This window comes from Talpa europaea, assembly GCF_964194135.1.
Source record: "Talpa europaea genome assembly, chromosome: 8".
Classification (NCBI taxonomy): domain Eukaryota; kingdom Metazoa; phylum Chordata; class Mammalia; order Eulipotyphla; family Talpidae; genus Talpa; species Talpa europaea.
In genome coordinates, this window is record NC_140075.1 from 288,777 (window position 1) to 577,134 (window position 288,358).

The 288,358-nt window shown below is 45.9% G+C and overlaps 1 pseudogene across 1 annotated transcript; it reads left to right on the top strand.

Moving 5' to 3' along the window:
* The first annotated feature begins 60,708 nt into the window (after positions 1–60,708).
* Positions 60,709–61,581, top strand: LOC311176115 (olfactory receptor 14A16-like; annotated as a pseudogene). The gene has a single exon. The product of its transcript is annotated as an olfactory receptor 14A16-like (transcript).
* The last annotated feature ends 226,777 nt before the right edge of the window (positions 61,582–288,358 follow it).

A 288,358-nucleotide genomic window follows, 5' to 3' on the forward strand; every position in this document is an offset into this window, starting at 1 on the left:
ATTATCTCCTTGATTATTTTCTTTATTCCTACATCCCTCTCCTCTCCTTCTGGGATTCCTATAACTCTTATATTTCCTTTCCTCATGGAGTCAGATAGTTCCCAAAGTCTTTCTTTGGTCTTTTTCCTTTGTACTTCTCTTTCCTTTTCTGTTTTGGTTCTTTATATTTCTGTGTCTTCAAGAGTACTTATTTGTTCTTCCATTACATCTATTCTGCTTTCATTGCTTTTCGCAGAGTTCTTTAGTGCCTCCATTCATTCTTTGATCTCCTGCATTTCTTTTACTTCCCTAGTTAGGGACTCAATTTCATTCTTATGTTTGTTGATTATTTTTGCCTTATCATTGTTTTCCATTACGACTTCTGTCATTTTTTTAATCATGGCAATTTTAAATTTTCTTTCTGGAAGGCTCAGAAGATCTTCCAAATTACTGTCGTTGCAATCTGGGGGGTAATTTTCATTTTGTGGTGTGCTTTTTTTCTGAGGAGTTGCTGGGTTGTGTGTGGTTTTTCTTTTCCCTACTGCCTGTTTTCTAATTTGCCGTATGCATTGGGACACTGTGTTGCTGGGATTGGCCGGCATCTTGGGCGAACTTCCCAGCTCACCTCTGGCTCTTCCAGGAACCATCTGCCAGTTTCAATCAGGCTTTACTGAAGAAAGGTCCCTGTTCTAAAAAGGCAATGAGGTTTCACACTCCTCTGCATGCCTGGTCTGCCCCTGCGGTGGGTTCCCGCTCCCCCTCATGGCTGGGACTGCAGGCCAGAAGGGGCCTGGCATGGGTGAACTTTCCAGCTCACCTCTGTTTCCTCCGGGAGTCTTCTGCCAATTTCAAGCAGTTTTTACTGAAGAAATGTCCCTGTTATAAAGTGGTGATGCGGGCACACACTCCCTGTGCAACCAGTCTAACCCAGCATTGGGTTCCCGCTCCTCCTCTAGGCTTGGACTGCAGGCCAGAAGGGGCCTGGTGTGGGCGAACTTTGAGCATTTTTTTTTATATATCTTTGGAAAATGCCATTGAAGTTTTTATTGGGATTACACTGTATCTGTAAATTGCATTGGGTCAGATGCACATTTGGTATGTTGATTCTCCCAAACCAAGGGCAGGGAATATCTTTCCATTTCTCTGTTTTTTTTTTTTTTCCATTTCTATTAACAATATCTTACTCTTTTCTTGGCATCTTTACCTCCTTTGTTATATTTACTCCATGGTACTTCATCTCATGATTATATGTGGGATTGTTTTCTTAAGTTCTTTTCTAGTTAATTTTGTGCATATAGAAGGCAATTGATTCTTGTGTGTTGTTTTTTTTTTTAAAGGTTGGTTTATTTATTAAGTTAACACAAGTTGACAACATTGTGTTTGTTTGTTTATTCATTCATTCATTTATTTATTTATTTATTTATTTATTTATTTATTTATGCAAGCACTGGGTACAGTGAGATGCGCACAAGGGTGAGAGAACTCACCAGAGCCAGCGCGGGGAACAGAACAGGCAGACTAATGAAATAAACTGCTGAGGCGAGCAGCGACTGGCAGGAGAGGTCTGTGCACCATGAGGGTCCCTCGTCGGTGGCCGGGGATTGAACTGGCACTGTGGAGGCTGCAGGCAGATTTGCAGCCCAATGGTCAACTGCTGCACCACTGGGGAGGCCCTGTGTGTTGATTTTTTACACTTTCAACTACATTGAAGTGGCTTTTTATTTTAATTTGTTTTTCGGTGGAATCTTTTGTTTTCTTAGTGTATATTACATTGTCAACAACAGCTTTAATTGTGCTGAAATGTTCAAATCCATACAACTGAGAGACAGTTAAATGTTTTATTATTTTAAATATTTTAATTATGTTACACAAAACTGACAAATTGTAGGCAATGAATAGTCTCAGTATATGTTTATAATAGTCCGATTCAGCTTCTTCATTCAATACGTGTATTGAATTCTCATTATATCCCATAACCTTCTCTTGATATCCCATGACTTTTATTGACCTGTAAACTATGACAGTAGCTTGAATACATAATAAGTATGTTATCTATCATCAGAAAAAATAAAAATGCCAATGATTTAAAAGAACAGCTGCAAGTGGTCAACCCAGACGTTCAAAGATGATGTTACCATTTTTTAACCATTCCTGGCTGCCTCCAAACTGACATTGTGCCCACATGGGCCTCACCTGGGCTGAAGGCAAGGTCAGCCTGATTAGCACCCTCAGAGCGTGAATGTCTGAGAATGAGTTAAATGTCTGATATCCAGTTGGAACTGCATATTATCATGAAATATTTTGTTGTGAAATTTTCATATTTATGATATGTAAATCCGATGAGGTTTCTCGTTTGAACTACTCCACATGGAAATGCAAACACTCTGAGAACCCCATCATAATGTGGCCAAAAGGACATTGTCCTCAAATTCCCAGAAATTCTAGGAAATTAAATATATGGGGATAAACACACAAGAAAAGTGTGGTGTGATGTTGTGAGTGCCCTTCCTCAACTATCTCTGGAAATATTAGAATATTGCGTAGTCCACTAGCTAGTATTTTTTTTTTTTTACCATTATAGCTTCCAAAGTTCCTTTATTGTTTCTTGAAAAACCCTACTCACTAATTTAATAAACTTTTAGTTATTATACTGCACATGAAATTAACAGCTTTCACAGGCACTGTCTTATATCTGGTGTCCACTGTGCGCTGAGTGTGTTTATGGTAAATGCCGGTGGCACCCACACCAGAGCCTCCAGGAGGGACTCTACTCTGTCATGTGTGGGTCTTTGTTCACAGAAGGTCATGACTACTCAGTTTCCAACTTGGGCCCTCAGGTCTTCCTTATGCGAGGACGGCCTCACTCACAAAGAACAGGGGCATCTGTCCCACCAATAGCCCCTATTCCCACATGTGACTGCAAGAGTCAGTAACATGAAAGGGGAAGTGACTTAGATACTGGAGATGCTGCCCCAATGAGAGAAATTCTGCTGGTGACTGAGATGAAAACCAACCATCACTCCTTAGCCAAGAGCACAGAAGTGGAGAACAGCCGACAAATGCTGAAGTTAGGTGACCTTCCTTGTACAGAGAATAACAAATTGCAGCTAAGTGTTAAAAAGAGCAACAATCAATGCTAATCGAGTGAATGAGCAGAAGAATATATGAAGTCATCGAAAATATATCTTAAAAATGAGCATCTATTTTTAAATTATACAATAAAATTATATAAAGAATAGGAAGGGGACAATAATGTGAAAATTTAAAATAAATATGTCATAATAGAGTCATGAACTAATCTTCTCCATTACATTTTGGTGAGTCTCCCCTTCATCAGTCTCCCTACAGCCGACTTCATGGCTTGGTTCCTCAGACTGTATATGACGGGATTAAGGGTGGGGGGCACCACAGTGTAGAACATAGAAATGACCGGAGTCTCTGAGGTCGGCTTCAGATAAGCAAAGGATCCAGTGGAGACAAACAGCACCACAACCAGCATGTGGGAAAGGCAGGTGGAGTAGACTTTGGACTTCCCTTCTGTGGATGGGATCTTCCTGACAGCAGAGAAGATATGGACATAGGAAATAACGATAAAAACAAAACAAAAGGAATCCGTCACTACACTAGTGAGAATAGGGACAAGTTCGTTGATTAAATTTCCTGAGCAGGAAGTAGCCAATAACTGGGGGATGTCACAGAAGAACTGGTGGACCACGTTGGACCCACAGTTGGACAAGGAGAAGGTTCCAACTGTGTGCATCACAGCATGGATACCCCCACCCAGCCAGGACACAGCTGTCAGCTGCACACACCTGTCCCTGCACACGATGACCTCATAGTGCAGGGGGTGGCAGATGGCAGCATAGCGGTCATTGGTCATCACCACAAGGATGTGAAACTCTGCAGCCCCTGAAAGAATCAGCACAAAGACCTGGAGGACACAGCCCGAGTAGGAGATGGAGCCGCTGTGCCTCATAGAGTTGGCAAGGGACTTGGGGACCGTGGCTGAGAGGAAGCAGAGGTCCGAGAAGGACACACTCCTCAGTAAGAAGTACATAGGGGTATGGAGGTGCCGGTCCAGGGTGGTGATGAGGATGATGAGCCCGTTCCCCAGCAGGGCGCACAGGTAGACCAGGGATCAGAGCAGCAGGTGCAAGAAGCCCATTGTCCCCTGGGTGGGAAAGCCCAGGAGGATGAATTCTGTCACGGCCGTGAGATTGGTCAGCCCTGGAGCCATCATCTATGTAAAAACATCTAGCTGAGTAAAACATGATACCTACAAGGACAGTCACAGGTATGTCCCAGTGGTCACTCTGAGGCTGTGGAGTGCAACAGGTCCATGTCTCTCACTCTGTTGAGCCTTTTGTGTTCAGCTCCAGAAACATGCTTTTATCACACTGGATCTGGGATCAGGAAAGAGGGACATTTTGGTGATCATAGGATTCTGCTCTGGTTGATCTCATAGCCAGACCAACAGCCCCTCCCCACCTCCCCAGTACTGTTGCTCCCGCCTCCTGCCCAGGCCCCAGTGTCTCCGTCCAGCACACTTCCGAGAGGTTATGCAAGGTACAGCCCAAGTGGACACGTGACCAAACCCAGCGCCTCCCCACCCTGGAGAGCCTGTCCCTGCTCCTTCAGCACAGCCCTGGTCTGGGGAGGCCCCACAGGGACGGGTGTGCAGGGAGATAGGGTGTGAGGGTCCCTGATTTCCTGCTCCCCAGGACCAGACACTGTCCTGGAACTGAATGATCTGGGTTGTGTGTCCCCATGTGGTGTGTCCTGACGCCTCCTCTGTCAGATTCCTGCCCCTGTGGCCTCACTGCTTCCTCCTGGTCCATCTCCTCATCTCCCTGCCCCTGACTCCCCACATTTGAGGACCCAGAGACCACGTTTCCCGCAGAGTCTCCTCCTGGGTCACACCCACACATCCCTCCTGCAGGATGGGCTCGTCCACCCCGGGTCCCTCCCGGCCCCTCTGTCCCCCTCAGACTCATGCACGTCTGTGCAGGGAGGAGGCCACAAGCCAGCACACATTTGCTGAAGAGAGTGCTAGGTTACTTTCAGAGATCAAGTGGGTCAGGAGCAGAATAAAAGGAAGAAAACCCCACTTATGTGCATTTCTCTAACCCATGTGGGCAGAACTGACATGGAGGCCCAGTCTGTCTTTACCTTTGCAAATGCTATGAACAATTGGTTGCTGTCTCTTCTCCTTTCATTGGGCCATTATTGTTTTGCTCTAGGTTGTACCCGATATGATGAAGAGATGAAAAGATGCCCGGTGCACCCAATAGTTCTGGGTGGCCTTGTGGAGCTGATTTCTGTTTCTTGGACTTGTTTAGCCCTACACAAGCCATTCCTCTTTTAATTTTTGCATCTATAAAACGCGTTAATCATCTCACAGATGCCAAGAAATTCAAAGACTTTGGTTGTGGGGATCCTGTGTACTCACTTCCACTCTTCTGGTTGAAACGTCTCAGCCAATGAAGGGAATGGTCAGTCCTTCCTGCTCACCACGACTGAGCAAAGCTTCTCAGCCCAGGAGCACATTCCCCACATTTAACCTCTTCGGACACAGACTCAAGTCTGTCCACTGTGTGGATCCCTGTGTCTAGCACCTGCTGAGGGAAGGGGACACGACGGAAAGTGTGGGCTGAGTGTGAGGAGCTGAAGCGTGGTCACTGGCAGCTCTCAGAGGTCCCAGGAAGCAGCAGGACAGAGTCCGCCCAGCTTATTAGACTTTAACACTGAATAATGACACGATCTCGCCCTGGACTTTGCTGGCCCCACAGGATGAGCCCATCCCGGGACGGAAACAAACACATCCGCGTGCGGGTCAGGACACACCAGCGAGCTCGGAGCAGGGTCTGGAGGCTGAATACACCTGCCCGCGACTCTGCAGGCACTGGGCGTCCTCCTTAGAGACTGTCCATGTAGGCCTTGGCATATGTCTAGACTGGGGTGCTGCTCCCTGTTGTGGTGGGGACACGTGTGTGGATGGATGAAATGCCCTTGTCAGGAATGTGGGGTGCACATGGCTTCTCCCCATGCAGGGCCTGTGCTCACAGTGGTTTCTGAGGCCCAGGAGTGCTCTAGTGTTGTGGGGCCACTTGTTTATTTCGCTTGGGGTTCCCTGTCCTTGGACTTGTGGAAGTAGGAGGGTGTTCACGTGAGTGTTCCATGGAGTGTGAGGGGGGCACCTCACACAGAGGGGCAGAAATGGAACCCCAAAACAAGACAACAAAGACGTGATTAATGGCAATTATTAACATGACCCCACATCACCCCACTCGGGAGGTAAATTCCTCTTCTCAAAAGATTCTGGAGGTTTTGCTCAAAGCCAAGACAGAAAGTATGTAAAGGCCGTGGTCCAAGAGTGATGGAGGCCCAGGGGGGAGACACCTGCCTTCAGGGTCTTTCATGTAAATAGGAGCAGCTTGGGAGACTTCCCCCCACATATTTTATTCTGAAATCTCAATGGATTCGGTCTGGCCATTACCATACATGTTATAAGAGAATTATTGTCTGACTGAGTCTGTTATGATCCGTCAGGCATGTTTGGAGACACCTGTCCAACTGCAGAGAGGACGCATGAGGTAGGAGCCTCCCCCAGTTCATGTTCTCAGGGTGGGTGAGCAGCCGTGAGGCCCCAGTGTTGACAGCACAGAAACTGCCGAGAATAAAAATTACAGATAGTGCCGTGCTTCACTTTATATGATGTAGAAAGAGACATAATCCCAGATGTACCAGAAAGTGGAGGAGAAGACCTGGTGCAGGACATCAACAAACAACCTTGTGTACCCCTAAAATGTGAACTCCTAAAAATAAACACAAGAGCATCAAGTGTCTTAAAAATTATAAAACTTAACAAATGAAACATAGTTCTTCAAAAATAGTTCACATTAAAAAAAAAAAACATGCTTTTGAAGAACTGTAATCAAATCAGAACGCCGCAAAAATGACCATGAAACAGAGGCTTAAATCATAGACTCCGATTCTTTTTTATTTTTAATATTTTTACACCATTCTTCATTTTTTGCACAATGTATGCTTTCTCATCTCAGGTGTAGTCCCTGTGAGATCCCAGCACCCACTCATCTGCGAGAATCACTGCTGTCCTCTGTGCCATTCCCACCTGTTCTGTTCCTGCTCCCTTATCCCCATTGTAGTGTGCCAGGTTTATAGTCGCCTGTTGGTGTTGATTTTTGCTTTATTATAAATACTTTTTTTTTCCTGTTCTCTTATTTGGATCCTCTACGTTCCTGCTATGAGTGAGACCATCTGGTATTTTTCTTTTTCTGTCTGGCTTATTTCACTGAGCATGATCCCTTTCAGCTCCATCCGTGTTGCTGTGAATGGCACAAGTTTATATTTTTGGTTGCGGAGTAATATTCCATTGTGTGTATAGACCACATCTTCTTGATCCAGTTATCGATGAGGGGGCATCCGATGTGGATAAAAATGAACTCCCCTGCACTGCTGGTGTTAGTATGAACTGGTCCAACCACTATGGAGAGCTGTGTGGAGATCCCTCACACTGATAAAAATGGAGCTTCCATATGATGCAGCAATCCCACTCCTAGGGATCTATCCAAGTGACAAAAACATGTTAATTCGAGAGGACGCCTGTACCGCTAGTTTATTGCAGCACTGTTTACAATAGGTAGGCTACGGAAACAACCCAGATTCACATTGTTTAAGAAACTTTCACCCATCTGTGGGAGATTCATTTCAAGTGCAATTCCTACTTGACTTTTGAACCGAAGAATGAATTTCTTTTGGAGGATGTTGCCCCATTACGAATCCTGAGGGCTGGGAGGCCCCACTTTCTGTCTCCCCTCCCATACCCTCCACAAGGCGGGGTCCTCAATGGAGACACACACAGGAGCTGTGGGTACCGAGTGCCCAGAACTGGGGTCCTGTGACCAGGTACTCCCAAGGACAAACCCCCTTTACAACTGCTTGATTTCACATAAATTTTGGAGATAACTGAGCTCTATCTAGAACATTCTTTCACATACCAGCCATAATATTTTAAAAAAAAAACTAGGATTCATATACTGAATGTCACACAGATATGAGTTTTGAAAAATAACTGCATTATTTTAGGAAAAATATTTTTTTAAAGATTTATTTATTTATTTATACAAGCAATGGGTACAGGCAGAAGCGCGTGAGGGTGAGATAATTCACCAGAGCCAGGGCAGGGAGCAGAGCAGGCCGACTGATGAAATACTCTGCCAGGGGAGCAGCTGGCACAGCAGGAGATATCTGTGTGCCATGGGGGACCCTCGCCAGCAACTGGGGATCAAACCAGCACTGAAGAGACTATGTGCAGCTTTGCAACCCAGTGCTCAACCGTTGCACCACCTGGGAGGCCCAGGAAATATATTTTTGAAGAATAGAAAAATGTTAAAATTTGTCAAAGGTAATCTGAAATGAAAAGTCTTATTTTACTTTAAAATGGTGATGGTAATAGTTAGAGGGAAAATCTAAATAACTGCTGGGTTCATGAATGTAGATGGTGTAATTAATTTAGGAAAACAATGATATCTCACATGCTGGTGTACTGGCTCTTCATCAGTCTCCCCACAGCCGACTTAATGGCTTGGTTCCTCAGACTGTATATGATGGGATTAAAGGTGGGGGGCACCATCATGTAGAACACAGAAATGACCACGTCAGACGTGGACGGGGTCCCTGAGGTCGGCTTCAGATAAGCAAAACTTCCAGTGGAGAGAAACAGCACCACAACTAGCAGGTGGAGAAGGCAGGTGGAGTAGACTTTGGCCTTCCCTTCTGTGGATGGGATCTTCCTCACAGCAGAGAAGATGTGGACATAGAAAATGATGATGAAAATGAAACAGCTGATACTCCAGGCCACACTAGTGAGAATGGGGACAAGTTTGTTCATTAAATTTCCTGAGTAGGAAATAGGCAATAACTGGGGGACGTCACAGAAGAACTGGTGGACCACGCTGGACCCACAGTAGGACAAGTTGAAGGTGCCAGCTGTGTGCATTACAGCATAGAGACCCCCCCACACAGCCAGGACACAGCTGTCAGCTGCACACACCTGTCCCTCATCATGATGACCTCATAGTGCAGGGGTGGCAGATGGCAGCATAGCAGTCAAGGCTCATCACCATGAGCAGGTGAAGCTCCACAGTTGTTGAAATAACCAGCACAAAGACCAGGAGGACACAGCCCTGTAAGGAGATGGAGCTGCTGTGCCTCAGAGAGTTGGCAATGGACTTGGGGACCATGGCTGAGAAGAGGCAGAAGTCCGAGGACAGTCTCCTTAGGAAGACGTACATGGGGGTGTGGAGGTGCCGGTCCAGGGTGGTGATGAGGATGATGAGCCAGTTCCCCAGCAGGGCGCACAGGTAGACCAGGGAGAAGAGCAGCGGGTGCAAGAAGCCCATGGTCCCCTGGGTGGGGAACCCCAGGAGGACAAAATCTGTCACGGCCGTGAGATTGGTCACCCCTCAGCAGCATTCATCTGTATGAAAAAATAAAGAGGAAGAAACTTTGTCATATCTTCCAATATTGAGCATAAGTGCATTATCAGCATAGAATAATGATTCAATGTATTTAGCCGGTAATCACTCCTTCTATGTGCCACGGAGTCTAGTACCCTCATCTGCGTGTGCTGCTGTGTTCAAACTTTCATTTCCATCTCCTGTGAGGGGACATGATCACACTGTCCAATCATGTCCTGAAAATTGGGGAAGGCTTGAAGATTTTAATTGACCCTAAATTCTTTGAACTTTAAGAATTACAATCTCAAACCTCTCAACAAACCCGACTAACTGTCCCTCCCAACTGCCCCAGTCTTGCTGCTCCCCCTCCTGCCCAGGCCCCAGAGTCTCCGCTCAGCACACCTCCCAGAGGTTGTCCAGGACACAGTGCCAGAGGACACGTGACCATGCTCAGCCCCTCCCCAACCTAGAGAGCCTTTCCCTCCTCCAGCACAGCCCTGGTCTGGGGAGACCCCACAGTGACAGGTGTGCAGGGAGATGGGGTGTGCTGGTCCCTGTTTTCCTGCTCCCCAGGACCCAACACTGTCCTCGAACTGAATGATCTGTGCTCGGCGTCCCCGTGCGGCGTGTCCTGACACTTCTTCTGTCACATTCCTGTCCTTGTGGCCTCACTGCTGCCTCCTGGTCCATCTTCTCATCCACTCATCTCCCTGCCACAGACTCTCCACATCTGAGGACCCAGAGACCACGTTTCCCGCAGAGTCTCTTCCTGGGTCACACCCACACATCCCTCCTGCAGGATGGGCTCGTCCATCCCTGGGTCCCTCCTGGCCCCTCTGTATCCCCCTCAGACTCATGCACATCTGTGCAGGGAGGAGGCCGCTCCCGGGCTGAGCCAGATGGGTCTGTGTGTGTGGCTGTCCCTGCCGGTCCCAGGGCCCCGGGTCCCCCGGGTGCGGGTTTGTTCCTCCCCCCAGGCCTGTGCATGAGTAGGGACATCTGGACCCAGGGCAGCCCTGCCCAATCCCCTCCCTCTCGCTAATCTCACCCTGTCCCCCCTCTGTAGAGTGGCGGAGGGGCAGGCCCTGGGGAGGCAGGATTTTTAGGAGAATATGGTAATATAAATAATTGCAACCCATTGGTGGGAATAATTTCCGAAATTAAAAAAAAAAAGGAAATAAATTAGGGTACTTATTTGTTAATTATGTTGACATCTGTTAAGTGATTTATATACAAATTTAAAATGATAAAATAACATTTGACATTTATCTCCTCTAGGCCCTGTTTAAATATTGTGACTTTATTTTACAATATTACGAACAATCCCTCAGTGATGGAGTTGGGGGAAAATCCCAAGTTCACGTCCATAAATAGTCACACGATCCTGCCAGCCTCATGCTAGAATCAGAGCCCTGAAGCCATCAACATGTTGCTGTAAATGTTATTGAGTATCTACTTGACTTATATCTGTCATGATGTTTAGGACAGAAATGCTTAACATTCTGAATTTAACAATAAATATTATTTTTTTTAGTTTCCTTTAGCATTATTCATTACAGTCTAATTCCATTAATTGTTGTGTTTTTGTTTAGTATCCAAAACACACTGATTGTGCTGATGCTGAAATCCTAGGTATTAACATTAACTGTCACATATCCCATAAATAAAAATCTTTTAATATGATCAATGTATTAAGTCAATATCGTTGACCATCCTAAATTAAAAAAAAGAATGTTTTCTCTCATTGAGTCTCACCTAGGCTGACACGGCAGTGGGACATTGAGCAACATGGGCGCCTTCAGCATTAGTTGTCATGATTTAGAAAACAAATAGTTTACCTAGGGCACATTCTCAAGTCTAGAATTAAGCTTGAATTTGAAAACTTCCAAGTGTGAGTGGAGTCACCCCTGCAAAGTGCAGATACTTGCAGTCTGGGGGGAAAGATCCTGCTGCCATGTCGAGTCTCTATCCTGAGTTTGTCCACATGGTGCGGACAGAGTGTGTCCCGGCCTCTCACTCCATGGTCGGGGCTCGTGGGGAGCCTCTGAGCACACACAGCATGTTCCACCCTGGCCTGTGCCACCTCATGGACAGAGCAAGGCCTCAGGGCTGGGCTATTTGAGCTCTGGAGCTGGTGTTTGCGTGTTGGACGTGGTCCAGATTCCAGACCTCAGGGACCGTCCTCCAGAGGGAAAGTGTGTGTTTACTTGACTGTGTTAATTGGAGCATCCTGCAGTGTGTCTCAGAGAGTAATTATCACACTCGGTGTGTAGATGTGATTTTGTGTCTGGCTCACACCTCTGTGGATATGAATAGACAAATCCTCATGTCCAGGTTCCATTTCCCACCTGTTGTGTCCGCCGTGGTGGGCACCATCAGTCATAACAGCGCCCTGAGTCTCTGTCTAGACAGCTGGATAGTCGCCCGTCGCCCCCCGTGTGACCTTCATGGAGAGGCCTTGGGGATGGGTGTGAGGGGATGCGGAAAGGCCTGAGGCAGGAGGGAAGGGACACGGAGAGAGGCAGGAGGGAGACAAGGGAGGGAGAGTGGGGCAGAAAGACAATGGATGTCCAGCAGAAGTGAGTGACCACGGGGGTCACCAGCCCTGTGGGAAGAGAAACTTAACTCGTCTCTGAAATTGTGTATCCTGCGGTTCTTTTCCACCCCAACTCCTGACACAGCACTTACATTAGAACTGTTATAAGGTTTGAATAATTTTACTTTTAACCTTAACAAAATGGAGTAGAATATTAGGGTTTCTTCTCATGATGTCATATACTTAGGATTGCTGCATGACGATGGTGACGTCACACATGGAAACAGGCATTTATCTCCTTGAGTTTACTCTTTGTAGGGTGTGGGACAGGACTTGCTTCACTCTGCTGCGTGTGTCTGTCTGCTTCTTCCAGGGCCATTTCCCATCTTTCCTGCTCCAGTGCCTGCTCTGGCTCCTCTGCCGTAGGGTCACTGTCCATCCTGATGAGGGTGGGTTCCTGGGCCCTCGTTATATTCCATTGTTTTGCATGTCTGTTTTTGTCCCAGTGCCATGCTGCTTTAACTATTAGAGCTTTATTGTATAGACTTAAGTCTGGGATGTGCTGCCTCCATTCTTCTTCATTTTTGTCAGGATTATTTTGGGTTCTGTGTCTTTTGTGGTTCTATATATATTCAAATATTATTTGCTTCATATCTTTGAAGAATACCATTGAAATATTCATTGGGTAACTGTTAAATGTGTAAATTGCTGTGGTTCTTATGGATATTTTGTAATGCTGATTCTTCAATTCATAAGGAGGGTTTATCTTTCCATTTTTGGGCATTTCCTATTTATTTTAAGAATGTCTTACAATTTTCCATCTTTTGGGTTTACTCCTAGGTACTCAATTTTGTGATTATATAAAGGACTCCCTTCTCACCTTCTCTTCTTCATATTTTGCATATAAGAATGCAATCGGTTTTCATGTGTTCATTTTGTAAACTTCCACGTAAACAGAAGTGGTTTATTTAATTTAATTTAATTTGGGTTTTTTTTGGAGTCTCTAAAGTTCTCAATGTATAATAACATGTTGTCCAGCAATTTTAAATGTCTAAATTCCAACAAACTTGAGGTGTTTAATGTTTTGTTCACTTACATATTTTAATTATGCTATACAATGACTTGAATAGTCTCAGTGAATGTTTATAATGCTTGATTCAGGTTCTTAATTCAATACATATATTGGATTCTTATTGTATCACAAAACTTTATACCTGTAAAGTATAACAATACCAAGAATTAATATGAAGAAAGTCATTTATTGGCAGAAAAATTAAAATTGCCTATCACTTAAAAGAAGAGTATGAAGTTGTCATCCCAGACTTTCAAAGATGGAGATGTTGCCATTTTCTAACTGTTCCTGGCTGCCTCCTTATTTACTTTGTGCCCACATGGGTCTCACCTGGGCTGGAGGCAAGGTAGTCCTGACTAGTGTCCTCGCAAGGTGAACTCTGTGAGAATGACTTAAATGTCTGACATCCAATTGGAACTACATTTTCATCATCAAATATTTTGGTGTGAAATTTTCAAATGTGGGACATCACAGCCGGGAAAGCAAAGGTGGATGTAGTCAGTGGAGAGGAGCTGAGGCCAGACAGCAAGTGACAATCATGGGGGTATTTTGCTTCCCAAATTGAAATCTCCTTCAAATTATTTACTGTCTTTACATGTACACTGAATGATAATATTATTTTATTGTATGTCAATCTGATGAGTTTTTTTCATTTCAACATGTTCATAAAAAATGCAGACATTCTATGTACGATTCCTCTTGATGATCTGTCCGGCCAGGGCATTTTCCTGCCATTCCCACCCACTCTAGTGATGAAATAAATGGGGATAACACTCCTGTAAAGTGTGGGGTGAGGTCATGGATGGCATCCCTAACACATTTCTGGAAATACTAGATATGAGGTTGGCTACTAGCTATTAATTTCTTTAGAGCATCATAACTTGCTAAGTTCTCTTATTGCTTCTCAAAAATTCCCACCCAATCCATTTTTGTAATTGTTTTTAGTAATTACAGTGCACATGAACTTAACTTTCTTATTTCTGGTGTCCACCATGCACTGAATGTGTTTATCATAAATGCCGGCAGCACCCACCCACACCAGAGCTTCCAGGAGTATCTTCACCATGTCACATGTGTAGGTCTTTGTCCACAGAAGGTCGTGACTACTCAGATCCACTTAGACCAAAGGCCTTATTTATGCTGTGAAGGCCTCACTCACCAAGTAAAGGGGCCTCTATCCTCCCCGAGGTCCCTGATCACGTGACTGAGAATGTCAGTGACATGAAAGGGGAAGCTGCCTTAGAGACTGGAGATGCTGCCCAGTGAGAGAACTTCTGCTGACCCCTGAGATGAAACCCAAACATCACCTCTCTCGGCCGGGAGCACAGAAATGGAGACCAGCAAAGAGTGTCTGGAAGTTCCCTCCAGTACACACGGAATCTCACCATGCACCTAAGTGTTAAAAAGAGAATCAATGCTAATAGATTATATGAGCAGCAGACTATATGAAGTCATCATAAATATAAACATGAGCATATATTTTAAATTTTACAATGAAATTAGAAAAACATAAAGGCCAGTATTATGTTAAATTTTAAAATATGTGTCTCATAATCGAGTCATGAAGTCATCTTCCCGATTACTTTTAGGTGTGTCTCCCATTCATCAGTCTCCCCACAGCCGACTTCATGGCTTGGTTCCTCAGACTGTATATGATGAGATTAAAGGTGGGGGGCACCACCGTGTAGAACATCAAAATGACCAGGTCAGACATGGACGGAGTCTCTGAGGTCAGATTCAGATAAGCAAAAAATCCAGTGGAGACAAACAGCAAAACAACCAGCAGGTGGGGAAGGCAGGTCGAGTAGACCTTGGCCTTCCATTCTGTGGATGGGATCTTCCTGAAAGCAGAGAAGTTGTGGACGTAGGAAATTATGATGAAAATGAAAGAGCAGATACTCAACACCACACTAATGAGAATGGGGACAAGTTCATTCATCAAATTTCCTGCCTTTTGCACCCCACTCCCATGTCTGGGTGCCTGGTTTCTGATTACTTAGTGAGAGATATTCACTTCAATGACAGCTCCATTGCATCTCCCCACAAACCTAGGTTGTGGGCACGGGGACCTGGGCAGTTGTGATACACGTATTTGTTTTTAAGATTTATTTATTTATTTATTTATACAAGAACCGGGGTACAGGCCAGATGCATAGGAGGGTGAGAGGATTCACCAGAGACAGAGCGGGGAGCAGAACAGGCAGACTGACGAAATACACTGCTGAGGGGAGCTTTGGGCACAACAGCAGAGGTCTGCGTGCCATGTGGGACACTCGCCTACCGGCCAGGATCGAACCAACACTGCAGAGGCTGCGTTCAGCTCCACAGTGCTGCACTCAACTGCCTGCATCACCAGGGGAGGCCCGATACACACGTGTGCTTTTCCAGTGTGCGTCCTTTTTCTGCACAAGCTTACCAGCTGGCCTTGGGCTATTTGCAGGTCTCTCGAGGAGTCCGAGGAGTCCTTGTCTTCCTCCAATTGCGCCTGCAGCTGTTCGCTCACTTCCTGGCGATTCCTGCATGGTTCTCCACAGTTCCCATTCACGGGGTGCGGTGCCTGAAATAGTTCTTACCTACGCAGTGTCCCACCGATCTGTAGTTTTTCCGATTTCTTGTCTTTCTTTCTTTTTTCCTACTTTCTGTTGGTCAGAGAGCGCCGACTTTGTGGGTGGGGAGGGTAGCATGGTTCTCTGTCTATCATGATGATATTGCTAGTTCCTTCACACAAAAGTAGAGACACCTGTGGAAATCTATTATGGATGTGATCTTGTTTTTATTTTTTTTCTTTTTTTTAATTCCACACAACAACAGAGCTATGTAAATTCTAATTTTGTCAATATAAATATGTATTCTCGAATGCTGAAAAAGCTTTTAACCTACGCTACAACATTTTTTTGAGTTGATTTTTTTTTCTTGTTTTCATTAAATTATCTGGAATTGTTTCTCTTATAGCTTACAGAAATTATACACTATTCCATTATCCTAAAAATCTTACAGTCACCAGGATCTACCCCTCCGGCACCCCCACAGAGGGAGGAGAGGATGAGATTGGGGGGGAGGAGTGGAGTGGGTGGGGCTGCCCTGTGTCCAGCTGTCCCCACTCACACATGGTCCTGAACAAACCTGCACACGGAGGTGGTGCAGCGGGGCTGGGGCCACAGGCAGGGGCTGTCGGTTTACTATGAAATTCAACCAGAGCAGAATCCTAAGATCAGCTGAAATGTCCCTCATTTCCCGATCCCAGATCCTGTGTGATAAAGGCACGTTTCTGGAGCTGAACACAAAAGGCTCAACCGAGAGCGAGAGACATGGACCTGCTGCACTCCACACCCTGAGAGTGACCTCAGGGGCACACCTGTGACTGTTCTTGCACGTGTCATATTTTATTCTGCTCAATATTTTTATACAGATGACGGCTTCAGGGGTGACTAATCTCACAGCCATGACAGAATTTGTCCTCCTGGTATTCCCCACCCAGGGGACCATGGGCATCCTGCACACGCTGCTCTTCTCCCTGGTCTACCTGTGCGCCCTGCTGGGGAACAGGCTCATCGTCCTCATCACCACCCTGGACCGGCACCTCCACACCCCATGTACTTCTTCCTGAGGAGTCTGTCCTTCTCGGAACTCTGTATCATCACAACCACGGCCCCCAAGTCCATTGTCAACTCTCTGAGGAACAGCAGCTCCATCTCAATCCCAGGCTGTGTCCTCCAGGTCTTTGTGCTGATTCTTTCAGGAGCTGCAGAGTTTCACATCCTTGTGGTGATGAGGTATGGCCGCTATGCTGCCATCTGCCACCCCCTGCACAATGACATTATCATGAGCAGGGACAAGTGTGTGCAGCTGACAGCTGTGTCCTGGCTGGGTGGGGGTGTCACCTCTGTGATGCCCACAGCTTGAACATTTTCATTGTCCTAATGTGGGTCCACTTTGGTCCCCCAGTTCTTTTGTGACATCCTCCAGTTATTGGCTATTTCCTGCTCAAAAAATCTAATGAGTGAACTTTTTCCCGTTCTCATTAGTGTGACATTGAATGTGGATTATTTTACTTTCATCATCATTTCTTATGTCCACATCTTCTCTGCTGTCAGGAAGATCCCATTCACCGAAGGGAAGGCCAAGGCCTACTCCACCTGCCTTCCCCACCTGCTGGTTGTGGTGCTGTTTCTCTCCACTGGATGCTTTGCTTATCTGAAGCCAACCTCAGGGACCTTGTCCATGTCTGACCTGGTCATTTCTATGTTCTACATGGTGGTGGCCCCCACCTTTAATCCTGTCATATACAGTCTGAGGAACCAAACCATGAAGTCGGCTGTGGAGAGACTGCTGAAGGGCCAATACTATAAGATGTGAGATAGCACAATCTAAAATTACAGCCCCTCATTTATTCAGTTTTTCCCTTTAACTCTGCATGTTATCGTTTATAAAGTACAGATTTCTTGCATTAGGATTTTTCCTTTTCGAGAAATTTATATTCTCATATTCTTCCATAAGCTGTAAAGGTTTCCTGATTACTGCTATCATTTTTCAAACCTCCAATTATGTGATGTTCATAAACTGAATTCCCACTAACATTTGAAAACATAGAAAGAAGAGCATTGAAAGAATGCTCTAGATCTCACACATCACCAACATTTATGTGAAACCAAGCAGTGGAAAACGGGGTTTATCCTCGGGAGCACACTGTCACTGGACCCCAGTCCTGGGGCACTCGGTTCCCTCGGCCTGTGTGTGTCTCTCCTGAGGGCCCCATCCTGTGGAGGGGAGGGGAGACAGCTGAGTGGGGCCCCCCAACCCTTCCAATTATAATGGGGTGTCTTCCTATATAAGACATTCATGTTTCTGTTCAAAAGACAAATGGAAACCACAGCTGACTCTGCCAGAAATGGAAGGATGGAAACTTCCTTGGGGATCTGCAGTCTATGCTAAACCCTACAACTCATGTGAATATTAATTTCTATGATGCCTGATTTGATTGTAACAGGGCTACACTGTTTAAGTACTACAATAAAAGTAAAAAGTGTATGATATTTATTGAGGAACTACATTTTTACTTTTCAAATATATGTTTTTTTTATACACATCATTTTTTATACACATCAAATAAAGGTCTTATTTTTGGGTTCCCTTAGTTTTTGAAATTGTATTTTGAGTCTTACGCCAGGACTTCTTGTTGACTCTGGAAGATGACAATCACTTCCCTTTTCTTCTACTTTGGAAATAGCTATTTATTATACTATGTAAAGAACATTATGTAAAGGTCAGCATGACACAATTTGTAAATATTTATTCTTGTACATCATTTGTACCCTAAATACTCACCTTCTCATTATTGTCTTCCTTCTACTGAGACCAAGAGCTGGGTTGATGTTCTTCCCTCAAGAGTATTTTACTGGAGTAGGTCGCTGTGTCTCCACAGTCTCCTGACTGATCATTACATACTCAGTCCAGAAACCATTTCTTTTAAAATATATATATGAGAACCACCAAACCAAGTCCATTCAGATTTCAGAATTGAACATGTGCTAGAAAATCACACAAATAAGCATTCATTTCAATGAATGTATTTGAGTAAAGACCTATCCCCTTGGGATCCTTATTTCAGTCTCCTCTGTTTTTCAAAATATTTTCAGTTCTTCACTTGGACAAAACTTCTGTCTTTTTGAGATGGGGATTTGATTTCATGGGTGACATAATATGAAGTCATGTGAAGTTATAACTTGCCACCATCAAATAAACGCTTTATTCATGGGTTTTGGTGGCTTTCATTTGGGGGTTAGTTTCCCACTCTGTATTCACAGGGCCAATGCACTCCACAAAACACCCATTACTACCTCATCCACTTCCATGCCCACCCTCTATCCCCTGTTACCTCTGGTAACTACATGTTTTCCCTAGTCCAAGATTTGCTTTTGCCACATTTTGTACTACAGGATTTCTGTATTTTCTATTCCCAGATGAGTGAGACCATCCACTATCTGTCTCTTGCTGTCTATTATTTCACGTTATAAAATCACCACAAGGTCCATCCATGTTGACCCATATACATGATTGCATGTTTTTCATAGCTGTATAGTATTCCATTGAGTGTGGACCCACATTATTTATTCCTTCCTCTGTGCACAGCCCTTGGGTTGGGGCCATGAACAGCAACGGTGGATGGCGTGCCTGTGAACATGGGTGTACGTGGTCTGCCTTGTAGTGTCTGGGCATCTGGGACAAACACCTAGCAGAGGTTGCTCCATCCTGTGGTTGTTCTGATTTTGTTGTCTGAAGAAATCTCCAAGCCATTTTCCCAAAAGAGGTGAGAGGCCCATTCTCTCCCTCCCTCACCTCCTGGTGTGTCCAGTCTCTTGATTGGTCCCTGCTTGCAGGGGAGAGTGACAAGTTACTGCAGTTTAACTTGTGTTCTCTCACCATTAGTGCTGTTGTACAATATTGTGTGGATTGAAATTACGATAGGACCCAAAACCAGAAAATAGCAGATAGAAAACATGGGGTGATGTCCTAGTGGACACAGACTCCAGAATGTTTACAGGGACACAAGTCTAAGGAGAAGGGAACAAGAGCATGTAGGAACAAGTGGCCCCCCAACACTTGAGCGCTCCTGGGACTAGAAACGGCTGTGAGCACAGGCCCTGCGCGTGGAGAAGCCACGTGCACCCCACACTCCTGGCAAGGGCAAGTGTCCATTACACAAGTGTGTCCCCACCACAACAGGGAGCAGCACACCAGTTAAGACACTGGCCAAGGCCAACACAGACAGTCTCTAAGGAGGACACGCTGGTGCCAGCAGAGTCGCTGGCAGGTTGGATTCAGGCTCCAGACCATGCTCCGAGCTTCGCAGGCACCTCCTGACCCCCTCACAGATGTGTTTGTTCCCATCCCATGATGGGCTCACCCTGCAGGGCCAGTGGAGTCCAGGGCGTGATCATGTCATTATTCAGCATTAACATCTAATAAGCTGGGCGGACTCTGTCCTGCTGCCTCCAGGGACCTCTGAGAGCTGCCGGTGACAATGCTTCCGCTTATCACACTCAGCCCACACTTTCCATCATGTCACTTTCCCCTCACAGAGTGTGCTGGACACACACATCCACGTGGTCCAAGTCTGTTTTCTGAGAGACTTAAATGTGGGGAATGTGTTCCTGGATGTCGAGAAGCTTTTCACAGCCGAGGTTAGCAGGAAGGACTAACTATACTTTTTCTCAAGTCATGAACAGAACATTCAGATGACACAGATTACCCCATGATACCTGGGGGCAACAGCCCCAGTTGCTCCTCCATCAGGTACCTCACAACCTTCTCCCTGAACCCCTATATAGACACCAGCCCAGCGTTATCTCCTGGCCCTGTTCCCACAGTCATATCCTCTGCTGAGTAGGAGCAAAGGGGGTGTCCTCTCCCCAGAGGGCACCCGACAGAGTGTGCAGGGGACCCCCTCCCTGCAGGCAGGAGCCTCCCAGGGCAACCGGGAGAGCCAGGCCCAGCCCCAGGTAGGGAACTGGGGGACAACCTTTGGTGGACAGGGGGAATTGCAGGCCTGGAAGGAGGGCCTCTCCTCAGCGACCACATGCCAGGAGCTGAGGTCAAAGCTCTCTGCCCTCGAGTCTGGGGAGGTCATCATGGGTCATGGACACTATGGACACTGAGCTGGGCCCACCCACCACGTGGACCTACACTGTCTTTAATAATGGGACCAGCACCTAGTCCCCACGGCAGGTCAGTTGAGGCTGATGGAGTCTGAGGAGGAGGAACCAGAGTTCAGTCTCCACAGGAGTCAAGACTAACAGAACTGCCTCTGGCACCCTCAGTGCATTAATTATCACTGGGATGTGCTGCAGGACAATGCCAATTAAGACAGTCAACAACAATAAAAAATGCACTTGTCCCACTGGAGGAAGTTCCCCGAGGGCTGGAATCTGGACAATGTCCAACACACGGACACCAGCTCCAGAGCTCAAATAGCCAAGCCCTGAGGCCCTTCTCGGTCCAGCAGAAAGGTCAAAGCTCCTCAGGCCTCTGCTCTGGAGTCAGACGTGCCTGCCCCGAGTTTTCTGAGGCCTCAGAGCTAGCGTCACGGCCGCACAGCTGAGAATCGGGCATCTCCTCTGTGGATGCCACTTGCTGGCTTCGCAGGAAGCAAAATTTAAAAGACAACTTGCCTCGCAGTTTGTGGGGGCTGTACTGGCGTGTGTCTGGGAGAGTCACTTGGTTTAAGGGGATGGTGCTAAGTCACGGAAGCCAGAGTTGGAAGAGACCCAGAGGCCTTCCTGGGCGGCCCGGACCAGAACGCAGAGCTGACCCAGTCACCGACATGCCTGGCAGGTCCACAGGCCCAGGGCACGGGGCAGCAGCCAAAGTGGGTAAAGCCTGTGGTGCTGGGGTGGTGGGTGTGTAGACACTGCGGCTGGGGGGGTTACCCCCTAGGTCGTGTGCACCCCGTCATGCAATGTTACCTCAGCGATGAAAAGACCACAATTTAAGAAAAAATCCATAGATTAAAAAAAAATATATAGATTTGAGAACAATGTAGAAATTGTTATTTCACGATAAAAGTAGTGATAGCTAAAGGGGTATTTTATTGCTTGGTGCAGTAATTGTGCAGTTTTCACAGCCAAATGTCGGGAGCAGTTTCAGTGGAGAAAATGTTTTTTTTTTCTCTTTAATTGAAGGCGTAGCTCTGATTTTGGTTTTAATAGATTTGCCCCTTTCCTGCTACATGTGACAACTATCTGGTTCCAGGCCACTATGTGCTCAGCCCATGAGCACACTAAGGGACTTTGTGTTCAATTCTAAGTGAAATCATAAGAATGAATGACAAGACATTAAACACAGTGAAACTGATCAAACAAGGCTAAAGCTAAAACGCTAACACTGTCTTTCCCAGACCCAGTTGATCAATGGCATATCTGATTCGGATGGAAATTCAGGAACATGGAGGCAATGCCTGATGAGTTGAGACCTTTCATGTTGTGAATATTGACTCTGTGAATGAGTCGAGCACAGCCAGGTCAGTGTCTCCTTAATCTCCTAGCAAAAGCCCAGAGGGTAGAGCCCCCTGCATGGGGGTTTTGTAGACAGCAGGCGGAGACCTTTCGCGTGGGGTGGGTAGAGCAGGTTGTGGCACAGGGTGCTGCTCACCAGGCCGTGCTGACATTGGATTCCCGGACGGTGGGCACACGGCCTGGCTTGGCAGGGCCCGGGAGGAAGGGACAGACACAGGCGGGCCTGGTCCACTGGTCGTTCTTTCCACTGACTGGAAAATATGCGAGGGTTTTCCAGGTCTTATTATTGTAAGTTGAAATTTCAAATCTTTCTGTCTTTCATATGAAAAACTTTCATATGAAAATGTATCAGGGCACATTCAAGGTGAAAATGCAATTCTTTGACAGGATGAAGCTACTTGGAGAATGACTAGGGATGAGACCAGGGAGGACCAGGAGTGTGGGTGGTGAGAAGCTGCTGTGATTGTTGTCTGAGGTACCCAGTTACACTCAGTCTGGGGAGACTGGACAGCACTGATTTCTTCCTCCCCACATTTTTATACAGTGATGTCTCCAGAGGTGACCAATCTGATCATCATGACAGAATTTGTCCTCCTGGTGTCCCCCACCCAGGGGACCATGGGCTTCTTACACCTGCTGCCTTTCTCCCTGGTCTAAATGTGCACCCTGCTGGGGAACAGGCTTATCGTTCTCATCACCACCCTGGACCGGCACCTCCACAGCCCCATGTAATTCTTCCTGAGGGGTCTGTCCTACACGGACCTCTGCCTCATCTCAGCCATGGTCCCCAAGTCCATTGCCAACTCTCTGAGGCAGAGCAGTACCATCTCCTTCCCAGGCTGTGTACTCCAGGTCTTCATAATGATTATTTCAGCAGCTACAGAGATGAGCCTCCTCATGGTGATGAGCCTTGACCGCTATGCTGCCATCTGCCACCCCCAACACTATGAGGTCCTCATAAGCAGGGACAGGTGTGTGCAGCTGACAGCTGTGTCCTGGCTGGGTGGGGGTCTCCATGCTGTGATGCACACACCTGGAACCTTCTCCTTGCCCTACTGTGGGTCCAACATGGTCCACCAGTTCTTCTGTGATGTCCCCCAGTTATTGCCTATTTCCTGCTCAGGAAATTTGATGAGCAAATTTGTTCCCATTCTCATTAGTGTGGCCTGGAGTATCTGCTGTCTTATTTTCATTGCCATTTCCTATGTCCACATCTTCTCTGCTGTCAGGAAGATCCCATCCACAGATGGGAAGGCCAAGGTCTACTCCATCTGCATTCCCCACCTTCTGGTTGTGGTGTTTTTTATCTCCACTGGATGCTTTGCTTATCTGAAACCGACCTCAGGGACCCCGTCCACGTCTGACCTGGTCATTTCTATGTTCTACACGATGGTGCTCCCCACCTTTAATCCCATCATATACAGTCTGAGGAACCAAGCCTTGAAAATGGCTGTGGGGAGACTGATCAATGGCCAGTACTCCAAGATGTGAGATATTGAAATCTAAAATTATAACCTCTCATTAATTCAGCTTGTCCCCCCTCACTCTTAACATGTTATTCATAAAGAATAAATTTATTGAATTAGGATTATTCCTTTGTCCCAAATTCATATTCTCACATTCTTCAATAAACCCTGCTTCCTAAAATTTCCTGAAATACTTTGCCAACCGTCTCCCTGTGTTTATTTCATAAACTGAATCCAGCTCATGGTTAAAGCCATAAATTTTCTGTGGAAAGAATGTTCTGGAACTCACATATCACCAACCTTTACATGAAATGAAGCAGTGTAAATAGGGGTCTGTTCTTGGGAGCACAAGGTCATGGGACCCCAGTCCTGGGCACTCAGTCCCCACAGCCTGTTTGTGTCTCCATTGGGGGGATCCTGTCCCTGTGGAGGGTAGGGGAGCACAGTTTAGTGTTGGACCCCATCCCTCACAATTCCTAATGGGACATGTTCCTCTAGGAGAAGGTCATGTTTCTGCTCACAGGATAAAGGGAAACCACACTTGACTCTGCCAGAGGTGGGAGGATGGAACCTTCCTTGGTTCGTAGAAATCTGTGACTGAAACCTGGAATGGATGGAATATCAATGTCTATGATGCCAGTTTTGATGCCAGTGTGACTGCACCCCCTCGATGTGGTGTTTGCAAAAGTAAAGTTTTATGAATTATTTTTGAAGAACTACAGTTTTACTTAAAAATTTGTAATTTTTAATTTGTTATTGTGTTTAGGTTCCTTTAGTTTTCCATATTGTATCTTGATCCTATACTAGGTCTTCTTCTCAATTTTCTTATATATTACACTTAAGTTCACTTTTTTTATACTTGGGAACTGTTTTTTTGTTATGTAAAACATCATGCAAACTAAAGCCTGACAATATTTGCTGTTTTTTTTTTTTTATAGTCCTACACATCTGCACTGCACGTACGGAGGTTCTCACATTGTTCCCTAACACTGAGAACGTGAGCTGGGGTGACGTCCCTCCTCTCCGGAGCAGGTCACTGTGTCTCCAAACTCTCTTGGCCGATGAGCACATATTGTCCATGAAACTATTTATGATAATAAAATGTAGTTAATCACAAGACATGCCTCGTCCTTTCAAATTTCAGAATGAAATCTGAGTTAGAAAATCACTCACAGTAATATTCATTTTAGTGATAGCATGAGAGCACAGTCCCCACCCCCTTGGATATGACCTCATTCCCTGTTCAGATTCCTGTTAATTTTCTATTGTTCTTTGAACAAATGCAGTGAGTGTCTGTTGAGAAGGGATCTTTACCATGAGTGTTTCATCACACCATCATGTTAATTTGTTATTTGTTCTTATAAAAGGAGGACACATATTTACACTTTTTACTGTTTTTACTGTTTACTGTGGGTAACTTTTCACTCCCCCACCTGCACAAGTGTCCACTCATAATCTACTAAGTGCCTTGCAGTGCCCTCCCTGTCCATCCACACTCATATCTCCTCCCTATTCCCTCTCCCTGTTCCCTCTAATAATGAGCAAAACTTTGCACTTGGTCCAACATTTCCTTTTGCTGTTCGCCACTATATTTTCTCAGTTATTGGCCTTTTTATATTATAATACACAGATGGGTGAGAACCAGCCAATATCTTTCACTTTTTGACTTATGTCACTAGCATAAGCACCTCAAAGTCCACCTTTGGTCCCTAAGGGCACTAGTTCACCTTTTTAATAGCTGTGTAGTATTCCATTTTGTGTGGACCAACATTATTTATTTATTCACTCCACTGTGCATAGCAATTGGGTTGGGGCCATGACCCGCAACAGTGGTCAGTGCTGCTGTGAACACTGGTGTGCATGGTGCATCAGAGCTTCTGCACATCTGGGACAAATACCTGCAGAGGTTGGTCCAACCTGTCGTTGTTCTGTTTTCATTGTCTGAAGACATCTCCAAGCTGTTTTCCCAGCAGAGGTGAGAGGCCCTTTCTCTCTGTCCCTCACCTCCTTGCTGTGTCCAGTCTCCAGCTGGGTTCCTTCTCACGGGTGACAATATATTACAGTTTGGATTTCTGTTTTCCTTATTATTAGTGCAGTTGAACAATTTGGAATGGATTAAAATCTACATTGATGAGGGCTTAAAATACCAGAAAGAACACCTGGGTGCTGCCCACTGCACATCCACCCCACAGATGAACTTGGGGACACATCACCAAGGACCAGGGAACAAGGACACATAGGGACAAGTGGCCCGCCCCCCACTGGAGAGCTTCTGTGCCTCAGAAAAGCCATCTCAAAATGGGTCCCTGCATTGGGAGAAAATTGTGCACATCACACACCTGACAAGGTGATTGTCCAAAGTACACAAAACCTACAAATCCAGCACAGAGACACCCCAATCCAACCCGGCCTCAGACCCCCAGAGACATTTTCTAGGAGAAACGCTCAGTGGCCCCGAAGAGTCATTTGCAGATTTTATTCAGGGTGTAAACCTTCCCTGCTCCGTAGCTTGTCTTCATGTCTGAAGTGACGTGAACGTGCTTCCACGAAGGCTCAGGTGTTGGTGTGCGCTACTTTCAATCTCTCACCTCCTCTGTGCTTCTTTATAATTTTATCATGTGAGTATAATCTATCCCAAATTAGTCCTGCTGGGTCATTTCCTGCGGCTCTGACGGTGGCAAAATGGTCCTTTCCATCCCGCCCGCCCGCTGCCCCCTGTCCCCCCAGGGCCTCCGGGGAGACGCGTCCCTGAGTCTGTTCTCTGAGACGCACCCACGGGCGCCTGGGTGGACGCTGAGCTCCAGGACCAAGGGGGAAGGACATGCCCTCGTTGGCCGAGCCGCGACCCAGTCTCTGCAGCCATGCGGGTTCCCCGAGACCCCACGAGCAGAGCCCAAATCCTGCCCTTCAGGCCGGGTCCCCTGGCAGAGCAGGGTCACGCTCCAGGCCGAGGGCAGACAGGGTCGCGGCGTCCGACCCTCAAACATGCCCGCGGGGATCCCCGGAGTTGGGGGAAGTGCCAGGCGCCCTCCTGGCCAAGGCCTCGGCCAGTCCCCTGGGCAGCGCCTGTCCCCCTGCGGCCCCGGCCAGCCCTGGGCTCCACGCGGACACCCCTGACCCCCGCCTGCCCTCGGGCTGCGTCCGCCTTGCGGAGCCCTTGGGGTGCAAATACCCATGTTTCAGCCAAAGGCGCACACGATGGGGGGTTCCCGACTGTCCTGCATGACCTCCCGGCCCGCGGGCCCAGCCGGCCGCACATGAAGGGGTCGCCCCATCAGGGAGGACATGGACTTCGGTCACACCGTGTACCCCCGCCTCACGGTCGGCGCCGCCACCCCGGGCAGCCAGCGCCGCGCTGACCCCTGCCCGGCTGCGGGGGATGCCGCAGGGGACCTGCTCGGCGGCCTGTCTGGGAGGACGCCCCTGCCCGGGGTTGGAGAGACCCCGGGAACCTCGTCCTCCAGCGGCCGCACCCTCCCCCGGGCTGCAGACCCGGGCTCGGGCGGCCGAGGCTGGACCTGGTCGACCCGGCGGACCCCGACCCCCGGCTCCCCGGGCTGCACCCTCGGGCCGCGCCAGGGGACCCGGGCCTGGCCGTGTCCACCCCGAGCGGGACTGTCCATGTGAAGGCGACGTCCACGGAGTCAGCAGCAAGTGAGACTCGCAGGCGCCGGAGGGGCCGGCGGGATGTCGGGACAAGGAGAGGTGTTGGGACCCCGCAACTCGCGCTTCGGGGATCTGGCTTCTGCCGTTCTGGCCCCAGTCCAGGCCAACACACTGACAAGTGAGAGATCACAGTCTCAGTTACAACCCCTGCTTTACTCAGGTTTCCCTCTCACTCTCACACGTCCTCACTTCCAGATAGACTTTTCTCTTAACATTAATGCTTTGCCCGAAACTTATATTCTCATGTTTTTCCTTGAAGTTTGTTCTGTAAGTTAATACAGTCTTTTACAAAACCCATCCTCAAGTGAAGCTCATAGCTGGAAATCTATGCCATGTTAAAAAACTGTGATGAAGGGCCTCCCCTAGTGGCGCAGTGGTTGAGCACTGGGCTGGGAAGCTGCCCGCTGCCTCTGCAGTGCCAGTTCGATCCCCAGCTGCTCCCTGGCCATGGCAGGAGGGTCCTGCGTGGAGCACAGACCTCTCCTGCCACCCGCTGCTCCCCTCAGCAGTGTACTTTGTCAGTCTGCCTGCTCTGCTCCCCGCTCTGGCTCTGGTGAATCCTCTCAACCTCCCGTGCTTCTGACTGTACCCAGTGCATGTATAAATAAATAAATAAATAAACCTTTAATAAAAAAATGTGATAAAGTTTGCAAGAAGTCACACATTTCTGACTCAGAAAGAAGTCAGAACTCAGAGGTCACCAACAGTTGCTACTAACAGTGACAAGATGCAAGATATTTTCTCCCAGGAGCACTGGTCTCGGGACCTGGGCACTCGGTTCCCACTCAGCATGTGTCTCCCCTGAGGCCCATTCTTCTGGTGAGCAGGGGGCACAGCTGAATGCGTGCTCCCACCCTCACGATTCCTAATGGGGCATCTTCCTCTAAGAGACATTCATGTTTCTTCTCAAAGTTTGCGTAGCAACTACACTTGCCATGAATCTGCCTGAGGTGGGAGTTGGACGGAGACCAGGGAATTGGCGTCTGGGGCTGAAATCTGTCATGGACGTGACTGTTACTTTCTATGACATCTGACTTGATCCTATCACCACTCTACTCCTGTGATGCAGTGTTCTTTTTTTAAAGTAGCTGAATTATTTTTGAGTCAGTGCATTTCTACTTCAACGTTTAATGTTAAGACCTTTGATGTTGGGCCTCCTCAGTGGCACAGCGGTTGAGCGCTGGGTTGCAAAGCTGCACGCAACCTCTGCAGTGATGGTTCGATCCCTGGCTGCCCCCCGGCCACCTGAGGAAGGTCCCACATGGTGCACGGACCTCTCCTGCCATCTGCTGCTCCCCTCAGCAGTGTGCTTCGGTCCTTCTGCTTGCTCTGCTCCCTGCTCTGGCTCTGGTGAATTTCTAACCCTCCCGTGCTTCTGACTGTACCCAGTGCTTGCATACATGAATAAATAATTAAATAAATAAATATTTACCAAAAAATAAAAAAAAAGTGCTTTGATGTTGTTGTGTTCATTTTCAGGTTCTCTGAGTTTTCCAAATCGTATCTTGATTCCTCTACCAGGTTTTCTTCTTGACATTCTTTTAGATAACACTTAAGTTCACTATTTTTCTACTTCAGGAATCATGTTATCTTTTTATATGATGTAAAACTTTATATAAAGTAAAACACTGCAATATTTATGAATTTTTATTCTCCTGAAGCTTCTGTGCTATAAACCCTGAGGCCTCATGACTGTTTACCCACTCTGAGAACATGAGCTGGGGGGATGCTCCTCGCTCAAGCATTTTCTCTGGAGCAGGCCACTGGGTCTTCAAGTGCTCCTAAGCGATCATAACATACTCCCTCCAGAAAATACTTCTTTTAAAAAATGTATGCTAATGACCAGACTGACTCCATTCAGATTTCAGAATAAAATCTGTGTCGGAAAATCTCTCAAGTTAATAATCTTTCCAATGAACGACCTTGATCTTTTGTTTCTCCTCCCAGGACTTCATCACTCTCTGCTCACATCCTTTACATACTTTCTGTCTTTCCTTTGAAGAAAACTCTAAACTCTGTTGAGAAGAGGATCTGACTTCAGGAGTGGGGTAACATGGGGTCATGTTAAATAACAATTGCCACTTAAAGGAAACGCTCATTGTCACATCTCTGTTCTCTTATTGTGGGCTGCATCTCTGCCCCTCTGTGTGTGTGCGTCTCCCCTCACACTCCGGGGAAGACCCACATGAATACCCACTTGTTTCCACTCGTTATCCCTCTCCTACCCCCAGTCTCAACTGGTAACAGTGAATTTATTCACTAGTGCAAATAGGTTTTGCTGTATTTTGTAATGTCAGTTTTCTGTATTTTCTTTTTTAAAAAAAAGATTGCTTTATGCATGCAAGAACTGGGGCACAGGCTAGAGTTGTGAGGGGTGAGATGATTCATCAGAGACAGAGTGGAGAACAGAACAGGTGCACTGAGTGAAATACACTGATGAGGGGAGAAGCAGATGAGCCAGGAGAGGTCTGCTGTGCCCTGTGGGTAGCTCCCTGGCTAGGGAAAAACCTCATGCTGCAGTGGCTGTGGCTAGCTTTATAGGTTGCATCTTAACCCTTGGGCTAACAGGGAAGCCTGGTTTTATGTATTTTCTATCCCACAGATGAGTGAGACCATCTGCTACTGTCTATCACTATCTGTTTTTTTTTTTTTTCAATTAACAAGATAACTTTAAGGTCTACCTAACTTGTCCCAAACATATATGTACAATTCCACTGATTATGGTCCCATGTATTTTCTTCATGATTATTCCTTCTAGTTCTATGGACACTAATATCATCTATCTCTGCTGTTTCATTCAAACCATTGACGACCATATCATGTGAATATGTCATTATTACACTCTCCACGTAAGTCCTGAAAATTGGTGAAAACTGAAAATTTCAACTGTCCCCTACAATGCTTGAACAATTAGAATATCATATCTGTCATAAAAGTCAATAGACAAAGCTCCCCCACAACTCCCCCCGAGCCCCGCGGCTCCCCCTCCAGCCCAGGCCCCAGTGTCTCCACCTAGCACACCTCCCAGACATTGCCCAGCCACAGCCCCAGAGGACATGTGACCATGCCCAGCCCCCCCCCCCCCCGGAGAGCCTGTCCCTGCTCCTCCAGCACAGCTCTGGTCTGGGGAAGACCCACAAGGACAGGTGTGCATGGAGATGGGGTGTGCGCGTCCCAGTTTTCCTGCCCCCAGGACCCGACACTGTCCTGGAACTGAATGATCTGGGCTCAGCGTCCCCGTGCCTCACTGCTGCCTCCTGGTCCGTCCCCTTGTCTCCTCATCTCCCTGCCCCTGACTCCCCGCATCTGAGGACCCAGAGACCACATTTCCTGCAGAGTCTCCTCCTGGGTCACAAGCACAGGTCCCTCCTGCAGGATGTGCTCGTCCAACACCGGGTCCCTCCTGGCCCCTCTGTCCCCTCAGACTCATGCACATCTGTGCAGGGAGGAGGCCGCTCCAGTGCTGAGCCAGACGGTCTGTGCATGTGGCTGTCCCTGCTGGTCCCAGGGCCCCGGATCCCCCGGGTGCAGGTTTGTTCCTCTCCCCAGGCCCGTGTGTGAGTGGGGGCGCCTGGACACGGGGCAGCCCTGCCCACTCTTCTCCCCACCAATCTCATCCCCCCCACCATGGGATGATGGATGGAAGGTCCTGGGGAGGCAGGATCTTTAGGAGAATTTGCTGCTATAGAATTATTGTGTGAGACTAGAGGAACAATTTTTGCTATTGTAATGGAAACAAGAAAACAAATTCAGAACCTGCTGTTTTGTGCCCTCTGCCAAAACCTTTTCAGAGACTTAAAATAATATTTATATTGATAATATTATATTTTATATAGCTGTGTTACTGTGTGGAGTCAGGTAAAATGTTTACATCCATGATAGACTGATTTCTACACATGACTATCACTTCAGTGTGAAGGAAAAAAAAATGATCAATGTTTATTGCCTTAAAATTTATGAATATCTCACTCCCGATTGTGTCATATTCTTGGGATGAACATGTGATGTTTTCCCTTTTATACTACTAGTGTGAATTTTAACTTCCTCTTAAGATTCTTCCTCACTGTTCCTAAATAGCTCTCGTACGTGTGGTATTTAACATGTGATGCACTTTCATCCCGGTGTTCTCAATGCCGAAATACATGGCTATGAACAATAATTGTCAGACCATAATTAAAATATTATATGACCACAAATATATTAAAAACCTAAGCTGCAGAAGTCCTTTAGTTGAAGAAAAGTAAAACAAAAATATTTTCCCTCTTTGAAATTCATTCCAGTAAATATGGCACTGTGAAATTGAATTGTGAGTTTTAAATATTAGCTTTCAGTTATAAGATGAATATTTTAACTACTGCTCCTCTGAAATGCAAAATGCATTGTGAAATGATACTTGGTTGTAAAACACATTACCTGAAAAAAGCAAAAATAAAATTCTCTTTTGTAAGACAACAAAATGAGGTCAGTTGTTCATATTGAAACCTGACACTTTGAAATGCAGATCAATCATATATATATTTATAATAAATAGAAAACATTTAGATACAAGGGGAACTTCTCTACCTTATTTGACCCACATGTCCAGTCTGTCCTGTGTCCAAAATGGGGTTGTGAGGTCACCAGAGGCTGAGACCAGGGGACGGGACAGAATGGTGGGAGACTCAGAGGTGGCCCAGCAGGAGGGCACGGCTGGTGACAGGTGACCCGTCCCACCTCCTGGATGGCGTCAGCTTTGGATTTGAAGACGAGAAGCGGGTGCCTCCAGCTTCATCCTTTCTCAGATTTGCCTTGAGCGGCCCAGGGTTGTGCTTCTGTGACATTTTCAAATTATTTATTCTGGATCTGTGAAAGGGCTGTCAGAATTATCACAGGGTGTGCCATGAATTGGTAGCTGGCTCCTGGCCTTTTGACGCTTTCTCCTTCTGATTCATAAACTAGGGGTCTCTTTCCACGTAGTGTATCTTCTTCAATTTTAATTGTTGGTGTCTATAGTTTTTAGCATGTAGATTTTCTACCCCTTTGGTTCAACATCTCCCTCAATATGTACTCTTTTTGAGGTTTGTCTAAATGGAATAGATTCTTTCTTTTTGGATCATTACTACAGAAACATAACTAGTTTTTGTCAGTTGGTTTTGTGTCCTGTAACCTTCCTGAGTTTGTCAGTTCTGATTGTCTTTGGAGGGGGTTTCTTGGGCTGCCTATAGAAGATTATACGCAATTTTAATTCTTCTTTTCTGATGTTGGATTCCTTTTATTTTACTTTTTTTTTGTTTTTGCCTTATTGGCCTTCCAGTGAGATACACATGGGGAAATAACAGTCTCTTCAATCAGTGGAAAAACTGTGACCTCACCTTTTCACATTATTGAATGGCTTTTCCTTCCCTCCCAGCCAAAAAATCACTTATCTACTTTTTTTTTCAAAGATGTTCATTAGTATGAAAAGGCCGTTTTCGTTGTCAGTCCTTATCCAGCTGTGATCCCTGCTCTATTAACACAGGCCTCTGCGACCAGGACACAGAAGAGCTCCTCGCTCAGTCACAGCAATTTCAGATTGTTGTCCAGGATTATGGTGGATCATTCCTCTCTTCTACCCCACCCGATAAATGCGTTCAATCCCCACAGCTTCTCCCTCATCGCTCCTCCAATGTTGTGGTCAGTTCTCCCATCCCTAGGCTCTCTCGACCCTCGTGGACAGCGCCTCCGCCCAAGGCTGCTGAGTCATTGTCTGGCACCCAGGCTACTGCCCCGGGGCCGACTGGACTGCCTGCATCGCACCTTCCCCTTCGGCCCCACATGCTGAACTAGCAGCTGCTATTTAGGCTCTTTCTTCATTTCCTTCACAGTCAGTTAACATCATTTCTGACTCTTCATCTGTTACCTCACAGTATAAGACATCCCCTCTGCTCTTCTTAATACTAATAATGATGAAGCCCTATACAAAGGTCAGAACTGTCCAGTCACAGTCATATGAGCCAAACCTTACAAGGTGCCTTTCCTATCAATCAAGAGCAGAAAGCTTGATCACTCTGGGAAGGGTGTGCATCAAGAGGTATGACCAGGAACGCCCAAGGGGCAGAGGACGGATGCATGAACTTACCCCCAACTCATGCATCATGAGGTATGACTGGGAATACCCAGGGGGGCAAGGACTGATGTATGACAAGGGGCCCCAGATGCTGATCAGTTGATAAGATTAGGACTGTGCCCGGGGGTCCGGGGTCTAGTTTCGATGACAACACTTGGTCATCAAGGTGATAACATGGTCAGCAGACTCATGTCCCCCAAGCCCTGGATAACATTTCTGAGTTTCACCCATCCTTCTATCCTTGTCCTCCTAATGCACACGGCCGATGCTCTATGATTATTCTATCCAAAAAAAAACAGTCAGGTTCTTGCTCTCAGCAGCATCCTGCCTTGTGCAGTCTGCTCCACGACTCCTGTGTCTTCATCAGTGTGGTATTGCACAATGCAACATCCACAATCAATAGAAAAATTTGGACTCTAATCTCAAATCGTACATAAAAGTCAGCTCAAATGAATTAAACACTAAACATAAGAGGTGGAATTGTAACAATCCTGGTGAAACACGGGAAAACATTCTTTACATTGGTGTTGGGAATGAACTTTGGAAAGTGCTATCAAAAGCACAATCCACAAGAAAGAAAATAAACATGCCAGGCTACATGAAAGTACAAAGTTTGTGCATGACAAAGGGAGTAGCATCAGCAGAATGTGAAGGCTTCCAGGGAGTGGGAGAAAAGGGTGCAAACCATATATTTTATAAATGATTAATATATAATGTATAAGGATCTCGTGCAACTCAACAGGGAAAAGCTAAATTCCCCACTTCAAAGTGACAAAGAATGTGAATACACTTTTCTAAGCCTTTTTCTACTGTTCACTGCAACACATTATTTCCACTGGGTTTCTTCTATCAGTTAATATCAAGTTACTTTTCCCTTTACTTTCAAATCAGAAGCTTCACACACTCCCTGTGCAAGCCCAGTCTCTCATTTCATCATTGGAGGTGGGACATTGGCAGGGGAGTCTGTGTCATGGGCAGAGCCGGTGTGCAGCTGAGCTTCCTTGGGAAGGGGATGCAGAGGATTTGAAAGGTCTTGAATACTCGTTTTTAAAGGAGTCAGTTTTCCATAAAGGACCTCCACCCATTATTATACCAATTTAATATAAAGCTGCTCATTTGAATTTTGTAAAATATCTTGAGATGCAACCAAGGGCTTCAAGATAGAGTTTCTTTTCAATGAAGACCTCTATTGTGGATAATTGGCCCCCTGCTGCCACTTTGCAAAGACCGGTGTCTCCAAGGCTGCTTTCTGCTGCCACCTCCATCATTTCGAGAACTATATTGCTTAATTGCACTTGGTTTTAATTCCTCTTGGGGAACTTTCTAACTAATGCTTCAATTACATGATTTCTTAATTGGCTTGTCTGATCCATTTTTCCATTATTCAATGTTGGATCAAAATATGCTTCAGGGACTCAGGCATTCCTGCCAGGTTCCATGATAGGTAATTGTTCACAATCAGCCATTATTCTCTTTTTTGTGTGGTAACAGTTGCAATACCTGTTTTATTTTTTATTTTATTCAGCTCCTGTCTTTTTCCCCCTGGTCTCACTAAGGGCTGGCCTATCTTATCTTTCAAAGAAAAGCTTTCATTTATTTATTTATTTATTTATTTGGTGTGGATTTTTCTAATATTTATTTAATTTGTTTGTTGAACTGACATGGGGGTTTGTGTCTCTTTATTGCCAATATTTGTATATCTGTAGAGTGGAATTACTGGATAGTATAATGTTTATGTTCTTAATTTTTCAAAGAAACCTCCACAGCTTTCCACATGAGGGCAATCATCTGTACCCTCACCAGCAGTGCCCTGGCGCTCCCTTCTCCCTACATCCCCTGACTCCCAGATGACATGCCGTTCTTGCCTTGTGATTTGACTGTGTTCCCTGGGGATGAGTGATGTCAAGCACTTTCTCAAGGGCCTGTGGCCATGTCTGTTCAGATTGTCTGCCTGTTTTTTAGTTTGATTGTTGAGGCTTTGCTACCGGGTGTATGAGTTGTTAATATTTTTGGAAATTATGTCTTATCAAATATATAATTGGCTAATACCTTCCTCCATTTGATCAGTTAGTTTAATTTTGTTGATGGATCATACTTCTTTTATTTAATGACAATATTTCATGATTTTAGCTATTTTCTTAAAATCAGCAAAGAAACCCATATTTACGTTCAATATATTACCCTTTCTTGAGACATGATTATCTAAGTTCCTGAGAGTCCAGAAATGTTATTACATCAAGAGATTTATCATGCTAAACAGCCATATTGCCTAAAAATACTTAATGAAAATGATATTTTGGTCACTTAGACACGGGTTTATATTTCTATACATTGAGCCACGTCCGGGCCGCACCACAGCATGAATAAAAGGGGCGCTCAGCACAGCCCCAAAGAAACAGACTCAACGGAGCGTGGGGGCGCCTCCCAGCCCAGGTCCCTGACGGCCAGGGTGATGCTGCTCAGGGAGAGGCAACACAGGTCCAGGGGCAGCTTGAGGCAGGGTTCCGGGGGTAACTCCCGTGTGCCCGGACGCCCTCGGGACGCCACGCCGGGCTGTCTGTGCTGTGTTAGCCCGCGGGGCCTCCTGTTGGGGTGCAGGGCGGGACCCCTGTGCGTGTGAACGCTTCTAAATGAACTCCGTGCTGCGAAGCACAAGCCACAATATCCACCAGGTGCAGGGCCCTGTCACCTTACTGGGCTTCCCAGAGCAGCCCAGCAATATAATGTGAAAACTTACAATATGTGTCTCATAATGGAGTCATGACGTCATCTTCTCTTTTACATTTTGCTGAGTCTCCCCTTCATCAGTCTCCTCACCGTCGGCTTCATGGCTTGATTCCTCAGACTGACCTCTATGTTCCAGAGGTCTTTGTGTCTATTTTTTATCCCAGTGCCATGATGCTTTAAGTATTAGGGCTTTAGTGTATGGCCTGGAGTCTGCAATGTGCTGCCTCCACCATGCTGCCTCATTTTTGTCAGGATTTTTGGTTGTTGCATATGCATTTCAGTAATGTTTATTTTATATCCTTGGAGAATGCCAGTGAAGTCCTTATTGGGATTGCATTGAATCTGTAAACTGCTTTGGGTCAGATGGACATTTGGTAATGTTATTCTTCCAAGCCCACAGCAGGGAATATCTTTCCATTTCTTTGTATTTTCTATTTCTTTTAACAATGCCTTACGCTTTTCTTGTATATTCACCTCTTAGTTGTGTCTACTCCATGGTACTTAGTCTCGTGGTTGTAAGTGGGATTATTTTCTTCACTTCTCTTCTAGTTCAATTTTTGGGAATAAGAAGGCAATTGATTTTTGTGTGTTGATTTTGTAATCTAGCTACACTGAAGTGTGTTATTGATTTAATTTGTTTTTACAGTGGAATCTTTAGTATTCTTAGTGTGTATTATACGTCCACAACAAATTTAATTGTGCTTAAATGTTTAAAGCCATACAACCTGGAGAGAGTTAATGTTTTATTAATGTAAAAATTTCAATTCTGTTATACAAATGTGACAAAATGAATAGTCTTACTATAGTCTTAGTATAAATTTATAAGTCTTAGTATGAATAGTCTTAGTATAAATTTATAATAGTCTGATACAGCTTCTTCATTCAACACATGTTTTGAATTCTCATTGTATCCCATAACCTATTCTTATTACAGTCCATAACTTTTATTGACCAATAAGCTATGACATTATCAAGAATTAATATTAAGAAAGTTATTTATCAGTTGATAAATAAAAATGCCAATGATTTAAAAGAACAGTAGCAAGTTGTCAACCTAGACGTTTATATATCGAGTTTTTGCCATCTTTAACTATCCCTGGCTACCTCCAATCTGACATTGTGCACACATGGGACACGCCTGGGCTGAAGGCAAGATCAGCCTGATTAGCACCCTCAGAGCGTGAATGTCTGAGAATGAGTTAAATGTCTGATATCCAGTTGGAACTGTATATTATCATGAAATATTTTGGTGTGAACTTTTCAAACATTGGATGTCACAGATGGGCAAGCAGGGGTCGATGCAGTCAGCAGAGAAGAACTGAGGCTAGACAGCAGCCACACACTTGGGGATTTCACTTCCCAATTTTAAATCTTCTACAAATTCTTTATGTCTTTACATCTACACTAAATGATAACATTATTTATGATATGTAGATCTGATGAGTTTTCTCATTTCAACAACTCCGTATGGAAACACAAACACTCTGAGACGCCATGACAATGTACCCAAAAAGATATTGCCCTCAAATTCCCAGGCGTTCTTGGTAATTAAATAAATGTGGATAAGCACATGTTTAAAGTATGGTGTGATGGTGTGAGTGTCATTCCTCAACTATTGCTGGAAACATTAGAGTATTGTGCAGTCCACTAGCTATTATTTTGTTTTCACCATTATAGCTTCCTAAGTTCCTTTATTGTTTCTTAAAAAAACCTACCCATTACATATTCATAACATTTTAGTGATTATACTGCATGCAAAATTAACTGCTTTCACTCACTGTCTTATTTCTTGTGTCCACTGTATGCTGAGTGTGTTTATGGTAAACACCATCAGCACCCACACCAGAGCTTCCGGAAGGGTCTCTGCCACATCAGGTGTGGTCCTTATAGACAGAAGGTCATGACTATTCAGATTCTACTACAGATCCCAAGGGTTTATTTATTCTGTGATGGCCTGACTCACTAAGTAAAGGGGCCTCTGTCCTATCCATGATCCTTGATCAGCTACATGAAAGTGGAAGCACCATAGAGACTGAAGATGCTGCCCTGTGAGAGAACTTCTGCTGACAACTGAGATGAAACCCAACCATTGCCTTTTGCGGCCGGGAGCACAGAATGGAGAACAGCAGAAAGATGCTGAAGTCCAATTACACCATGTTTGTTCATTAAGTTTCCTGAGCAGGAAATAGCCAATAACTGGGGGATGTCACAGAAGAACTGGTTTACCAAGTTGGACCCATAGTAGGACAAGGAGAAGGTTCCAGCTGTGTGCATCACAGCCTGAAGATCCCCATCCAGCCAGGACACAGCTGTCAGCTGCACACACCTGCTTATGATGACCTCATAGTGCAGGGGGTGGCAGATGGCAGCATAGCGGTCAAGACTCATCACCGTGAGTAGGGTCAGCTCTGCACCTGCTGAAAAATATCATCACAAAGACCTGGAGGACACACCCTGGAAAGGTGATGGAGCTGCTGTGCCTCAGAGAGTTGGCAATGGACTTGGGGACCATGGCTGAGAAGAGGCAGAGGACCTTGAGGGACAGATTCTGCATGAAGAAGTACATTGGGGTGTGGAGGTGCTGATCCAGGGTAGTGATGAGGACGATGAGCCCATTCCCCATCAGGGCGCACAGGTAGTCCAAAGAGCAGCCGGTGCAGGAAGCCCATGGTCCCCTGGGTGGGGAACCCCAGGAGGATGAATTCTGTCACGGCCTTGAGATTCATACCCCCTGGAGCCATCACTGCATGAACGTCTGGAGGAATAAAGTGCCAGGACCATCTACCAGTGCTCGACCTGCGGTGTCCACCTTCAGGTGACCAGCACTGTCCTTCCCCACTGACCTCTCTCCATGCTCTGTCCAGCGTCTCCCCCACAGGGATCTCAGCTCCTGCTCTGCTCAGCCTCCCCAGCTTCAGTGACCCGCAGGTGCCACCACTGTCCATGCCACCTGTGGGAGATGCTGTAGGGCAGAGAGTTCAACTGACCTCAGCCCCCTGAGCAGTCTCCTCCCGTCTCACCCCGTCGCGTGCATGGGTACCCCTGAAACCCTGACCCCGGACCCTCCTCTGCCAACCCTGGGCCCCAGGTCAGTGCAACTCCCAGGAGCAGACCCTCCAAGAAAACTCAGGAACATGAACGTTCAAGCTTGCCCCAAACTGGCCTGTGGATCTCAGCTGCCAAGTTCCAGAAAATCAAAGGCCAGTTGCAGCTCCAGGTGCATATTTTGGGAGCAAGTGGACACTGATGGTCCCAAGTCTGTTCCTGGTCTGTGCCCATGTTCATCATCACAGCAGTAGGTGGGGAGTATCACACGGTCATGTTGCCATATGAACACTGACTGCCCCCCACCCCTGCATTGTATGTGCTGAGAGGGTGACCCCGCACCTGCCTGTCCTGGTCATTGTCCTGCTCCGTTGTTTATTGGAGGAGCTAAGGTGGTTTCTCCTGCAGCTACTTCTTCCCATGGTCTCACCCACACGTCCCTCCTGCAGGATGGGCTCGTCCACCCCTGGGTCCTGCCGGGCCCTGTGTTCCCCTCAGACTCATGCAGGAATTAGGATGCTCCGGGGCTGAGCCAGATGGTCTGTGGCTGTGGCTGTCCTTGCCAGTCCCAAGGCCCCGGGTCCACCGGGTCCAGGTTTGTTCCTCGCCCCAGGCCCGTGCATGAGTTGGAACATCTGGACAGGGGTCAGCCCTGCCCGCTCTCTACCTCCCCAATCTTACCCTCTCCTCCCTCTGGGGGTTGACGGAGGGGCAGGTCTGGTGACAGAAGGATTTTGGAATGTGGTGATATAAAATATTTGTAATGCATTGGTGGGAATAATGCCAACTTATCTAATAAAGGCAAGGAAATAATTTAGGGTACTTGGTTGTTAATAATGTTAACATCTGTTGAGTGATTTATATAAAAATTTAAAATCATAAAATAACATTTGTCATATATCTCCTCCAGGCTCTGTCTAAATACTGTAATTTATTTTACAAAATCACTAACAATCCCTGACTGATGGAGTGAGGGAAGAATCCCAAGGTCACGTCCATAAATAGTAACACATCCCTGCCAGCCTCATGCTAGTGTCAGAGCCATGAAGCCGTCAACATGTTGCCATAAGAGTTTTTAAATAAGGGACCAGGAAAATGAATAACTATAAGAAAGTGAAAATCAAAATTAACAAAAAACTATGAACCAGAGACACTTTTTTGGGGGTGGGGGGTGGGAGGGGAGGGATTGGGATCAGAATGGGGGGGTTGCAATTATATGGGGAAAATAAAAATAAAATTTATTATTAAAAAAAAAGTTTTTAATTTTCTACTTGACTCATATCTGTCATAATATGTAGGACAAATGGGCATACCATTTTGAGTTTAACTAAATATTTTTTATTTTGCTCTGCAATTTATTTGATACAATATAATTCCATTAATTTTGTTACTTTGTTTAGAATCCAAAACACACTGAGTGTGCTGATGCTAAAATTCTAGGTATGAATCAAAAATTGTCACATATCCCAAAAATCAAATTCTTCTAATATGATGAATGTATTAAGTCAATATCTTTGAGCATCTTAAATTACAAGAGAATATGTTTTCTCTCCCTGAGTCTCACCCAGGCTGACAGGGCAGTGGGACATGACTACTTGGCCCCATCCGCATTAGTTGTCATGATTTACAAAGTGAATAGTTTAACTGTGGCATTTTCTCAAGTCTAAAATGAGGCTTGACATCTGAAAACTACCAAGTGTGAGTGGATTCTCCCCTGCAAACGGCTGGGGGCAGTTACCTCCAGTCTGTGGGGGGGGGGAAGTTCCCGCTGCTGTGTCGAGTCTATCTCCTGAGGTTTTCCTCATGGCAGGAGAGAAGGCGTCCTGGCCTCTCACTCCATGGTCGGGGCTCATGGGGAGCCTCTGAGCACACACAGGATTTTGCACCCTGTCCTGCACCGCCTCATGGACAGAGCAGGGCCTCAGGGCTGGGCTATTTGAGCTCTGGAGTTGGTGTCCGTGTGTTGGACACTGTCCAGATTCCAGCCCTCAGGGACCTTCCTCCCGAATGAAAGTGTGTGTTTACTTGGACAACCTCTGGGAGGTGTGCTGGGTGGAGACGCTGGGGCCTGGGCACGAGGCAGGAGCAATGGGACTAGGGGGCTGTGTGGGAGTTTTGTCTATTGATTGTTTTGACAGATATGAGTTTCTAATTGTTCAAGTTTTGAAGGGGAGAGTTGAATTATTCAGATTTCACCCATTTTAAGGACTTTTGTGGAGAGTGTAAAAATGACATATTCACATGATGTGGTAATAAATTGGTTGATAAAAGACAAGACATAGATGATATTAGTGTCCATAGAACAGGAAGGAATCATTATGTAGAAAATGAACTGAGTTATTATCTTGTATTGATAACCCATTTTATTTTCAATATCAGAAAAATTAAGATTTTGTTTCTCTTTCCTCTTTTACACTGATTAAGGCTCCAGGGGTGAACAATCTCACGGCCATGACAGAATTTGTCCTCCTGGGGTTCCCCACAAGGGGACCTTGGGCTTCTTGCACCTGCTGCTCTTTGCCCTGGCCTACCTGTGCACCCTGCTGGGGAACGGGCTTATCGTCCTCATCACCACCCTGGACCAGCACCTCCACAACCCCATGTACTTCTTCCTGAGGAGTCTGTCACTGACAGACCTCTGCCTCATCTCAGCCACGGTCCCCAAGTCCTTTGCCAACAGTTTGAGGCACAGCAGCTCTATCTCCTTCCCAGGCTGTGTCCTCCAGTTCTTCATGATGATTATATCACCAGGTGCAGAGCTGACCCTACTCACGGTGATGAACCTTGAACGCTATGCTGCCATCTGCCACCCCCTGCACTATGAGGTCATCATAAGCAGGTGAGTGCAGCTGACAGTTGTGTCCTGGCTGGGTGGGGGTCTCCAGGCTGTGATGCACACAGCTGGAACCTTCTCCTTGTCCTACTGTGGGTCCAACGTGGTCCACCAGTTCTTCTGTGATGTCCCCCAACTACTGGCTATTTCTTGTCCAGGAAATTTAATGAGTGAACTTATCCCCATTCTGATTAGTGTGGTTTTTGAGTATCTGCTATTTTATTTTCATTGTCATTTCCTATGTCCACCTCTTCTCTGCTGTCAGGAAGATCCCATCCACAGAATGTCAGTCCAAAGTCTAATCCATCTGCCTTCCCACGTGATGGTTCTGGTGCTGTTTCTCTCCACTGGATTCTTTGCTTATCTGAAGCCAACCTCAGGGACCCCGTTCATGTCTGACCTGGTCATTTCTATGTTCTACATGGTGGTGCCCCCCACCTTTAATCCCGTCATATGCAGTCTTAGGAATAAAGCCTTGAAGTGGGCTGTGGGGAGACTGATAAAAGGCCTATTCACCAACAAATAAGGCATCATCAATTATTCACCCGCATTTATTCAGTTTCCCACTAACACTGCATACATCATTCACAAAGTAAAGATGCTTCTCATTAGTATTTTTCTTTTGTCGCACATTCATATTCCTATATTGTCAATGTGCTCCTGTTTCCTAACATAATGCAATCCTTTGCCAAACCTCTCCCTGTGTGATGTTCATAAACTGAATCCAGCTCATGGTTAAAAACACGTATTTGGTGTAGAAAGAATGTTCTAGAACTCACACATCACCAACGTTTACCCAAACCAAGAGGTGGTGAAGGGGTTCTGTCCTCGGGAGCACACGGTCACGGGACCCGGATCTGGACACTCAGTTCCCACAGCCTCAATGGAGACTGAGTGCCGTGTCCCTGTGGAGGGGAGGGGAGACAGGTGAGTGCCCCCCCCCACCATTCCTACAGGAGCATCTTCCTCTAAGACACATTCATGTTTCTGTTCAAAAGACAAGGAATCTCCTCCTGAATCTGCCAGAGATGGGTGGAAGGTGATACTGAAGGAGTCAGAATGGACGACTGAAGCCTGTGGCTGCCAGGTGTGTTCACTTCCATTCCAGGTCCTGGTCACACTGCCCGGGAGTCGCTACCTAGCGTGTAGATTCTCCCCAGCGTGGCCTGAGCAGCCACTCAGGGCTGTTCCTGAGTGTCACCACAGCACAAGGGTGACGGGACCACAGTCCCCACCACCTGGTCATCACGCCCTTCCCGGGTCAGATCCCGAACGTGTGTTTTTTATTTGCCCTTTGTTTTTGGTTTTTTTTTTTTAATTATTTTTTTATCAATGGCTGCTTATTTTTTATTGTGGTAAAATACACATACAATTAACCATTTTAATCATCTTAAATGTACAACTCAGTAACACATGTTTGTTTAATCATTACCACTAATGTCCTTCCACAAAATTTTTTTAAGGGCCTCCCCGGTGGCGCAGCGGTTGAGCGCTGAGTTGCGTAGCTGCCTGCAGCCTCTGCAGCGCCAGTTCGATCCCCAGCTGCTCCCCGGCCACTGGAGGAGGGTCCCATATAGCGCGCAGACCTCTCCTGCCGCCCGCTGCTCCCCTCAGCAGTGTGCTTCGGTTCTTCTGTCTGCTCTGCTCCCCACTCTGGCTCTGGTGAATTCTCTCACCCTCCCGCGCTTCTGACTGTACCCAGTGCTAGCATAAATATATAAATAAACAAACAAACAAACAAAAAAACAAGAGTTCTCCTTTAAAAATTTTTTTAAATAAATTCTATTTTTATATTCCCCATACAATTGCAACCCCCTTAATTTGACCCCAATCCCTCCACTCCCCACCCCCCCACCCCCCATAGAGTGTCTCTGGTTCATAGCTTTTTGTTGACTTTGATTTTCACTTTCTTATAGTTATTGATTTTCCTGGTCCCTTATTTAAGTTTTCTAGTATCCTGCTATGAGTGAGACCATCCGGTATTTTTCTTTTCCTTTCTGGCTTATTTTGCAGACCATGATCCCTTTCAGCTCCATCCATGTTGCTGCAAATTGCTTGTGTTTATCTTTTTTGAATGCTGAGTAATATTCCATGGTGTATACGTACCACATCTCCTTGATCCAGTCATCTATTTTTGGGCATTTGGGCTGTTTCCAAAGCTTAGCTATTGTAAACAGTGCTGCTATAAACATAGGGGTGCAGGTGCTCTTTGGAATTGATGTTTCTGTGTCCTTTGGGTAAATACCTAGTAGTGGAATTGCTGGATCAAATGGAAGCTCTATATTTAGTAGGCTGAGGAATCTCCACACAGCTTTCCATAGTGTTTTGATCAGTTTGCACTCCCACCAACAGTGCAGGATAATTTCTTTTTCTCCACATCCTCGTCAACATTTGTTGTTGCTAGTTTTTTTTTAATATATGCCATTCTCACTGGTGTGACATGGTATCTCATGGTAGTTATGATTTGCATTTCCCTGATTACAAGTGATGTTGAACACATTTTCATATGCCTGTTGGCCATTTTCATTTCCTCTTCAGAGAAATTTCTTTGTAGCTCTTCTGCCCATTTTTTGACTGGATTATTTTCTTTGTTGTTGTTGAGTCTCATCAGCTCTTTGCAGATTTTTGTGATCAGTCCTTTATCATTATTGTTGTGTGCAAAAATGTTCTCCCAGTCTGTGGTGTTTCTCTTTGTTTTGGTTATTGTCTCTCTTGCTGTGCAGAAGCTCTTTTATTTGATGTAGTCCCAGTTGTTTATCTTTGCCTTCACTATCACTGCTTTGGGTGATGTTTCTGTTTAACCTATATTTCCTTCTATGTATTTTATGGTTTCAGGTCTTATGTCTAGTTCTTTAATCCATTTTGAGTTGGTTTTTGTGCATGGTGTGAGGTAGTAGTCAAGCTTCATCTTTTGCATGTAGCGACCCAGTTTTCCCAGCACCATTTATTGAACAACCTTTCTTTGCCTCAATGCATAGTCTTTGCTCCTTTGTCAAAGATTAGTTGACTATAAATCTGTGGGTTTATTTCTGGATTTTCTATTTTATTCCATTGGTCTGTGTGTCTGTTCTTGTTCCAATACCAGGCAGTTTTGATGATTATGGCTTTGCAGCATAGTTTGAAGTCTGGGAGTGTGATGCCTCCATTCCCTTCTTTTTTTTTTTTCAGGAGAGCTTTGGCTATTTGGGGTTTTGATGATTCCATATGAATTTCATCAATAATTGTTTAATTTTTTTGAAAAATGACATTGAAATTTTGATTGGAATAGCATTGAATCTGTATATTGCTCTTGGTAGGATGGCCATTTTAGTAATGTTTATTCTTCCAATCCAGGAGCAGGGGATGTCTTTCCATTTCTTTGTGTCTTCTTCTATTTCTATTAACAGTGTTTTATACTTATCTTTGCATAGGTCCTTTACCTCTTTTGTTAGATTTATTCCCAAGTATTTTTGGGTTTTTTGACAATAAAAGGGATTATTTTTATTTCTTCTTCAGATTTATCGTTTGTGTATAGGAAGGCTACTGGCTTTTGCATGTTGATTTTGTATCCTGCCACATTACTGAACTGATTGATGAGTTGAATAAGTTTTTCTGTGGAATTTTTGGGGTTCTCTATGTATATTATCATATCATCTACAAATAGTGATAGTTTGACTTTGTCTTTTCCTCTTTGGATTCCTTGTATGTCTTTCTCATGTCCTATTGCTCTGGCTAGGACTTCCAGTATTATATCGAAAAACAGTGGTGAGAGTGGACATCCCTGTCTTGTTTCAGATCTTAATGGAAATACTTTCAGATTTTCACCATTGAGAAAGATATTGGCTGTTGGCTTTTCATATATGGCCTTTAGGATGTTGAGGTATGTTCCTTGTATCCCGAGAATTCCAAGGGCTTTTTTCATGAATGGGTGTTGCACTTTGTCGAAAGCTTTCTCAGCATCTATTGATATTATCATATGGTTTTTATATTTCATTTTGTTGATGTGTTGGATAACATTGATTGATTTTCGGATGTTGAACCATCCTTGTGTCCATGGCATGAATCCTACTTGGTCGTGGTGAGTTATCTTATGGATACGTTGTTGGATTCTGATAGCTAAAATTTTATTGAGGATTTTTGCATCAGTGTTCATTAGGGAGATTGGCCTGTAGTTTTCCTTTGTTGTGTTGTCCTTGGTCAGGAGTGTGCTGGGAGGAGACTTTCCCACGGGCTTCATTGCGCCACACTGTTCTTTTCTGTTATGGTTTGTGGCTGTGCAAGATGTCTGGAGAGTAATTCTGCCCTTCCTCCCCCTGTTAGTCAGGACAGCTTCAGCTATTTGAGAGTTTCTCATGATTCCCTAAGAATTTCAGCAATATCTGTTCTATTCTCTCAAGAATGCCATGGAGGTTCCCACTGGAAAGGCGCTGGCTCTGGAACTTGTGTTTGGTAGGAGGCTTTTGGATAATACTGACCCTACTGACCTGTCTGCTGGGGATGTCCTTCCACTTCTTTTTATCTTCCAATATGCCTCTTCCTGTTTGGACGTTTTCCTGTTTGAGTCCTTCACCTCTTTGCTAGATTCATTTATCCCCAAAGTCAATTTATTTACTGACTTTGAGGGGAAGGTTCTCGATTTCCTCCTCTTTAGACTGGCGGCGTGCCTTGAGGAAGGCCACTCACTTGTCCATGGAGAATGCAGACGCTATGGATGAAGTCTGGCAACTACATTTTCCCCATGAAAAAATCTTCACATGATGCTTTTCACGGTTGCTGTGTGTTCTCTTTTGCATTCTTCTATCCAAAAGTAAAGGTACTCTCAATTAGTTCTCATTAAAATCCCATGCATGTTACTATTCACACTCAACCTACGATGGAGAGAGTGCTGGAGCCAGGAGGCAGCGGTCGGCATGCGCAGGCGCAGGAGATTTCTGAGTACAGGTTTTCTTTTTTTCACATCGTGATACTTTTTTCCATGTCAGCTAAAATGTTATATAGAATAATAAAGTTTAACTCTAAAAAAAGATGCCCTGACTCTGTGCTTGAAGGTATATAAATTCACCTTTCCTTATTGATGGGTAAAGTAAAGGTTAAGACTTTTATGGGAAATGCTGTTTAAAAGTTTATATGCGAAAAAGCAAGTAAGAGGAGGCTGTTCCAGCCACAGCCAAACTTACCACGCAGGACGTTCCCTCTTTCCCAGCTGCTCCTGGATCCTCAATTCCAGAGTCAGAGATGTTTTATTTCCAGCGGTGAGGGGAGAGCAGGGGGCGCGGTATGTGGACAGTGGGGGGGGTGTGGCCTTGGGAGTCTGTGGTGATTGCATGAGAGATGTTATTCTGCATCCCTAAATCACACACTGTCTATGAGACCAAGGTTGCAGAATCAAAAATAAAAATACAAACAAATGCAGACAAATGGGTTCAGAAGGGAAAACTAGTCACATTTCTCAGAGACATAAACAAATTCACATCCCAGGAGACCCAGACCTCGGACCTTCGCACTGGCTTCTGCGGAATTTGTCCCTCCTCACCGCTCCTCTCTCTTTCTTCATTTCCTCCCTCCCTCCTGCTCCGGCTCCACACAGCCCTCACCCCCATCCACCACCTGCCAGGCCCTGGGAGGGCTCACAGTGGTAGGTGGTAACTTGCCAGCTCCCTGTGGATGGGGCTTGTCCTGGCTCTGACAACAGGGCCACCCCCGGGCCCCACGGCGGTCAGGGGAGGGGATGGGGCTGGGAGAAGAGGATGAACTACATTCCTCCCCACATGGAAAACCACCAAGAAAATCGCCCCTGACACACTCAGACACCAATCATCAATGAATGTGCCACAGGATGACACCAATTAAGACAATGACCTGAACAAGGGCGCTTGTCCCTCTGGAGTAAAGTCACTTGATGGATGGATCTTGGACAGTGTCCAACCCATGGAAAACAGCTCCAGAGCTCAAATAGCCCAGCCCTGAGGCCCTGCTCTGTCCATGAAGCTGCAGCAGGACGAGGTGCAACATCCTGCGAGTGTTCAGAGGCTCCCCACGAGCCCAGACCATGTAGTGAGAGGCCAGGATGCCCTCTGCCCTGCCATGTGGACAACCTCAGGACACAAAGTAGACACGGCATCGGGAACATCCCCCCAAACTGCAGATATTTGCAGTGGAGCATCCACTCACACTTGAAAACTTATAGATTTCAAGCTTCATTTTTAGACTTGAGAACGTGTTAAACTATTCATTTTGTAAATCACGACAACTAATGCTGACTGGGCCCAAGTAGTCATGCCCCACTGCCCTGTCAGCCTGGGTGAGACTCAGGGAGGGAAAAATATATTCTCTTGTAATTTAAGATGTTCAAAGATATTGACTTTTAACACATTGATCATAGGCTTTGGTTATGGGAGATGGGACGATCATTGCTTCAGACCTAGGATATAGCTTCAGCACAATCAGTGGGTTCTGGGCACTGAATAACATCACAACAATCAATGGGATTAGATTGTAATGAAGAAATTCCAGGCAAAATTAAAAAAAAAAAACTACTTATTTAAATTCATAACATTATGCAATTTTGTCCCAAACATTATGACAAAAATGAGTCAAGTAGTAAATCAGTAACTCTTACAGTAGCATGTTGACTCCTTCAAGGCTCTGATACGAACATGAGGCTGGCAGGGACATCTGAAAATTTACAGACGTGAACTTGGGATTTTTCCCCAACACCCTCACTCAAGGACTGTTAGCAATGTTATAAAATAAAGACACAGTATAAACAGGGGCTGGAGGAGATAGAGTCAAGTTATTTTATCCATTTTAAATAGATATTTAAAGTCACACAACATATGTCAACATCATTAATAACCAGGTACAACATTTCTTTACCTCCATGAATCCTGATTTATTTTCTTGTTTTTATTATATTTTGGGACTTATCCCCACCAATGTGCTGCAATTATTTTATATTACTATACTCTTATAAAAAATATGCCTTCCAAAGGCCCGCCCCACTGTCACCCCAACAAGTGGAGAGAGGATGAGACTGGGGGGAGGTGGATAGCGGGCAGGGCAGACCTAGTCCAGACATCCCCACTCAAATACGGGCCTGGGGGGAGGAACAAACCTACACCATGGGGACCCGGGCACTTGACCGGCAGGGACAACCACACCCACAGACCATCCGGCTCAGCACCGGAGCGACCTCATCCCTGCATAGATGTGCATGAGTCTGAGGGTGACAGAGGGCCTGGGAATGACCCGGGGGGTGGACGAGCCCATCCTGCAGGAGGGACATGTGGGTGTGACCTAGGAGGAGACTCTGCAGGAAACGTGGTCTCTGGGTCCTCAGATGTGGGGAGTCAAGGGCAGAGAGATGAGGAGACAAGGGGACAGACCAGGAGGCAGCAATGAGGCCACAGGGGTAGGAATCTGACAGAGGAGGGGTCAGGACATGCCACATGGGGACGCCGAGTCCAGATCATTCAGTTCCAGGACAGTGTCAGGTCCTGGGAGCAGGAAAACGGGGACCCACACAACCCATCTCCCTGCACACCCGTCCCTGTGGGGCCTCCCCAGACCAGGGCTGTGCTGGAGGAGCAGGGACAGGCTCACCAGGGTGGGGAGAGGCTGGGCATATTCTCGTGTCCTCTGGGGATGTGCCCTCGACAACCTCTGGGAGGTGTGCTGGGCAGAGACCCTGGGGCCTGGACAGGAAGGGGAGCCGCGGGCTTGGGAATGACTGGGCACGGTGGTCTGTCAATTCAGCTCACTGAGAGACCTATATTCAGGTTTTATCAAGGTCGTTTAAAATTTCATTTCTTCACAAATAAATGGACACATATTTTGACAAAACATCAATAGCACATTCACATGAGTAAAATATAAATTTGCTCAGATAACAATAAAGCATAGATTCCACGATTGTTTTATGCTGATAACCCATTTTGTGGTCAACATTGCAAGATATGAAATGTTTTCTACCTCTTTATTTTTTATTTTTTAATTTTTTTAATTTTTATTTATTTATTTATTTGTAAAACTTTTTTTTAAATTTTATATATTTTTACATCATTTTTCATTTTTGCACAATGTATCCATTTTCATCTTGGTTATAGTCCCCATAAAATTCATACCACCCTTCTTTTGACCCTACACTCTTCTCCCCCCTGAAGAGTGTCTCTGATTTATATTCCCTGTTGATTTTGATTTTCACTTTATTATAGTCTTTTTCTTGATCCCTTATTTGGGTCTTCTAAATTCCTGCTGTAAGTGAGACCATCCGGTATTTTTCTTTCTGGCCCATTTCACTGAGAATGTTGACTCCATGTTTCATTTATTTTACAGATCAGGTTTATATTTTATTGACTGATGATTCTAAGAGGTCACCAAAATAGTCTCCTGATAAGGCAAATCCAAGTCTGTACTTACTACATTAAGGAAGGTCATTGTCATGACTTTTTTTTTTTAGTGCATCTTTTTTCATTCCACCGTCATTTATTATAATATAATTTTATTTCATTAAGATTTTTTCCATTGTAAAAGGCATTTGAAAAGCTCATTTTTTATTAATCTTTTTTTTCTCACAATGTTTGATTTCTTCATAGAATTTCCCCCCCAAGGTCAATTATTTCTTTATTTTTTTTTCAGTTCTTTTTTTTTAAATAATAAATTTTATTTTTATATTCCCCATACAATTGCAACCCCCCCCCCCCGTTCTGACCCCAATCCCTCCCCTCCCGCCCCTCACCCCCCAAAAAGTGTCTCTGGTTCATAGTTATTTGTTGATTTTGATTTTCGCTTTCTTATAGTTATTCATTTTTCTGGTCCCTTATTTAAGTTTTCTAGATTCCCGCTATGAGTAAGACCATCCGGTATTTTTCTTTTTCTTTTTGGCTTATTTCGCTGAGCATGATCCCTTCCAGCGCCATCCATGTTGCTGCAAATTGCATGTGTTTATCTTTTTTGAATGCTGAGTAATATTCCATGGTATATATGTACCACATCTTCTTAATCCAGTCCTCTATTTTTGGGCATTTGGGCTGTTTCCAAAGCTTAGCTATTGTAAATAGTGCTGCTATAAACATAGGGGTGCAGGTGTTCTTTCGAGTTGATGTTACTGTGTCCTTTGGGTAAATACCTAGGAGTGGAATTGTTGGATCATATGGAAGCTCTATGTTTAGTAGGTTCAGAAATCTCCACACAGCTCTCCATAGGGGTTGGACCAGTTTGCACTCCCACCAACAGTGCAGAAGAGTTCCTTTTTCTCCACACCCTCGCCAACACTTGTTGTTTCTAGTTTTTTTTTTTTAAATATGTGCCATTCTCACTGGTGTAAGATGGTATCTCATGGTAGTTTTGATTTTCATTTCCCTGATGACAAGTGATGTTGAACATTTTTTCATATGCCTGTTGGCCATTTGCATTTCCTCTTCAGAGAAGTTTCTTTTTAGCTCTTCTGCCCATTTTTGATGGGATTATTTTCTTTGTTGTTGTTGAGTCTCATCAGGTCTTTGCAGATTTTTGTGATCAGCCCTTTATCATTAGTGTTGTGTGCAAAAATATTCTCCCAGTTGGTGGGGTTTATGTTTGTTTTTGTTCTTGTCTCTTTTGCTGTACAGAAGCTCTTTAATTTGATGTAGTCCCAGCTGTTTATCTTTGCCTTCACTATCACTGCTTTGGGTGATGTGTCTGTAAAGATGTCTTTGATGTGAATATCACGTAGTGATTCTCCTATATTTCCTTCTATGTATTTTTATGGTTTCAGGTCTTATGTCTAGTTCTTTAATCCATTTTGAGTTGATTTTTGTGTATGGTGTGAGGTAGTGGTCAAGCTTCATTCTTTTGCATGTAGCGACCCAGTTTTCCCAGCACCATTTATTGAACAAACTTTCTTTGCTCCAATGCATAGTCTTTGCTCCTTTGTCAAAGATTAGTTGACCATAAATCTGTGAGTTTATTTTTGGATTTTCTATTCGATTCCATTGGTCTGTATGTCTGTTCTTGTTCGAATACCATGCAGTTTAAAAATATGTAATGCTTCAGGAATTTGCGTGTCATCCTTGTGCAGGGGCCATGCTAATCTTCTCTGTATCGTTCCAATTTTAGTATATGTGCTGCCGAAGCGAGCACCCTCTTTATTTTTTAAACAGATGATGGCTCCAGGGGTGACCAACCTCACGGCCATGACAGAATTCATCCTCCTGGGGTTCCCCACACAGGGGACCATGGGCTTCTTGCACCCGCTGCTCTTCTCCCTGATCTACCTGTGTGCCCTGCTGGGAACGGGCTCATCGTCCTCATCACCACCCTGGACCGGCACCTCCACACCCCCATGTACTTCTTCTTGAGGAGTCTGTCCTTCACGGACCTCTGACTCATCTCAGCCACAGTCCCCAAGTCCATTGCCAACTCTCTGAGACACAGCAGCTCCATCTCCTTCCCAGGCTGTGTACTCCAGGTCTTCATAATGGTTATTTCAGCAGCTACAAAGATGAGCCTCCTCATGGTGATGAGCCTTGACCGCTATGCTGCCATCTGCCACCCCCAACACTATGAGGTCCTCATCAGCAGGGACAGGTGTGTGTAGCTGACAGCTGTGTCCTGGGTGGGGTCTCCATGCTGTGATGCTCACAGCTGGAACCTTCTCCTTGTCCTACTGCGGGTCCAACAAGTTCCACCAGTTCCTCTGTGACGTCCCCCAGTTACTGGCTATTTCCTGCTCAGGAAATTTAATGAACAAACTTGTCCCCATTCTCATTAGTGTGGTCTGGGTTATCTGCTGTTTTATTTTCTTCATCATTTCCTATGTGCACATCTTCTCTGCTGTCAGGAAGATCCCATCCACAGAAGGGAAGGCCAAAGTCTACTCCACCTGCCTTCCCCACCTGATGGTTGTGGTTCTGTTTGTCTCCACTGCATTCTTTGCTTATCTGAAGCCGACCCCGTCCATGTTTGACCTGGCCATTTCTATGTTCTACACGGTGGTGCCACCCACCTTTAATCCCGTCATCTACAGTCTGAGGAATCAAGCCTTGAAGACAGCTGTGGGGAGACTGATGAAAGGCCTGTACCTTAAGATGTGAGATACCACAATCTAAATTCATAGCCCCTCATTAATTCAGCTTTTCCCGCCTAACTCTTACATGTCATAATTTATAAGCATCGATTTCTTGCATTAGGATTATTCCCTTGTCACAAATTCATATTCTCATAATCCTCACTAGACTCCTATTTCCTAAATTGCTGCATCCTTCCCCGAAGCCCTCCCTGCGTGATGTTCAAAACTGAATACACCTCGTGGATAAAAACTTGTATTTGGTGTAGAAAGAATGTTCTAGAACTCACATTCACCAACATTTACATAACGTGAGCATTGGTAAAGGGGTCTGTCCTCAGGACCACATGGCCACGGGACCCCAGTCCTGGGGCTCGGTTCTCACAGCCTGCGTGTGTCTCCACCGAGGGCCTTGTCCTCGTTGATGGCAGGGGAGACAGAGAGTGAGGCCCCCATCCCTCACGGTTCCTCATGGGGCGTCTTCCTCTAGGAGAAGTTCCTGTTCCTGCTCAAAGGACAAAGGGAAACCACACCTGACTCTGCCAGAGGTGGAAGGATGGACATTTACTTGGTTAGTAGGAATCTATGAGTGAAATCTAGAATGGATGGAATTTTAATTTCTGTGATGCCTGTTTGGATGCCAGCGTGACTACACCCCTCAATGTGGTGTTTCCAAAAGTAAAGTTAGATGAATTATCTTTGAAGAACTATGTTTCTACTTAAATATTTATCATTTTTAATTTGCTGTGTTCATTTTCAGGTTCCTTAGTTTTCCAGATTCTATCTTGATTCTGTACAAGGTATTCACCTCTACCTTCTTGTAGATTAAACTAAAGTTCACTTTTATTCTACTTGGGAATGGTGTTATTATTTTATTATGTAAACTAAAGCATGGCATACTTGCAATATTTTTTAATAATTCTACACATCTGCACTGCATTTCGGAAGATATCACTCTTGTTATCCTAACACTGAGACCGTCAGCTAGGGTGACGTTCCTACTCTCCGGAGCAGGTCACTGGGTCTCCAAACTCTTCTGGTCGATGACCACATTTTGTCCATGAAACTACTTATGGTAATAAAATGTAGTTAATCACAAGACATGACTCGTCCATTCAAATTTCAGAATGAAACCTGAGCTAAAAAAAATCACTCAAAGTAATACTCATTTCAGTGATAGCATGAGAGCACAGTACCCATCCCTTGGGATATGACGTTATTCGCTAGTCAGATTCCTATGGATGTATTTTCTGTTTTTCCTTGAACAAATCCAGTGAGTGTCTGTTGAGAATTGATGTTTACCATGAGTGTTTCACCCCAACATCACATTAATTTTGTTATTTGTTCTTATGAAAGGAGAAGTCTCATTTAGACTTTTTACTGTTTTCACTGTGGGTCACATTTCACTCCCCCACATGCACCAGTGTCCACTCAGAATCTACTGAATGCCCTGCAGTGCCTGCCCCTCTGTCCACACTCCTATCTCCTCCTTGGTTCTGTCTGGTAATGAGCAAATTTTTGCACTCAGTCCAATATTTCCTTTTGCTGTTTGCCCAGACCCCAGGTCCCCACCCTACACCAAGCTCCGCAGCACCCACCGTGCATCAGGGAAGAGAGGGTCCCCACCTGCAGCCCTGCAGTGCGGGATGCGCAGACCCGGTTGGGCCTCTTCCCGGCCCCTGTCTACTCAGAGCAGCGGGCGGACCATTCCTCTGTCACACAAACAACACATGAGACAAAATGGAAGAAGTTTTCTTTATCGTGGATGAATGGAGACTGTGAGGTGTATTTGCAAGAAACTCCAGAATCACGATCAGTTTCTGGGGCTGCAGCTTCTGGGACTGCTCGTCAGGGTGGGTCCTTCACCCTGACTCCGGCCTCCGCCTTCCCTCCTGCGCCTGCAGGGGAGGGTCACAGCGTGCCCGCCCACGAGCTCGTTTGTTGTTTATGACCCTGACCTGGGGGACCTGTGAGGACTCGGGGAGTCCACACCCGGGAGAGGACCCCCCACTCTGCGGTGTCAGAGCCCGAGACACACCCACCGCGAGGACACGCCAGATGGCACCACCGTGGGCCTGACCCCCATTGTAAAGTCACCACCAGCCTCTGTCAGACATGACCGTTCACATGTTGTTCCTTTTCCAGGCGCTGAGGTAAATGGCCTTTTTGAATAAAACAATTCTGAGAGACGCGAACCAACCCGTGTCAGAAGAACCAGGTGCTTCCCCGTCCCGCTCCTGGGGGATTTCTCGGTTGCCCTCCCCAACCCCTCCATACCCGTCCACCTGCCAGGCCCAGGGGTTGCCCGGGGGTGGCAGCTACTTCCCCACTCCCTGTGGACGGGGCTCGTCCTGGTGTGACACTGGGGCCATCCCCATCCCCGTGGGGTCAGTGGGGTGATGGGGCTGAGGGGGAGCAGGTCCTGCCCGTGGAGCATCCTGGGCCCCTGATGCACTATTTAAAGGTCAGCATGACACTATATGTCAATTTTTCTGTTTTTTTTTCTGTTTTTAAAGATTTATTTATTTATTTTACACAATAACCGGGGTACAGGCCAGATGTGTAGGAAGGTGAGAGGATTCACCAGAGAGAGCAGGGAACAGAACAGGCAGACTGATGAAATACACTGCTGAGGGGAGCAGCGGGCCAGACAGGAGAGGTCAGCGGTGTAATGTGGGACCCTCGTTGGCTGGTTGGGGTCAAACTGGTGCTCAGAGAATGTGGGCAGCTTCACAAACTGCGCTCAACTGCCTGCGCCACCAGGGGAGGCCCTGGTCAGATCTCTTTAAAATTTTCTATTTTCCTTTGGACCAAACTTCTACATCAATGTTGAGCCGTGGAGTTGATGTCATCAGTGACCTCACGTGAGGTTATGCGAGTTTACAACTTGCCACCATCCAAGAAATGCTTTATTCACGGGGTTTGTTGCTTTAACTTGGGGGTTAATTTCCCACTCTGTGGGCACAGTGCCCCCCGCAGTCCACACAACACCCCGTTAGTACCTACTCATCTTCCATGCTCGTCCCCTTGCTTTTCTCTGTTCCCTAAGGGAACAGCACACTTTTTCACTAAGCCCGACATCTGCTTTTGCTGAATTTGGTGATGGAGCTTCTCTGTATTTCTGTTCCACAGACGAGTGAGACCATCCGCATCTGTCTCTCACTCTCCGGCTCATTTCACTTCTCAAAACCACCTGAGGATCCAGCTACGCTGTCAAAAATGACACGATTTCATCCTTTCACAGCTGGGTGTTACCCACTGAGCGTGACCCACATTCTGTATTCACTGCCCTGTGGCCGGCACTTGGGGGGGGGCAGGGCCTGCCACTGTGGACGGTGCAGCTGTGACCACAGGAGCTCATGGTCTGCCACGACTCCTCCCCAGAGTGTTGTGAGGACACACTCCAAGGAGAAGGGCGTCAAGGGCACATGGACAAGTGGCCCCACACCCCAGGGAGTGTTTGAGCCTCAAACACGCCATCCCCGAAACCAGCCCCCACTCTGGGTCTTGCCCATGTGTCTGTGATGTGGACACAGGGGCCAGAACATAGACACACACATGTTAATGGGGACTGTGTGCCAAGGGACACAGGGGATGAGGGCAGCGTCGTCTGAGACTCAGAGGGCGGGAGAGGCAAGAGAAAAGCTGTGGGAGAGCCGTTCAGCCCCCAGGTCAGCGTCACAGGCCTGAAAACTTGACCAAGCCCACAAAAGCATCTTCATGTGTGAGAACCGACCATGACCCACGCGGCCTGCAATGGCCGCACAACGGGGCTCAAACCAGGCTCCCGGAGCCCGTGTTGGAAGATAAATTAGCCTTTCAGGACGATGGTAACGCGGGCGTTTTTCACCTCACCAGAGAAGCCGTTTTCATGTCATGCCCGACTACAGGAAAGAGCCTCGGTCGCCTCCGTCCCTGCCACGTCACCAAGAGAGTGATGTAAACGGCCTGGAAATGGAGGAGGACGTCGCGCAGGAAGCGTCTCTGCCCAGCCTCTCCCCTGTGGTCACACGCCCCCAGTGGGACTGTCGCGGGGAGCTGGTGACGGCAGCTCCGGGAGCGGCAGGACGCGGAGACCGTCCCACGCACGCGCCACACGCAGCCACGCTGGTCAGCACGAGGCGTGATCTGCTCGCTGAGGGGCGGCCCGTTCCAGGCCCCTCACAGTCCAGGACACACACACAAGGCCTCTTCCCGTGAGGCAGAGGACACCGCTGGCGTGACGCCCACCCAGGAGCCGCACGCTGCGCACAGCTGCCCACGACCGTGGCCCCGCTACGGCCCCTCCCCGCGTGAAGACCACGGAGAACCCCCCCGCGAGCAGCAGCCGTCACACCCCACAGACGGGCAGGCCTGAGGCAGACTCGCCATGTGCACGTGACCAAACACACATGCAGCAAAGCGTGAGGACACGAACCTTCCCCTCAGAGGGTCCAGTTCGCTTCCCTCTGTCGTTCATTCTGCTGAATTTCCCCTGACCTCCCTTCCCCTCCCCCCGCCTCTCCTGGCCTGCCTTTTCCCTTCAAACCTTCCTTTCCCTTCCTCACCCTCATGCCCCACCCACCTCCCAGGTCCCCCCATGAAGGGCACACGTGGGTGACGGTGACTTTCCAGCGCCCCTTGGATGTGGCTCATTATGGTTTTGATGACAGGTTTTGATGTCCGGGTCCCCACAGGCCGGACAGTGATGATGAAAGATACCTTTGAGCAACATTAATTACAAGCCTTTCCTACAGTTTCACAACACACACAAAATAGCCTCTGACACACTCAAGACACTAATGATCACTGGGATGTGAGACAGGACAACACCAATTAAGACAGTGACCTGAAAATGCACTTGTCCCTCTGGAGGAAGGTCCCTGAGGGCTGGAATCTGGACAGTGTCCAACACACTGACGCCAGCTCCAGAGCTCAAATAGCCCAGCCCTGAGGCCCTGCTCTGTCCATGAGGTGGCACAGGATGAGGTGCAACATCCTGTGAGTGCTCAGAGGCATCCCCATGAGCCCCGACCATGGAGTGAGAGGCCGGGACGCCCTCAGTCCTGCCATGGGGACAACCTCAGTAGAGCAGGCCATGGCAGCAGGAACTGTCCCCCAGACTGCAGGTATCTGCCCCCAGCCGCTTGCAGGGGAGAATCTACACAGACCTGAATGACTTTAGAGCCCATGCCTTGTTTCAGACTTGAGGAAGTGTCATAAACTATTCATTTTATAAATAGCGAAAACTGATGCTAACTTTATGCAATGTGTTCAACTTCTCAATGCCGTATTGTGCTGAGATAACTTGCAATGTGAGAAAATATGTTTTCCTCTTAGAAGATTTTTCCTTGAATATATTTGTGATATTAGAGACATTTCACTCACAGTGTCCCCTCACATGGGTGGAAGCCTTGGGGGCATCCCCAGGCAGAGTAAAAATGACTCCAAGTGCAAGCAGAGAGACTCCTAGAGGGCCACCCCATCCTGCTGCCACCTCATGGGCAGCACAGGGTCTCAGGGCTGGTCTATTTGAGCTCTGGAGCTGGTGTCCGGATGTGTCTGCACGTGACCACTCCCCGCAGAAGGTCTCACTTGTATTTGTGAGTCACACCCAGGCAAGGCAGGTGAGTCCGTGAGGAAGGCGTGGGGTGCATGGTGGGTGGGGATGGGGATGCTAAATGCCTGGCACGTGTTGGGGGAGGGAACAGTAGCTGTCACTCCCTCAGGACAGCCGGTGTCTAGCCCTGTCACTGGTTCCTTCCTGTCACGATGGTTGCTGGCGAAGCTGCTCTGGCGCCAGGTCTGCCTGTGTTCCCAGCAGGTGAGCTCAAACCAAGACTTTGTCCTGACCGGAGGCTCCTGCCTTACCCACATTAGCTGAATAATCAGCAGAACCTTCTGGGTGCCAGGCAATAGCCAAAGAACCAGGGGGTAGGCCTGACACCGTGTCTGTGACCATCACCGCTCACACCTGTGATGTGGGCATGGAGCACAGGGAGGAGCCAGAAAGGAAAGAACCACAACAGACAGGGATGTGCAGCCTTGGGGGGAATCACGTGGAGAGTCCAGGGACACTGCAGGCGGGAATGGGGCTGCAAAGAGCCTGGCCTGACTTGGGGCCACAGCAGGTCCCGCGCTCAGAGGAGCCGGTTGCCTCAAGTCCCAAATGTCCTCTCCTGCCCAGGGGGATCGGAGGGTTGGGGGGGATTAGGGGGCAGGGAGTGGAGACCCGGAGTAGACCTGGGGCCCCCTCTCACGGGGAGCCGCCCCCTCGCTGGGGCGGGGCTGCTCTGAGGACAGGGGTGCCGGGCCTGTCTGTGGCCAGCAGGCTGCGGCATCAGGGGAGCGACAGTCAAGGGGTTTGAGGCAGCGTCTGGGGAGACGGATCATTCTCACAACACGTGGTGCGACCACGACTGTGTCCTTTACTGGACATGCACTTCGGGGGAATCTGACCCATCACCCTCCACGCACAGGACACCTTCTCACATTGTGACTGGAAGGGGTCCCCGCAGCTGATCAGGGCCCGGGCAGAGACGCGGCTTGTGTATCTGTCATGAGACATTTGAGTTTTACGTCACTCAGAAGAAAGCCAGGCCCTTGACCACAGCCTGTGCTCAGTTATTCCCTTTTCAATTAAAACATCTGGGTCATTTCCACGAACCTTTCACAGTTATTTCATATCAGCACATTCTCCTAAAAGTCCTGCCTCCCCAGGGCCTGCCCTTCCACCATCCCACAGAGCAGGGAGAGGGTGAGACTGGGGAGGCTAAGGAGATTGAGCAGGGCTGCTCCGTGTCCAGATGTCCCCACTCACACACGGGCCTGGGGGGAGGAACAAACCAGCACCTGGGGGACCAGGGGCCCTGGGACTGGCAGGGACAGCCACACCCACAGACCGTCCGGCTCAGCTCCGGAGCGGCCTCCTCCCTGCACAGATGTGCACGAGTCTGAGGGGGACAGAGGGGCTGGGAGGGACCCGGGGTGGATGAGCCCATCCTGCAGGAGGGACATGTGGGTGTGACCCAGGAGGAGACTCTGCAGGAGACAATAGAGATGGAGGAATGTCCTTTAATGGGACATCACGATGTGACTAGCAGGTGGCCGGCGCCCAGCCTGGGCGCACGGAGGTGGAACATGGGGAGAGTGAGCGGAAAAGCAGTGCAGGATGGGGGCCTGAACGGCTCTGGCAGGAGCGTGTGGTGGCTGCGCTGGAAACGCGTCAGCTGAGAGTCCACTGAGCCTCGACACGTGTGACATTAGTGGTTTCCACAGTGAGTGACTCAAAGGCAGGGCATGGGTTTCAGGTTTCTAGGTGGAGGGAGAGGATCAGTGAGCTTCCTTCTCAGAAGTTGCCGTGGCTCTGATGGGCCTGACCCAGGACCCCGAGGGGCTGGGGTGTGGGGCCAGTGGGATGGCTCAGTTCACTGTGCTGGGTAGATCAGTAACAGACAAGGGAGGACAGTTGGGGGAGTTCTGAGAGGAGGGGAAGTGGCCATCCTCAGTGTCCCTCACATGATTGTTTGGACAACGTGACGGTTTGCTTCAGAAGAGCAGAAAATGCAGGGCTGTGACCGGACGGCGCTGCTCAGAGAGTGACTGGGGATGAGACTTGGGAGGACAAGGTGTGTGGGTGCTGAGGAGCTGCTGTGATTGACTTCAGGTTCCAAGTAATGTTCATCTGGGGAGATAGGATGGTGGTGATTTCTCCCTCCCCACATTTACACAGATGACGGCTCCAGGGGTGACCAATCGCACCATCGTGACAGAATTCATCCTCCTGGGGTTCCCCAACCGGGGGACCATGGGCTTCTTGCACCCACTGCTCTTCTCTCTGGTCTACCTGTGCGCCCTGCTGGGGAACGGGCTTATCGTCCTCATCACCACCCTGGACCGGCACCTCCACACCCCCATGTACTTCTTCCTGCGGAGTCTGTCCTTCTCAGACCTCTGCCTCATCTCAGCCACGGTCCCCAACTCCATTGTCAACTCTCTGAGGCACAGCAGCTCCATCTCCTTCCTGGGCTGTGTTGTCCAGGTCTTCGTGATGATTTTTTCAGCAGGTTCAGAGCTGACCCTGCTCACAGTGATGCTCCTTGACCGCTATGCTGCCATCTGCCACCCCTTGCACTATGAGGTCATCATGAGCAGGGACAGGTGTGTGCAGCTGACAGCTGTGTCCTGGCTGTGTGGGGGTCTCTATGATGTGATGCACACAGCTGGAACCTTCTCCATGTCCTACTGAGGGTCCAGCGTGGTCCATCAGTTCTTCTGTGACATCCCCCAGTTATTGGTTATTTCCTGTTCAGAAAATTTAATAAGCGAACTTGTCCCCATACTTATTAGTGTGGTCTGGGGTATGTGCTGTTTCATTTTCATCATCATTTCCTACGTCCACATCTTCTCTGCTGTCAGAAAGATCCCATCCACAGAAGGGAAGGCCAAAGTCTACTCCACCTGCCTTCCCCACCTGCTGGTTGTGGTGCTGTTTCTCTCCACTGGATTCTTTGATTATCTGAAGCCGACCTCAGAGACACCATCCATGTCTGACCTGGTCATTTCTATGTTCTACATGGTGGTGCCCCCCACATTTAATCCTGTCATATACAGTCTGAGGAACCAAGCCATGAAGTCGACCGTGGGGAGACTGATGAAGGGGAGACTCACCAAAATGTAGTAGAGAAGATGAATCATGACTCCATTAAGAAACACTTATTTTAAATTTTCACATCATTGTCCCCTTTTTATTTGTATAGTTACATGTAATTCTATTGTATAAAGATATATTCTTATTTTTAAATTATATTTAAGATGAATCCTTATACCCCTATAGCTTTAATTGTTTCTCTTGTTAACACTTAGATGTTCTTTGATATTCTATGTGTACTGGTGTTTGATTTTCTAGCCACTCTTTACTGTTCTCCATTTCTGTGCTCCTGACCGAAGTTTTCTCACTGGGGCAGCATCTCCAGTCTCTAATGTAGCTTCCCCTCTAATGTCACTGACCCTCAGAGTCACGTGTGGGATCAGGGGACACAGGTAGGACAGAGGGCCCCTTTAGTTGGTGAGTGAGGCCTTCGCAGCATAAATAAGGCCCGAAGATCCATACTGAATCGAGTAGTCATGACCTTCTGTTGATAAGGACCACACATGACATGGTGGAGACCCTCCCTGTAGCTCTGGTGTGGGTGCCTCTGGCATTTACCAGAAACACGCCAAGCACATTTTACACCAGAAATAAGACAGGAACTTGAAATTTGTTATTTTCAGGTGCAGTATAATCACTAAAAACTGACAATATGTAGTGGGTAGGATTTTTTAAGTAACAGTAAAGGGGGAGTCCCTGGTGGTACAATGGGTACAGCACAGTGCTGTGAAGCTGTCCGCAGCCTCTGCAGCATGGGTTAATTTCCCGGCCAGCCAGGGAGCTACCCACATGGCACGGCAGACCTCTCCTGCCTCACCCGCTGTTCCCATCAGCAGTGTATTTTGGTCAATCTGGCACTCACGCCCCACACCTCTCACCCCAGCTCTCACCCTCCCATGCCTCTGTCCTCTACCCCAGCTCTTGTATAAATAAATAAATCTTAAAAAAAGAAACAATAAAGGAACTTAGGAAACTATAATGGTAAAATCAAAATAATAGCTTGTGGACTGCACGATATTCTAATATTTCCAGGAAGAGTTGAGGAACGACACTCACAACATCACACTGCCCTTTACACATGTGATTATCCACATTTATTTAATTACCTAGAATGCCTGGGAATTTGAGGACAGTGTCCTTCTCGGCACCTTATTACAGGGATCTCACCCAGAGAATTTGCATTTCCATGTGGAGTTCTTCAAACAAGAAAACTCGTCAGATTTACATATCATGAATGATATTATCATTTAGTGTAGACATAAAGAAATAAAGAATTTGAGGTTTAAATTGGGGAAGGGAAAAGCCCCTGAGTGTACTTGCTGTCTGGCCTCAGCTCCTCTCTGCTGACTTCATCCACCTTTGGTTTCCTGTCGTGACGTCCAACGTTTGAAAATTTCACACCAAAATATTTCAATATAAAATGTATTCCAACGTGGACATCAGGCCCTTTAACTGTTTCTCAAACAGGTCACCCTCTGAGGGAATCAGGCTGACCTTTCCTGCAGCCTAGGTGAGTCCTGCAGGGCACATGGCAAATTTGGAGACAGCCAGCAATGGTTAAAAGAGGACATCATCTTGATAAATAAACATCTGGGTAGACAACTTGCTACTATTATTTTAAATCATTGGCATTTTTATTTATCTGATGATAAATGACTTTGTTAAAATTAGTTCTTGATACTGTCATTGTTTACTGGTCAATAAAATTTACGGGGTATAATGACAATAAAGTTATGAGATATAAGGAGAATTCAATACGTGTATGGAATTAAGAACCTGAATCAGGGTATTATAAGCATATGCTGAGACTATTCACAGCCTACATTTTGCCACTTGTGTATAAAATAAATAAAAATTTAAATTAATAAAATATTAACAGTCTCAAGATTGTATGAATTTAAACATTTACGCATATTTTAAACAGTTGTACAACATAATATGCACGAAGAACACTAAAGACTCCACTGAAAACAACAAATTAAGTCAATGAGCCACATCAGTGTAGTTGGAAGCTGACACAATGAACGCACGGAAATCAATTGCTTTCTATATGCACAAAATGAACTGGAAGAGAAGTGAAGAAAACAATCCCACTTATAATCACAAGACTAATTACCATGGAGTAAATTAACAAAGAAGGTGAAGATAAAAGAAAAGACATTGTTAAAAGAAATAAAAAAGACAAAGAAATGGAAAGAAATTCCGTGCCCTTGGCTTGGAAGAATCAACATTACCAAATGCCCACCTGACCCAAAGCAATTTACAGATTCAACGTAATCCCAATAAGGACTTCAGTGGCTTTCTCCAAGGATATAAAAAAAAATCACTGAAATATAAAAGACCCCAAACACCCGAAACAACACTGACAAAAAGAGGAAGAATGGAGGCAGCTCACTCCAGATACCAGTCCATATGATAAAGCTCTAATAGTTAAAGCAGCATGGCACTGGGACAAAAACAGACAGGTCAGCCACTGGAATATAATAAGGGCCAGGAACCCACCCTCATAGGATGGACAGTGACTCTACGGCAGAGGAGCCAGAGCAGGCACTGTAGCAGGAAAGTGGGGAGATGGTGCTGGGAGCAGCAGACAGACACACGCAGCAGAGTGAAGCAGGTGCTGCCCCACCCCCTACAGAAGAGTAAACTCAAACAGATAAATGCCTGTTTCCATGTGTGACGTCACCATTGTCATGCAGCAAACCTAAGGATATGACACCATGAGCAGAAACCCTAAAACACTACTTCCTAAAGATTAAAAGCAAATTATCTCAGCAAAAGGACAATTCTAATGTAAGTGCTGTGACAGGGGCTGGGGTGGAAAAGAACCGCAGGATACACAATTTCAGAGACGAGTAAAGTTTCTCTTCCCAAAGGACTGGTGACTCCCGTGGTCACTCACTTCTGCTGGATGCCTTATTTTTCCGCCCCACTCCTCCTCCCTGGGCTCCCTCCTGCCTCTCTCCGTGTCCCTTCCCTCCCGCCTCAGGCCTTCCTACATGCCCTGCACGCCCATTCCCAGGGCCTCTCTGTGAAGGGCACATGGGTTTGGGGGGGCCGGGTGACTGTCTAGCTGTCTAGACAGGGACTCAGGACACTGTTATGACTGATGGTGCCCACCATGGTGGATACGACAGGTGGGGAATGGAACCTGGACATGAGGATTTGTCTATTCACTTCCATAGAGGCGTGAGCCAGACACAACATCACATCTGCACACCAAGTGTGATAATTACTCGCAGAGACACACTGCAGGACACTCCAATTAACACAGTCAAGTAAACACACACTTTCCCTCTGGAGGAAGGTCCCTGAGGGCTGGAATCTGGACCATGTCCAACATGCGGACACCATCTCCAGAGCTCAAATAGCCCAGCCCTGAGGCCCTGCTCTGTCCATGAGGTGGCACAGGATGGGTGCAACATCCTATCAGTGCTCAGAGGCTCTCCACAAGCCCCCACCATGGAGTGAAAGACCGGGACACCCTCTGTCCTACCATGGGGACGACCTCAGGAGAGAGACTAGACATGGCAGCAGGAACTCCCGCCCCCAGACTGCAGGTATTCAGTTCTTAGGCAGTTTTCAGAATTGGTAATCATTCAGAATGGACTGTTTTTAGATTTCAAGCTTCATTTTACATTTGAGAATTCACAGTAATTAAAATATTCATTTTATAAATAACGAAAACTGATAAATTCTGAAGGTGCACAAGTGTCTCAGTGCCCCACTGCCTTATCATGCTGCATAAGTCTCAGCAAGAGGAAATATACTATCCTGGAATTTAAAGTGTTCAAAGGATTGAACAGAGCATTGTGGTGCATCGTGTATGTGACAATTAATGCTTCATAACTAGCATTTGAGCATTCAGAACTCTGAGTTGCTCTGGGCACTGTACAAAAGCACAACAATTAACGGAAATACATTGTGATGAGGAAAGTCTCTTTACAGACATGAACTTGTTTTTTTTTTTTTTTTTCTGAACTCCACCACTCAGGGGTCGTTAGCGATATTGCACAGGAAGAGAATATGCCAGAGCTTCTGTCATCATTACCAATATCTGTCTAAAGATGTCTATATCTTGGACCATCTCATTACATGATTATTTTCCTGTTTTTATTAAATTATTAGGAAGATTCCACCAATGTGTTGTAATTATGTTACTATGTGACCTTAAAAATCCTGCCTCCCCAGGGCTTGCCCCTCCGCCACCCCACAGATTGGGGAGAGGATGAGATTGGGGAGGGTAGGAGAGAGGGCAGGGCTGTCCCGTGTCCACACGTCCCCAATCACGCACGGGCCTGGGGGGAGGAATAAACCTGCACCCCTGGGACCCGGGGCCCTGGGACCAGCAGGGACAGCCACACGCACAGACCGTCAGGCTCAGCGCCGGAGAGGCCTCCTCCCTGCACAGATGTGCATGAGTCTGAGGGGGACAGAGGGGCCGGGAGGGACCCAGGCTGGATGAGCCCATCCTGCAGGAGGGGCATGTGGGTGTGACCCAGGAGGAGACTCTGCGGGAAACGTGGTCTCTGGGTCCTCAGATATGGGGGGTCAGCGGCAGAGAATGAGGAGCCGAGGGGACGGACAAGGAGGCAGCAGTGAGGACACAGGGGCAGGAATCTCACAGAGGAGGCGTCAGGACATGCCGCACAGGGAGGCCGAGCCCAGATCATTCATTTCCAGGACAGTGTCAGGTCCTGGGGAGCAGGAAAACAGGGACCCACACACCCAATCTCCCTGCACACCCGTCGCTGTGGGGCCTCCCCCGACCAGGGCTGTGCTGGAGGAGTAGGGACAGGCTCTCCAGGGTGTGGAGGGGCTGGGCGTCATCACGTGTCCCCTGGGGCTGTGCCCTGGACAACCTCTGGGAGGTGTGCTGGACAGAGGCACTGGGGCCTGGGCAAGAGGGGGAGCAGCAAGACTGGGGCTGTCGGGAGGGACAGTCTGTCGGGTTTGTTGAGAGGTTTGAGATTTTATTTCTTAAAGTTCTGCAGGGTCAGTGGAAATCTTCAAACCTTCACCAATTTTCAGGACATGTTTGGACAGTGTGATCATGTCCCCTCACATGAGTTGGAAATTAAAGGTTGAACATAGCAGCACATGCAGATGAGGATACTAGATGCCGTGAGATCTAGAAGGAGTAATTACCTGGTAGATAGACTGAATTATTATCCTATGCTGACAATCTACTTATGTTCAATATTAGAATATTTTACAATGCTTTCTTCCTCTTTATTTTTTATACAAATGATGGCTCCAGGGGTGACCTATTGCACCATCGTGACAGAATTCATCCTCCTGGGGTTCCCCACCAAGGTTCCATGGACTTTCTGCACCCTCTTCTCTTCTCCCTGGTCTACCTGTGTGCCCTGCTAGGGAACGGGCTCATCGTCCTCATCACCACCCTGGACTGGCACCTCCACACTCCCATGTACTTGTTCCTGAGGAGTCTGTACCTCACGGACCTCTGCCTCATCTCAGCCATGGTCCCCAAGTCCATTGCCAACTCTCTGAGGCACAGCAGCTCATTTCCTTCCCGGGCTGTGTCATCCATGTCTTTATGCTGGATTTGTCAGCAGGTGCAGAGCTGACCCTGCTCACGGTGATGAGCCTTGTCCACTATGCTGCCATCTGCCACCCCCTGCACTATGAGGTCATCATGAGCAGGGACAGGTGTGTGCAGCTGACAGCTGTGTCCTGGCTGGGTGGGGGTCTCTATGCTGTGATGAACACAGCTGGAACCTTCTCCTTGTCCTACTGTGGGTCCAACGTGGTCCACCAGTTCTTCTGTGACATCCCCCAGTTATTGGCTATTTCCTGCTCTGGAAATTTAATGAATGAACTTGTCCCCATCTCATTGCTTCAGTGTTATGAATCTTCCGTTTTATTTTCGTCATAATTTCCTATGTCCACCTATTCTCTGCTGTCAGGAAGATCCCATCCACAGAATGTAAAGCCAAGGCCTACTCCACCTGCCTTCCCCACCTGCAAGTTATGGTGCTGTTTCTCTCCACTGCATTCTTTGCATATTTGAAGCTGACTTTAGAGACTCTGTCCATGTCTGACCTGGTCATTTCTATGTTCTACACAGTGGTGCCCCCCACCTTTAATCCCGTCATATACAGTCTGAGGAACCAAGCCATGAAGTTGGCTGTGGGGAGACTCTTGAAGGGGAGATTCACCAAATTATAATAGGGAAGATGAGTTCATTACTCTTTACAAGACAATTATTTTAAATTTCACATTATACTATTCTATATTCTTATAATTATAAAATGCATATTAATAATATTTTAAATAATAAAATATATATTAAATAAAATAAATGATAAAATACATGGTAATATAACTTCATATACCCTTTGTTTTAGTTGTTGCTCTTTTTCCTCTTAGGTGCTGTGTGATATTCCGTGTATACTGGGGTAACTGAACTTCCATCCACTGTCTGCTGTTCTCCATTTCTGTAGCCCCCAGCCAAGAGAGGAGATGGTTGGGTTTCTTCTCAGTTGTCAGCAGTTGTCAGCAGCAGTTTCATCTGTTTTCATCTCAGTTGTCCCTTGGGCAGTATCTTCAGTCTCAAAGGTGGCTTTCCCTCTAATGTCACTGACCCTCGCGGTCACGTGTGGGATCAGGGGTCACGGTAGGACAGAGGCCCCTATACTTAGTGAGTGAGGCCTTCACAGCATGAACAAGGCCGTAGGGTCCAAGTTAGAATCTGAGCAGTCGCGATCCACTGTAGAGAAGGACCCACACACCTGATGTGGCAGAAACCCTTCTGGAAGCTCTGGTGTGGGAGCTGCCACATTTACAATAAACACAATCAGCACTTAGTGGACAGCAGAAATAAGAAAGTAAAGTCTCTGTGCAGTATAATTACTAAAAAAAAAATACAGAAATTATTGGGTGGGAATTTTTGAGAAACAATCTGTTCAAAACAAAATGATAGCTAGAAGCCTGCCTTGCATCTAATATTTCCAGAAATGTGTTAGTGATGCCATCCATGACCTCACACCACACTTCACAGGAGTGTTGTCCCCATTTATTTCATGCCCTAGAGTGGGCGGATGGGAATGGCAGGTAATGCCCTGGCCGGGCAGGTCATCAACAGGAATCTCACACAGAGTGTCTGCATTTTTATGAACAGGTTGAATTGAAAAAGTCGTCGGATTTATGTGCAAAAAGGTAACACTGTCATTTGGTGTGTTTATAGACGTGCAAAGGATTTGAAGAAGATCTCATTTGGGAAGTGAAGCGCCCCATGGGTGAGGCTGCTGTCTGGCCTCAGCTCCTCTCCGCTGACTGCATCGTCCTTTGTTTTCCCGTCTGTGACATTCCATATTTGAAAATTTCACACGAAATGTTTCATGATGAAACGCAGTTCCAATCATATATCTGACATTCGGTCCCTCTCAAACACTCACCTGGGAGGGGCTGAGTCAGGCTGACCTTGCATCCAGCCCGAGGGAGTTCCAGGTTGAACCAGTCAAATCCAGAGACCAGCCAGGGTGGGTAGAAGAGGTGGCAGAATCCTGACCTGTGAACTTCTGGGCTGACAACGGCCTACTGCTCTGTTAAGTGATTGGCCTTTTTATTTTTAGTGCCGATAAGTGACTCTGTTAATATTAATTCATGATGCTGTTCCACTGGCCAATAAACATTATGGAATATGATGAGACTTCAGTGTGTGCCTTGAACAAGAAACTGGATCAGACCATTCTAAACACAGACTCTTCACTGCCAACATTTTTGCCAATCTTGTACAACATAATTAGAATATATAAATTAATAAAACATTAACTGCTCTAAGTTGTGTGAATTCAAACATTTAATCACAATTAAAACCGTTGATTTCTGATTTTTTTTCTTACTTGGGTAGCTAAATGATTTATATCACTGTTTATTTTTGTCATGGTAACCTGCTGCTGGCACAGTTGTGGGTATTCAATAGCAACAGTTTTATAAATTCTTAATGTGCCAGAAGTCGTGCATTCCAGCTATTGATCCGGAAGGTCAGGAAATATATTACGAACTTAAATTTACCAGAAAGTATCAAAGGCCAAAATGGAAGGAAGATAATTATTGATCAAGAGAAGCTGGAATGCGGGAAGCAGAACTCACCTCTGGTTTCCTAGCGCGCAGGGGCGCAGGTCACTGCGGAGACTGAGGCTGGAATCCCCTGGAACGCCAGGCCATCCCCACTCCATCATCCCATGTGGGACCTTTGCTGGCCGGCTGGGATCCAAACGGCGCTGCAGAGGCTGCTGACATCTTCACAGAGCTGTGCTCAACTGACTGCACCACCAGGGGAGCCCTTAAAGTCCCTTCTTTTAAAGGGGGGATTTTCTCTTTATCTGAAACAGTTCACTCTTAATGAATTGATGTCAGCCACCCATGAAAGAGCATCATGAAGATGTTGCAGATGCCTCTTGCAGTGTCTATCCATGTACTTTATTGCTTTTAACCTGGCGACTTTCAAGGTTGCTATGAAGACAAAGAATGTTCTAGTATAAGCTCAACCCATCTGAACAATTTTGAAATGACACTGCATACAGACCCACAAAATGGACATCCTCACCAACATTTCCACTTAAGACCTTAAGGACACTCAAGACTTCACCACTGACCTCAGTATTTTGACACTATCATAATCTTTGGAGGATACATGGGCTTTTTACCTCTATTTTCACCTTGAATTTCTACACGGTGGTGATGCAGCAGGAATGTGGGGCAGGTGTCACCACTCTGAGTGAGTCTCGTCCTCTCCTGTCAGGGCTACCCCAAGACTTGGAGTGAAGTCCTGGCCTGGGCCTGCAGGCCTGGAAGGGAGGGGATGAACCTGGTCCAGCAGGACCCAGCAGGCAGCACCCTCTGCTTGGATCTGGGAGGAAGGTAAGCTGAGAAAGAAGGGAACGTGAGGAGCCATCTCCTGAGGGTGGCTGATGGCAGAGTGGTGAGTACCAGTCAGGGAGGAACCAGGGGAGGGTGGGATAGATGTTGAACACTGGTCAGCATTGGCAGGATGCTATTTGGGCAAGGAGGACACAGAGGTCCCTGTTCATCCATTCATGAGCAGCCTGCTGGGTCGGATCCTGCATGAATTGGGGATCCCCAGGAGACCAGCCGGCACATTGGAAACTGTCCAACACTGTGAAAGCAATGGAGATGACACCCATGGGCGGCAAGAACCTCTGTGCTCATGGCTACCAAGATGGGGGTGTGGGAGCCCAGACCCCTCAGGAGGAGGAAATGCCCAGCCACCTGGAGCGAGTGAGAACACCTCATGGCTAGAGATTTGTCTCACCACCTGCCCAGCATGATTTGCCACAGAGCTGCGGGGTCAGTATGGGGGTGGTGCAGGGATCAGCCATGTCAGTCATATAGGGAGTAGTAGGTGTGATGGAGAGTGGGTCAGAAAGGTGAAGGTGACAGAGGGGGGTGCGTCTGAATAGAGGGACATGGGAAGCCCCTCTGAGGAGGTGGATCTTGGAGAAGGAAGTGAGGGAACAGGCATTTCAGGCACAGAGAACCTCAGGGTGAAAGCTCTGAGGTTCACAGGGTGTGTCTCCAGCCAAACTCTCGGACAGGCCAGCAGAAAACTCACAACCCTTCCATGGAAACAGGAAAGCTGAAATACTGGCTTATTTTCCTCATGGTTGTCATACAATCCAAGTAAAAACCATAATGAAATGACTTTTTTTTCCTCCACTGAAAGCTACTTGGGAAGTCCGATCCAATGTGGGACTCTACTCCTTAGCTTGTCTTCAAGCCCATGACCATGGAGGTAGCCAGAAAAGAAGGCCTGGGAATGCCAACCTCCTGCCTGAAAGAGGCCACCCAGAAAAGGCCACCCAGACAGGAGTCGTCTGTGTTCTCTCAACCCATCAAGGCTATGACAGTGAGGAAGAGACTTGGGAGAATTGACCCAAAAGAACCCGAATGGAATGAGACCTGGGCACACAGGCAGGGCAGATGCTGGTGGCTGAGATGGGTCTCTGGATTGGGTGAGCATGGGTTAACCGTGACAACTGACTCATGTTCTGGCCTCAGGAATCCCAAGTGTCCAGTGCAACTCATGTTGATTGAACAAACCGCCCCACCAACTCCCACCCCCATTGATCACCAGACAATGAATCACTCTCTTAGCTTGGTCCAGGCTCACACTCACCACCAAGGTCCTGTGTCATCGGGTTTATTCCACTCCCTTGCTTCTCAGGCCTAGCTTTGCTGACACAGGAAAGGACATCATGGTCTGGACATGGGCCAGTCTTCCAGCCAGTGTTGACCAATCTTCCCATCATGATGCTGTCCTGTTCCCTGTCTCAGCATTTCATGCCTTAGGGGGTTCCAACATCTCCCCCTTTTATTTATTTATTTTTTTTTTAATAAAGTCTTCATAGTGAATAAAGTGGTGCCATTATTTCCACTCCCAGGGCATTTTCATATGCTTGTGGTGAGTACTCTCCAGAGTAGCAGATGTGCATATACAAGAGTTAGTATAAAGAACAGCAAGATGATTCCCAAAGGTTTTACAAAATTTAATGGGTGTAAATTAGTTCCTGTACAGGAAAAATAAACAAAAATAATACATTAAACAACATCCAAATTTTAACATTGAGGATTTGTTGGATTTAGCCATTACCCAGTGTCATTCAAATTTGCCATTGTGGCATCTGTGTTTTTGTTGCAATTGTGCTAATGGTTGCAATAACTTATCTCTAAATTCCATGACAAGACCAAGGTTATTATGGAATGTACCATTTACCATGAAGTTGTCTTTGAACATCTGTTCAGGAGAGGGACATGCAACATCTGTTGCATTCAAAGGGATAGGGGTTACAGAGAATGATATCCCAACAAACCACAATTGAGTCTGTGATGTCCAGAGGACCTGTTGATGTTCACCACATAAGCATACAGCAGCCTCAAGGTCATTGAATCTTGATCTGATGTTCCGGAGGACTGCACTGTCCATGGGAAGGGATCCTCTTTTTCATTTTGATTCATATGGGTGGCATCCCAGGTGGTGGCTGTATCAATAATGGCTGGAGCTCTGGAATAAGACTGGTTCTTTATTGCTCTAACTGAACATGGCTTTATAAGTGATAAAACAGAAACAAACCCTCTCCCTGATGTTAAATGTTTTAAAGTCCCTGCCAAATTGGTCCTTGCAGCAGATGGTGATCTACAACCAATGGCCTAAGACTTGGTTCTGCTGGGATAAAATGTTGTTGTATTGCCATGAGACCAGAGGAATCAGGAATGAGCTGTTGCTCACCAGTTGTTAGGCCAAAGCATTGTCATTCAATAATTTAAATGTAAATCAAGCTCTGCATATAAGGACCTATGGGGACAAGTGATCCTCTAGACTCCTTCTTTTGTTTTTTTTTTTTTTTTTTTAAGTGCAGACCCCAGGGTGTAGCCTTAGGAGACAGAATTTTGTAGGGTTTTAGGGAATGTAAAGGAAGCAATAATCAGTTACCGGTATTGCACAGGAATGTCCAGTATGCCTGACCTTCATGCCTGGAAATTAGTCCATGCTAAAAAGGAAAATCATGAAGAGGCATTAGGCAACACAAAACAGCAAAGATATCAAAATTACCAGTAGAAAAAAAATAATACCTGATGTAACTTATCTACAAACAAGTGCCATCTACACTGATCCCCATTCACTCTAACCACACAGCAAAATATTTGGAAACTAAATCCACTTTCAGATCATTTCACCTATTTTTGCATAATATCACAGGTTAGGATAACCAAACAGCATTTTATGCTGGCTTTGTTGGAATATGACATATACATTCAAATTGAAGTTGTGACATTAAGTCCCTGCAGGTTTCAGAAACAAAGTTGGTTTTATCAGCTGCCACCTGGGGTTTCTTCTTTTCGAGGTTACCACAATGTTTTTCTTGTTCCAGGATGTCCAGTCCTGCCCATGGAGGCCACCTTCCTTACCCTCTTTGGAGGTCTCTGGAAACTTTCATATAAAGTGGCAGATTCTCCTCTTCTTGGTTTAGCTCAAATTTAACTTTCCGGAAAACATTTAATCAAAGTCACAAAATGAAACATGTTTCCAATTTTTAGGTGAAGCAGACAAAATTTCCTACTGAAGTCATGCAAAAATAGACTCTGTCATGAGTAGTAAACATTACGACCACTTGTTCATTCTGTGTTGGTATCAAGGGGAGAGAGCATGTAAACACAAGTTCACTCCACTTTAGAAAAACAAAAAAGCGCCACATGACTGCAGACATCAAACCCACAAAGTACATGACACTGCAGGACAACAGTCAAAATTTACAATTTGCATACCTATCAGGCACTGAAATGTTTTATGAGTTTCAGAAAACCAATGCTCACGTTTCTGTCCATGCCTAAGTTTTACATTTTATTTCCCCAAGTGACCATGATTCCCTTTCAGTTTTACTTCACCAGGAAAACCAAATAGGACAAATTTTTGGAATGCCTTAACCATGAGGAAAAGGAGAAATTCCCTGAGGTGTCTCAGGAGCTACTGAGGCTCCACAAAATCTCCTCCAATCCACAAATGACAGACTACCAAATTTTTCTTTCTTTCTTTCTTTCTTTCTTTCTTCCTTTCTTTCTTTCTTTCTTTCTTTCTTTCTTTCTTTCTTTCTTTCTTTCTTTCTTTCTTTCTTTCTTTCTTTCTTTCTTTCTTTCTTTCTTTCTTTCTTTCTTTCTTTCTTTCTTTCTTTCTTTCTTTCTTTCCTTCTTTCCTTCTTTCCTTCTTTCCTTCTTTCCTTCCTTCCTTCCTTCCTTCCTTCCTTCCTTCCTTCCTTCCTTCCTTCCTTCCTTCCTTCCTTCCTTCCTTCCTTCCTTCCTTCCTTCCTTCCTTCCTTCTTTCTTTCCTTCTTTCTTTCCTTCTTTCCTTCCTTCTTTCCTTCCTTCTTTCCTTCCTTCTTTCCTTCCTTCTTTCCTTCCTCTTTCTTCTTTCCTTCCTTTCTTTCTTTCTTTCTTTCTTTCTTTCTTTCTTCTTTCTTTCTTCTTTCTTTCTTTCTTTCTTTCTTTCTTTTTTCTTTCTTTCTTTCTTTCTTTCTTTCTTTCTTTCTTTCTTTCTTTCTTTCTTTCCTTTTTCCTTTCTTCCTTTCTTCCTTCCTTCCTTCCTTCCTTCCTTCCTCCCTTCCTTCCTTCCTTCTTCCTTCCTTCCTCCCTCCCTCCCCTCCCTCCCCCTCCCTCTCCCTCCCTCTCTCTCTCTCTCTCTCTCTCTCTCTCTTTCTTCCCTTTCTTCCTTTCTTCCTTCCTTCCCTCGCCAGTGGACAGGGAAAGAACCAGTGCTGCAGAGGCTGCAGGCAGCCTCGCAGCCCAGCACTCAACCGCTGGGCCACCACAGGGATTAATGTTCATATTTATATACATTGACCTTGTATTCTCCAATCATGAATGAATCGGATAACCCTGAGTTTTGTGGTGGAGCTTCAGACAGGCCTCCTTCCTGGTGAGCCTGCAAGGAATTAGACAGCACCACCAATCTTCTGGTCTGTGACGGTATACCCAGTAGATTTTGTTTAATGTGGGGACTCAAAACTGCTTGGTTCAAAAGGCTGCAGCGTGGGATCCCTCCACTTGGTGATCAGACACTCTGGCTCAGGAAGCCCAGTCTGACAATGCTTGGATGCCTTGATTCCCTCCCTACAAATGTCTTCACAAACGCAGCAAAACATGCTTTTGAACTCAGGCTGGTGAGGGTTTGTGGAAATAGAGTGGTTGTGGCCAAGTATGTGGAGATATTATTATTATTATTATTTATTATTATTATTATTATATTATTACTCATTTTAAAGTGCCAGCCCGGTAATGTCAGCCCATTCAACAAATTTTAAGGTTTCTGTTGACAGTACACTGGGGGTTAAAATAAAATGATTAAAACTGCACACCTGTAACAGGAGCACTAGCCAACAACTCAAACAAAATTTCATGATCCCTGCGGGAGGTGAGTCAGGGGCTGCGAGGCCAGAGGAGCAGTATCTACATATGCCTGGGCGTCTCATACATGGCCCAGGGGAAAGGAGACCTGAAATGTTCCCCAAAGTCACAACAGCAAAGCAGAAGAGAAAGAGAGGAATGTTTCAGGCTCAACTCAAAGCAGGAGCACTGGATTTGTTACAGGGCAAACCCCGATGTAAAATGGGGTTCCGTGGTTGACTTCATATTTGTGTTAAAAATTAAAGAAGCAGATATATAGTTGTGCATTTTACAAAATGCTTAGAGGGAAAGGAAATATTCCATATGTAATAAAAATCTCAAAAACAAACAAACAAAAAAAATAAAATGGGGTTGCCAGACTGTAGGTACTCACCTGCATTCTTAAAGGGAACTTACTAATGCTAAACTGCAGACAGACATAAAGGTTGATAAAAGGTTTATTTTCAAGGGAAGGGGAAATTGGGAAATGAATAATTCAGGGAGAAAAAGAGGGAGATAAGTTGATAAATGTGTCCTCCTGGTTCCGCTGACCTGGAAACCCAATGACCCACTGAACTGGCCTCGTGGTCAAGCCAGCGACCCCCACCCAGGCCACATGGTCAGTTAAAAACCCAAACTGAGAGCCTACTTGCTTAACTCCCCCCTGAGGTCCTCGCAACCTTCCCTTTGGTGATCATGGGATTTGTAGTTCCCAGTGCCGTGGGGGTAGATTCCACAAAGCCTGTATGGAGTTTGCTCAGGACATCCTTTTCCCCTAACAGATTCACCGGGTCTGGTTGTGGGGAAGTGACATTATTGACATCTTTGAGCAGAGTTTCTCAGATATTGGCTGAATCTGGATCACTTGGGAGTCCTGGGCTGGGCTCCATACCTCTCTCCCACCCCCAGAGTTTCTTATTCAGAGATCAGGATGCATGCAAACGTTTGAATTTCTGACAGTTTCCAGGTGGTGCTGATCCTACTCTAGATATTTAAAAGAGGCATGAGAAACTCAAGGTCTCTTCCCAGCCAAGACGAATAATGACTCCATAAGGTTGGAAATTCCTGTGCTCAGGAAGACAGGGCATCATGCTGATGACTGCAGAGGCTGGGGGGAGTTGAGGTCTGACCCTATTGTCCCATCTCTGTGCTGGGTTCTTGTTATTGAAGTTTCTTTCTTTGCCAACTTCTGTGATGAGAAGGCAATTTTGCCTTTGCTTCTGCAATGTGTCTGAACAGAGATCTTCAAGGCTCTACCATCTATCATGTTTTGTAAGGAGAAACATTTTTCCGAGTTAACTGAAAGCAAGAGGAAAAATCCAACATGTTCCCAACACCCCCCAGACCCCATTCCTGTTGCTTCAGTCCCAGGCTTCTTTGAGAAATACTTTTTGTTCAGTGACATCTTCTCCTTTGTAATTCATGGAAAAATGGAATTGTCTCCCCATCAGGAACACCATCCTGTAACTTCCCACATAGAAAAGTCAATTGTGGGTTCTTAATCACTTGTTACATCTGCTCTATATTATGATCGTGACAGATTTTTTCAAATCAGTGGAAGACTAGAGACACTGAAACTTGGAACAAAACAGAAATTCTGGAATAAAGTTCAAAATGACTGTTTTTATAAGATATACAGTTTTGGCTCCTTTGAAATATTAACTCTCTGAAATTAGCATTTTTGTCGGACAAATATAGTCAAATATTTCCTGCATCCTATAATTGCCTACAGATAACAAAATCATACATACATATTCTAATTATGTATACACAAAATATATGTATAAATATTCATTATCTCTATATTTAAGTAAAATATAGCAGACAATAAATATATATTCTATTTCCATACACATTCTATTTTAATAACACAATCATATGTATCATTATGCTATTATCATTATTATATCATTACACTATTATCATTATACTATGCTATCAACTGATTATACTAAGTTTAATTTTATATTAAACAGCACAAAAAGTACATTAAATTCTATTTTGCTTAGTTATTTATCCTAATCAATATATACTTAATGTTGGAATCTATCCATAAATTTTATACACACAACATATAATACATATGTATTTAGGAAATATAGGAATGCAAATTTAGGATATTTAAATATAATATATACATAGGTATCTTAATAGTAAGCTAATTTTTAAATATATTACATACTAATGACCTACATAATAATTGTACATACTCCAAGTCTACTTATGTATATAATATGAAAAGTTTACCATTTTAATTTCATATATATCTTAATTCCATATGGCACTTAATTTATACACATCCTTATTATATATGCAGTTAGGTGGCCCCGATACAAAACGGGGTGCCTGACTGAGGGTCCTCACCCGCACGCTTAAAAGGACTTATCAATGCTCTACTGCAGGCACACGTGGAACGTTAATAAAAGGTTTGTTTACTAGGGAACGGCGAATGAGGAAATGGACAACTCAGGGAGAAAAGAGGGAGACAAAGTTTTAAATGTGTCCTGCCTGATAAGCCGATCTGGAATCCCAAAGGGCACTCTGAGAGCTGGCCGCAAGCCAGGAGCCATGAAGCCGGGAGGCGAGCGAGAGAGCGAGCCCCCGAAGGCCCTCGTGTTTGGTTTTTATACCACACCTGGCTGCTTAACTCCACCCTCAGGACCCAGCCACCTTCCCTTTGGTGGTGACGGGATTTGTCTTTCCCAATGTCCTGATGGCTTCAGTCTGGAGTGGGGGTGGAGTCCACAAAGCCTGCGTGGAATTAGCTCAGGACATCCTTTCCCCCTGAGAAAAAGGATTGGGGCAGTAAAGAAAAGGAGAGCCAGGCTACGTTTCTCACAGGCAAGAAATTTATTGCGCTCACTGGGTGAGGTTTGCTGTTGGGGGATAAGGGCAAGTTTTTATAGGGCGGGGTCTGGCCTTGGTGGGAGGTGGAGAATGCAAGCGGAAGTTGCTTTTCGAAGAAGTTTTTTTTCTCCCAGAACTGGTTGTTCTTCCAGTGCTGCTTATCAGGGTCGGTGCAAACCAGGCAGAGCTGGCTCCCTGGATGCAGGTCGCAGCAGTTTCACGTTCCCCTCTCGGCACCCCATCTCTGCCCAGGCCTCGACCTTACAAGGGCCTTTTGGACACAGGAACTGTGTTCTCTTGGTCCTTCATGGTTGATGTCAAATCAAGAACAAGAAAACAAACACAAACCCAAGCCCAAACAATAGAGGATGCTGAGCCAGGCCTCACAGCTCAGCAGGAGGCTGCACTGCCCCCTGGTGTTGCCTGTGCCATGTTGCTCGTTTGGACCTGAGCATAGAACCACTCTCCAGAGGGCAATTGTGGGCACTAATTTATTGTTTCGACAACACTGATTTATTCAGTAAAACACCTGCCAATGCCTGAAGGGGACAATGACTCAGGACTCCTCCCACAAGTCAATTCCTCTTATTCATGTTGATATTTCTGGTAAATTCCCCCAAGACAGAAGCCCTCAGGAAAGATTCAAGGAGCCTCTGTTCTCATTGGCCCCTGCTGGGGGAGAGTCAAGGGATGGCCCACAGGCCCAGCAAGGGCTTCTCAAAAATTCTTGGCATGGACTGGCCAGGGTCAATGACAAGTGTCTCCAGAAGAACCCAGGCTCCAGATCCTCCTTGCAACAGCCCCACAATAAGTTTGTGTGCTTGTGCACACACACGCACACACACACAAAACACACTCCCACAAGTACAGGCTCCCACAAAGTCCAGGGCCCTGCTGGGGCCTCTGTCTCCTCACTGGGTCACCAGAACTAGTGTCCCCAGACTCACAGCCTGCCCCTCTGAGCTGCCCAGTATCATCCCAATTGTGGATTCTTGGTGTGTCCTGGCAGGACAGGAGCCACTCTTGATGAGACGGGCCTGCACACTGTGGTCGGCTTCCCCTGGGGGGCACCTGGGCACTCTGATCCTTTGGAAACATGGACTTTCTGGAGTTTGTGGGCACAGGAACATGAACACTTGCTATGCCCATGTGTGGGGAGGAGTGCTTTCCCATGAGAGGTCTGTCCTCCAGCTGTCCACAGAGTTCCTGTTTTTGCTGTGGCCACAGGACAAGCAGCTGTGTCTTCTCTCACCTGCCCTGAAGCCCCTTGAGCTGTGCATCCACACAACAGTGTGCATCCACACAACAGTGCACATCTCACTCCACGGGCTTCCCCTCAACATCTCTTGGTGGAAACAATCAGATTTCCCTCTCTAAGAACAAATCCCCTATTGCATAGAAAGGGAACCCACAATCAATGTCTTTGTCTGAAAATAGCTAGGCAGATCTTAAAGTCACCCCTTACACAGTTCCATCCTAGGAAACCCCAGGCAGGAGTATGAATAGAGGCAGCAGGCAGTTGAGGGCAGCAGGGGCTGTGGGGGGCTGGGCAGAAAGTGGTTTGGCCACAGGGTCCCACTGGGGACATCATCTTCTGCAAGTAGGTAGTGAGAAGGTAGTGTGAAGGCACTGGATGCCAAGGAGTGGACAACTCAGCTAAAATGAACACAAACTTTATTAACATTAACACAATAAACAAAACTTATAGGAAATAAAATCAAAACTGTACTTGAAATAAATTAGAATCAAAAATTAAGAACTATAAGAAAAGGGCTGGGCTGCTGCAGGATGCCTTGATGCCCCAGCCAGATAAGACACTGGCAAGCAGCGAAGGTAAAGGGCCTCACACCGTGGGGCTGAAGATTCCTTGTGCCTCACACCGTGGGGCTGAAGATCTAACATCCCTTCATTTTTTGTTCTTGGTCATAAAGAGAGACAAAATTTCCCAAAAAGTATGTTAGGCTATCAATTATATGTATCAGCAGACTGTAAGCAATTGGCATGGAAAATTACCTGTTTAGAAATTAGTTACTACACAATTCGGTCCAATTAACAAAGGGAGACAATTTATTGTATACATCTGACAAGCAATCCAGCATAACAATTATAGTAAATCCTTCTTTTGTTTATCCAGAAGTTTCCTTTTTATTTAGAAGTTTCTTAGGAAAGTTTTTAAATGGAGTTAACTGTGTTAAGTTTGTAGGTAGAAAAAATTCAGATAGCTGAGTAGCAGCTGGTCTCTGACTGAAGGCCATGTGAATAAAATAGTCTTTTGATGCTTAGGCTTTAGCTGATAGGGATGCACTGGCGGCTATCCACTGTCTTAGATAATTGTCTAGCTGAAATAATAAATTTTAGTGTTAGGTCTGGATTTTTATCTATTAACCTTGAAGGCTACCGTCTACCTGGGACCCGTAGGCGCCAGTAGTCCATGGGAATAAAATACACTAATTGTTTCTGCTTTACACATGACAATGTATTTTTTTCTGCTTACTAAAAATGAATGAATAAAGACCTGCTGAGACTCTCGGCAGAAGATACTAGCACCTCACCAAGTGTCAGTGTCTCCTCATTCTTCCTCATCCCCTTCCCCTCAGCCCCTGAGTTTCAGTCGCTTAACAAGTCGCTGAGGCCATCTCATCCTTTCAGGAACCCCTGGCATGACATTTTGCCGGAGGCTGGTCCCCGGCACTTGGTCTTTGTTGGTAGAGGCGAGTTTGAAGATCAACGATGGCGTGTGGCTGGGAGGTGGTTGAGGAAGGGTTTGGTAAGCAGTGGCATTGAGTTGTCAGCTTCTCCCAGAGGGGGCACAGGCAGGATGTGGGGCAAAGGGTTGGGTCCTTTGAGGGGTAGTATCAGGGGAGCCCCCTCTGGTTTTCCTGCAGGATCCCTGCAGTGGCTGCTTCCCTAGGCAGGGCTGTTGTGAGGTTACACCTTCTTGTCTAACCTGAGGGATGTTGCCCAGGGCCAGGTTGCTCCCTCAGGGCTGGTCTGAGCTTAGCATGTCCTGTGCTCTGGGGCCAGGGCCTGCCCCCCCTACTGGGGTACTATCTTCTCTGCAGCCTCAGGACATCCAGCAGGAGGTGGGTCTGGGTCTACCTCCCCCAGCAGGGGTGGGGTGAGCTCATCCCCAGCAGGCTCTCCTGAGTCTTCCAGGCCCTGGCCTGGCTCTGCCTGCTGTGGTGGTGTCATTGTGGCAGCGTCAGGACATCCAATGGGAGGTGGGTCTGTGTCTGCCTCCCCCAGCAGGGGTGGGGTGAGCTCACCCCCAGCAGGCTGTCCTGAGTCTTCATTACCCTGGCCTGCTTCCCCCAGTAGAGGTGCTATGAATACAGCTGCCTGGGGTCCTCCTTCAGGACCGTGGTCAGTGTCAAGCTGACCCTTCAGCGGTAGAGTGAGCTCCAGGTCCTCAGGAGGACCTACAGCATCCTGAAAGGTTTTTGACAGCCCCAGCTCGCCTGCTGGGGGTGCATGTCCCTGAGGAACAGCATATAAAAAAGCTGATTCTCCAGTCTCTTCTGCACCTTTGCTGTCGGTTTCTGTTGAATCACTGGTTTGGCTTGGCTCCGGACTGTCGGAAGTCATTCAGAGGAGTCCAACTGCTCTGTTTGACACGGAGCTGGAGAAGCAACAGAAGAAACCATCAGCTACACGCCAGACTGCTACATACCTTTGCAAACAGACCACATCCACAGCCCTGAGGCCAGTCCAGCCCAGCCCAGTGGCCCCCAGGCATTTGCCCCCTAAATCTGGCAGCCAGAGGTCCTAGAACTGACAGCTGCTGGGGCTTATCCAGCCTGTGCGGTCTCCTCCCAGGGGGATATGTACCTCCCCCACCAGTTGGTCCTGGGCACCCCCTTCGGGGCTACTCACTCTCTGGCAGCTCCTCCACAGTCTCCAGGTCGTGCTGCCAAGACCTGTGGACCTGGGCCAGAGTCTGAAAGCTGTGGCTCCCTTTTGTGTGGTCCTTGGGTCTCAAAAAGAGACTTTCCCGGTATTTGGGAGGTGAGTAGTTATGTTTTATCAGCATATCTTGAATTTGCACATCAGGTACCACATCCTAGAAATAAACACACACATACCTGTAAGGTGGGAGCCAGACAGGGCAAGATGGAGCAGCTATGGCTCTTGGGGCATCCCACCAGGCAGGCAGTTCCTGGGTGTGACCTTGATCCACATCCTGGGTGGGCCAGCCCCTTCCCACATGAACACGCATACACTCACTCACACAGACACCCCCACCCCACAACACAAGCACAAACAAGGTCTAGGCTGGGTCGGGGGAATCAGAGTGGTGGCCTGGCCTGGCCTGTTCAGGGCTCGCCTGGTTACCTCGGGGGCAACTCTGACTAAAGACTTGCGACATCCACACAGCTTCCTAAATAATTTTAGGAAAGCACGCCACAAGTTTCTTTGGCCATTTTTTGAGCCACTGTCAGTGAATCTGGGCCAACAACAACAACAACAACAGCAAGACATCTTGTCTCGTCCTAGACCTCAAGCCAAATGAGCTGGGTTGGGTTTGTCGTCAGAACCTGGTGACCAGGTTCCAAGTTCTGTGGGGTGTCATGGCAGGGCAGTGATGTCACTATCAAGGGCTCCTTTCCCTGGACTTCCTGCTCAGATAAGAGCCCCCACCACCACCCCCCATCCATGGCTGCTTCCTTTTGCCCCTCCATGTCAAGCCCAGTCCACACCACTGACACCAGCACAGCCTCCTGAAGCCCTTGGATGGTCAGGTGCAGCCAGGGCCCAGCTGGAACACAGGTCACTAGCTGCTGACTTGGCTACTCCTAAGCAAGGAGGAGACCATTGGGCATCCTTTGCTCTAGGTCCCTGTTTCCCATGGCTCCAGTTGGGCAGTGTAGAGCCACAAGCTAGGGAGGACCTAGGGTTGGTCCAATCGCCCTGCTGCCCTTGGAGGGGAGGCTGGTGTCTGCTGGGACTCAGGTTCAAGCTGACATGGAGGGATGAAAAGTCCCAAGGGATGGCTTTTCCACTCCTAGAGTGAGTGATGATTGGAAGGTGGCCTATGTCAATCATCCTTTTCTGAGTCTCATTCTCTAAATCTCCCATTCTGTCCTTTTAACTTTACTATAACTCTTACAGGGCAGGGAGAGGGGCACCCCAGAATCCCCAAGTCTGCCTGCTCTAAATAGGATCTGCCATCTGCCGCATCAAGACAAATCATGTAAGACCTTTAATATTAAAATAAATTAATACAATGAGTGTGCAATACAGAATAGACAATGAATATAGTCTTTAAATCAAGGACCTGAAGTTTGTAAATGTCCTGCCAAACAGGGTGGCCCAAAGCAGGGCCACTGAAGCCCAAAAGCCTGCCACAAATCCAAAGCACCTTTTAGAAGGGACCCACAGAAAAAGGTCGGAAACAGCCAGACAAGTCTGGGGGGAAAAAACAAAATCAAAATCAAAACCAAGATAAAGGCTGCCATTGTTAACATATCCAGAGCCTGTTTTTCATAGATTAGGAAGATCAGAAATTCATTAGATGCTAGTTGAAAAAAAGTATGGGAAAACTCATTGTTGACCTGTGTCTTAGCACCATAAAGTTGATTTCAGGCTTAGTCAGTTTTCAAAAAAGGCAGTTTCCTATAATATTTAAAAGCTTACTTGATATAAAGTGTGGGGAAATATTGACTAGAAACCCTGAGACTATTAGTTTGTGTTGAAAGGAAGTACAGTTTTAGAATATGTATTTTAGAGAGTAGAGTTTTTCATTTAAAGTTGTAAACTATGCTTGTCACCAATAATGGAATGGCCCAACCAATAGGGCCATCCTTGGGATCCTTGACTCCTGGCTGGGACCTCTTGATCTTACTGTGATTAATCAGTTTATGAAAATTGAGCATTCATGAAAAAGAAGGGGATTATTCCTCTTCACACAATTCTATCCAAGTAAATGTTAAAAACTTGTATTTAGCAGATAAAGACACAAAGCAAATCCTTTGTCCCACAACAGGTTTGCCTGTTTCCCTGCACTGGATGAAGTTGGGTAACTGAATTATGACATTCTTGGTAAAGTTTGAATAGGATCACATCCTATGGATGACCCAATGCTGTCCACACTTTGACAGTACAAAGCCTAACTATGTTTTTTTTTTCTTTTTGTTTGTTTTCTCCCTTGTCTTTTTTTTTTAATTTTTGAGTTCTGTTTAACTTTTTATTATGAAAAATCTCACATTTTTTTAAATAAACTGAAAGATTAGCACAGTGAGCATACTGCCCCACCACCACTTGCCAACCATTTAATCAATCCAAACTTTGTGAAGTACAGTATTTTTTATTGCCCAAAATTTTATTTAATTTTTTGGGTTACATTTTTGCTCTTCCATATGTGCTCATGTTCCACTTGCCCTTCCACCAAAATACCTGTACCCACACCCCATCTGCCTCCTTCCCCTACCGTTCTCTTTTCTGTCCTTTGTTGTGGGTGCAGAATTCTTGTTTCTCCAGAGAACACAGCTTTTGCGATGACTCTTGAATTTTAAAAGGTCAATTCAGTGCCCCTGCCAGCTAGAATCTGTTGATTGTTGGGTTGTTCTCCACCTCTGGGAATGCAGTGTCAGTGGGTGAGATGGAGGGGTAGTTTTTAAGATCCTTGATGCCTTCCTTGCTGGCCCCAAATGAGGAAGACCTTTATGTCTCTGGGTTTGTAGGGGGGCGGTAGGGAACAACACTGTGGTCCTACAGATATACGTAGGAATTTGAGAGGAAGATGAATTTAATGTTACAAATGGAGGCTAATCTGTCCATTAATAAGCACCTTCTTCTAGAGAGGTCTAATAAGGATTCATGGAGTTGACAATTAGGCTTTTTTTTAATTTATCATTGCTTCTGGCATCTTATCTCCCAAAGACCCCACAAGATATTTTAAATTACATATTGAATTTAGTCCATCATTTCCTTGTTTGTCATTTATCGCCCACAAAAGGTTGGTGCAACTGATGGCTTACAGCAGATACTCTGGTAACCAGAAAACCTGGTTTTCATACTGCTCTAATTGAATACACTCAGTTACAAATTTGTGACTAGCATAGCCTGATTCATTCTGTTAGGTGTAAAGAAATGTCTTCAGAATTTAGAGTGCTAGATCTCTAACCATGTTTCAGGAATTCCTGAGTTTGGCACCAAATGTTTTCTTACTGGCTCGAATACACCTCTTCCCTAGCTCATCAACAATCCCTTCCCTTTTCAAATTACTGTGAATGCCATCTTATGTGTAAAGTTCCAGGCTTTTATTGAGTCACAATAGTATTACATCAGTGGTTAAAAACCATCATTTCAGTTTCTTTCCTCGCTTGCTTTCCTGGGAATCTTCCTCTGACCCTCTATCATCTGTTCGCCCATCGGTGAAGGTGAAAGCGGAAACACTCTTATTTGAGTAGGTTTTCCACTGAAAAAAACAAGAGAACATAAAAAGTAGTCGATGTCATCAGTTACTCAAGAAAATGGATGTTAAAAAATAAGACTGTTGGGCCTCCCCGGTGGCGCAGCGGTTGAGCGCTGGGTTGTGAAGCTGCCCGCGGCCTCTGCGACACAGGTTCGATCCCCGGCTGCTCCCCGGCCACCAGAGGAGGGTCCCACATGGCACGCAGACCTCTCCTGCTGCCCTCTGCTCCCCTCAGCAGTGTCCTTCGGTCCTTCTGCCTGCTCTGCTCCCCGCTCTGCCCCTGGTGAATTCTCTCACCCTCCCGCACTTCTGACTGTACCCAGTGCATGTATAAACAAACAAACAAACAAATAAATAAATAAATAAAACATGCCTCTATTAAAAAAAGAAAATAATAAGACTGTTAATTGCTTATGTGTCCCTTGGGCAAATCACATCACTATTTGGACCTCATTTTCTCTGAAAAATAATGAGGTTTGACTAAATGATGCTTAAGAGCCTTTCCAAGGCTAAATTATGTGAATGTACAAACATTTGCTGCAGCTGTGTGTGCTGTTTGGCTCTAGAAATTCCTGGTAGCAAAAGAAAGTAGGAGAAGATGTTGAATTATATGTGTTCATTATCTGACAGAAAGAAAGGAAGGCTTGCCTCTGGACAGATGGAATAAAGTTCAAGTACAAAAGTACCGTAGAGAACCCAGGGACAAGTTTTAAATTGTATTTGTGCAAAGGTCTCAATGATGATTCTGAGTTATAAGTGATCAAAATTCAAACTGAGCTAGCTAAAGTAAGGTTAAAAAAAGTGGTTAAGAGAACACACTTGAATGTCTTCTGGGATTTCTCCTTTTTATTATTGAGGGATTCGGCACTAAGTTGCAGGTGTCCGACTGACACCTCGACATCTGTATATAACCACCACACCAGCCATCAAAATGCCCTCCCCCAGATTTCATCTTTGCTTTTCTCTGTTTTGGGGGGTCAGGATGGCCAAAATATCCCCACAAAGTGGAAACCATGGCATCCAGAAACTTCTGCAAGATATCGTTAAAGCTTCATTACCAGAGATGTTAGAAAAGAAAACTGCAGGAAGGATTTTGATTGGCTGTGCTTGGGTCAAATGCTGACTTTTGGACCAAAAGTGTGGGGACCATTTCCATGGTCCAGGATCCACTGGAGCTAAGAGTGGAGTGATAGTTTTCCATAAGGATGAATTCCAGGCAGGCAAAAAGTAAATGGCTGTTTCACCTTATCATGCTTGCACCCTTTACCCATCCTATTCCAGGTTCTGATCTACCATGTAAATTTGCCATTATCAAAATTCCAGGATGCCCCCAAACCTCTAGGTCATTTATAAAATTGTAGCTTAGCTCCAGCCTGCAGTTTACGGCCAGTCTTCTTGTCTCTAAGTGCTTTCCCTGACAATGACTAGCAACCCTGATAAATTAATCTGGCTACAAATTGACCAGAGGTGATAATGTCCATCTGATAGAAACTACCAGGGAGATAATTGCTGTCCTGCAAAGTGAGGTTAACTTGCTGAGTTAGGGACCACACACTATAGATAGGATGGGGTTCTTCACCAAAGGAAGACACAGACTTGTTATAGTGTTTTGGGGGAGGGATGGTGTTTAGGTCAAATTTCAACTTTGCTCAAAGCAAAGCAGGCCCATTTATAATTGAATGAACATCAGGATTGGACTGAGAGGGGAACTCAGGATCCTGTTTCCTTAGAAACTACAAAGTTAAGATAAATGTGGAAAGCTGTGTGCAAGCCCCTTCTGTGAAACTCTGCCTGAGCTGGAAGTTGAAGTTGTTTTTCTCCATTAAAATGACTTAGATCCTGCAAGCAAGAAAGAGGGGTTTCATTCTCACTAAATGTGATTTTAAATACCAAGTTTCTGATGATCTGATTGTAGAGAACCAGTTTTCTCCTGCCCTTGGTGAATTAAAAAGGTGTGTTTTGTTTTCAGTTGCAAAGAAAAGATTTTTCCTTTCCTACTCCTCAGCTGTCTACTTAGGTCTTTCTTGAAATAATAACCTGGCTTCTGTATTCAAATAAGAAGGAGGAGAGAGTTCAAATGAATATGCAGTACCCTCCACAGAAGTAGGCCTACTTTGGAGTGATTATTTGCCATTTACAACCACTCAGCAAATATTTGTTTAGATCCTATTACGTGTTTATTATTGCAAAAAAGATAGAATTTCCATCCTTGAACTGCTCTCAGTTTAAGGAGGGAAACATCATGGAAGGAAATGAACCCAGCAAGCCATGATAACAATGAAGGATTTTGGCATAAACTGGGGAGAACAAAAAGGAAAGACTTGTAACTCCTGATCTAATGGTGTAGCCCCACTCGAGGTGAGATACCAGCAGGAGGGAGACTGAAGTTTTTTTTTTTTTTTTTAAGATTTATTATTTATTTATTTATACAAGCACTGAGTACAGTCAGAAGCACGGGAGGGTGAGAGAATTCACCAGAGCCATGGTGGGGAGAAGAACAGGCAGACTGACGAAGTACACTGCTGAGGGGAGCAGCAAGCGTGGCAGGAGAGGTCTGTGTGCCTTGTAGGACCCTTGCCAGTGGCCTGGGATCGAACTGGTGCTACAGAGGCTGCAGGCAGCTTCACAGCGCAGCACTCAAATGCTGTGCCACCGGGGAGGCCGTAGATTGAAGTTTTAAGGTGAGGAGACTTCTTGAAGATAGATGACTGGATTAAGAAGATGTGGTACATATATACAACGGAATATTATGCAGCAATGAAAAAAGATAAACACATGCAATTTGCAGTAACATGGATGAAGCTGGAAGGGATCATGCTCATCAAAATAAGCCAGAAAGACAAAAGAAAAATACTGGATGGTCTGACTCATAGCAGAAATTTATTTATTTTTATTTTTTTCTAAGACTTATTTATTTATTTATACAAGCACTAGGTAGAGTCAGAAGCATGGGAGGGTGAGATAATTCACCAGAGCCAGAGCAGGGAGAAGAACAGGCAGACTGACGAAAAACACTGCTGAGGGGAGTAACGGGTGGCAGGAGAGGTCTGTGCGCCATGTGGGACCCTCACAAGTGGCCAGGGATCAAACCAGCGCTGCAGAGGCTGCAGGCAGCTTCACAAACAAGCACTCAACTGTTGCACTGTAGGTGAGGTCCCATAACAGGGATTTAGAAGACCTAAATAAGGGACCAAGAAAAAGACTAATTGCAATAAAGTAAAAATCCAAATCAACAAGCAACTATAGACCAGAGACACAATACAGTGGGGGGTGGAGGAGGAGAAGGAGGATTAGGGTCAGAAAAAGGGGGTGAGGATTGTATGGGGAATATAACCAAAATGAAAATGCATACATTATGCAAAAAATAAAAATGATGTATTATATAAAATAAAATAATTTATTAAAAATGAAATTACAAGGGCCTCCCGGTGGCGCAGCGGTTGAGTGTTGGGTTGCAAAGCTGCCTGTGGCCTCTGCGGTGCCGGTTCGATCCCCATCTGCTCCCTGGCCACCGGAGGAGGGTCCAACATGGCACGCAGACCTCTCCTGCCACCCACTGCTCCCCTCAGCAATGTACTTCGGTCCTTCTGCCTGCTCTGCTCCCCGCTCTGGCTCTGGTGAATTCTCTCACCCTCCCGAGCTTCTGACTGTACCCAGTGCTTGTATAAACAAAACAAAACAAACAAACAAACAAATAAAATATGCCTCTATTAAAAAAAAGAAAAAAAAATGAAATTACACATCCTATTCCTATCCATTGATAAGTTTGCTTAGATGCTTGAATTTATAAAATTGACATATCAAAATTAAAAAAAAAATGGTAATTGTAGCTCCACAGCTGATGTGCCCACTGCCTCTCACAGGCAATGCGGAGGGCAGGGGAGAGAGGCTGGGGTCTGAGGAAAGGCAGTCTCTGAGCATGCAAACAGGGTTCCCCCGGAGTTCTTCAGTTTCTCTGCTTAGACTTTTCTCTCTCATTGAGAGAGTTTACCCAGCTTGCTCACTGGCAGCATAGAAGACCTGAGGACTTAGCGCTGCCCGCCCCCCTTCTTCCCTAGGGGCAATCCTCAACCACTGAGAGTTGGCTTTGGGTGACTCAATCCCAGCCTCCTCTCCCTGGCTTGGTTTTCTTGGTCATATTGAGAGTCTTGGGTGCGACTGAACCTCAGTTTCCTACAGAGGTAACACTCTCATTAATGCATACTTTTTAGCATTTATTCCATTTGTGCTAATTTCCCATATTCCCTCTCTTGCTTCCTTGGACAACTTTTCAGATAAATTGCCTACACCACAGTCCTTGTTTTCGTATCTGCTTTTGGGGGGAACCCAAACTCTGTAGTAAACCTCTGCCCCATGAAAGAATAGTATACAAGAAGTAGGAAAAGGACTCAGAGGTCAAGGAAGATACAGAGGAAAGTGGTGAATTCCCGAATTAACAGAAGAAATAAGAACCTTCCTGCTTAAGCAACTTCGGTGAGTCTAAAATGATCTTGGGGTCCAAGCTACGGCCAATGGGACTTGTGTAGACAAGTTAGAGCAGAGAATTTGGCTACCTGAGAGGGAAGGTAGAGAAAACTGAATGCACTGATTAGCATGAAATAACTGAACTTCTCTGTTTTGCTGAAGACTATTGCATATGAGAACTTATTTCTGCGAGAAAGTGTAACTAGCAATAAAATATAATTGCTAGCCCTGTGCACAGGTGTTTGAGGGATGCTCAATTCCGTGGGATTCAATGACCACACCGTATTAAAGGAAAAAGGATTTATTGTGAGCAACAGAGGCGATGTGCGAGCATAATTATAAACAGTGCCCCAAACCCAACCAAACTGATGAACATGCATACATACTGTACAGTTTCCTCAGAAATTAGCATCACGGAGGCAAGGAGTCAGCACTCCAGAAAACAACATCATGGAGGCAAAAAGGCAGCACTCTGGAGAACAGCCTCACAGAGGCAAAAATGTCAGCACTCTGGATAACAGCATGGGAGACATATCCACATCCAGCAGCTGCAAGCAGCAGCAGCTAGGCAACCAATGTGTTTTTATCTCCCAAGGTCGGATATGGCCAGTATCCAAGCCCAGGGATTCATGGTGGGCTGGCCACATTCCTGTGCACGATGCCCCGGACTTACATAACCAACCTATTTATTGGTGGCCCCAGACATCGCGAACATTTACATAACCAGCCCTATCTTTTGGCTCCTGGTCTGGGCGCTGGCCAGGCTCCCAGACCAGGGGGCCAAAAGGTGGTCGCACATCTTCCAATGTCCCCGGCAAAACAACATTAACACTTTATTTTCCTACATTTCGGCCCTACGGTTTGGGGGGACATAGGGCCGATTTTGATACCAAAAACTATGGGCAAGTGCCGAAGACCAGCTTTTGGCAAAATGTCAGGTCAGAAGTCCTGGAAAGGAAAAGACGGCCTAGGTGAAGCGAAAGGGGCTAAGGGGAAGGGGATGAGGTAGAATGAGGAGACACTGACACTTGGTGAGGTGATAGTATCTTCTACTGAGAGATTCAGCGGGGTCTTTATTTATACTTCTTAGCAAGCCAAGAGATGTTGTCATTATATACATAGAAACAAAGCTGAAATAATTAGCGTATCCCCTTTTTATAGACTTTTGGCCACTATGTGCTGTTAACAAGAAGGCAACTTTCAAGGTTAATGAAAAAACTAAGCCTTACACTAAAACTCATTGTTTCAGCTAAACAATAACTTAAGACAGTGGATAGTCGCCAGTACAGCCCTATCAGCTAAAGCCCAAGCAAGAAAAGACTTTTCTTATTTGCATGGCCTTCAGCCAGGGACCAGTTGTTACTCAGTTATTAGAACTTTTTCTACCTAGAAACTTTTTAACTTAAATAGCTTTATTTAAAAACTTTCCCAAGAAACTTTAAGAGAAGGCAAAAGAAGGACCTACCAGAATTATTGTGCTGGATTGCTTGTCAGGCATGTACAATAAATTGTCTCCCATTGTCAAATGGGCCAAATTGTTCAATAACTAATTTTTAAACAGATATTTTTTCACGCCATCCACCCCCAGTCTGCTGACACGTACTATTCACTACCCAATATATTTTTTAATAATATATTTTTTCTCTTTATGACCAAGAACAAAAAGTAAAGGGATGCCAGCTCTTCAGCCCCACGGTGTGAGGCCCTTTACTGGGTTCCAGTGTGAAAGAAAACCAGTCCCTTCAGGTATTGTCCGTTGTGGAAAGCAAAAGTCCTCCATTGCTGGAAAAACAGTTCATCAGTCCAAGCCAAAAAAATCTGGAGGCATTAGCCAAAACAAGACAGCAAATATGTCAAAATCTCAAAAAAAAAAATTCTTAAAATAGTTTAATTTATGTAGAACACAAATTCTCCCAACCTTGATCCCAAGCTTTAAGAGCTTAGCAAAAGTTTGTAAACTAAATCTACTTTTAAACCATATTATCTATTTTTGCATAAAATCACACGACAAAATAACTAAATAGCAATTTTAGCTGGCTTTGTTGGAATACTCCATATACGATCAGAGCAAACCATTGGCATCTGGTCCATGTAGGCTTTAGGAACAAAAGTTGGTTTCATCAGACTCCACTTGGGCTTTCTTCTTTTTAAGGATACCAGGGACTTTTCGTTGGCTGGGTTATTCAGTTCTGCCAATGGAGGCAAGCTTCCTCACCTTCTTTGGAAGTTTCTGAAACCCTATGAACAAAGCAAACAGGTTCTCCTCTTCTTGGTTCAGCTCTGTTGTAACTTTGGAAGAACTTCACACAAAGCCACACAATTAAACTTATGTTCCAATTGTTTTTTTGTTTAAGCAGACAAAATCCCTATGGACGTTACGCAAAAACAGACTCTGAGCTAAGTATTAAAATATTACTATCACTATTTTCATGCTGTATTGGTATCAAGGGGAGAGAAAATGCAAACACAATGCTGGAAAAAAGAATTGTAACCTTGCTGCAGATCATGGTCACCAAAACAAGAAAACTTTGTGGATTCAGAACAAAATCCAAAAAAAAAAAAAATTTACCAGTAGTATGTCAAAAAAAAAATTGAAAATATCAGGTGTATTTAGTCCTGTGCAGGAAATTTGTACTCTCAACAGTTCCATCAATAGGAATCCATTGAGGTCATTTTTTTTTCCTATTTTTCCAGAAATAATTTTTGGAATAACAATCAATAAACAGTAAACAATCAACAAACAATTGAAGTATACAATATTACAAGGTGACAATCACCACTGACAATTTACATACATATCAGGTACTGAGAGGTTTTATACACATTTTAGAAAACCAGTGTTAACTTTTTTGTACATGCTATAGTTTTACCATTTTCCCAAGTGACAATGCTTCCTTTCCAGTTTTACTTTACTGGGTAAGCCAAATAGAATAAATTTATCTAATGCCTTTCCACGGAGGAAAGGGAGAAACTTTGTGGAGTGTCTCAGGAGCTCTACTGAAGTTTCACAAAATTTTCTTGCATCAGCCAAATGACAGGCTACCAAATTTGTACTTGAATATAGATTTCTGGGAATCTTTGCCATAAATATCAGCAAAACAACAGAAACAACAATATCAAATCTCTATAAAGGCATCAGCTTAGTTCAGTATTACAATGTTGACAATTTTACTGAAATGGCCTGTGCGGTAACATGAAAGGGAGCTTTAGTATTAATTAATTTCTTTTTTATGTGAATAAATTGATTAAATAATGCAATACAGTTAAATTTCCAACACATATTATTGTTTTTCTTTAAACCTATTATTTGTAGTTTTTATAAACCAAGGCAGATAAAGTTTAATTTCCCTCAAACCTTTTATGACTTACTACATACCCTTAATTTTAGTTTTTTTTTATTTTTTCACACTCTGTCACAACCACACATTTTAATTTTAAGACAAAACTAATCTCCCTTTCCTTTTTTTTTCATTTACCATCAGTCATTAATTGCTCTTTCTCTTTTCTTCAGACACAACTAAAACTTTTAACAAATCATGATGGTGGTTTCCTTTCATTAGTCCAGAACACAAGGAGGTGCTTTATGTGTTCGCCACCCCAAAATGTTACTTTAAACATTGTAGGTTATTAAAATTGACTTAAAAACAGTATAGCTTAGTTGCACTTAGTAAAGTTAATATGACCAAAAAATTTACATATATATTTACGTTTTTAGTCAAGGAAAGAAAAATAATTTAAAGATAAATTTAAACAGTAGATTATTAATATTTAACATTATAACTGTAAGGCATATATGCTTTGAATATCATAAAATTTAAACTAGTTTTTATGTATTAAAACATTCTAGATTATGATCTCAAAATCTGTTTTTATGAGAACTTATATAGGCGCCATTTATAATTAGTCCTCCAGAGGTAAAAAAACAAAACAAAACACAAAGACAGACACAAACAGACACAGAGATTTCTCGATATACATTTAAACTTTTGGCCATATGCATTTATTTTAAAACATAGTTATTTTACCAATATGTGTGAAGATATTGAGGTTTTTAATAAGTTAAAAGCTAAAATCTATGCAGAAAATAAATGTCTAATCTTAATTATTGCCAAAGACCTTGGTTTCAAGACCACAGCAGTCACGGCAGTTTTTACTAACATTTTAGATAAGAAAAAAAAAATTTTTTTGAGTTTATATTTTTAAGAAATGATCCTTTGGCTTTAGGTTGTCAGTGCTTTATTTCATTGAGAATGAGCGTATTTTAAAACAAAAAGAATACTGTTATCTTAAGAACAGGAGAAGAGGTAAATTTTTACAGTCTGCTGTTTTTAGGCTTTTATCAAAATCTGAGGCTTAGTATTTAGCTCAAAAATATCTGTATTACCACTTTATATTTTACCTGGTTAATTAGTTTTAACAAGAAACTTAACCTTTACAGGTCCAATAAGTAAATTTAAAAGCTTTTATTTAACCAATAAACATTTGGCATGGCTTGTTAGCAAGTCCAACGTAACTCAGCAGTTTTTACCTTAGACAAATTAGATTTTAAAATGAGAAAAACACAGGGAAATAGAACTTTTTTCCTAGAATGAACCAAAATAGTTTTTTTAAGGTGGACAATTTGAATCCCTGGTGGGGCTTGATATTGATCTAAATGTTTGGCCACTATCCGGTGGCAGATAGTGGGGCTATGTTTATATCCTTATGGCAACCGGGTGAACATGTATTATCAGCCTTTCCATACAAAAGCAAACTGCTCCCACTTGTCTTGTGAGATTAGGATGGTGAAAAAGGCATTGGCTAAGTCTAGCACTGTGTACCACTGTCCAGGGTGTCCTTGAATATTTTCAATAAGGGTAACAGTATCAGGGACTGCAGCAGTCAATGGTGGAGTTACCTGATTTAATTGTCTATAGACCACCGCCACGATCCGTCGCTTCTTGGACTGGCCAAATCAGATTATTCCAAGCAGTGGTGGTGTTTATCAGCACTCCAGTATTAACATAATCTTTAATAGTTTGTTCAATTTTGTCCTTCCCACCCAGAATCTGATATTGTTCAGCAGTTATCAACTGGGAGGGGGCTGGAAGATCAACGAGAGGCTGTTTCAACTTTCCCACCACTACATTATGTATTATTAACATTTTGATGGCAAAATGATAATCCCTGTCTTTTTTAAGTGTAATGACATTCCCTTTAGGATATCAATCCCTATGATATATTCTGGAATTGGAATGATTACTACTGAATAGGATTTTGGGGGTAACCCACTAATACTTATACTTACAGTGGTCTGGGTGGCTAGAATATCTTTTCCTCCCAGACCTCGCATGATGATAGCCATTTCTTTAAATTTTTTAGGGTTTCCATAAATTAGGGTGGCCTCCACTCCCATGTCCACTAAGGCCTGTGCTTGAGTCACATTTCTCATCAATCAAATCATCCAATCTGTGCCATAAGCGGTCATAAGCAGATAACAACAACCAGCCCCGCCGGGATATTCCTCCCGGTTCTTTCCCCTTTTCAACCGGGACTTTCTGAAGGGTGTGGATTAATTGTGGCGGGGCAGCACATCTTGGAGCAGACCATCCCAAGACTCACTAAGGCCATTCCCCACTGCCCATTCCTTAGCCAAAGCAGCAAAGCTTGGACCTTCCCACCCAGGAATATCCTGGGCAGCAGCAGCGACCTGAGACGAGTGTTTAGGAAAGAAAGGCATGGTCCTTATTGTCACATGGAATCCTGCCGACTATGCCTATTATGTAACTAGCAATAAAATATAATTGCTAGCCCTATGCACAGGTGTTTGAGAGAGGCTCAATACAGTGGGATTCAATGATCACACCATATTAAAAGGAAAAAGGATTTATTGTGAGCAACACAGGTGATGCACAAGTAAAATTATAAACAGTGACCCAAACCCGACCAAACTGATAATCATGCATACATACTGTACAGTTTCCTGAGAAATCAGCATCACGGAGACAAAGAGTCAGCACTCCGGAAAACAGCATCATGGAGGCAAAAAAGAAGCACTCCGGAGAACAGCATGGGAGACATATCCACGTCCAGCAGCTGCAAGCAGCAGCAGCTAGGCAACCACTGTGTTTTTATCTCCCAAGATCAGATATGGCCAGTATTCAAACCCAGGGATTCATGGTGGGCTGGTCACATTTCTGTGCACGACGCCCCGGAGTTACATAACCAGCCATACTTCTTGGTGGTCCTGGACATTGTGAACAGTTACAGAACCAGCCCTATCTTTTGGCTCCCTGTCCGGGTGCTGGCCAGGCTCCCGGATCAGGGGGCCAAAAGGTGGTCGCACATCTTCCAATGTCCCTGGCAAAACGACATTAACACTTTATTTTCCTACAGGAGGCAGCTCACTCCAGACGCCAGTCCATATGATAAAGCTCTATTAGTTAAAGCAGCATGGCACTGGGACAAAAACAGACAGGCCGGCCACTGGAATATAACGAGGGCCCAGGAACACACCCTCATCAGGATGGACAGTGACTCTGCGACAGAGGAACCAGAGCAGGCACTGGAGCAGGGAAAGTGGGGAGATGGTGCTGAGAGAAGCAGACAGACACACGCAGCAGAGTGAAGCAGGTCCTGCCCCACCCCCTACAGAAGAGTAAACTCAAGCAGATAAACGCCTGTTTCCATGTGTGACGTCACCACCTTCATGCAGCAAACCTAAGTATATGACATCATGAGCAGAAACCTAAAATTTCCTACAAGATTAGAAGCAAATTATCCCAACAAAAGGACAATTCTAATGTAAGTGCAGGGGCAGGGGCTGTGGTGGAAAAGAACCGCAGGATACACAATTTCAGAGATGAGTAAAGTTTCTCTTCCCGAAGGGCTGGTGACCCCCGTGTTCACTCACTTCTGCTGGACGTCCATTGTCTTTCTGCATCACTCCCCCTCCCTGGGCTCCCTCCTGCCTCTCTCCGTGTCCCTTCCCTCCCGCTTCAGGCCTTCCCACATCCCCCTCACACCCATACTCAGGGCCTCTCAGTAAAAGGCACATGGTGGGTGACGGGCAACTGTCCAGCTGTCTAGACAGGGACTCAGGGCACTGTTATGACTGATGGTGCCCACCACAGTGGACACGACAGGTGGGGAATGGAACCTAGGCATGAGAATTTGTCTATTCACGTCCATAGAGGCGTGAGCCAGACACAAAATCACATCTACATAATGAGTGTGATAATTACTCTCTGTGACGCACTGCAGGACGCTCCAAATAAAACAGTCAAGTAAACACACACTTTTCCTCTGGAGGAATGTCCCTGAGGGCTGGAATGTGGACTGTGTCCAACACGCGGACACCAGTTCCAGAACTCAAATAGCCCAGCCCTGAGGCCCTGCTCTGTCCATGAGGCGGCACAGGACGGGGTGCAACGTCCTGTGAGTGCTCAGAGGCTCCCCATGAGCCCCGACCATGGAGTGAGAGGCCGGTATGCCCTCCGTACTGTCATGGGGACAACCTCAGGAGAGAGGCTTGACACAGCAGCGGGAACTCCCCCCCCCAAGATTGCAGGTATCTGCCTCCAGCCCTTTGCAGGGGAGAATCCACTTACACTTCAAAGTTTTCTAATTCAAGCTTATTTCTAGACTTGAGAATGTGCCCTCAGCAAACTATTCATTTTCTAAATCATGACAACTAATGCTGAAGGTGCCCACTTTGCTCAATGTCCCACTGCCGTGTCAGCCTGGGGAGACACGATGAGAGAAAACATTCTTTTTTAATTTAGGGTGGTCAACAATATTGATTTAATACATTGATCATATTAAAAGACTTTGATATACGGGAGATGTGACGGTTAATGTTAATACCTAGGATTTTAGCATCAGCACAATTGGTGTGTTTTGGATACTAAACAAAAACACAATTAATGGAATTAGACTGTATTGAAGAAATGCTAAAAGAAATTAAAAAAAATAACAATAATACTTATTGTTAAATTCAGAATGTTAAGCATTTCTGTCCTAAACATCATGACAGATATCAGTCAAGAAGGTACTCAATAACATTTACAGCAATATGTTGACCATTTAATGGGTCTGACACAAACGTGAGGCTGACAGGGCCTTGTGACTATTTATGGTCGTGAACTTCGGATTTTCCCCCAACTCCATCACTCAGGGATTGTTCGTAATATAGTAAAACAAAGTCACAATATTTAAACAGGAACTGGAGGAGATACATGTCAAATGTTATTTTATCATTTTAAATTTGTATATAAATCACTCAACAGATGTCAATATTATTAAAAACTAAGTACCCTAATTTATTTCCTTGTTTTTATTAAATTTCAGGAATTATTCCCAACAACGTGTTGCAATTATTTATATTACCATATTCTCCAAAAAATCCTGACTCCCAGGGCCTACCCCTCCGCCATCCCACAGAGGGGGGAGAGGACGAGATGGGGGGAGGAGAGCAGGCAGGGCTTCCCCGTGTCCAGAAATCCCCACTCACGCATGGCCCTGGGGGAGGAACAGAACCGCACCAGGGAGACCCGGGGGCCCTGGGACCGGCAGGGACAGCCACACACACAGATCGTCAGGCTCAGCCCTGTAGCAGCTTCCTGCCTGCACAGACATGCATGAGTCTGAGGGGGCCAGAGGGGCCAGGAGGGACCCGGGGTTGACGAGCCCATCCTCCAGGAGGAAACTCTGTGGGAAATGAGGTCTCTGGATCCTCAGATGTGGGGGGTCAGGGGCAGGGAGATGAGGAGACGAGGGGACGGACCAGGAGGCAGCAGTGAGACCACAGGGGCAGGAATCTGACAGAAGAGGCATCAGGGCATGCTGCACAGGGACGCGGAGCCCAGATCATTCAGTTCCAGGACAGTGTCGGGTCCTGGGGAGCAGGAATATGGGGACCCGCACACCCCATCTCCCTGCACACCTGTCACTGTGGGGCCTCCCCAGAACAGGGCTGTGCTGGAGGAGCAGGGACAGGCTCTCCAGGGTGGGGAGGGGCATGACATGGTCACATGTCCACTGGGGCTATGCCCTAGACAACCTCTAGAAGGTGTGCTGGGCGGAGAAGCTGGGACCTGGACAGGAGGGGGAGCAGCAAGATTGGGGCAGTCAGGAGGGACAGTCAGTCGGGTTTTTTGAGAGGTTTGAGATTGTAATTCTAAATGTTCTATGAATTTAGGGTCAATTAATATCTTTAAGCTTTACACAATTTTCGGGACATGTTTTGACAGTGTGATCATGTCCCCTCACAGGAGATGGAAATGAAAGTTTGAACACAGCAGCACACGCAAATGAGGGTATGAGACTCCATGCCACATAGAAGGAGCAAATACCGGCTAAATAAATTGAATCATTATCCTATGCTGATAATGCACTTATGTTCAATATCGGAAGATATTTTTTTTAATATTTTAGGTAGAGGCATGTTTTATTTATTTATTTGTTTGTTTGTTTGTTTTTGTTTATACATGCACTGGGTACAGTCAGAAGTGCGGGAGGGTGAGAGAATTCACCAGAGCCAGAGCGGGGAGCAGAGCAGGCAGAAGGACCGAAGTACACTGCTGAGGGGAGCAGCGGGTGGCAGGAGAGGTCTGCGCGCCATGTGGGACCCTCCTCCAGTGGCCGGGGAGCAGCCGGGTATCGAACTGGTTAAGCAGAGGCCGCGGGTATCTTTGCAACCCAGCGCTCAACCGCTGTGTCCCCGGGGAGGCCCTTGAAATTGTATTTTGAGTCTTACGCCAGGACTTCTTGTTGACTCTGTTAGATGACATTCACTTCCCTTATCTTCTGCTTTGGAAATAGCTATTTATTATACTATGTAAAGAACATTATGTAAAGGTCAGCATGACACTATTTGTAAATATTTATTCTTGTACATCATTTGTACCCTAAATACTCAGCTTCTCATTATTGTCTTCCTTCTACTGAGACCATGAGGTGGGTTGATGTTCTTCCCTCAAGAGTATTTTAAGGGAGCAAGTCACTGTGTCTCCACACTCTCCTGACTGATCATTACATACTCAGTTCAGAAAACATTTCTTTTAAAAATATATATGGGAACCACCAGACCAAGTCCATTCAGATTTCGGAATTGAACATGTGCTAGAAAATCACTCAAATAAGCATTCATTTCAATGAATGCATTTGATTAAAGATCTATCCCCTTGGGAACCTTATTTCAGTCTCCTCTGTTTTTGAAAATATTTTCAGGTCTTCACTTGGACAAAACTTCTGTCTTTTGAGATGGGGATTTGAGACCATGAGTGACATAATATGAAGTCATGTGAAGTTATAACTTGCCACCATCAAATAAACACTTTATTCATGGGTTTTGGGTGGCTTTCATTTGGGGGTTAGTTTCCCACTCTGTATTCACAGGGCCCCTGCACTCCACAAAACACCCATTACTACCTCATCCACTTCCATGCCCACCCTCCACCCCCTGTTAACTCTGGTAACTACATGTTTTCCCTAGTCCAAGATTTGCTTTTGCTGCATTTTGTACTATAGGGTTTCTGTATTTTCTATTCCCAGATGAGTGAGACCATCCAATATCTGTCTCTTGCTGTCTGTTATTTCACTTTATAAAATCACCACAAGGTCCATCCGTGTTGACCCATATACATGAGTTCATGTTTTTAATAGCTGTATAGTATTCCATTGAGTGTGGACCCACATTATTTATTCCTTCCTCTGTGCACAGCATTTGGGTTGGGGCCATGAACAGCAACAGTGGACGGTGTGGCTGTGAACATAGGTGTACGTGGTCTGCCTTGTAGTGTCTGGGCATCTGGGACAAACACCTAGCAGAAGGTTGCTCCATCCTATGATTGTTCTGTTTTTGTTCTCTGAAGAAATCTCCAAGCCATTTTCCCAAAAGAGGTGAGAGGCCCTTTCTCTCCCTCACCTCCTGTTGTGTCCAGTCTCGTGACTGGTCCCTGCTTGCAGGGGAGAGTGACAAGTCACTGCAGTTTAACTTGTGTTCTCTCACCCATTGTGCTGTTGAACAATATTGTGTGGATTAAAATCACAATAGGACACAAAACCATAAAATAGCAGAAAGAAAACAGGGGGTGATGCCCTAGTGGACACAGACCCCAGAATGTTTACAGGGACACAAGTCCAAGGAGAAGGGAACAAGAGCACATCGGTACAAGTGGCCCCCCCAAAACTAGAGCACTCCTGGGCCTCAGAAACCGCTGTGAGCACAGGCCCTGCACAGGGAGAGGCCATGTGCACCCCACACTACTGGCAAGGGTGAGTGTCCATCCACACACGTGTGTCCCCACCACAACAGGGAGCAGCACCCTAGTCGAGACCCGGGCCAAGGCCTAGGCGCACAGTCTCTAAGGAGGTCGCCAGGTGCCTGCAGAGTCGCGGGCAGGTGGGATCAGGTCCAGACCCTGCTCCAAGCTCGCTGGCCCATCCTGACCCCTGCACGGATGTGTTTGTTCTTGTCCCGGGATGGGCTCATCCTGCGGGGCCATCGGAGTCCAGGGCATGATGGTGTCATTATTCAGAGGTAACATCTAATAAGCTGGGTGGACTCTGTCCTGCTGCTTCCTCTGAGAGCTGCCAGTGACGACACTTCAGCTCCTCACACTCAGCCCACACTTTCCACCATGTCACTTTCCCTCAGTAGGTGCTGGACACCCAAATCCACGTGGTCCGAGTCTGTTTTCCAAGAGACTGAAATGCGGGGAATGTGCTCCTGGATGCCGAGAAGGTTTTCTCAGCCGAGATTAGCAGGAAGGACTAACTGTACTTTTACTCAAGTCATGAACAGAACATTTAGATGACACAGATTACCCCATGATACCTGGGGGCAGCAGCCCCAGTTGCCCCTCCCCTAGATACCCCACAACCTTCTTCCTGAACCCCTATACAGACATCAGCCCAGCGTTACCTCCTGGCCCTTTTCCCGTAGTCATATCCTCCGCTGAGTAGGAGCAAAGTGGGTGTCCTCTCCCTGGAGGGTACCCACCCGATGGAGTGTGCAGGGGAACCCCTCCCTGCAGGCAGGAGCCTCCCAGGGCAACCGGGAGAGCCAGGCCCAGCCCCAGGTAGGGGGCTAGGGGACAACCTCTGGTGGACAGGGGGGAATTGCAGGTCTGGAAGGAGGGCCTCTACTCAGCGACCACGTGCCAGAAGCTGAGGTCAAAGCCCTGTCCCCTCAAGTCTGGGGAGGTCAGCATGGGTCATGGACCCCATGAACCCTGAGCTGGGCCCACCCACCATGTGGACCCACACTGTCTTTAATAATGGGACCAGCACCTGGTCCCCATGGCAGGCCAGTGGAGGCTGATGGAGTCTGAGAAGGAGGAATCACAGTTTAGTCCTCACAGGAGCAAGACTAACAGAACTGCCTCTGGCAACCTCAATGCACTAATTATCACTGGGATGTGCTGCAGGACGACACCAATTAAGACAGTCAAAAACAACAAAAAATGCACTTGTCCCTCGGGAGGAAGGTCCCTGAGGGCTGGAATATGGACAGGGTCCAAGACGCGGACACCAGCTACGGAGCTCAAATAGCCCAGCACCCAGGCCCTGCTCTGTCTATGAGGCAGCGCAGGACAGGGTGCAAATCCTGTGAGTGCTCAGAGTTGCCCCACGAGCCCCGACAATGGAGTGAGAGGCCGGGACACCCTCTGTCCATGCCACAAGGACAACCGCAGGAGAGAGACTCGACACGGCAGTGGAATCTTTCCCCCTAGACTGCAGGTATTTAGCTCTTAGACAGTTTTCAAAGAGAATCCATTCCGATTGAAATATTTCAGATTTCAAGCTTCATTTCACATTTCAGAAAGCACCATAGTTAAAATATTCATTCAGAAAAGAACTACACATTCTCAAGGTTAGCAAATAGTTCTGTTTCAGACCACAATATATTTTATGGGATAATTTTCAATGAGAGAAATTAAATTTTTGATTAACTCTTCCAAATTCTGTGACATTTAATACATTTATCATAGAGAATGTTTTGAATTGTGGCCGATGACAATATTGTTTAATAACTGATTTTAGCATTCAGCACAGTGAGAGAAAATCAAGTATTAAATAAAATCACAACAACTAATGGAATTATAATGATAAGAAATATAAGATGAAAAAATAGAAATATAAGAGTAAATTTAAAATACTTATTGTTAAAATTCAGAGCATTATGCTTTTTTCCCAAAATTTACAACACACAGGTGTCAAACAGAAATTCAAAAACATTTTAAGCAACAATTGTTGATGGTTTCATGGCTCTGACACTAATGTGAGCCTGGCAGGGATGTCTATTTATGGACATGAACTTGGATTTTTCCCAAAACTCCATCACTCACAGATTGTTAGCAATATTGTAAAATGAAGAAGTGACATTTTTTAACAGAATTATATCTCAAAATTTATCTTATTATTATAAATATTTAAATCAATGAAAATAATTGACATCTAGACTACTTTGTTCCCTTATTGATAATATTATTTTTATTAAAGTACTTTTAAATGTTCAAACTAATGTATATCTACAAGTTTATTTCCCACATTCTCCTTAAAAATACTGCCTCCACAGGGCCTGCCCCTGCATCACTCCCACAGAGTGGGGAGCGGGTGAGATAGGGGAGGGGGAGGAGAGAGGGCAGGGCTGCCCAATGTTCAGCCGTCCCCACTCACCCACGGGCCTGGGGGGAGAAACAAACCTGCACCAGGGGGACGCGGGGCTCTGGGACCTTCAGGGACAGACACACGCACAGACAATCCAGCTCAGCGCTGGTGTGGCCTCCTCCCTGCACAGACATGCATGAGTCTGAGGGGTCAGAGGGGCCGGGAGGGACCCGGGGTGGACAAGCCCATCCTGCAGGGGGGATGTGTGGGGGTGACCTAGGAGGAGACTCTGAGGGAAACGTGGACTCTGGGTCCTCAGATGTGGGGAGTCAGGGGCAGGGAGATGAGGAGACGAGGGGATGGACCAGGAGGCAGCAGTGAGGCCACAGGGGCAGGAATCTGACAGAGGAGGCATCAGGACACGCCGCACAGGGACGCAGAGCCCAGATCATTCAGTTCCAGGACAGTGTCGGGTCCCGGGGAGCAGGAAACAGGGACCCGCACACCCCATCTCCCAGCACACCCGACCCTGTGGGGCCTCCCCAGACCAGGGCTGTGCTGGACGAGCAGGGACAGGCTCTCCAGGGTGTGGAGGGGCTGTGCATGGTCACGTGTCCTCTGGGGTTGTGCCCCGGACAACCTCTGGGAGGTGTGCTGGGCGGAGACACTGGGGTCTGGGCAGGAGGGGGATCTCGGGCCTGGGGCAGTGGAGAGGGGCATTCACTTGGGTTTATTGACAGATGTGAGATTCTATTTTGTTCAAGTTTTTATGGGAGAGTTGAAATTTTCTGCTCTTTACCAAATTTCAGAAACAATTTGGACAACATAATAATGACACATGAGATGGAAATAAAAGGTTGAATTAGCAGGACACGCAGAGGAGGATATGAGGCTCCATGGCACCTAGAAGGAGTAATTACCTGGTAAATAGATTGAATCATTATCCTATACTTATAAATCATCTTATGCTCAATACTTGAAGATTTGACATTTTTTGCTCTTCTCTTTCATACAGAGGATGTCTCCAGGGGTGACCAATCTCATGGCCGTGACAGAATTTGTCCTCCTGGGGTTTCCCACCCAGGGGACCATGGGCTTCTTGCACCCGCTGTTCTTCTCCATGGTCTACCTGTGTAAACCTGCTGGGGAATGGGCTCATTGTCCTCATCACCACCCTGGACCGGCACCTCCCCACCCCCATGTACTTCTTCCTGAGTGGTCTGTCCTTCTTGGACCTCTGCCTCATCTCAGCCACGGTCCCCAAGTCCATTGCCAACTCTCTGAGGCACAGCAAATCCATCACCTTCCCGGACTGTGTCCTCCAGATCTTCATGATAATTTTTACAACTACCACAGAGCTGCACATACTCACAGCAATGAGCCTTGACCGCTATGCTGCCATCTGCCACCCACTGCACTATGGGGTCATCATGAGCAGGGACAGGTGTGTGCAGCTGACAGCTGTGTCCTGGCTGGGTGGAGGCCTCGATGCTGTGATGCACACAGCTGGAACCTTCTCCTTGTCCTACTGTGGGTCCAATGTGGTCCACCAGTTCTTCTGTGACATCCCCCAGTTAATGGCTATTTCCTGCTCAGGAAATTTGATGAACGAACTTGTCCCCATTCTTATCAGTGTGGTCTGGGATATGTGCTGTTTTATTTTCATCATTATTTCCTATGTCCACATCTTCTCTGCTGTCAGGAAGATCCCATCCACAGAAGGGAAGGCCAAAGTCTACTCCACCTGCCTTCCCCACCTTCTGGTTGTGGTGCTGTTTCTCTCCGCTGGGCTCTTTGCTTATCTGAAGCCGACCTCAGGGACCCCGTCCATGTCTGACCTGGTAATTTCTATGTTCTACACGTTGGTGCCCCCCACCTTTAATCCCATCATATACAGTCTGATGAACCAAGCCTTGAAGACGGCTGTGGGGAGACTGGTAAATGGCAAATACTCTAAGATGTGAGATTTCATAATGTAAAATTATAACTCCTCATTAATTCAGCTTTTCCCCTCTAACTCTTACATGTCATCATTTGTAAAGCATAGGCTTCTTGCATTAGAATTTTTCCTTTTCCAGAAATTTATATTCTCATATTCTTCCATAAACTTCTGTTTCCTAAAATACTACAATCCTTTCGCCAACCCCTCCCTACATGGTATGCATAGACTGAAACCAGTTCATGGTTAAAAACATGTATTTGGTGTAGAGAGAATGTTCTAGAACTCAGGCATCACCAACTTTACAAAAATGAAGCAGTGGTAAAAGGGGTAGTCCTTGAGAGCACATGGTCACGAGATTCCAGTCCTGGGCACTCGGTTCCCACAGCCGATATGTGTCTCCACTGAGAGGCCCATCTTTGTAGAGTGGAGGGGAGACAGAGAGCAGGTCCCCCATCCCTCACTATTTCTTTTTTTTTTTAAATGCTGATGAATTTAGCCTCTCAAGTTTGTTTGTTTGTTTTATTAAGATTTATTTATTTATTGGTATTTATTTATTTATTTATTTATTTATTTATTTATTTATTTATTTTACAAGCATTGAGTACAGTCAGAAGCACAGGAGGGTGAGAGGATTCACCAGAGCCAGAGCAGGGAATTGAACAGGCAGACCGACAAATTACACTGCTGAGGGGAGCAGCAGGCAGCAGGAGAAATCTGCACACCATGTGGGCCCCTCGCCAGTGGCCGGGGATCGAACTGGCGCTGCAGTGGCTGCAGGTAGCTTTGGGGCCCACTGCTCAACCGCTGTGCCACCAGGGGAGGCCCCCTCACAATTTCTAACAGAGCATTTTCCTCTAGGAGAAGTTCATGTTTCTGCTCCAAGTTCATGTTTCTGTTCTCTCTGACTCTGCCAGAGATGGAAGGATGGAGGTTCCTTGGTTAGTCGGAATCTGTGATTGAATCCTGGAATTGATGGGAACATTAATTTGAATGATGCCCTGTTTTAATGCTAATGTAACTAACTCTCCCTTGATGTGGAATTTTCAAAAGTAAAGTTATTGGAATTATTTTTGAAGAACTGCATTTCTACTTAAAAATTTATAATTTTAATTGTATGTATTTTTAGGTTCCTTATTTTTCCAGATCGTATCTTGATCCTATACCAGGTCTTCTTCTTGGCCTTCTTGTAGATTACACTTAAGCCCAGTTTTCTTCTACATGGAAACTATGTTATTTTTTTTATTATGTAAAACATCATGCAAAATGAAGCAGGGGAATATTTGTTAATTCTACACATCTGCACTCAGTGTTATTGTTTCCCTAACCCTGAGAATGTGAGCTGGGCTTGTTGTTCTTGCTCTCAAATACTTTCTCTGAAACAGGTCACTGTGTCTCCAAACTCTCCTGATTGATTATCACATATTTGTACATAAAATATTTCTTATAATAATATGTGTAGTTAAACACAAATCTTGACTAGTCCATTCAAATTTCAGAATTAAATATGAGTTAGAAAATCACTCAAATTAGGGGCCTTCCTGGTGGTGCAAAGTGTTAAGATGCAACTTATGAAGCTATCTGCATCCACTGAAGCACCAGTTTAATCCCGGGCCAGGGAGCTACCCACATGGTGCAGCAGACCTCTCCTGGCTCTCCTGCTGCTCCCCTCAGCAGTGTATTTCAGTACATCTGCTTGTTCTGCTCCCCACTCTGTCTCTGGTGAATCTTTTCACCTTGCACACTTCTGGCCTGTACCCCAGTTATTGTATGCATAATATATCTTAAAAAAAGGAATCTGAGTGGAAAAAAAGAAAATCACTCAAAGTAATATTCATTTCAGTGATAGTATGTGATCACAGTTGCCTTCCCTTGAGATATGATGTTGTTCCCTGTTCAGATTCCTGTTAATGTATTTTCTATTTTTCCTTTGAACAAATCCAGTGTCTGTTGAGAAGGGATCTCTACCATGAGTGTTTCATCAAAATGTCACGTTAATTTGTTATTTGTTCTTATCAAGGATGACATTTACACTCTATACTGTTTTCACCGTGGTCATTTTTCACTCCCCCACACGTACCAGTGTCCACTCATAATCTACTAAATGTCCTGCAGTGCCCGGCCCCTCCGTCCACACTCCTATCTATTCCCTGTTTCCCTCTGGTAATGAGCAAAATTTGTACTCAGTCCAACATTTCCGTGTGCTGTTTGCCACTATACTTTTGCAGTTATTGAATTTTTATATTATCTTCCACAGATAGGTATCTTTCACTTGTGACTTATCTCACTAGCATACGCTGCTCAATGTCCACCTTTGGTCCCGAAGGGCATGGGCTCATCTTTTTAATAGCCGTGTTGTATTCCACTGAGTGTGGACCCACATTGTTTGTTCACTCTTCTGTCCACCGCACTTGGGTTGGGGCCATAGCCAGCAACAGTGGTCAGTGCAGCTGTGTACACAGGTGTACGTGGTCTGCACTGTAGAGTCTGCACATCTGGGATAATACCTGGCAGAGGCTGGTTCAACCTGTGGGAGCTCTGTTTTCATCATCTGAAGATATCATCTGAGGCCCTTTATTTCCTTCCCTTCTCACAGGTGACAACTCATTACAGTTTGGATTTCTATTTTCCTATTAGTGTGGTTGAACAATTTGGAACAGATTAAAAATCTGCATTAGATGAAGCCTTAAGACACCAGAAGGAACACACAGGGGCTGTCCACTGCACACTCACCCCATAGATGAACTTGGGGACACATGCCTAAGACCAGGGAAGAAGAGCATGTAGGAAAAAGTGCTCTCCACACTAGAGAGCTTCTGTGCCTCAGAAAAACCATCCCCAAAATAGGCCCCTTCACTGGGAGAAAATTGTGCACATCTCACGCCTGACAAGGGCGAGTGTACAAAGTACACAAAACCTACAAACACAGCACAGAAAGAGACACCCCAACCACACATGGCCCCGGGCCTCTCCCGCCGCCCGGGTGTCGGGGGTCCCGCCCCTGGCGCTGTCAGGTCACCCCTCCCGCTCGCTCCAGGCTGACCTGGAGCTGTTTGGGGCCCGCCTTCGCGGACCATGTCCTATCTGCATTGTGCGTGTGGCTGCCCCTCCCTAGGCCCGCTGTCTGCAGCCTCGAAACCAGGTCGCGAGGCAGGTGTAGAGAAGCTGAGCGCAGGGCAGCGCCTGACCGAGGAGGATGGCCTGCTCTCCCTCACCAAGGAGCCCACGGGGTTGGGGGCGGGTCACACTCCAGCCATGTCTCCGAGGCCAGGCTGATGTCAGCGTGCTGGCCCGCACGTGCTGTGAGGTGCCCACGGGTCCCCGCGGTGACTGAGGGGCCGCCGCGCCGCCCACCTCCCACAGGCCACTATCCCCCTCTGCCCCCAGCTGTCGCCCGCTGCCCCCTGCTGCTGCTGGGCCGCCCTTCCCTCGCTCTGCCGGGCACGCGGTGCTGTCGGGGCTCCACATCCACAGGGAATGAAGCATCACGAGGAGTGGCTGCGAAAGCTGTTCACTGCACGTACAGCAGGATGACGAAAAAATTGCGAAAATGTATTAGGTGGAATTTTGGGGAATAAATAAAAGGATGTAATTTTGTAATTATAATAGCAAAAGCAGAAACACCAGCCTCCTCGTAGTCTAGTGTTTCCAGAAATCTCTGAGGAACGCAACACAGCCTCGCCCCACCCTACATGTGTTTGTCCCCATCTGTTTATTGTCTTCGGTGCTGCAGAGACGAGGAACAGTGTCCCGAGGGCACTCGCCGTGTGGCTCTCACCAGAGGCCGGAGTTTCGGCCCCCAGTACGGGTCGAACTGACAAAATTTACGGGATTTGCTTGCATTAATATAATACTATCATTTAGTGTAGACATAAAGACATGCAAAGAATATTAAGAAGGGCCTCCCTGGTGGCACAGCGGTTGAGCGCTGGGTTGCGAAGCTGCCCACAGACTCTGCAGCACAGGTTCAATCCCTGGCTGCTCCCCGGCCACCAGAGGAGGGTCCCACATGGCGCGCAGACCTCTCCTGCCGCCCGCTGCTCCCCTCAGCAGTGTACTTCGTCAGTCTGCCTGCTCTGCTCCCCGCTCTGGCTCTGGTGAATTCTCTCACCCTCCCGCACTCTGACTGTGCCCAGTGCTTGTGGTATAAATAAATAAATCTTAAAAGAATATTAAGAAGATTTCAATTTGGGAAGATAAAATTCCCGGTGTGTCACGGGCTGTCTGGCTACAGATCCTCTCTGCTGACTCCATCAATCTTTCCCATCTGTGATGTCCAATATTTCAAAATTTCACACCAAAAATTTTGTGATAAAACGTAGTTCCAATTGGATATCAGACATTTAATTCATTCTCAGACATTCACCCTGTGAGAAGCAAGTCAGGCTGATCTTGCCTTTGGCCCAGTTGAGTTCCAGGTGGGCACAATATAAATGTGGAGGCAGCCAGGAACAGTGAGAAGAAATGCCAAAATCTTGATATTTGAACTTCTGGGTTGACAACAAGTAAATGACTGGCATTATTAACTTTATTTTTTTTTAGCCTATAGATAATTTTGTGAATATTAATCCTTGATTCTGTTATAGTTTACTAGTCTATAAAAGTGATGGGATCCAATGAAAATTCAATATGTATACTGAATTATGAAACTGAATTAAACCATTATAACCTTATACTGAGAATATCCATTGCCAACGTTTTTGCCAAGTTTGTATGACATAATTAAAATATTTAAATTAATCAAACATTAACTGTCTCAACATTGTAGGAATTCAAATTCACTCCCATTTATTCACAATTAAAATTATTGTGGATAGCATGATAATATACTATAAGATCTCTCAATATATCTGGTTTCATTCTTTGGAATGTTACTGCCCAGTTCTCCCAACCCCACTTACTGAAGTCTCTTCACTTGCCAGTGTAAATTTCTGGCTCCTTTCTCAAGATTAATCATGTCAAACTAGATCAGTATCTCATATTCCCATGCAAAAACTAATTAAAACATTAAATCATTTCAGTTAAGTTGGAAGGTTACAAAATTAACACATGAAAATCAGTTAACTTCATATACACACACACACAAAAAAAAGAGTTAGAAGAGGAAAGAATTAAGAAAACAATCCTGGGCCTCCCCGGTGGCGCAGCGGTTGAGCGCTGGGTTGCGAAGCTGCCCGCGGCCTCTGCGGTGCCGGTTCGATCCCCGGCTGCTCCCCGGCCACCGGAGGAGAGTCCCACATGGTGCGCAGACCTCTCCTGCCGCCCGCTGCTCCCCTCAGCAGTGTACTTCGGTCCTTCTGCCTGCTCTGCTCCCCGCTCTGGCTCTGGTGAATTCTCCCACCCTCCCGCGCTTCTGACTGTACCCAGTGCATGTGTAAACAGAACAAACAAACAAACAAACAAATAAATAAATAAATAACATGCCTCTATAAAAATAAATAAAGAAAAAAAAAAAAGAAAACAATCCTAATGAACTCACAAAATTAAGCACGTAGGAGCAGGGCCTCCCCTAGTGGTGCAGGCAGTTGAGTGCCGTGCTTTGAAGCTGTCCACAGTCTCTGCAGCACCGGTTCGATCCTGGCCGACTGGTGAGACCTCTCCTGCTGCGCCCGCTGCTGCCCTCAGCAGTGTGTATCATCAGTCTTCCTGTTCTGTACCCCACTCTGTCTCCAGTGACTCCTCTCACCCTGCCACACATCTGGACCGTACTCCCGTTCTTGTATAAATAACTACATAAATAAATAAAAGAACCTAGGAGCAAACCTAGCAAAAGAGGTAAAGGCTCTACACAAAGAAAATTGTAAGATATAGTTAAAGACCTGGAAAATGCAAAGAAATGGAAATATATTCCCTTTCCAATGATTACAAGAATCGGCATTGTCAATGATTACAAGAATTGGCATCCCACCCTAAGCAATGTACAGATTCAAGGTAAACCCCAGTGAGAACTTCAATAACATATTCAAAGATATGGAATAAAATGACTGAAATTCATATGGAACCAAAAAAGACCCCAAGACAAAACAATCCTGACAAAAATGAGGAAAATGGAGGAATCACACCACCAGACATCTATCTATACAATAAAGATATAATAGTTAAAACAGCATGGTGGTGGGACCAAAACAGACATGCAGAGCTCTGGAATATAATGAGAGCCCAGGAATACACCCACATCCAATGGACAGTTACTCTGCGACAGAGGAGCCAAAAGCATGACTGCAACAAGGAGAGTGTGGAAATGGGGTTGGGAAAACTGGGCAGCCACATGCAAAAGAATGAATCTACATCACAATCTCCCAACAGACACCCCCAAAAAAACCTCAAAATGGATTAAATGACTTTTTCCAAATATGTGAAGTCACCATAATCGTGACAGTGAAACTCAACTAACATGACCGCATGTACAGAAGCCCCAATAATAACTCCTATATGTTAAGGATAAATGAATAATTATTCAAACATATAATAATTATTATAATTTAAATGCAGAGCCGCAAGTGCAGAAAACAGAACAGAATTACATGAATAAAAAGGTTTTAAGCGACAAGAATAAATCACTTTCTTAGGGTGTATTCACCCCCTGGCCAATCCCTTCTGCTGAGTTTCTCCTTGTCCCCCCGCCTTGCTCTCCCACCCTCACCCCATCCTTACTTCATGTATTTCCTTCCTTGCTGCCTCCACAGTTTCCTCACTTTGCCTCACACCAAGATGCCCAGGTCTCCCCATGAGGGGCACACAGTGGGGACGGTGACTTTCCAGCTCCCTCCTCAACATGTGCTCTTAGGATGGGGCCTGCACCTCGGTCAGTGGAGTCTGATGCAGCCTGGAAAGGGGATGAATTACATTCCTCCCCACACAGGTGCAAACCACCAACAAACTGCTTCTGACACAGTCAGTGCTCCAATTACCCGCTGAGTGTGCCACAGGATGATTCCAATTAAGACAGTCAAATCACAAAGGGCACTTGTCCCACTGGAATAAAGTCACTTTACAGATGGATCTTGGACAGTGTCCAACACATGGTGGCAGCTCCAGAGCTCAAATAGCCCAGCCCTGAGGCCCTGCTCTGTCCATGAGGCAGCGCAGGATGGGATGGAACATCCTCTGAGTGCTCAGAGGCTGCCCACGAGCCCCGACCATGGAGTGAGAGACCAGGATGCCATCTGTCCTGCCATGGGGACAACCTCAGGACAGAGACTCGACACGGGAGCGGAATCTTTCCCCCCAGACTGCAGGTGTTTAGCTCTTAAACAGTTTTCAAGAAGAATCCATTCAGATTGAAATATTTCAGATTTCAAGCTTCATTTCACATCTCAGAAAGCACCGTAGTTAAAATATTCATTCAGAAAAAACTACACAGTCTCAAGTTTCCCAAATAGTAACGTTTCACACCACAATTTTTTTTATGGGATACGTTTCAATGGGAGAAATTAACTTTTTCATTAACTCTTCCAAAGCCTGTGACATTTAATACATTTTTCATAGAGAATGTTTTGAATTGTGGCCAATGACAATATTGTTTAATAACTGATTTTAGCTTTCAGCACAGTGAGTGAATATCAAGTATTAAATAAAATCACAACAACTAATGGAATTATAATGATAAAGAAATATAAGATGAAAAAATAGAAATATAAGATGAAATTTAAAATACTTATTGTTAAAATTTGGAGCATTATGCCTTTTTCCCAAAATTTACAACACATAGGTGTCAAGCAGAAATTCAAACCCATTTTAAGCAACAAATGTTGATGGTTTCATGGCTCTGACACTCATGTGAGCCTGGCAGGGATGTCTATTTATGGACATGAACTTGGAATTTTTCCAAAACTCCGGCACTCACAGATTGTTAGTGATATTGTAAAATGAAGAAGTGACAGTATTTTAACAGAATTATATGTCAAAATTTATCTTATTATTATAGATATTTAAATCAATGAAAATATTTGACATCTAGACAACTTTGTGCCCTTATTGATAATAATATTTTTATTAAGGTACTTTTAAATGTTCAAACTAATGTACACCTACAAGTTTATTTCCCACATTCTCATTAAAAATCCTGCTTCCCCAGGGCCTGCCCCTCCGTCACACCAAAAAGTGGGGAGAGGATGAGGTTGGGGAGAGGAGAGTGGGCAGGGCTGCCCCGTGTCCAGATGTCCCCACTCACACACGGGCTTGGGGTGAGGAACAATCCCAGGGCCTTGGGCCAGCAGGGACAGTCACATGCACAGACCGTCTGGCTCAGCCCCTGAACGGCCTCCTCCCTGCACAGACGTGCATGAGTCTGGGGGTGACAGAGGGGCTGGGAGGGACCCGGGGAGGACGAGCCGATCCTGCAGGAGGGATGTGTGGGCGTGACCCAGGAGGAAACTCTGAGGGAAACAGGGTCTCTGAGTCCTCAGATTTAGGGAGTCAGGGGCAGGGAGATGAGGAGATGAGGGGATGGAGCAGGAGGCAGCAGGGAGGCTACAGGAGCAGGAAAATGACAGAGGAGGCCTCAGGACACGCTGCATGGGGAAGCCGAGCCCAGATCATTCAGTTCCAGGACAGTGTCTGGTCCTGGGAGCAGGAAAACAAGGACCCACACACCCCACCTCCCTGCACAACTATACCTGTGGGGTGTCCCCAGACCAGGGCTGTACTGGAGGATCAGGGATGGGCTCTCCAGGGTGGGTAGGGGCTGGGCATTGTCACGTGTCCTCTGGGGCTGTGCCCTGGACAACCTCTGGGAGGTGTACTGGGCGGAGACGCTAGGACCTGGGCAGGAGGTGGAGCCTCGGGCCTGGGGCAGTGGGGAGGGGCATTCACTTGGGTTTATTGACACATGTGAGATTCTAATTTGTTCAAGTTTGTAAGGGAGAGTTGAAATTTTCTGGTCTTTACCAAATTTCAGAAACAATTTGGACAACATAATAATGACACATGAGATGGAAATAAAAAGGTTGAATTTGCAGGACACGCAGAGAAGGATATGATACTCCATAGCACCTAGAAGGAGTAATTACATGGTAAATAGATTGAATCATTATCCTATACTTATAACTCATCTTATGCTCAATACTTGAAGATTTGACAATTCTTGCTCTTCTCTTTCATACAGATGATGGCTCCAGGGGTGACCAATCTCACAGCCATGACGGAATTCATCCTCCTGGGGTTCCCCACCCAGGGGACCATGGGCTTCTTGCACCTGTTGCTCTTCTCCCTGGTCTACCTGTGTGCCCTGCTGGGGAACGTGCTCATCGTCCTCATCACCACCCTGGACCGGCCACTCCACAACCCCATGTACTTCTTCCTGTGGAGTCTGTCCATCTTGGACCTCTGTCTCATCTCAGCCACGGTCCCCAAGTCCATTGCCAACTCACTGAGGCACAGCAGCTCCATCTCTTTCCCGGGCTGTGTTGTCCAGGTATTTGTGCTGTTCCTTTCAGTAGGTGCTGAGCTGCACCTGCTCACAGTGATGAGCCTTGACCGCTATGCTGCCATCTGCCACCCCCTGCACTATGACGTCATCATGAGTAGTGACAGGTGTGTGCAGCTAACAGCTGTGTCCTGGCTGGGTGGGGGCATCATCTCTGTGATACACACAGGTGGTACTTTCTCCTTGTCCTACTGTGCGTCCAACGTGGTCCACCAGTTCTTCTGTGACATCCCCCAGATATTGGTTATTTCCTGCTCTGGAAATTTGATGAACGAACTTGTCTCCATTCTCATCAGTGTGGTCTGGGGTATCTGCTGTTTTATTTTCATTGTCATTTCCTATGTCCACATCTTCTCTGCTGTCAGGAAGATCCCATCCACAGAAGGGAAGGCCAAAGTCTACTCCACCTGCCTTCCCCACCTGCTGGTTGTGGTACTGTTTCTCTCCACTGGATGCTTTGTTTATCTGAAGCCAACCTCGGAGACTCGATCCATGTCTTGCCTGGTCATTTCTATGTTCTACACGGTGGTGCCCGCCACCTTTAATCCTGTCATATACAGTCTGAGGAACCAAGCCTTGAAGACGGCTGTGGGGAGACTGATAAATGGCAAATACTCTAAGATGTGAGATTTCATAATGTAAAATTATATCTCCTCATTAATTCAACTTTCCCCCTCTAACTGTTACATGTCATCATTTATAAAGCATAGGCTTCCTGCATTAGAGTTTTTTTTGTTTTCCAGAAATTTATATTCTCATATTCTTCCATAAACTCCTGTTTCCTAAAATACTGCAATATTTTTCCCAACCCCTTGTTCTACATGATATGCATAGACTGAATCCAGCTCATGGTTAAAAACATGGATTTGGTGTAGAAAGGTTCCAGAACTCAGGCATCACCAACATTACATAAATTGAAGCAGTGGTAAAAGGGGTAGTCCTTGAGAGTGCATGGTCAATAGACCCTAGTCCTGGGCACTCGGTTCCCACAGCCGATGTGTGTCTCCACTGAGAGGCCCATCTTAGTGGAGTGGAGGGGAGACAGAGAGTGGGGCCCCCCTATACCTCACAATTTATTTTTTTTAAGGTGAATTCTTTTTTTTTTTTTATAGAGGCATGCTTTTATTTATTTGTTTGTTTGTTTTGTTTATACATGCACTGGGTACAGTCAGAAGCGTGGGAGGGTGAGAGAATTCACCAGAGCCAGAGCGGGGAGCAGAGCAGGCAGAAGGACCGAAGTACACTGCTGAGGGGAGCAGCGGGTGGCAGGAGAGGTCTGCGCGCCATGTGGGACCCTCCTCTGGTGGCCGGGGAGCAGCCGGGGATCGAACCGGCGCCGCAGAGGGAGGCCGCAGGCAGCTTCGCAACCCAGCGCTCAACTGCTGCGCCACCGGGGAGGCCCAATTTATTTTTTTTTAAATGCTGATGAACTTGGCCACTCAAGTTTTGTTTTTTTTTTAAGATTTATTTATCTATTTATTTATCTATTTATTTATTTATCTATTTATTTATTTGTTTGTTTGTTTGTTTATTTATTTATTTATACAAGCACTGGGTACAGTCAGAAGCACGGGAGGGTGAGAGTATTCACCAGAGCCAGAGCAGGGAGCAGAGCAGGCAGAAAGACTGAAGTACACTGCTGAGCGGAGCATCGGGCGGCAGGGGATGTCTGCGTGCCATGTGGGATCCTCGCCTGGCGGCTGGGGATCAAACTGGTGCTACAGAGGCTGCTGGTAGCTTCGGGGCCCAGCGCTCAACTGCTGCGCCACCAGGGTGGCCCCCTCATGAGGCATGGGCTCATCTTTTTAATAGCTGTGTAGTATTCCACTGAGTGTGGACCCACATTGTTTGTTCACTCATCTGTGCACCACACTTGGGTTGGGGCTATGGCCAGCAACAGTGGTCAGTGCAGCTGTGAACACAGGTGTACGTGGTCTGCACTGTATAGTCTGTGCATCTGGGATAATTCCCGGCATAGGTTGGTCAAAGCTGTGGGAGCTCTGTTTTCATCTTCTGAAGACATCATCTGAGACCCACTATTTCCTTCCCTTCTCACGGGTTACATCTCATTACAGTTTGGATTTCTATTTTCCTTATTATTAGAGCGGTTGAACAATTTGGAATGGATTAAAAATATGCATTAGATGAAACCTTAAGATACCAGAAAGCACACCTGGGTGCTGCCACTGCACATCTACCACACAGATGAACTTGGGCATACACGCCAAGGACCAAGGAACATCAGCACGTAGGAACAAGTGCCCCCCCCCAAACTAGAGAGCTTTTGTGCCTCAGAAAAGCCATCCCCAAAATAGGCCCCTGCACTGGGAGATGATTGTGCAAATCACACGCCTGACAAGGGCAAATGTCCAAAATACGCAAAACCTACAAACCCAGTACAGAAAGAGACAGCCCAACCACACATGGCCAGGTCCTCTCCAGCCCCGCCTGCCCGTCAGGGGGGGGGGTCTGCCCCGGGCCGGGCTAAGCCGCGCCCTGTGCCTGCCCCTGGCATTGTCTGGTCGCCCCTCCCTTGCGCTCCTGGCTGACCTGGAGCTGTTTGGGGCCCTCGGTCGTGGACCGTGTCCTCTCTGCATTCTGCATGCGGCTGCCTCTCCCTGCAACCGCTGTCTGCAGCCTCGAAACCAGGTCACGAGGCGGGTGTGCAGAAGCTGACCACCAGGCAGCGCCTGACCGCGGAGGACACCTGCTCTTCCCACACCGACAGTGCCTGGGCACACCTACCCTTGGGGTTGGTGGTGGGTCTCTCTCCGTTCCGTGTCCCGGAGGCCAGGCTGATGTCAGCGTGCTGGCCCCGCGCATGCTGTGAGGTGCCCACGGGTCCCCGCGGGTCACTGAGGGGCCACTGGGCCGCACGCCCTCCCTCACTCCCGCCTGCCCCCCGGCTGCTGCTGCTGCCCGCCTCGCTCTGCCGGGCACGGTACCTCCGAACACCCGACATGTGGGCGATGAAGCGCTGATTCTGCTCCGAAGCGTCAAGAGGAGCGGCTGCGAAAGCTGTTCACTGCACACAAAAAAATTGCGAAAATGTATTAGGTGGAATTTTGGGGAACAAATAAGAGGCTGTAATTTTGTTATTATAATAGCAAAGCAGAAATACCGGCCTCCTCGCAGTCTAATATTTCCAGAAAGCGCCGAGGAATGGCAACACAGCCTCGCCCCACACCCACAAGTGTTGGTGCCCATCTGCTTATTTCCTTCAGTCTGCAGAGATGAGGAACAGTGTCCCGAGGGAACCTCGCCGTGGGCTCTCACCCAGATGCCGGAGTTTCCCACTACGGGTGGAATTGACAAAATTTACTGGATTTGCCTGCATTAATGTAAAACTATCATTCAGTGTAGACATAAAGACAGGCAAAGAATATTAAGAAGGGCCTGCCCGGTGGCGCAGCCGTTGAGCACTGGGCTGCGAAGCTGCCCGCAGCCCCTGTAGTGCCGGTTTGATTCCCGGCCACCGGCGAGGGTCCCACATGGCGCACAGACCCCTCCTGCCGCCCACTGCTCCCCTCAGCAGTGTACTTTGTCCGTCTGCCTGTTCTGCTCCCTGCTCTGGCTCTGGTGAATCCTCTCACCCTCCCGCGCTTCTGACTGTACCCAGTGCTTGTGTAAATAAATAAATAAATAAATAAATAAATAAATAAATAAATAAATAGATAGATAGATAAATTAATAAATAAATCTTAAAAGAATATTAAGAAGATTTAAATTTGGGAAGATAAAATGCCCGGTGTGTCGCTGGCTGTCTGGCGACAGATCCTCTCTGCTGACTCCATCAATCTTTCCCATCTGTGATGTCCGATATTTCAAAATTTCACACTAAAAATGTCATGATAAAATGTAGTTCCAATTGGATATCAGACATTTAATTCATTCTCAGACATTCACCCTGTGAGAAGCAAGTCAGGCTGATCTTGCCTTTGGCCCAGTTGAGTTCCAGGTGGGCACAATATAAATGTGGAGGCAGCCAGGAACGGTTAGAAGAAATGCCAAAATTTTGATATTTGAACTTCTGGGTTGACAACTTGTAAATGACTGGCATTATTAACTTTATTGTTTTTGCCCATAGATAATTTTGTGAATATTAATCCTTGATTCTGTTATAGTTTACTGGTCAATAAGAGTTATGGGATGCAATGAGAATTCAATATGCATACTGAATTAGGAAACTGAATTAAACCATTATAACATTATACTGAGAATATCCATTGCCAATATTTTTGCCAGGTCTGTATGGCATAATTAAAATATTTAAATTAATCAAACATTAACTGTCTCAATACTGTATGAATTCAAATCCATACACATTTACTCATAATTAAAACTATTGTGGATAGCATGATAATATACTCTAAGATTACTCAATATATCTGGTTTCATTCTTTTGAATGTCACCGCCCATTTCTCCCAACCCCACTTATTGAAGGCTCTTCACTTGCTCCAGTGTAAATTTCTGGCTCCTTTCTCAAGATTAATCGTGTCAAACTAGATCAGTATCTCATAATTCCATGCAAAAACTAATTAAAACATTAAACCATTTCAGTTAAGTTGGAAGGTTATAAAATCAACACATGAAAATCAGTTACCTTCCTATACGCAAAAAAAAAAAAAATGAGGTAGAAGAGGAAAGAATTAAGAAAACAATCCTATTGCAGTCACAAAATTAAGCACCTAAGCACCTAGGAGCAGGGCCTCCCCTAGTGGCGCAGGCAGTTGAGTGCCGTTCTGTGAAGCTGTCCACAGATTCTGCAGCACCGGTTCTATCCTGGCTGACTGGTTAGACCTCTCCTGCCATGCCCGCTGCTCCACTCAGCGGTGTGTTTCATGAGTCTGCCTGTTCTGTTCCCCTCTCTGTCTCTGGTGACTCCTCACACCCTCCCACACATCTGGCCTGTACTCCCGTTCTTGTATAAATAAATACATAAATAAATAAAAGAACCTAGGAGCAAAGCTAGCAAAAGAAGTAAAGGCTCTACACAAAGAAAATTGTGAGATATAGTTAAAGATCTGGAAAATGTAAAGAAATGGAAATATATTACCTTTTCAATGATTACAAGTATCGGCACTGTCAAAAGGCCATCCCACCCAAAGCAATGTACACATTCAAGGTAACCCCAGTGAGAACTTCAATAGCCTCTTCAAAGTTATGGAAAAAAATTACTAAAATGCATATGGAACCAAAAAAGACCCCAGACAGATAAAACAATCCTGACAAAAATGAGGAAAATGGAGGAATCACGCCACCAGACATCTATCTATACAATAAAGCTATAATAGTTAAAACAGCATGGTAGTGGGACAAAACCAGACACAGAGACCTCTGGAATATAATGAGAGCCCAGGAATACACCCACATCTGATGGACAGTTACTCTACGTCAGAGGAACCAAGAGTATGACTGCAACAAGAAGAGTGTGGAAATGGGGTTGGGAAAACTGGGCAGCCACATGCAAAAGAATGAATCTACATCACTATCTCCCAACAGACACCCCAAAAAAACCTCTAAATGGATTAAATGACTTTTTCCAAATATGTGAAGTCACCATAATCGTGATAGTGAAACTCAACTAACATGACCGCATGTACAGAAGCCCCAATAATCACTCGTATATGTTAAGGATAAATGCATAATTATTCAAACATATAATAATTATTATAATTTAAATGCAGAGTCGCAAGGGCAGAAAACAGAACAGAATTACATGAATAAACAGGTTTTAAGCGACAAGAATAAATCACTTTCTCAGATGATTGTGTATTCACCCCCTGGCCAATTCCTTCTGCTGAGTTTCTCCTTGCCCCCCCTCCTCACTCTCCCTCCCCCGCCCCTTCCTTCCTTCATGTCATCCCTTCCTTGCTGCCTCCACAGTTTCCTCACTTTGCCTCACACCAAGCTGCCCAGGTCTCCCCATGGGGGGCACACAGTGGGGATGGTGACTTTCCAGCTCCCTCCTCAACACGTGCTCTTAGGACGGGGCCTGCACCTGGGTCAGTGGAGTCTGATGGAGCCTGGAAAGGGGATGAATTACATTCCTCCCCACACAGGTGCAAACCACCAACAAACTGCCTCTGACACACTCAGTGCTCCAATTACCCGCTGATTGTGCCACAGGATGATGCCAATTAAGACAGTCAACTCACAAAGGGCACTTGTCCCTCTGGAATAAAGTCACTTTACAGATGGATCTTGGACAGTGTCCAACACATGGTGGCAGCTCCAGAGCTCAAATGGCCCAGCTCTGAGGCCCTGCTCTGTCCATGAGGCGGCACAGGACCGGGTAGAACATCCTGTGAGTGCTCAGAGGCTCCCCACGAGCCCTGACCACGGAGTGAGAGACCGGGACGCACTCTGTCCACGCCATGGGGACAACTTCTGGAGAGAGACTCGACACAGCAGCTGGAATTTTCCTCCCAGACTGCAGGTACCTGCCACCAGCTGTTTACAGGGAATCTTTTCAAACTTGAAAGTTTACAAACTTCAAGCTTCATTTTAGACTTGAGAAAACATAGCAGATAAATATTCATTTTGCAAATAATGAAACTAATGGATTCTAAATGAGCACAGGTTGATCAATGTCCCATAGCTGCATCATCCTGAGGTGAGTCTCAATGAGGTAAAATAATTTATTCTTAATTTAAGGAGCTCAAACGATACTGACTTTTTAGTACATTTATCATATGAGAAGAGTTCGATTTATGTTGCATCCCATGGCATAGGATGGTTATTGCTTTGGAACTGGGATGTGAGTGTAGAGCGCAGTGAGTGTGTCTAGAAAGTGAAAGAGCCAAGACAGTCAGTGATGCACAGCCACAGGGGGACTCACGGGAGAGTCCAGGGACGCTGCTGGCGGGGACAGGATGGAAAGATCCCGGCTTGGCTCTGGGCCACAGCGGGGGCCGCAGAGGGTCCCGCGCTCAGAGGAGCCGGTTTCCTCCAGACCCAAATGTCCTCTCCTGCCTGGGGAGACGGGAGGGATAGGGGGGATGGGGGGCAGGCAGTGGAGACCCGGAGCAGACACTGGGCCCCTCTCACAGGGAACCAACCCCGTACTAGGGCAGGGCTGCTCTGAGGACAGTGGTGCTGGGCCTGTCCATCGCTAGCAAGGCCGCAGTGTCAGGGGAGCGAAAGTCAAGGGGTTGGAGACTGCATCTGGGGAGATGGATCTTCCTCTCAACACGTGGCGTGGCTGCGACTGTGTCCATTACTGGACATGCAATTCGGGGTGATCTGACCATCACTCCCTGACACTGTGGCGTGCAGGAGTCCCAGTATCTGCTCAGGGGCAGGGGCAGAGATGTGTCACGGCTAAATTTCTCATGAGACGTTTATGTTTTACGTCATTCAAAAAGAATTGCAGGCCCCTGATGACGGCGTGTCCTAAACTGATTCCTTTTGTTCTTCAAACATCTGGGTCATTTCCACAAACCTTTCACAGCTTTTTATGAGCACATTTTCCTAAAAGTCCAGCCTCCCCAGGACCTGCCCATCCGCCACCCCACAGAGGGGGGAGAGGGTGAGATTGGGGAGAGGAGAGCGGGCAGGGCTGCCCTGTGTCCAGACGTCCTCGCTCACACAAGGGCCTGGTGGGAGGAAAAAACCCGCACCCGGGGGACCCAGGGCCCTGGGACCAGCAGGGACAGCCACACGCACAGACTGTCCGTCTCCGCCCTGAAGCGGCCTCCTTCCTGCAAAGATGTGCATGAGTCTGAGGGGGACAGAGTGGGCAGGAAGGCCCCGGGGTGGACGAGTCCATCCTGCAGGAGGGATGTGTGGGTGGGACCCGGGAGGAGACTCTGCTGGAGACACTAGATATGGAGGAAGGTCCTTTAATGGGACATCACAGCAGGAAAATCTGGCGTCTCGGTGCCCACAGCCAGGGCCCACAGAGGAGGATTGTGGTGACCAGGGACCAGAGAAGCATCATTGCAGGAAGTGGATGTTAAGACAACTCATTCCATGAGCACCTGTGCATGTGTTGGGGACTGCGCAGCGTTTTGATTGACAACACAGCAGTGACCAGCGGGGGTCGTGCAGCCTCCCAGAAGATCAGGATGCTGGGGAAAGAGCAGACCCCGCCTGTGCAGTGGTAGTGTCGTCCCACAACACCCATTGGAGACACAGGGGGTGACACTGACAATGTGTTTACTCACCGAGGGCTTTGAGGGAACATGAGTCTGTGACCAGATATTTTTTATACTCCACAAACTGGTGTAATGGAAACCAGACCCCAGGCCCACCATGTTTCCAGTCTTATCAACAAGGTGTCCCACTGCCCAGTCTCTAGGGCCCGGCCTTCCCGTCCTACCTCCCAATGTAGCCCTTTCTCCAGGTCATCAGCTCCTGCTCTTGCTTAATTTCAAAGGAGTCTGTGGGGTCTGGTGTCCTCCACTCTTGCAGGTAGCATCACTGACCATGTTGTTCTCTCCTCGTATTGAGGGCAGAGCTCCATGCACACAAGATGGCGGCCCATCAGGCACTTTAAGTCCAGCAGACCCACATGGCTGCCGAGTGTCTACTGAGTCCTCGATACGAGTGCAGATGTTGGAGGTCTCTACAATGAGTGTCTCTAGGGCACGACATGGATTGAAGGTTTCTAGGTGGAGGGAGGAGGTTAGTGATTATACTCATCAGATGAGGCTTCAGCTCTGGACAGGCCTGACCCGGGATCCTGAGGGGCCAAGGGTGTGGGAGCAACAGGAATAACAGCGATGCTGGGCAGGTTATGAAGAGATGTGGGAGGACAGTCCGGAGGGTTCTGAGGGGAAGGGGAAGTGTCCAATCTCAATGTTTCTAACATGAACTGTTTGGACAACACCACAAATCTCTTTCAGAAGAACTGGAAATATAGTAGTTTTTCAGGACACAGTACTCAGAGAATGACTAGAGATGGAGACACGGGAGCACCAGGGGTGTGGGTGGTGAGTAGCTAGTGTGATTGTCATAAGAGAAGCCCAGTAATATTCAGTCTGCAGAGACGGGGCAGTGGTGATTTCTTCCTCTCCACATTTATTACACAGATGACGGCTTCAGTGGTGACCAATCGCACGGCTGTGAAAGAATTCATCCTCCTGGGGTTCCCCACCCAGGGGACCATGGGCTTCTTGCACCCGCTGCTTTTCTCCCTGGTCTACCTGTGTGCCCTGCTGGGGAACGGGCTCATCGTCCTCATCACCACCCTGGACCAGCACCTCCACACCCCCATGTACTTCTTTCTGAGGAGTCTGTCCTTCATGGTATTCTGCCTCATCTCAACCATAGTCCCCGAGTCCATTGCCAACTCTCTGAGGCACAGCAGCTCCATCTCCTTCCCGGGCTGTGTCCTCCAGGTCTTCATGGTGGTTAAATCAGCAGGTGCTGAGATGCACCTGTTCACGGTGATGAGCCTTGACCGCTATGCTGCCATCTGCCACCCCCTGCACTATGACGTCATCATGAGCAGGGACAGGTGTGTGCAGCTGACAGCTGTGTCCTGGCTGGGTGGGGGTCTCCATGCTGTGATGCACACAGCTGGAAACTTCTCCTTGTCCTACTGTGGGTCCAGTGTGGTCCACAAGTTCTTCTGTGAAATCCCCCAGTTATTGGCTATTTCCTGCTCAGGAAATTTAATCAGTGAACTTGTCCCCATTCTCATTAGTGCGGTGATGGATTCCTCTTGTTTCATTTTCATCATCATTTCCTATGTCCACATCTTCTCTGCTGTCAGGAAGTTCCCATCCACAGAAGGGAAGGCCAAGGCCTACTCCACCTGCCTTCCCCACCTGCTGGTTGTGGTGCTTTTTCTCTTCACTGGATTCTTTGCTTATCTGAAGCCGACCTCAGGGACCCCATCCCTGTCTGACCTGGTCATTTCTATGTTCTACACGGTGGTGCCCCCCCACCTTTAATCCCGTCATCTACAGTCTGAGGAACCAAGCCATGAAGTCAGTTGTGGGGAGACTGATGAAGGGGAGACTCACCAAATTATAATAGAGAAGATGACTTCATGTCCCCTTTATGAGACACTTATTTTAAATTTCCACATTATACTGCCTTTTATTTTCTAAAGGCATGTTTTATTTATTTGTTTGTTTGTTTATACATGTGCTGGGTACAGTCAGAAGGGTGGGAGTGTGAGAGAATTCACCAAAGCCAGAGCGGGGAGCAGAGCAGGCAGAAGGACCAAAGTACACTGCTGAGGGGGGCAGCGGGTGGCAGGAGAGGTCTGAGTGCCATGTGGGACCCTCCTCTGGTGGCCAGGGAGTAGCTGGGGATTGAACCAGTGCCGCAGAGGCCAAGAGCTGCTTCGCAACCCAGCGCTCAACCGCTGTGCCACTGGGGAGGCCCTATACTGCCTTTTATGTTTTTACAATTATATAAGCAACATATATCCTCACGTTACCTTGTGTCTCAGATGGCCAGGATACTCTGCTGCTCATATGCTCTATTAGCATTGGTTGTTCCTCTTTTTAACCCTTATGTGCTCTTTGATATTCTTTGTATACTGGAGGGAACTGAACTTCCAACCACTCTTTGCTGGTCTCCATTTCTTTAGCTCCCAGCCGAGAAAGGTGATGGTTGGGCTTCATCTCAGTTGTCAGCAGTTCTCTCACTGGGGCAGCATCTCCAGTCTCTAAGGTGGCTTCCCCTCTAATGTCCCTGACCCTCTCAGTCACGTGTGGGGCCAGGGGCCAGTGTTGGGGCCGAGGCCCCTGTACTTAGTGAGTGAGGCCTTCATAGCATAAACAAGGCCTAGGGTACAAGTTAGAATCTGAATAGTCACCATCAACTGTCAATAAGGACCACAAGTGACGTGGTAGAGACCCTCCTGGAAGCACTGGTGTGGGTGCCTCCTTCATTTACCATAAACACACTTAGAAATAAGAATGTTAATTTCCCGTGCAGTATGATTACTAAAATATTACAACAATATTTTAAATAATAAATTCAAAAATATTTTAGATGATATTTAAATCAAAATATTATCTAAAATATTTTAATTTAAATATTTTTAAAATATTAGTATTTGATATTATAAAATTTTATTTTATTTTTTTATTTTTTTAATAGAGGCATGTTTTATTTATTTATTTGTTTGTTTGTTCATTTGTTTTGTATACATTCACTGGGTACATCAGAAGCACAGGAGGGTGAGAGAATTCACCAGAGCCAGAGCGGGGAGCAGAGCAGGCAGAAGGACCAAAGTACACTGCTGAGGGGAGCAGCGGGTGGCAGGAGAGGTCTGCGCTCCACGTGGGACCCTCCTCCAGTGGCCAGGGAGCAGCCGGCAATCGAACCGGCACTGCAGAGGCTGCGGGCAGCTTCGCAACCGAGTGCTCAACTGCTACGCCACCAGGGAGGCCCAATATATTATAAAATTTTAAATAAACTTTTTAAATAAAAAATTAAATGCAATTTTAACTATTTTAGATAAAATTTTAAAACATTAATAATTTAAATAATAAAATTTTAATATTTTAAATAATAAAATTTAATATTTTAAATATTAAAATATTAAATATTGAAATTTGGAAATCAGACAGGGACTGTAGAAGAGGTGGCAGAATCCTGATCTTTGAACTTCTGGGCTGACAACTTGCTATGTTATAAAGTGTTCAAATGATTGGCAATTTTATGTTTTCTGTCGATAAATAACTTTGTTAACATTAATTGTTGATACTGTTATAATTTACCTATCAATATTTAAAATTTTTAAACATCAAAATGTTAAAATATATTTTTTTAAACAGGCATGCATTTTATTCTTTTATTTATTTATTTATTTATTTATTTGTTTGTTTGTTTGTTTATACATGCACTGGGTACAGTCAGAAGCACGGGAGGGTGAGAGAATTCACCAGAGCAGGAGTGAGGAGCAGAGCAGGCAGAAGGACCGAAGTACACTGCTGAGGGGAGCAGCGGGTGGCAGGAGAGGTCTGCACGCCATGTGGGACCCTCCTCCTGTGGCCGGGGATCAGCTGGGGATCGAACTGGTTCTGCAGAGGCTGCGGGCATCTTCACAACCCAGCGCTCAACTGCTGTGCCACCGGGGAGGCCCTAAAATGTTAAAATATTTTAAATAATATTTAAAATATTACAAAAATGTAAAGCATAAGAATTTTAGGAACAAATAAGGGAAATTAGCAAGTTATATTTAAAAAGCAAAATTCAAAGAGTAAACTACATCAATTCAAATATTTCGAGAAATCGCTGAGGAATGCACCACAGCATGACCCCACACTTACACAAGTTTGTCCCCATCTGTTTAATCACCTGGGTGCCTGGGAATTTGGGAACAAGTCCTGTGGGCACCTCATGGGATTCTTACCCAGAGTGTCTGTGTTTCTATGGACATATTCAAATGAGTAAGCTCATCAGATTAGTGTACAATAAAATAATACTATTATTTAGTGTAGACATAAAGATGCAAAGGATTTGAAGAAGATGTAATTTGGGGAAGTGAAATGCCCATGGGTGTGGCTGCTGTCTGGCCTCAGCTCCTCTCTGCTGACGGTATCGACCTTTGCTTTCCTGTCTGTGATGCTTTATCTTTGAAAAGTTCACACCAAATATTTCATGATAAAATGTAGTTCCAATTGGATACCAGACAATAGGTCACTCTCAAACAGTTTTCCCTGTGAGTAGTGAGTCAGTCTGACCTTGCCTCCAGCCCAGGAGAGTCCCATGTGGCACAAGGGAAATCTGGAGACAAGCCAGGGACAGTAGAAGAGGTGGCAGAATCTTGATCTTTGAACTTCTGGGCTGACAAATTGCTATACTATAAAGTGTTCGAATGAATGGCACTTTTATGTTTTCTGTCGATAAATAACTTTGTTAACATTAATTGTTGATACTGTTATAATTTACCCCTCAATGAAAGTTGTGGGATATAATAAGAATGTAATATATGTATTGAATTAAGAAGCTCAATCAGACCATTATAAACATATGCTGAGACTATTCATTGCCAACATTTTTGCCATCTTTGTACAACATAATTAAAATATTTACCTTAATAAAATATGAAATGCCTCAAGGTTGCATGAATTAAAACTTAATTTCTAGACCATGGGTGCAGGCAAATGCCCTCCTGACTTGCCATTTTAGAACAGGTATCTTTGGGTCCAGAATCCACCTTGACTGTGTGGAACTGGGAAAGGGCTGCCCCCACAGCCAGAGGTGAGCCGAAAAGCCCCACAAGCCAGGCCCCTGTCTGGCAGCCAGTCGTAGCCCAGGTGGGGGATCCAGTGATTTGGAGCCAAGTTTAGATCCAGCCATGGCCAAGGCAGTCTGTGGGACTGCAAGACCCACCTCTGGAATTAAACAAATACAGAAGGAGGAGATTTTCTGTGACAGCAACCACTAACATATTCATAGTACCACTGCCCTACTGGACTTCTGGTAGAACAGTTTTTGACTTGACTGGACCACCAGTTTCCGACATCCCAGAAAGAGCACACCAAAAAAATGCCGGCCAGTACCAGTGACACCGTGTCCCAACACATAGGACAAATTAGAAAACAAGCAGCAGGAAGAAGAAAAACTACAAGCAACCAAGCAAGTCCTCAGGGAAAAGACACACCAAATAAAGAAAATCACCCACCAGATTGCAATGACAGTGACTTAGGAGAACTTCTGAGTCATCCAGATACAGAATTTAAAATTCTCATGATTAAAAACTGAAAGAAGTCATAAAACAATGATAAGGGAAAAAATAATCAATGATCAGAAGAATGAAATTGAGTCCCTAAGGAGGGAAGTGAAAGAAATCCAGGAGATCAAAGGATTAATGGAGGCACTAAAGAACTCCAGGAGAGCAGTAAAAGCAGAATAGATGAAATGGAAGAACAAATAAGCACTCTCTCGAAGATCCATAAATAAAACGATTCAAAACAGAAAAGGAAAGAGAAGTACGGAGGAAAAAGAATGAAGAAAGACTTCGGGAACTATCTGACTCCATGAAGAAAGGAAATATAAGAGTTACAGGAATCCCAGAAGGAGAGGAGAGAGACATAGGAACAGAGAAAATATTCAAGGAAATAATTGAAGAGAACTTCCCAAACGTGAAGAAGGGGTAGATGTAGAAATAGATGTAGAAATAGATGAAGAAATAGATGTAGAAAAAGCAAAAATAACACCAAACTTCCACGATGAAAGGAAAAAATTCAGCAAGACATAATAGTAAAGCTCCCAAGAATCTGAGACAAGGAAAAAAAAAATGATGCTGACAAGAGGGAAGAAACAGATAATGTACAAAGGAAAACCAATCAGGCTGACATCAGACTTCTCCAAAGAAACACCATGGGCAAGTAGAGAGTGGAGGGACATAGTCAATAGGCTCCAAGACAACAAATGCCAACCAAGAATACTCTATCCTGCAAAGCTTTCCTTCTTCTATGAAGAAAGAATAAAGACCTTCTCAGACAAACATAAACTCTGGAATTTCATTACGACTAAACCCCCACTCCAAAAAATACTACAAGGAGTCCTAAAGCCAAAACCAATAGAGGGATGAATAAGAATGACACAAGACCAAAAAATAATTAAAAAATAAATAAAACCAGAGAAAAGACAAACAAAATGGAAATACAGACACTAACATATCAATATTAACTCTAAATGTAAATGGCCTAAACTTTTCAATAAAAATGACACAGAGTCGCAGGCTGAATTAAGAACCAAGACCCAACCTTTTGCTGTCTCCAGGAAACACATTTAGCTACAAAAGATAAAAATAGACTGAAAGTAAAAGGATGGAAAACAATCCTATAAGCAAATGGACCAAAAAAGAAGGTGAGAACAGCTATACTTATATCAGATAAAATAGATTTCAAACTCAAAAAGGTAAAAAAAAAAAAAAAAGACCCAGACGGTCACTACATCATGATCAAGGGAACAATACTTCAAGAAGAAATAACACTCATTAACATATATTCACCTAATGAAGGGGCACCAAAATATATCAGACAACTATTATCATCTCTGAAAACCAACATCAGAGAAAACATGTATGTAGTAGGAGATCTCAACACACCACTATCAACAATGGATAGGTCAACGAGACAAAAAATAAGTAAGGGCACTACAGCTCTAAGTAAGGATCTAGAGCTCATGTGCTTAACAGACACCTATAGAACACTAAACCCCCCCCAAAAAAATATGAGTACACATTTTTCTCAGCTGCACACAGATAATTCTCCAGGATCAATCACATACTGGGACACAAGACAAACACCAACAGATACTCCAAGGTTGAAACTATACCAACCATCTTCTCTGACCATGAAGGAATCAAACTAGAAATAAACCATAAAAAGAGGCAAGGAACCCTTCTACTTCACGGAAATTGAAACCCACACTACTGGAAGACCACTGGACTAATGAGGAGATCAAAGAATAAATAAAAAATACTTTGAGTTGAATGATAATGAGGATACCGATTTCCTAAATGTGTGGGATACAGCAAAAACAGTAATAAGAGGAAAATATATAGCAATACAGGCTCACATCAACAAAAAAATAAATAACTCAAAGAAACAACCTAATCACACATCTCAAAGAACTAGAAAAAGAACAACAAAAAACCCCTAAAACCAGTAGAAGAAAGGAAATACTAAAAATCAAAGCAGAAATAAATGAAATAGAAATGAAAAAAACAATTCAAAAGATCAATGAAACCAAAAGTTGGTTCTTCAAAAAAATAAATAAAATAGACAAACCCCAAGCCAGGCTCACAAAGGAAAAATGGGAGAAAGAACAAATAAATAGGATCACAAATGCAAGTGGAGAAATCCCAACAGACACAGCAGAAATCAAAAGAATAATCAGAAACTAATATGAACAGTTATATGCAAACAAACTCAACAATCTGGAAGAGATGGACAAATTCCTACAACTCTGCAGTCACCCAAAGCTAGCTAAAGAAGAAATAGAACACCTAAATAGCCCAATTTCAAGCAGTGAAATTGAAATGGTAATTAAAACCCTCCCCAAAAACAAAAGCCCAGGAGCAGATGGATTTACAAATGAATTCTACCAAACATTCAGAACAAATTAGTGCATATCCTTCTAAATTCTTTCAAAAAATTGAGAAGGTATTTACTTTCTTATAGTTATTCTTTTTCCTGATCTCTTATTTAAGTTTTCTAGATTCCTGCTAAGAGTGAGACAATCCGGTATTTTTCTTTTTCTTTCTGGCTTATTTCGCTGAGCATGATCCCTTCCAGCCCCATCCACGTTGCTGCAAATTGCATGTGTTTATCTTTGTTGAATGCTGAGTAATATTCCATGGTGTATATGTACCACATCTTCTTGATCCAGTCATCTATTTTGGGACATTTGGGTTGTTGCCAAAGCTTAGCTATTGTAAATGGTGCTGCTATAAACATAGGGGTGCAGGTGCTCTTTGGAATTGATGTTTCTGTGTCCTTTGGGTAAATACCTAGGAGTGGAATTGCTAGATCATATGGAAGCTCTATGTTTATTAGGTCAAGTAAAAATCAAAATCAACAAACAACTATGAACCGGAGACACTCTATGAGGGTTGGGGGGTGGGGAAAGGAGGGATTGGGGTCAAAATAAGGGGGTTGCAATTGTATGGGGAATATAAAAATAAAATTAAAATTAAAAAAATTAAAATTAAAATAAAATGCATATCAAATGTGAAAAAAGGAAGTTATGTTGGAGTCCTAATCCCCAGTACCTCACAATATGACCTTATTGGGATATGTGATCTTTATAGAGATTCTCAAGCTACAATAAGGTATTAGGTGGACTTAATCCAGATGTCTTTATTAAATAAAATCTGAACACAGAGACAGATGCACACAGAGGGACGATGATGCAAAAACAAAGGAAGAAGGCAGCCATGTGACTAGAGAGATATACCTACAAGCCAACATGAGCTTGAGGCTACCAAAAGCTATGAGATAGGCAAGAAGCAGTTCCTTTCCCAGAGCATGACAGAGAGCATGACTTTGCTATGCTACCTTAATTTTGGGCTTCTGGCCTCCAGAAGTATGAGACAATAAACTTCTGATGTTTCATGCCAAAAAAAAAAATTAGAAGGTAGGGATAATACCAAACATATTATATGAAGCCGACATTACACTAATACCAAAACCAAACAAGGACAACACAAAAAAAGAAAACCACAGACCAATCTGTCTAATGGACACTGATTCAAAAATCCTTAATAAAATTTTAGCTATCAGAATCCAACATTGCATCCATAAGATAATTCACCAGGACCAAGTAGTATTTATTCTGGGGACACAAGGATGGTTCAACATCCGAAAATCAAACAATGTAATCCAACACATCAACAAAAAGAAACACAAAAACCCAATGATATCAATAGATGCTGAGAAAGCTTTTGACAAAGTACAACACCCATTTGTGATAAAGGCCCTTGAAATTCTCGGGATGCAAGGAACATACCTCAACATCATAAAGGCCATATATGACAAGCCAACAGCCAGTATCATTCTCAATGGTGAAAAGCTGAAAGCATTTCCATTAAGATCTGGAACAAGACAAGGATGTCCACTCTCACCACTGCTTTTCAAAATAATACTGGAAGTCCTAGCCAGAGCAATAGGACAAGAGAAAGACATACAAGGAATCCAAATAGGAAAATAAGAAGTCAAACTATCACTATTTGCAGATGATATGATAATATACATAGAGAACCCCAAAAACTCCACAGAAAAACTAATTCAACTCATCAATCAGTTCAGTAAAGTGGCAGAATACAAAATCAACACCCAAAAGTCAATAGCCTTCCTATACACAAACAATAAATCTGAAGAAATCAAGAAAACCATTCCTTTTATTATTGAAACAAACAAACCAAAAAATCAAGTCCCGCTGCCCTCCAGTTCTGCCGCCCTCCTGTCTCTCCCCGCTCCCCCTGCGCTCCCTCCTCCTGTCTGTTCCCTCCTCCTGCCCCAGAACCACAGGGGGACGCACGGGGGTGGTCAGGACTTTCCAGCACCCTGTGGACAGGGCTCATCTGAGGCTCTGAGGGGGCCACAATCGGCCCCGCGGCGGTTACGGGTCACTAATGGGGCTCAGGGGGACCAGGTCCTGCTCGCGGGATCCCCAAGGACCCCCGACGGCGCCGCTGACCTGGGAGGCTCATTACCAGGGTGCCGCCGAGAATCCCCTGGGGACAGGACACGACTCCCAGTCAAGGCCCCTGCGGAAGGCGCAGACATGTCAGGCCGGGCCACGGAGACGGACGGAGCCCCTTGCCCGCCGCGGGGTCGCGAGCCGAGGCCGGACCGGACGGCGGGGGCAGCGCTGGGGGCAGCGGGACCGGCCGTGCGGGATTCTCCTCACGGCTCCGCGGGATTCGTGGGCTTCGCTGCTGGGCCGCGGGCGCCGCCAGCCAGGACACGTGGCCCATCAGGTGGGGCCACTCCTGGCGACTCGTGTTCTCTGTTCAGTGTCATGTATGTTCCCGTGAGCTGCATCTCACAGCGTCAGCCTTTCCCAGGGAGCAGCGGACCTTGCTTTGTTGTCCTACCAGAGGGAATCTGATTTGTTCTCTTTTGAGGTAACGTGTTTTACAACCCGGTATCACTTCACATACATTCTGTATTTCAGAGGAGCAGCAGTTGAAATATTCATCGTATAACTGAAAGTGAATATTTAAAACTGCAGAGTTCAATGTCACAGTGCCGTATATTCTGGCATGAGTTTCAAAGAGAGGAAATATATATATATTTTTTACTGTTCTGCAATTAAAGGAGTTATGCAGCTTATGTTTTTTTTTTTTTTCGATTCTCCTCAGAATCTCCTTCATAAGGTGTCATTTCTCCACAGATATTTCTCCTAAACACTCCTAACTACAGAATTTCTCTTCAGTTTTTATTCCTCAGAGGCCTGTCTTCTCAGAATCTGCTTCCCAGGGGGTCATTTCTCATCAGATATTTCTCTTCAACATTACTCCTATTTTTCTATTCAGAGGCCTGCCTGTCTTCTCCTCAGAATGTGCTTCCCAACGTGTCATTACTCACCTGATAATTCTCCTCAACACTCCGTACTATAGTATTTCTTCTCCGATTGTTCTCCTCAGAGACCTCTCTTCCCTTCAGAATGGCCTTGCTATGGTGTCATTTGTCCTCACATATTTCTCCTCTACACTCCTAACAACTGTAATACTAATCAGGTATTTTTTCTCCTCAGAGGTTTGTCTTTTCCTCAGAATCTGCTTCCAAGGGGGTTATTTCACCTGAGATAGTTCTCCTCAACAGTCTTAACTAGAGTATTTCTCCTCAGTTTTTTTTCTCCTCAGAGACCTGACTTCTCCTCAGATTCTGCTGACCAGGTGGTCATTTCACCTCAGATAATTCTACTCTACACTCCGAACTGCAGTATTTCTCTTCAGTTTCTTTTCCTCAGAGTCTTGTCTTCTCCTCAGAATCTGCTTCCCAGGGGGTCATTTCTCCTCATATATTTCTCCTCAACACTCTTTACTACAGTAGTTCTCCTTAGATTTTTCTCCTCAGAGGCCTCTCCTCTCCTCAGAATCTCCTTCCTATGGTGTTGTTTCTCCTCACATATTTCTCATCTACACTCCTAACTACAGTTTATCTCCAGTTTTTCGCCTCAGAGGCCAGTCTTCTCCTCAGAATCTGCTTCCCAGGGAATCATTGCACCTCATATAGTTCTCCTCAACATTCCTAACTACAGGATTTTTCCTCAGTTTTTTCTCCTCAGAGGCCTGTCTTCTCATCAGAATCTTTTCCGACGGTGTCATTTCTCCTAAGATATTTCTCCTCTACACTCCTAACTACACTATTTCTCTTCAGTTTCTTCTCCTCAGAGGCCTGTCTTCTCCTCAGAATCTGCTTCCCTGCGGGACATATCTCCTCAGATAGTTCTCCTCAACAGTCTTTACTACACTATTTCTCCTCAGTTTTTTCTTCACAGAGGCTAGTCCTCTCGTCAGAATCTGCTTCCCAGGGGGTCATATCATCTCAGATATTCCTCCTAAACACTACACTCCAGTATTTCTACTCACTAATTTCTCCTCAGTGGGATGTCTTCTCTACATAATCTGCTTCAAAGGGGGACATTTCTCCTCAAATAGTTCTACACAACAGTCCTTACTACAGTATTTCTCCTTAGTTTTTTCTTCTCATTGGGCTGTCTTCTCAGAATCTCCTCCCAGGGGGTCATTCTCCTCAGATAATCCTCCTCAACACTCCTTACTGGTGTATTTCTCCTCACATTTTTCTCCTGAAAGGTCTATCTTATCCTCAGAATCTTCTTCTCAACGTGTCATTTCTCACCTGATATTGCTCCTCAACAGTCCTTACTACAGATTTCTCCTCAGATTTTCCCTACAGAGGCCTCTCTTCTCTTCACAATGTGCTTCCTAAGATGTCATTTCTCCTCAGACTTATCTCCTCTACACTCCTAACTACAGTACTTCTCTTCAGTTTCTTCTCCTCAGAGGCCTGTCTTCTCCTCAGATTCTGCTTCCCAGAGGATCATTTCTCCTCAGACACTTCTCCTCACAGTCCTTACTGCAGTATTTCTCCTCAGTTTTTTTCTCTCAGATGCCAGTCTTCCCTCAGAATCTGCTTCCCCAGTGGTCATTTCTCCTCAGTAAGTTCTCCTCAACAGTCCTTACTACAGTATTTCTCTTCAGATTTTCTATTCAATGGCCTTTCTTCTCCACAGAATGTATTTCCCAACGTATCAATTCTCACCTGATATTTCTGCTCCACGCTACTTACTACCTTATTTCTCCTCCGATTTTTCTCCTCAGAGGCCTCTCATTTCCTCAGAACTGCCTTGCTAAGGTGTCATTTATCCTTAGATATTTCTCCTCTACAATCCTAACTACAGTATTTCTCTTCAGTAACTTCGTCTCAGAGGACTGTCTTCTCCTCAAAATTTGTTTCACAGGGGGTCATTTCGCCCCAGAAAGTTCTCCTCAACAGTCCTTACTCCAGTATTTCTCCTCATTTTTTATTTAAAGTCCTGTCTTCTCCTCAGATTCTGCTTCCCTTTGTGTCATATCACCTCAGATAGTTCTCCTTTACACTCCTAACTTCAGCATTTCTCTTCAGTTTTTTTCTCCTCAGGATTCTGTCTTCTCCGGAGAATCTGCTTCCTACGGTGTCATTTCTCCTCTATACTCCTAACTACAGCATTTCTCTTCATTTTTTTCTCCTCAGAGATCTGTCTTCTCCTCCGAATATGCTAGGAAGGGGGTCATTTCTCCTCAGATAGTTCTCCTCAACAGTCCTTACTACAGTATTTCTCCTCATATTTTCTCTTCAGAGGACTGCCTGTCTTCTCCTCAGAATGTGCTTCCCAAGGTGTCATTTCTAACCTGATAATTCTCCTCAACACTCCGTACTATAATATTTCTTCTCAGATTTTTCTCCTCAGAGACCTCTCTTCCCCTCAGAATCACCTTGCTATGGTGTCATTTCTCCTCACATATTTCTCCTCTACACTCCTAACAACAGTAATTCTAATCATTTTTTTTTTCTCATCAGAGACTTGTCTTTTCCTCAGAATCTGCTTCCCAGGGGGTTATTTCACCTGAGATAGTTCTCCTCAACAGTCTTAACTAGAGTATTTCTCCTCAGTTTTTTTTCTCATCAGAGACCTGACTTCTCCTCAGATTCTGCTGACCAGGTGGTCATTTCACCTCAGATAGTTCTCCTCTACACTCCAAACTACAGTATTTCTCTTCAGTTTCTTCTCCTCAGAGGCCTGTCTTCTCCTCAGAATCTGCTTCCCAGGGGGTCATTTCTTCTCAGACATTTCTACTCTACAATCCTAACTCCAGAATTTTTCTTCAGTTTTTATTCCTCAGAGGCCTGTCTTCTCCTCAGAATCTCCTTCCTATGGTGTCACTTCTCCTCAGATATTTATCCTGTGCACTCCTAACTACACTATTTCTCTTCAGTTTTCATTCCTCAGTTGCTGTTTTCTCCTAAGAATCTGCTTCCCAGGGGTTCATATCACCTCATATAGTTCTCTCCAACATTCCTCCTATTTTTCTATTCAGAGGCCTGCCTGTCTTCTCCTCAGAATGTGCTTCCCAACGTGTCATTTCTCACATGATAATTCTCCTCAACAATCCTTACTACTGTATTTCTCCTCAGATTGTTCTCCTCAGAGGCCTCTCCTCTCCTCAGAATCTCCTTCCTACAGTGTCATTTCTCCTCAGATATTTCTACTCTACTCTCCTAACTACAGTATTTCTCTTCAGATTTTTTCGCCTCAGAGTCTGGTCTTCTCATCAGAATCTCCTTCCCAAGGGGTCATTTCACCTCAGATAGTTCTCCTCTACACTCCTAACTACAGTATATCTCATCAGTTTTTTCTCCTCAGAGGCCTGTTTTCCCCTCAGAATCTACTTCCCCAGGGGTCATTTCTTCACAGATAGTTCTACTTAATTGTCCTTACTACAGTAATTCTCCTCAGTTTTTTCTCCTCAGAAGCCTGTCTTCTCCTCAGAATGTGTTCCCCAACGTGTCATTTCTCAACTGATATTTTTCCTCAAAACTCCTTACTTCAGTATTTCTCCTCATTTTTTCTTCTCAGATGCCTGTCTTATCCTCAGAATCTCGTTGCTATGGTGTCATTTCTCCTCACATATTTCTCCTCAACACTCCTAACTACAGTATTTCTCTTCAGTTTTTTCTCCTCAGAGGCCTGTCTTCTCCTCCAAATCTGCTTCCCAGGGTGTCATATCACCTCAGATAGTTCTCCTCAACAGTCCTAACTGCAGTATTTCTCCTCAGTTTTTTTCTCCTCCGAGGCCTGTGTTCCCTCAGAATCTGCTTCCCTGGGGTTCATTTCCCTTCAGATAGTTCTCCTCAACAGTCCTTACTTCAGTATATCTCCTCAGATTTACTATTCCTTCACCTGTCTCCTCCTCAGAATGTGCTTCCCAAAGTGTCATTACTCACCTGATATTGCTCCTCAACACTCCTTACTACAGTATTTCTCCTCAGATTGTTCTCCTCAGAGGCCAGTCTTCTCCTCAGAATCTCCTTCCTATGATGTCATTTCTCCTCAGATATTTCTACTCTACACTCCTAACTACAGTATTTCTCCTCAGATTGTTCTCCTCAGAGGCCTCTCTTCTCCTCAGAATCTCCATCTTACGGTGTCATTTCTACTCAGATATTTCTCCTGTACACTCCTAAAAACTGCATTTAGCTTCAGTTTTTTATTCCTTAGAGGCCTGTCTTCTCCTCCGAATATGTTTCCCAGGGGGTCATTTTCCTCAGATAGTTCTCCTCAACACTCCTTACTACACTATTTCTCCTCAGATTATTCTCCTCAGAGGCCTCTCTTCTCCTCAGAAACTCCTTCCTATGGTGTCATTTCTACTCATATATTTCTCCTCTACACTCCTAACTGCAGCATTTCGCTTCAGTTTTTATTCCTCAGTGACCTGTCTTTTCCTCAGAATCTGCTTCCCAGGGGGTCATTTCACCTCAGATTGTTCTCCTCAACTTTCCTTTTTCTTACAACAGTATTTCTCCTCAGTTATTTTTTTTTTCCTCAGAGTCCTGTCTTCTCCTCAGAATCTGCTTCCCAGGGGTCATTTCTCCTCAGATATTCCTTCTCACTTCTTACTCCAGTATTTCTCCTCACTTTTTTCTCCTCAGAATCCTGTTTTCTCCTCAGAGTCTGCTTCCCTTTGTGTCATATCACCTCAGATAGTTCTCCTCTACATTCCTAACTACAGATTTCTCAAGTTTTTTCTCCTCAGGAATCTGTCTTCCCCTCAATATATGCTTGTGAGGGGGTCATTTCTCCTCAGATAGTTCTCCTCAACAGTCCTTACTACAGTATTTCTCCGCACTTTTTTCTCCTCAGAGGCCTGTCTTCTCAGAATCTGCTTCCCAGGGTGTCATTTCTCCTCAGATCTTACTCCTCAACAGTCTTACTACAGTATTTCTCCTCATATTTTCTCTTCAGAAGACTGCCTGGCTTCTTCTCAGAATGTGCTACCCAACGTGTCATTTCTGACGTGATCATTCTCCTCAACACTCGTTACTACAGTATTTCTCCTCAGATTTTACTCCTCAAAGGTCTCCCTTCTCCTCAGAAACTACTTCCTACGGTGCCATTTCTCCTCGCATATTTCTCCTCTACACTCCTAACTATCCTATTTCTCTTCAGTTTTTTCTCCTCAGAGTCTGGTCTTCTCCTCAGAATCTGCTTCCCAAGGGGTCATTTCACCTCAGATAGTTCTCCTCTACACTCCTAACTCTAGTATATATCATCATTTTTTTTCTCCTGTGAGGCCTGTCTTCTCTTCAGAATCTACTTCCCCGGGGGTCATTTCTTTTCAGATAGTTCTCCTTCACTGTCCTTACTCCAGATATTCTCCTCAGTTTTTTTCTCCTCAAAAGCCTGTCTTCTCCTCAGAATCTCCTTCTTACGGTGTCATTTATCCTCAGATATTTGTCCTCTACACTACTAACTACACTAATTCTCTTCAGTTTCTTCTCCTCAGAGGCCTGTCTTCTCCTCAGATTAGCCCTTCCTGGGGGTCATTTCTCCTCAGATATTTCTCCTCAACACTCCTTAACCCAGTTTTTCTCCTCACTTTTTTCTACTCAGAGGCGTGTGTCTTCTCTTCAGAATCTACATCCCCGTGGGTCATTTCTCCTCAGATCGTAAACCTCAACAGAACTTACTACAGTGATTCTCCTCAGTTTTTTCTCCTCAGAGGCCTGTCTTCCCTCAGAATCTGCTTCCAAAGTGGTCATTTTTCCTCAGATAGTTCTCCACAACAGTCCTTACTACAGTATTTCTCCTCAGATTTTCTATTCCACGGCCAGTCATCTCCTACAATGTGCTTCCCAACGTGTCATTTCTCACCTGATAATTCTCCTCAACACTCCTTACTACAGTACTTCTCCTCAGATTTTTCTCCTCAACACCTCTCTTCTCCTCAGAATCTCCTTCCTACGATGTTATTTCTCCTCAGATATTTCTCCTCTACACTCCTAACTACAGTATTTTTCTTCCGTTTCTTCTCCTCAGAGGCCAGTCTTCTCCTCAGATTAGCCCTTCCTGGGGTCATTTCTCCTGAGATATTTCTCTTCAACACTCCTTAACCCAGTATTTCTCCTCACATTTTTCTACTCAGAGTCCTGTCTTCTCCTCACAATATGCTTCCTACGATGTCATTATTCCTCAGATAGTTCTCGTCTACACTCCTAACTACAGTATTTTTCTTCCGTTTCTTCTCCTCAGAGGCCAGTCTTCTCCTCAGAATCTGCTTCCCAGAGGGTCATTACTCCTCATATATTTCTCCTCAACACTCCTTACTACAGTATTTCTCCTCATTTTTTTCTCCTCAGAGGCCTCTCTGTTCCTCAGAATCTCCTTTCTACGGTGTCATTTCTCCTCAGACATTTCTACTCTACAATCCTAACTACATTATTTCCCTTCAGTTTTTATTCCTCAGCGGCTTGTCTTCTCCTAAGAATCTGCTTCCCAGGGGGTCATTTCTCCTCAGATAGTTCTCATCAAATTTCCTCCTATTTTTCTATTGAGGAGCCTGCCTGTCTTCTCCTCAGAATGTGCTTCCCAACGTGTCATTTCTCACCTGATAATTCTCCTCAACACTCCTTCCTACAGTATTTCTCCTCAGATATTTCTCCTCAGAGGCCTCTCTTCTCCTCAGAATCTCCTTCCTACGGTGTCATTTCTCCTCAGATATTTCTACTCTACACTCCTAACTACAGTATTTCTCTTCAGTTTTTTCGCCTCAGAGTCTGGTCGTCTCCTCAGAATCTGCTTCCCAAGGGGTTATTTCACCTCAGGATGTTCTCCTCTACACTCCTAACTACAGTATATCTCATCAATTTTTTTCTCCTCAGAGGCCTGTCTTCTCCTCAGAATCTACTTCCCCAGGGGTCATTACTTCTCAGATAGTTCCTTAACTGTCCATACTACAGTAATTCTCCTCAGAAGGCTGTCTTCTCTTCAGAATGTGCTTCCCAACGTGTCATTTCTCAACTGATATTTCTCCTCAACACTCCTTACTACAGTATTTCTCCTCAATTTTTTGTCCTCAGAGGCCTGTCTTCTCCTCAGAATCTCGTTGCTATGGTTTCATTTCTCTTCACATATTTCACCTCTACACTCCTAACTATAGTATTTTTCTTCAGTTTTTTCTCCTCAGAGAACTGTCTTCTCCTCAGAATCTGCTTCCCAGAGTGTCATTTCACCTCAGATAGTTCTCCTCAGCAGTCCTAACTGCAGTATTTCTCCTCATTTTTTTCTCCTCATAAGCCTGTCTTCTCCTCAGAATCTGCATCCAAGGCAGTCATTTCTCCTCAGATATTCCTCCTCAAAACTCCTTACTGATGTATTTCTCCTCTCTTTTTTCTCCTCAGAGTCCTGTGTTCTCCTCATCATCTCCTTGCTATGGTGTCACTTCTCCTCACATATATATGTCCTCTACACTCCTAACTACAGTTTATCTCTTCAGTTATTTCTACACAGAGGCTTGTCTTCTCCTCAGAATCTAGTTCCCAATGTGTCATTTCTCACCTGATATTGTTCCTCAACTCTCCTTACTACAGTATTTCTCCTCAGACTTTTCTCCTCAGAGGCCTCTCTTCCTCTCAGAATCTTTTTCCTACGGTGTCATTTCTCCTCAGATTTTTCTCATCTACACTCGAAACTGCAGTATTTCTCTTCAGTTTTTTCTCCTCAGAGGCCTGTCTTCTCCTCAGAATCTACTTCCCTGCGGGTCATTTCTCCTCAGATTGTACTCCACAACACTCCTTACTTCAGTATTTGTTCTCAGATTTTTCTCCTCAGATTCCTGTCTTGTCCTCAGAATCTACTTCCCCGGGGGTCATTTCTCCTCAGATCGTACACCTCAATAGAACTTACTACAGTAATTCTCCTCAGTTTTTTCTCCTCGGAGGCCTGTCTTCCCTCAGATTCTGCTTCCACGGTGGTCATTTCTCCTCAGATAATTCTCCTCAACACTCCTTACTACAATATTTCTCCTCAGATTTTTCTCGTCTGAGGCCTCTCTTCTCCTCAGAATCTCCTTCCTACGGTCCCATTTCTCCTCAGATATTTTTCCTCTATACTCCTAACTACAGTATTTCTCTTCCGTTTTTATTCCTCAGAGACCTGTCTTCTCCTACGAATCTGCTTCCCAGGGGGTCATTTTCCTCAGATAGTTCTCCTCAACACTCCTTGCTACAGTATTTCTCCTCAGATTATTCTCCTTAGCGCCTCTTGTTGGCGCCTTACCTCATGGCATCAGGATACTTCCCCCCTCCGAGATTGGCTGTGCTCCTTTCAGCCCAGTGCACATCACGACCTCCGGTGCACCAAATAAGGGCATGTGCCCATCCGGGATTAGCTGTGCTTCTTTTGGTCCAGTGCACATCACGACCTCTGGTGCATCAAATAACGTTATGTGTATAATCATTGGCTAGGCACTGTTGGCCTGCTTATTCCACTTCCGGTCCCCAGCTAAATATCCCCGCCAAAACCGAAAGTAAATGAGACCTGCGATACCTGAACCAAGAGTGTGTGTGTCTCCTCTGTGGTGTCATTTCACCTCAGATAGTTCTCTCCAACATTCCTCCTATTCTGAGGAGAAGACAGAGTCCTGTCTTCTCCTCAGCATCTTCTTGCTATGGTGTCAGTTCTCCTCACATATATCACCTCTGCACTCCTAACTACAGTTTATCTCTTCAGTTATTTCTACACAGAGGCCTGTCTTCTCCTCAGAATCTGGTTCCCAATGTGTCATTTCTCACCTGATATTCCTCCTCAACTCTCCTTACTACAGTATTTCTCCTCAGATTTTTCTCCTCAGAGGCATCTCTTCCTCTCAGAATCTCTTTCCTACGGTGTCATTTCTCCTCAGATTTTTCTCCTCTACACTCGAAACTTCAGTATTTCTCTTTAGTTTTTTCTCCTCAGAGGCCTCTCTTCTATCAGAATCTCCTTCCTATGGTGTCATTTCTCCTCAGATATTTCTACTATACACTCCTAAATACAGTATTTGTCTTCAGATTTTTCGCCTCAGAGTCTGGTCTTCTCCTCAGAATCTGCTTCCCAAGGGGTCATTTCACCTCAGAATGTTCTCCTCTACACTCCTAACTACTTCTCCTGAGAATCTCCTCCCAGGCGGTCATTCTCCTCAGATAATCCTGCTAAACACTCCTTACTGCAGTATTTCTCCTCACATTTTTCACCTAAGAGGTGTATCTTCTCCTCAGAATCTACTTCCCAACGTGTCATTTCTCACCTGACATTGCTAATCAAAAGTCCTTACTACAGTATTTCTCCTCAGATTTTCTCTTCAGAGGCCTGACTTCTCCTCACAATATGCTTCCTACGATATCATTTCTCCTCAGATATGTCTCCTCTATACTCCTAACTACAGTATATCTCTTCAGTTTCTATTCCTCAGAGGCCAGTCTTCTCCTTAGAATCTGCTTCCCAGGGGGTCATAACTCCTCATATATTTCTCCGCAACTCTACTTACTACATTATTTCTCCTCATTTTTTCTCCTTAGAGTCCTCTCTTCTCAGAATCTTCTTCCGACGGTGTCATTTCTCCTCAGATATTTCTCCTCTACACTCCTAACTACAGCATTTCTCTTCAGTTTTTTCGCCTCAGAGTCTGGTCTTCTCCTCAGAATCTGCTTCCCAAGGGGTCATTTCACCTCAGATATTTCTCCTCTACAATCCTAACTCTAGTATATTTCATCTACTTCCCCGGGGGTCATTTCTTTTCAGATAGTTCTCCTTAACTGTCCTTACTACAGTAATTCTCCTCAGTTTTTTCTCCTCAGAAGCCTGTCTTCTCCTCAGAATGTGCTTACCAACGTGTCATTTCTCACCTGATAATTCTCCTCAACACTCCGTACTATAGTATTTCTTCTCCGAATTTTCTCCTCAGAGACCTCTCTTCCCGTCAGAATCACCTTGCTATGGTGTCATTTCTCCTCACATATTTCTCCTCTACACTCCTAACAACAGTAATTCCTATAATTTTTTTTTCTCCTCAGAGGCTTGTCTTTTCCTCAGAATCTGCTTCCCAGGGGGTTATTTCACCTGAGATAGTTCTCCTCAACAGTCTTAACTACAGTATTTCTCCTCAGTTTTTTCTCCTAAGAGACCTGACTTTTCCTCAGATTCTGCTTCCTAGGTGGTCATTTCACCTCAGAGACTTCTCCTCTACACTCCGAACTTCAGAATTTCTCTTCAGTTTCTTCTCCTCAGAGGCCTTTCTTCTCCTCAGAATCTGCTTCCCAGGGGGTCATTTCTCCTCATACATTTCTCCTCAACACTCTTTACTAGAGTATTTCGCCTTAGATTTTTCTCCTCAGAGGACTCTCCTCTCCTCAGAAACTCCTTCCTATGGTGTTGTTTCTCCTCACATATTTCTCATCTACACTCCTAACTACAGTTTATCTCTTCAGTTTTTTCGCCTCAGAGGCCAGTCTTCTCCTCAGAATTTGTTTCCCAGGGAATCATTACACCTCATATATTTCTCCTCAACAGTCCTAACTACAGGATTTTTCCTCAGTTTTTTCTCCTCAGAGGTCTGTCTTATCCTCAGAATCTTTTCCGATGGTGTGATTTCTCCTCAGATATTTCTCCTCTACGCTCCTAACTACACTATTTCTCTTCAGTTTCTTCTCCTCAGAGGCCTGTCTTCTCCTCAGAATCTTCTTCCCTGCGGATCATATCTCTCAGATAGTTCTCCTCAACAGTCCTTACTACAGTATTTCTCCTCAGTTTTTTCTTCACAGAGGCCAGTCCTCTCTTCAGAATCTGTTTCCCCGGGGGTCATATCATCTCAGATATTCCTCCTAAACACTATACTCCAGTATATCTACTCACTATTTTCTCCTCAGCGGGATGTCTTCTCTTTATAATCTGCTTCAAAGGGGGTCATTTCTCCTCAAAAAGATCTACACAACAGTTCTTACTACAGTATTTCTCCTTAGTTTTTTCTTCTCAGTAGACTCTCTTCTCAGAATCTCCTCCAAGGGGGTCATTCTCCTCAGATAATCCTCCTCAACACTCCTTACTGGAGTAATTCTCCTCACATTTTTCTCCTGAGAGGTCTATCTTATCCTCAGAATCTTCTTCCCAACGTGTCATTTCTCACCTGATATTGCTCTTCAACAGTCCTTACTACTGATTTCTCCTCTGATTTTCTCTACAGAGGCCTCTCTTCTCCTCACAATATGCTTCCTAAGATGTCATTTATCCTCAGATATTTCTCCTCTACACTCCTAACTACAGAATTTCTCTTCAGTTTCTTCTCCTCAGAGGCCTGTCTTCTCCTCAGAATCTGCTTCCCAGAGGATCATTTCTCCTCAGACACTTCTCCTCACAGTCCTTACTACAGTATTTCTCCTCAGTTTTTTTCTCCTCAGAGGCCTGTCTTCACTCAGAATCTGCTTCCCCGGTGGTCATTTCTCCTCAGTAAGTTCTCCTCAACAGTCCTTACTACAGTATTTCTCCTCAGATTTTCTATTCAACGGCCTGTCTTCTCCTCAGAATGTACTTCCCAACATATCATTTCTCACCTAATATTTCTGCTAACTACAATATTTCTCTTCAGTTTTTTCTCCTCAGAGGCCTGTATTCTCCTCATAATGTGCTTCCCAGGGGGTCATTTCTCCTCAGATTTTTCTCCTCAAAAGTTCTTTCTGCTGTATTTCTCCTTAGTTTTTTTCTACTCAGCAGCCTGTCTTCTCCTGAGAATCTCCTCCCATGGGGTCATTCTCCTCAGACAAGCCTGCTAACACTCCTTACTGCAGTATTTCTCCTCACATTTTTCTCCTCAAGGTGTATCTTCTCCTCAGAATCCACTTACAACGTGTCATTTCTCACCTGATATGGCTCCTCAAAAGTCCTTACTACAGTATTTCTCCTCAGATTTTCTCTTCAGAGGCCTGTCTTCTCCCCACAATATGCTTCCTACGCTGTCGTTTCTCCTCAGAGCGTTCCCCTCTACACTCCTAACTACAGTATTTCTCTTCAGTTTCTTATCCTCAAAGGCCTTTGTTCTCCTCAGAATCTGCTTCCCAGTGGGTGATTACTCCTCATATATTTCTCCTAAACACTCCTTACTACAGTATTTCTCATTTTTTTTTTCTCCTCAGAGGCCTCTCTTCTCAGAATTTCCTTCCTACGGTGTCATTTCTCCCCAGACATTTCTAATCTACAATCCTAACTACAGAATTTCTCTTCAGTTTTTATTCTTCAGAGGTCTGTCTATTTCGCAGAATCTGCTTCCCAGGGGTTCATTTCTCCTCAGATCGTTCTCCTCAACACTCCTTACTACAGTATTTCTCCTCAGATTATTCTCCTCAGAGGCCTGTCTTGTCCTCTGAATCTACTTCCCTGTGGGTCATTTCTCCTCAGATTGTTCTCCTAAACTGTCCTTACTACAGTAATTCTGTTTTTTTCTCCTCAGAAGCCTGTCTTCTCCTCAGAATGTATTCCCAATGTGTCATTTCTCAACTGATATTTCTCCTCAACACTCCTTACTACAGTATTTCTCCTCAGTTTTTTCTCCTCAGAGTCCTGTCTTCTCCTCAGAATCTCGTTGCTACGGTGTCATTTCTCCTCACATATTTCTCCTCTACACTCCTAACTGCAGTATTTCTCTTTAGTTTTTTCTCCTCATAAGCATGTCTTCTCCTCAGAATCTACTTCCCTGCGGGTCATTTCTTCTGAGATAATCCTCCACAACACTCCTTACTACAGTATTTGTCCTCAGATTTTTCTCCTCATAGGCCTGTCTTCTCCTCAGAATCTATTTCCCTGTGGGTCATTTCTCCTCAGATCGTACACCTCAACAGAACTTACTATGGTGATTCTCCTAAGTTTTTTCTCCTCAGAGGCCTGTCTTCCCTCAGTATCTGCTTCCACGGTGGTCATTTCTCCTCAGATAGTTCTCCACAACAGTACTTACTACAGTATTTCTCCTCAGATTTTCTATTCCACGGCCTGTCTTCTCCTAGAATGTGCTTCCCAACGTGTCATTTCTCACCTGATAATTCTCCACAACACTCCTTACTACAGTACTTCTCCTCAGAATTTTCTCCTCAACGACTCTCTTCTCCTCAGACCCTCCTTCCTACGGTGTCATTTCTCCTCAGATATTTCTCCTCTACACTACTAACTACAGTAATTCTCTTCAGTTTCTTCTCCTCAGAGGCCTGTCTTCTCCTCAGATTAGCCCTTCCTGGGGGGCATTTCTCCTCAGATATTCCTTCTCACTACTCCTTACTCCAATATTTCTCCTCACATTTTTCTCCTCAGAGTCCTGTCTTCTCCTCAGATTCTGCATCCCTTTGTGTCACATCACCTCAGATAGTTCTCCTCTACACTCCTAACTACAGCATTTCACTTCAGTTTATTCTCCTCAGGAATCGTTCTTCTCCTGAGAATCTGCTTCTTACGGTGTCATTTCTCCTCAGATATTTCTCCTCTACACTCCTAACTACAGCATTTCTCTTCAGTTTTTTCTCCTCATAGGCCAGTCTTCCCTCAGAATCCGCTTCCCCGGTGGTCATTTCGCCTCACTAAGTTCTCCTCAACAGTCCTTACTACAGTATTTCTCCTCAGATTTTCTATTCAATGGTCTGTCTTCTCCTCACAATGTACTACCCAACGTATCATTTCTCACCTGATACTTATGCTCCACACTACTTACTACATTATTTCTCCTCCGATTTTTCTCCTCAGATGCCTCTCTGTTCCTCAGAAATGCCTTGCTACGGTGTCATTTCTCCTCAGATATTTCTCCTCTACAATCCTAACTACAGTATTTCTCTTCAGTATCTTCGTCTCAGAGGACTGTCTTCTCCTCAAAATTTGCTTCACTGAGGGTCATTTCGCCTCAGAAAGTTCTCCTCAACAGTCCTTATTCCAGTATTTCTCCTCAGTATTTTTTTTTTCCTCAGAGTCTTGTCTTCTCCTCAGAATCTGCTTCCCATGGGTCATATCTCCTCAGATATTCCTTCTCACTACTCCTTACTCCAGTATTTCTCCTCACGTTTTTCTCCACAGAGTCCTGTTTTCTTCTCAGAGTCTGCTTCCCTTTGTGTCATATCACCTCAGAGAGTTCTCCTCTACACTCCTAACTGCAGCATTTCTCTTCAGTTTTTTCTCCTCAGGAATCGGTCTTCTCCTGAAAATCTGCTTCCTACGGTGTCACTTCTCCTCGGATATTTCTCCTCTACACTCCTAACTACGGCATTTCTCTTCAGTTTTTTCTCATCAGAGGTCAGTCCTCTCCTCAGAATATGCTTGTGAGGGGGTCATTTCTCCACAGATCGTACTCCTCAACAGTCCTTACTACAGTATTTCTCCTCATATTTTCTCTTCAGAGGACTGCCTGTCTTCTCCTCCGAATGTGCTTCCCAACGTTTCATTTCTCACCTGGTAATTCTCCTCAAGATACCGTACTATAGTATTTGTTCTCCGAATGTTCTCCTCAGAGACCTCTCTTCCCCTCAGAATAGCCTTGCTATGGTGTCATTTCTCCTCAAATATTTCTCCTCTACACTCCTAACAACAGTAATTCTCATCAGTTTTTTTCTCCTCAGAGGCTTGACTTTTCCTCAGAATCTGCTTCCCAGGGGTCATTTCTCCTCAGATATTCCTTCTCACTACTCCTTACTCCAGTATTTCTCCTCAAGTTTTTCTCCTCAGAGTCCTGTCTTCTCCTCAGAATATGCTTCTCTTTGTGTCATATCACCTCAGATAGTTCTCCTCTACACTCCGAACTACAGTATTTCTCTTCAGTTTCTTCTCCTCAGAGGCCTGACTTCTCCTGAGAATCTGCTTCCCAGGGGGTCATTTCTCCTCATATATTTCTCCTCAACTCTCTTTACTAGAGTAGTTCTCCTTAGATATTTCTCCTCAGAGGCCTCTCCTCTCCTCAGTATCTTCTTCCTACGGTGTCATTTCAAATCACATATTTCTCATCTACACTCCTAACTACAGTTTATCTCTTCAGTTTTTTCGCCTCAGAGGCCAGTTTTCTCCTCAGAATCTGCTTCCCAGGGAATCATTGCACCTCATATAGTTCTCAACAGTCCTAACTACCGTATTTCTCCTCAGTTTTTTTCTCCTCAGAGGCCGGCTTCCCTCAGAATCCGCTTCACCGGTGGTCATTTCTCCTCAGTAAGTTCTCCCCAACAGTCTTACTACAGAATTTCTCCTCAGATTTTCTATTCAACGGCCTTTCTTCTCCTCAGAATGTACTTCCCAACGTATCTTTTCTCACCTGATATTTCTGCTCCACACTACTTACTACATTATTTCTCCTCCTATTTTTCTCCTCAGAAGCCTCTCTTTTCCTCAGAAACGCCTTGCTACGGTGTCATATCTCCTCAGATATTTCTCCTCTACAATCCTAACTACAGTATTTCTCTTCAATATCTTCGTCTCAGAGGACTGTCTTATCCTCAAAATCTGCTTCACTGAGGGTCATTTTGCCTCAGAAAGTTCTCCTCAACAGTCCTTACTCCAGTATTTCTCCTCAGTATTTTTTTTTTCTTAGAGTCCTGTCTTCTCCTCAGAATCTGCTTCCCAGGGGTCATTTCTCCTCAGATATTCTTTCTCACTACTTACTCCAGTATTTCTTCTCACTTTTTTTCTCCTCAGAGTCCTGTTTTCTCCTCAGATTCTGCTTCGCTTTGTGTAATATCACCTCAGATATTTCTCCTCTACACTCCTAACTACAGCATTTCTCTTCAGTTTTTTCTCCTCAGAGTTCTGTCTTCTCCTCATAATATGCTTGTGAGGGGGTCATTTCTCCTCAGATATTTCTCCTCAACAGTCCTTACTACAGTATTTCTCCGCAAATTTTTCTCCTCAGAGGCCTGTCTACTCAGAATCTGCTTCCAGGTGGTCCTTTCACCACAGATCGTACTCCTCAACAGTCCTTACTACAGTATTTCTCCTCATATTTTCTCTTAAGAGGACTGCCTGTCTTCTCCTCAGAATGTGCTTCCCAACGTGTCATTTCTCACCTCATAATTCACCTCAAGACTCCGTACTATAGTATTTGTTCTCCGATTGTTCTCCGATTGTTCTCCTCAGAGAACTCTCTTCCCCTCAGAATCACCTTGCTATGGTGTCATTTCTCCTCACATATTTCTCCTCTACACTCCTAACTACAGTATATCTCATCAGTTTTTTTTTCTCCTCAGAGGCGTGTCTTCTCCTCAGAATCTACTTCCCCGGAGGTCATTTCTTCTCTGATAGTTCTCCTTAACTGTCCTTACTACAGTAATTCTCAGTTTTTTCTCCTCAGAAGCCTGTCTTCTCCTCAGAATGTGCTTCCCAATGTGTCATTTCTCAACTGATATTTCTCCTCAACACTCCTTACTACAGTATTTCTCCTCAGTTTATTCTCCTCAGAGGCCTGTCTTCTACTCAGAATCTCGTTGCTATGGTGTCATTTCTCCTCACATATTTCTCCTCTACACTCCTAACTACAGAATTTCTCTTCAGTTTTTTCTCCTCAGAGAACTGTATTCTCCTCCGCATCTGCTTCCCAGGGTGTCATTTCACCTCAGATAGTTCTCCTCAGCAGTCCTAACTGCAGTATTTCCCCTCAGTTTTTTTGCCTCCGAGGCTTGTCTTCCCTCAGAATCTGCTTCCCTAGGGGTCATTTCTCTTCAGATAGTTCTCCTCAACAGTCCTTAGTTCTCCTCAGATTTTCTATTCAGCAGCCTTTTTCTCCGCAGAATGTGCTTCCCAACGTGTCATTTCTCACCTGATATTTCTCCTCAACAGTCCTAACTACAGTATTTCTCCTCAAATTTTTCTCCTCAGAGGCCTATCTTCTCGTCAGAATCTCCATCCTACGGTGTCATTTCCCCTGCATATTTCTCCTCTACACTCCTAAAAACTGCATTTCGCGTCAGTTTTTATTCCTCAGAGGTCTGTCTTCTCCTACTAATCTGCTTCCCAGGTGGTCATTTTCCTCAGATAGTTCTACTCAACACTCCTTACTACACAATTTCTCCTCAGATTATTCTCCTCAGAGGCCTCTATTCTCCTCAGAATTTCCTTCCTACGATGTCACTACTCCTCAGATATTTCTCCTGTACACTACTAACTACACTATTTCTCTTCAGTTTTTATTCCTCAGTGGCTTGTCTTCTCCTAAGGATCTGCTTCCCATGGGGTCATTTCACCTCAGGTAGTTCTCTTCAACATTCCTCCTATTTTTCTATTCAGAGACATGCCTGTCTTGTCCTCAGAATGTGCTTCCCAACGTGTCATTTCTAACCTGATAATTCTTCTCAACATGCCTTCCCACAGTATTTCTCCACATATATTTCTCCTCAGAGGACTGTCTTCTCCTCAGAATCTCCTTCTTACGGTGTCATTTCTCCTCAGATATTTCTACTCTAAACTCCTAACTACAGTATTTCTCTTCAGTTTTTTCGCATCAGAGTCTGGTCTTCAGAATTTGCGTCCCAAGGGGTCATTTCACCTTAGGATGTTCTCCTCTATACTCCTAACTACAGTATATCTCATCAGTTTTTTCTCCTCATAGGCCAGTCTTCTCCTCAGAATCTACTTCCCCGGGGGTCATTTCTTCTCAGATAGTTCTCTTAACTGTCCTTACTACAGTAATTCTCAGTTTTTTCTCCTCAGAAGCCTGTCTTCTTCTCAGAATGTGCTTCCCAACGTGTCATTTCTCAACTGATATTTCTCCTCAACACTCCTTACTACAGTATTTCTCCTCAGTTTTTTTCTCCTCAGAGGCCTGTCTTCTTCTCAGAATCTCGTTGCTATGGTGTCATTTTTCTTCACATATTTCTCCTCTACACTCCTAACTACAGTATTTTTCTTCAGTTTTTTCTCCTCAGAGAACTGTCTTCTCCTCAGTATCTGCTTCCCAGGGTGTCATTTCACCTCAGATAGTTCTCCTCAACAGTCCTAACTGCAGTATTTCTCCTCAGTTTTTTCTCCTCTGAGGCCTGTCTTCCCTCAGAATCTGCTTCCCTGGGGGTCATTTCTCTTCAGATAGTTCTCCTCAACAGTCCTTACTTCTCCTCAGATTTTCTATTCAGCGGCCTGTCTTCTCCGCAGAATGTGCTTCCCAACGTGTCATTTCTCACATGATATTTCTCCTCAACAGTCCTAACTACAGTATTTCTCCTCAAATATTTGTCCTCAGAGGCCTCTCTTCTCCTCAGAATCTCCATCCAACGGTGTCATTTCTACTCAGATGTTTCTCCTCTACACTCCTAAAAACAGCATATCGCTTCAGTTTTTATTCCTCAGAGGCCTGTCTTCTCCTACAAATCTGCTTCCCAGGGGGTCATTTTCCTCAGATTGTTCTCCTCAACACTCCTTACTACACTATTTCTCCTCAGATTATTATCCTCAGAGGCCTCTCTTCTCCTCAGAACCTCCTTCCTATGGTGTCATTTCTACACAGATATTTCTCCTCTACACTCCTAACTGCAGCATTTTGCTTCAGTTTTTATTCCTCTGCGGCCTGTCTTCTCCTCAGAATCTCCTTCCTACGGTGTTATTTCTCCTCAGATATTTCTCCTCTACACTACTAACTACACTAATTCTCTTCAGTTTCTTCTCCTCAGAGGCCTGTCTTCTCCTCAAATTAGCCCTTCCTGGGGGTCGTTTCTCCTCATATATTTCTCCGTAACACTCCTTAACCCAGTATTTCTCCTCACTTTTTTCTACTCAGAGTCCTGTCTTCTCCTCAGAATATGCTTCCAACGATGTCATTTCTCCTCAGGTAGGTCTTGTCTACACTCCTAACTACAGTATTTCTCTTCAGTTTCTTCTCCTCAGAGGCCAGTCTTCTCCTCAGTATCTTCTTCCCAGGGGGTCATTACTCCTCATATATTTCTCCTCAACACTCCTTACTACAGTATTTCTCCTCATTTTTTTCTCCTCATAGGCTTCACTTCTCCTCAGAATCTCCTTCCTACGGTCCCATTTCTCCTCAGATATTTCTCCTCTACACTCCTAACTACAGTATTTCTCTTCAGTTTTTATTTCTCAGAGGCCTGTCTTCTCCGACAAATCTGCTTCCCAGGGGGTCATTTTCCTCAGATAGTTCTCCAAACACTACTTGCTACAGTATGTCTCCTCAGATTATTCTCCTCAGAGGCCTCTTGTTGGCGCCTTACCTCGTGGCATCTGGATACTTCCCCCGTCCGAGATTGGCTGTGCTCCTTTTGGCCCAGTGCGCATGACGACCTCCCGTGAAACAAATAAGGGCATGTGCCCATCCGGGATTAGCTGTGCTTCTTTTGGCCCAGTGCACATCACGACCTCTGGCGCACCAAATAAGGTTATGTGTATAATCGTTGGCTAGGCACTGTTGGCCTGCTTCTTCCACTTCCGGTCCCCAACTATAAAGCCCCGCCGAAACCGAAAGTAAAAGAGACCTGTGATAGCTGAACTAAGAGTGTGCGTGTCTCCTCCGTGGTGTCGTTTCACCTCAGATAGTTCTCTTCAACATTCCTCCTATTTTTCTTTTCAGGGGCCTTCCTGTCTTCTCCTCAGAATGTGCTTCCCAACGTGTCATTTCTCACCTGATAATTCTCAACACTCCTTACTACAGTATTTCTCCTCAGATATTACTCCTCAGAGGCCTCTCTTCTCCTCAGAATCTCCTTCCTACGGTGTCATTTCTCCTCAGACATTTCTATTCTACACTCCTAACTACAGTATTTTTCTTCAGTTTTATCTCCTCAGAAGCTTGTTGTCTCCTCAGAATCTGCTTCCCAGGGGGTTATTTCACCTGAGATATTTTCCTTAACAGTTTTAACTACAGTATTTCTCCTCAGGTTTTTCTCCTCAGAACCTGACTTCTCCTCAGATTTTGCTTCCCAGGTGGTCATTTCACCTCAGATAATTCTCCTCTGCACTCCGAACTACAGTATTTCTCTTCAGTTTCTTCTCCTCAGAGGCCTGTCTTCACCTCATAAACTGCATCACAGGGGGTCATTTCTCCTCATATATTTCTCCTCAACACTCTTTACTACAGTATTTCTCCTTAGATTTTTCTCCTCAGAGGCCTCTCCTCTCCTCAGAATCTCCTTCCTACGGTGTCGTTTCAACTTACATATTTCTCATCTACACTCCTAACTACAGTTTATCTCTTCAGTTTTTCCGCCTCAGAGGCCAGTCTTCTCCTCAGAATCTGCTTCCCCGGGAATCATTGTACCTCATATCGTTCTCCTCAACAGTCCTATCTACAGTATTTTTCCTCAGTTTTTTCTCCTCAGAGTCATGCCTTCTCCTCAGAATCTTTTCCGATGGTGTCATTTCTCCTCAGGTATTACTCCTCTACACTCCGAACTACACTATATCTCTTCAGTTTCTTTTCCTCAGAGGCCTGTCTTCTCCTCAGAATCTGCTTCCCTGTGGGTCATATCTCCTCAGATAGTTCTCCTCAACAGTCCTTACTACAGTATTTCTCCTTAGTTTTTTCTTCTCATTGGGCTGTCTTCTCAGAATCTCCTCCCAGGGGGTCATTCTCCTCAGATAATTCTCCTCAACACTCCTTACTGGAGTATATTTCCTCACATTTATCTCCTGAGAGGTCTATCTTATCCTCAGAATCTTCATCCCAACGTGTCATTTCTCCTCAGATATTACTCCTCTACACTCCTAACTACAGTATTTCTCTTTAGTTTCTTCTCCTCAGAGGCCTGTCTTCTCCTCAGAATCTACTTCCCAGAGGATCATTTCTCCTCAGACACTTCTCCTCACAGTCCTTACTACAGTATTTCTCCTCAGTTTTTTAATCCTCAGAGGCCTGTCTTCCCTCAGAATCTGCTTCCCCGGTGGTCATTTCTCCTCAGTAAGTTCTCCTCAACTGTCCTTACTACAGTATTTCTCCTCAGATTTTCTATTCAACGGCCTTTCTTCACCTCAGAATGTATTTCCCAACGTATCATTTCTCACCTGATACTTATGCTCCAAACTACTTACTACATTATTTCTCCTCCGATTTTTCTCCTCAGAGGCTTCTCTTTTCCTCAGAACCGCCTTGCTACGGTGTCATTTCTCCTCAGATATTTCTCCTCTACAATCCTAACTACAGTATTTCTCTTCAGTAACTTTGTCGCAGAGGACAGTCTTCTCCTCAAAATCTGCTTCACTGAGGGTCATTTCGCCTCAGAAAATTCTCCTCAATAGTACTTACTCCAGTATTTCTCCTTAGTTTTTTTTTTTTTTCTCAGATTCCTGTCTTCTCCTCAGAATCTGCTTCCCAGGGGTCATTTCTCCTCAGATATTCCTTCTCACTACTCCTTACTCCAGTATTTCTCCTCAAGTTTTTCTCCTCAGAGTCCTGTCTTCTCCTCAGAATCTGCTTCTCTTTGTGTCATATCACCTCAGATAGTTCTCCTCTACACTCCTAACTACAGCTTTTCTCTTCAGTTTTTTCTCCTCAGGAACCTGTCTTCTCCTGAGAATCAGCTTCCTACGGTGTCATTTCTCCTCAGATATTTCTCCTCTACATTCCTAACTACAATATTTCTCTTCAGTTTTTAATCTACAGAGGTATGTCTTCTCCTCAGAATATGCTTGTGAGCGGCTCATTTCTCCTCAGATAATTCTCCTAAACAGTCCTTACTACAGAATTTCTCCATACTTTTTTCTCCTCAGAGGCCTGTCTTCTCAGAATCTGCTTCCCAGAGGGTCATTTCTCCTCAGATCGTACTCCTCAACAGTCCTTACTACAGTATTTCTCCTCATATTTTCTCTTCAGAGGACTGCCTGTCATCTCCTAAGAATGTGCTACCCAACGTGTCATTTCGCACCTGATATTTCTCCTCTACCCTCCTTACTACAGTATTTCTCCTCAGATTTTTCTCCTCTGAGGCCTCTATTCTCCTCAGAATCGCCATGCTACGGTGTCATTTCTCCTTACATATTTCTCCTCTGCACTCATAACTAGAGTTTTCTCATCAGATTTTTCTCCTCGGAGGCTTGTCTATTCCTCAGAATCTGCTACACAGGGGGTTATTTCACCTCAGATAGTTCTCCTCAACAGTCCTTACTACAGTATATCTCCTCAGATTTTCTATTTAGCGGCCTGTATTCTCCTCAGAATGTGCTACCCAACGTGTCATTTATCACCTGATATTTCTCCTCAACACTCCTTACTACAGTATTTCTCCTCAGATTTTTCTTGTCTGAGACCTCTCTTCTCCTCAGATTCTCCTTCCTACGGTCCCATTTCTCCTCAGATATTTCTCCTCTACACTCCTAACTACAGTATTTCTCTTCAGTTTTTATTCCTCAGAGGCATGTCTTCTCCTACGAATCTGCTTCCCAGGGGGTCATTTTCCTCAGATAGTTCTCCTCCACACTCCTTACTACAGTATGTCTCCTCAGATTATTCTCCTCAGAGACCTTTTGTTGGCGCCTTACCTCGTGGCATCAGGATACTTCCCCCTTCCGAGATTGGTTGTGCTCCTTTTGGCTCAGTGCGCATGACGACCTCCGGTGCACCAAATAAGGGCATGTGCCCATCCGGGATAAGCTGTGCTTCTTTTGGCCCAGTGCAAATCACGACCTCTGGCGCACCAATTAAGGTTATGCATATAATCTTTGGCTAGGCACTTTTGGCCTGCTTCTTCCACTTCTGGTCCCCAGCTATAAAGCCCCGGCGAAACCGATAGTAAAAGAGACCTGTGATAGCTGAACCAAGAGTGTGCGTGTCTCCCTCCATGGTGTTACCCCTGTTCTTCAGATCGCTGCTCTCCGCTTGAGAACATCGTTGACTAGTCCACGGGCTCGGGTAGGTGGCACCCAACGTGGGGCTCGAGGTACGAGAGATTTCCAGTAGACCAAGACGCGGCGCGCGGCGCGAGTTTCTCAGGCCCTGACCCACCAGGGTGGACAGTCATTAGGTATGTTTTGGCGTCTGATTTGTTTAAAAATGGGACAGGCACTTAGTGAGCACCAGCTTTATGTTTCCCAGCTCAAGTAACTCTGAGGACATGCGGAGTTAGGATTACGTCCAAGGACCTCTTTTTATTCTTTGATTTTGTACAAGAAACATGCCCATGGTTCCCTAAAGAAGGAACAGCGTTGATGAAAAACGCTGGCAGAGAGTGTGAGATGCTCTCAGCGATTTTTATCGAGATTTTGGGCCTGAAGAGTTGCCTGTAACAGCCTTTTCATATTGGAATCTTATTAATGATCTGTTGGCTAAGCGAAAAACTGATCCTGGCTTACAACATGCTATCTCCCATTCTGAAAATATCCTTAAAAGTGCCCTCTCCAGTGTAGCTGAGGCTCCCCCTTCTGGGGCTTGCAGTGAGGACCTAATTTCATCCCATAGTGAGGATGAAGAAATTTCGCCCCCAAAACATGCAACAGGGGTCCCCAACCCTTATGATAAGACTAATCCCCAAAATAATCTGCCCCCAGTGCCAGATGGTGCCCCCCAACCTGCTGGCACCCCCGTAAAGGAGCCCCTTCCAAATACACTTCCCCCATGCAAAAGCCTCTACCCTTCTCTGCCGCGACCCCGCCATAGGTCTCCTTCGGCTTCCGAGGTAGACTGGGACGAGTTGGCAGAACAAGAGGGTCGCTACCAGCCTCCCCCCACCTCTATTGCCAAGGACCCCGATAAGTGGCCAACTTCCCGAGCCACCTCAGGTAGCGCTGGATTGGACCTCTGTGCCACCACCGACACATTATTAACTCCAGAAATGGGCCCACAGGTGTTACCCACCACGTCCAAGGGACCGCCCCCGGCGGGCACCTGCGGCCTCCTCCTCAGCCGTTTCTCTCTCAACCTCTGGGGCCTGCATGTCTTTCCTGGAATTGTAGATCAAGACTTTATGGGCACCCTTTCGGTTGTTGCCTCCGCATCTCTCCCATTACAAATCCGCCAGGGCCAAAATTGCCCAGTTGGTTCCTCTCCCCCTGTTGTCCGGGCCGCAACAACAAACTCTTCCTTATCGAGGGTCGCGCACTAATGTCACAGATGTCCTTTGGGGTCAACCCGTAACTAAGGACAAGCCCTCCCTTACTCTTTCTTTGGACAGCCACTCTTTCACCGGCCTTATTGACATGGGAGCAGATGTCTCTATCATCCGCCAGTCTGACTGGCCTCCCTCCTGGCCCACCATAGCCACGCTCACCAACCTTCAAGGTATAGGACAATCTGCCAATCCATTACAAATTTCTAAACTCCTACAGTGGACAGACACAGAGGGCCATACTGGCCACGTTAAGCCTTATGTCTTGCCCGGCCTCCCGGTTAATATCTGGGGTCGGGACCTCCTCTCTCAAATGGGTCTCATGATGTGTAGCCCTAACGAGGTGGTTATCGCTCAAATGCTGTCTCAGGGCTTTCTTCCGGGTCGTGGCCTTGGATCCCGCCTTCAAGGCATTACACAGCCTATCCAACCTAAGGGCCAGGTAAGCCGTGCCGGACTGGGAAGTTTTCCGTAGAGGCCATTAATGTTCCTGTACTCTCCCCGGACATCATCTCTATTTCTTGGAAATCCGATGACCCGGTCAGGGTCGACCAATGGCCTCTTCCACAGGGTATGGCTAACAGCCCTACTCTCTGTCAACTTTTTGTTGCCTGCGCCATCCGGCCGGTACGTCTTCAATGGCCCTCTATTTACATCATTCATTATATGGATGACATCCTATTGGCAGGCAACCCCCCCAAGAGGTTCTAGCTTGCTTCCACTCCCTTCACTGCCATTTAACTCGGGCAGGGCTAACAATCGCCCCTGAGAAGGTACAAATGTGTGACCCCTACACCTACCTTGGTTTCCATCTCGATGGTCCATACATTAATGCTAAAAGTGCAACTATTGGAACCGACCATCTTCACACCCTTAATGTTTTCCAGAAACTTCTGGGGGATATTAATTGGCTTCGCCCCTATTTAAAGTTGCCCACAGCGGACATTAAGCCCCTTTTTGATACCCTCCAGGGCGACCCTGATCCTGCGTCTCCGCGATCTCTGTCCCCTGAGGGCCAGATTGCCTTACAAAAGGTACAAACTGCCATTAATGATCATTTTCTTGTAAGTTTGGACTATTCCAAACCATTTTCCTTGCTTATCTTTCCACTCAACACTGTCCCACTGGGCTCTTTTGGCAGGACAACCCTGTCCTGTGGCTCCATCAATCAGTTTCCTCAAAAAGGACCTTTCTCCCATATTATGACCTTGTTGCTGACCTTATTGTTCAGGGATGTCTTGCATCCCGCAAATACTTCGGCCTTGAGCCTTCTTCTGTGGTCACTCCTTATTCCAACCACCACACTGACTGGTTGCTACAGTCCACTGACACTTGGCCCATCGCACTGGCTTCCTATCTGGGCGTTTTGGATAACCATTACCCTCCTGACAAACTTGTTCAGTTTGCTTCCAGCCACCGCTTTGTCTTTCCCAAAACCACGCAAAGATCGCCCCATCTGTCGGTCCTCACAGTTTTTACCGACGGATCCTCCATTGGAACAGCCACATATGTGGTGCATGGTCATTCCACTGCCTGGAAAACCCCTCATTCCTCGGCCCAGCTTGTAGAGCTTGAGGCGTTGATCACTGTTCTTTCTTCCTTTGCCCATCAACCTCTTAATTTATATACGGATAGTGCTTACATCGCCCAGTCGGTCCCCCTACTTGAAACCGCCCCATTTATCAAAACATCCTCCATGGCTGCAACCCTTTTTCAACGCTGCCAGGAGGCCATACGAGACCGCACTGCCCCTTTCTTCCTAGACCATCTTCGGGCCCATTCAGGACTTCCGGGACCCCTGAGACATGGAAACAACTTGGCCGATGCGGCCACTCAGACAATTCACGTTCTTTCGGTCACCCAGGCCCAACAAGCCCATGACCTCCATCATCTCGATGCCCGGTCCCTGCGTGTGTTGTTCCGTCTCACCCGAGACCAAGCCCTGCACATTGTTTGCTCCTGCGCAACGTGTGCTACTTCCCTTCCTGTCCCTCACTTGGGTGTCAACCCTCGTGGTTTGGCCCCTCGAGACCTCTGGCAAATGGATGTCACCCATGTTTCTGAGTTTGGTAATCTCAAGTATGTCCATGTTTCCATTGATACCTTCAGTGGATTTTTAGTGGCTTCTCCCCATGCTGGGGAGGCCACCAAACATGGTATCTCCCATCTCCTTTATGCCTTCTCTGTTTTAGGCGTGCCTAAGGCCCTTAAGACTGATAATGGACCGGGCTACACTTCCAAGGCATTTTCTGAATTCTGTGCCACCCTTTCCATTGCCCATACTACTGGCGTACCATATAATCCCCAGGGACAGGGCATCGTTGAAAGAGCCCACCAGACACTCAAAACTGTTATTCACAAAATCCACCAATCTTCCTGGTACCCCTCCAGGTTGGCGCCCCGCAATGTCCTGTGTCATGCCTTGTTTATTTTAAATTTCCTCCCCCTGGATGATGCTGGTAAAAGTGCAGCCGACCGCTTTTGGCACTCCTCCACCTCCACTCAGTTTGCATTGGTCAAATGGAAGGACCCACTTACCGGCTCTTGGAATGGTCCAGACCCTGTTTTGATTTGGGCTCGTGGAGCAGTTTGTGTCTACCCCCACGATGCTGACTCTCCTCGCTGGCTCCCAGAGTGCTTGGTTCGCGCTGTACCTGTGCCACCCAGCGCCACTACAAAACCTCCGGACGCTGCCGAGGCGCCCCGTCAACCCCTTCCGCCCAGGGTGGCTGAGTCCCTCTGAGGCATCTCTTTTTGTTTCCTTTTCAGGATGCCTGTGGCCACCTGGATTCTCCTGGTTTTTCTACAGTACCCTGTCACCCGTGTCTTAGCCAGCCTTGGACCACCTGCCTCTCTGGGATGAGATGCGGGAAGAGATGTGAAAACTGCAACAATGTTTGAGGATTCTGGAAGAGGAAGTTCATAGAAACCAACCCACCATTCTGGAGATGCCAGACTCCAGCTCAGACAGGAAGGAGAGGGATGCTGGCCCTTTGCCCGAATCGCAGCTGGTGGTGGAAAACCAACCTGCGACTCCAGAGATGCCAGACCCCTCCTCAGGACAGGAGGAGGGGGAGGCTGGCCCTTTGCCCGAGTCCCAACCGGCGATGGCAAACCAAACTGCGACCCCAGAGAAGCCGGACTCCTCTGGAGAGGAGGTGGAGGCTGGTCCCATGCTCCGGGCCCACCAAGTGGTGAATCAGAAATAAAGCAGCAGCCACCCATGACCCCAGCGGGAGGGCAGGGTCAGGCTGCTGGACCACCACAAATGACAGAATTTACTTCCTATCAACCATACACCCAGGCGGAACTGGTGGACTTGGGCAAACAGTTTCCACCAGAATCCAGGGGAACCCTTGGCAGCCTGTTCGCTACATTTGAGGGGCCTGGGGCTAGATGGGATTATTTGTATGCCACAAGTGATGGTCTTTGAGTTCTTTCTTGTTTCTTGATATGAGCCTCTTTTGCAGTTTATTTTTCTCTTATTACTGCTTTTGCTTTGTCCCATACATTTATGAAATTGGTGTCCTCTTTGTCATTCAACTCAAAGTATTTTTTAATTTTTTCTTTGATCTCATTAGTCCAGTGGTCTTCCAGTAATGTGGGCTTCAATCTCCATTAGGTAGGAGAGTTCCTTGCCTTCTTTTTATGGTTTATTTCTAGTTTGATGCCTTCATGGTCAGAGAAGATGGTTGGTATGATTTCAATCTTGGTGTATCTGTTGATGTTTGTCTTGTGTCCCATTATGTGGTCAATCCTAGAGAATGATCCCTGTGTGCTTGAGAAAAATGTGTACTCAGATTTTTTGGGTTTAGTGTTCTGTAGATGTCTGTTAAGCACATGAGCTCTAGATCCCTATTTAGAACTTCCCAAACGCGAAGAAGGAGCTGAAAATTGATATACCAGAAGCAAGAAGAACACCAAACTTCCACGACGGAAGGAAAAATACAGCAAGACACATAATAGTAAAGCTCCCAAGAATCCAGGACAAGGAAAAAATAATGAAGCTGACAAGAGGGAAGAAACAGATAACATTCAAAGGAAAAACCAATCAGGCTGACATCAGACTTCTCTGAAGAAACACTAGGGGCAAGGAGAGAGTGGAGGGACATAGTCAACAGACTCCAAGAAAACAGATGCCAACCAAGAATACTCTATCCCGCAAAGCTCTCCTTCCTCTATGAAGAAAGAATAAGGACCTTCCCAGACAAACAGAAACTCAGGAATTTCGTTACGACTAAACCCCCACTCCAAAAAATACTACAAGAAATCCTGAAGCCAGAACCTCAGAGGGACGAATAACAACGAAAGAAGGCCAAAAAAAAGTTATTAAAAGAATAAATAAATAAAATCAAAGGAAAGACAAACACAATGGCAAATACAGATGCTAACATATCAATATTAACTCTAAATGTAAATGGACTAAACTCTTCAATAAAAAGACACAGAGTTGCAGCCTGGATTAAGAAACAAAACCCAACCTTTTGCTGTCTCCAGGAAACACATTTAGCTACAAAAGATAAAAATAGGCTCAAAGTTAAAGGATGGAAAACAATCCTACAAGCAAATGGACCAAAAAAGAAAGCAGGAACAGCTATACTTATATCAGATAAAACAGACTTCAAACTCAAAAAAATAAAAAGAGACCCCAATGGTCACTACATTATGATCAAGGGGACAATCCTTCAAGAAGAAATAACACTCATTAACATATACTCACCAAACGAAGGAGCACCAAAATATATCAGACAACTGTTGTCCTCTCTGAAAACAGACATCAGAGAAAACACATACGTAGTGGGAGACTTTAACACACCACTATCAACAATGGATAGATCAACAAGACAAAAAATAAGTAAAGAAACTAAAGCTCTAAATAAGGACCTAGAGCATTTGGGCTTAACAGACATCTATAGAACACTAAACCCCAAAAAAATGGAGTACAAATTTTTCTCAAGCGCACACGGATCATTCTCCAGGATCGATCACATACTGGGGCACAAGACAAACATCAACAGATGCACCAAGATTGAAATCATACCAACCATCCTTTCTGACCATGAATGCATCAAACTAGAAATAAACCATACAAAGAAGGCAAGGAACTTTCCTACCTCATGGAGATTAAAAGCCACACTACTGGAAGACCACTGGACTAATGAGGAGATCAAAGAAGAAATTAAAAAATGATTTGAATTGAATGACAAGGAGGACACCAATATCCTAAATGTGTGGGATGCAGCAAAAGCAGTAATAAGAGGAAAATATATAGCAATAGTAGCTCACATCAAGAAACAAGAAAGAACTCAAAGAAACAAACTAATCTCGAAGCTCAAAGATCTAGAAAAAGAACAACAAAAAAACCCAAAACCAGTAGAAGAAACAAAATAATAAAAACCAAAGCAGAAATAAATGAAATTGAAACTAAAAAAACAATCCAAAAGATCAATGAAACCAAGAGCTGGTTCTTTGAAAAAATCAATAAAATAGACAAACCCCTAGCCAGGCTCACAAAGGAAAAAAGGGAGAATGCACAAATAAACAGGATCATCAATGAAAGAGGAGAAATCACAAAGGACACAGCAGAAACAAAAGAATAATCAGGAACTACTATGAACAGTTATATGGAAACAAGTTCAACAATCTAGAGGAGATGGACAAATTCCTACAACTCTACAATCACCCAAAGCTAGATAAAGAAGAAATAGAACACCTAAACAGACGAATTACAAGCAGCAAAATTGAAATGGCAATCAAAAACCTCCCCAAAAACAAAAGCCCAGGACCTGATGGATTTACAAATGAATTCTACCAAACATTCAGAGACGAATTAGTGCCTGTCCTTCACAAACTCTTCCAAAATATTGAGAAGGAAGAGACAATACCAAACACGTTCTATGAAGCCAATATTACACTAATACCAAAACCAAACAAAGACAACACAAAAAAGGAAAACTACAGGCCAATCTCCCTAATGAACACTGATGCAAAAATACTCAATAAAATTTTAGCTATCAGAATCCAACAATGTATCCATAAGATAATTCACCACGACCAAGTAGGATTCATTCCAGGGACACAAGGATGGTTTAACATCTGAAAATCAATCAACATTATCCAACACATCAATAAAAAGAAATATAAAAACCATACGATAATATCAATAGATGCTGAGAAAGCTTTCGACAAAGTGCAACATCCATTCATGATAAAAACCCTTGAAATTCTTGGGATACAAGGAACATACCTCAACATCATAAAGGCCATCTATGACAAGCCAACAGCCAGTATCATTCTCAATGGTGAAAAGCTGAAAGCAATTCCATTAAGATCTGGAACAAGACAAGGATGTCCACTCTCACCACTGCTTTTCAATATAATACTGGAAGTCCTAGCCAGAGCAATAAGACAAGAGAAAGACATCCAAGGAATCCAAATAGGAAAAGAAGAAGTCAAACTATCACTATTTGCAGATGATGTGATAATATACATAGAGAACCCCAAAAACTCCACAGAAAAACTAATTCAACTCATCAATCAGTTCCGTAAAGTGGCAGGATACAAAATCAACACGCAAAAGTCAATAGCCTTCCTATACACAAACAATAAATCTGAAGAAGAAGAAATCAAAAAAAAAAACATTCCTTTTATTATTGAAACAAAAAAAAAATCAATTACATGGGAATAAATCTAACCAAAGAGGTAAAGGACCTATACAAAGAAAACTATAAAACACTGTTAAAAGAAATAGAAGAAGACACAAAGAAATGGAAAGACATCCCCTGCTCATGGATTGGAAGAATAAACATTATTAAAATGGCCATCCTACCAAAAGCTATATACAGTTTCAATGCTATTCCAATCAAAATTTCAATGTCATTCTTCAAAGAAATAGAACAATTATTGATGAAATTCATATGGAATCACAAAAAAACCCGAATAGCCAAAGCTCTCCTGAAAAAAAAAAAAAAAAAGGAAGGGAATGGAGGCATCACACTCCCAGACTTCAAACTATACTATAAAACCATAATCATCAAAACTGCATGGTATTGGAACAAGAACAGACATACAGAACAATGGAATCGAATAGAAAATCCAGAAATAAACCCACAGATTTATGGTCAACTAATCTTTGACAAAGGAGCAAAGACTATGCATTTGAGCAAAGAAAGTTTGTTCAATAAATGGTGCTGGGAAAACTGGGTTGCTACATGCAAAGAATGAAGCTTGACCACTACCTCACACCATACACAAAAATCAACTCAAAATGGATTAAAGAACTAGACATATGACCTGAAACCATAAAAATATGTAGAAGGAAATATAGGCGAAACACTACGTGATTTGCACATCAAAGACATCTTTACAGACACATCACCCAAAGCAGTGATAGTGAAGGCAAAGATCAACAGCTGGAAATACATCAAATTAAAGAGCTTCTGCACAGCAAAAGAGACAATAACAAAAACAAAGAGAAACCCCACCAACTGGGAGAACATTTTTTGCACACAACACTAATGATAAAGGACTGATAACAAAAATCTGCAAAGAGCTGATGAGACTCAACAACAACAAAGAAAATAATCCCGTCAAAAAATGTGCAGAAGAGCTAAAAAGAAACTTCTCTGAATAGGAAATGCAAATGGCCAATAGAAATATGAAAAAAATGTTCAACATCACTTGTAATCAGGGAAATGCAAATCAAAACTACCATGAGATACCATCTTACACCAGTGAGAATGGCACATATTAAAAAAAAACTAGCAACAGAAATGTTGGCGAGGGTGTGGATGCTGCACCTCCCCTGCAGTGACCCTTAGGGCTAATGGCTTGCACCACGGTCCCTAGGTCTGGCTGGGCAACCAGCGCGCAGGGGGAGAACAGCAAAACCCCCTGAAGATATATCTGCTGCACCTCCTCCTGCAGTGACTTTTAGGAATCCCTAGGTCCGGCTGGGCAACCAGCGCGCAGGAGGAGAACAGCAAAAAACGCCTGAAGACATAGATAAGACGGAAGCCTGTTGAAAGATAACAACCACCAGAAGCCACTACAGGAATGCTGTCCGCACTGAAACTTATCTCACCTTCTCTAGACCCACAAACTTTATTCTAATACAACTGTCTTTCTAAAATCTTTTCTCTTTCTCTGTTTAAAAGGTCATTGGTTTGCCAATTAAAAAAAGAACATACGAAATCTAATAACTAGGCTGATTCAAATGAAACGTTACTAAACTCTGTGTATTAATAGAACTGCTAGCTTAATAATTTCTCTGTTGTATACTTAGCCTTGTTAGTATTAATCTAAATGATAAAAATATTACATTGTGAAAAGTAAAATTCACCCGTGTTAATTAATAGTAATAGTGAGTAGTTAAAACAAAAAAGTAATCATATAAAACAAAAAGAAAAATTAATAGCCTAACTACTTAGGAATGCGCCTGGGTCCAGATGTAAATCACTGCCCTGTCAATGATAAGCTAAACCTATAAGCAAGCTGATTTCTTCACTGATGTTCGCCATTCCTATGCTTTTAGAAAACATATTTATACTGGTCACCAACTCAAATAAAATTACACTCAGATTTTCACTCTTGAAGTGTGTCTGTTTGTCATTTCTTTAACCGAATCCCTGACCACCCTGCGCAGTCTCTCAACCCTGAGACAGCCTCATCGTTCACTGCTGTGCTGGTCCGCGGCATGTGGAGAAAAAGGAACTCTTCTGCACTGTTGGTGGGAGTGCAAACTGGTCCAACCACTATGGAGAGCTGTGTGGAGATTTCTGGACCTACTAAACATAGAGCTTCCATATGATCCAGCAATTCCACTCCTAGGTATTTACCCAAAGGACACAGAAACATCAATTCCAAAGAGCACCTGCACCCCTATGTTTATAGCAGCACTGTTTACAATAGCTAAGCTTTGGAAACAACCCAAATGCCCAAAAATAGATGACTGGATCAAGAAGATGTGGTACATATACGCCATGGAATATTACTCGGCATTCAAAAAAGATAAACACATGCAATTTGCAGCAACATGGATGGTGCTAGAAGGGATCATGCTCAGCAAAATAAGCCAGAAAGAAAAAGAAAAATACCGGATGGTCTCACTCATAACAGGAATCTAGAAAACTTAAATAAGGGACCAGGAAAATGAGTAACTATAAGAAAGTGAAAATCAAAATCAACAAAAATCTGTGAACCAGAGACACTTTTTTGGGGGTGGGGGGCAGGAGGGAAGGAATTGGGGTCAGAATTGGGGGATTGCAATTGTATGGGGAATATAAAAATAAAATTTATTATTTAAAAAATATATTGGTATTTACATAATAAAATTTTAAATAAAATTTTAAATACAATTTTAAATATTTTAGATAAAATTAAAAAACATTGATATTATAAATAACAAAATTTTAATATAAAATATTAAATATTGAAATTTGGAGATCAGGCAGGGACTGTAGATGAAATGGCAGAATCCTGATCTTTGAACTTTTGGGCTGACAACTTGCTATATTTTATAGTGTTCAAATGATTGGCCATTTTATGTTTTCTGCCAATAAATAACTTTGTTAACATTTATTGTTGATACGGTTATAATTTACGGATCAATATTTAAAATTTTTTAACATTAAAATATTAAAATATTTTAAATAGTATTTAAAATATTACAAAAATGTAAAGCATAGGAATTTTTGGGAACAAATAAGAGAAATTAACAAGTTATATTTATAAAAGCAAAATTAAAAGAGTAACCTACATCAATTCTAATATTTCCAGAATTCGCTGAGGAATGGCACCACAGCATCACTCCACACTTAAAGAAGTTTTTCCCCATCGATTTTGTTTCCTGGGTGCCTGGGAATTTGGGGACAAGTCCTGTGGGCAACTCATAGGATTCTTACCCAGAGTGTCTGCATTTCTATGGACATATTCAAATGAGAAAGCTCAACAGATTAGTGTACAATAAAATAATACCATTATTTAGTGTAGATATAAAGATGCAAAGGATTTGAAGAAGATATAATTTGGGGAAGTGTAATGCCCCGTGGGTGTGGCTGCTCTCTGGCCTCTGCACCTCTCTGCTGACTGCATCAACCTTTGCTTTCCTGTCTGTGATGCTTGATCTTTGAAAAGTTCACACCAAATATTTCATGATAAAATGTAGTTCCAATTGGATACCAGACATTCAGTCACTCTCAAACAGTTTGCCCTGTGAGGAGTGAGTAAGGCTGACCTTGCCTCCAGCCCAGGAGAGTCCCATGTGGCACAAGGGAAATCTGGAGACCAGCCAGGGAGAGTAGAAGAGGTGGCAGAACCTTGATCTTTGAAATTCTGGGCTGATAACTTGCTACACTATAAAGTGTTCAAATGATTGGCAATTTTATGTTTTCTGTTGATAAATAAATTTGTTAACATTAATTGTTGATACTGTTATAATGTATCCATCAATGAAAGTTATGGAATATAATAAGAATGTAATATATGCAGTGAATTAAGAAGCTCAATCAGACCATTATAAACATATGCTGAGACTATTCATTGCCAACATTTTTGCCATCTTAGTACAACATAATTACAATATTTACCTTAATAAAATATGAAATGTCTCAAGGTTGTATGAATTAAAACTGTTAATTTCTAGACCATGGGTGCAGGGAAATGCCCTCTTTACTCGCCATTTTAGACCAGGTATCTTTGCGTACGGAATCCACCTAGAATGTGTGGAACTGGGAAAGTGCTGCCCCACAGCCAGAGGTGAGCCGAAAAGCCCCACAAGCCAGGCCCCTGTCTGGCAGCCAGTCGGAGCCCATTTGGGGGATCCAGTGATTTGGAGCCAAGTGGGCAATCCAGCCATGGCCAGGGCAGTCTGTGGGACTGCAAGACCCACCTCTGGAATTAAACAAATACTGAAGGAGGATATTTTCTGTGACCGCAACCACTAACATATTCATAGTACCACTGCCCTACTGTACTGCTGGTATAACAGTTATTGACTTGACTGGACCACCAGTTTTTAACATCCCAGAAATAGCACACCAAAAAATGCCGGCCAGTACCAGTGATACAGTGTCCCAACACATAGGACAAATTAGAAAACAAGCAGCAGGGAGAAGTAAAATTACAAGCGATCAAGCAAGACCTCAGGGAAAAGATACACCAAATAAAGAAAATCACCCACCATATTGCAACAACGGTGACTTGGGAGAACTTATGAGCCTTCCAGATACAGAATTTAAAATTGCCATGATTAAAAAACTGAAAGAAGTCATAAAACAATGATAAGGGAAAACATAATCAATTATCAGAAGAATGAAATTGAGTCCCTAAAGAGGGAAGTGATAGAAATGCAGGAGATCAAAGGATTAATGGAGGAGCTAAAAAACTCTGGGAAAAACAATGAGAGCAGAATAGATGAAATGGAAGAACAAATAAGTTATCTTGAAGACGCAGAAATAAAAAGATTCAAAACAGAAAAGGAAAGAGAAGTACAAAGGAAATAGACTGAAGAAAGATTTTGTGAACTATCTGACTCCATGAGGAAAGGAAATATAAGTTACAGGAATCCCAGAAGGAGAGGAGAGAGATGTAGGAACAGAGAAAATATTCAAGGAAATAATTGAAGAGAGCTTCCCAAATGTGAAGAAGGAGCTAAAATATATGTAGAAAAAGCACAAATAATACCAAACTTCCATGATGAGAGGAAAAATTCAGCAAGACATAATAGTAAATCTCCCAAGAATCTGAGACAAGGAAAAAATAATGATGCTGACAAGAGGGAAGAAACAGATAACATACAAAGGAAAACCAATCAGGCTGACATCAGACTTCTCTGAAGAAACACCATGGGCAAGAAGAGAGTGGAGGGACATAGTCAACAGGCTCCAAGACAACAAATGCCAACCAAGAATATTCTATCCTGCAAAGCTTTCCTTCTTTTATGAAGAAAGAATAAAGACCTTCTCAAACAAACCAAAACTCTGGAATTTCATTATGACTAAACCCCCACTCCAAAAAATACTACAAGGAGTCCTAAAGCCAGAACCTCAGAGGGATGAATAAGAATGAAATAAGACTAAAAAATTAATTAAAAATAACTAAAACCAGAGAAAGGTCAAACAAAATGGAAATGCAGACACTAACACATCAATATTAACTCTAAATGTAAATGGACTAAACTCTTCAATAAAAAGACACAGAGTCATAGGCTGGATTAAGAAACAAGACCCAACCTTTTGCTGTCTCCAGGAAACACATTTAACAATAAAAGATAAAAATAGACTGAAAGTAAAAGGATGGAAAACAATCCTACAAGCAAACAGACCAAAAAAGAAGGTAAAAACAGCTATACTTATATAAGATAAAATAGATTTCAAACTGAAAAAGGTATAAAAAAAACAGACAGTCACTACACTTCAAGAAGAAATAACACTCATTAACATTTACTCACCAAATGAAGGGGCACCAAAATATATCAGACAACTATTATCATCTATGAAAACCAACATCAGAGAAAACATGTATGTAGCAGGAGACTTTAACACACCACTATCAACAATGGATAGATCAACGAGACAAAAAATAAATAAGGACAATAAAGCTCTAAGTAAGGATCTAGAGCTCATGTGCTTAACAGACACCTATAGAACACTAAACCCCCAAAAATCTGAGTACACATTTTTCTCAGGTGCACACAGATCATTCTCGAGGATCCATCTCATACTGGGACACAACACAAACATCAACAGATACTCCAAGTTTGAAAGCATACCAACCATCTTCTCTGACCATGAAGGAATCAAACTAGAAATAAACCATAAAAAGAAGGCAAGGAACCCTTCTACTTCATGGATTGAAACCCACACTACTGGAAGACCACTGGACTAATGAGGAGATCAAAAAAGAAATTAAAAAAAAATACATTGAGTTGAATGACAAGGAGGATACCAATTTCCTAAATGTGTGAGATACAACAAAAGCAGTAATAAGAGGAAAATACATAGCAATACAGGCTCACATAAACAAACAAGTAATAACTCAAAGAAACAACCTAATCACACATCTCAAAGAACTAGAAAAAGAACAACAAAAAAACCCAAAACCAGTAGAAGAAAGGAAATAGTAAAAATCAAAGCAGAAATAAATGAAATATTTTTTCGAAGAACCAGCTCTTGGTTTCATTGATCTTTTGGATTGTTTTTTTAGTTTTGATTCCATTTATTTCTGCTTTGGTTTTTATTATTTCTTTTCTTCTACTGGTTTTGGGTTTTTTTTTTGTTGTTCTTTTTCTAGAACTTTGAGCTTCGAGAATAGGTTGTTTCTTTGAGTTCTTTCTTGTTTCTTGATGTGAGCATCTATTGCTATATATTTTCCTCTTATTACTGCTTTTGCTGCATCCCATACACCAACTGGGAGAACATTTTTGCACACAACATTAATGATAAAGGACTGATCACAAAAATCTGCAAAGAACTGATGAGACTCAACAACAACAAATAAAATAATCCAGTCAAAAAATGGACAGAGGCGCTAAAAAGAAACTTCTCTGAAGAGGAAATGTGAATGGCCAACAGGCATATGAAAAAATGTTCAACATCACTTGCAATCAGGGAAATGCAAATCAAAACTACCATGAGATACAATCTTACACCAGTGAGAATGGCACATATTAAAAAAAACTAGCAACAACAAATGTTGGCGAGGTTGTGGAGAAAAAGGAACTCTTCTGCACTGTTGGTGGCAGTGCAAACTGGTCCAACCACTATGGAGAGCTGTGTGGAGATTTCTGGACCTACTAAACATAGATCTTCCACAGGATCCAGCAATTCCACTCCTAGGTATTTACCCAAAGAACACAGAAACATCAATTCCAAAGAACACCTGCACCCCTATGTTTATAGCAGCACAATTTATAATAGCTAAGCTTTGGAAACAGCCCAAATGCCCAAAAATAGATGACTGGATCAAGAAGATGTGGTACATATATACCATAGAATATTACTCAGCATTCAAAAAAGATAAACACATGCAATTTGCAGCAACATGGATGGCGCTGGAAGGGATCATGCTCAGTGAAATAAGCCCAAAAGAAAAAGAAAAATACCGGATGGTCTCACTCATAGCAGGAATCTAGAAAACTTAAATAAGGACCAGGAAAATGAATAACTATAAGAAAGTGAAAATCAAAATCAACAAAAATCTGTGAACCAGAGACACTTTTTGGGGGGTGGGGGGCGGGAGGGGAGGGATTGGGGTCAGAATGGGGGGATTGCAATTGTATGGGGAATATAAAAATAAAATTTATTAATTAAAAAAAAGAAAGAAATGAAATAGAAATGAAAATAAATAAAATAGACAAACCCCTAGCCAGGCTCACAAAGGAAAAAATGGAAGAAGCACAAATAAAGAGGATCACAAATGCAAAAGGAGAAATCCCAACAGACACAGCAGAAATCAAAAGAATAATCAGAAACTAATATGAACAGTTATATGCAAACAAACTCAACAATCTAGAAGAGATGGATATTATTCCTACAACTCTGCAGACACCCAAAGCTAGCTAAAGAAGAAATAGAACACCTAAATAGACTGATTTCAAGCAGTGAAATTGAAATGGTAATTAAAACCCTCCCCAAAAACAAAAGCTCAGGAGCAGATGGATTTACAAATGAATTCTACCAAACATTCAGAACAAATTTGTGCCTATACTTCTAAATTCTTTCAAAAAATTGAGAAGGAATTTACTTTCTTATAGTTATTATTTTTCCTGGTCTCTTATTTAAGTTTTATAGATTCCTGCTAAGAGTGAGACCATTGGTATTTTTCTTTTTCTTTCTGGCTTATTTCGCTGAGCATGATCCCTTACAGTGCCATCCATGTTGCTGCAAATTGCATGTGTTTATCTTTTTTGAATGCTGAGTAATATTCCATTGTGTATGTGTACCACATCGTCTTGATCCAGTCATCTATTTTTGGGCATCTGGGTTGTTTTCATAGCTTATCTATTGTAAACAGTGCTGCTATAAACATAGGGGTGCATGTGCTCTTTGGAATTGATGTTTCTGTGTCCTTTGGGTAAATGCCTAGGAGTGGAATTGCTGGATCATATGGAAGCTCTATGTTTAGTAGGTCAAGTAAAAATCAAAATCAACAACCAACTATAAACCATACACACTCTGTGAGGGTTGGGGGACAGGGAAAGGAGGAATTGGGTTCAAAATAAGGGGGTTTCAATTGTATGGGGAATATAAAAATAAAATTTAAAAAAATAAATTAAAATAAAATGCATATCAAATGTGAAAAAAAAAAAGAAGATATGTTGGAGTCCTAATCCCTAGTACCTCAGAATATGACCTTATTGGGAAATATGATCTTTATAGAGATTCTCAAGCTAAAATAAGGTATTAGGTGGACTTAATCCAGATGTATTTATTAAAAAAAAATCTGAACACAGAGACAGATGCACATAGAGGGACAATGATGTGAAAGCACAGGGAGAAGGGAGCCATGTGACTAGAGAGATGTACCTACAAGCCAACGGGAGCCTGAGGATACCAAAAGCTGAGAAAGGCAAGAAGCAGTTCCTTTCCCAGAGCACGACAGAGAGCATGGCTTTGCTATTACCTTAATTTTGGACTTCTGGCCTCCAGAAGTATGAGACAATAAATTTATGATGTTTTATGCCAAAAAAAAAATTGAGAATGTAGGGATAATACAAAACACCTTCTATGAAGCTAACATTACACTAATACCAAAACCAAACAAGGACAACACACAAAAAAGAAAACTACAGACCAATATGTGTAATGAACACTGATGCAAAAATCCTTAATAAAATCTTAGCTATCAGAATCCAATAGTGCATCCATAAGATAATTCACCTCAACCAAGTAGCATTTATTCTGGTGACACAAGGATGGTTAAACATCTGAAAATCAAACAATGTAATCCAACACATCAATAAAAAGAAACATAAAAAACGTATGATAATATCAATAGATGCTGAGAAAGCTTCTGATAAAGTACAACACCCATTTATGATAAAGGCCCCTGAAATTCTCGGGATGCAAGGAACATACCTCAACATCATAAAGGCCATATATGTCAAGCCAACAGCCAGTATCATCCTCAATGGTGAAAAGCTGAAAGCATTTCTATTATGATCTGGAACAAGACAAGGATGTCCACTCTCTCCACTGCTTTTCAGCATAATACTGGAAGTCCTAGCCAGAACAATAGGACAGGAGAAAGACATACAAGGAATCCAAGTAGGAAAAGAAGAAGTCAAACTATCACTATTTGTAGATGATATGATACTATACATAGAGAACCCAAAAACTCCACACAAAAACTAATTGAACTAATCAATCAGTTTAGTAAAGTAGCAGAATACAAAATCAACACGCAAAAATCAGCAGCCTTCCTATACACAAACATTAAATCTGAAGAAAAAATCAAGAAAACCATCGCTTTTATTATTGAAACAAAAAAAAAATCAAATACCTGGGAATAAACCTAACAAAAGAGGTAAAGGACCTATACAAAGAAAACTATAAAACACTTTTAAAAGAAATAGAAGAAGACACAAATAAATCAAATAAATGGAAAGACACCCCCTGCTCATGGATTGGAAGAATTGCCATTATCAAAATAGCCATCCTCCCAAAAGCAATTTACAGATTCAGTGCTATTCCAATAAAAATTTCAATGTCATTCTTCAAAGAAATAGAAAAAATACTTATGAAATTCATATGGCACCACCAAAAACCCTGAATATCCAAAGCTCTCCTGAAAAAAAAAAAAAGAGAAAAATCTCTTCTTATAAAATAAAATAAAGAAGGGAATGGAGGCATCACTCTCCCAGATTTCAAACTGTACTATAAAGCCATAATAATCAAAACTGCATGGTATTGGAACCAGAATAGACACACAGACCAATGGAACCAAATAGAAAACCCAGATCTATGATCAACTAATCTTTGACAAAGGAGCAAAGGATATGCACTGGAGCAAAGAAAGTTTGTTCAATAAATGATCCTGGGAAAACTGGGTTGCTACATGCAAAATAATGAAGTTTGACCACCACCTCACACCATGCACAAAAATCAACTCGAAATGGATTAGAGAACTAGACATAAGACCTGAAACCATAAAATACATAGAAGGAAATATAGGTGAAAAACGACATGACATGTACCTCAGCAAAATCTTTAAGGACTCATCACCCAAAGCAGTGATAGTGAAGGTAAAGATCAACAGCTGGGACTACATCAAATTAAAGGGTTTCTGCTCAGCAAAAGAGACAATAACAAAAACAAAGAGAAACTCCACCAACTAGGAGAACATTTTTGCACACAACACTAATGATAAAGGACTGATCACAAAAATCTACAAAGAGGTGAAGAGACTCAACAAAAACAAAGTAAATGGTCCAGTCAAAATTGGGCAGAAGAGCTAAAAAGAAACTTCTCTGAAGAGGAAATGCAAATGGCCAACAGGCATATGAAAAAATGTTCAACATCCCTTGTAATCAGGGAAATGCAAATCAAAACTACCATGAGATACCATCTCACACCAGTGAAAATGGCACATATTAAAAAAAAAAAAAACTAGCAACAACAAATGTTGGTGAGGATGTGGGGAAAATACTCCCACCAGTTTGCTGGGCGTGGGGCCACCCTCAACTGTGTCATGGCGGCGTCCCCCAGGGGCATCCCGCAGGACAAGTCTGGAGAAGGGGTTGATGGGGCAGGGCTGGGGTGCAGGCTCTGTGCTCAGAGCACTGGGCATGGCTCTGCTGTTCACCAGCCTGGTCCTGTCGCCTCACCCTGGCCAGGGGACCTTGGTGAGGAGCCCGCGGGAGGGGAGATGGGGGAGGGGAGAGAAGGGCCTGATTGGGCTGTCTGGGGCACTGGGGTCCACAGGTCACCGGAATCCAGAGTTCATTGGCGTGCAGGGGTCACTGGGGTTCAGAGGTTGGGGCTGTAGGGGTCACTGCGGCTCAGGGCTCACTGGGGTTCAGGAGCCACCCCGACAAGGTCCTCTCTTACGTCCGCCGTCCCTTGGTGACCACGCAGGATGCGGTGCTGATGGCCACGACCCCACCCGGGGCCTGTCCCCACCCGTCGAGCAAGTGTCTCCGGAGTCCAGACAGCTCCTGGGCGCGCCCCCGGCTGGGCCACAAGGAAGCCCCATCCAGATGCCCGCGGCCCCGATGCAACACCAGCCCGGGGAGAGCCCCTCTGTGGCCACCCAGGGGCGCACACAGGCCGCCTGGCCAAGGGGAGCCACACCTCAGCACAGCTCGGCTCCGCGGGGGGACCCGGGCTTCTACAGGGACAGGAACATCCCCGGCCAGCGCCGGCTCCGTTCTGCTGCCCTCCGGTTCTGCTGCCCTCCTCTCTCTCCCCTCTCCTCCCGCGCTCCCTCCTCCTGTCTGTTCCCTCCTCCTGCCTCCCAGAACCCCAGGGGGATGCACAGTGGTGGCGGGGACTTTCCAGCCCCTGTGGTCTGTGGCTCTGGGGGGGCCACGCCCGGGTCCGTGGCGGTTACGGGTCACTGATGGGGCTGAGGGGGGATCAGGTCCTGCTCGCGGGGTCCCTAAGGACCCCCAACGGCGCCGCTGTGCCGCTGACCCGGGAGGCTCATATCCGGGCGCCACTGAGAAGTCCTCTGGGACGAGGACACCGGGGCCCCAGAGAGGCCCCCGCGGAGGGCATGGACATGACAGGGCCAGGCCGTGGACACAGAGCGCCCTGCCCGCCGCGGGTTGGGAGCCGAGGCCGGGCCAGACAGTGAAGGCAGCGCCTCGCGGGCAGCAGGATCAGCCGTCCAGGGGTTCACGTCTCCTCCCGGCTCCGGAGTGCGAGCTTCGTGGGAGCCACTGCTGGGCGCGGGCTCCGCCAGCCTGGACACGTGGGTCGGGTCAGGCGGGGGCGCTCCCGGGTGATGCATGTTCTCTGCTGAGTGTCAGTGTCTGTCCCACTGAGCTGCATCTCACAGTGTCAGCCTTTCCCTGGGAACAGCGGACCTTATTCTTGTTGTCCTACCAGAGGGAATGTTATTTGTTCTCTTTTGAGGTAACGTGTTTTACAACCCGGTATCACTTCACATGCATTCTGTATTTCAGAATAACAACACTTGAAATAGTCATCTTATAAATTACAATTAATAAATTCTAAATAATACAAAGAGTTCTGTTCCAGAGTGCCGTGTCGGTCGTTCTGGGAGAGTCCAAGAGAGAATATACATTTTTTTTTTATTTTCATGTGCTGTACTTGAGAATTGTTGTATCAAAGCTGTATTTCAGCATTTAGAACTCTGAGTTGAAAGTATTTAGTGTTTGATAAAATCACATTTGATGTGGGCCTCCCTGGTGGTGCAAGGGGTTAAGTCTCAGCTCTGTGAAACTATCTGCAGCCTCTGCAGCAAGAGTTCGATACCCAGCCAGGGAGCTACCCACAGAGCGCAGCACACCTCTCCTGTCTCCCCGCTGCTCCCCTCAGCAGTGGGTTTCAGTCAGTCTGCCTGCTCTGCTCCCCACTCTGTCTCTGGTGAGTCCTCTCTCCCCCCACACCTCAGGCCTGCACCCCTGCTCTTGTAAGCAAAATTAAATTGTTTTTTTTTTTAAATCACATTTAATGGAATTATTTAAGAAGTAGTAGAGACTCCAGAGGAAATTTAAAATAATACTAATTATTTAAAAAGGGAAAGCTACACACATTCATCCCTAAACTATTATGAAAAGTAGGTGAGTCAGACAGAAATTCATGACCTTTTCCCGGGATCTATGTTGATCTTTCCATTTCCTTCACAATATAATGATAGAACATCTGGAAATCAGTCTATTATGGACGAGATATTGTTTTTATTTTAACTCCACAGCAAAAGAAAAATAGAAAATCTAATTTTATACAATATAAATATAAATATGTATTATAAATCACTGAATAAGTTTTTAATAGGATACAACAGGTTCGAAACTTATGTTTTCTTGTTTTCATTAAAACAGCTGGAATTGCTTCTCCAGTCTCTTCCAATACATTCATATGATGACATTCTCAAAAAAATCCTACCTTAACTGGAAAAAATGATTTCATCATTACAAATATTATTCTAAACCACTCAAGAGATATCTCCACCTATGACCACCTGGAATTTTCATTTATCTTCTAGTTTCTATTGAATTTTATAAAATTCTGTCCACCAATGTATTTCCCTTCCCAGGGCCTGCCACTCTGTCACCCACAGAGAGGGGAGAGGATGAGATAGGGGAGGGGGAGGAGAGCGGGCAGGGCTGCCCCGTGTCCAGACGTCCCCACTCACGCATGGGCTTGGGGGAGAAACAAACCCGCACCCGGGGGACCCGGGGCCCTGGGACCGGCAGGGACAGCTACAGCACAGATCGTCTGGCTCAGCGCCGGAGTGGCCTCCTCCCTGCACAGACATGCATGAGTCTGAGGGGGACAGAGGGGCCGGGAGGGACCTGGGGTTGGACAAGCCCATCCTGCAGGAGGGACGTGTGGGTGTGACTCAGGAGGAGACTCTGGGAAACGTGGTCTCTGGGTCCTCAGATATGGGGAGTCAGGGGCAGTTAGATGAGGAGATGAGGGGACGGACCAGGAGGCAGCAGTGAGGCCACAGGGGTAGGAATCTGACAAAGGAGGTGTCAGGACACGCCGCACAGGGACGCGAAGCCCAGATTATTCAGTTCCAGGACAGTTTCAGGTCCTCGGAAGCAGGAAAACAGGGATACGCACACACCATCTCCTTGCACACCCATCTCTGTGGGGCCTCCCCAGACCAGGGCTGTGCTGGAGGAGCAGGGACAGGCTCTCCTGGGTGGGGAGGGGCTGGGCATGGTCACGTGTCCTCTGGGGCTGTGCCCTGGACAACCTCTGGGAGGTGTGCTGGGCGGAGACGCTGGGCCCTGGGCAGGAGGGGGAGCCTCGGGCCTGGGGCAGTCGGGAGGGACAGTCAGTCGGGTTTGTTGAGAGGTTTGAGATTGCAATTCTTAAATTTCTATAGGGTAAATTGAAATCTTCAAGCCTTCACTAATTTTCAGACATGTTTGGACAGTGTGATAGTCACCTCACATGACATGGAAATGAAAGGTTGAACACAGCAGCATACGCACATGAGGGTACTAGAAACTGTAGGACCAATAAGGAGTAGTTACCCAGTGAGTAAACTAAATCATTATTTTATGCTGATAACTCATTTTATGACAATATTGAAGATATGACAATATTTTCTTGTTCTTTATTTTTTTTCAATACAGAAAATGACTCCAGTGGTGACTGTGGACAATCTCACGGCTGTGACAGAATTTGTCCTCCTGGGGTTCCCCACCCAGGGGACCATGGGCTTCCTGCACCTGCTGCTCTTCTCCCTGGTCTACCTGTGCGCCCTGCTGGGGAACGGGCTCATCGTCCTCAACACCACCCTGGACCAGCACCTCCACACCCCCATGTACTTCTTCCTGAGGAGTCTGTCCTTCTCGGACCTCTGCCTCATCTCAGCCACGGTCCCCAAGTCCATTGCCAGCTCTCTGAGGCACAGCAACTCCATCTTCTCCCCGGGCTGTGTCCTCCAGGTCTTCGTGATGGTTATTTCAGCAGCTGCAGAGCTTCACCTGCTCACGGTGATGAGCCTCGACCGCTATGCTGCCATCTGCCACCCCCTGCACTATGAGGTCATCATGAGCAGAGACAGGTGTGTGCAGCTGACAGCTGTGTCCTGGCTGGGTGGATGTTTCATCTCTGTGATGCTCACAGCTGGAACCTTCTCCTTGTCCTAAGTGGGTCCAACGTGGTCCACCAGTTCTTCTGTGATGTCCCTTAGTTATTGGCTATTTCCTCCTCAGAAAATGTGATGAGTGAACTTGTCCCCCTTTTTATTTCTATGACATTGGATATGTCCTGCTTCATTTTCATCATCATTTCCTATGTCCACATCTTCTCTGCTGTCAGGAAGATCCCATCCACAGAAGGGAAGGACAAAGTCTACTCCACCTGCCTTCCCCACCTGCTGGTTGTGGTGCTGTTTCTCTCCACTGGGCTCTTTGCTTATCTGAAGCCGACCTCAGGGACCCCATCCATGTCTGACCTGGTCATTTCTATTTCTACACTGTGGTGCCCCCACCTTTAATCCCGTCATATATAGTCTGAGGAATGAAGCCATGAAGTCGGCTGTGGGGAGACTGATGAAGGGCCAGTACACCAGCAAGTAAAGCTTGCCCTTCTTTCCCTCAGTCACAGAGACTGGCTACATGTGCACGTCTGGTTCCTCCAGCCACCCTCACAGGTGGTTGTGTCACAGGGACACCAGCCCCTCCTTTGTCCCCGTGCCCTCCCCTCCCTCTCAGAGCCTCAGGGGGTTGTTCCCCAAGACTTTTCAAGTGTTTCCCTGCTCAAATGCCTGTTGTCTGCCGTCCCCCGATAGTGTGTCCATGTCTGACTTGCTTTGCTGCGTGTATTTCTAAAACTCCCTACTTCTGCATGGCCCTGCCCTCAACCTGTCCGCGCCTGCCTGCATGTGGATGTGGCACCATCTGGTCCTTGGTCCGTGGGCCGAGATGGCCTTCTGGGGATGACGCCGCCATGATGGTGGCAGAGCTGTGAGAGAGTCCTGCTGCCCGTGCCCGCGTGTGACCCGCTGCTTGATTCATCCTGGAGTTTTAACCCAATGTAGTCGCTCTGTGTAGTTTCTCTGTCCCCCCAGCTGTGCGATGGGGCCCTTTCTCCACACCCTCTAGTGCCTGTGGACCCCTGTGACATGGCTGTTTTCCCGGGATGAGGGGTGTCTCCTTGTACCAAAATGCCTGTCTCTGGTGAGCAGTGGGGCAGCTTGTTACCCCATAGACTCAGGGTTCCTCAGGGGGAGCCGCCCCTCCCATGGGCATCTGGGTCCACTCAGGCCGGGGAGCAGATGTCCTCTCTGTCCTTTGCGGGCCAAGCACTAACTTTCCTTTGCCCAAACCCGGGGGCATCATCAGACCTGGAGAAGTGACAGTGGCCTGGGCACGTCTTCCCCTACAGTTTCCCCAGTGGCCCTCGGCCCAGCTGAGCAACCCAGTCCGTCCCCTGGGACCTGGTCCTGGGGACTCTGGTACCAGCAGTTGGGGATTCAGGGAAAGACGAGGAAGGCCCAGGCAGGTCTGGGTTGTGGGTGTGCAGGTCCAGCCTCGGTTCACAGACACAGCAGAGCTGCCCACTGCCTGCAGTGGACACAGGGCTGGGTGGACGCTGTATCCCACCCTGGTCTAGTGGGGCCAGCCCAACCCCACGACCCCCACAGGCGCAGGCACCCATCCCTCAGGAACCGCTGGGTGGCACGTGGCCTCAGAGTGGGTAGTCTGGAAGGGGGTGGACAGGCCATCATGGGTCCATGAGCCGGGGCTGCCACAGGGCCTGGAGTCAGCACCCACATGCACCCCCAAGCCTGGATGCACCCCCAACCTCATCCATCCTGGGCCTCGAGCTCCACCTCCCTCAGGGAGGCGTCATCTTGCTGGGCAGCTGTGGGCTGTGCCTGGCGGACGCTTTGGACACGGGCAGGACAGCATTTTGGCCCGGGACTGTCATCCCCTGTCTTCTCAGTCAGTATCCCCCACCCTGTTGTCTGTGCCTGACCTGGTGGGCCCTATGAGGACTCTGGAGGAGACCCACAGCTGTGAGAGTGTCCACCACTCTGCTGTGTCAGAGCCCCAGACACAGACCACCCCATGGACACGCCGACAGCTCTGCCTCGGGACTGACCTGCAGTGGAAGATAAACACAAGCTTCCCTCACACACGACAACAGTTCAAATGTGATGACAGAGTTATAGGTGCTGAGAGTAAATGCCATTTTTAAATAAACAAATTCTGAGTCACACAAACAAATTCTCGTGTCAGAAGATCCAGGTGCTTCCCCTTCTTGCTCCTGGGGGATTTCATCCTGGTTTTCCACCTCCCTCCCCCTACTGCCCCTGCAAGGCCCTCGTCCACCCCCCACCTGCCAGGCCCCAGGATGGTGCACAGGGGGAGGCAGATACTTTCCAGCTTCCTGTGAAGTGGGCTCATCTGTGGCTTTGATGACGTGGCCACACCCGGGTGCCCCATAGTAGGCTCAGTCGATGGTGGTGGAGCCTGAAAGGGGATGAATTACATTCCTTTCCATTGAGGTGTAAACCAATGACAAAACTGCCTCTGGCATACTCAGTGCACCAATTACCCACTGAATGTGCTACAGGATGACGCCAATTAAGACTGTGACCTGAAAAAGGGTGCTTGTCCCTCTAGAGGAGGGTCCCTGAGGGCTGGAATCTGGACAGTGTCCAACACGCGGACACCAGCTCCAGAGCTCAAATAGCCCAGCCCTGAGGCCCTGCTCTGTCCACGAGGTGGCACAGGATGGGGTGGAACATCCTGTGAGTGCTCAGAGGCATCCCCACGAGCCCCGACCATGGAGTAGGAGTTTGGGACACCCTCTACTGTTCCAAGTACTATGACATTTAATAGCATCATCATAGAGTAGATCATGACTTATGATACATCTAACATCACGTCATTACTGTGGTTGGACACTCAGCACAGTGTGTCCGTGTTTGTTCAGTGTCAAATACAATCAAAACATTTGATGTGATTAATGTGAGCGATGCTAACTTAATAAGAAATTAAAAATAATACTTATTGTTAAAAATCAGAATGTTATGTCATTTTGTCCTTAAATCTTATGACCTATATGTCAAGTAGAGATTCAATATTTTTTTACAGCAACTTTGGGGAGAGTTTCATGGCTCTGACAATGAAGTGCAGGTGGCAGGGATATCTGACTATTTATGGACCTGGACTTGGGGTTTTTCTCCAACTTTGCCACTCAAGGATTGTTAGTGATATTGTAAAAGGAAGAGTAATAGTTTTTTTTTTTTTTTTAAAGTCAGGAAGAGATCTATGCGAAACATATTTCATCATTACATTTAGGGTAATCAAATGATTTCTACAACTAGACCAAATTGTATCCTAATTTATTTTGAAATTAAATGATATTGGATTGTTTATACTAATGTATATCCACAAAGTTATTTCCTGTATTCTCCTCAAAAATTCTGCCTCCCCAGGGCCTGCCCCTCCGTCACCCAACAGAGGGGGGAGAGGATGAGATTAGGGGCAGGAGAGAGGGCAGGCTGCCCCATGTCCAGACGTCCCCACTCACACACGGGCCTGGGGGAGGAACAAACCCGCACCCAGGGGAGCTGGGGCCCTGGGGCTGGCAGGGACAGCCACACGCACAGACCGTCCAGCTCAGCTCCAGAGCCACCTCCTCCCTGCACAGATGTGCAAGAGTCTGAGGGGGACAGAGGGGCCGGGAGGGATCTGGGGTGGATGAACCCATCCTGCAGGAGGGAAGTGTGGGTGTGCCCCAGGAGGAGACTCTGCGGAAAACGTGGTCTCTGGGTCCTCAGATGTAGGCAGTCAGGGGCAAGGAGATGAGGAGACAAGGGGACGGACCAGGAGGCAGCAGTGAGGCCATAGGGGCAGGAATCTGACAGAGGAGGCGTCAGGACACGCCACACGGGGACACTGAGCCCAGATAATTCAGTTCCAGGACAGTGTTGGATCCTGGGGGCAGGAAAACAGGGACCCGCACACCCCATCTTCCTGCACACCCGTCCATGTGGGGCCTCCCCAGACCAGGGCTGTGCTGGAGGAGAAGGGACAGGTTCTCCAGGGTGGGGAGGAGCTGGGCATGGTCACATGTCCTCTGGGGCTGTGCCCTGGACAACCTCTGGGAGGTGTGCTGGGCGGAGACGCTGTGGCCTGGGTTGGAGCAGGAGTGGTGGGACTGGGGCGGGGTGCATAGTGTGGGAGGTTTGTTGACAGATAAGAGATTCTAATGTGTTCAATTTTTGTAGGGGACAGTTGGAATTTGAGTCTGTCACCAATCTGGCGGAAATATTTGGAGAATATAATAATGGCACATTCACATTAGAAGTAAATAAATGGGTTGAATAAAACTGTATACACAGATGTTCCTAGAAGGAATAAGTATGTAGAAAATACATTGAATTTTTAACTTATATTGATAACCCCTTATATTTTCAATATTGGAAGATTGAGGCTTTTCCCACTTTCTTCTTTTACACAGATGATTGCTCCGGGGGTGACCAATTGCACCATCGTGACAGAATTTATCCTCCTGGGGTTCCCCACCCAGGGGACCATGGGCTTCCTGCACCCGCTGCTCTTCTCCCTGGTCTACCTGTATGTCCTGCTGGGGAACGGTCTCATTGTCCTCATCACCACCCTGGACCGGCACCTCCACACCCCCATGTACTTCTTCCTGAGGAGTCTGTCCTTCACAGATCTCTGCCTCATCACAACCACGGTCCCCAAGTCCATTGCCAACTCTCTGATGAACAGCGGCTCCATCTCCTTCTCGGGCTGTGTCCTCCAGGTGTTTATGCTGATTCTTTCAGTAGGTACAGAGTTGCACCTGCTCACAGTGATGAGCCTTGACCGCTATGCTGCCATCTGCCACCCGCTGCACTATGAGGTCATCATGAGCAGAGTCAGGTGTGTGCAGCTGACAGCTGTGTCCTGGCTGGGTGGGGGCATTTTCTCTGTCATGCTAATAGCTGGAACCTTCTCCTTGTCCTACTGTGGGTCCAACGTGGTCCACCAGTTCTTCTGTGACATCCCCCAGCTATTGGCTATTTCCTGCTCAGGAAATGTAATGAACAAACTTGAACCCATAACTGTGGTGTTGAGTATCTGCACATTTATTTTCATCGTCACTTCCTATGTCCACATCTTCTCTGCTGTCAGGAAGATCCCATTCACAGAAGGTCAGTCCAAAGGCTTCCCCACCTGCTGATTGTGGTGCTGTTTCTCTCCACTGGAAGCTTTGCTTATCTGAAGCCAACATCAATGACCCAGTCCCTCTCTGATCTGGTCATTTCTATGTTCTGCACGATGGTGCCCCCCACCTTTAATCCCATCGTATACAGTCTGAGGAACCAAGCCTTGAAAATGGCTGTGGGGAGACTGATAAATGGCCAATACACCAACACGTGAGATATCACAAGCTAAAAGAAACTCCTCATTCATTCTGTTTTTCCCCTCTAACTCTTACATGTCATCATTTATATAGTATAGGCTCTTGCATTAGAAATTCTCCTTTTCCAGAAATTTATATTCTCATATTCTTCCATTAACTGTTGTTTCCTAAACCTTTACCAAACCTCAACTGTGTGATGTTCAAATAGACTGAATTCTCACTCATTGTTTAACTATGTATTTGGTGTAGAAATAATGTTCTAGAACTCACACATTACCAAAAGTTATGTAGAGTGAAGCTGTGGTAAAGGGATCACTCCTTGGGAGCCTTTGGGTCACCAGACTGCAGTTCTGGGCTCTCAGTTCCTTCTTTCCTGTGTGTGTCTCCACTGAGGGGCCCCCGTGCTAGTGGAGGGAAGGGGGCACCGTTGAGTGGATCCCTCACCTTCACAAATGTAATGGGTCACCTCCCTCTGAGACAAATTCATATTTCTGTTCAAAGGACAAGGAGCATCTGCTCCTGAATCTGCCAGAGATGGAAGGATCAATGCATCTTGGGAAAGGAATGTGTGATTGAAACTGACAATTGATGTGAATATTAATCCAGATGTCGGATTTGTTTCTAACAGGACTACATTCTTTGATGTACTATAATAAAAGCAAAATATCCATGAATTCTTACTGAAATTGCGTATGTACAGTGAAAGTGTTTAGCTCGGAGACATTGGTTTGTCTGTGTGTTTAGGCCCCCTTAGCTGTCAAAATTGTATTTTGATGTCTCATGCCTGGAGTTCTTGTCAACTTTCCTGTGGGTAATATTTGCATCATTTTCTTCTACTTTGGAAATATGTTATTTTTTTTTTACGCTATGTAAGGTATATTACATAAAAATTAAGCATGGCAATATTTTAAATGTTTCATCTCCAGCAGCTTCTGTGCTATGGATTCCGGGGCCTCAAGGCTCTGTCTCCACCCTGAGACCATGAACTGGGGGTGAGGTTCATCCTCTCCAGTCTTTACTCTGGGAGTCGTCACTTGTCTCCAGGCTCTCCTGACTGCTTATAACACACGAGGTCCATGAAAATCTCTTAAACATGAGTGATATTAACCTGCGGATGCAATACTTGCGGTGATGGCACTGTGTCCACCATGTCCACCTCGAGCAGCACCACAGCTGCCCCTTGGCCTCATGACCTCCCCTGAGCCAATAAAGACTATCCTCAGAGGCGATGACCCTGCCTTGGCCCCTGTAGCCGCACCCCCTGCTGAGCAGGAGAAAAGGGGGTGTCCTCCCGGGAGATCCTCAGCTCCAAGGAGAGCCCAGGTGTTGAGGTGACAACACCCTGGTGAGCGGGAGCTGGGAGCAGGCTGCACAGGACAGGGCGCTGCTGAAGAGCCAGGCCTGGCCCCTTGGTCCTGGAACCAGGGCCTGGGGCAGCTGTGGGGCTGGAGAACAACGGAGAAAGGGAGGGCGAGGAGAGAAACGTGCTGGCATCTGAGGTCAGGGGTCGGGCGTCCCCAGGCCCTCTCACTGCGGGGCCACGCGGCACTGAGATGGGGACCCAGCCCTCGCCCTGGCCACGGTGTCAGTCTTATCACAGCGTCCATGCCTCAGCTTCTGGGGTCCCTTGTCCTGCCTCAGTTACCAGCCCCCAGCGTTCCGGGTCACCCCTTGTGATGCACGCCCTTCCCGGTGCCCCACTTTCAGCGCTTGGCTGATCTGAGGGCACCCCGCAGGGTTGGGATCCTGCAGCTAAGGGTCTGGCAGCCCTGACGTGGACAGGGAACACACCCGCAGGTGACAGTGACGGGGCCACTCAGGAGGAACAACCACAGGGGTTGACCCCACCGCAGGCACATCCTTCTGTGGGTCCCGGTGAAGAGCCAGGTGCGCCTCCCGTCTCAGGTGTGTCCTGGCCGCTGCTGGGCAGTGCGTGTCCCTCACGCCCTCAGCCTCGGACTTCCCACTGAGCCTGCAGAGGGGCTTCTCCATCGTGGCGCTGCCGAGAGGCTGGTTTCTGTCTAGTCAGCACTTTCTGGGACAACGTTATCAAGTTCTAGTCATATCTGTCAGGAAATATTACAGAAGTCATAATTTTTCCTGATTTACATCATTTTCATTAAACTCTCACTCCCCTTAAGAGCACGAAGTTTGTGAACATAGAAACGTGAAAATATTTCCCTTCAGTTGGGCTAAAATGTTACAATATTATTTTATTTTAAGCTGCCCTGTTGGGGACCACGGGGGGGTCGTCATGTCTTGGGAGAGGAATTTATTTATCGAAGCCCCAGGACAAGGGCAGCTCCACAGCTGGTGGGAAGCACAGCTGGAGAGGCCAGTCGGAGTGGGGAGGGTGTGAGCAGCGAGTAGCGGGCCCGTGGAATTGAGTCACTGTGCTGCCACTCCTGATCCTGGACTAAGTGGGGAGCCCCCCACACCACACCTTTTCCACTTGCCAGATGCCGTCCAGAAACAGAGCCAAGCCCAGGCATGGGAGTCAGGGCGGGCGTCCTCAGGCAAGTGTCCGGACTGCCCGGAAGGCCTGGCCCCGGGGGAGATGAGGCTCTCCCACCCTGGGCCACCTCCTCTTCCAACCAGGCCTTGAGTGTCGATTCTCTGTCTGACATGTTTTTTTCCCCTTTAAAATGCCAAACAATATTATGAAGTTTTATAAATAAATGTTCCTTCTGTAATAATTCTGCCTCTCGCATAACACTATTCACAACGTTTCTCTATGTTCTCTTTGCTTTTCTTCTATCTAAAATTAAAAGTACCCATTCTCACTAAAAACACACATTTAAGAACTTATCCTCAACCTGAAGCTGGAGGATGGTTTGGCTGAGGGGGGCAGATTGAATCCTACTATGATTTTCTGCTTGTGCTTCTGCACCTTTGGTATAAATGAATAAAGTTTGGGCCTCTAGGATAGTTGAGTTAAAAATCAGGCTTCTTTTCCAGCACTCCTGCCATCAGCCTCTGTGGTGGCCTCTGTGGTCTTGCCCATGTGCCTGTGATGGTGGGCACCTGGGCCAGAGCACACAGGGCATGCACATGTAACAGGGACACCAGTGCCCTCGGGCGAGGGGGTATAAGGATGTGGTCACTCTAGATTCAGGGGGAGGGGAGCCGGCCAGAGAAATGCCGAGGGCGAGAGCTGCTCAGTCCCGTGAGTCAGCATTAAAGGCCTGAAAAATCTAAAGGCCACAAAATTCCCTTTTGTCTGTGAGAAGCGACGATGGGCCTCCTCAAGCTGAATGGGTGGAAAACAAGTGGTGCAGGTGGCAGGATTTTTCACAGAGAGAAGACGCACCGAGTGGCCTCTGTTAATGGAGTCAAACATATTGTTAGAGTCGCTGCGGGAGCACAGCTGGTGGCCAACGTCCAGGAAGAGCGGCCGAGTGCAGGAGGAGGACGAGGACCAGGAGATGCAGGGCAAGATGCTGGGGAATACCTGGAACCTTGCGGGGAGGAGGAGGCAGCCCGACGAGCACCTGCCCCCCACCCCTGAGGCTGCAGACTTGACAGGGAAAGCAAGACCCCCGCCCATCTTTCGGAGCTTGCCAGTGGCAAAGATCATACTTATGACCCCAAGAGACACTCCTGCTGAGGCCGGGCTTGGGCACATTGATGGCTGATTATGGGGCCCGGGGGGACAGAGTCATCTGCAGACCCCGGGACATGAAGATACAAGGATGGCCGCTGGGCCTTGCTGGCCTATGGCCACCTATCACGGGAGCTGCCGTGGGCTCAGCCTGGCGTGGCAGTGTGCCCCTGGGACAGCTGACAGTGGGATGGGGCCAGCGTGCCAGCAGTCCTGGGCTGGCAGAGCTTGGCACCCTCACCAGGTCTCTGCAGCCAGGCAGGAGATGCATCAGGAAGCCAACTCGGAGAAGGCCAACCCCTGGTGCCAAGGTCAGGAGGTCCTGAGCAGTTGAGAAGCAGCCAAAGGGGTTGCTGAAGAGGACAGTGGGCCTCTTCAAATCACCAAGGGGTGATGCCCGATCAATTTTGAGTGTCAGGTGCAAAAGAACCCGTCCATTGGGGGACAGGTGGAGAACATGGCTTGTGGTGGAGAGCACAGCCAGCAGGGCACAGAGAGAAGCAGCATGGGGGGCGCTGTCCTCAGGTCCCCGCCTGTGACATGCAGAGGGTTGGATGCAGTTCACAAGACCCAGTTTTCTTTCCTTCTTCATTTAAATAAGATTCACTTCTCTCCCTTGCCTGCCCTTTGTCTCTCTCCCTCCTCTATGAGGTCATCATGAGCAGGGACAGGTGTATGTAGCTGACAGCTGTGTCCTGGCTGGGTGGGGGTCTCTATGCTGTGATGCACACAGCTGGAACTTTCTCCTTGTCCTACTGTGGGTCCAACATGATCCACCAGTTCTTCTGTGACATCCCCCAGTTATTGGCTATTTCCTGCTCAGGAAACTTAATGAAAGAACTTGTCCCCATTCTCATTAGTGTGGTGATGGATTCCTCTTGTTTTATTTTCATCATAATTTCCTATGTCCACATCTTCTCTGCTGTCAGGGCGAGGGTCCCATGTGGCACGCAGACCTCTCCTGCCTCCCACTGCTCCCCTCAGCTGTGTATTTCAGTCAGTCTGTCTGTTCTGATCTGGCTCTGGTGAATTCTCTCACCCTCCCGTGCTTCAGACTGTACCCAGTGCTTGTATAAATAAATAAATATTTTTTTTTTAAGATACAACCTGGAAAATAAGGAACTTACAAATAAACAAAACAAATTATACATTATAAAATTTTAAGTAGAAATGTAGTTCTTCAAAGATAATTCATCTAAGTTTATTTTTGAAAATACCACATCGAGGTAATGTAGTCACATTGGCATCAAAACAGGCATCATAGAAATTAATATTCCATCAATTCCAGGTTTCAATCATAGATTCCTATGAACCAAGGAAGCGTCCATCCTTCCACCTCTGGCAGATTCAAGGGTGGCTTCCCTTCGTTCTGTGAGCAGAAACAGGACCTTCTCCTAGAGGAAGATGCCCCATTAAGAATCGTGAGGGATGGGAGGTCCCACTCTCTGTCTCCCCTCCCCTCCACATGGGCGGAACGCTCAGTGGACACACACATTGGCTGGGGGTACCGAGTGCCCAGGACTGGGGTCCCTTGAACATCTGCTCCCGAAGACAGTCCACATTTACCACTGCTTCATTTTATGTTAAGTTGGTGATGTGTGAGTTCTAGAACATTCTTAAGCCACATACATTGTTTTCAATGATGAGTGGGAGTTTCTTTTATGAACATCACAAGTTGGAGGTTTGTCAAATGAGAGCAGTATTTAGGAAACTAAAGCTTATGGAAAAACATGAGAATATAAATTTCTGGGAAAGGAAAAATTGTAATGCAATAAATCTGTACTTTATGAATGATGACATGTAGATTCAGGGGAAAAACTAATCATGGATTATAATTATGGGTTGTGATATCTCATGGCTTGGAATATTGGCCCTTCATCAGTCTCCCCACAGCTGACTTCATGTCTTGGTTCCTCAGACGATAGACGACGGGATTAAAGGTGGGTGACATCACCATGTAGAACATAGAAATGACCAGGTCAGACATGGACGGGGTCCCTGTGGTTGGCTTCAGATAAGCAAATAATCCAGTGGAGACAAACAGCACCACAACCAGCAAGTGGGGAAGGCAGGTGGAGTAGACTTTGGCCTTCCCTTCTATGGATGGGATCTTCCTGACAGCAGAGAAGATGTGCACATAGGAAATGACGATGAAAATAAAATAACCCATATGCAATGTCACACTAATAAGAAGGGGGACAAGTTCACGCATCAAATTGTCTGAGCAGGAAATATCCAGTAACTGGGGGATGTCACAGAAGAACTGTTGGACCACATTGGACCCACAGTAGGACAAGGAGAAGGTTCCAGCTGTGTGCATCACAGCATAGAGACCCCCACCCAGTCAGGACACAGCTGTCAGCTGCACACACCTGTCCCTACTCATGATGACATCATAGTGCAGGGGGTGGCAGATGGCAACATAGTGGTCAAGGCTCATCACCGTGAGCAGGTGCACCTCTGCACCTGCTGACATAACCATCACGAAGACCTGGATGACACAGTCCAGGAACAAGATGGAGCTTCTGTGAGTGATTTTCTAACTCATGTTTAATTCTGAAATTTGAATGGACAGTCAGGTCTTGTGGTTAACTACATGTATTATCATAAAAAATATTTTCATGTGCAAATATGTGATAATCAGTCAGAGAGTTTGGAGATATAGTGACTTTCTCCCAGAGAAAGTGCTTGAGAGCAAGAACATCACACCCAGCTCATGATCTCAGTGTTAGGGAAACAATATGAGAACATCTGCACGTGCAGTGCACATGTGTAGAATTAACAAATATTGTAGTGCTTTATTTTCCATAATGTACATAATTAAATGTAGTTCCCAAAGTAGAAAAAAAATAACTGTAGTTTAATCTACAAGAAGTTCGAGACGAATACCTGGTATACAATCAAGATATAATCTGGAGGCCTCCCCTGGTGGTGCAGAGGTTGAGCCCTGGGCTCAACCAGCAAGAAAAGCTCACCCTTCTTTCCCTCAGCCACAGAGACTGTCTACAAGTCCAGCCAGACACATGCGGTTGGGTCACAGGGACACCAGCCCCTCTTTGTCCCCCGTGCCCTCCCCTCCCTTCTCAGAGCCCACAGGAGGTTGTTCCCCAAGACTATTACAGTGTTTCCCTGCTCAAATGCCTGTTCTCTGCCCACGCCAAGTGTGTGTCCATGTACTAGCTGCTTTGCTGCATGTATTTCTCAAACCCTCTCCTTTCACAGGACTCTGCCCTCGCCCTGTCTGTGCCCGCTGGGTGTGATGCGCCACCATCTGCTCCTTGTCTCGTGGGTCAAGTGGGGCTGCTGTGGACAACACCGCCATGTTGATCACAGAGCCATGGACTCAAGGAGAGTCCTGCTCTGCCTGTGCCCGCATGTGACCTGCTGCTGGAATCTGTCCTGGTTTTTTTTAAGGAAATGTGGGGTTCTCTGTGCAAAGTTTCACTGTCCCTGTCCAGTAGCAGTACAACAGGGTCCTTTCTCCACACCCTCTACTGCCTCTAGGACCCTATGATATGGCTGTTGTCCTGAGGTGTGGGGGTGTCTCCTTGTCTCAATCCGCCTGTCTCCTGTGTGCAGTGGGGCAGCTTATTTCCCCATTAAATCAGGGTTCGACAGGGGAAGCCGCCAGTCCCACAGGCAGCCCAGTCCAGACAGGGTGGGGGGCTGGTGTCCTGGATGGCCTGCTCGAGTCAAGCACTAACTATCCTTTGCCCAAATCCCAGGGGGTCATCATCAGACCTGGATGAGTGACGGTGGCCTGGGCTCTGGCTTCTTCCATGGCTGAGCAGCACATCCAGTTGCCCCCCAGGAGCCGTGTCCCAGATACTCTGGCACAGCTTGTTGGGGTTTTAGGGAACAAGAGAGAAAGTCTCAGGGAGGTCTGGGACACGGGTCAGGTGGGTCTACTCTCAGCCTCGCATACACAGTGGTGCTGTCCGTCTTATCTAATGGACACAGGGCAGGGCTGGGGTGGACGCTGCATCCTGGGCTGGTCGGATCGGGGCCCAGGCTGACCCCAGGGCCCCCATGGGTGGGGTGCACTCCCAGTCAGGAAACCGATGTTGGTGTGTGGTCTCAGGGAGGGCGGGCCCGGAAGAGGGTGGTGAGGCTGTCAGAGGGTCCAGGGGCAGGGGCTGTGGCAGGGCCTAGGGAGCAGCACCCCCGAGCACCCCCAAGTCGCGATGGGCTCCCCTAGCCATGCCCACCCCAGGATCCCAGCTCCGCTTCCCTCATGGCAGCGCCATATTGCTGGGCAGTTGTTGGCATGGCCAGGCGGACGCTGCAGAGTCTGGCAGGACAGTAGGTGTGCCCTGGGTGTGTCCTGTGTCTCCTTCACCAATACCCCCCGTTGTCTGTGAGCACGCATGGGGAGCTGGAAAGTCTGTGAGCGCGTGGGGAGAGCCACACCCGGGAGAGGGAACCCCACTCTGCTGTGTCAGAGCCCGACACAGACCACCCCGTGAACATGCCAGACAGCGCCGCCTGGGGACGGACCCGCATTGGAAGATAAACTCAAGCCCCTGTCACAAACACAACAGTTCAAATGCAGTGACAGATTTATCTGTGCCGAAAATAAATGACGTTTTTAAATAAACAAATTCTGAGTCACGAACAAATTCTCATGTCAGAAGATCCAGGGGCTTCCCCTTCTTGCTCCTGGGGAATTTCTTCCTAGTTTTCCTCCTGCCTCCCTCTCCTGCCTCATCTCCTACCCAATCTCCTTCCCTCCTCCCACCTCCCCCTGAACTATGCACAGGGTGCATAGACGGTGACTTTCCAGCTCCCTGTGGGCGTGGCTTATCCATGGCTCTGACCACAGGCCACGCCTGTCCCCGCGGCAGTCAGGGGAGGGGATGGGGCCTGAGGGGGAACCAGGTGCAGTCCTCCCTGGGTGAAAACTATGGAAATCGCCTCTGGCACACTCGGTGCCCTAATTGCCCAGTGGTGGTTATTTGAGGTTGAGGCCAATTAAGCAGATGAGCGGGAGAGAGCATGGCCCTCCTCCCCGGGGATGACCTGGGTGGGGCTGGCAGACAGAGAACACCCGGGGGACCAGCAGGGAGGTCGAAGCTCCTCAGGCCCCTGCCCTGGAGTCAGACTCATTCCTGCACCGAGTTTTCTGAGGCCTCAGAGCAGGTATCATGGCCGCGCAGCTGGGATCTGGCATCTCCTCCTTGGACGCCACATGCTGGATTCGCAGGAAGCAAAATTTAAAAGACAACTTGCCTCGCAGGCTGTGTGGGCTGTACTGGCGTGTGTCCCAGAGAGTCACTTGGGTTAAGGGGACGGTGCTAAGTCACAGAAGCCAGAGTTGGAAGAGACCCAGAGGCCCTCAGGGGCGGCCCGGACCTGAATGCGGAGCTGACCCAGTCACCGACGTGCCGGGCAGGACCGCGGCTCGCAGAGCATTGGGCAGCACATGAGCCCAGGTGAGGTCTGTGGTGCCGGGGTGATGGGTGTGGAGATGCCACAGCAGGGGGGCTACCCCCAAGGTCATGTTCACCCTGTCAAGCGATGTTACCTCAGCAATGAAAACAATACAATTTTTAAAAATCCATAGTTTTCAAAATTCTAGATTTGAGAACAAAGTAGAAATTGTTCATTTCACAGTAAAAGTAGTGATAGCTAATGCGATATTGCCTGTGGCAAAAATTGTGCAGTTTTTTTTTTTTTTTAGATTTATTTATGCACACAAGAACTGCGGTACAGGCCAGAGGCGTGGGGGTTGAGAGGATTCACCAGAGACAGAGTGGGGAACAGAACAATCAGACTGACTGAAATACACTCTAAGGGAACAGCGGGGAGACAGGGCAGGTCTGCTGCACCATGGGGTTAGCTCCCTGGCTGGGGATCAAACTCGTGCTGCAGAGGCTGTGGACAGCTTCACAGTGCTGTGCTTAACCCCTTGCACCACCAGGGAGGCCCAGAAATTGTGCACTTTTCAATGCAACTGTTGGGAGCACTTTCAGTGAAAAATAGTTTTTTCTCTCTTTATTTGAAGTTATAGCTCTGATTGTGATGTTAATAGTTTTGCACCATTACTGAGTACATGTAACAATCATCTGGTTCTATAGCTGCCCAAGCATATTAATGACATAACTGACTCAGATGGAAATTCAAGAGTATTGAAACAATGTCTGATGACTTGAGAACTTTCATGTTGTGGTGAATATTGATTCTGTGAATGAGATGAGCACAGCCAGGTCAGTGTCTCCTTAATCTCCAGGTAAAAGCTCAGAGCTCTGAGCCCCTCTACGTGGGGTTTTGCAAACAGCAGGCAGGGACGTGTTGCATGGGATGGGCAGAGCTGGTTCTGGCAGAGGGTGCTGCTCGCCAGGACTTGCTGACACTGGATTCCCAGACATGGGCCATGGGCTGGCTTGGCAAAGCCCGGGAGGAAGGGAAAGACACAGGCAGTCCTGGTCCTCTGGTCATTTGATTTATTAGAAAATACGGGAGGGTATTTCCAGGCCTTGTTACTACTATAAGTAGAAATTTCAAATCTTTGGTGTGTTTCTTATCAAAAGCTTGGACGATGTAATAGCACAGTCAGAGTGAAAATGCATTTTTAAAAATAATTATTTATTTATACAAGAACTGGGGTACAGACCAGATGCACGGGAGGGCGAGAGGATTCACCAGAGACAGAGCAGGGAATAGAACAGGCACACTGATGAAACACACTGTTGAGGGGAGCAGGAGGCATGACAGGAGAGGTCTGCTGGGCCATGTGGGACCCTTGCCGGCCGGCCGGGATAGAACTGGAACTGCAGAGGCTGTGGAGAGTTTCACAGCGCTGCGCACAACCACCTGCCCACTAGGGGAGGCCCGAAAATGCAATTTTTTTGACAGGACAAAGCTACTTGGAGAATGACTGGGGATGAGATTCGGGAGGACAGGGAGTGTGGGTGGTGAGCCGCTGCTGTGATTGTCATGAGGCACTCAGTTACGCTCAGCCTGGGGAGACTGGACAGGGCTGATTTCTTCCACATTTTCATGCAGATGATGTCTCCAGTGGTTCTGAATCTCACAGCTGTGACAGAATTCGTCCTCCTGGGGTTCCCCACCCAGGGGAACATGGGCTTCCTGCACCCGCTGCTCTTCTCCCTGTTCTACCTGTGAGCCCTGCTGGGGAACGGGCTCATCGTCCTCATCACCACCCTGGACCAGCACCTCCACACCCCCATGTACTTCTTCCTGAGGAGTCTGTCCTTCTCGGACCTCTGCCTCATCACAACCACGGTCCCCAAGTCAATTGCCAACTCTCTGAGTCACAGCAGCTCCATCTCCTTCCCGGGCTGTGTTGGCCAGGTCTTCATGATGCTTATGTCAGCAGTTACAGAGCTTCACCTGCTCACAGTGATGAGCCTTGACCGCTATGCTGCCATCTGCCACCCCCTGCACTATGACGTCATCATGAGCAGGGACAGGTGTGTGCAGCTGACGGCTGTGTCCTGGATGGGTGGGGGTCTCTATGCTGTGATGCACACAGCTGGAACCTTCTCCTTGTCCTTCTGTGGGTCCAACGTGGTCCACCAGTTCTTCTGCGACAACCCCCAATTATTGGCTATTTCCTGCTCAGGAAATCTGATGAGAAAACTTGTCCCTATTTTCATTAGTGCAGTGATGGGTATCTTCTATTTCATATCCATCATCATTTCCTATGTCTACATCTTCTCTTCTGTCAGGAAGATCCCATACACAGAAGGGAAGGCCAAGGCCTTCTCCACCTGCCTTCCCCACCTGCTGGTTGTGGTGCTGTTTGTCTTCACTGCATGCTTTGCTTATCTGAAGCCGACCTCCGAGACCCCGTCCATGTATGACCTGGTCATTTCTATTTTCTACATGGTGGTGCCCCCACCTTTAATCCCGTCATATACAGTCTGAGGAACCAAGCCGTGAAGTCGGCTGTGGGGAGACTGATGAAGGGGTGACTCACTAAGGAGTAATGCCTCTGCCTATTGCTCTTTCAGTATTAGATTCCACTTCTAATTACTCAGTAATCTTTCAGAATATTTACCTCAAACCTTTCTAGACTTTAGTTTTTAGACCATTTTAAAAGTTGTGAATTTGGCAGGAGGGTAAAGAGAGTTTCCCTCTAGCCTCTAAACCTGACAATGGCTGCCCTCTCCTACCGCACTGTAACATGAAGGTGCTCCTTCCCTCACCCACACAGGTGTAGAAACCTGCTGTCTTTGTCCATGTCCCTCACCTGTATCAGGGCTTCTTGCCTGGGTTTTTACCTTCTGTGCTGGAGACAATCATGCAGTGACATGTTCATTATGGTGACATCACTCAGCACCTTTCACTCACCGACCCCTCCGGCACTGCTGTTTGTGTCCTGCCTCATCTGCTGGCCAACACTGACCCTCCATGTGTTTTCAGGCTTTTCCCGAATGCTGTAGCATTGACATCACACAACACACACAGTGGCATCCCTCCGTTCATTTAGTAGTAATTAGTATTTTAATTTTTCCTGTGTCTAGTCATGGCTGTGTCAGGTTGGAGGAGCTGCTAATGCACCTTGTGAGAGCTGGTGCTTCCTGTGCCCCCATGGGTGCTGAGTGTGAGTTTGTCGCTCTGGCCCTCATGGGCCATTTGTCACCGTGCCTGGGTGACCATTCAAGGCCTGCAGTGACTAGTCATCCTTATTTTAATTTGCATTTTCTTGATGACATATAAATGAAGCAAATTTTCAAGTGTTGACATACATCTGATTTCAGCGATGAAGAGTCTGTTGAGATCACAAAACTCTTTTTGAATAGAGATTTATTTAGGGCCTCCCCTGGTGGTGCAGCGGTTGAGTGCTGGGCGCGAAGCAGCCCGCAGCCTCGGCAGCGCTCGTTCACTCCCCAGCTACCGGCGAGGGTCCCACATGGTGCACAGACCACTCCTGCCATCTGCAGCTCCCCTCAGCACTGTATTTCTTGTTCTGCCTGTTTTGCTCCCCGCTCTGGCTCTGGTGAATTCTCTCACCCTCTGGTGCTTCTGACTGTAGCCACTGCTTGTGTAAATAAATAAATCTTAAAAAATAATAAAAATATAAAAAATATTTATTTATTGATACATATAGGAACTGGGGTACAGCCCAGAGTTGTGGGGGAAGGTGAGAGGATTCACGGGAGACAGAGTGGGGAGCAGAACAGGCAGATTGAAAGAAATACACTGCTGAGGGGAGCATCGGGTGAGTCAGGAGAGGTCTGCTGTGCCATGTGTCTAGCTTCCTGGCCAGGGATCAAACTCGTGCTGCAGAGGCCGCAGACAGCTTCATAGGTTGCATCTTAGCCCCTTGCGCCACCTTGGAGGCCCCCACAAAACTCTTTTTAGGGACTATTTGGCTCACTCACTGTTGTGTGTTATCAGTCCTTTGCATACTTGGTATAAGGGTCTTTTGTCTGAGGAGTTTCCGGTGAGTATTTTCCCCCAGTCTGTGACGTCTTCTCTAATTGTCTGGTAGTTTCTCTCTCAGAGACATTTTGAATCTTCTGACTTCCACGTCATCTGGTGGCTCTCATGCCTGATGTCCTGTGCTGGGTCTAGACGCCCGCCCTGTGTCGTTGTCCTCTGGAGTTTCTCCTCCTGCACATTCCTGATATGCTACTTTTGTGTTTTCCATTCAGGTCAACAATCCATTTTCAGTTAAATTTTCTAAAGGATATATTGTCTTTGTCTGGACTGTGTACCTCTAAATTCTTCCTCCAACATTTATTGGGCAGTCTTTGCCCTTACTGCTATGCTTCTTTGTGAAAACTCAGTAGACTGTGTTACAGGGATTCACTTCTGAGCTTATTCATTTCTGGAGGGATGTATTTGCATGTTATTTGGCCATTAACACATTTTCTTGATGAGTAGCTTTTTAGTCATTTAGAGGTCGGGGAGTGGCAGTGTTCTAGATTTGCTTTTATTTGTTTTTCTCTTATTTAGATATAGTTGTGGATATTTACAGTGAACATTATTGGGCCTCCCTGGTGGTGCAAGGGGTTCAGATGCAACCTATGAAGCTGTCCGCAGCTACTGCAGCATAAGTTGGATCACCAGACAGGGAGGTGACCCATAAGGCACAGCAGACCTCTCCTGACTCCCTTGCTCTTCCCCTCAGCAGTTTATTTCAGTAGATCTGCCTGTTCTGTTCCCCACTCTGTCTCTGGTGAATCCTCTCATCCTCCACACCTCTGGCCTGTACCCCAGTTCTTATATGCATAATAAATAAATCTTTTAAAAAATAAACTGAGAAAAAAAAAGAAAATCTCTCAAAGTAATATTCATTTCAGTGATAGTATGAGATCACAGTTGCCATCCCTTGGGATATGATGTCATTCCCTGATCAGATTCCTGTTAATGTATTTTCTATTTTTCCTTTGAACAAATCCAGTAAGTGTTGAGAAGGGATCTTTACCATGAGTGTTTCATTGAAATGCCATGTTAATTTGTTATTTGTTCTTATCATGGATGACATTTACACACTTTTCACTCCCCCACATGCACCAGTGTCCACTCAGAATCTACTAAATGCCCTGCAGTGCCCGGCCCCTCCTTCCACACTCCTATCTTCTCCCTGGTTCTGTCTGGTAATGAGCAAATTTTTGTACTCAGTCCAACATTTCCTTTTGCTGTTTGCCATTCTATTTTCTTAGTTACTGACTTTTCATATTACAATCCTCAGACGGGTGAGACCAGGCAATATTTTTCAGTTTTTGACTTATCTCCCTAGCATACACATCTCAAGGCCCACCTTTGGTCCCTAGGACACTTGTTCACCTTTTAAACAGCTGTATGGTATTCCATTGCATGTGGACCCTCATTATTCATATTCTCCTCAGTCCACAGCATTTGGATTGGGGCCATGGCCAGCAATAGTAGATGGTGCTTCTGTGAACACAGGTGTGCATATTCTGGGGTTGCTGAGTCCCCACATCTGGGACAAATACCTGGCAGACGTTGCTCCATCTGTGGTTATTCCATTTTCATTGTCTGACAACATCTCCAAGGGAAATTCCCAGCAGAGGGGAGAGGCCCTTTCTCTCCCTTCCTCATGTCCTGTTGTGTGCAGTTTCTGGATTGATCCCTGTTCACAGGTGACAACGCATTACAGTTTGGAATTCTTTTTTTCCTTATTATTAGAATAATTTGGAATGGATTAAAAATCTGCAATAGATGAAGCCTTAAAATACCAGAAATAACACACAGGGGCTGCCCACTGCACACTCACCCCACAGATGAACTTGGGGACACACCACCAAGGACCAGGGAAGAAGAGCACGTAGGAACAAGTGCCCCCCCCCCACACTAGAGAGCTTCTGTGCCTCAAAAGACGTCGTCCCCAAATGGGCCCCTGCACTGGGAGATGATTGTGCACATCACATACCTGACAAGGGTGAGTGTCCAAAGTACACAAAACCTACAAACACAAGAACAGAAAGAGACACCCCAATCCAGCATGACTGACAGACCCCCCCCACCCCCAAGACATTTTCCTCAGAGTTCAGGAGACTGCAGCCTCCTCGCACTTTTTATTCAGGTTGAAATCGCCCTGCTCCTGAGCTTGTCCACCTGCCTCACACCTGCATGATGTGAAATGCCTGGACAGGGTCACAGGTGCCGGCTCGTGCTGCGTAAAATCTCTCTTACTCCTGATGCATCTTTTTGATTTTATTACTGGATATAACTAAGTATCCTGAATTAATCCCGTCACGTCATTTCCTCGGAGTCTGACTGTGTCAAATTGATCATTTTCATCCCTCCCGCTCCCTGTCCCGCTGTCTCCCCCCAGGGCGTCCAGGGGAGACAGAGCACCTGAGTCTGCTTTCTGAGACTCACAGGCAGGTGCCCTGGGCGAGACACTTCTCAGCAGCACGAGCAGGAAGGACTGACATTCTCTTCACTGGCTGAGACACGACAACCGTCTCGGTGTGCACGCAGGGCCCCCAGGACCCCAGCAAGCAGCTCCCCAACTCTTGCCCCCCTTCTCCCTGAGCCCCTAAACAAAACCCCACTCAGGAGCTGACTCCACCTGCCCCTGCCACCCACGCGGATCAGGAGGAAAGGGGGTGTCGTCTCCCGGGGAGTCTTCGGTTCCAGTGTCTGGGCTTCACAGTGCCCACGGGCAGGTCCCCCCAGCGGCGGGGCAGGGGTTGTGCTCCAGGCCGAGAGCAGGATATGGGGACGCACAGTCTGGCTGACAGGCCTCAGCATCTGTCCCCCAAAAAGGCACCCACGGGGATCCCCGGAGTTGGGAGAAGCGCCAGACACCCTCACGTTGCAGCCACCACCAGTCCCTCTGGGCAGCAGTTGTCCCTCACCCAGGCCTCGGCCAACCCCGGGCTCCAAGCAGACGCCCTCTGACCCCCACCCCAAACCCTCGGGGCTGCCTCTGGCTCACAAGTATCCTTGTGATACTTGTGCCTTTGGGCACAAGTATCCACAATTCAGTCAAAGGGGAACACATATCGGGGAGGTTCTGGCACTTGTCCTGTGTGTCCTCCCGCCCCGCGGGGCCGCACCAGACCTCACGCCGCGACCCCGTCCAAGCCGTCACCCGGTGGACACGGGCGGGGGGGCCTAGGGGGTGTGTGCCTCTGCCAGGCCCCGCGCCTCCTCTGGCGCGGCTGGAGACGGACCTGACAGACGCGTCACGGCCAGCCAGGTCCAGAACACCAGGTCGGGTCACAGCCCCTGGTCACCGAGCCAGGGCAGAGGCCGAGGGTGGCGCTGGTGGACACTCGCCCGAGGAGGAGGGCGGGGCCGTGGACACTCCCCCGGGGAGAGGGGGGCGGGGCCGTGGACACTCCCCCAAGGAGAGGAAGGTGGGGCCGGGGTCTCTGGGCAGCAGGACAGGCTAAGCCAGGTCCAGGCTCTGAGCTGGGCCCGGGCACAGGCGGGTCTGGCCGGACCCGGGGCGTCAGGGGGCATCCAGCACCCCTGAGCCCTCCACCCGGAGCCACCTGTGTGGTGGGTCGGCCTCTCCTGGGCTCCACCGCGAGCTGCTCTGGCCCTGGCACCTCAGGGCCCTTTTATGGAGAGCTGCACTTCCGGGGCAGGGCGTGGACCAATCAGGCGCTGGGGCAGACGGGCCCGGCCCAATCAGATGCAGGGATGCGACATGGTCCAATGGGGCTGGGGGCGGGGCAGCCCGAGAGGCTCCGCCCCGGTGGCTAAGGAGAGGCGCCCGGGAGGGGGCGGGGCGGCGGCTTGAGGCGGGAGCAAATGCCAAGAGGAGAGCAGGGCGGGCTCTGAGGAGAGGGGTGACCAGGCGCCCCGGTCCAGGACTGGGATGGAGGCTGAGGGGAAGAGGAGCTGGGGGCGCTGCAGGGGCGGGCGGAGAAGCCAACGCCGTCCAGGCGCGGTCTCGGGTCCATCCTGCATCCCTGATGGCCGAGGCGGCCCGAGGCCCAGACCCCCTCAGAGCGGGGCGCTGTCCGGACCCCCGGAGCGGGGGACACTCCGGCTCTGACGCCGCCCCGGGCCAGGAGGGACCTCGCACGAGCGCCCCTGACCGTCGCCCGGCCGCGCGGTGACCGGGGGTGACCACGACCGCTGGCCGGAGCTGCCCGGCGCCTGGGGCAGCGCCCGCTTCTGGGCTCCATCGGGCGAGACGCCGGCGCCCGCACGGCAGCCGCTGGCCGGCGGGGCTGGTGGACGCGGGGCCGGGGCGGGCACCGGAGCCCGAGCTGCCTGTGGACGGGCCAGGCTGACCCCGCCGGGCACACGGGGCGGAGTGTGGCCTCGTGTCTGGAACCGGGTGTCTCCAGCGGCCCCGGGGCGGGCGGGTCCTCGACGGGCTTGGAGACTTTGGGGGTCAGGAGCCGGCGGCAGCGAGGCCTGGAGAGGCGCCTCTGAGCACAGCACAGCCCGGGCTGCGTCTCCCTCCCCCACCCCAGGGTGTCCAGCTCAGCCCCCCTCTGTGGCGGGCACCATCTTGCTGAAGCAGCCGTAGGCTGGGACAGGTGGACACCGGGCCCGGGGCAGGGCAGTGCATGTGGCCCAGGACTGCCCCAACTCCCTCCCAAATAGCCCCTTGTCCGTGCACCCTGCCCCAGTGGGTGTGATCACGCGGGGGAAACCCCCGGGAGAGGGTCCCCCCACTGCTGTCTCAGAGCCCAAGACACAGACCAGGGAGTGGACAAGCCAAAGACAGCAGCCCCTCGCGACTTGCCCGATTTGTAACAGAAACACAAGATTTAGTAAAACACGAGGACTCAGGTTGTATCACATTTATAGGTGCGGAGAATAAAATGGAATTTAAAAATATTTAGTAACATGAACAAATTCACATATTTCTTGGTTTTCCTCCTCCCCTCCCCCTCCTGCCTCCACATTTCTCCATCCCCCTCACGCCCATCTCCCAGGTCTCCCCACGGAGGGCACACAGTGGGTGACTCTGACTTTCCAGCGCCCTTTGGACGTGGCTCATCACGAGTCCCACACCTGGGTCCCCTGTGACTAGTCAGTGGAGGGTGATGGAGCCTGGAGGAGGAGGAGCCGCAGTCCTGTCCACACAGGTGTGAACCACTAAGGAAATTGCCTCTGGCACCCTCAGTGCAGTAATTGCTCACTGGTATGTGGTGCAGGATGATGCCCATTAACACAGTCAACTCAAAGAGGGCACTTGTCCCTCTGGAGGAAGGTCCCTGAGGGCTGGAATCTGGACAGTGTCCAACACGTGGACACCAGCTCCAGAGCTCAAATAGCCCAGCCCTGAGGCCCTGCTCTGTCCATGAGGCGGTGCAGGACTGGGTGGAACATCCTGTGAGTGCTCAGAGGCTCCCCACGAGCCCCAACCATGGAGTGAGAGGCCGGGACACCCTCTGTCCTGCCATGGGGGCAACCTCAGGAGAGAGACTTGATACACCTGGAAGTTTCTACTCATACTGCAGGTATCTGCCCCCCAGCCATTTTCAGAGGAGAATCTATTCTGATTATAAAGTTTAAAAAATTCAAAAACTTTAAGCTTCATTTTAGTGTTGAGAAAGTACCATAAATAAAATACTGATTAATAAAGAAAACTATTAAAATAAAAAGGTGGACAAAAAGTTGAATTTCACAATGCTGTATTAATCTATGATATCTTTCAATGGGGGAAAATATTTTTTCTTTACATTGTTCCAAAGATTATGGCATTTTTATATGTTTAAGATATCAAGAAACATTGATTTATGGCATAAGACAATTATTGGTTCATAACTGTAATTTTAACATTCGCCACATGAAGTGGGAGTGCATTAATAAGGAATAAATCACAAATGAATGAACTTAAATTGAAATAAAGATATAATGAGAACAAAATTAAAAATAATACTTCTTATTCAATTTCAGATTGTTGTTCACTTTTGTCCCTAAATACTATGAGACATGAAAGACAAGTGGAAATTAAATAACCTTTACAGAAACACTGTGGACTGTTCGTGGCTTGGACACTGAAGTGAAGATGAGTGTGGAAATCTGAGTATTATCAACGTGAACTTGAATTTTTTAACTCCATCGGTGATGAATTCTTATTCATATTTTAAAATGGAAAAGAGACAGATTTTAAAAGAACCAGGAAGAGACTATTTAGCAACATATCATAATTATATGTATTTTAAATCAGTGAAATGTTGTTTACATGCAGGATCACCGCTTATCCTGATTTATTAACTTGTTTTTATTAGAACTATTTGGAATTATTTCCACTAATCTATTACAATTATTTTATATTATTACATTCTTCTAAAAATAATTCCTCCCCAGGGCCTGCCCCTCCATCACCCCACAGAGGGGGGAAAGGGTGAGATTGCTGGGGAGGAGAGAGGGCAGGGCTGCCCCTTGTCCAGGCGTCCCCACTCACGCACGGGCCTGGGGGGAGGAACAAACCCGCACTCAGTGAACCCAGGGCCCTGTGACCAGCACACCCCACCCATCTCCCTGCACTGACCTGTCACTGTGAGAGCCTCCCCATCCCAGGGTTTTGCTGGAGAAACAGGGACAGGCTCTCTAGGGTGGGGGGAGGGGCTGTGCATGGTCAAGGGTCCTCCAGGACTGCACTGGACAACCTCTGGGAGGGGTGCTGGGCGGAGACACTGGGGCCAGGGCAGGAGGCAGAAGCAGTGGGGCTATGGTGGCAGGGAGGGGTTGAGTTTGTTGTCAGTTGAGTTTGTTGACACATACAAGATATTAACTTGTTAATGTTTTGTGCAGAGAGTTGAAATTTTCAGCTCTTTAACAAATTTCAGAGACAAGTTGAACAACATCACAATGATAAATGACATGGAAATGAAAGGTTGAAGACAGCAGGACACGCAGATGAGAATATTAGACTCTGTAGGACCTAGAAGATGTAATTACTGTTGCATGGGGTCTTGTTGCCCCAGCCAGATAGGATACTGACAAGCAGAAAAGATAATGGGCCTTACACCATGGGGCTGAAGATCTGGCATCCCTTCGCTTTTTGTTCTTGGACATAGAGAGAGAAAAAATTATCAGAAAGTATATTAGACAATAAATTATATGTATCAGCAATCAGCATACTGTCAGTAAATGGCACGGAAAATTGTCTTTTAGAAATTAGGTGTTGGGGAGTTTGGCCCACTTGACAATGGGAGATGGTTTGTTGAACATGCCTGACAAGCATTACAACACGTAATTATAGTATGTCCTTTTTTTGCCTTCTCTTGAAGTATCTTGGGAAAGTTTTTAAATGAAGCTATTTAGTTTCTAGGTAGAAAAAGTTCTGATAGCTGAGTAGCAGCAGGTCCCCAGCAGAAGGCCATACAATAAGAAAAGTCTTTTCTTGCTTAGGCTTTTGCTGATAGGGATGTACTGGCGGCTCTCTACTGTCTTAGGTTATTGTTTAACTGAAACAATGAGTTTTAGTGTGAGGCTTAGTTTTTTTATTAACTTTGAATGTTGCCATCTAGCTGAGAGCACGTAGTGGCCAAAAGTATATAGAAAGAGGGATGCACTGATTGTTTCTGCTTTGTTTCTATGCACGTGATAATGTAATTTCACTGCTTGCTAAAAATGCATAAATAAATAACCTGGTGAGCCTCTCAGCAGAAGATACTATCACCTCACCAAGTGTCAGTGTCTCCTCATTCTACCCCCTCCCCTTCCCCTCAGTCCTTTCATTTTCGCCAACGCCATCTCATCCTTTCAGGAACCCCTGACACGACATTTTGCTGGAGGCTGGTCCCCGGCAAATTACCCCATAGAGAGATTGAATCCACTATCCTGTGTTGATAACCCATTTCATGTTCAATACTGGTAGATTTCACAATGTTTTATTCCACTTTATTTTTTATATGATGACGTCTCCAGGGGTGACCAATCTCACGGCTGTGACAGAATTCATCCTCCTGGGGTTCCCCACCCAGGGGACCATGGGCTTCTTGCACCCTCTGCTCTTCTTCCTGGTCTACCTGTGCACCCTGCTGGGGAACGGGCTCTTCGTACTTATCACCACCCTGGATTGGCACCTCCACACACCCTTGTACTTCTTCCTGAGGAGTCTGTCCTTCTAGGACTTCTGCTTCATCTCAGCCACAGTCCCCAAGTCCATTGCCAACTATCTGAGGCACAGCAGCTCCATCTCCTTCCCGGGCTGTGTCCTCCAGGTCTTTGTGCTGATTCTTTCAGGTGCTACAAAGTTTTACATCCCTGTGGTGATCAGCCTTGACCGTTATGCTGCTATCTGCCACCCCTTGCACTATGGCATCATCATGAGCAGGGACAGGTGTGTGCAGCTTACAGCTGTGTCCTGGCTGTGTGGGGGTCTCTATGCTGTGATGAACACAGCTGTAACCTTCTCCTTGCCCTACTGTGGGTCCAGCGTGGTCCACCAGTTCTTCTGAGACATCCCCCAGTTATTGGCTATTTCCTGCTCAGGAAATATGATGAATGAACTTGGCCCCATTCTCATTAGTGTGGTGTCGAGTATCTGCTCTTTTATTTTCATTGTCATTTCCTATGTCCACATCTTCTCTGCTTTCAGGATGATCCCGTCCACAGAAGTGAAGGCCAAAGCCTACTCCAACTGCCTTCCACACCTGCTGGTTGTGGTGTTGTTTCTCTCCACTGGATGTTTTTCTTACCTGAAGCCAATTTCAGGGACTCCATCCACGTCTGACCTGGTCATTTCTATGTTCTACATGGTGGTGCCCCCCACCTTTAATCCCGGCATATACAGTCTGAGGAACCAAGCTATGAAGTCGGCTGTGACCATGCTGTTCAAGGGGATACTCACCAAAATGTGAAATCTCTACTTCTTGTTTACAATAATAGTTACCTTGTACATCTCTATTTCCATTATTTTTTAATATTTTAATTTGAATATTTATTTTCGAAGACTTGAATATTTGCAGTACTTTGTAAACAAAAATAGTGCGAGGGAGATGCAGGTTTCCCATACTCTCTTCAATTCAGAAATGCACCGTCTCCCTCCCAAAGAAGCATGATTCATCAGAATCGTGCAGTTTTAACCAAGGATGTGTCCACTTTGGCACCTCGTCGTGGAGTCCAGCCCATGTCTCACTCTCGGGCTTCCCCCTCGGTGTTTTGCATTCTGTGGGTTTGGGCCAATGCATTATGACAGACACTCGTCATCATCACAGCACCCAGTGCACCTCACCAGTCCCCCAAACATCTGGACCCTGACACTGTCACCCTCTCGCCCTGCAGACCGCTGATCTTCTCCTTGTCACCATCGTTCAGGTCTTTCCAGAACGCCATGGAGTTGGACAGGTCCAACTTTTCAGTTTGACTTCTACTTTGCAGAGTCCAGCTCAGCTTCCTCCACTTACTTCTCAGGCAAGGAGCCCCCTCCGCTCTCACTGGGGTATAGCCGTCGTCTACGTGCCTGGCCACCATTTATCCATTCTGAGGTGTGACTCACTTCCTTCCAAATTTTGGCAAGAAGAATGAAGTTACTGTAAACACTTGTGAAGCTGTGTGTGAGTGCAGAAGATTTCCCACCTTTGGGTTAACACAGAGTTAGTGAATGCTTGACCACGAGGTGAGAGACACTTCAGTTTCCTCTGACCCCCGTTAAACTGTCTTATAAATGAGTGTCCAGTGGGCTTCTTCCCACAGGGGACATGTGAGAGGCCCTGATGTTCCTTTCATCATTAGTGTGTGGGGTTCGGTTTCTGGGCAGGTGTTTGGGGGCATCTCAAATGCCCTCTGCTGTTTTTGGTGATGGACGAGGGGAAACGACTTTCAGCAGCCTGCTTGGCCAATGCCTGCTCTGCAGAGTGTCTAGTGAGCTTGCCGACCCCTCTGGTGGAACCGTCTTTGTTATTTATTTATTTATTTATTTTTTTGCGCGCGCGTGTGTGTGTGTGTGTGTGTGTGTGTGTGTGTGTTACCCTCGCCAGCGGCCAGGCATCGAACCATCACTGCAGAGGCTGAAGACGGCCTCAAAGTCCAGCGCTTAACAGCTGCACCACCAGGGGAGGCCTAGAACTGTCTCTGTTCTTGTTGAGTCCTACAAGCATTTGCTTATTTTGTATAAAGGTCTTTTGTCAAGTGCATCTCTGGTAGGTATTTTCTCACAGCGTGTGGCTTTTTTCTCCTCTCTTGGTATTTTCCTCCCCAGGTAAGTTTTTAATTTTCCTGAACTCCAGGGTAACATTTTTCCTTTTCATGCTTCATGTATTTGGGAATGCATCTACAAAGAATCACCGCACTCAAGGTTACCTAGTCTTCCGGCTGTGTCAAGTGCTGTGTTTATGCTATGGTGTTTTACATAAGGCCCGTGATCCATTTGGAGTTAAACTTTGTATAGGTTCTGGTCAAATCAATGTAATATAAATGAAGGGGATATCGTAAAATTAATTGAATGGATTCAGCAGGAACAATTGTCAAGATACAGCATCCATTTGATCAGAAAAAAAATATTCTAAATAAAATGGGTATAAGAAACAAGTACTAACAATAAATAAATCATAAATGACGATCCATACCTAACATTACAGTTGGTGGCCAAAAAAAAAAAAAAAAACACACACACAAAACTGAAAGCTCTTCCTCTACGGTCAGGAGGGAGACTGAGTGGCCTCTCTCACCAGTGCTGTTCAACCAGGTGCTGCAGGTCCCAGCAGAGGGATCAGGCAGGTATGAGACTTAAATGGTATCCAGACTGCTGTAAAGTGGCTCCTTTGTGTAGGTGACATGGAGGTAGATGTGCACGCCCTTATGACTCAAGCAAAAAACTGAAAATAATAAATAGTGCAAAATTGCACACTACAAAATCACTATACAAATTTCAGTTGTGTTTCTGTACACAGACAAAATCTATCTGAAAGGGAAATAAAGACAAGCCCATTACAATGACATTTACAAGAATAAAATACCTAGGATAAGTTTAATCAGTGGGTTAAACACCCACACACTAAGATCTATGACAGCAATGAAATAAGTTAGAAAGGACAAAGAAATTGGAAAAAAAATACTTTTCTCATGGATCAGAAAAAATAGCATTTTTAATATGGTCATTATCCATGGATAATGTACAAAGGAATGTACAAATTCATATAATGCCTATCGAAATATCAGTGGCATTCTTCACAGAATTAGAACAACAACAACAAAAAAAACATAACATTTGTAGGAAGCACAGAAGATCTTGACTAGCAAAGTAATTGAGCAAGAAAAGCAAAATGGAGGTTTTATGCTCCTGATTCAAACCATACTACAAAGTGATAGTAATCAAAACAGCACATTGTTGGGAGGAAACCACACATGGATAAATGGAACTAGGCCCCATGCATATATATACACACAACTCTTGCAGCAATGACTAATAGGGGTCTCTTCAATAAATGGTATGGGGGTGTCTGGACAGCCACATGCAAAAGAAACTAGACCATTATCTCGCACTACATACAAAAGTTAATAAATGCACTTATTGTTTTAATGTAAGATATAAAACAATAAAATACAGGGAAGAAAACATAGACTCTTTGACTGCAGCTTCAGAGATGTCTGTGTGGATTAAAAGCCACCAGCAAAGGAAACAAAAGCAAAACCCCAGGATTAGATCAGAGCAAGGATTCCTCCACCACCAACATCCAAAATAAAAAGTCAACTTACTGAATGGGGGAGTATTTGCAAACCACCATTCCACTAGGGCTTAATAACCAAGAAATATAAACACTCAAACAAAGAGTCAACAAAAAAACAAACAACTCAATGAAAAACAGACATAAGAACTACAGAAACACTTGACCAAAGACGAAAGTCCCCTGGAGCTGGGAGCACGGCCTGAATGGGATGTGGCCCCGCTCCCCAGGCCAGGCCGCTCCAGGTCCTGCACAACCCACCATGCACAGGTCTTCTGTTCTTTAGAAATTAATAATGTTTTGACTTTACTAATGCATTCCCTTTACCTTGTGTTTTGAAAGGGTATTGAAATTATCTTCAGTAGTTGATTGAAAATGAGGTTATTCTAAGTTTGTCATAAATGCTACCGTAACATCTGTGTCATGTTGAAATATAAGCAGAACTACTTTGAGCCCACGAGAACCCATCACATATGCATGTTAACAGATGCCGGGATGTTCAGTGGATAACACCATATATGCCGCGGGATTTGGCAGAACCACAGAGGTCACATATCACCCGTGCTCCAACCTTCCCACAAGGAAAGTGCAAAGACCATGGACGTGTGCACACCCACACACCCGCGTGTGCACACACATGTACACATGCACACCCACACACACATGCACACACAGTCACCTTGAATCTACCTAATGTTGTCACATAAATATGTCTTTAATTTTTATGAGCCTGTGTCTAACCATATTACACTATTTAAATCCATAAATAAAAGTCTTTTCCAAGAACTTTCCAACATGAAAAGCCACTCTAATCACGAGATCAAGACCGCAGGAAAAGCCGCCATGCACAGAAGCCATAACCTATCTCATTTATTAAGGTAAAGTCAAAATGCTTAACAGTAGTAACTATGCAAGCTGAAATGCAGAGTTACAGATATTGAGAGTGGAACAAATCCCGTAAATAATATTTAAGTGACACGAAGACACACGTTTCAGGAGATTCAGGCTCCACCCATTAAACTTCATATCTGCTTAGTTTTCCCTTGTCTGTCTACCTCGCTACCCCCACCCATCACCCGTGCCTCCACCCCGCCCCATCACCCTCCCCCAATGGTGCACAGTGGGTGACGGTGACTTTCCAGCTCCCTTTGGACATGGCACATCATGTGGCTTTTAAGGACGCCTTTTAAGGCTTTTAAGGAGACAAAAGTAAAAACCAGGATTCTATCAGAGCAAGAGCATGAAGTCTGCTCGGCCGCACCCAGGTCCCTCATGGCCAGTCAGTAGAAGGTGATGGAGACTGGCAAGGAGTAAAATCTGACCTGTCCTCACAGGTGTAAAAACTAACAAAATTGCCTCTGACACACTCAGTGCACTAATTGCTCACTGAATGTGCTACAGGATGCTCCAATTAACACAGTCGAGTAAACACACACTTTCCCTTGGGAGGAAGGTCCCTGAGGGCTGGAATCTGGACAGTGTCCAACACGTGGACACCAGCTTCAGAGCTCAAATAGCCCAGCCCTGAGGCCCTGCTCTGTCCATGAGGCGGCACAGAACAGTGTAGAACATCCTGTGAGTGCTCAGAGGCTACCCACGAGCCCCGACCACGGAGTGAGAGGCCGGGATGCCCTCTGTCCTGCCCTGGGGACAACCTCAGGACACAGACTCGTCAAGGCAGCTGGAAACGCCCCCCTCAGACTGCAGGTATTCTGTTTGTAAACAGTTTCAGAATAGAAATCGTTCAGACTTGAAAGTTTTTAGATTTCAAGCTTCGTTGTAGATTAGAGAAAGCACATCATCCAAAATAGTCATTTCACAAACAATGAAAACTATTGCTTCTAGAGTTGCACAACTTCCTCTATGATGCACTGCCGTATCATCCTGGGGTTAAGATTCAATGACAGAAAATAACTTTTTTTAATTGATAAATCCGAACATTATGAATTTTAATAACATCATCATATTAGCAGATTTTAATATACGATGCATATGACTTCATAACTATGATCTGGGCACTCAGCTCAAAGAGTCAGTGTGTATTAAGTATCAAGGAAAATAAAAAAAAAATTGATGAAATTAAATTGGGATTAAAAAACTCAGAATCAAATAAAAAATACTCATAGTAAAAATTAGAATGTTAAGCCATTTTTTTTCTGAAATATGCAACAGATATAAGAGACAAGTGGAAATTCAAAAGCGTTTTAAAGCAACATGATCACCACTTCATGGCTCTAACACTAGAGGGAGGGCGGCACGGACGTCTGCGACTTTTGTACATGGAATTGGGATTTTTCCCCAACTCATCACTCAAGGATTGTTAGTGATATTAAAATGAAATAAACACAATATTTTAACAATACCTGGAGAGAGATGTATCAAAAAGTATTTCATCATTACAAATAGTATTTTAAATCACTCCTAAGACATCTACATGTATGATCACCTGGTATTTTCATTTATCTTCTAGTTTTTATTAAATTACTTGGAATTGTATGTACACTGATGCATAGCATCAAGTTTATAACCCACATTCCCCATAAAAGTCCTGCCTCCCCAGGGCCTGCCCCTCTGTCACCCCACAGAGAGGGGAAAGGATGAGGTTGGGGAGAGGAGAGTGGGCAGGGCTGCCCCATGTCCAGACGTCCCCACTCACACACCGGCCTGTGGGGAGGAACAAACCCGCACCCAGGGGACCCGGGGCCCTGGGACTGGCCCCACATGCACAGACAGTCCGGCTCAGCCCCGGAGCAGCCTCCTCCCTGCACAGACGTACATGAGTTTGAGGGGGCCAGAGGGGCCGGGAGGGACCCGGGGTGCACAAGCCCGGGGTGCACGAGCCCCATCCTGCAGGATGGGACGTGTGCGTGTGACCCAGGAGGAGACTCTGCAGGAAACGTGGTCTCTGGGTCCTCAGATGTGGGGAGTCTGGGGCAGGGAGATGAGGAGACGAGGGGATGGACCAGGAGGCAGCAATGAGGCCATAGGGGCAGGGATCTGACAGAGGAGGCATCAGGACACGCTGCACGGGGATGTCAAACCCAAATCATTCAGCTCCAGGACAGTGTCGGGTCCTGGGGTCAGGAAAACAGGGACCCACAAACCCCATCTCCCTTCACACAGGTCCCTGTGGGACCTCCCCAGACCAGGGCTGTGCTGGAGGAGCAGAGACAGGCTCTCCAGGGTGGGGAGGGGCTGTGCATGGTCACATGTCCTCTGGTGCTGTGCCCTGGACAACCTCTGGGAGGTGTGCTGGGCGGAGGCGCTGGGGCCTGGCAGGAGGCAGGAGAGTGGGGCTGGGCAGTGGGAAGGGGCTGTCAGTAGGGCTATGAGATCAACTAGAGCAGAATCCTGTGATCACCGAAATGTCCTTCCCAACCTCAGATCCAGTGTGATAAAGGCGCGTTTCTAGAACTGAACACAAAAGGCTCAACAGAGACCGAGAGACATGGAGCTGCTTCACTCCACAGCCTAAGAGTGACGACTGGGACACGCCTATGACTGTCCTTGTAGGTGTCATGTTTTGTTCAGCTCGATGTTTTTACACAGATGATGGTTCCAGGGGTGACCAATCTCACGGCCGTGACAGAATTTGTCCTCCTGGGGTTCCCCACCCAGGGGACCATGGGCTTCCTGCACCCGCTGCTCTTCTCCCTGGTCTACCTGTGTGCCCTGCTGGGGAACGGGCTCATCGTCCTCATTACCACCCTGGACCGGCACCTCCACACCCCCATGTATGTCTTCCTGTGAAGTCTGTCCTTCTTGGAACTCTGCCTCATCTCAGCCACGGTCCCCAAGTCCATTGCCAACTCTCTGAGGCACAGCAGCTCCATCTCCTTCCTTGGCTGTGTCCTCCAGGTCTTCATGCTGGTTATGTCAGCAGGTGCAGAGATTCACCTGCTTACGGTGATGAGCCTTGACCGCTATGCTGCCATCTCCCACCCCTGCACTATGACGTCATCATGAGCAGGGACAAGTGTGTGCTGCTGACAGCTGTGTCCTGGCTGGGTGGGGGTCTCAATGCTGTGATGAACACAGCTGGAAATTTCTGTTGTCCTACTGTGGGTCCAACGTGGTCCACCAGTTCTTTTGTGAAATCCCACAGCTATTGGCTATTTCCTGCTCAGGAAATTTATTGAATGAAATTGTCCCTATTTCCATCGGTGTGGTGTTGGATTTCTGCTATTTCATATTCATCATCATTTCCTATGTCCACTTCTTCTCTGCTGTCAGGAAGATCCCATCCACAGAAGGGAAGGCCAAAATCTACTCCACGTGCCTTACCCACCTGGTGGTTGTGGTGCTGTTTGTCTCCACTGCATGCTTTGCTTATCTGAAGCCAACCTCAGGGACCTCGTCAGTGTCTGACCTGGTCATTTCTATGTTCTACACGGTGGTGCCCCCCACCTTTAATCCTGTCATATACAGTTTGAGGAACCAAGACATGAAGCCGGCCGTGGGGAGACTGATGAAGGGGTGACTCACCAAAATGTAATAGAGAAGATTCATTCATAACTCCATTATGAGACATTTATTTTAAATTTTCACATTATAGTCCCCTTTATATTCTTTTAATTTCATACATTTCTATTGTACAATTTAAATATATATGCTCATTTTTAAAATATATTTACAATGACTTCATATATTCTTCTGCTCATTCACTCAATTAGCATTAATTGTTCCTCTTTTTAACACTTAGTTGCACTTTGATATTCTCTGTACAATGAAGGACCCCTAACTTCAGCATATGTCTGCAGTTCTCTATTTCCTTGCTCTCGGCCGAGGGGCGATGGTTGAGTTTCATCTCAGTCATCAGCAGAAGTTTCTCACTGGGGCAGCATCTCCAGTCTCTAAGACAATTCCCCTTTCATGTTACTGACTCTAGCTGGCACGTGTGGGATCAGGGGCTACGGGTGGAACAGAGGCCCCTGTACTGGTGAGTGAGGCCTTCATCGCATAAGGAAGACCTGAGGGCCCAAATTGGAAACTGAGTGTTCACGACCTTCTGTGGACAAGGACCCACACATGACGGGGTAGAGACACCCCTGGAGGCTCTGGTGTGGGTGCCAACCGTATTTACCATAAACACAGCGCACAGTGGACACCAGAAATAAGACAGTGGATGTGAAAGCTGTTAATTTCATGTGCAGTATAATTACTAAAAAAATATCAAAATAGTGATTAGGGTTTTTCAAGAAACAATAAAGGAACTTTGGAAGCTATAATGGTAAAAAAAAAACTAGCTAGTGGACTACATAATATTCTAATATTTCCAAAGATAGTTGAGGAAGGGAGCTCACAACATCACACCACACTTTCCTTGTGTGTTTATCCCCATATATTTATTTCCTAGAATTTCTGGGAATTTGAGGACAATGTCCTTTTGGCCACATTATTATAGGATCTCAGAGTGTTTGTGTTTCCATGTGGAGTAGTTCAATGAGAAACCTCATCGGATTTGCATATCATAAATAACACTATCATTTAGTGTAGATGCGAAGACAAAGAATTTGAAGAAGGTTTAAAATTGGGAAGTGAAATTCCCAAGTGTGTGGCTGCTGTGTGGCCTCAGCTCCTCTCTGCTGACTGCATCGACCCCTGCTTGCCCATCTGTGACATCAAATGTTTGAAAATTTCACACCAAAATATTTCATGAAAATATGCAGTTCCAACTGGATATCAGACATTTAACTCATTCTCAGACATTCATGCTCTGAGGGTGCTAATCAGGCTGATCTTGCCTACAGCCCAGGTGAGGCCCATATGGGCACAATGTCAGATTGGAGGCAGCCAGGAATGGTTAAAAGATGGCAACATCTCCATCTTTGAACTTCTGGGTTGACAGCTTGCTGCCGTTCTTTTAAATCATTGGCATTTTTTATTTTTTCTGATGATAGATAACATTCTTAATATTGATTCTAGTTACTGTCATAGTTTACAGGTCAATAAAGTTATGGGATATCAAGAGAAGTTTATGGGATATAATGAGAATTCAATACACATATTGAATGAAGAAGCTGAATCAGACTATTATAAACATATACTGAGATTATTCATTGCCTACAATTTGTCAGTTTTGTGTAACATAATTTTTTTTTAAATAATAAAACATTAACTATCTCTCAGTTGTATGGATTTAAACATTTAAGCACAATTAAAGCTGTTGTGGACAATGTAATTTACACTAAGAAAACAAAAGATTCCACTTAAAAAACAAATTAAAATAATAAGCCACTTCAGTGTAGCTGAAAGTGTAAAAAATCAACACACAGGGCCTCCCCGGTGGCACAGCAGTTGAGTGCTGGACTGCGACACTGCCCGCAGTCTCCACAGTGCTGGTTCAATCCCTGGCCTCCAACGAGGGTCCCTCATGGCGCGCAAACCTCTCCTGCCAGCCACTGCTCCCCTCAGCAGTGTGCTTCGTCAGTCTGCATCTTCTGTTCCCCGCTCTGGCTCTGGTGAGTTCTCTCACCCCCCTGCACTTCTGACTGTACTCAGTGCTTGTATAAATAAATAAATAGATATATAAATAAATGAATAAATAAATAAATAAATAAACACAATGTTGTCAACTTGTGTTAACTTAATAAATAAACCAACCTTTAAAAAAAAACACAGAAAAATCAATTGCCTTCCATATGCACTATATGCATTTCACTTCCCAATTTTAAATCTTCAAATTCTTTGTCTTTGAATCTACACTAAAATTAACTAGAAAAGAAGTTAAGAAAACAATCCCACATATAATCATGAGATGAAGTACCATGGAGTAAACATAACAAAGGAGATAAAGATGCAAAGAAAAGAGTAAAATATTGTTAATAGAAATAGAAAAGACAGAGAAATGGAAAGATATTCCCTGCCCTTGGCTTGGGACAATCAACATACCAAATGTGCATCTGACCCAAAGCAATTTACAGATTCAATGCAATCCCAATAAAAACTTCAATGGCATTTTCCAAAGATATATAAAAAAAAAAAAGATTGCTCAAAGTTTGCCCACGCCAGGCCCCTTCTGGCCTGCAGTCCAAGCCCAGAGGAGGAGCGGGAACCCACCGCTGGGGCAGACCGGGCGCGCAGGGAGTTCGTCCCCGCTTTGCCACTTTAGAACAGGGCCATTTCTTTGGTAAAGCCTGCTTGAAACCGGCAGATGGCTCCTGGAAGAGCCAGTGGAGAGCTGGGAAGTTCTCCCAAGATGCCAGCCAGTCCCAGCAACACAGTGTCCCAATGCATACGGCAAATTAGAAAACAGGCAGTAGGGAGTAGAAAAACCACACACAACCCAGCAACTCCTCAGGAAAAAAGCACACCACAAAAAGAAAACCACCCCCCCACAGATTGCAACGACAGTAACTTGGAAGAACTTCTGAGACTTCCAGAAAGAGAATTTAAAATTGCCACGATAAAAAAAAAAACTGACAGAAATCATAAAGGAAAACAATGATAAGGGAAAAAATAATCAACAATCAGAAGAATGAAATTGAGTCCCTAAAGAGGGAAGTAAAAGAAATGCAAATCCTTCTCCACCTGCCTTCCCCACCTGCTGGTTGTGGTACTGTTTGTCTCCACTGGGCTTTTTGCTTTTCTGAAGCCGACCTCAGGGACCCCATCCATGTCTGACCTGGTCATTTCTATGTTCTACACGATGGTACCCCCCACCTTTAACCCCGTTATATACAGTCTGAGTAACCAAGCCATGAAGTCGGCTGTGGGGAGACTGATGAAGGGGAGACTCACCCAAATGTAATAGAGAAGATGACGTCATGACTCTATCACAGACATTTATTTTAAATCTTTGCATCATTTTCCCATTTATATTCTTATAGTTACATTTAATTCCATTGTATAATTGAAACTATATGCTTATTTTAAATTATATTTAAGATACTTCATGTACTCCTATAGCTTATATTTTGCTCTTTTGAGCACTGAGATGTTCTTTGGTATTCTGTGTGTACTGGGGTAATTGGACTTCAGCATCTTTATACTGTTCTCCATTCTGTGCTCCTGGCCGAGGGAGGAGATGGTTGGGTTTCATCTCAGTCATCAGCAGAAGTTCTCTCATGGGGCAGCATCTCCCGTCTCTATGGTTCTTCCCCTTTCATGTCACTGATCAAGGGTCACGGATAGGAGAGAGGCCCCTTTACTTAGTGAGTGAGGCTGTCATAGAATAAATAAGGCCTTGGGATCTGTAGTGGAATCTGAATAGTCATGACCTTCTGTCGATAAGGACCACACCTGATGTGGTAGAGACCCTTCGGGAAGCTCTGGTGTGGGTGCTGATGGCATTTACTGTAAACACACTCAGCATACAGTGGACACCAGAAATAAGACAGTGAGTGAAAGCAGTTAATTTCACGTGCAGTATAATCACTAAAAAGTTACAAATATATAATGGGTAGGGTTTTTTTAAGAAACAATAAAGGAATTCAGCAAGCTATAATGGTAAAAACAAAATAATAGCTAGTGGACTGCACAATATTCTAATATTTCCAGAAATAGTTGAGGAATGGCACTCACAGCATCACACCACACTTTACACATGTGTTTATCCACATTTATATAATTACCAAGAACTCCTGGGAATTTGAGGGCAATATATTTTTGGGCACATTATTGTGGGGTCTCAGAGTGTTTGTGTTTCCATATGGAGTTGTTCAAACGAGAAAACTCATCATATTTACATATCATAAATAATGCTATCATTTAGTGTAGATGTAAAGACATAAATAATTTGAAGAAGATTTAAAATTGGGAAGTGAAATGCCCAAGTGTGTGGCTGCTGTCTGGCCTCAGCTCCTCTCTTCTGACTGCATCAATCCCTGCTTGCCCATCTGTGATGTCCAATGTTTGAAAAGTTCACACCAAAATATTTCATGGTAAAATGTAGCTCCAACTGGATATCAGACATTTAACTCATTCTCAGGCATTCATGCTCTGAGGGTGCTAATCAGGTTGAACTTGCCTTCAGCCCAGGCGAGACCCACATGTGCACAATGTCAGATTAGAGGCAGCCAGGAAAAGTTAAAAGATGGGAAAAACTCAATATATAAACTTCTAGGTTGACAACTTGCTACTGTTCTTTTAAATCATTGGCATTTCTATCTATCAACTGATAAATAATTTTCTTAATATTAATTCTTGATACTGTCATAGCTTACTGGTCAATAAAATATATGGGATATAATAAGAATAGGTTATGGGATACAATGAGAATTCAAAACATGTATTGAATGAAGAAGCTGAATCAGACTATGATAAATTTATACTAAGATTATTCATATTAAGACATATAAATTTATACTAAGACTATAGTAGACTATTCATTTTGTCACCGTTCTATAACAAAATTGATTTTTTATTTATTTATTTATTTTGAATAATTTTTATTATTTTTTTTAATAGAGGCATGTTTTTCTTTATTTATTTGTTTGCTTGTTTGTTTTGTTTATAAATGCACTGGGTACAGTCAGAAGCGTGGGAGGGTGAGAGAATTCACCAGAGCCAGAGCGAGGGGCAGAGCAGGCAGAAGGACAGAAGTACACTGCTGAGGGGAGCAGCGGGCGGCAGGAGAGGTGTGCGCGCCATGTGGGACCCTCCTCCGGTGGCCGGGGAGCAGCCGGGGATCGAACCGGCACCGCAGAGGCCTCGGGCAGCTTCGCAACCCAGCGCTCTACCGCTGCGCCACCGGGGAGGCCCCTCAAAATTGATTTTTTAAATTAATAAAACATTAACTGTCTCTAGGTTGTATGGCTTGAAACATTTAAGTACAATTAAATTTGTTGTGGACGTATAATACACACTAAGGACACTAAAGATTCCACTATAAAAACAAATTAAATCAATAAGCCACTTCAGGGTAGCTAGAAGTTTACAAAATCCACACATGAAATCAATTGCCTTCTTATACCCAAAAATTGAACTAGAAGAGATGTGAAGAAAACAATCCCACTTATAACCATGAGACTAAGTGCCATGGAGTAGACACACCTAAGGTGGTGAAAATACAAGAATAGAGTGTGGCATTGTTAAAAGAAATAGAAAAGACAAATGGAAAGATATTCCCTGCTCTGGGCTAGGAAGAATCAACATTACCAAATGCCCATCTGACCCAAAGCAGTTTACAGATTCAATGCAATCCCAATAAGGACTTCAATGGCATTCTCCAAGGACATAAAACAAACATTACAGAAATGCATATACAACAACCAAAAATCCTGACAAAATTGAGGATGCATGGTGGAGGCAGCACATTCCAGACTCCAGTCCATACACTAAAGCTCTAATAATTAAGCAACATGGCACTGGGACAAAAACAGACACACAGACCTCTGGAATATAGAGGGCAGTCTGAGGAACCAAGCCATGAAGTCAGCTGTGGGGAGACTGATGCTATTGTAATGGAAACAAGAAAACAAACTCAGAACCTGCTGTTTTTTGCCCTCTGCCAAATCCTTTTCAGTGACTTAAAATAATATTTATGTTGATAATATTATATTTTATATAGCTGTGTTGCTGTGTGGAGTCAGGTAAAATGTTCACATCCATGATAGACTGATTTCTACCCGTGACTATCACTTCAGTGTGAAGGAAAAATAAAGGTCAATATTTATTGCCTTTAAAATTTAGGAATTTTTGACTCCCGATTGTATCATATTCTGGGGATGAACATGTGAATCTTTCCCTTTTAAACTACTAGTATGAATTTTAACTTCCTCTTAAGATTCTTCCTCACTGTTCCTAAATAGCTCTCGTACGTGTGATATTTAACAAGTGATGCACTTTCATCTCAGTGTTCTCAATGCCAAAATATCATGGCTATGGGCAATAATTGTCAGATAGACCATAATTAAAATATTATATGACCACAAATATATTAAAAACCTAAGCTGCAGAAGTCCTTTAGTTGAAGAAAAGTAAAAAAAAAAAAAAAATATTTCCCTCTTTGAAATTCATCCCAGAAAATATGGCACTGTGAAATTGAACTGTGAGTTTTAAATATTAGCTTTCAGTTATAAGATGAATATTTTAACTACTGCTCCTCTGAAACACAAAATGCATTGTGAAATGATACCGGGTTGTAAAACACGTTACCTCAAACGAGAGAAAATAAAATTCCCTTTTGTAAGACAACAAAATAAGGTCAGTTGTTCCTATTGAAAGGCTGACACTTTGAAATGCAGTTCAATGGAATATATATTTATACTGAATAGAAAACATTTCATTACAAGGGGAACTTCTCCACCTCATTTGACCCACACATCCAGTCTGCCGGGTCGCGCCCAGCGCAGAGACAGGAGGAAACATAAACCTCTCTTGACAACCTGGTCACCCGCTGCCCTCCGGGGCGCTGGCCTCTGGCGTCAAGAGTCCATGCCTCTGGCTCACTGACTCCGCAGACGGGCCCCAGGGCTCATTGTCTCCGTCCCCTGCTGCTCCCTCAAGCCCTGACACCATCCCCAGCTCCCCTTCCTCAGGGACTTCGCCCGAGGGGCCCGGGTGTCCCTTGTCCCTGTGGACTTCTTGGCGGAATCCCTGGTAATGAGTCTCCCGAGTCAGCAGCACCATCAGGGCGTCCTAGGGGACTCCGTGAGCAGGACCTGGTCCCCCCCATCAGGCCCCATCACCTCCCCTGACCACCGCAGGGACTCGGTGTGGCCCCCTCAGAGCCCCAGGTGAGCCCCATCCACAGGGAGCTGGAAAGTCACCGCCACCCCCTGTGCACCATCCAGGGGCCTGGCAGGTGGGGGGGAAGGAGGAAAGATAAACAGACAGGAGGGAAGGAGCACGGGGTGGAACAGTGGGAGAGACAGGAAGGGCAGCAGAACCAGAGGGCAGCAGGATGGAGCCGGTGCCTCAGGATTGGGAATGTTCCTGTCATTTTAGAAATCCCTGTGTCAACCCCGTGCTGCCACCTCAGCCCCACATGCACTGGAGCCGAGATGTGCCTGGCGGGTGTGTCTCCCCTTGGCCAGCGCGGCCTGTGTGCACCCGGGGTGGTCTTCGTTGGGCTGTCTCTGGGTTGGTGTTGCATCGGGCCTGCGTGCATCTGGACGGGGCTTATTTGTGGTTCCTGCAGGGGGACACACCCAGGAGTTGTCCTTATATTGGAGATACTTGTTGGCTTGGGTTGGGACAGGCCCGGAGGGTGGTGTCGTGAGATTTAAAAAATTCATTAATATTCAGCTGTGGCCTTAATGCACAGTGCACACGCATTCACTCTCAGGAGAGGTTCTGAGGTCCCTGGGGCTACAGTGTCCCTGGGGTCAGCATGGTGTCTTATGTGGTCACCGAGGGTCAGGAAGAAAGAACCTTGTCAGGGCTGGGTCCTGAACCCCAGTGAGCCCTGAGCAGTAGTGACCACAGCAGCCCCAACCTCTGAACCCCAGTGATTTCTGCACTCCAAAGACCCCAAAAATCCAGTGATCCTGGAACCCCAGTGACCCCTGGACCCCAGTGACCCCAGAACCTTAGTGATGCCGGAGCCCCCGTGATCTCAGAACCTCTCCTGAGAGTGAGCATGTGTACATGGTGTGCTAAGGCCACACTGAATATTAATGAATTTGTAAAATCTTGGGTCCTCTTGTAAAATAATTCTGCAAGTGTCATAAGTACTCATTTAGTTTGGGAAAGGATTTATTTAGTGGAGACTGTCCCGGAATGTTTTCATCCACGTGGAATGAGTTGTCTGAGTGCAAAACTAGTGATTTTGTAGGAGTTAAAATACAACTGAAGACTGGCATACATGGGAAAACAAAGAACCGGCAGCAAGGCTCTGAGCCCACGGAGGGAGGGTGTTCGTGTCTGGGCAGGAGAACCCTGCTGCGGCGGGCAGGGGAGGTAGAGGCGTCTCCGTGGAGCGAGACTGCATGCAAAGGCCTGGGTCCCAGAGGACAGGCCTGAGGCCAGGCAGACCATGGAGCAGCTTGGCGCTGGAGAGGACGAGCTGTTAGCATCGGGGGTGGAGGAGCTAGGGAGGCTCAGAGGCCGGGAAGGTCGTATGTCCTGCTCTTCCCACTCTGCGACATTCTGCAACCACAAAACTACCAAGACAACCAAAAGGCTGGGGTGGGTGGGGAGGGGAGAGAAACGGGAAGCAGAGAGCTCTGTGGGCTCCTGTAATATTAGTATGCTGACTCAGGCCATTTGGGGTTGTTTAAACCCACAGAGTGTGGCGCCCCGAGAGGGCGCTGTGAGTGACGCGTGCGGAGCCCTAAGACGTGCCAGTACAGGGACGTGCTTGATTCTCTGAAAATTCTTGACTTTCAACATTCTGGCTTCTCTGACACACAGACAGACAGACAGACAGACACTGGGCCTGCAGCGCTCGGCTATTTCACCCTCATGCTGCTCCCATCCCCAGGCTGCTGCCCCGGGTCCGACTGCCTGCATTGTGCCTTCCCCTTCAGCCCCACGTGCTGAACTAGCAGATGCTATTTTGGCTCTTTCTTCATTTCCTTCACAGTCACTTAACATCATTTCTGACTCCTCATCTGTTACCTCCCAGTACAAGACATCCCCTCTGCTCTTCTTAATACTAATAATGATGAAGTCCTATACAAAGGTCAGAACTGTCCAGTCACAGTCCTATGAGCCAAACCTTACCAGGTGCCTTTTCTATCAATCAAAAGCAGAAAGTTTGATCACACTGGGAAGGGTGTGCATCAAGAGGTATAACCGGGAATGCCCAGGGGGCTGAGGACGGATGCATGAACTTACCCCAACTCATGCATCATGAGGTATGACTGGGAACACCCGGGGATGAAAGGACCGATATATGACAAGGGGCCCCAGAAGCTGATCAGTTGATATGATTAGGACAGTGCCCGAGGCGCCTGGGGTCGAGTTTTGATGACAACACTTGGTCATCAAGGTGATAACATGGTCAGCAGACTCATGTCCCCCAAGCCCTAGATAACATTCCTGAGTTTCACCCATCCTTCTCTCCTTGTCCTCCAAATTCACATAGCTGATGCTCTATGATTATTCCCTCAATAAAAACAGCCAGGATCTTGCTCTCAGCAGCATCCTGCCTTGTGCAGCCTGCTCCACAACCCCAATGTCTTCATCATTGTGGTTTTGCACAACACAACATCCACCATCAACAGAAAAAAAATTGGACTCTAATCTCAAACCGTACATAAAAGTCAGCTCAAATGAATTAAACACTAAATATAAGAGGTGGAATAGTAACAATCCTAGTGAAACACGGAAAGCATTCTTTACATTGGTGTCAAGAATGATCTTTGGAAAGTGCTACCAAAAGCACAATCCACAGGAAAGAAAATAAACACGCCAGGCTACATGAAAGTACAAAGTTTCTGTATGGCAAAGGGAGTAGCATCAGCAGAATGTGAAGGCTTCCAGGGACTGGGAGAAAAGGTTGCAAACCATATATGTGATAAATGATTAATATATAATGTATAAGGATCTCGTACCACTCTAAATTCCCCACTTCAAAGTGACAAAGAATATAAATACACTTTTCTAAGCCTTTTTTTCTTCTGTTCACTGTAACACATTGTTTCCATTGGGTTTCTTCTGTCAGTTAATATCAATTACTTTGCCCTTTACTTTCAAAACAGAAGCTTCACACACTCCCTGTGCAACCCCAGTCCCTCAGTTCATCATCGGAGGTGGGACATTGGCAGGGGAGTTTGCATCATGAGCAGAGCCGGTGCACATCTAAGCTTCCTTGGGAAGGGGATGCAGAGGATTTGAAAGGTCTTGAATACTCGTTTTAAAGGAGTCGATTTTTCCAGAAAGGAACTCCACCCATTATTATACCAATTTAATATAAAGCTGCTCATTCGAATTTGTAAAAGATCTTGAGATGCAACCAAGGGCTTCAAGATAGAGTCTCTTTTCAATGAAGATCTCTGTTGTGGATAATTGGCCCCCTTCCACCACTGTGCAAAGCCTGGTGTCTCCAAGGCTTCTTTCTGCTGCCACCTCCGTCATTTTGAGAACTGTTTTGCTTAATTGCACTGGGTTTTAATTCCTCTTGGGGAACTTTCTAACTAGTGCTTCAATCACATGGTCTCTTAATTGGCTTGTCTGATCCATTTTTCCATTATTCAATGTTGGCACAAAACATGCTTCAGGGACTCAGGCATTCCTGCCAAGTTACATGATAGGTAATTGTTCACAATTAGCCATTATTCTCTTTTTTATCTGTGTGGTACCAGTTGCAATCCCTCTTTTATTTTTTATGTTATTCAGCTCCTGTCTTTTTCCTCCTGGTCTCACTAAGGGCTTGCCTATCTTATCTTTCACAGAAAAGCTCTCATTTTGGGGGTGGATTTTTCTACTATTTATTTCATTTGTTTGTTGCACTGACATGGGTTTTTGTGTCTCTTTATCGTCTAATATGCATGTATCTGTAGAGTGGAATTACTGGGTCATATAACATTTATGTTCTTAATTTTTAAAAGAAACCTCTACAGCTTTCCATATGAGGGCACTGACCTGTACCCCTACCAGCAGTGCCCAGGCGCTCCCTTCTCCCCAATTCCCTTGACTCCCAGATGACATGCCATTGTTGCCTCGTGATTTGACTGTGTTCCCAGGGGATGAGTGATGTCAAGCACTTTCTCAAGGGCCTGTGGCCATGTCTGTTCAGATTGTCTGTTTTTTAGTCTGATTGTTGAGGCTTTGCTACGGGGTGTAGGAGTTGTTAATATTTTTGCAAATTATGTCTTATCAAATATATAATTTACAAATACATTCCTCCATTTAATCAGTTAGTTTCTTTTTGTTGATGGATCATACTTTTTTATTTAATGAAAATAATTCATGATTTTTAGCTATTTTCTTAAAATCAGCAAAGAAACTATATTTATGTTCAATGTATTACCTTTTCTTGAGGCAAGATTATCTAAGTCCCTAAGAGTCCAGAAATGTTATTACATAAAGAGATCTATTGTGCTAAAGAGCCATATTGCCTAGAAATACTTAATGAAAATGATATTTTGTTCGCTTAGATGCGGGTTTATATTTCTATGCATTGAGTCAAGTCTGGGCCACGCCACAGCATGAATAAAAGGGGTGCTCAGCACAGCCCCAAAGAAACAGACTCAATGGAGCACAGAGGCGCCTCCCAGCCCGGGTTCCCAACGGCCGGGATGACGCTGCTCAGGGAGAGGCAGCAAAGGTCCAGGGGTGGCTTGCGGCATGAGTGCGGGGGAGCTCCCACACGCCCCGATGCCCTCAGGGGGCCACTCCTGCCTGGCCGCGCTCGCCCAGACAGAACTTATACAATAATTCTATAGCAGCACATTCTCCAAAAAATCCTGCCTTCCCAGGGCCTCCCATCCATCATCCCATGGCGGGGGGGGGGGGATGAGATTGGGGAGGGGAAAAGTGGGCAGGGCTGCCCTGTGTCCAGACGTCCCCACTCACGCACGGGCCTGGAGGGAGGAACAAACACGTAACAGGGGAACCTGGAGCCCTGGGAATGGCAGGGACAGCCACAGGCACAGAACGTCCAGCTCAGCTCCAGAGCGGCCTCCTCCCTGCAGAGATGTGCAGGAGTCTGGGGGGAACAGAGGGGCCGGTGTGGGAACCGGGTTGGATGAGCCCATCCTGCAGGAGGGATGTGAAGGTGTGAACGAGGAGGAGACTCTGTGGGAAACTTGGTCTCTGGGTCCTCAGATGTGAGGAGTCAGGGGCAGGGAGATGAGGAGACGAGGGGACGGACCAGGAGGCAGCAGTGAGGCCACAGGGGCAGGAATCTGACAGAGGAATTGTCAGGACACACAGCACGGGGAAATCGAGCCCTGATCATTCAGTTCCAGGACAGTGTCGGGTCCTGAGAAACAGGAAAACGGGGACCCGCACACCCCATCTCCATGCACACCCGTCTCTGTGGGACCTCCCCAGACCAGGGCTGTGTTGGAGGAGCAGGGACAGGCTCTCCAGGGTTTGGAGGGGCTGGGCATGGTCACGTGTCCTCTGGGGCTGTGCCCTAGACAACCTCTGGGAGGTGTGCTTGGCTGAGACTCTGGGGCCTGGGCAGGAGGTGGGAAATCAAGATTGGGGCAGTGGGGAGGGGCTCTCAGTCAGGCTATCAGATCAACCAGAGCATAATCCCACAATCAGCCTCTCCACTCCACACCCTGAGAGTGACTACTGGGACATGCCTGTGACTGTCCTTGTAAGTGTCATCTAGAGTCAGACTGGAAGGTTTCACATATGTTGTATTCTGCTCAATATTTTTACACAGATGATGGCTCCATAAAAAGAAGGTAAGGAATTCTCCTACCTCATGGAGATTGAAAACCACACTACTAGAAGACCACTGGACTAATGAGGAGATCAAAGAAGAAATTAAAAAAAATATTTCAAATGAATGACAAGGAGGACACCAATTTCCTAAATGTATGGGGTGCTGCAAAATCGGTAATAAGAGGAAAATATATAGCAATAGAGGCTCACATCAAGAAACAAGAAAGAACTCAAAGAAACAACCTAATCTTGTAGCTCAAAGATCTAGAAAAAAAGAACAACAGGGCCTCCCTGGTGGTGCAGCGGTTGAGCGCTGGCTTGCGAAGCTGCCCGCAGCCTCTGTAGCACCGGTTCGATCCCCGGGCTGCTCCCCGGCCAACGGAGGAGGGTCCCACATGGCGCGCAGACCTCTCCTGCCGCCCGCTGCTCCCCTCAGCAGTGTACTTTGGTCCTTCTGCCTGCTCTGCTCCCCGCTCTGGCTCTGGTGAATTCTCTCACCCTCCTGCGCTTCTGACTGTACCCAGTGCTTGTATAAATAAATAAATAAATCTTTAAAAAAAAAAAAGAAAAAAAGAAAAAGAACAACAAAAAAACCAAACCAATAGAAGAAAGGAAATAATAAAAACCAAAGCAGAAATAAATGAAATCGAAACTAAAAAAAAACAATCCAAAAGATCAATGAAACCAAGAGCTGGGTCTTCAAAAAATAAATAAAATAGACAAACCCCTAGCCAGGCTCAACCCAAGTGCCGTGGACAGAGGAGTGAATGCATAATGTGGGTCCACACTCAATGGAATACTACACAGCTCTTAAAAGTGTGAACCTATCAAATACCAAGGACATTTTTATAAGGAAACAGAACAATCCCCACATTTATATGAACCCATAGAAGGTCCCAAATAGCAAAAAAATCTTGGGAAAAAAGAAGAAAATGTAAGTATCACATTTCCTGACTTCAAAATATATATAATGCCAACAGTAATCACAACATTATTTTACTGGAACAAAACCAGAACTCAGAGCAATGGAAGGCAACTAAAAACCCAGAGAGCAAATGATATAAATATGAAGAGTTCAATCTTGGACAAATGAGGTAAAATCATACCATTCAGACAAGACAGCCTCTTTAATAAATAGTACTGCGACAGGCCCTCTGGCAGCCTAGGGGTTGAGTCAGTGCTATCACGGCTATTCCAGGCCAGAGAGCTGACCCACACGTGGCACAGCTGACCTCACCTGTCCCTCTCACCGATTCCCTGAGCAGTGTATTTCATTGGATCTGCCTCTTCTGCTCCATACTGTGTTTCTGGCAAATCTTCTCAAACCCTGAATATCTGGTCTACACCCCAGTTCTTCTATGCATAAATAAATAAATACATATTTTTAAAAAAGGGTGCAGGGAAACATGAATAATGACTTGTAAAAATAAGAACCAAGACCCATTCAAAACTCCATACAGGGCCTCCCTGCTGGCACAACATATGAAGTTATCCATAGCCACTGCAGCATGAGTTTGATCCCCAGGTAGAGAGCTATCCATATGGTGCAGCAGACCTCTCCTGACTTGCCCGCTGCTCCCCTCACCAGTGTATTTCAGTCAGTATGCCTGTTCTGTTCCTCACTCTGTCCCTGTTTGTGATACATATTGAATCCTCTCACCCCCTACACCTCCGGCCTGTACCCCACTTCTTGTATGCATAAATAAATAAATCTTTAAAAGCAAAACTCCATACAGAAAACTAATTCCAAATGGATTAAAAGTTTGGACATAAGAGCCCAAAGCATGAAGCACTGAAAGAAAATAAAAGGGTACACTACAGGACAGCTGCTGCAAAATGCACGAGGGAACACAACCCCAATGCCAAGGGAAACAAAAGCAAGTTTCACAAGTTTGGACAACACCAAATCTAAAAGCTTTTAGAACTCAAAAGAAACCAGCACAGAAACAGAAATGCATCCTACAGAATAGAACACACGCAACACATCTGACAAGGGGTTCATTCCAAAATTTGTAAAGTTCCCACCCAGAGTGAAAAACCAACCAATGAGTCAATTGAAAAGGGCAAAGGAGGGCCTCCCCGGTGGCTCAGTGGTTGAGTGCTGGGTTGAGAATCTGCCCGTGGCCTCCACGGAGACGGTTCAATCCCTGGCTGCTCACCGGCCACCCAAGGAGGGTCACACATGGCACGCAGACCTCTCCTGCGGCCCACTGCTCCCCTCAGCAGTGTATGTCGGTCCTTCTGCCTGCTCTGCTCCCGGCTCTGGCTCTGGTAAATTCTCTCACCCTCCTGTGCTTCTGACTGTACCCAGTGCATGTATAAACAAAAACAAACAAATAAATAAATAAAACATGCTTCTATTAAAAAAAAAGAAAAGAAAAGGGCAAAGGAAATAAACACTTCACTAAAGAGGAAATTCTGAGGTCCAAAATGTCAATTAAAACCACACTGAGATGCCACCTCAACACTTGAGAATGGTCCAAATAAAAAAAGATAAAATGAACAACGCTGGAGAGGGTGCAGAGGAAAGAGAGCTCTCACCCACGGCTGGTGGCCATGAGAGTTGGACTGTCCCTGCAGATAATGGGGCAGAGATTTCTTAAAGAAATGAAAATGGAAATTTCATATGTCAGCAATACTTCTACAAGTTATTTATCCAGAGCCTCCCTGGTGGTGCAGGGATTAACACACAACCTACGAAGCAATCTGCAGCCACTGCAGCATGAGTTTGATTCCTGGCTGGCCAGGGAGCAACCCACATGGCAGGACAGGCCTCTCCTCTCTTGCCTACTGCTCCCCTCAACAGTGTACTACGGTCTGTCTTTCTGTTCTGTTCCTCACTCCGTCTTTGGTGAATTTTCTCGCCCTCCTGTGCATCTGCACTGTACCCCAGTTCTTGAATAAATAAATACATTTAAAAAGTAAATAAATAAAAATTAAAAAAGAATGAATTAAATTTTTTGGAAAAAAATCAATTGACTTTATTAAAACCTGCATTAGGTTCACATATAGTCTAAATATTTAAATATCACTGTATGCTCCATGTTGAAAATAAAAATGCAGGCATTTAAGAAGCATTCTTGTTCTTCTGAAACCTGGATCCCTAAATTGGTGGTCAACAGAGTCATTACTTAGCTACTGTGCATGCATAAATTCTATGCTCAGTATGGGACAGTCACCTGTTCTGTCATCATGTGTCTGTGAAGATTTCTTTTGGCAATGATATCAAATAATATTCATCTCTCTATTACTACCATATAGAAACATCATGATTTTAATAAACTGTGCATTTCCTCAAGGTGTCTGTCGTGATATGATTTGACATGTTCCTCTGTCTGACTTCAATGGCAACATTAAGGCCCAGAACTCCTGGTGATTTTGATCAATGTTTTGAGTCAACCAGAAGCAGCATGTCCATTCATATTTTCCTGATACATGGCACATTACTGTCCTAAATTTACCTTGCAAGTTAGATATAAACAAATCCATGCACTAGGACAGCCTCTCAGATGTTTGAGGCAGCAAAAAAAAAAATATATCAAACGCCTGACTTCACATACACAAGGGGACAAAGCCAGAGAATGAACGGATTTAGAGCTGAATTATATTCATCACCTCTTCATAATATTTCAAGCATGACTGACAAAAAGTACGTGGAATGTAATTATACTGGTCCCCAACACATCACCTTGCACATTTAAATGATACTAATACATACTTAGTGCTTAAATGTTGGTTTATGCTCCATAAAAATATCTGATTTAAATATCAGTGAAGTTTTTGAATTATTATTGTACTGCAATTTTTAAATGTATATTTAGAGTTGATTATTCTATGACAACTTAATTTTCCATATCTTTACTTCTTCAAAGTATCATGCTAGCATGAAAATGGTGGTTGCAAAATATCTATTCGTACAAACCACTCATCACTTTACCTTTGCAGGTTTCTCCCCAGTGTGCATTCTCTGATGTGCAATGATTTGACTTCCGGTTAAACAGTTGGCCACATTCTTCACATTTTGAACATTTCACTCTTAGATGAATTCTCCGATGTTCAGCAAGTTTTGCCTTCTGCTTAAAGGCTTTGCTGAATTCTTCACATTTATAAGCTTTTTCTTTCACATTTGTATGAATTCAGTGACGATGAGTAAGACTTGACTGCTGGTTAAAGGCTTTCCCAAATTCTTCACATCTGTACGTTTTCTCAGCATTTTGAACTCTCTGGTGTTCAGAAAGCTGACACAGGTAGAGAAAGGCTTGACCACAGTGTGGACATGTTTAAGCCTTTTCTCCAGTATGAATCCTTACATGTTTAGTAAGCTGTGGATGCCAACAAAAGGCTTCACCACACTCTTCACTTTTGTGCCATTTCTCTCTCTGATGTTGAGTGAGTCTTGAGCACCATTTGTTAGTGTTGCCATATCCTTTACAGTTGCAGGGATTCTCCTGAAATGTGTGATGTTGAAGTAGTTTTGAGGACTTCTCAATATGATCCCAAGTAGATTTTTTTTTTATCTTCCCATTCGCATTTCTGATGTTGAGTACTATTTGACTCAAAGTATACACCTGTCCCATATTCACAATGTACTGAATGATTATTGTATGATGGACTATGGGACTGCCTATATGTTCTAACTGTCTTCTCAGGGAATATGTATTATTAAAAATCTGATAGAGGAGGGGGCGGAGCAACATGGCGGCAAGGAGACGCTGCGAGTAAGATCTCCCATTAAAAAAAGTTAATAGGGAGGAAAAGTGGCAGGTCCCAGTGAGAACTGGGACACAGAAGATAAACGGGTGACGCCAGCAAACTACCCAAAGAAGAAAGTGGCCATAAAAAAGGACCAGAAGGGAGGGAAGCGCAGAACCCTGCTCCCCTCCACGGCCCACAGAGGCGTCACTCTCCGACCGGCAGAGAGGAGGAAAACAACAAACCAAAACGGCCAACAAGAACAAACGACGCAGCAAGCGGGACTGTGCGTGGAAAGGAACTATTGCAGACACCACACCCCGTGAACGAGAGCTGAGGCGAACCCTGCAGGATTCGCCGTGGTGGTGAGCGAACGGCTCCGGGCGCCATTAGAGAAGAACAAAGACCCCGGGAGACGCGCACACAGCCCGGGCTGCCGGTAAGCTTGTGCGGAAAGCGGCGCGCTCCGGCGCACTTGAAAAGCAAGTGCAGACCAGGATCGCAGCTGCCCAGGTCCCCGCGCCTGCGACCTAGGCTTGCGGGGAGATGACCTAGGCTTGCGGGGAGACGCGCGGAGGTCCTCCCTGAGGTGAAGGTCCCTCCCTGAGTAAGCAGGAACCAGGCACCCAGGCACGGGAGCGGTGCAAAAGGCGCCATTCCCGCGCCACTGAACTGGGCTACAGCCCGCGTCCTGGAACTGAGGGCATTGAACTGAGACCCGGGGCATGAAAATTCGGGGTGTGGGTTCTCCACGACAGTGGGGCACAAGGCAGACACAGCACCCCAAAGCTGTTGAGGTGTACCCTACCATTCCCGCTCTGTTCCCTGTCCCACGGGGTGGGGGGAGGCGAAAAACAGCCCCCAAGGACAATAGGAGAGATCTCTGGCGCCACTTAGCGACCAGGAAAAAAAAGTCACTAACACCCTATAAAACAGGAAATTTCTTAAGACTGCTTGAAAAGGGCAGAAGGCTTCTGGAGGACCCAGTGGCCAGCCGGGAAGTTATTCCACGCCAGGCCACTTCCGACCAGCAGTCTGAGCCCACAGAGGGAGCAGGCACCCACGTCCGGGGCAGACCGGGTACGCAGAAGAGTGTGCCTGAAACCGGAGGCGCAGGGACTGCATCCCGCTTCGCTATTTGAGAACAGGGACAGTTCTTCAGTAAAAACTGCCTAAAACCAGCAGAAAGCTCCCCCAGAAGACAGAGATGGCTCCTGGAAGAGCCAGATGGGAGCGGAGAAGTTCACCCAAGATGTCAGTCAGTCCGAGCAACACAGTGTCCCAACGCATACGACAAATTAGAAAACAGACAGTAGGGAGTAGAAGAACCACACGCAACCTAACAACTCCTCAGGAAAGAAGCACACCACAAAAAGAAAACCACTCCCCAGATTGCAACGACAGCAACTTGGAAGAACTTCTGAGCCTTCCAGAAAGAGAATTTAAAATTGCCATGATTAAAAAAAGTGATAGATCAGAAAAGGAAATTGAGTCCCTAAAGAGGGAAAACAATGGTCAGAAGAATGAAATTGAGTCCCTAAAGAGGGAAGTAAAAGAAATGCAGGAGATCAAAGAATTAATGGAGGAACTAAAGAACTCCGGGAAAAGCAAGGAAATCAGAATAGATGAAATGGAAGAACGAATAAGTTCTCTTGAAGACACAGAAATAAAAAGAACCAAAACAGAAAAGGAAAGAGAAGTATGAAGGAAAAAGAATGAAGAAAGACTTCGGGAACTATCTGACTCCATGAGGAAAGGAAATATAAGAGTTATAGGAATTCCAGAAGGAGAGGAGAGAGATGTAGGAACAGAGAAAATATTCCAGGAGATAATTGAAAAGAACTTCCCAAATGCGAAGAAGGAGCTGAAAATTGATATACAAGAAGCAAGAAGAGCACCAAACTTCCACGACAAAAGGAAAAACACAGCAAGACACATAATAGTAAAGCTCCCAAGAATCCAGGACAAGGAAAAAATAATGAAGCTGACAAGAAGGAAGAAACAGATAACATTCAAAGGAAAACCAATCAGGCTGACATCAGACTTCTACGAAGAAACACTATGGGCAAGGAGAGAGTGGAGGGACATAGTCAACAGACTCCAAGAAAACAGATGCCAACCAAGAATACTCTATCCCGCAAAGCTCTCTTTCCTCCATGAAGAAAGAATATGGACCTCCCCAGACAAAGAGAAACTCTGGAATTTCATTACGAATAAACCCCCACTCCAAAAAATACTACAAGGAATCCTGAGGGATTGGGGTCAGAATGGCGGGATTGCAATTGTATGGGGAATATAAAAATAAAATTTATTAATTAAAAAAAAAACCTCAGAGGGACGAATAACAACGAAAGAAGACCAAAAAAAAAAAAAATTATTAAAAGAATAAATAAAATCAAAGGAAAGACAAACATAATGGCAAATACAGATGCTAACATATCAATATTAACTCTAAATGTAAATGGACTAAACTCTTCAATAAAAAGACACAGAGTTGCAGCCTGGATTAAGAAATAAAACCCAACCTTTTGCTGTCTCCAGGAAACACATTTAGCTACAAAAGATAAAAATAGGCTCAAAGTGAAAGGATGGAAAACAATCCTACAAGCAAATGGGCCAAAAAAGAAAGCAGGAACAGCTATACTTATATCAGATAAAACAGACTTCAAACTCAAAAAAATAAAAAGAGACCCCAATGGTCACTACATTATGATCAAGGGGACAATACTTCAAGAAGAAATAACACTCATTAACATATACTCACCAAACGAAAGAGCACCAAAATATATCAGACAACTGTTGTCCTCTCTGAAAACAGACATCAGAGAAAACACATACGTAGTGGGAGACTTCAACACACCACTATCAACAATGGCTAGATCAACAAGACAAAAATAAGTAAAGAAACTAAAGCTCTAAATAAGGACCTAGAGCATTTGGGCTTAACAGACATCTATAGAACACTAAACCCAAAAAAAAACGGAGTACACATTTTTCTCAAGCGCACACGTATCATTCTCCAGGATCGATCACATACTGGGGCACAAGACAAACATCAACAGATACTCCAAGATTGAAATCATACCAACCATCTTCTCTGACCATGAAGGCATCAAACTAGAAATAAATCATAAAAAGAAGGCAAGGAACTATCCTACCTCATGGAGATTAAAAGCCACACTACTGGAAAACCACTGGACTAACGAGGAGATCAAAGAAGAAATTAAAAAATTCTTTGAATTGAATGACAAGGAGGACACCAATATCCTAAATGTATGGGATGCAGCAAAAGCAGTAATAAGAGGAAAATATATAGCAATAGAAGCTGACATCAAAAAACAAGAAAGAACTCAAAGAAACAACCTAACCTCGAAGCTCAAAGATCTAGAAAAAGAACAACAAAAAAACTCCAAAACCAGTAGAAGAAAAGAAATAATAAAAACCAAAGCAGAAATAAATGAAATTGAAACTAAAAAAACAATCCAAAAGATCAATGAAACCAAGAGCTGGTTCTTTGAAAAAAATAAATAAAATAGACAAACCCCTAGGCAGGCTAACAAAGGAAAAAAAGGGAGAAAGCACAAATACACAGGATCATAAATGAAAGAGGAGAAATCACAACGGACACAGCAGAAATCAAAAGAATAATCAGTAACTACTATGAACAGTTATATGGAAACAAGTTCAACAATCTAGAGGAGATGGACAAATTCCTACAACTCTACAATCACCCAAAGCTAGATAAAGAAGAAATAGAACACCTAAACAGACCAATTACAAGCAGCGAAATTGAAATGGTAATCAAAAACCTCCCCAAAAACAAAAGCCCAGGACCTGATGGATTTACAAATGAATTCTACCGAACATTCAGAGACGAATTAGTGCCTATCATTCACAAACTCTTCCAAAAAATTGAGAAAGAAGGGACAATACCAAACACGTTCTATGAAGCCAATATTACACTAATACCAAAACCGAATAAAGACAACACAAAAAAGGAAAACTATAGGCCAATCTCCCTAATGAACACTGATGCAAAAATCCTCAATAAAATTTTAGCTATCAGAATCCAACAATGTATCCATAAGATAATTCACCACGACCAATTTGGATTCATTCCAGGGGCACAAGGATGGTTTAACATCCGAAAATCAATCAACGTTATCCAACACATCAACAAAAAGAAATATAAAAACCATATGATAATATCAATAGATGCTGAGAAAGCTTTCGACAAAGTGCAACACCCATTCATGATAAAAGCCCTTGAAATTCTTGGGATACAAGGAACATACCTCAACATCATAAAGGCTGTATATGACAAGCCAACAGCCAGTATCATTCTCAATGGTGAAAAGCTGAAAGCAATTCCATTAAGATCTGGAACAAGACAAGGATGTCCACTCTCACCACTGCTTTTCAATATAATACTGGAAGTCCTAGCCAGAGCAACAAGACAAGAGAAAGACATCCAAGGAATCCAAATAGGAAAAGAAGAAGTCAAACTATCACTATTTGCAGATGATATGATAATATACATAGAGAACCCCAAAATCTCCACATAAAAAATAATTCAACTCATCAATCAATTCAGTAAAGTGGCAGGATACAAAATCAACACGCAAAAGTCAGTAGCCTTCCTATACACAAACAATAAATCTGAAGAAGAAGAAATCAAAAAAACCACCCCTTTTATTATCGAAACAAAAAAAATCAAATATTTGGGAATAAATCTAACAAAAGAGGTAAAGGACCTATACAAAGAAAACTATAAAACACTGTTAAAAGAAATAGAAGAAGACACAAAGAAATGGAAAGATATCCCCTGCTCATGGATTGGAAGAATAAACATTATTAAAATGGCCATCCTACCAAAAGCAATATACAGATTCAATGCTATTCCAATCAAAATCTCAATGGCATTCTTCAAAGAAATAGAACAATTATTGATGAAATTCATATGGAATCACCAAAAACCCCGAATAGCCAAAGCTCTACTGAAAAAAAAAAGAAGGAAATTGAGGCATCACACTCCCAGACTTCAAACTATACTACAAAGCCATAATCATCAAAACTGCATGGTATTGGAACAAGAACAGACATACAGACCAATGATGAGGCTCTAACCCGGGGCGGCCAGCCCCTACTCTCCAGAGAGGACCTTCAGGAAGGAGGCCAAAGGGCCTCCCTGGGCAGCAAGGGTCAGATGCAGCTCTGTGAGGCTGTCCGCAGCCTCTGCTGCACGAGTTCGGTCCCGGCCAGGGCGCTGCCCACAGGGTGCGGCAGACCCCTCCCGTCTCCCCGCTGCTCCCCTCAGCAGTGTTTCAGTAGATCCTCCTGTGCTGCTCCCACTCTCTCTGGTGAATCTTCTCACCTCCCACACCTCTGGCCTGTTCCCAAGTTCTGGTATGTATAAATAAAAAATGAGGAGATGAACCTTCCACATGATTAGGTCACAAAGGGCGGGAGGCAAAGTCCCTCTGTGCTCACACTTCTTTTCCACTAGGGTAAATTCAAACTTTTTTTGGAAGAAAGGGGTCAGGCGTCTTCCTGGGTGCAAATCGAACTGGCAGTCTGACGAAATACACTGCTGAGGGGAGCAGCGGGCACAACAGGAGGGTTCTGCCGCACCTTGTGAGACCCTCGTAGGCTGGCCGTGATTGAACTGGCGCTGCAGATGCCACGGATAGCCTCAAGGAGTCTGCGCCACCAGGAGAGGCCCCAAAATCAGACTGCGGGTTCACAATGATCTGCGGCTCCCCTCTTGGCTCCCCTCTTGGCTCCCTGTTGGCTAGTTGCTTTGGTAACTATCAGTTCAAAACCACATCTGATAGAATGAAAGTCTCCCAGTAATTTGAGCAGAGGCCATGCCAGGGACTGTATTGGTTCAGGTTGTCCTAAATTGCCTTCTGAGTGGAAACAAGTTTTTTTCTAGCTGGCTACGAGGCTGTGATTGAATAGGGAGGGAAACCAGTGACTCTCTGCATTTCATTTTTCTAAATTGTTGATAATGTAAGTTGGGATATTCCTCGGATTTTCATTTTAGGTTTCTCCACTTAGCCATGATACTTGGGAGGTTTCTCCCACAAGGCCTCTGAGCTCCATGTCTAAAACAAAAATTCTCATTTGAGGCTGGGGTAGATAGAAAGAAAATAGACTTTTAGAGAACCATGAAAAGTATTTTAGTAAGTATATTCCAGTTTTGTCTGCTGCAACAAATGTAGTAGGTAGATGAAGAAATGGGACGAATAAAGCCCCAGATAGTTGACTTTTTAATACAAAACTCACTGCAACTGGGCTTGGGATACACGTTAGTGCTCCGTTGGTCCCAGTCTTACCACTTGCAAAGCCTTGATTGGGAGTCACAATAGGAAACGGACATCTTCAGCCCTCGACGGCACTCTGCGGAAGGCTTTGTTTTAGCCCAGGTGGACAGTAGTGCCCTGAGGTGTCTGGGCACATCCACTGACTGACCTGGGACAAAGTCCTGGTGATAATCCGGCACCTTTCAGCTTTAAGATGTAGCAAGGAACCTATGGGATGGAGGCAGCACTTTCTGGTTTTCACATCTAGTTCTGCCGTTCCCTGGTTTACTTTCTGCCACGTGTGTCTGCTTCTAGTACTGAAAATGTGGCTGATGCCACTGGTTGCTTTCACAGGGATCCCAAATTCCAAATACTGACAGAGGGTGTAAGTCTGATATTCTGGTATCCATTGGTGTCCTGTGTTTGGAAATGCACTGGGCTTATTTGGAAAGTTTGGATTCTCTAATCTTTCTTCTGGAGAGTCTACAATCACTGCCAGTCTCTCCATGATGGGAGAGGTGTTGCAGAGTCCAGCCACATTCCTTAGTCTGCCTGGCCTTCATTACCTATGTCAGGTGTATCTGGACACTTCAGGGGCAAAGTCGGCCCTCTGCAACTCAAGACAACTCCTCCCAAACACTTTATCTACAGAGAGCTATTGAGGAACCCCCTGTGCGCCAACATTTCTTGATTTTTCTACTGTGTGCAGTGTTGTGGATCTGTGATTTCATTCATCTGTAAACCACACTCAGTAGTGGGTATTGTGGGACCCATTTTATACATGAGAAAATTGAGACTTGAAGGAAGAGCAGCTTGCCGAAAGTCCACAGCTATTAAGGAAAATGGACTCCGAGCCTTTCCTCTCCATCAAACCAGTTTGCCTCCCTAGTAGAAGGATTTGTGACTCTGTCCTTCTCCTGGGCAGGAAAGCACTCCCTGCGGACTCTAGGGGGCTGCCCTCCTGCTCTGTGGAGCAGCTGTGATTAGGGCTCACTGCAACCTGCAGGGGGCTCTCAGCACTTCTGTCAACATCCTCCTGTGAGCAGGAAGCCACACTCACATTCCTCCAGGAGGTTAGTGAGAGAGCTGCAAGTAGGAGTTGATTTTTCTTTCCCTTCCGAAACAGAAATATCGCTAAACTCCTTTAAAAATTGACTTCCTATTTGATTTTGAATGTAGGTGATGCAGCAAGCCTCAGACTTAGGATTTTCAAATGTCCTTGGCCGGTTATTACCAATGACTGTCAAATGTGTTCTCGGTGTCTGGGTGTATCCCATGGGAAAACGCCTTTTCTCAGGGAGTGGAGCTTTTACAGTTCATTTGTGACTTAGTTTTTAGCTGTATATTGAATTCATACCTTTATCCGCTTTTAACTATCTTGTCTCATAGCAGAAGCTGTTGAATGTGTTCTGGGCTCATACATTAGGTTTCTGATGTGATTGTCTTTATTCTGGTGGGTTGGGCTGGGAAGGGGTCACTTCAGCCGTGGCCAGTGAAATCCTGGGGAGAAAGTGAATTCATTTGCCCTGGATTCTGTGCAGCATATTCACTTCTTTTATTTTACATCCTAGGGAGGTGACATGATGGTCAAGGTTACAGGACTTCTTCTTAGTGGTACCACAAGTCACCCAGATTTCTAAGTCACACTGTGCTCCTACCAGGATTTGGGGATCTCTGATAGGAAGAGGGAGGCTCAGAGGTGAAGTGACTTGCCTGAGGTCCTGGCTGATTGGTGTATGACTTGCAGCTAGAACTCAAACCTGATAAGGACTGTAGTGTAGCTAACTGTATGTTTAGCTACAGAATGTTTTTGTTGTATTGTAGCTAACTGAATGTTTTTAGAAACTCAATTATGTCTCGACTCTACCAAAAAAACTAGCTGTTTAAACTTTCCCATTGTGATTGTAAGGTGAACCTTTCTCTCCGATTTGTCTTATAGTAGGGAGAGCAGGGACAGCAATTCAGATGTTTACTTTTTGGATTTCCTGAGGCCAGCTCTCTTTAGGTTGCCCCCACCCCAATCCTAGATCCAGACCTAGGGCTCCACTGCCTGAGGACTCTGCTCCACCCACTGCCTCCATTTTTCTACTGCAGAGGCTGTAGAAGTGGGAGCTTGTTAAACAAAAAAAGATCAAGAGTTCACCCTGCATTTCAGTTCCCTTTTGGAGCCAGGGTGGAGGGCAGAGAAAGAAAGGTGTGCTGCTCCACAATGTGGCTGCAGACTTTGCAGCCATTGGGCCGTCCTCCCCCAGGGCAGGAAAGTGGACAGACAGGGAGTGCTCCCAATTTCAGGGGTGGCCCTACTGAGTGGCTTCCAGCACTTCTTACAAGAACAGTGAAGACCTCCTGGGCAGCTGCAACAGACGATAGGCTCGATGGCCTCACTGGATCTTGAGCTGAAGCCAGGACTGTGCTGAGTGACCCCAGTCAGTGAGCAGTGCAAAGCAGTGGCCTCAGAACCTTCCTCTTACCCACATCCCAGTCTCTCTGTGCTGGAGTCCTGGACAGGGCACCGGAGCATCTGACTCTCAGTCAGGCTACTAAAGTGTTGCACTGCTGAATACTCTTGAATCTGCTGCACCCTTTCTGTTTACACAGCGAGCAGACTAATAGCAAGACTGTGCTATAGTTGATGGCTCTGCACTTAGCTAGGCTGTCAGGCAGGCCGGGCTCTGCCCCATGGTGGCCTGATGCCATTGCGTTTCCCTTCCTGTGCAGGTTTCTGCTGTCCCGGAAGCATCACCGGGACACCTTGGTGTCCTTCTGAATGTAAAGACTTACTTGTAACTCTAGTCACATCCCAGGAAAAGAAACAAAAGCAGGGACCTGACCAACTCCTTAGACCCTCTTTCTTGTTTAGGCAACCAAACATATTTAGAATTGGGCCCTGTGTCTAGCCCAGGGGAGGAAGAAGTTTCTAGCAGTTAGGGCTTTCTGTTTGCTGCCTGGTGCTTTCACAGAAATACTTCATTTTTTTTAAACCAAATTGCATTTGTTCAGTTGTCATTGTTGAGGATGTGTTTCTTGTGTTTTACAGACGTGAGTAAATATATGTATGTACTTATATATATGTATGTATGTATGTAGAAAACCAAACATATATGACAAGGTCAAGGCATGTATACTAGATATTTTGAAGTTATTTATCAAGGGGAAAGATGTGTGTTATAGAGTAAACAGAGTCTGTGTTTTATATATAACGCGGGTAGCAAGAATAGCATCCACATTATACACAAGTTTCCTTTCCTATTTTATTATTAAAGGAAAAAAAAAAAGAGGACCATAAATGCAGCTGTTCCCAGGGTTGTGAAGGCCAGGACACTGTCGCGGGAGGGACTGCCCGGCCCTGGGGTATGCTCTGTGTTCAGCCCCAGTCCCACACTCCCCACCGGCTGGCTCTGCCTCCCCGGGGCTTCCTGCTCTCCCCCAAGGTCTGCATCGCTGGGGTGAAGGGTGAGAGTAACCAGTAAAGATTGACCAACAGAAGCGATTCTGTCTCTTCTCCTGCTGGGTCGCCTCGGGGCTCTCCTTCGGGAGCCCGCGCCTTGTGGGTTGTGGACTCTGAGGCAGCGATGGGAGTGGGTCGGTGGTGGTATTTAGCGTGTGCGTTGGGTTCTTAGGGGGGAAAGGCTGTCATAAGGCTAATTCCACACAGGCTTTGTGGACTCCACCCCCACCCCAGGTCAAAGCCAAAGACACTGGGAACTCCACATCCCATCACCACCCAGGGGAAGGTGGCTGGGACCTGAGGGTGGGGTTCAGCAGCCAGGTGGATATAAAGCCAGACCCGTGGGCTTTGGAGGGGTTCCCCTTTTGGCTCTAGGCCAGCTCGCAGCGTCCTGCCTTTGGGTTTCCAGGTCAGCGGATCGGGTAGGACGCGTTAAAGACTTTATTTCCCTATTTTCTCCCTGAGTTGTACATTTTCCTTATTTCCTTTTCCCTTGTAAGTAAATCTTTCATTAACCTTCTGTGTGTGCCTGCAGTGGAGTATTAATGGGTCCCTTTTAAGCACACGGGTGAGGACCCACAGCCAGGCAACCCGTTCAGTATCAGGGCTGCCCTATAACAGGGTGGTGTGCGTATGTGACCATAGGTGCGTGTAGTTCATGTATGGTTGGTGTGCGTGTGTGTGTTTGTGTGCATGTGAGAGAGAAAGGCTGGTCCGCACAAGCCGATGACGGCACAGACTTTAGATGGGAGAAACAAGTTTTAAAATTATTTATTATTCTGATGACTAGGTGACTACCTCCACTGATCTCTAAAGGACTTTCCTAAGTTGTATCTGATTATTCATAAGAGCATCTTTGCTTCCCTCTTTCTTAGCAGTGTTGAAGGGTCACCATCTTCAGTGAGCTCAGGCAAATTGCTAATTGGCCTGATAGTGTAACAGGATGGTCCCCAGGAAAGGGGGAGGTTCCAGGTTCCCTGGCCCACCTAAGGGAGGGTGGAGCTGAGCAGGGAGAGAAGAAGCTGCAGAGGAGACTGAGGAAGGAAGGAAGCAGGATGGAATCAGGAGACCTGGAGGAGGCGCATGGAGCCTAGAGACATGTGAAGAAACTGCACTTGCCTTGTGGTCATGGATGGGGTGACTCAGATGTGGGTGAGACCCGTGGGAGGGGACAATGACAGCTTTTATCTTGATGTTGATTTTGCTCTTTTCCTTCCGGGCTTGTCCGGTTGTTTGTGACACTTTTCTGTGGGTCCCCACTGGAAGATGCTTTAGACTTGTGGCAGGCTTTGGGGCCTTGTTCTGGGCCGATCCCATATGGATGGACTTTTACCCACGAGGGGATGGGTGACTGTGGGTGCTTCATTTAGAAACTAGATTCTTTGCCTTACCTGTGTTGTTTCCTAATTGTATTAAAGTTCCTTCCCATTAAAGTCTCCTATGTTTTGTGTTGATGCGGCAGATGGCAGAACCCATTTAGAATAGGCAGGTTTGTGGGGTTTGGGCTGCCCCTCTCCCTGCCCTATAACAGTTAGACCGGCCTCCCTTCCCACCCTCTGCCGGCCTGGAGCGTACACGCAGGCAGGTCTTCTGGTGCATAGTCTCCCTTCACTTCACAACAATGGAAAATTGGAAATAATAATACAAAGATGAAATCTTTTGTTGTGAGCCAGCCACAGCCGTCTGGGTGTCAGGGATTCCTGAAGGATGAGACTGCGTTTGTGCAATTGTAGAGAATGATAAGGGAGGGGGATGAGGAGATGCAGACACTGGGTCAGGGTGCGGGCCTCGTCCTGCTGAGGGTCTCCGTAGCCCTTCATTTATGCGTTTCAGGCAACCCGGGAGAGCACGTGAGCACAGGCATGAGTGAAGGGAACAGTCACATCTTTCCCAGAGCAGCAAGGGTTGATTGACCCTTTCGCAGAGGCTGTGACTGAAAGGTTCGGTGCGGTAAAGACAAGGAGAGCCACGCTACATTTCTCAAAGGGAGGGAAAGTTTATTGTGCCCCGCGCCGACCTCACGCACCCAAGGTGGGTGTCAGTGAAGCAGCACACGTTGTTAGGGAGAAGCAGGGTTTTAAAGGGTGAGCAGGGGTCAGGTGGGAAGTTGGGCTCTTCTGGCAGGAAAAAGTTTGTTGGGCAGGGGGAGTCTTGTGGGGCAGGTAGAGGTTCTTTGTCTGAGAAGAGACTCTAGGGGGAGGGGGGAGTCTCACTGTCTGAGTCCTCCTGGCAGGTATCCACATTCCTGCCCCCCAGGTGGGCTTCCTGATAGGCTTCTGCATTCTGGCCTCCTGCATGGACCTTTCATACCAGCCTTTTGTTGATAGGAAAAGGGGTGAAGTTTCTCTGTTTGGCTACTTCTGGCTGAAAGGGGCGAAAATCAAGGGGGTGGCTCAGGCCTGGTAATGAGGGTCTTCTGCAGGGACGCGAGAATATGGGTGGAGAAGGAGTTGGTTAAAGGTGGTAGGAGACATTTCCCGAATGCGAGCCTGTGTGAATTTTAGGAGGCGAGGAGAGAAAAGAAAAAATAAGGTGATCATTAGTTTTGGCCCCAAGAGTGGGAGGAGCCATGACACTAGGATTTTGAAACCTTGTCAGCAGAGAGGAGAGTTGGAGTCCCCATCCAGTTTTACTAGTAATAACATTCTTCCCTGAGGAACAGGCAGGTACCCCCTTTATTAGCTCTTAACAAGTCCAGAACCCGCCGGTTTTGGAGAGTGACCTGTGCCTGGGCGGTGAGCTGTCTTTGTAATGATGCTGAAGACACATAGTTTTTTTCTAAGGAGGTATCTATTCTTTTATGAAATTCCTGGGCAGAAATCAGGCTGTGTCCCAGGGCCCCACCTGCCATTCTTGTGGCTGCTATCGATGATGCCAGGCTGATTCCAACCATGATTGGAAGAAAGGCCGCCCGCTTAGTCTGATGTGGTGAGAATAACCAACCTAGCTCAGACCGTCCATACAGAGCTAACTGTGGGACCGCGAGGACTTGGATACGTGGGCCTGGAGTAGCAGAATTAATACACCGAGAGAGAGAGCCATTGCACTGTAACAGGGGGGTCCCCAGGAGAGGGGGAGGTTCCCTGCCCCACCCAAGGGAGGGTGGAGCTGAGCAGGCAGAAGAGAAGCTGCAGAAGAGACTGAGGAAGGAAGCAGGATGGAGCCAGAAGGAGGAATGACATGGAGCCTAGAGACACGTGAAGAATCTGCCCTTGTCTTTTGGTCGTGGACTGGGTGACACAGATGTGGGTGAGACCCGTGGGGAGGTGACCATGGCAGCTTTTATCTTGATGTTGATTTTGCTCTTTTCCTTCCAGGCTTGTCTGGTTGTTTCTGACCCTTTTCTGTGGGTCCCCACTGGAAGATGCCTTAGACTTGTGCCAGGCTTTGGGGCCTTGCTCTGGGCCAATCCCATATGGATGGACTTTTACCCACGAGGGGACGGGTCACTTTGGGTGCTTCATTTAGAAACTAGACTCTTTGCCTTTCCTGTATTCTTTCCTAGTTTTATTAAAGTTCCTTTTCATTAAAGTCTCCTATGTTTTGTGTTGATGCGGCGGATGGCAGAACCCATTTAGGATAGGCAGGTTTGCGGGGTTTGGGCTGCCCCTCTCCCTGTCCTACAACAGCACCAGAAAAAGTTTCCTTTTGCTGTTGTTCGGAGCACAGAAGTAACCGAAATGTTAGAAGCACAGGAATGAAAGCTGACAAGAGCATCCGTTTGCTAGCAGGGTAGCTGTGATTGGAGTCCCATAGGGTGACTGAGAGTTGGGGAGTCTGGCAAGCAGCATCCGTTATCTTGGTTGTAGTGGTACTGAGATTAATTGGACCTGCTGCCAGTAGAGGCCTCTGAAGGGAAGCACAGAGGAAACAAGAGGAGGTGTTAGTCCCACAAGAGTCATTTAGGAAGGTTATAGCGTTTTGGATTATATGAATCCAGGTTGAGGGTGTCTCGGTCTTCTCTGATGATATTAGCTAATTTTATAGGATTTGTTCTGAATGGAGGATGTCCTGGGAGACTTGGACTGTGGCATTTTGTGTCGGGACATATTCCCTTGAGATGGACAGTGTTGCCACTGGATAGGAATGCCAGCCAGTGCACCTTGCGGCTTGGACTCCCTGTACCCAACGTTGGTCCCAAGGATCTGAACTAGCATAGCTAACTTGATTCATATTGAAGCCTGTATTATGATGGACCAGAGAGAACATTTGGCCTTTGTCTGGAAGGTGCACTGTGCATGACTGGTAAGGGCACCCCCCATATTCTCTATAGGTATTTTTGTAGTGATCTAAGGTTTCATGGTAAAAAAACAAAACAAGGTGTTTATAGGGTTATTAATCAATAGAAGAGTTAGGGTGAGAGTGATAAGTGTTGTGCATCCGGCCTGTGGGCACTCTGCAGTACCCACCTGGTGGGTGGTCTCAGTGGATCCTGAGACAAAGGTCTCCCTAACTTTGAATTTCCATACACAGGACACTGAGCTAGGGGAGATTTTGACAAGAAATGCACATCCTAGTAGGACCCAGGTTATAACATACATACTGTGTCTTCAGGGGCACGTTTGACCCCTGACAGATGGTGCCAGGAGGGGTGCCCAGAAGTGTTACCGCTGTAGGCATGGTGAGAATAACCATGTGTGCACCGGTACACCGAGGCTGCAGTGGCTTTGGCTGAAGCGATTTGAGCAGGACTTGGTCTCCCGGATGCAGTGGTGGGGAAGGTTGGTTGAGGAGGTCGAGATCCGAGGCAGGACTGGGGAAGTACCGGTCTGTGTGTTCCCGGAGCAGTTGCCTGAGTAGGGAGAGGTCAATCCTGTCTGGGTAGGTGTCCACGCATTTGGTGAGCTGCAAAAGAAGGTAGGCGAACTCCCCTTTGAGGTGACACGCGAGCACAGGTTTGACGACGGGAACATATTTGTCAGACTTTTGCATTCAAGGAGGGGTGGGTGGAAGAAGAGCAGACTCAGGAATTGGCGTTCATTAGGCTCCTAAGTCGGAGTGATGGAGGGGACTGATAGAGAATAGGGGAAGGGTCTGCAGCAGAGTCAGTTGTGAGAGCAAAAGCCCTTGCCTCCACCTTGTTTTTCCCTGTGGTAACGTAAGAATTGTCAGTTGGTGTCCTTTCAGTGGATAATGGCGACTTTAGTTGGAAGCTGCAAGGCTATTAAAAGCTTAAGGATAAGTTTAGCCTTCATGATTGGGGGCCCCTTGGTGGAAAGGAACCCCCTTTCTTGCCAAATTGCAGCATGACTGTGAGCAATAAGGCATATTTTGAATTTATATAGATGTTGACTTTCTTATGTTTGCTGAGGGTAAGGTCCCTGGTTAAGTGCTATGAGTTTTGTCTTTTGGGAGGTGGTTCTTCCACGCAGTTTTTCTGTGTCGATTACCTGATTGATGGTAACAGTGGCCTAGGTGGCCCTCCGCTGACCGCGTGCATCTTCACAAGAGCTGCCAGTCTACAAGCACAGGAGGCATCTGACAAAGGAGAGTAAGTCTGGAGGTTTGCATTTTTTTCAGGATTTCAGGACAGAAATGGTTGGCAGAAAGGTGACCAGAGATAGGCAGGAGAGTGGCTGGGTTGAGAGAATTAGACTGAGTGAGACTCACTAGAGGGTTTGTTTATAAAAAATACATGGAAATTTTGTAAGCAAGAAGGAGTAAGAGTGGAGAGCGAGCGGCGAGACAGGAGGTCCTCAAGGCGGTGAGGGGAATATACTTGGGTGGGTCTTTTTAGAGTAAGTTGGAGGGATTTTAGGGTGAGTAGAGCTGTCGCCGCCAGGGCTCTAAGGCAGGGTTGCCAGCTCCTAACGGTGGGATCCATCTGCTTGGAGAGATAAGGGATAGGATGCAGGGCTGGTCCGAGAGGCTGGGAAAGGCCGCCTGCCGCAGTGCCCCAACGTTCATCTGTGAACAGGAGCAAAGGCTTTTCTGGATCAGGAAGGGTAAGGACAGGTGCCTGAAGAAGGATATGTGTGACCCTGCGGACTCTCCGGGGTGTTGGAGAGGTCCTTCAGGGAGGCTTTTGCTGCATTGTGAAGTGGCGTGGCTGGGAAAGCAAAATTAGGGATCCAGTGACGGAAAAGTCCAACCAAACCTAAGAAAGAAAGGATTTGTTCTGCTGATTCAGGGGAGGGAAGGTCCCGGATGGCCTGTTTGTGGTCCACCGTCAGCTCTTTGGAGGAAGGAGTTAGTGGAAGACCCAGATAGACGCCTGTGGGAACTGAAAGTTGAGCTTTGGATGGGGAGACACAGTATCTTTTGGAGCACAGGAAGCTGAAGAGTTGTGCCGTGTGTTGCTGAGACAGTGGCCGAGAAGGACGGCAGAGCAGGAGTCAGCGACACACTGGAGGAGAGTGCTGGGTGGAGGATGACATGAGGAGAGGTCACTAGCTCATGCCTGACCAGGCAGATGAGAGCTGTCCCGGAACCCCTGAGGCAGGACAGCCCAGGCCAGTTGCTGGGAGGTGTGTGACTGGATTTTTCCAAGTAAAAGCAAATAGTAAGTAACATGGAGGATCCAGAGGGATGGTAAAAAAAGCATTTTTGAGGTTAAGCACAGAGAAGTGTGTGGTAGAAGACGGTATATGAGACAGAAGGGTGTAAGGGTTTGGCACTATGGGATGGATAGGCACCACCACTTCTTTAATGAGGCGAAGGTCTGGAACTAGGCAATGAGAACCATCACGCTTTTCAATGGAGAGAATGGGAGTATTACAGGGCGAGTGGACAGGAGTAAGGAGTCCCTCTCTCAGGAGTCTTTGGCTGATGGGTTTGAGACCCTGACGGTAAGTGAGGGAAATTGGAAACTGGGGGTGAGAGGGAAAAGAAGAGGGATCCTTAAGGCAAATGAGGACTGGGGTACGATGGGTGGCAACAATCAGGATAGAGATATTCCAGAACATGGGGTTGACAGTGGAAGGAGACAGCGGGTAGTCCTGAGAAGGATGAGGAGATGTTTGGAGCCATGGGAGCATGAGAGCAGCGCTAGGGTGGTGGAACCATGAGAGAGTAACCCTGAGTTTGGTCAGAAGATCGTGACCCAGGAGTGGTGTGGGGCAAGAAGGCATGACTAGGAAAGAGCGGACCAATGGTCCTGAGCCGAGAAGGAAAGCCGTCAACACCCTTAACCCAGGCCTGAGAAGGATAAACTTGACCGGAATAGGAGGGGAGGACAGAGAAGGTAGACCCCGTGTCAACCAGAAAGGAGATGGACTTACCTGCTACGTTGACCGTTAACCCTGGGCTCCTCGAAGTTTATTGGAGTCGATGAGTCCAGGCCTCTTCAGTCCACAGCCGCCGAACCCAAGACCGCCGGTGCAAGAGTTGCAGGGACTGGAAGGACTGGCCCACCACAGCCAGGCGTTGAGGGACAGTCACTTTTCCAGTGACCCTGGACGTTGCAGATGAGGCACGGTCCTGGCGAAAGGCGGGGGTTGGGGCATTGTCTGGACCAGTGGCCTTCTTGGCCACATTTGAAGCAGGCTTCGGCGGCGGTTGGTTGGGGCGCATGGGGCCCATTGTCGTCCTCTGTCGGGCAGCAGGCGCTGCAGTCGTTGGAGGAGCAGGGCCTGGCGGTCTCAAGGCAGCTACTGGGGCCTGAGCTTGAAGCTCAGCCTTCTGGCGACTGCGGAGTTCCCTCTCTGCCCTGTCCCGTTCCTCCAGGTTGTTAAATACCGTAAAGGCCATGTTCAGCAGATCCCGGATAGGGGTTTGAGGACCATCCTCAGCCTTTGGAAGTCAGGAGGGTTTTTTGAGGCAGACGGGGTAATCTTTCTGAGCTTATGAAAGTTTATAGGTTTAGGTGCTGCCGGTTGGAGACCGCTAGGGGACAGGTCAGAGGTCAGGGTGGAAGAGAAGAGAACATGTAATTATGACATGTATGGTCATAGGCTTGGGTAAGATAATGTAATTTTTAGGTGTAGGTAGTGGGATCGTTTGTGAAAGAGCCAAGACGCTTTTCAAGTTGGGAGAGATCAGACAGATAAAGGGACATGGACTCTAACTCTTCCTCCAGTTCCAACCCACTTCCCTGTGGGGAGGGAGAAGAGGATCAGCAGGGAGAGGGTGTGGCGGCTGGGAGGTGAAAATAAAGGGGGGGAGGGGCTGGATTGGGGAGCTGGAGGAGGTGAAGACTGAGAATCTAGAGGATCAGAGAATGCAGAAGAGGGGTCTGGAGAGGGCGAAGAGAGAGAGGAGTCTGGAGACTTAGAAAGTGCGGCAGGTTTGCAGGAGGGAGGGAAGGGGCAGGGCACAAGAGAAAGCCAGCCTGGCCCTAGGGATCTCTGACCATGTTCCATTGTGGGGACAGAATTTTTGAGGTCTGTGTGGACCAAGAAGTCAAAAGTGCCATGTTTGGGCCAGTGGGAACCGTTGTCCAATTGATACTGAGGCCACGTAGTGTTGCAGTGAAAGACTAGACGCTTAGGGCGTTAGACGAGACGCTTAGGGTGTTATGTGGCCTAAGTCCCAACGGACCGAGGTTTGAGAGAAGGCATCCCAGTGGAGTGGCCGGAATTTGGCTTGGAATCTGCAGATCCCATGACTAAGTGAGGAAGGGAGAGCACTTAGTCAAAGCATTATAGGACAGGGAGAGGGGCAGCCCAAACCCCACACACCTGCCTATTCTAAATGGGATCTGCCATCCGCCTCATCAGCACAAAACATATGAGACTTTAATGGGATGGAACTTTAATACAATTAGGAAACAATACAGGAAAGGCAAAGAATCTAGTTTCTAATCAAGCATCCAAAGTGACCCGTCCCCTCGTGGGTAAAATTCCATCCAAAGGGAATTGGCCCAGAGCAAGGCCCCAAAGCCTGCCACGGTCTAAAGCACCTTCCAGTGGGGACCCACAGAAAAGGAGCAGAAACAACCAGACAAGTCTGGAGGGGAAAAGAGCAAAATCAATATCAAGACAAAAACCACCATGGTCACCTCCCCACGGGTCTCACCCACATCTGTGTCACCCCGTCCACGACCAAAGGACAAGTGCAGTTTCTGCACGTGTCTCTAGGCTCCATGCGCCTCCTCCCGGTCTCCTGGCTCCATCCTGCTTCCTTCCTTCCTCAGTCTCTTCTGCAGCTTCTTCTCTCCCTGCTCAGCTCCACCCTCCCTTGGGTGGGGCAGGGAACCTGGAACCTCCCCCTTTCCTGGGGACCACCCAGTTACAAAAGGTCAAAGTACCAACTGCTCAACAGTACAATGTAATGATGAATTTTGTCCATCGGGGTGGCCTGGAAGGCAGCCCTTGATGGAAGACTCCACTGTCCCAAGTTTTAGATCCAATGCAGGAGCTCGCCGTTCCTTCCCAAATCTGGAATTTGATTGTGATGTTGGTTTCTCTCAAATTAGGCCCATTTCTTGTTCTGGAGACCAGGAATTATATTTTCTTCTACTAGATCAGTGTTGCTTCCATAGTTTGGGGGCACTTGCTTAATTAGAACACATGCATTATACTACAAGTCATTCAGGTTTTTGTTTCCTGGTCAAAGAGAAGTCTGTGTCCTGCCATGCCCATGTATCCCCCACCCTCTCCTGCTGCACACAGAGAAGGGACAACCAGTTTCCAGTTTTACTTCCTGCTGCTTTTCTCCTATGCCTTTTTAGCACCTGGTGTGACAAGTCTGGGTGGTTCCATATGAAAAATGACATGACTGCAGTAGTTGTCATGAGAATGAATTACACATATACGAAGTATGTCAAATTTTGTGTAGAAATGAAGAAAAAAACACTTCAACTCATTCCAAGTAGTAGGCTCCCACTTTATTAGCCCATGTTTACCTTAATCTCACCTAAGCAGAGAAGATCCCTCTGCCTAGATATACCTGGGCCATCTCTACATTTGGCAGCTGCAGTGGCCCCTGCCAGAAGACTGTCCGAGAATTCTAGAAAACAGATGACAAAGATGTCATTTCGCAGAGTTTGGGCTAAGTCACGACCAGGTAGATGTGGTACGGCGTGTGTGACCAAAACGTCTACATTCTCCTTTGTCATGTTCATTCAAGTTCAGGCTTCTTCTTGAACACTCTCTGAGTCTACATCTGCTGGGTGAATTCCTGTGAGGTGACTTGACCTGTGACTTCTTCTGCAGCAGGGATGTGGCCCAGCCACGGCTGTGCAAAATGAGATCACCATATTGAAGTTGGTGTTTGGACTTACTGTGAATGGCGTCCTAATTCTGGAAACACATTTCTCTCCTGATTTTACTCGAGTTCTGTCTTCTTTTGAACCAACCAAACGCTCCCTTCAGCCTTGAGTTAAAATGAAACACTAAAAAATGTTAGGAGCGCTTCTTAAGCAATTACAGATTAATTCATTTCTTGATCAATATCTGTGCTCAAATTTGATGGGGGTTCCACTCCAGAATTATGTTCTAGAACATCTATGTATGTAAGTCCCATTGTCTCTGACCTGTGCACACTGGCCATCAATGCTTTGGAAGAAGGACATACGGGACAATTTTCTTGTCTTTTTTTTTTTTTTAATAGAGGCATGTTTTATTTATTTGTTTATTTATTTGTTTGTTTGTTTATACAAGCACTGGGTACAGTCAGAAGCGCGGGAGGGTGAGAGAATTCACCAGAGCCAGAGCAGGGAGCAGAGCAGGCAGAAGGACCGAAGTACACTGCTGAGGGGAACAGCGGGTGGCAGGAGAGGTCTACACGCCATGTGGGACCCTCCTCTGGTGGCCAGGGTACAGCCGGGGATCGAACCTGTGCAGCAGAGGCCGCGGGCAGCTTCACAACCCAACACTCAACCCTGCACCACTGGGGAAGCCCTTATTTTTTTTTTAATAGAGGCGTGTTTTATTTATTTATTTGTTTGTTTGTTTTGTTTATACAAGCACTGGGTACAGTTAAGCGCAGGACAGTGAGAGAATTCACCAGAGCCAGAGCGGGGAGAAGAGCAGGCAGAAGGACCGAAGTACACTGCTGAGGGGAGCAGCGGGCGGCAGGAGAGGTCTGTGCGCCATGTGGGACCCTCCTCCAGTGGCTGGGGAGCAGCCGGGGATCGAACCGGCACTGCAGAGGCCGCAGGCAGCTTCGCAACTCAGCGCTCACCCCCTGCGCCACTGGGGAGGCCCATACTGGACAATTTTCAAGAACGCCAAGGGGTCCTTAGTAACAGCAGCTGATAGGAACTATGTCCACAAAGCCTGCGGGCGCTTAGCAGTCCTCAGTCTTGAATTCCCCCAAGTTCTAATATCCTTTCAGAGCACACTGAGGGGTGGAAATCAGACATGGGGTATCTGAGATTGCCTTGGGCCTGGTGAATCACTCGTGACCCCAACATCAAGGACCAGCAGGAACAGTAGCTAATGAGATTATTGGTGGGAACAAGACCTGTGACCCAGTCTTTCTAGGTCTTCTGAGACTGCCCACCTGAAACATGGGCGTTCACAGGGGAGCCTGGAGAAGTCGGTCAGTCTTCAGTGTGCTGGGCTAAGGAATCTGGACTTGACATTTAGGTTTCCTCAGGCACCAAAGAGTATCTGGGAAGAGCAGCTGTGAATCAGTCTGGCTCTGAAGTGCTAGAACTACATGCATTAGAGAAGAAGCAGTGGGAGGGAAGGGATGAGAAAACAGGATCGCTGGAGGTGATGGGAGGCAGCAAGGGCGCTAGAGGAAAGGAGCTGACCTGGAGTCCATGCCAAGGGTAAAGGGATCAGGGGGAGACAGATGAAAGGCACATCTAAGACATGGAAGGTTCTGGAGATAAGTGAGCATTACATGAGATGTCTGGAATATGGCTCCTCTCTGGCTGATGGGCCTTTATCTGTGTTCTGAGAGCAGCTTGCATGAGGGGGATGGCACAGGAGAAGGAATGAGGGAGGAATTCTTACAGGAACTTTCAAAAGTCTGGCTGATTCACTTCTGGAGCTCATCAAAGCTACCAAGCTGTTGGCGTTTGCTAGAAGAATTTTAACACCAGCCATACATGGAGTGCCACACGCCCCGGGTGGACCTGGGATCACATCCTCCCTTTTAGTTGCTTTCCTGTTGTGTTTTTCCCAAACCTGTGGTCTTCAAGTATTTGTCACCTGCGAGGTCACCCTTTCCATCAGTCCCCTAACCCAGGCCCCTGCACACACTTTCCCCTCAGGCATCAGTCATGAAGGCTCTTCTGTGTGGGCAGCCTCTTGTCTCCTCTCAGCTCTCAGGTGCCCTGCCTGCAGGCCTCACTCGGCACCAGAGCATTTCTTTTTCTCTTAGTAGTCCCCCTAGCTCTCCCACCGCCACATCACCAGTGAACCATCACTGTGTGTTCCTCTCCTGTCTCGCCCCCCTCACTCTCCTTCCTTTGCTGTGCACCTCAGCTCTGTGGTCAGTTTGTTAGTTTTGTCTTTTTCTTGATTTTTTTTTTGCTTTCTCTATATTCCACATATCAGTGAGACCATCCGGTATTTATCTTCTTCCTTCTGACTCCATGGGCTAGGGTAGCCTTCCAGCTCCATCCTTGTTACTGCAGATGGCGAGAGTTTGTCTTTCTTGATCCCTGAGTAACATTTCATTGCGTGCCACTGCACCAGAGCATTTATGAAGAACATCCCTGGGAAGAGCCCAGCAGGAGTGGACCTGCCTCAGCTGTGTCAGTCTTTGGTGTCAGCTGTCCTGAGACTCCCTGCTCTGTCCTCAGACCTCTCCGGGGTCTTCCCTCTCACCAGCTGGCCTGTGACCTCCAAGTGTGTCCCCCACTTGTTTATAGTGACTTATTGCTTTCATTCATTGCAACTGAGGCCTCGGACATGGGCCTCAGGACCTGTTTTTCCGGACATTTCTGTACATTGGTATCCTCCTCTTTGCATGAGCAAGTGAAGGCAGCCCTCTATTCTATCACTTGGTCTCACCCTTCCCAGCCTGCTCTGCAGGAGGCTGCACCTCCCATGCTGTCTCTTGACATCGTCAGGGCATTAGGAGAGACTCTGAGAAGCGGGGTCCCTGTGCTCCCCTGAAGAGGGAAAGTTTTACTTCCCAGAAGAGGGCAGTTCTTGCACCTCCCAAAGAAGACCTGAACTAGGGAGTCTCCATGGCAAAGCCTGCTAAAGCTCTCCTCTTTGTTCCTGGTTAATGCTGAAGTACCTTAGTTATTCATTGGCCTGTGAAAACCTAATTGGGACCCAGGTGACAATTGGCTTATTGTTCTTATGCATGAACTGTCACAAAAGAAGTAAAAATTGTTAAAGGTATAGTTAGGAAAGAAAGGTTTTGGCCCTGAGAACTATGGAGAACAAGCTGCCCTGAACCAGCTGTGCTTGGAAACCATAGCCTAACCTGGGGGTACCTGTTTAGGGCAACAGTACATCTCCTGGTGTATGCGAAAAGTTAACAGTGTGCAGGTTGTGTGGACGTTCGGTATTTCTTGTTGAAAGTTAGATTTTTTTTAAGATTTATTTATTTAGACAAGCACTGTGTACAGTCTGAAGCGCGGGAGTGTGAGATAATTCACCAGAGCCAGAGCAGGGAGCAGAGCAGGCAGAAGGACAGAAGTACACTGCTGAGGGAGCAGCGGGCGGCAGGAGAGATCTGCGCGCCATTTGGGACCCTCCTTGGGTGGCCCGGGAGCAGCCGGGGATCAAACCTTCGCTGCAGTGGCTGCAGGCAGCTTCACAACCCAGCGCTCAACCGCTGTGCCACCGGGGAGTCCTGGAAGTTAGATTTTTGTAGAGCTGAAGAGTATTGATGAGTTCCTTTAGATCACTTTGAAGTAATTGATAATGGGCTACAGGAATTGAGTACTAGGGAATGGGTTGATTTTAGTAATATAGCATAAGAATGGACTTTCATGTCCACTCTGAAATTAGGAAGGCTTGACAGGGTGATTGATTGTTACTGAACATGTTAGGAGTTGGCGCCTCAACTCCGTCCGGGGTTACCAAAAACTACACGGAGCCAGAGATGCAAAAGCAAAAAGGCTTTATTGCTAGCTTACGCTAGGGTCCGACTCTGCCTGGTGTACTGACACAGCAGTCTCATCAGGTTGAGAGAGGGACCCCGTTAAGGGTGACAAGCTGTTTTTTATACACTGTTGACAGCAGAAAAAGGGGACCTTTCATATCATAAAAAGGGGACCTTTCACAACAGGGACCAAGTTCAATCTGATTGTGTACCTTTCTTTGGCAACCTTTAAGTTTTCGCCCTTGCCTTGTGGTTCTCGTGGTTTTACCCTGCAACAGACAGCTGTGCTCTTTAAGACGGTCATTTTCCTTAAAATGGCTGCTGTCTTGCTATGTTTAGTCCTTCAATATCTTACAAACATTTTACTGTGTGAGACAATGGATTACATTAGAAAAAGAGTTGTACCTAAGGGAGTCATTGTCCCTGTAGATTTTCTTAATCAGATTAAGGAAGTGTCCTTTTGTAGTATGAGATCAAGGGGGTCTTTGTATGTTCATGAGAAAATATGTAATGATGGTCTCTGTTCTGCTTTGATGCTTATGCTGATGTCATCTCACCGCAGGTCTTAAGGTATAAAAAAAGACCTGCTGACACCCTCAGGAGGAGGTACTTGCATGAGAGACGGTGTCTGTGTCTTCCTCACTCCTACCTGACTCCACTTCCCCACAGCCCTCCGAAAAACTTCACCAAGGTGGTCCTCTCCTGCTGAGATCCCTGACAGGACATCTAGCTGGAGATGGTCTCCAGCCTGCTCAGATTCCCCACCTTGAACACTCCCTGTTCACTGAACTCAGCCCTTGATCCTTCAATTAGACGGGAGTATGGAATCAGGGAAGAGGTAAAATGCATCTTGATTTTCCCTAATTCTAACTGAAATTTGACATTTTATTTAATGGTGGCATCAAATTACAGTTGTAGTAGCAGTGTCTGTGATTGTCCTGCCAGCAGAACCACATGTATTTTAAGCTCTCATGATTGGTTTTGCTTTTACAGTTGACTGGCCTTAAGCAACATGGGGTTGGGGTGCTGATTCTGGCCAGTGGAAAATCCATGTATGACTTTTGAGCCCCCAGAAACTTTACAGTCATCCCTTGGTATCTGGGGGAATTGGATTTAGGAATGACACCCCCACACCCCCAGCAGGTAGCAGAAGTCCACAGATGCTTAAGTTCCATATAGTTGGCCTGGAGGGTCCTCAACACAGAGTCAAACTGCTGACATCTTTTCACCAGACCGAGTCCAGCACCATGAGCCAAAACGCCACCAGGGCGCTGATGCCCTGTTGCTGGGCTCTGCCCCTTGTGGTTCCCACCCTCTGTGTTTACTCAGTTCCAGCAGGGAATCAGCTCATCGGTGGCTTTGTTCTGGTCACCAGGTGGCACCAGAGACCTGCACTTGCTGACCTGTGCTTTTCCCCAGTGGTTCTCTGAGAAAAGGGGGATGGGCGCCTCAACACAGGGGCTGTCGTTCAAGCCGGGTGCTGTGTCTGCTGCATGTTCACTGGGCGCTGTGCCCGCAGCTATATGGATCCCACCCCCAAATGCTGTGCTCTAGGTCTCAGTTCCTGCCTTCTGCTCCCTTGCAGGTGGAGGGGTGCACGGAGGTGCCGCCTGCTGGGGTCTCCCCTTCCACATTCCCGAGGACCTCCCTGGCGAGCTGGAGACTCCTGTGCAGAAGCCACCCTCTTGGGCAGGTGTTTGCCCCAGGGATGTCCCCGCAGTGGGTCTGGGAATCACTCTGCAGCATGGGCAGGACTAAAAGAGGTGGGGGTGGGGGGGAAACAGAGACCACTCATGGCTCAGACCCCTTGTTGGGGCAGGTCCATTCCAGGACAGACATGCGAGATGGCGGAGACCCCGACAGCAAGTCCCCGAAAACTCAACAGCCTGAGGGCAGGGCAGGTGTGTCCTCCCCCCAACAGCCCCTGGAGGGGGGACTTGCAGAGAGGATGTGGCAGGTGGTGCCCAAAGCTGGGGTCATCACTGTGGGGGTCATGGGACTGACCACACAGGCCCAGGAGGCTTTGGTTCCCTGGAAACTGTTTAACCCTGTCCTTTTTCCAATCTCTTGCACCCCAACCCTTTTGTTTTCCACTGCAGGGCTTTCACGTGAGGGGGTGTTTGCTCAGAGCCAGAGCGGGGAGCAGAGCAGGCAGAAGGACCGAAGTACACTGCTGAGGGGAGCAGCAGGCGGAAGGAGAGGTCTGTGTGCCATATGAGACCCTCCTCCAGTGGCTTGGGAACAGCAGGGGATCGAACCAATGCTGCAGAGGCTGCGGGAAGCTTCACAACACAGCGCTCAACCGCTGCACCACGGGGGAGGCCCCAGGCATTTGTTTTTTCACTCAGTATGTTCATGGGAAGTTGTTGACAGTGATAAATTATCTATGAGTGGGGATGAGAACAGTAATCACGGAAGTGGTCTTTGATTTGTTGAAGTGATATGCTGTGAGAAAGGAAAATGTGGGCCTCCCTGGTGGTGCAAGGGGTTAAGCACAGCACTGTGAAGCTATCTCTGGCCTCTGCAGCATGAGCTCCATCCCCGACCGGCCAGAGAGCTATACACATGGCACGGCAGACCTCTCCTGTTTCATCTGCTGCTCCCCTCAGCAGTGGATTTCAGTCAGCCTTTGTGAGGCTGAGGAGAACCCAGAAATCATTCAGTGAGGGACAGGATGTTCTGACATGGGAGGGGAAACCTAAGGTTGTGGTTTCTAAAGCCATGGAATCAAGAGTTTCAGGTTGTGGGCTCATACCTTGGGAGGAGTTTGATCTATGCAATTCCACCTTCTTGTGGGAATCATCTGGAAGAAAGCAAAAGCATCAGTGAAAGGATGATATTGTACAACTAACATACTCGATAAAAACTTGAGCTGCTATGAATTACATAGAAACAGGTACCAAGTATTGCAGTGACTCCAGTAGCAGCCAAGGAATGTTGATGTCAGAAGGATGTGCAGAAAGCCTTTCACAGTGACGACCACAGGCTGGATGCAGAACTTTTTTCCCTTCGATGAGCAGGAGAAAGTTGGACAAATGATGAGGGAGAGTTTGCTGCATATGCTGTCATTCTGAGCAGCACGTGATATAACATTTAAATAAGATTTGACAGGGCCTCCCCAGTGGCACAGTGGTTGAGCGCTGGGTTGTGAAGCTGCCCGCAGCCTCTGTGGCATCGGTTTGATCCCCGGCTGCTCCCCGGCCACCGGAGGAGGGTCCCACGTGGCGCGCGGACCTCTCCTGCCGCCCGCTGCTCCCCTCAGCAGTGTACTTCGGTCCTTCTGCCTGTTCTGCTCCCCGCTCTGGCTCTGGTGGGTTCTCTCACCCTCCCGTGCTTCGGACTGTACCCAGTGCATGTATAAACAAAACAAACAAACAAAAAAAAATAAGATTTGACAGAAAGGTCTCTCCCTGACAAGAAGGGAAGTACATGCCTTTGAAAATGTCTACAGGTGACTGTAGCCAGTGCCGAGGAGAAACAAAAACTAAGGACATATTTTTATGGGTTTCACTTCTGATTTTCTTGGTCTTCTGCCTTTCCTTTCTAGTGAATTGAACTATCATTTTGTTAAATTTATTGCTTTTTTTCAAATTCCAGATCTGTTCATAGAGAAGCCCAAACATTTTTGCCATCATGTTACATTTATGTATTTCTTCTTTATTTTGAAATGTCCTTCTTTGTGGAAATTTAGAGCTTAGATTGTTCCTTTTCTAGTTTCTTGAGTTTTAGAGTTAATTTAAGCAGCTGAGATCCGTGTTATTGTTAGTGTGTCAGTGCTTGAAATTTACATCTTATCATTTTCTGAGTCCAGTTTTTGGGAAATTTGTTTCATCTCCATATTTTCAATATATTCTTTAATTTTTTGAATCGAGGTAACATTTGATTTAGGGAAGAGAGTTTCATCTTCTCAGAGATCTGCCACCACCACACTCACCACCAGTGCACTCGTGGGCCTTCTCCATAGATCTTTGAACACCCTCCCACCTCTGTACCCACACCCACTCTCCATCCCTCTCTAATACCCACAATTCTGCAGTCATATTTCTAGAGTTTGTTCTGGTTTGTCGGTTCCTTTCTTTTTTCCTCCAGATTTGAAATTGGAGTGAAGTGATCCAGCAAATGTCTTTCTCCTGATTTTCTACATTAGCTATGATCCTGCTATGTTCCATCCTGTTGTTGCAAATAGCCTGAGTTCATCCTTTTTTATAGCTTAGCTGTCTCTACTCTATTGTGTATGTGAACTGCATCTTGCTTTCTGATTTAAATTTGGCCCTATTGGTCAACTCACCTTCTTGAACTTACATAATTATTTTCCTTCTAATTGCAATTGGGGCTGAAACCTCTCCTAGAATTATATTGTCTTCCTCTTCTGCATTCAGTCCTGCCTGTGTGATCTGCACACATTCAGTAACCTCACGTTAGTGCATGTGGAATATTTTTAATGACTACCCAAAATATGTAATTTTCTTTTGTTGTGATCTTCTTTACATTCTGCGACGGTTTTGACTCAGTTTATATTCTTCTGATATTAGTGTGTTCAACACAGCTCCATATTTGATTATCACTTTTCTCATCATATATTTCCATCTTCCATTCCTCATGGTGCACTTAAATCTTTGGTGGTTGTGATGTGGATAAGATTGTATTGGTGTCATTTTCTTATTCATTCAGACACATTGTCATTTCAGTGTGGATTTTTTTTTTCATTTATGAATAAACTAATTACAGAAAGGGAGACCCAGGTATTTTTATTTAAAAATGTTTCCTTTATGATCAGCCTTTTTCATACCTCATTTCCTCTCAATTGCATCTCTGTGTTTCTTTGACTTTGTGTGACATGCTTTTATTCCTTTCTCCTTTTTTGTCTGGTGATTTCTGTCTAATATGTCATCATATTTTTATGCTTATTGAGGTATATTGATTCATAATACTATTTATTGTGTACAGTATTGTCATCTATCCTGTGTGCACAGGACATCTAGCCGGTGTGCACAGGACAAAGCCATGTTCATTTCCCTCCCATGTGTTCTCCTGGTGTCTTTATTGTTATAATGTGCATTACGTGCCATATTGAAAAGCTATGAAACCTTTTAGACTGAAAAGAATGTAATTTCAATTGCACACATGAAACTCAACTCTTTGATATTCCTACCCTACACCAACATTGTTGCCATCACAACATCTCACTACATTGTGTATTCCAGAACATAATTCCATGGGTATTTTTGATGTGGCCTTTCCAAATGCTCAAGCAGAATCAATATTTTTACTACAGGACTGTATCATGCAATTTTGTATATTTTTTTGTATTTACCTTTCCCTAAGGATAGTACCTTTTCATAAACTTTTGTGTTGCTGTCTAGAATCCTTTAGGCTTTATAGGAGAAGCAAAGTCATAGTGTTACCTATTCTAACATCATGCCTATGTCCTTTACTTGATATTAATTTTATAGACTATGCATTTAATGTATATTGTCTTGAGTGCTGTAAATGTGGTAAATAGTCACTGGCTTTCTTCCAGTCATCTGTTCTCATGACATCCAAGTCCTCATGCCATAGTCAGGCACAGAAGATTTGCTTCCAGATATGGAACTGGGAGGAGATGGAATCTGTGCCTTTGATAATTTGCAATTAGTGGAAGACCAGACACGCCAAAGATCAATTGAATGGCAGAACATTTGTTGCAATGAAGATAGCCAAGCTGGAACAGTGACCCAGAATACAACTCTTCCCACAAGAAGAGATCATATGTGTGAAATGTCTTGGGTCAAGCCACGTTTTATGTCTGTTCCTTGCATAGATAAGGGTGTTTCTGTAAGCAGAGATCTCTACCAGATTTTTAATAATGCATATTCTCTGAGAAGACAGTTAGAACATATAGGCAGTCCCATAGTCCATCATTTAATAATCATTCAGTACATTGTGAATATGGGACAGGTGTATACTTTGAGTCAAATAGTACTCAACATCAGAAATGCGAATGGGAAGATAAAAAAAAAATCTATGTGGGATCATACTGAGGAGTCCTCAAAACTACTTCAACATCACACATTTCAGGAGAATCCCTGCAACTGTAAAGGATATGGCAAGGCTAACAAATGGTGCTCAAGACTCACTCAACATCAGAGAGAGAAATGGCACAAATGTGAAGAGTGTGGTAAAGCCTTTTGTTGGCATCCACAGCTCACTAAACATGTAAGGATTCATACTGGAGAAAAGGCTTACACATGTCCACACTGTGGTCAAGCCTTTCTCTACCTGTGTCAGCTTTCTGAACACCAGAGCATTCATAATGCTGAGAAAACATACAGATGTCAAGAATTTGGGAAAGCCTTTAACCAGCAGTCAAGTCTTACTCATCGTCACTGAATTCATACAAATGTGAAAGAAAAAGCTTATAAATGTGAAGAATTCAGCAAAGCCTTTAAGCAGAAGGCAAAACTTGCTCAACACAGAGAATTCATATAAGAGTGAAATGTTCAAAATGTGAAGAATGTGGCCAACTGTTTAACCGGAAGTCAAATCACTGCACATCAGAGAATGTACACTGGGGAGAAACCTGCAAATGTAAAGTGATGAGTGGTTTGTACGAACAGATATTTTGCAACCACCATTTTCATGCTAGCATGATACTTTGAAGAAGTAAATATATGGAAAATTAAGTTGTCATAGAATAATCAACTGTAAATATACATTTAAAAATTGCAGTACAATAATAATTCAAAAACTTCACTGATATTTAAATCAGATATTTCATGGAGCATAAGCCAACATTAAAGCACTAAGTATGTATTAGTATCATTTAAATGTCCAAGGCGATGTGTTGGGGACCAGTATAATTATATTCCACATACTTTTTTTCAGTCATGCTTGAGATTTTATGAAGAGGTGATGAATATAATTCAGCTCTAAATCAGTTCATTCTCTGTCTTTGTCCCCTTGTGTATGTGAAGTCAGGCATTTGATTTTTTTTTTTTGCTGCCTCAAACATCTGAGAGGCTGTCCTAGTCGATGGATTTGTTTATATCTAACTTGCAGGGTAAATTTAGGACAGTAATGTGCCATGTATCAGGAACATATGAATGGATATGCTGCTTCTGGTTGACTCAAAACATTGATCTAAATCACCAAGAAGGGTTCTCGGCCTTAATGTTGCCATTGAAGTCAGACAGAGGAACATGTCAAATCATATCACGACAGACTCCTTGAGGAAATGCACAGTTTATTAAAATTGTGATGTTTCTTTATGGTAGTAATAGAGAGATGAATATTATTTGATATCATTGCCAAAAGAAATCTTCACAGACACATGATGACAGAACAGGTGACTGTCCCGTAATGGGCATAGAATTTGTGCATGCGCAGTAGCTAAATAATGACTCTGTTGACCACCAACTTAGGGATCCTTGTTTCAAAAGAACAAGAATGCTTCTTAAATGCCTGCATTTTTATTTTCAACATGGAGCATACAGTGATATTTAAATATTTAGACTATATGTGAACCTAAGGCAGGTTTTAATAAAGTCGATTGATTTTTTCCAAAAGATTTAATTCATTCTTTTTTAAATTTTTATTTATTTTTTAAATTTATTTATTTATTCAAGAACCAGGGTACAGTCCAGATGCACAGGAGAGCAAGAGTATTCACTAAAGACGGAGTGAGGAACAGAACAGACAGACAGACCGAAGTACACTGTTGAGGGCAGCAGTAGGCAAGACAGGGGAGGTCTGTACCGCCATGTGGGTTGCTTCCTGGCCAGCCAGGAATCAAACTCGTGCTGCAGCAGCTGCGGATTACTTCATAGGTTGTTTGTTAACCCCTGAACCAACAGGGAGGCCCTGGATAAATAACTTGTAGAAGTATTGCTGACATATGAAATTTCCTTTTTTTTTTAATTAATAAATTTTATTTTTATATTCCCCATACAATTGCAATCCCCCCATTCTGACCCCAATCCCTCCCCTCCCGCCCCCCACCCCCCAAAAAGTGTCTCTGGTTCATAGTTTTTGTTGATTTTGATTTTCACTTTCTTATAGTTATTCATTTTTTATTTCTTTAAGAAATCTCTGCCCCATTATCTGCAGGGACCGTCCAACTCTCATAGCCACCAGTCATGGGTGAAAGCTCCCTTTTCTCTCCACCCTCTCCAGCGTTGTTCTTTTCACTCTTTTTTATTTGGACCATTTTCAAGTGTTGAGGTGGCATTTCAGTGTTGTTTTAATTGACATTTCTCTTACAATAAATTAAGGTGAACATTCCTATGTCTGTTGGACCTCAGAATTTCCTCTTCAGAAAAGTGTTTATTTCCTTTGTCCTTTTCAATTGACTGGTTGGTTTTTCAAACTGGGTGGGAACGTTACAAATTTTGGAATGAACCCCTGTCAGATGTGTTGCATGTGTTCTATTCTGTAGGATGCATTTCTGTTTCTGTGCTGGTTTCTTTTGAGTTCTAAAAGCTTTTGGATTTGGTGTTTTCCCACTTGTGAAACTTGCTTTTTTTTCCCTTGGCATTGGGGTTGTGTTCCCGCGTGCATTTTGCAGCAGTTGTCCCGTAGTGTGCCCTTTCAACAGCCTTTTGAATTTTGTGAACAAGGAAAAGTCATGAGTGAAGAAATAGTATTTACACCTAGAGGAGCCCTTCTGGAAGGGATTGTCCGTAAATGCAATGAGTGCAGGGACACCCGTGATGAGGTACCTTTCGTTGTCCAAGACAGAACCCAAGGAAGACAGACTCCCTGCAGTTGTAATGAAAAGGGGAGAGCTGTGGAGATGACTCCAGTGCATTTGAATCCTCCTAGGTATCTTGAACATGAGCAGCAGAAATGTTGTGAAAGTGGGGCCAGTCTCAGAAACACATATCACACCTATCCGCGTGAGAGTACCCAGTTAGGGAAGAATAATTTGGGATATAAGAGATATGGTGAAGCGGCCTCTAAAACCTCTGTTCTGACTGAACATCGGAAAACACAAGCAGACGATCAACCTGACGAGTGTGGGGGCACCGCTGAGATTTCCTTACAGAGGGGATACCAGAGAAATCTCATTGCAGTGAAGTTGTTTGGCTCTAACCATTATGTGAAAACTTATTCATGGAAGACTGCCCTCACTTTACATCCACAGTCTCAAACGGGAGTGAAGCACTACACGTGTCAGGTGTGTAAGAAAACTTTCAGGCAGAAACTTGCTTTTAGTGTCCATCAGAAAACTCATACAAGGGAGAAATCCTATGAATGTCAGGCGTGCAGGAAAGTGCTCTCCGGTAAGTCAGTTTGTGTTCTACATGAGAGGACTCACACTGGAGAGTAATGCTATGAATGTGAAGGGTGTGGGAAAGCTTTTTCCAGGAAGTCTCACCTTACTGAGCATCAGAGAATTCACACTGGAGAGAAGCCTTACGAATGTCAAGAGTGTAGGAAGACTTTCCACTGGAAATCATCCCTCAGTCACCATCGGAGAAGTCACACTGGAGAGAAACCCTATTATTGTGAATAGTGTGGGAAAGCTTTTACTAGGAAGTCATCCCTCAGTCACCATCAGAGAAGTCACACTGGAGAGAAACCCTATGAATGTGAAGGGTGTGGGAAAGCTTTTTCTCGTAAGGCACACCTTATTAGACATCAGAGAATTCACACTGGAGAGAAACCCTATGAATGTGAAGGGTGTGAGAAAGCTTTTTCCAGTAAGTATTACCTCAGGGATCATCAGAGAATTCACAGTGGAGAGAAGTCTTATGAATGTCAAGAGTGTAGGAAGACTTTCCAGCGGAAATCATCCCTCAGTAAACATCAGAGAATTCACACTGGAGAGAAACCCTATGATTGTGAAGGGTGTGGGAAAGCTTTTTCCCGTAAGTCCAACCTCATTAGACATCAGAGAAGTCACACTGGAGAGAAACCCTATAATTGTGAAGCGTGTGGGAAAGCTTTTTCCCATAAGTCCAACCTCATTAGACATCAGAGAAGTCACGCTGGAGAGAAACCCTATGATTGTGAAGCGTGTGGGAAAGCTTTTTCCCATAAGTCACACCTCATTACACATAGAGAATTCATAATGGAGGGAAATCCTATGAGTGTCAAGAATGCGGGAAGGCTTTCCACCAGAAATCATCCCTCAGTAAACATCAGAATTCACAGTGGAGAGAAGCATTATGAGTGTCAAGAGTGTGGAAAAACTTTTTCCCGTAAGCAAGCTCTCACTGGACATCAGAGATGTCACTGGACAAAATCCCTATGATTGTGAAGAGTGGGAAAACTTCTCAAGAAGTCAGCCCTCACTAGGTATGACAAACTCCACACTGGAGGGAAATGCTATGAATGTCAAGAGTGTGCAGGCAGGACTCCCCTGGTGGTGCAGGTGGTTGAACGCAGAGCTGTGAAGCTGTCCTTGGACTTTGCGGTGAGAGTTTGATTTCCTGGCCGGCCAGGAGCAGCCCCATGGTGCGGCAGACCTCTCCATTTTGGCCCACTGCATGTATTTCAGCAGTGTATTTTGGTCAGTCTGCCTGTACTGTTCCCCGCTCTGTCTCTGCTGCATCCTCTAACCCTCCCACACATCTGGCCTGTACCCTGGTTCTTGTATGCTTGAATAAATAAAAATCTTTTAAAAAATATTCAAACATAGGAACTCAAACCACATCATGCAGCTGAGAGCAATGGGAACTGACATACAGTTTCAATCCTAATTGCGTGGAGTTACCTGGTTCACTCTGTTCTCCCAAGTTCATGCAGTGATGATGTTGCTGTTCCTGTTGCCCTTGCCTCTAGTATCCTCTTAAGTTCCTGGGCGATGCTATGCCTGTCCACAGCAGCTGTCTGTCTACATGGCACACTGCATGTTGCGTGGGTAAGTGATCTCTCTGGGTTTTCTAACTTAGTCGTCACGTTCTCTCCAGTATTCTAGGTCTCTGTGGTGCCCCCCTATGCTGGAATTGCTCACCACCAAAATGTCCTCCTCTAGAAGGAAACATTGAACTGTGTGCTATTGGCTATATGTTGAGGTCTGTAGATGTCTTTACCTACCTTTCATGATGAAGGTTTTTTGGGGCCTCCCTGGTGGCCTCGGGGTTAAGTCTCAGCACTATTGCCTGCTCTGGCCAGGGTTTCAGCCCCAGCTAGGGAGCCGCCCCACATATGGCCACAGCAGGCCTCTCCTGTGTCACCCGCTGCTCCCGTTAGCCAGGTATTTCAGTGGTTCTGCCCGTTTGTCACCACACTCAGTATCTGGTGAATCCTAACATCCCCGAACCACTGGTCTACACCCCAGTTCTACAAAATAAGGGAATTTTGTTGGAAGATTAATTCTGCATACAAGATCTGGGGTGCAAGCCAGAGGTATGAGGGGGTGAGAGAATTCTCCACCGAGAGAGTGGGGTGCACTACAGGCGGATTTACTGAAATCCATTGCTGAGGGGGGCAGTGGGGACACAGGAGAGGTCTACTGTGCCCTTGGGTCACCTCCCCGGCCAGGGATCGAACTCATGTCTGCAGTACTGAGAACAGCTTCATAGTGGTGAGACTTCACCCCTGCGCCAACTGAGGCCCCTGAAATTTTTTTAAAGGAAAGGATTCTTGCCTGTTAAAATGTTTTATTAAATTATTGTTCATCTTTGTGCAATATTGGATTGCTCCCTTTCTGTATAATTCTTGCAAATGTCCTGTCTGCACCGCCCCTGTGACCCGTCACCCCAGGGCCTGGTACTCCTCCTCCCCTCCTGGCCCCTCTTCTGCCCCATCCCCTGCTGACGTCTCAGCTCTGTCATTTGCCTGCTAGTTTTGTCTTTTTCCCCTGACCCTTTCTTTGTTCCCCTGTATTCCTCCTGGAGGTGATGATGTAATCCAGGTCTTTTTCCTTCACTCTTTGTTCAGAACATAATCCCTTCCACTGTTGCTGGCCATGTCCTGAATGTGGTCTTTGTCTGAGTCAGTTCATACCTTGGGGTGAGTGGTCGGTGTGGAATGTGGTGGCTGAGGAAGTCCTTGATGTAACTCTCTCTCCCACTCCCCCCATCAGGGGCCCCGGGCACCTTCTGGTGTGTTTCTTTGGCTCCGTGGTGATGCCGAGCGGAGAGTTTGTGCAGCAGGCCCGGAGTCTGAGGCCTCAGGTGTGCTCTTCCTCATTTCTTGTCTTTGGTGTGAAAGTACATCCAAGTGGAGCCCAGAGTTCCAGAAGAGCCAGACATTTACTCACAGGAGTAAGGACAAGAAAGCTCCCTGAGCAGAACGGTCCCGAGGGGTGGCCGCTGGGGCCGAAAAGCAGGGGCTCCCATGGCTGTGGCGGTCAGGGAGCGGGTGCTGGTCGCGGGAGACTCTGTGGTGTGTCTCTTGCTGAGGGGCTTGGCCTGAGTCCTCTCCCGAGGCTCCCAGGCCCGCTGAGTTTGCCCCCATTACTCGCCTGCATGTCCACACCTAGCCTTGGTCTGTGGATTTGCAGCCGTGCCCTGTGTCGGCTCCGCGGCGTCCTCTCTGCAGGGCTGGGCTCGGGGCCCGTCCATCGGGGATTGTTTCTCTGATCATGGATTTGGGACTTGGGCACCTGCTACTCCCTGTCCATGCCCTCTACGCAGCTTCCTCAGTCAGGAACATCTCTGCGGCCAGAGCCCCCGTCCTGTGTTTCCAGATCGGTGACTGATGGGGTGTCTCCCCTGAGAGCATCCTCCCTGATTCAGGGGGAGGTACATTGGTCCCTTCAAACTCCACCTGGAGTGTTGGGGCCATGGGCCATATTCCTCAACACGCCATGGGAGGTTGCTGAGGTTTTCACCCCTAGGCCGCAGGCCGATTTCCACAATACTGCAGGCTCCTAGGTGTCCTTGAGCGCCCATTAAATATGACACTGGGCCCCTCAGCCTTCACCTCAGACCTGGTCGAAAGAGGCCTGCAGGGTTTGCTAAGACAACACTCCTCTGCTAGTACCAAGTTCCCTGGAAATGTCTGTTGCTGTGACATGACCCATGTGGGCTGTTGCAGCAAGGGTTCCTCTGCTCTGAAAGTGAGGGGTTCAGGGGACTCGTGTCACGTCCCCCTCAGGTGTGTTTGGGCATCCAAGGGTGTGGCGGGTGAGGCCTCTGTGGATGGGTGGGTGGCCCAGGTGGGTGGTGATGCTGTCAGCGGTGTCCCATGAGAGGCCTCCACCGTGCTCCATGGGGACATTGCCCAGCTCAGCCGCATCCCGGGGTCAGGATGCGCAGCATCAGCACAGCCCAGAGACACTGTCCACGCTCCAGCGGTGAGGACACTACAGGAGCCTTGATCTCCAGGGACAGGTTGTGGACCAGGGCAAGGGAGCAATCCCCAGAGACGATGGGGAGCAGAACAGGCAGATCCATTGAAATCCACTGCTGAGGGGAGCCGCGGGGAGACAGGAGAGGTGCTGTGCCCTGTGGGTCAGCTCCCTGTCTGGGGATGGAGTTCTTGCTGCAGTGGCTGTAGACAGCTTCACGGTCTGAGACTTATGGAGCAGGGAGGCTATGGGTCCATTCTTGTGTGGGGCGCTTATCCTTCGGATATGGGGACAAGAGGTGTGTGCTAATTGCAGGTCTGTGCCATCTCCCTTGGTCGCCCCCACCCCTAAGTTCATCCCCTGGATGAAAGGGAATGTACGCATAAGATACCGAGGTGGATGGCCGGTCTTGGGCTGCGAGGTTCTCTTTCTCTGGAGAAGCAGAACTGCTCGGGAAGAACATGTTGGTCTTAGTAATGTAGTCAGGGTAGAAGACAAATAATAGTTTGACTTTTAACCCTTTGCACTCCAAACCATTCTGGACATTGGCTACCAGCTACTCGATGCTTCTTTGCAGCGGAAACGTGCATTTACAGACCCTCAAATTTAGTATAATTTTGGAACCAAGTAACATATTATAATGATATTGGACTTATATGAATTGGGTGACATCGAGGAATGGATATTTGCAAAAAAAACAATATTTTATTGTTTATAATTTTGTACAGTATGATAAGTTTTGTAACACTCCCCAATATGCATTGCAGGCTGATTAGTGGAGCTCATCTTTACTACTACTATTGTCATGAGACTCATTCGTGGTTGGACGCTTTGCCATTGTTCTAATAAAAATATAAATAAATGCATGGGTTGAAAGTTTCTAATTGTTATTACTAACTGACAAGATGATATTTACCAAAATATCTTTCACCAAACAATTTATTCACTAAGAAAAGAATCAATTTTCCGATTTTCTCCTCTTTAGATCTATGTGCACTGCTCGAAGCTTCAAACCAAAATGAGCTCAGCTTTGAAAATCTTTTCCTCCAGATTTAGACTTGTTTATTTGTAATTATATATCTCACTACACAGTGTGCACTGTTTAAAAACCAACCTTTCTTCTACAAACTCCCCTTATCACTCTTTTCAAGTGGCGTTGCGAAGTGCTCGGACCGTTGTGAGCACGCATCTCACATTCTTGTCCGACACAAAACCCGCTGACATTTCTTGTATATATCTTAGTAATTTTATGATATTTTGATTTAATTTCTTTTGCCATTTCAAGATAAAACTTCAGGGAAACATGCATGTTTCAAAAAGTTGCATTGAAATAACTCAATTTCACATAATCACTAATAAATTGCAATGTCCCCTGAGAGGGGACATCCGAGTGATATGCTAGAATTCCGATGTCCCCTGAGAGGGGACAGCGGAGTGCAAAGGGTTAAGCAATGAGCAAAAAGAACACAGGTCTATTTTGGGGATGTATGTAAGCCTTGGTGACACCCTGGTTTCAGAAATAAGAGTTACACGACAGAGTGAGTGTATGTAATGCCACCAAACTCTGCATTGAAAAACATATGCCTTCCTAAGTACAAATAATGAACTAGAAGAGGAAATTAAGAAAGCCATCCCACCTACAATTGCACACGCAAAAAAAATTAACTGGGAATAAATTTAACAGAGGAGTTGAAAGACTTTTACAAGGAAAATTATCAAATATTGTGGAAAAAAATAATAGAAAGCTTAGAGAAATGGAAAGAAAGACCCAGCTCATGGGGTGGAAGAATCAACATTGTCCAAAGGGCCATCCCACCCAAAGCCCCTTCTAGATTCACTGCAACCCCAATAAATATCCCAATGACATTCTTCAGAGGAATAGAACAAAGAATACTGAGGTTCATATGGAAACACATAAGACCCCAAATAACCAAAGCTTTCCTGATTAAAAGCGGGGGGAAATGAAGGAGTCACACTTCTGACCTCAAACTAAAGGTAAGGGGCCTCCCTGGTGGCCCAGGGGTTAAACACAGTGCTCTCAAACTACTGCCAGACACTGTGCACAAGTTGGATCCCCAGCCGGCCAGGGAGCTGACTGACATGTGCCTCAGACCTCTCCTGACTGGCCTGCTGCGCCCCTCAGCAGTATATTTTGTCAGTCGGCCTGCCCTGCTCTGTCTCTGGTGAATCCTCTCAACCCCGGCATCTACGGCCTGTATCCCAGCTCTTGTGTGCATAAATAAATAAATCGTAAGTATTTGTTAAACGAGTATTTTGGAAAGACAAATAAATAATTGAGCTAAAGTTACCTTATCAAATCCTTAGTTATAGATTAATCTGACTTGTGATATCATTTTGAAGAATACTAATAATAAATATGTGTAGATTCATGAAACAAATCTGTAAAAACTTGGATGTGTGCAAGATTATGTGGAACTTCCCGAGAGAAAGGAAATACATCCAGAGAACAGGCCAAGAGGAGCTGCTCACCTTCTCACAAGCAGGGATGAGCATCAAGCAGTCTCAGGCAGGGAGAGGCCGCATTGTTTCCAGCTTGTGTCCTGAGACTTTCCTGGGCTTGGCTGCAGTGACCGACATGTCGGCCAAGGTGAGGTGAAGTGTGGACTCTCTCAGACCTGAGGAGAGAGTGATGGGGCCGTCCTCCTGCGGAGAGCTGGGGTGGAGGACGTGGACGCCGCTCGGGGTGCTGTCTTGCCGTGACTCTGCACATCCTGCTCGGCGGCCTTTCGGGGTGAGCTGAGGAAACAGTGTGAAGGACACGTGAAGTCTGTGAAAAGGCCTCTGATGCTCGCTGTGGTCACTGCTGAGTAGCCCGGGAATGTTTTCCCTCTGCAGTGAGCCCTGTACAGGCTCTGGTGGCTCCAGGCACTCCAGGGACGCTGTCAGGGAAGCTGGAGCCGCTGCCTCCCGGGGCCTGAGTCCTGAACTCACAGGGTGTGGTTCCCGGGGCAGGGTGGAGTCGGTGTGGAGGTGGCCCAGACCCAGAGGTGCCAGGAGGCGGCCCTCGGCGGGTGGATTCCTCCATTGGGCGCGAACGTCCTCAAGGCGCTCGCGGGGGATTCTCTCCACAGCGGCCTGCAAGGCCGGCGGAGGAAACGGGGTGATGAGAAGCCAGGGGCGGCGGTGCGCGGGGGGACCTGCGCCCGCCTGGGAAGAGGCTGCCCTGACACCATCGCCAGCGGGGGCTCGCGCTGTCGCGGGGCGCTCCGCGGGGGGATGGACCGTCCTGGGTCCCCAGCTGGACGTCCCCCTCTCGCGCCCCCGTGACCTGCGTGCCCTCCCCACGCGGCAATGGTCTCGGCGCCCGGGAGCATCAGCCCGTCCCGGGCACGTCCTCCCCGCGCGCCCGGGTCCGAGCTGGAGGTGCCTCCTCCGGCTTCTCAGTCCTCCCTTGACTCTCCAGGGGCGCACCTCCTTCGGCGCCGCTGGACACGGGGTGTCCCCAGGGGTCGTGCGGGCGGCTGTCGTCAGAGTGTGGAGAGACCAGTGCGTGCAGGGGTGGTTCTGTGTCTGTAACTCACCACCTTTGTCTTCTTGGGGGGCGTGACGTAGAAATTGGGAATTCAAAAAGTCCTATTGTTGGGGGGGGCCGCAAATCCCCCAGAGTATCCGCTCTAGAAAGGGTCTACCATCTGCTGCATCAAGAAAAAGCATAAAAAGGGGCCTCCCTGGGGGCACAGCTGTTGAGCGCTGGGATGCGAAGCTGCCCACGGCCTCTGCAGTGCTGGTTCGATCCCCGGCTGCTCCCCGGCTACCGGAGGAGGGTCCCGCACAGTGCGCAGACCTCTCCTGCCGCCCACTGCTCCCCTCGGCAGTGTCCTTCGGTCCTTCTGCCTTCTCTGCTCCCCGCTCTGGCTCTGGTGAATTCTCTCACCCGCCGGCGCTTCTGACTGTACCCAGTGCTTGTATAAATAAATAAATAAATCTTAAAAAAAAGGAATGAAATTCTGAGACCTGGATGGATTTTGAAAGTCTTATGCTAAGTCAAAAAATCAAGACACAGAACATAACTTCCTATAAGATTCCATTAATTCCAAAAACTCGATGAGGGGTATCTACAGAGAGAGAGAGAGTAGATTGGATTTTGCCAAGCCCAAGAGTTGGTGCAAAAGGGAAGTATCTGCTAATGGTCTAGGGTTAATTTGGGGGTGATGAAAATGTTCCAAATTTTATTTTGGTGATGTTTGCACAACTGTGAAGTTATCATTTATTTGTATGCTCTAATGGGTGACTTTTATGGTATTTGGATTATATCTTTAAAAACTCTTAAGAAAAGTAATGACTACCACCATTAGGTTATGCTAAACCAGCAATACTATGTAGTGATTTTAAACTTCAAATGAACGAAATTGCTGTAATGTCTGAATGTTTATGTGCTGTTGCTCATTTTGTTCTTCACTTAGGAAACATCCTTCAGGCTACATCATAAAATTTACTAAGAAGCACCCTTTGATTGCTATTATTTCTGTTGCTGAAGTGTCAGGGAATGGAGAGACAGAAGAAGTGTTTTTTTTTTTTTTTTTTTTTGCCTAGACCAAAGTCACACTGTGTCACCATTGTGCACCTCCATGTTTGCTATCTGGGGTGAACCCACCCACCATCACTGCCTTTCTTCAGGCCACTCTATTTTCAACTCCCCTGGGTGGGCTTGCTTGCTTCATGACACAGAATCCTCTTGTGATGGCTGCCTGGAACGACTGCCTTTCTTGGCAATGAAACACCATGACATATTTGCAAGCAGTGACCAAGGGGCTTAGACTTCAGCATGTCTGTTCATGACATGTTTCGCTTGTTCAACACCTTTCTATTGTTCCTTGTGGGTTTGCTTGTATTTATTTTATTTGCCTATCAGATACTATTTTTGTTTGTGTTAACATTAGCGCAAATTTCAGTTCCATCACAAGTATTCCAGTTTGCAGTAAGTTCTCTGTTCTCTGAATTCTTTTCTTTTAAAGATTTATTTATTTATGTATACAAGAGCTGGGGTACAGCCCAGAGACACGGGGGGCAGGGGACAGAAGAGGCAGATCAACTGAAATACACTGCTGAGGGGAGCAGCGGGTGAGACAGGAGATGTCTGCTGCTCCATGTGAGTTGCTCCCTGGCTGGCTGGGGATCGAACTCATGCTGCACACGCTGTGGACAGCTTCATAGTGTGGTGTTAAACCCCCTTGCACCGCCAGGGCGGGCCTGTTCTCTGAATTCTTATCATGTGCATTAAGTTTTTCACTTCTGTCACACAGACCACAAACTACCCAGCACATGTTAGCTTTGTTGAGCATATACTATGTGCTAAGAACTGCACTAAAAGCTTCCTATTTTTTCAGTGTATTTAACCATGTAAATTAATCTTGTTTACTTTATTAATAGGCACAACCATTCAGTGAACTTTCATTCTTTTCTGATTGAGTATTTATCTAAATGTCACACAAATTCTATTACAGAAAAGATAGGGCTTGATAAATACTGGTGAATTATTATTTTCTCTTTTCTATTTATTTTGTCTTTAATTAAGCTACTGAAGAAAACTTACTAAATGTAGTAAAAATATGTTTTTTTCACTCACTGCCACGCCACGTCTCAGTAAATTTCAATTATTTATTTTGTAGTTTTTAAATTAATAGACTTTATTTTATGAGTTAATATTTGGAGAAAAATTGAGTGGAAATCTCATAGTTCCCATACATCCCCTCAACCTTCCAAAAACAGTGTTCCTTCTTATTAATATCTTGCATTGCTGTGGTTCAGCTGTTACAATTGATGAACCATTATTGATACATTATCTTTAAGGTCCATATTTTACATTAGGTTTTACTCTTTCTGTTGTTTATTTTATATCATTTGATAAAGGAATGACTTACACACACATATATATATGTTTTCAAGGCACAAGTATATGTATATATGTATGTGATAACTTATTTTTTTTGACCACTGACCTATATAGCTCATTGTCTAAATATACTACAGCTTATCAGTTCATCTGTTAAAGACTATGTTGGTTGCTTCCAAGTTTTAGTAATATGAATAGAGCCTGTAAAAACATTTCTATGCAGGTTTTTCTGTAGGACTACTTTTAAAAATTTACTTGAATAAATACCAGTGAGGACAAGTTATGGATCATATAGTAAGAGTATGTTTAGTTTTATAAGAACAAAACAGATTGTATAGATACAATCTCAAACCATCTTCCCAAGCGGTGGTGCCATTTTGCAATCCCATCAATAATGAGGATTTTCTGTTGCTACACATCCTCACGAGAACTTGGGGTTGTTGTGCTTGGGAATTTTGTCATTTTAATAGGTATGTGGTAATATAATTCTCTTTTAATTTTAAATTCTCTGATGACATATTATATTTAAAATCTTTCTATGCACCTGTTTATCATGTGGATACTATGGTGAAGTGTCTGTTCAGATCATTTATTTTTAAAAAAGTGTTTATTTATTTATTTATCCATGAAACATCTGAGGTACAGGCCAGAGGTGGGGGGGTTAGAAGATTCACCAGAGACAGAGTGGGGAGCAGAACAGGTGGATTGACTGACATAAACTGCTGAGTGGAACAGGTGGCGAGACAGAAGAGGTCTGTGCTACACATAGCTAGCTCCCTGGCCAGGGATCCAACTCAGGCTGCAGTGCTGAGAGCACTGAGGCTTAACCTAGGCCACCAGGGAAGCCCTGGGTTGCATGTTTTCCTAATGATTCTTTTTTAATAAGAATACTTTGTATTTATACTACTGTTTAATCATTTATTAATTCCAGGAGATTTTTGTGGATTATTTGATATTTTCTACATTGAAAATAATGGCATCTGGGCATAAGTATAGTTTTATTTTTCTTTTATCAGTCTACATTATATTTTGCTTTCTTCTTGTTTATTTTGTTATCTAGAACTTTCCAGTACAATACTGAATAGAATCGATGATAAGAGACAGCTTTAATTAGTTCCCAGTTTTATTTATTTTTTTAAGAGTCATTTATGCACACAAGCACTGGGGTGTAGACCAAGGGTGTGGGGGTGAGAAGATTCACCACAGAGTGGGGAGCAGAACAGGAAGACTGACTGAAACACACTGCTGAGGGGAGCAGTAGGAGTCAGGAGAGGTTTTCTGCACCATGCCTGTAGCTACCTGGCCAGGAATTGAACTCGTGCAGCAGTTGCTGACAATAGCTTGTACCTTTCTCTTTAACCCCTGCACCATAAGGGAGGTCCTGTTCCTAATTTTAAGTGGCATCCATTTTCTTGTTATTAAGTATGATTTTAGATTTAGATTTTTGTAGAAATTTTATAGCTAGTCAAGGAAGTTGCCTTATACTTCCAGCTTATCATGTGATTTAATCTTGCTTTCTTTGTCATTCAAAGCTAGTCTAAGTTCATTCTTTCATGATTCTATATAGATCAAAGTTCCATCAATACACAAAATTTAGGACTTAATAAGTTCCAGTGAGACAGTTAATCTATAATCTTATTATCTGCATTTATTTTGCTCTGGATTAAGTGCTGAAGAAAATTATCTATTTTATTATGTAAATGTTTTCTGTTTACTTATTGCCATATCTCTATGAATTTCAGTAATAGTTTATTTTCTTTTTTTACTTTGATTTAAATTTCAAAGTTAGAATTTTCCAAAGAACACTAATTCTTTGAGATGTGTAACCAGTTAATACTGAATGTCCCCATCCTGTTTTGAAAGACTATTATCCAAGTAACTCTGTAGCAAATAATCCTAAATAAGTTTCCCAAATACACCTGACTGCAAAGCTTATTTTTCACTTTCCAACCACTAATTTTCTACCAATTCAGTGATCCAGATTGTGCACCTCAAGGACTGTGTATAAGGCCAGGAAACAAATGAGACAGATTTATTTTCTTTCTATACTGTATAAAATACTTCACAGACCGAAGATCACACTACTTGTTTTCACAGTGCATGAGTTGGTTTGTTTCCAAGTCAAGATGACGTGTATCCCTGGCTGTGATGAGGCGAGACATGAATATTGAACTTGGTGGAATCACTCAGTGGTCACCTTTGTAGACCACCTCCTTAGTCCTCATGAGAGGGACATGCAGACACCCTGACCGGATCTGTTGTGTCACTGAACCCCAACCCCTGCTCCTCTCGGGTCTGCTGTCTTCAACTGCCAGAGGGACAGACATTTCCCCACATCTTCCAAATTTAGAAGATAGGGCCAGGACAGGAGACCAAACTGACCACAGACAAGCCTCTTCTCATCAGCCCAGCTGGCAATATGGTGGGACGAGGCTCTGCCAGCTTCGAGGACTATGACTCCCTCGAGTTCCTTAGAGAGACCATTCAGCAGGGCCCCTCCACCCACCCATCCGCAGGACCTGTGGGCACCTTCACGCAGGGTCCTCACACCAACCTTGCCCAAACCTGCTCTGGCTCCTCAAATGCTCCGAGGCCTAAGTGTTGGATCCCACACCCGATGTCCCCTGCAGGATCTGCTGCAGGAAGCAAAGGGCTCTGACTTGAACAGCGACACTGACTGACTCTTTCAAAGAGATGTAAAAAGGAACTAAGCTTTCAGGGTGACATCTGTTTTCCCTTTAACTCTTGTTAGGGAGTTAACAAGGTTCCTCACAACCTAGTAATTCCCAATGGAATTTGTATTTAGATTGAAGAAATCTTTAGAGATCTTTAATGCACCAAGGTTAGCATTGAAGTATTTATGGCAAATTATTATATAAAGTAACAACCTCACTCTGTGGCTGGTTAGCTTGGTAATAGCTTGTAAATGATGAGCTATAAAACTGGAGGGGGACTTAGAGTTCACAGGCCTGCAAATCATAGCCTTCTAAGATTTCCTGGAAGATTATCTGTACTCTGTCTGCACCACTCCACTGAGGGCACTCCCTGGTCTCTGGGAAGCTGTCTGAAGCCCTTCCCATCTGTAGGGTAAGGTAAAAGTTAGCAGGCTTTTCTGCCCTCCCACCATCAGGATAGATGAGGGAACCCTGTGATCCTGAATGCATGCCTATTGGCGGGCACCTGAAGTGGGTACACCTGAGCTAAGAGACTGATTTATAAGGGTGGTGCAGCAGAGTGCGGTGTGGTGGTAGTGTGGTGTTAAGGGTGGAGAAGTGGAGTGTACGGAGGAGTGTGGTGACTACAAACAATGGCGAAGAGCATGTGGCTGCTAGAACCATTCATAAACCTGCCCGGAATGGGTTGGTTGCTTTACACCATAGCTTGGCACAGTGGGGCTGCCTTCCCTAAAGCCCTTGCACTGACCCACATGGCTGGACTCCCTTTCAGCTTGTCCTGATACTGACCTTCTTATTACAGAGGTTAGTTGACCATAGGAAACCCCCACACCAAGTGAACATTCACCTCAAATTCTAGACAAAGAGTCACCCTTTCACCTCAGCAATACACCTAACTTTAGGCCCCAGATTCTGGCAACATTCCCCATTTTCAGACCCCTTCAAGTGTTCTTCCTCACTGGTCATTCTGAAGTTAAAGCAGTTTGGTTGTCATCAAGAAAAAAAGGAGTCAAGTGCACTGAGGGGATGAACCCCGAACCACACACAGAGGATGTGAACAAGCAGAAGCCGAAATCTCAAGTTCATGCTGATTCCACGACAAGGCTTCAGTGGTGCTGGGCCTGTCAACAGTGCTCAAGCCTGTGTGTAGGTTGTCTGCTGCGCTTCCTCCAGGGCAGATTCCAAAAAGTGCTGACTTACCAAGTCTGGATCATGTGTCCACAGTTCCTCAGCAAGTGCATGCCAGGTAGCACTCAGTGCTCATTATCCTGTGTTGTGTGTCCAGGACAGGAGACCAGACTGACCGCAGACAAGACTCTCTTCTCATCAGAACAGCTGTCCCAACAGGACAGTATTGGCTTCACCTGGGTATTGGTGAGAATGATATCCTCTTCTTACAATTTTATTTTTTTTGTTTTTTTTTTGTTTTTTTTAATTTTCATTTTTTAAATTAATATTTTATTTTATATAATTCTTACATCATTTTCATATTTGCACAATGCATGCATTATCATTTTGGTTATATTCCCCATACAATTGCACCCCCTTATTATGACCCTAATCTTTCTTCTCCCTGCCACCCCCTTCCCATAGTATGTCTCTGGTTTATGGTTGCTTGTTGATTTTGATTTTTACTTTGTATTAATCAGTCTTTTTCCTGGTCCCTTATTTAGGTTTTCTAAATTTCTGCTATCAGTGAGGCCATCCGGTATTTTTTTCTTTTTCTTTCTGGCTTATTTTGCTGAGCATGATTCCTTCCAGCTCCATCCATGTTGCTGCAAATGGCATGATTTTATCTTTTTTGATTGCTGAGTAATATTCCATGGTGTATATGTACCACATCTCCTTGATCCAGTCATCCATTTTTGGGGCATTTGGGTTGATTCCATAGCTTAGCTATTGTAAATAGTGCTGCTATAAACATAGGGGTGCAGGTGCACTTTGGAATTAATGTTTCTGTGTCATTTGGGTAAATACCTCTCCAAAGAGGAAATGCAAATGGCCAACAGGCATATGAAAAAATGTTCAACATCACTTGTAACCAAGGAAATTCATATCAAAACTACAATGAGATACCGCCTAACGCCAGTGAGCATGGCACATATTTGAAAAACTAGCAACAACAAATGTTGGTGAGGATGTGGATAAAAGGGAACTCTCCTGCACTGCTCGTGTGAGTGCAAACTGGTCCAACCACTATGGAGAGATGTGTGGAGATTTTTTGACCTACTAAAGACAGAGCTTCCATAGGATCCAGCAACTCCACCAATAGGTATTTACCCAAATCCTTACAATTTTATATGCCTGCTGCGAGGACTATGACTCCCTCGAGTTCCTTTAGAGGCAATTTAGCAGGGCCACCTACACCTACCTATCTGAGATTCCAAAATGAAATCCAGATTTTGCTCACTTCAATTCCCATTTTCCTAGGATCAGAATTTCCTAAAATCTTAAAAGTTCAGGATTGTAAGTTTAGTGTAAATAATTGCCCTCCCACCATTAGGATTGATGATGGATCCTTGTGGTCCTGAATGCATGCCTCATGGCGTGCACCTGGAGTGGGGTGTAGCCATATCGAGGTGGAATTAACCTGGGCTGAGATGGTGCTTATAAGGGTGGTGTCACAGGGATGCAGCAGAGCAGAACAAAGCTACCAGAAGAGAATGAGGAGAAATAGCAGAGAAGCAGAGGCCAAGAGAGAAGGCCAGAGAACACAGAAAGACTGAAGACTTGCTGGGGGCTGGAAGGCTTGCCACCCTCCTGGACCCCCGGCACCCCTGTCTGCTGTGTACCTGGTAAAATGGCACTAAAAGCCTGGAGAGCCACCAAGGGCTCCAGGACTCTCCTTTACTGTCTGCTCCAATCATAGTAAACCTGCACTGGCCCTTCCTGCCACTACAGTAAGGAAACTAAAATTCCTCCTGATCTGACCATCCTTTACCTGCCAAGTTCGCTGAATTACCACAAACAGTGGAACTTGATGTGGTATGTTTCTACGTTTAGTACTTTTAGACACTGTAACTCCATTGAAAAAGCCATATTTGCAAACCATGAAGCTATTTATAGATTCTGAGAACTTACCGAGCACCTACCACGGACTCAACACAATGCAGGTTCACAGTCTGGAATGTTGCAGCAACTTCATTTTAATCCCAATTGTTTTGTGATCCTATTTTTATGAAGAAATGAACTGATCAGAAAAAATATCATCAATGCTTTAACATGAAATGTCTGCTGATGATTGTTCGAGTCTGCTTAACATTATGAAGTCAGACTGAACTGAAGAGACAGGAGGCATCACATGTGCTCTTGCAGAGTGACAGACAAGGTGTAGCTGCAGATTGACAGGCTTTTGGAGAAAATCTGATGCTATCTCTGAGGCCTGAGAGAAAGGACGTGTGTTGTCTTTCAAGTTACTTCAAGGGCAGAAGATGTGGCCCACAGTATCCACTTCTGTTCTCTCAGGGAACTGTTTAGAGCAGAGGATACACAGTCATCTTGAGGGACGGGTTAAAGATGGATAGATTAATGGATGAGCAGATAACATATGAGTCTAATTTCCATTACAGCAAAGTCTCAAGATTATTTTGCCCGTCTGGTGGAGTGTGAAGGCTGCTGCTCGCGGGGGGGTTCTCCGTGGTCTTCATGCGGGGAGGGGCCGTGGAGGGGGCCGTGGTCGTGGGCGGCTGTGCTCGGCGTGCGGCTCCTGGGTGGGCGTCACGCCCGCCGTGTCCTCTGCCCCGCGGGAAGAGGCCTTTTGTGTGTGGCCTAGAATGTGAGGGGCCTGGAACGGGCCGTACCTCAGCGAGCAGATCATGCCTCGTGCTCACCAGCGCGGGTGCATGTGGCACGTGCGGGTGACAGTCCCCTTGTCCTGCCATGCCTGGAGCCGCCATCACCACCTCCACGCTACCGTCCCCTGTGTGGCATGTGGCCGCGGTGGAGAGGCTGGGCGGAGACGCTTCCTGCGCAAAGTCCTCCTCCGTTTCCAGGCCGTTTACGTCACTCTCACTGTGATTTGGCGGGATGGAGGCATCACTGAGGCTCCTTCCTGTAGTCGGGCCTGGCATGAAAATGGCTTCTCCGGTGAGGTGAGAAATGCCCGCGTTACCATCTGTCCCGAAAGGCTAATTTATCTTCCCACACGGGACCCGGGTGCCTGGTTTGGGCCCATTGTGCGGCCATCGCAGGCCGCGCGGGTCGCGGTTGGTTCTCACATATGAAGGTGCTTTTGTGGCCTTGGAAGAGTTTTCAAGCCTGTCGCGCCAACCCGGGGTCTGACCGGCTCTCCCGCAGCTTTTCTCTGGCCTCTCGCACCCTCTGGGTCTCAGACCACGCTTCCCTCATCCCCGTGTCCCTTGGCACACAGGCCCCGTTAACATGTGTGTGTCCATGTTCTGGCCCCGGTGCCCACATCACAGAAACATGTGCAATACCCAGAGTGGGGGCTGGTTTCGGGGATGGCGTGTCTGAGGCTCAAACACTCCCTGGGGTGTGGGGCCACTTGTCCATGCGCCCTCGACACCCTTCTCCTTGGAGTGTGTCCTCACAACACTCTGGGGGGGAGTCGTGGCAGACCACCTGCTCCCGTGGTCACAGCCGCACCGTCCACCATGGCCAGTCCTGGCCATCCCTCCAAGTGCTGGCCACAGGGCAGTGAATACAGAATGTGGGTCCACGCTCAGTGGGTACCACCCAGCTGTGAAAGGATGAAATTGTGTCATTTTCGACAGCGTGGCTGGATCCTCAGGTGGTTTTGGCGTGGCTGGATCCTCAGGTGGTTTTGAGAAGTGAAATGAGCCAGAGAGAGAGAGACAGATGCAGATGGTCTCACTCCTCTGTGGAACAGAAATACATAGAAGCTCCATCACCAAATGCAGCAAAAGCAGATGTCGGGCTTAGTGAGAAAATGTGCTGTTACCTGAGGGAACAGAGAGAAGCAAGGGGACGGGCATGGAAGAAGAGGAGGCACTAACGGGGTGTTGTGTGGACTGCGGGGGGCACTGTGCCCACAGAGTGGGAAATTAATACCCAAAACTAAAGCAACAAACCCCGTGAATAAAGCTTTTCTTGGATGGTGGCAAGTTGTAAACTCGAATAACCTTACATGACGTCACTAATGACATCAACTCTCCAGCTCAACAGAGATTTAGGCATTTGGTCCAAAGGAAAATAGAAAATATTAAAGAGATCTGACCAGAGCCTAATATAAGTCTCCCCAGGGAAGAAATCTTTGCTCAAAGACATTCGTAGAAATGAGAATAATTTGAGAGATTTTCTAACACATTTTTATTCTGAAATTTCAATTGACTCAAGTCCTGTGATTTACAAACTTTTTTTAGAAAAGTTTCATGGACTTAGCATGTTATGATCAGTAGGAAGTGCAGGGGACACAGTGACCTGCTCCCTGAGGAAGGCCTGAGGGAGGATCATCACCCCAGCTCATGTTCTGAGGGTGGGTAAGCAGTTGTGAGACCCCGGAGTCTACGGCACAGAAGCTGCTAGGAACAAAAATTCACATAGAGCATCATGCTGACCTTTACATGGCATTCTCTACATGACATAATAAATAGCAGGTTTCAAGATAGAAGGGAAGGGAACTAAATTTCATCTACCTCAGAGCAGAAAGAAGTCCTGGTGTGAGACTCAAAATACAAATGGGAAAACAAAGGGAACCTGAAAGTAAACACACGGACAAATGTATAAAAAACATACATTTTAAAAGTAGAAATATAGTTCCTCAGTAAAATTCATACACTTTTTACTTTTATGACAATCCATCTAACAGTGCAGTCCTGTTATATCAAATCAGACATCATAGAAATGAACATTCACATCAGTTGTGGGGTTCAGCGTGGACTCTGATTCCCCAAGGATGCTTCTATCCTTCCATCCGCACATCCCGGCAGATTCAGGAGTAGATCTCCTTGTCATTTGAACAGAAAAATGAATGTTTCTTACAGGAAGACACTCTTTTAGGAATTGTGAGGGTTGGGGTGCCCCTTAAATGTCTCCCCTCCCCTCCACAAGGACGGGGCCCTCAGTGGGGACAGACACGGGCTGTGGGAACCAAGTACCAGGGAATGGGCCCCGTGACCCGAGTGATCCCCAAGGCCAGATGCCATTTACCACTGCATCATTTTACATGAATGTTGGTCATGCCTGAGTTCTAGAACATTCTTTCCGCACCAAATACATTGTTTTAACAATGAGCTGCATATAGTTTATTAATATCACATACATAGAGGTTGGGCAAAGGATTGTGTTTTGGGGAAAACTAGAGCTTATGGAAAAATATGAGAAAATAAATTTCTGTCAAAGGAGAAATCCTAATGCAAGAATTCTATACATACTAAGTGATGACATGCAAGAGTTAGAGGGGAAAAGCAATAAATGAGGGGTTATAACTGTAGACTGTGATTTCTCACATCTTGGAGTAATGGCCATTTATCAGTCTCCCTGCAGCTGACTTCATGTCTTCGTTCCTCAGACTGTATATGATGGGATTAAAGGTGGGGGCCACCACCATGTAGAACATAGAAATGTCCAGGTCAGACATGGATGGGGTCCCTGAGTTCGGCTTCAGATAAGCAAAGCATCCAGTGGAGACAAACAGCACCACAACCAGCCGGTGGGGAAGGCAGGTTGAGTAGACCTTGGCCTTCCCTTCTGTGGATGGGATCTTCCTGACAGCAGAGAAGATGTGGACATAGGAAATGATGATCAAAATGAAAAAGCAGGTGCTCAACACCACACTAATGAGAATGGCGACAAATCCACACATTAGGTTTTCTGAGCAGGAAATAGCCAATAGCTGTGGGATTTCACAAAAGAACTGGTGGACCACGTTGGACCCCCAGTAGGACAAGGAAAAGGTTCCAGCTATGTTCATCACAGAGATGATGCTTCCACCCAGCCAGGACACAGCTGTCAACGGCACACACCTGTCCCTGCTCATGATGACCTCATAATGCAGGGGGTGGCAGATGGCAGCATAATGGTCAAGGCTCATCACCATGAGCGGTGTCATCGCTGCACCTGCTGAAAAAATCATCATGAAGACCTGGACAACACAGCCCGAGAATGAGATGGAGCTGATGTACCTCAGAGAGTTGGCAATGGACTCGGGGACTGTGGCTGAGATGAGGCAGAGGTCCGAGAAGGACAGACCCCTCAGGAAGAAATACATGGGGGTGTGGAGGTGCCAGTCCAGGGTGGTGATGAGGACGATGAGCCCGTTCCCCAGGAGGGCACACAGGTAGACCAGAGAGAAGAGCAGTGGGTGCAGTTAGCCCATGGTCCCCTGGGTGGGGAACCCCAGGAGGATGAATTCTGCCACGGCTGAGATATTGGTCACCTCTGGTGATATCATCTGTAAAAAAAGATACAGGGAAAAAAAATCAAATCTTCCAATATTGAATATAAAATGGTTTATAATCATAGGATAATAATTCAGTCTATTTACCAGGTAAACTTCTTCTAGGTTTGGCGGAATCTATATCTTAACCTGTGTGTCCGCTGTACTCAACCTTTTTTTTACTATCTCATGTGTCATTTTATTTGGTCTAACTTGACTCTGAAATTTGGTAAAGAGGAAAAACGTCAAGTCTCCCTTATAAACCTGAACAAATTAGAATCTCGTACGTGTCAACAAACCCAAGTGACAGCCATCCCTATTTTTCCCCATTATTGCTCTCCTGCTTCCTGCCCAGGCCCAGAGTCTCCGCCTAGACCATCTCCCAGAGGTTGTCCAGGGCAGAGCCCCAGAGGACACATGACCATGCCCAGACCCTCCCCACCCTGCAGAGCCTGTCCCTGTTCCTCCAGCATAGCCCTGGTCTGGGGAGGCCATACAGGGACGGGTGTGCAGGGAGATGGGGTTTGTGGGTCCCTGTTTTCCTGATCCCTAGGACCCGACACTGTCCTGGAACTGAATGATCTGGGCTCGGCGTCACGGTGCGGCGTGTCCTGCCTCCTCCTCTGTCAGATTCCTGCCCCTGTGGCCTCACTGCTGCCTCCTGGTCCATCCCCTTGTCTCCTCATCTCCCTGCCCCTGACTCCCCACATCTGAGGACACAGAGATCACGTTTCCCACAGACACACCCACACATCCCTCCTGCAGGATGGGCTCGTCCACCCCGGGTCCCTCCCGGCCCCTCTGTCCCCGTCACACTCATGAACGTCTATGCAGGGAGGAGGCCGCTCGGGGATGAGCCTGAAGGTCTGTGTGTGTGGCTGTCCCTGCTGGTCCCAGGGCCCCGGGTCCCCTGGGTGCGGGTTTGTTCCTCCCCCCAGGCCCGTGTGTGAGTGGGGACATCTGGACATGGGGCAGCCCTGCCCTCTCTCCTCACCCTCCCCAACCTCATCCTCTCCCCCCTCTGTGGGGTGACGGAGGGGCAGGCCCTGTTGAAGGCAGGATTTTTAAGGAAAATGTGGTGATTAAGCTGGTGGATATACATTAGTGCAAACAATTAAAGTAGTTTAATAAAAATAATAATCTGAATTAGTTGCCAAAGTGGTCTAGATGTAGAAATCTTTGATTACTTTACAGTAAATATAATGACAAACTATGTTTTGTTTAAATCCCTTCCTGGCTTTTTTAAACAATGTTACTTCTTCATCTCACACTATCACTAACAGTCTCTTAGTGATGGAGTTGGGGAAATATCCCAAGTTCACGTCCATAGTCAGATGTCCATGGCACCCTCACTTCAGTGTCAGAGTCATGAAACTGTCAAGAAAGTTGCTGTCAAAAGTTAATGAATTTCTACTTGACTCTTACAGATCTCATCACCTTTTGGGACACAAAGTCATAACATTCTGATTTTTTATAATAAAATTTAAATTTTGAATCAGGTTTAGTTTTTATCACAATTCAATGTTTTTTTTTTTGATAATACACACTGACACATTGTGCTGACGCCTAAATCACAGTGATGAAGCCTCATATATCACAAAACAAAATCTGATGCTATTGAAATTCATAATATCTGGAAGAGGTACATTAAAAACCATTATTTTCTCCCATTGCATTTCATCCCAGAATATGGAAATGTGGAAATCTGCAACTTGTGCATCTTTAGAATTTATTAGTTCTTAAAAATCTACAAAGTGAGTATTTTAACTGCTATATCAAGTCAAAAATAAAGTTTGAAATAGAAAAATTTTCAATTCTGAATGGATTTGCCTCTGTGAACAATGGGGGCGGATACCTGCAGTCTGGGGGGAAGTTCCCACTGCCGTGTCCTGTCTCTCCTGAGGTTGTCCCCATGGCGTGGACAGAGAGCGTCCCGACCTCTCACTCCATGGTCGGGGCTCGTGGGGAGCCTCTGAGCACTCACAGGATGTTCCACCCCGTCCTGTGCTGCCTCATGGACAGAGCAGGGCCTCAGGGCTGGGCTATTTGAGCTCTGGAGCTGGCGTCCGCGTGTTGGACAGTGTCCAGATTCCAACCCTCAGGGACCTTCCTCCAGAGGGACAAGTGCCCTCTTTGAGTTGACGTGTTAATGGGCATCATCCTGTACCACATCTCAGTGAGCAATTACTGGACTGAGGGTGCCAGAGGCAATTTCCTTAGTGGTTCACACCTGTGTGGACAGGACTGCGGCTCCTCCTCCAGGCTCCATCACCCTCCACTGACTGGTCCTGGGGGACCCGGGTTTGGGCCTCATGATGAGCCACGTCCAAAGGGCACTGGAAAGTCAGAGTCACCCACTGTGTGCCCTCCATGGGGAGACCTGGGAGATGGGCATGAGGGGGATGGGGAAATGTGGAGGCAGGAGGGGAGGGAGAGGAGGAAAGCCAAGAAAAATGTGAATTTTTTCATGTTACTAAATATTTTTAAATTCCATTTTATTCTCAGCACCTATAAATGTGATGCAACCTGAATCTTTGTGTTTTACCAAATCTTTTGTTTCCCTTACAGTTATGGCGAGTCCCGAGGGGCTGCTGTCTTTGGCTTGTCCACTCCCTGGTCTGTGTCTTGGGGTCTGAGACAGCAGTGGGGGGACCCTCTCCCAGGGGTGCCCCCATGTGCTCACACACATCTGGGCAGTGTGCACGGACAAGGGGCTATTAGGGAGGAAGACGGGGCAGTCCTGGGCCACATGCCCCGTCCTACCCCAGGCCCGGTGTCTGCCAGGCCCAGCCTACGGCTGCTTCAGCAAGACGGTGCCCGCCACAGAGGGGGGCTGAGCTGGACACCCTGGGGTGGGGGGAGGGAGACGCAGCCCGGGCTGGGCTGTGCTAAGAGGTGCCACTCCAGGCCACGCTGCACCCGGCTCCTGACCCCCAAAATCTCCAAGCCCGTCGAGGACCCGCCTACCCTGGGGCCGCTGTAGACACCCGGTCCCAGACACGAGGGCCACCCTCCGCCCCGTGTGCCCGGTGGGTCAGCCTGGCCCGTCCACAGGCAGCTCGGGCTTCGGCACCTGCCCCGGCCCCGCGTCCACCTGCCCCACCGGCCAGTGGCTGCCGTGCAGGCGCCGGGGTCCTGTCCTACGGAGCCCAGAAGTGGGCGCTGCCCCAGGCGCGCGGGCAGCTCCGGGCAGCAGTCATGGTCACCCCCGGTCACCGCGCGGCCGGGCGCACGGGTCAGGGGCGGTCGTGCGAGGTCCCTCCTGGCCCGGGGCGTCATCAGAGCCGGAGTTTCCCCCGCTCCGGGGGTCCGGACAGCGCCCCACTCTGAGGGGTGCCGGGCCTCGGGCCGCCTCGGCCAGCGGGGCTGCAGGACAGGACCAAGCCTGCGCCTGGACGGGCGTCGGCTTCTCCATCCGCCCCTGCGGCGGCTGTGGCGCCTCTTCCCCTCAGCCTCCGTGTCCCCTTCCAAGACACCCTGGCGCGCAGTCCCCCCTCTCCGCTTGGAGGCCAGCCCTTCCCTCCCTCGCAGGCGCATGCGCAGCTCCCTCCTCTTGCCCCTGCCCTCCTGAGTGGCCCCCCTCAGCCTTGGGCAGCTGCTCTCGGGCTGCCCCACCCCCGAACCCCATGGGACCCTGTTTCAAGCCCCGGTGCCTGATTGGTCCACTCCCGACCCGGAATTGCGGCTCTCCATAAAAGGGCCCTGAGGCGCCAGGGCAGGAGCAGCTCCCAGTGGAGCCCAGGAGAGGCCAAGCCTCCCCTCCACGTGGGCGGCTCCGGGAGGGTGTGTTTGGGAGGGTGGGTTCGGGTGCTAGACGTCCCCCTAACACCTAGG